The sequence below is a fragment of the Mytilus trossulus genome, chromosome 4 (genome assembly GCF_036588685.1).
Source record: "Mytilus trossulus isolate FHL-02 chromosome 4, PNRI_Mtr1.1.1.hap1, whole genome shotgun sequence".
NCBI lineage: Eukaryota > Metazoa > Mollusca > Bivalvia > Mytilida > Mytilidae > Mytilus > Mytilus trossulus.
The window spans coordinates 87,718,385-87,961,929 of record NC_086376.1 but is presented as its reverse complement, the minus strand read 5'-3'; the positions used below and the strand labels follow the sequence as shown (position 1 = coordinate 87,961,929).

At 32.3% G+C, this 243,545-nt stretch overlaps 12 protein-coding genes and 1 long non-coding RNA gene across 14 annotated transcripts; 8 read left to right on the top strand and 5 right to left on the bottom strand.

Annotated features, from left to right (window-relative positions):
* The first annotated feature begins 3,586 nt into the window (after positions 1-3,586).
* LOC134716882 (basement membrane-specific heparan sulfate proteoglycan core protein-like) lies at positions 3,587-15,679 on the top strand. Its single transcript, XM_063579897.1, has 5 exons — positions 3,587-3,710; positions 6,015-6,296; positions 7,152-7,430; positions 7,952-8,227; positions 15,387-15,679. Exons 1-5 carry the CDS (start codon positions 3,635-3,637, stop codon positions 15,677-15,679), a joined length of 1,206 nt encoding a protein of 401 aa, XP_063435967.1. The 5' UTR covers positions 3,587-3,634.
* A 7,916-nt stretch (positions 15,680-23,595) lies between these two features.
* LOC134716881 (uncharacterized) lies at positions 23,596-35,641 on the top strand. The gene is made up of 13 exons (XM_063579896.1): positions 23,596-23,602; positions 23,993-24,115; positions 25,154-25,184; positions 26,212-26,339; positions 26,788-26,812; positions 27,296-27,366; positions 28,059-28,083; positions 29,140-29,207; positions 29,812-29,839; positions 31,461-31,522; positions 32,001-32,016; positions 34,113-34,186; positions 35,610-35,641. The coding sequence occupies exons 1-13, from the start codon at positions 23,596-23,598 to the stop codon at positions 35,639-35,641; spliced, it is 690 nt and encodes a 229-aa protein (XP_063435966.1).
* A 1,366-nt stretch (positions 35,642-37,007) lies between these two features.
* On the top strand, positions 37,008-39,335 carry LOC134714273 (uncharacterized). The gene is made up of 4 exons (XR_010106529.1): positions 37,008-37,042; positions 37,573-37,600; positions 38,375-38,445; positions 39,252-39,335. It is a non-coding gene; the product is annotated as an uncharacterized LOC134714273 (long non-coding RNA).
* A 4,006-nt stretch (positions 39,336-43,341) lies between these two features.
* Positions 43,342-50,512, bottom strand: LOC134716880 (sacsin-like). The gene is made up of 2 exons (XM_063579895.1): positions 45,026-50,512; positions 43,342-44,594 (listed from the first exon to the last, which is right to left on the bottom strand). The coding sequence occupies exons 1-2, from the start codon at positions 50,510-50,512 to the stop codon at positions 44,397-44,399; spliced, it is 5,685 nt and encodes a 1,894-aa protein (XP_063435965.1). The 3' UTR covers positions 43,342-44,396.
* A 6,381-nt stretch (positions 50,513-56,893) lies between these two features.
* Positions 56,894-57,862, bottom strand: LOC134716879 (sacsin-like). Its single transcript, XM_063579894.1, has one exon. The coding sequence runs from the start codon at positions 57,860-57,862 to the stop codon at positions 56,894-56,896; it is 969 nt and encodes a 322-aa protein (XP_063435964.1).
* On the bottom strand, positions 57,482-64,039 carry LOC134714271 (sacsin-like). The gene is made up of 4 exons (XM_063575509.1): positions 63,912-64,039; positions 61,362-61,463; positions 60,101-60,248; positions 57,482-58,415 (listed from the first exon to the last, which is right to left on the bottom strand). The coding sequence occupies exons 1-4, from the start codon at positions 64,029-64,031 to the stop codon at positions 57,904-57,906; spliced, it is 882 nt and encodes a 293-aa protein (XP_063431579.1). The 5' UTR covers positions 64,032-64,039; the 3' UTR covers positions 57,482-57,903.
* A 7,940-nt stretch (positions 64,040-71,979) lies between these two features.
* On the top strand, positions 71,980-73,183 carry LOC134714270 (complement C1q-like protein 3). Its single transcript, XM_063575508.1, has 3 exons — positions 71,980-72,087; positions 72,185-72,256; positions 72,773-73,183. The coding sequence occupies exons 1-3, from the start codon at positions 72,036-72,038 to the stop codon at positions 73,162-73,164; spliced, it is 516 nt and encodes a 171-aa protein (XP_063431578.1). The 5' UTR covers positions 71,980-72,035; the 3' UTR covers positions 73,165-73,183.
* A 3,225-nt stretch (positions 73,184-76,408) lies between these two features.
* Positions 76,409-83,934, top strand: LOC134716235 (uncharacterized). The gene is made up of 5 exons (XM_063579108.1): positions 76,409-76,833; positions 79,342-79,512; positions 80,372-80,632; positions 81,287-81,546; positions 82,330-83,934. Exons 1-5 carry the CDS (start codon positions 76,475-76,477, stop codon positions 83,793-83,795), a joined length of 2,517 nt encoding a protein of 838 aa, XP_063435178.1. The 5' UTR covers positions 76,409-76,474; the 3' UTR covers positions 83,796-83,934.
* Positions 83,935-84,272: 338 nt separating this feature from the next.
* LOC134716236 (synaptic vesicular amine transporter-like) lies at positions 84,273-123,233 on the bottom strand. Of its 2 annotated transcripts, none has more exons than XM_063579109.1 (16): positions 123,113-123,233; positions 101,427-101,586; positions 99,220-99,559; positions 98,814-98,872; positions 94,834-94,917; positions 94,432-94,524; positions 94,121-94,210; positions 92,133-92,234; positions 91,514-91,609; positions 91,135-91,213; positions 90,722-90,773; positions 89,733-89,796; positions 88,842-88,961; positions 87,593-87,638; positions 86,554-86,641; positions 84,273-85,707 (listed from the first exon to the last, which is right to left on the bottom strand). In XM_063579109.1, the coding sequence occupies exons 2-16, from the start codon at positions 101,557-101,559 to the stop codon at positions 85,603-85,605; spliced, it is 1,551 nt and encodes a 516-aa protein (XP_063435179.1). In that variant the 5' UTR covers positions 101,560-101,586; positions 123,113-123,233; the 3' UTR covers positions 84,273-85,602. The 2 variants fall into 2 exon arrangements, with proteins under 2 accessions (XP_063435179.1, XP_063435180.1); XM_063579110.1 differs by lacking the exon at positions 123,113-123,233 and adding an exon at positions 105,516-105,622.
* A 52,118-nt stretch (positions 123,234-175,351) lies between these two features.
* On the top strand, positions 175,352-177,931 carry LOC134714269 (uncharacterized). Its single transcript, XM_063575507.1, has 6 exons — positions 175,352-175,493; positions 175,672-175,777; positions 176,310-176,546; positions 176,860-176,945; positions 177,213-177,309; positions 177,760-177,931. The coding sequence occupies exons 1-6, from the start codon at positions 175,369-175,371 to the stop codon at positions 177,820-177,822; spliced, it is 714 nt and encodes a 237-aa protein (XP_063431577.1). The 5' UTR covers positions 175,352-175,368; the 3' UTR covers positions 177,823-177,931.
* Positions 177,932-179,966: 2,035 nt separating this feature from the next.
* On the bottom strand, positions 179,967-200,008 carry LOC134716234 (DNA-directed RNA polymerase II subunit RPB2). Its single transcript, XM_063579107.1, has 23 exons — positions 199,814-200,008; positions 197,533-197,759; positions 197,020-197,132; positions 196,391-196,647; positions 195,948-196,069; positions 194,881-195,045; positions 194,073-194,269; positions 193,548-193,667; positions 192,672-192,858; positions 191,912-192,055; positions 191,211-191,350; positions 190,167-190,278; positions 189,216-189,572; positions 188,332-188,500; positions 187,599-187,695; positions 184,600-184,694; positions 183,988-184,109; positions 183,514-183,594; positions 182,864-183,001; positions 181,993-182,214; positions 181,600-181,760; positions 180,982-181,177; positions 179,967-180,486 (listed from the first exon to the last, which is right to left on the bottom strand). The coding sequence occupies exons 1-23, from the start codon at positions 199,830-199,832 to the stop codon at positions 180,394-180,396; spliced, it is 3,534 nt and encodes a 1,177-aa protein (XP_063435177.1). The 5' UTR covers positions 199,833-200,008; the 3' UTR covers positions 179,967-180,393.
* A 5,050-nt stretch (positions 200,009-205,058) lies between these two features.
* Positions 205,059-208,740, top strand: LOC134714268 (fibrinogen-like protein 1). The gene is made up of 6 exons (XM_063575506.1): positions 205,059-205,143; positions 205,842-205,922; positions 206,093-206,222; positions 206,689-206,785; positions 207,796-207,963; positions 208,446-208,740. Exons 3-6 carry the CDS (start codon positions 206,196-206,198, stop codon positions 208,703-208,705), a joined length of 552 nt encoding a protein of 183 aa, XP_063431576.1. The 5' UTR covers positions 205,059-205,143; positions 205,842-205,922; positions 206,093-206,195; the 3' UTR covers positions 208,706-208,740.
* An 11,121-nt stretch (positions 208,741-219,861) lies between these two features.
* On the top strand, positions 219,862-224,357 carry LOC134714267 (fibrinogen-like protein 1). Its single transcript, XM_063575505.1, has 6 exons — positions 219,862-219,967; positions 220,425-220,508; positions 220,984-221,117; positions 221,603-221,699; positions 223,351-223,515; positions 224,062-224,357. The coding sequence occupies exons 1-6, from the start codon at positions 219,862-219,864 to the stop codon at positions 224,328-224,330; spliced, it is 855 nt and encodes a 284-aa protein (XP_063431575.1). The 3' UTR covers positions 224,331-224,357.
* The last annotated feature ends 19,188 nt before the right edge of the window (positions 224,358-243,545 follow it).

Genomic DNA, 243,545 nt, shown 5'->3' with positions numbered 1-243,545 from the left:
AACATATACATTTCTTAATATCATGTCGATCAGCATAGTAAGATGAATCCTTGCATATTTATTGTTAACATCATATGATCAGTGACAAGTTATGATTAATTAATAAATTGCTACAATGTATATTGATTAAAACCTAAATTGATTAAACTAGTTTCTCATTTTGAATTATAATTTCGTGAAAAAGTACATTAAAAAAATCTATATTTTATTTTATCTTCCATTATTACTATACCGCTTTGTATTAAGTTTCAGATGTATTTGTCATACTTCAATTCTTTTCTCTATATCAGATATGTTATTTAGAAATCATTTGATTGAAACTGTGTCTCAATGGTCACACGTGCACACTAAACAAACCATGAAAATAATTGTGATATCTTTCTTTTCCCTTTTTCAGTTCCAATAACTGATATACTTATCTCGAATACCAGCATAACAAGCGATGTGACACGTGACATAACAGTATATTGTACAGTCACAAGTAGACCAGCTGCATCGATTTCTTGGGTTATCATTAACCCAGAGGGAGCCATACAAAATGTAACTTTAAAGTCTTCAACCACTATTTCCAGTGATGTATCAGGAATAATAACACTGACCAGTCAACTTACATACCGGTTTAAAGCATCAGACAATGGCGCGTTTTTATATTGTTCTGCTGATAACAACTTTACTTCAAGAAATTCTTCTCGTGTTAGTCTAACTATATATTGTAAGTACCTGGATACATGATATTGCAAATACCAGTTACTGTAGCAACCCACGACAGAGAACAACACCTGTCCTTTAAACCCATGTTGCATTCTTATTACATATTTTTATGATTTAAAAACTACAACAGGGTAATATATGTTTCACCTTTCCCTTTCTTTCGGCATTTATACATTCACACTCAAGAATGAAATATATATTTAAGCCAAGTGAAGTACAAAAATAAAACCGGGGGGTTGAAACAAAGCACTACTGAATCGTTACAGCGTTTCACTTCTGTTCAATTTAATTAAATTGATTTTAATAGACATGCATCGTTAACGTGTTCAAAAAGAATAATACGACGGGCGCACAAGTGGAACGCGAACTAGCTACCCCCGGAATTTGGTCCGGTTAGCATTGTTCAATCTTTAGTTTTTATGAGAAATGGTTTGTTAAACTTTTGCTCTTTCAATCAATAGTTAAAATTGAGAATGGAAATGGGGAATGTGTCAAAGAGACAACAACTCGACCAAATAAAAAACAACAGTAGAAGGTCACCAACAGGTTTTCAATGAAGCGAGTAATTCCCGCACCCGGAGGCGTCCTTCAGCTGGCCCCGTTACAAATATATACTAGTCCAGTGATAATGAACGCCATACTAATTTCCAAATTGTACACAAGAAACTAAAATTCAAATAATACAAGACTAACAAAGGCCAGAGGCTCCTGAGTTGGAACAGGCGCAAAAATGCGGCGGGGTTAAACATGTTTGTGAGATCTCAACCCTCCCCTATACCTCTAACCAATGTAGAAAAGTTAACGCATATAATACGCATTAAAATTTAAAAGTAAAATTAAATTAAAAGTTACATACATTCCTTTATTAATTGTTAAACGTTGCGGGTTGTATTCATCTTGATAAAAAATAACTACCTACAACAATATATTACTGCAACAATAATATGTTAATATGAATTATGATTAAACATGGCAAATGTGTTATGGGACATAAACTTCCTTAATTATTCAACTTATCCCCTTGTATTGAATTAAGTGTAAGTATGTGAATAAAGGGAGGTGTCGTAAACGGGAATGACACAGTTACCTAGAGACACAAAAATAATCAAAAAATTAAATCACAAAAATACTCCAAAGAAATTCAAAAAGGTAAACTCCTAATCAAGTGACAAAATCAAAGGCACAAGCATACCAAACGAATGGACAACACCTGTCATATTCCTGAATTGGAACAGGTATTTTCTTATGTATAATTATAAAGATATATAAAAGAAACGCATATCTATAATCTATAAGATTTTAAGATTCTTTTTTTAGGAAATACCAAATTTCTACCATAAACACCCATTTTTATTTATAAAAAATAAGGAAAACATAATTATGATATAAAAAAATTAACGGTACCAATTTTCTTGCACCAGATGCGCATTTCGACAATACATGTCTCTTCAGTGATGCTCGTGGCCAAAATATTTGAAATCCAAAGCTTACATGAAAGATGAAGAGCTATAATCCAAAAGTTCCAAAAAGGATAGCCAATTTATAATAATTTCTAACATTTTGAAACAGCAAATTTAAATAACACACAAAATCCGTATTTTCATGCCAGTACAAAAGTACTGGCTACTGGGCTGTTAATACCCTCGGGGACTTATAGTCCACCAGCAGAGGCATCGATCCAGTGGAAGTAATAAAACTCGTAACAACTAAACATATTCCAATCTTCTGACAGGCAAATGCAAATGTTGCGTGGTTAAATAAGCGTTAGAGAGCTAAACCTTTCCATCTCGATCAGTAGACGTACATGAAAGTTATGACATTTTTGTACATATAAGAGAGAACATGTGAAACACAATGACTACGCGATGAACAAATAACGGTAGTATATATAACAAAACACAAAACAAATAACGAATTATAACCATAAAAATAATGCTGGCAGTCACTGAAAACAGACTCAAAGTACTATATCTACTGATGCTTATTCATGTCGATCATTTAACATCGGAGCGTGTACTTCATTATCATTTTGATACAGCAACGTAACGAACTGTTTATAATAAATCACATCTTTTTATATCGAATTATGCTAATTGTTTTTGTCTCACAAAGACAGAACACTCCTGATCAAATGTCAAATATATATTGTATACAATTATTCTCTATTTATAAAAGATACATTTACGTTCTAGACCCGCCGCTAAACGATCCAGTTATACAACAGATACCTAACGGACCAATCAACATCAGCGAAGCTGTTGTACTTACATGTTCGGTTTCCGGTGGTTTTCCTCTTGCTGTTTTGACCTGGAACTGTTCTGGTAACACCACTAACAACACTTCCGGGAATACTGTCTACTACTCGGTTGGTTTTACGCTTGTTTCGCAAGACAACGGCAAAACTTGTACTTGTTCAGCTACCCACCCTGTTGCGGCATACAGACCTCAGGTTCACATTATGATCAACGTATACTGTAAGTTTTAGTAAAACATTGTTCATGGTTCAATTTAGATATGGTGCTATGCTTTAAAAACTTATTTATCGTCACAGTTTGTCCATATAAATTGTAAACCTTATCGTAATGATTGGTAGTCTTTTCATATTTTATTAATTGTATTATAACTATAGTGAATATGATGTAAACTGTTTTTCTTTTTAAATTTGTAAACACCAAAAAAATACGTTACAGCTTCTTGATGCCTTCTTTAATTTTCAGTTCCCCCAAAAGAATTTCCTGTTATAAGACAAATACCAGATGGCCCAGTCTTAACCGGCAGCCTTGTGTCATTTATTTGTACACTAAAAGGAGGCAATCCGTTGGCATCACTGACATGGAACTGTACTGGAAACGTTACCACAAACTCGTCGGAGACAACTGCTATAACTTATATCGAGTCACCCGTTACTAAGCTTAACCATGGGATGGTGTGTACATGTTCGGCATCCCATAACACAAACAATTATATGCAAACGGTTGATCACATACTTAATATCATTTGTAAGTATACATGACATATTATGTGATTATATCAAAGATAAACAAACCTGTTGAATTCTTTTAACGAAGGACCATAGAATTTTCAATATAAATATAACTTATAAATCAAACATTCTATAAAGCAATTGTTTGAATATTGATATTTGTAAATTGAAACATATGTTTGTATCGTTGATCTATAAACAAGAGTATCACCAATGAAATATATGTTTGTCGAAATGTGTGCTTGGTTGATATAATGTGTAATTGGTATTAATATAAATGTCGTCATTGATACCGCACTGATACTTAACTGTGGCAGTGTTGGTCTTCGGTTGTATTACAAACATACGCGTAGTTTCACAGTATTATGTTGTGGCAAATATCTGTTCTGGTAAACATGTTGCAGTTTCAAACTTTTGCTTTTTAATCAATACCCCTTTGTAATATAGGATTAAACTCATTTTTTCTAGAGGTTATTGATGTGACTCAAGCTTCGGTCACACCTTACCGGATAAGACGAACGGACGACTAACGGATGAAAATAAAAGTTGTCCGTAAGGTTGACAAAATTGTTATCCGTTGGGAGTCTGTTGATGTGCTGACCAACTAAAACGGACGCCTAACGAATGCATAACGAACATGCAAAGGATATGCAACGGACGATAAACAAAAACGTACCGGACAGACCGAATGTCGAACGTTCTTCCAACGGACAAGTACCGCATAAAACGGACACCTAACGAAAGCGTACCGGATAAAACGAATAAACAAGATATACGAAAAGATTAAAGACGACAATAATAATACATGTAAATCGAATTAATATTGAAAATGTTCTGTGTAACTGGTTTTGGTTTGTTCTTCAAAATGCCGCTTAAGGGCAGTGTCTGACCTGAATAACAGCTGCGTGATTGTGAAGATGTGCCCTTATTCTTAGATCGATTATGAATAATAAGAATTCATGAACCACAAAACTTATTGGCATTTCTGACAAAATATTTTCAAGTGGCATTTATCTGTTTCAGATCCGTTCATCATCCGTTTTAACCGTTATACGTCCGGTAGAAGTCCGTTTCACAGTCGTTCAACATCCATTTTATCCGTTAGACGTCTGTTAGAAGTCCGTTGGTGAATTTATCTACCAGACGACCTCCAACGGATGTATAACGGACACGTAACGGAGACATAACGGAAACGAAACGGACGAGTACCGTACACAACGGACATTTTATCCGTTGGACGTCCGTTCATAGTTTAAACATGCTCAAAATTTTCCACCGGACAGAACGGACGTCGACAGATAAAACTTACGCTTAACGGACATGCAACGGATATGGACTGACGTCAAATGGATAAGAGCGAACGTCTTACGGACATGAACGGATTGAAAAAAAAATTTCCGTTAGGCGTCCGTTCGAGCTATCCGGTAACGTGTGACCGAGATTCACAAACTGAATAAAAGTCCGAAGACTTTTATGTAAAGTTTGTGAGTAAAAGACCCAATTTACACATCAATAACCTCTAGAAAAAAATGTGTTTAATCATTATAATTCTTAAACCAAATATTCTAATTTTTTTTATTAACAATTTTTGTGTAAAGGCTGCTATAATAACCATCAAATGCACAATTGACAGTTCGGTACTAAGGAGTTGGCGGCCATATTGACTTTCTTAAATCCATAATTGTTTGATAAATACAACGGAATATAAAAATAAATAGAACATACCTCCAAAACTTCATTTTAATAAGTAATTTTGCAAATTTGAAGCGCACAAGTAACGTAATATGCATTCCCTTGAAAGTTTTCATTCATATGACGTTGTGTTTTGCTATGACGTAAATTCGCCAAATCATTCGTGAAATTTTATTTTAATTTTATTTTTATGCATTTTCGAAGCTTTAGTGATTTTTTTTATTATTGTATATGCATTAGAATAGAAACAACGGTTATGGATTTGTTTTTTGTCTTCACAATTTCTGAAAAATACTGGGATCCCTATTAGAATATATATCGCGCATGAATATATTACGAAAGTAGTTTCGGAAACAAGGTTTATCGAAGTGTAAACCAAAGAAAAATTCTAACTGACCAATGCAGATCAAGGATTTGTAGATTGACAGAAGGCAATATCAAATTAATTTCTTATTTCGACGTAAACTGTGGCTTTTTTTAAATCATCGATGCAATCTTTGAAAGACTTTATGCGATGAACATTAAATAAATTAAAACAAATAATACCTGTTAAATTTTTACATACATATAATATTTTATCCGTTAAATGTATTCAATGTTTAAAGAACTATATATGTTGGCATTTTAGTTCCACCAGATGAAAAGCCAAAAGTACGCCAATACATTTCTGGACCGATAGATAGCGGGACATCCGTTAAATTAATTTGTTCTATTGCCGGCGGCAATCCATTGAGTACTCTCTCATGGGACTGTCCAGGTATCAATTCAAACAACTCGACTGTAAATACAGCAGTTTTGGAAGTTGAGTTTACAGTTGACAAAAACTACAATGGCAGGAATTGCAGTTGTTCTGCTACCCATCCTATTGCTACTTACAGGCCAAAAACAAGACATGAACTAGTTGTGTATTGTAAGTTTTATGTAGCATGTTATGAATGAATATTTCATGAATATGTACGCGCAATATAGTATCAACCAACCCATTCAAATCAACGTTTTGGCGATATCAAAAATCGTTCATGGCATTTAAGTTTAAAATTAAATATATTTATAATTCATAAACATATATTTGTATACTAAATACTAATCTATTTCATAATATAATCCTACACAGAACTTTTTTACCTGAGAGGTGACTCGGAAATGTAAATTTAGTCTTTTTTGGTCTACTTCCGACCGATAGTAAATTCATGTCAATGGGGCTGTCTCTATGGCAGTGTTTAAAGTATGAAGACACAAACACATCTGGTCATAATGAGAACGTTAAATAAGATGCCTCGTGTAACAAAAAAAAAAAAACACTATTGGAACAATTCTTTTGATTTCGTATGTGGTCTTTTGCAAATGTCTGTACCTATCCAACATACCTTCAATGTGTTAATCCCAACTTTCCTTCCTTTATTCTGGTCAACCCCTAATACAATAACTAATTATAATTGTTGATGTGGTCATCCGAGTAGAAATCACCTTCCATATTAAATTCACCACAGTCCATTTACAAGAGGGCGAAAGATGCCAGAGGGACGGCCAAACTCATAGATAGCAAAAATAACAACGTCATGGCTAAAAATGAAAAAGACAAACATACAAATAAAAATACATAAGACACAATATAGAAATCTTAGGACTAAGCAACAAGAACACCACCAAAACTGATCTTCGAGGGTAAGAATTCATTGAATATTTATTTTATAACAACATGCACAATATGTAGATAATGTCATATTCGACAAAACTAACCATTTTCTAAATTGTTCTTCGATAGTTCCACCAGGTAAACCGAACTTGATTATGAAACCTGAAATGCCTTGGTTCATCGGAAACACAACAGAAGTGCAGTGTTTATCTACAGTAGGTAATCCCGAGTCCACATTTGAATGGAAAACAGATGACATAATATTGAATGTAAATGAGTCTGAGTTGAGTCTAGGACCGTTAACGAAACATGACAATATGAAAACTATTACATGCACAGTTTCTAATGAGTTTACCGAAAGACAGTCAATAGTACTTACATCAGATAATACTCTACTAAACGTTGAATGTGAGTACACTTTAATTGTGTTTTTTTCTATATTAATAATGACAAATGAAGTACTGATTTAAAAGTTACAGATTTTTGATATATATGTTCAGCGTCTGAGATTAAAACACATTATGTTGTTTGTAATCTAGCTACTTCTATACGTACATGTATTTTTTATTCACAGCTGATATTTTATTTTTATATTTACATGCTTTCCTTCGATAAAAAAAAAAGTTAGCAACGATTCTAGGCTTTTAATTTGAAGCATCACACACACGTTTTGTTTCTTCTCCATAAAAATCATTATCGGCGTTCATTACATGAACGATATTTTTAGTATTTTAAAAACATCTCCATAATTTGCAATAAGTGCTTTCACTTCACAACAAGCAGATTTTTTTGATAAATGTCGATTTTCACAAAGAATTTAAAGAACAGATATATCAGAAAATAAAAACAAATCGTTACCATCAACAACAAAAAAAGACAGCCATTAGAAAAAAAACATGATTTTAATATCTATCATGTCTATAAAACAGATTTTCCTGATATTACCATTGACAAATCTCCAGAACATATCATGGAAGGCAACAATGCAACTATAGTATGCAGTGCTAGAGGCAATCCTGTTCCTCACGTTCAGTGGTTTCAGCTAGACAATAACATAACAGAACCTCAAATTAACCAGTCTGTTCTACATCTGTTAAATGTTGATCGTTTATTAGATGGGATGATATATTCATGCAAGGCAATGTCCAGTTCTAACAAATTTGATTCTCTTTCATCCGAGAAAACGACAAAAGCTATAGTCTATTGTAAGTATATTTGGAAATTTTTCATAAATAAATAAAAAAACGTTAAAAGATTTTTTTAATACATGTAGTTACAAAATGTTTGTAGTCTGAAAATCAGTCAGACGTATATCATCATTTCAATAGTCAGTGTTTGTTTCCTAATTTATTATTTTTTAACAAAATGTTGTAAAATTTTCCGTTGATAATTTCAAACAATATAAAGAACCTAATGATTCTTGCTCCTTCAGAACCTTGAATTTTCTTTTTTTTAAGGTTCCTCTTGTCTTGTAGCTCTTCGCGTGGTAGAGTATATTAATTTTTGGCTTTCAGAGAAATTCTGATGAAGGTTCATCCAACAAAGTTTCTCGAGTGAACTAAAATGTTTAACCCCGCTACCAAGTCAGGAGCCTGTAATGCAGTGGTTGTCGTTTGTTTATGTGTTATATATTTGTTTTTTCTTCATTTTTCCCATAAATAAGGCCGTTAGTTTTTTCGTTAGAATTGTTTTACATTGTCTTATCGGGGCCTTTTTAGCTGATTATGCGGTATGGGCTTTGTTCATTGTTGAAGGCCGTCCGGTGACCTATAGTTTTTACTTTGAGCCTAAGGGAAAATATACACTACAGTTCATGTTGGTGCCATCTTAACAGTCTGCGTTCCTACACTTATTTTGAAAAAGATATTTTAAACCTAGGTAACGAGCTTTTCCGTTATCAATACTAAATCGAAGTATTTAAAGATGTGCTGTTGGAAAATAATACTTTAGAACATGTATTAAAACAAATACATGATATGGAACACCATTGGTGCAATATGTAGCATTATATGCAGTAGTCATAGCATTATATGAAGTCTTGACAGAATTATAACGCAGCCGTGGCAGCATTGTATCAATTGATGCAACACCATATGAATTATTGAAAGCATTATACGCAGTCGTGACTGCATTATATGCAGTGGGCACAATATTATATGCATCGGGCACAATATTATATGCAGTGGGCATAATATTATATGCAGTGGGCACAATATTATATGCAGCGGTTATAACATTAAATACAGTTGTTGGCACAATATAATATGCCGTACACAATATGATTTCAACACATGACAAAATTAGATGCAGTTGTCGGAACATTAAACTCAGTGATAGCAACATCATACGTGTTTTGAAAGGGATAATCAGTGGAAGTAATGATGGTTATTGATTAAAGTTATGGTGGAGGTTCAAATTCTGTTAACTTTTTAAATTTCATCGGAAATTGCCGAATTCGTTCATAACTAATAATGCATGCTAACAACAGTTATCAAAGTTATGTAATTTAGTCATTTCGATTTAAACTTTATTAACTTAAAAACAATTATAGCTGATATTGTCTTCAAATAGAACATACATACTTTTATCAATTAGGGTGTAGTTGATTCAAAAGAAAAGAAGAAAGGAAAGAATGTATAGATGAAAAATTATGTACCAACATTACTACTCTACAGTTTAGAGCAGTTATGAATTTTTTAAAAAGCTGTGTAAGCTCATTAGAATCATTAATACAAAAATGGATTCTCTCTGATAAAATGGAATTCTTCAAACCAATGCATTCTTTTCTTCTCTATTTGCTGTAACCTCACCATGTTCTATAATATCATTATGTATGTCTATGTATTTCTGTATACCATTGTATCAACATAGGTTCTTCAGAATAAAAAAACTAGTATATATATATGTCACGATATCACAGTAGCATGGATTCGAATCCCGGCAAGAGAAGAACCAAAAATTTGCGAAAGCAAATTTACAGATCTAACATTGTTGCGTTGATATTTAGACGAGTTGTATATATATATATATATGTACACAGCCATGTATCACCATCATTGATGGCGATCCGATGGATACATCTGTTGTTGGGTTGTCACTGACTCAGACGTACTTATGTATATATATATATATAACTCGTCTAAATATCAACTGTGTCACGATATCAACTGTGTCACGATATCACAGTAGCATGGGTTCGAATCCCGGCAAGGGAAGAACCAAAAATTTGCGAAAGCAAATTTACAGATCTAACATTGTTGGGTTGATGTTTAGACGAGTTATATATATAACGAAATGACGAAACTTAGATTTGCATCTATAAAATAAAGTTATGTGCGTCATAAACATTCATTATATAAGTTACAATAATGAATTATTATAACACTTTTGAAAATTTAATGTTAAATGGCAGCTTGTATATTTTGTATTTATGAGTTTGACTGTCCTTTTGGTATCTTTCGTCCCTCTTTTATATGCAACGGGTTAATATCTTACTGAACAATTATATTAAGGTGTACATGTAACCATTGAAGTTTTATTTTGGCGTCTATAATATACTTCCGTTGTGCTACTTAATAGTCGGCATTCGGTATATATACCATAAACCCAAATTCCATAAATGACAAAATTATTTTATTTTAATAATATGATTAATGTTTAATTAACTGTTAAGTCTGATTGAGTGAGTTATTTGAACAACAAAAGTATGTTATATGTACATGTGTAACGTCAAATTAATATAAATGTTTAAAATAAGGATTTTAAATTTTATTTATGCTCTTTTGTGGTTCTTTGATATATTTGTTTGTTTTATAGTGATCAAGATGATAACACAATGATGACTGCTGTACCCATATGTTTGACATTTTTACCTATTGTGTCTGTTTGGTTTGTTCACCCATCGTTGTCAATATAATGGAATTTGATGAGACTATCATACGAGTGAGGGGTTTAGCTAGCTATAAAACCATGTTCAATTAACCATTTTCTACATAAGAAAATCAGTTGAGTCCCACATATATATGAAATATGGCACTGAAATTTGTGGTACATCAACACACAGGCACATGGCTATGTTTTACAATAGAAGAACCTCGCTACCCGCTTTGATTTCCTTATGCAAAACTACTGTTTGTTTTATTGGATTTCTTATTTTTGTTGTTTTGGCGTTCATTTTCGCTTTATATACAAGCTTTTCTTGTTGCTAACAAAACTTTTTTCATATCCGATGTTATGATCCTCGCTAGAAGATGTAAAGCTTCCTTTCTAAAAAATATTTCTTTGTTTCAAAGTTAACTGTTAATGGTAGAAACCGATTTGTTTTCGTTTATCGATTTACGACTATTTAACGACTGTATACTACTGTTGCCTTTATCTGATTGTTTCTGTTAACGCTCTACTGTATAAGTTTCATTCAGGAAGTAAACATCGGAAATTTGTTGGAGGTTTATATATTGAATAGTCGTAGAAAGATTTTCATTCATAAGATTTCTTTTGCACTAAAAATTACTGTGCCTTGCCTTAAAAAAACGCGTTGCTTTTTATACCCCACGCAACGGGTTGCGGAGGGTATAATGTTTTTGACCCGTCCGTCCGTCTGTCCGTCAGTCCGTCCGTCAGTCCTGTTTCTTGTCATCGCAACTCCTCTCAAACCACACTACAGAATTTCATGAAACCTTTTCAGATAATAAGGACATACTATGTAGTTGTGCATATCGACGGAAAATTGCGATTCAATTTTTTTTCTAGGAGTTACGCCCCTTTGAACTTATTTACTTTAATGTAATACTGCAATAGTTTGTCATCGCAACTCCTCTCAAACCACACAACAGAATTTCACGAAACCTTTTCAGATAATAAGGACATACTATGTAGTTGTGCATATCGACGGGAAATTGCGATTCAATTTTTTTTCTAGGAGTTACGCCCCTTTGAACTTATTTACTTTTATGTACTACTGCAACAGTTTGTCATCGCAACTCCTCTCAAACCACACAACAGAATTTCACGAAACCTTTTTCAGATAATAAGGACATACTATGTAGTTGTGCATATCGACGGGAAATTGCGATTCAATTTCTTTTCTAGGAGTTACGCCCCTTTGAACTTATTTGCTTCAATGTTCTACTGTAACAGTTTGTCATTGCAACTTCCATGAAACCGACAACAGAATTTCATGAAACATTTTAAGATAATAAGGACATACTATCTAGATGTGCATATCGACAGGAAATTACGATTCATTTTTTAGCTCACCTGGCCGTCGTCGTCGTTAACTTTTATAAAAAATCTTCTCGTCTGAAACTAAACCAAACTTGGCCATAATCATCATTAGGGTATCTAGTTTAAAAAATGTGTGGCGTGACCCGGCCAACCAACCAAGATGGCCGCCATGGCTAAAATTAGAACATAGGGGTAAAATGCAGTTTTTGGCTTATAACTAAAAATCCAAAGCATTTAGAGCAAATCTGACATGAAATAAAACTATTTATCAGGTCAAGATCTATCTGCCCTGAAATTTTCAGATGAATCCGACAACCTGTTGTTGGGTTGCTGCCCCTGAATTGGTAATTTAAGGGGAATTTTGCTGTTTTTGGTTATTATCTTGGATATTATTATAGATAGAGATAAACTGTAAACAGCAATAATGTTCAGCAAAGTAAGATCTACAAATAAGTCAACATAACAATAGTCAGATGACCCCTTTAGTAGTTATTGCCCTTTATAGTCAATTTTTAACCATTTTTCGTAAATCTTAGTTATCTTTTACAAAAATCTTCTCCTCTGAAACTACAGGGCAAATTAAACCAAACTTGGCCACAATCATCATTGGAGTATTAAGTTTAGAAAAATGTGTAACGTGACCCGGCCAACCAACCAAGATGGCCGCCATGGCTAAAAATAGAACATAGGGGAAAATGCAGTTTTTGGCTTATAACTCAAAAACCAAAGCATTTAGAGCAAATCTGACAGGGAGTAAATTTGTTTATCAGGTCAAGATCTATATGCTATGAAATTTTAAGATAGATCAGACAACCCGCTGTTAGGTTGCTGCCCCTGAATTGGTAATTTTAAGGAAATTTTGCCGTTTTTTGTTATTATCTTGAATATTATTAAAGATAGAGATAAACTGTAAACAGCAACAATGTACAGCAAAGTAAGACCTAAAAATAAGACAAAAGGACCAAAATGGTAAATTGATCCCCTAAGGAGTTATTGTCCTTTATAGTCAATTTTTAACAATTTTCATAAAATTTGTAAATTTGAACTAACATTTTGCACTGAAACTACTAGGCCAAGTTCAAAATAGATAGAAATAATTGTAAGTAGCAAAAACGTTCAGTAAAGTAAGATGTATAAACACATCACCATCACCAAAACACAATTTTGTCATGAATTCAAATGCATACTTTGTATAATATTCACATAAACCAAGGTGAGCGACAAAGGCTCTTTAGAGCCTCTATTTTTTCTAGGAGTTACGCCCCTTTGAACTTATTTACTTCAATTGACTACTGCAACAGTTTGTCATCGCAACTCCTCTAAAACTACACAACAGAATTGCATGAAACCTTTTAAGAGAATAAGGACATACTATGTAGATGTGCATATCGACAGGAAATTACCATTAATTTTTTTAGGAGTTACACCCCTTTGAACTTATTTGCTTCAATGTATTCTGCAACAGTTTGTCATCTCAACTCCTCTGAAACCACACAACAGAATTTCATGAAATTTTGTAGATAATAAGGACATCCTTCTTAGATGTGCATATTCTCTGACAGATTTTGTATTCCTTCTTGAAAAAAATTCTGGATCATAATCGATGTCAATTGCAGTCCCGAGTAATCTTGAGAAGTTTATTTGGGGTTAAAAGGTCATAAATGTAGAAAGATATTTGTATTTTAAATACTTTAAATATTAACATATACACTATTAGGATACTGAACGTCAAAGATCGATTAAAAAACTAAAAAATGCTCCGGTCGTAGGATGAATGTTTCCCACTAAATAACTTTCTTATTTCAATTGATTTCAGAGTTTTATATATTGTCTGAGTAGATTTTTATTACCGCCGACTGTATGACTCCAGTGTTGTACGGTTGTCCTTTGGTGGGTTCTTGTCGCATTTACGTAAATTCACATCTTCTTTTTTAATTGAATACGAAATAAATGAGACATATTGAGTAGATTATGTGGGTCAACGTGTTTTATGTTAGAAAAATCCATAGAATCTACTGTCGGTAGTTAACCTGTTATCATTCAATGTTCGTTTTCTATTTTGTTTTAGTTCATTCTTTGCGACGGGATGTTTTGCCCCTTGTTGTTCCTTTACGTAAGTCATTATAATACGTTTAAAATATTAGGAAAATATTAATCAGTATATTTGGATTTGACCAAAACAAAACGATAACATTACAGATTATTTTTTTTAAATCAAAAAGGGAAAAATTGATCCTAACATTTTTTTACATCGAAAAAAGGTGACTCGGAGTAATAGTTTTATTGTACAGTCATGATATCACATTGCACGTCGATTATATGTAGAAAGATAATATATATTATTTTGACGAACGGGCAACAATTATAAGTATATGTATAAATATGTATAAGAATTCTAATTCGACAATTTTCGATAATTTTAGCGAAGTATACCGAATTTTAACCACTATCATCACTATCATTATTCATCATCTCTATCACTGATCATCACCTTCATCAATATATAATTATTATCGTATAATAATGTGACGACTGCATATGATTTCCCAGTACATGTAAATTGTACACCCTGCTTATAATATTCCGACAATTTCGCTTAATGTTGCCCTGACCAAATATAAAATGATGTGACCACTGTATAAAATATTGTAGCCATTTCATCTAATATGACCAATGCATATATTGCTATCACTTCCGCATTTAATATTGTGACCACTATATATAAAGATACTATTATGACTGCATCTAATAATGTGATCCAAGAATATGATAATGATCATCAACGATTGGCGACTAGTTTTTGTTCTGTTCCTAAACTACGTTTACATAAATTACATGCTCTCTTATAATTTACAAACATCGTTCATTATTTAATCTGTCTATACAGATAACGGTATTCAACTTTTCGGATGCTGAAATAAAAAAATGACAAGATTCGAAAATTATAAAAGACAATTAGACCTAACCTAATGAGAAAACCACTCAAACATCAAGATATGAAAGCAATAAAGATTTTTAACAGAAAATAGAAATATAATATGGATTTAAGTTGCTTTCTAGACTACTTAGCTACCAGAGATATATCCAGGTGCAAGTTTTATTATATACATAATAGATCTTGTGATATTGTATTTTTTTTAGATACTCCCAATATAACAAATCTCGAAGTTTTAAATGGACAGACAGTATCTGAAAACGAAGCTGTTACATTGCGTTGTGAGGTTGACAGCAATCCAGCATCAACTCTCACGTGGCGGTTTGTAGGCAATCCGAGCATTCTACAAAAACAAGATGATGTGTCTTCCAGTAATTATATCATACCAAAAATTAAGTGTGTCCAAATGGGAACATATCAATGTCAGGCTACAAACAGAATTAATGGGACAACTTCTATCGATATAAAAGATATAGTTGTATATGTTTTATGTAAGTAAATACATTTTTGATGTACTTTACAGTACAATTTAAAGCTCTATAGCCATGATAGTTTTCATGTAAATTTACATATAAGGTTTTTACCAATGTTTTCCGAACACACATGATTTCAATGCATAGGAAATGTCTATATCAATAGCTCTACTTCTTTATTAAAAAAAGCATAATAGTCATTTAACGATATAATTTCGACACTTTACAGTATATCGGTTCTCATACTTATATTTTATTGTATTTTTTATCATTTTAATGTGTAAATGTATTAATGACTATTTCCTTTTAATTAGGTTCACCGCGTGTAGATACGCGGATTTTAGGTTTTCCAAAATTAGTCGCCGTGGAATATAATGGTGACTTAAATTTAACTGTCTATCTGATAGCATACCCAACACCATCGATTCGTTGGATATATAAAAACGAAGTCGCTTCAACATCATCAATGGTTGGAAATGTTTATGTTTCAAACTTGCATATACCTCATCTGAAACAATCTATGTTTGGAGAATATACTGTTCATGCATTTAATGATAATGGGAACTTATTTTTGCATGTGAATGTTGTGCCAAAAGGTGAAGTATAAATATCATCACTCTTAATAGTGGCCTTAATGTTTGTTCATAGATGGCATTTTCTCTTCGCGAACATGATTTGACTCGTTGCTTTGTTTCAATACAGTGTTATTTTAACTGCAGGGTATTACGACGAATACAAATGTTACTCTTGAAGATGTTACGATGTGATCTTATATAACCTTTAAGGATAATACATATTGTGAAGATTAAGAAATATTTTTTCAATAAACAAGTATCTTTCTCTACATGTGACACAATGAACCACATGATCATTGAAAAAGGGTAAATTTAAGAGGTGAAAGTCCATCAAACAAACAAAATCAAAAACTCGGCTATAACAATCAATGCAAACAATGGAAAATAACAGTCGTTGTGCTAACTAGGTAATGGTATTTCGCGAACAAAATTGTTGGTTAAACATGTTTTGCAGCTAGCCAACTACAAATGTATTGTCGTGTATGACATTTGACTATATGGCAGTTGAAGTGATGAAAGTAGTGCGATCAACCCATAGCATCATTCTTGATTAACGTGATTAAAACTACATAAAATATGTATCAAAACTTAATCAAATCAAATATTAGATGAAAAAAATAAAAAATTAAAACAAATAAAAAAAACAAACATCAAGGAATGCGTACAAAACTAGCAAACAAAAATAAAGCAAAAACAAAACCTAATATTTCGTAATTGATAGCAAATTAGGATAAAGTATAGAAAAATATGTTTGACATGCACACATTTTCCCGATCAATACAACAACAAAAATACACATAAGGAGTAACAAACGCAATATACAATGTTTGATTCATATATAATTGCTATTCAAGTTTGCATTATCATTATGTAATTTTTGTATACCAAACAGGAAAACCGACCCCACCTTCAAATGTTTTTGTTGTATGTAAAAGCACATCTGCAACAATTTTCTGGAAACCTGAATTTGATGGAGGTGACAAGCAAACGTTTGAGGTAAAGTACTGGAAATCTACCGAGGTAAACAACTTGTTATCAACAATCCCTGTCACAGATCTTACTGGTCAATCTGTAATCAAACAACTTATGTCAGGATCCAACTACAGTTTTGTACTTCAAACATCTAATATTCATGGAACTTCTAATACCACACTCTTAACTTGTGAAACTGAGGTCAAAGGCAAGTACATTATTTATGTACATTTGAAAACAAATAAAGATATCTGGTAAGATGACCAAATAAGGCGACTTTTAGTTCGAAGTGCGGCGATGTAAAAAGTTAACAATAGGCAGGAAAACTAATAAATGTACTGGGAAAGTATACACATTAAGTGCAAGAATTGCCCAAATGTATATCAATCAACCTTTGAGATTTGTATTTGCATTATAGGGTGATTGAATCAACTTAAATAAAAATAAAACCTACAGATGGGTGCACTCCTAACCTGTACAGCAAGTTAACTTGATAACCAGTCATTTGGACTGGTCAAAGTTAACCTGTGACCGAATATAGGACTGCTCTGACCAGTCCTAGGACCAAAATCTAGTTAACTTGAAAAGCGGACTTGGTCCTAGGACTGTTTTTATGTCTGCCAAAAAGTTAACTTGGAAACAGGTCCGCTATTGATATAAGTTAACTTCGAACCAGTCCTGTCATAAAGTTAACATAAGTTAACTTCGGAACCAGTCCTGTCATAAAGTTAACATAAGTTAACTTGGAAACCGGTCCTGCTACAAAGTTAACTTCTGCTTGGACAAATCCGATCAAAACCAGACCTGTTCCCAAGTTAACTTTTGACTCGTCTGCTCAACACTAAGTTAACTTGTAACCAGGACCGCTCTTGGTTGATTTTTAAAAAACAATAATATCTTTGTTTCGTAGTATAAACATCGAAAATAAAGTAATTTGAAAATTAATACTTCCGTTTTATGAACAGGATTAAATACAAATATTTGAAAATAAGTACGCACAGAACGCAACACAAATTCATCTGTGATCTGACAATCTATCTATTATAAAAACGATCTCGGTTACAATGATAACAGGCACTGAATATATATATATATTCCGAGATCAAATTCAATCATATAATGTATATTTTTGAAAAGAAATATATTTGATGTTAGGTGTATACGTCCTTGTTAGTTATACATCCTTGAACTATGCAGCCACAATCAGCAATAGTTTAATTCATTTAAATAATGACTTCGAATTTTTGTTTGCCTAAATTAAGGGTGCCAGCATGTCCTCTTTTTACTCAAAATACTGATACGTAACAAAATTTCAGTAGTGTTGATGCCTTCAGTTGACTTGTACAACAAAATTACTTGACAACATTACCAAAACTGACCATATGTGAACTTTAAATTGTAAATCTATATACCAGCATAGTAAATCAGCCTTATTTTAAATGTCAGGATTCAATGTATAATACAATCATGACGATGGACAGCAATATTACAATATAATAATAACAAATTTTTGTTCGCCTAAATAAAGGGTGCCAGCATGTCCTCTTTATTCTTAAAATACTGATACGTAACAAAATTTCAGTAGTTTTGATGCCTCCAGTGGACTTGTACAACAAAATTAATTGACCGCATCCACCAAAACTGACCATATATGCACTTTAATTTGTAAATCTATATACCTGCATAGTAAATCAGCTATATTTTTTATCTCAGGATTCAATGTATAATACAATCATGACAATGGACAGCAATATTGCAATATAATAACAACGAATTTTTTTTTCGCATAAATTTAGGATACCAGCATGTCCTCATTTTATTCAAAAAATTGATACGTAACAAAATTTCAGTAGTTTTGATACCTCCAGTTGACTTGTACAACAAAATTATTTGACCGCATCCACCAAAACTGACCATATGTGCACTTTAATTTGTAAATCTATATACCCGCATAGTTAATCAGCCATATTTTTTTATGCCAGAATCAATGTATAATACAATCATGACAATGGACAGCAATATTGCAATATAATAACAACAAATTTTTGTTCACATCAATTTAGGATACCAGCATGTCCTCATTTTATTCAAAATATTGATACGTAACAAAATTTCAGTAGTTTTGACACCTCCTGCTGACTTGTACAACTAAATTGTTTGACTGCATCCACCAAAACTGACCATATGTGCACTTTAATTTGTAAATCTATATACCCGCATAGTAAATCAGCCATATTTTTTATGTCAGGATTCAATGTATATTACAATCATGAAAATGGACAGCAAAATTGCAATATAATAACAAAAAATTTTGGTTAGCATAAATTTAGGATACCAGCATGTCCTCATTTTATTCAAAATATTGATACGTAACAAAATTTCAGTAGTTTTGATACCTCCAGTTGACTTGTACAACAAAATTATTTGACCGCATCTACCAAAACTGACCATATGTGCACTTTAATTTGTAAATCTATATACCCACATAGTTAATCAGCCATATTATTTATGCCAGAATCAATTTATACTACAATCATGACAATGGACAGCAATATTGCAATATAATAACAACAAATTTTTGTTCACATAAATTTAGAATTCCAGCATGTCCTCATTTTATTCAAAATATTGATACGTAACAAAATTTTAGTAGTTTTGATACCTCCTGCTGACTTGTACAACAAAATGATTTGACCGCATCCACCAAAACTGACCATATGTGCTCTTTAATTTGAAAATCTATATACCTGGACAGTAAATCAGTCATTTTTTTATGTCAGGATTTAATGTATAATATAATCATGACAATGGACAGCAATATTGCAATATAATAACAACAAATTTTGGTTTGCATAAATTTAGGATACCAGCATGTCCTCATTTTATTCAAAATATTGATATGTAACAAAATTTCAGTAGTTTTGATACCTCCAGCTGATTTGTACAACAAAATTAATTGACCACATTACCAAAACTGACCATATGTGAACTTTAAATTGTAAATCTATATACCCGCATAGTAAATCAGCCTTATTTTTTATGTCAGGATTCAATGTATAATACAATCATGACAATGGACAGCAATATTGCAATATAATAACAACAAATTTTGGTTTGCATAAATTTAGGATACCAGCATGTCCTCATTTTATTCAAAATATTGATACGTAACAAAATTTCAGTAGTTTTGATACCTCCAGCTGATTTGTACAACAAAATTATTTGACCATATTACCAAAACTGACCATATGTGAACTTTAAATTGTAAATCCATATACCCGCATAGTAAATCAGCCTTATTTTTTATGTCAGGATTCAATGTATAATACAATCATGACAATGGACAGCAATATTGCAATATAATAACAACAAATTTTGGTTTGCATAAATTTAGGATACCAGCATGTCCTCATTTTATTCAAAATATTGATACGTAACAAAATTTCAGTAGTTTTGATACCTCCAGCTGACTTGTTCAACAAAATTATTTGACCGCATTACCAAAACTGACCATATGTGCACTTTAATTTGTAAATCTATATACACCATGACGTACCTGCATAGTATTAATCAGCCATATATTTTATGTCAGGAATCAATGTATAATATAATCATGACAATGGACAGCAATATTGCAATTTAATAACAACAAATTTTTGTTCGCATAAATTTAGCCTAGGATACCAGCGTGTCCTCCTTTTATTCAAAATATTGATACGTAACAAAATTTCAGTAGTTTTAATACCTCATGCTGACTTGAAAAACGAAACTAGTTGACCAAAACTGATCATATGTGCACTTTTATTTGCAAATCTATATACCCGCATACCATTGTACCGAGCGCCTTAATGTCTTTTCCTGGCGCTCCTGTTCACATTTTAGTAGGACCGTAAATGTACACGTAATCCATTATATTGGAAAACTATTAATGCAAAAAATATTTTGATTAAATTGAGAATGTCAGAATTTCATCTCTTTATTCATAATAACAGTCAGATCATATAGGAGTTCATGATAGTGTACGTGTAAAACAAAACTATTATGCCACATCATCAAAGTACCAACACTGACATATCTGAGTTCATTTGTACTATTTACAATGATTTAATAAAAAAAAGTATACGAGGTTCTCTTCTTGGAATCTATTATGTCGGTTGATTGATTTTGTTAATAGTTAAACGTCAAGTGGCAACTATTTCATTAGAGTGCGCATTGAGTATAATTATAGGACGTCCCATATAAATATCGGCAATGACAAATCTCTCGATAAATCTGACGAATTTGACGAGATTGTTTAAGAAATAATTCATGGGGGCTTGAATATATCGTAATTTTACCACGGGTTGGCCCTTTATGACAAATATTTTACCCTGAGCGATAGCGAGGGGTAAAATATCGGCATAAAGGGACAACCCGTGGTAAAATCTAGATATATTCAAGCCCCCATGAATTATTTCGATTCTAATAAGACAAATACGGCAATTCTTTTGGATCGAAGCGCTCTACGTGGAGGCACACATTTGCCGTTCCCATAAATCAACGCACTTTTAGACTGGCAGTAAAAACGGAGCAAACAGAATAAGTGACATGCTAAAACTATTTACAATAACAGGTTTAGATAGATTTGGATTAATTTTAATGATAATTTACTTATATATCTTCTATGTATATAAAAAAAGGGCTTATACCACATTTTAGCATCGTTTGTTTACGTTTCCTTGTTGTGATGATTTTCGGTATTAGAAGCGTGTATTTTCCCGTAAAATGCTTAAATTATTACGTCATCATTCTATGACGTCGTGTACTTCATTCATAAACAATCATATGACGTGGGAGTACAATTGGAACAGCCAAACCAATATATTAATATTTTACCACGGGTGTGTACTCAAAGCGTTTGAAGGACGTCATGTTAGAATGATAGTTTTACCACACCGTATGCTTACGGACACTGTACAATTTCTGTTAGAATATTCTGCGGGAAATAGAATAGTAAATCCAATGCAAACAAGTTGAATATCAATGAAATATCCATGCAAGTGTGAATTTATGCATAAAGTAAAATTTAGGAAGGGACAGGTAAACAACGGGGAACGAAGTAACGTAGACAATGTTGCCGATATCCCGTGATATAAGAATATTGTTCCGATGCGTTGGATAACCTTTCTATCCGCCTTCTAATACAAAAAACTCTGTGTGATCGTATTGTCATTTTGTATTTATATAAGAATACATGTATATCAAATAAAAGAGAGCATTTGTATAATATCTAGTAGAGTCTAGCGAGTAAATAATAAATGATATCTGTGGAAAAACAATGCGAATGTTGTTTACATATTTTAATCATGCGGAAAGCTCAAGGCTGATATGAAAACTCTTATAACGATAATCTGTCATAAGCAGACCTGTCCTCAGGTTTGGTCAATAGCAGACTTGTCCACAGGTCTGGTCAAAAGCAGACCTGTCCTCAGGTCTGGTCAGGAGCAGACCTGTCCACAGGTCTGGTCTGAGGCAGACCTGTCCTCAGGACTGGTCAAAAGCAGACTTGTCCACAGGTCTGGTCTCGGGCAGACCTGTCCTCGGGACTGATCAAAAGCAGACTTGTCCACAGGTCTGGTCTGCAGCAGACTTGTCGATAGGTCTGCAGCAGACCTAAAAAAGCAGACCGTAGGTCTGGTCCACCAACGACGAAGTTAACTTGCTTGACTGCTTAAAAATTCTCAAGTTAACTTAGAAAGCAGTCAACAAGTTAACTCTAAGTTAACTTTTGTCAAGGTTAGGACCGCACCCATCTGTATCTTTAAACAACTTTTTGGGCTAATTGTCAGCGTATAGCATTAGCCCAGAATGTTTCTGATGTTGCCTTATGATCATTGTTTATTACACAGTTGTTACATATGTAATTATCTCACATTCTAATACAACATCGTTTGTTAAGTTCATTTTAGGAATAAGTCACCAATTGTCGTTTACTTTCCTGCTTATTCGTCGCAAATGACCATTAAATCACCAATTAGTTCCGTCGGAGCTTAAACTACAATACACTTATCTCCTTACTTACAGTCACAATTTCTAGCGGTAAACAATACTGATGAATATTAACCAAACATGTACGTTAAACACGTATTTCTTTGTTTTTATACATATGATTAAAAAAGTATTTATTAGTTATTCATCATTTCATTTATTTCATTCATTTCACTTTTTGTTTCATCATAATCATTTTGACATTTGAGACTGACGACTGTTCGTATAAACATCACTACACAACTCGAAGATACACGTCACAACACGCGTGACTTCATCAGCTAGAACAATGATTACATGCACACAGACAAAATAAATGTACGCCCTATTAGTTAATTCAAAATACTGTGACACACATCTAAAACTAAATGATTGGTACTATTTAGGGATAGTATGTAATGTTTTTTTTTACTCAAACAGATAAGGACTACTACATTGAATAAGTAAAAATATAAATGTTTACACCAAAACCAAAAGAAGAGAAAACTGAGAACGGAAAGGCCAAACCAGAACAACAATTTGATCATGTTTATTATTAGACATTTGAAAAACAAAGTACATTACTCTTTTTCGTTAAGTTATGTCTAAATGATTTTAAGTCTTGCTATTTTTAAAACGTTTTTTTTAAATTATTTAATATATATGTATAGAATAATTGTTTTCGAAATATAGATTGAATAAACCGTTCTCATATTGATATTGATCATAGCTGTTGTAGAATTTTGGAAATATACATAAAATACTTTTACTTTGGTATATATTCAGATATTGTAACGTTGAAAGAACCACAACAGGTGTTTTCTGTTGTTACTATAGCCACAATAGGTGTGGCTGGTGGTTTATTCGTTGTCATAGTATTGATAACGGTTTTCATCATAATACCATTCTGTGAGTAAAAGTAATATTTTTTTTACATTTATAATTGTAATTTTTACTCATTTAAAACAATGAACGTGTTGATTGATATCGATAATTAATACATCGGTGTCGTTTTCATATGTTCAACTCCGCTAAGAGTGAATGGGGAATAGACATATATGGTTATTGAGGTGTTCTCCAGAAGGGCACTTTAATCCACAGAAAGAAGGAAAAATGTTTGTGTGGTTGTGAAGGATGTACATGTTTTTAATTTTTAATTTTAGTTTCTTGTGTATAATTCGGACTTTAGTATGACGTCCATTTTCACTGTACTAGTATACATATTTTAGGGGCCAGCTAGGGGACACCTACGGGTGCGGCAATTCTCGCTACATTGAAGACCCATTGGAGGCCTTCGGCTGTTGTCTGCTCTATGGTCGGGTTGTTGTCGTTTTGACACATTCACCATTTCCTTTCTCAATTTTATGTACCCAACCACGTACGACAAAAATTTGAGCGTTTAATCCAAAGCCCCAGGGAAAATGCAACGAAAGGTCCATAAGTGGCCTGTTGCAATTATACATCTCTATCGAAGATACTATCAATTTCCAGTTGTAATCCACGTTTGCCAGACTGTTATCTTGGACGGTCTTTACTACACGACCTTTATAGACTTTAAATGTGTTCTCAAACTGAACATACATAAATTATTTGGCACTGAACGTTAAGCAAACAACTATCATTCAATCATATTTACCGCCAAATCTTATATATTGTACGATTTTTATGCGTGACCAATGAAAGTAATGTATCCACATCTAGATTAGTCATTAGTCATTCAGGTCAACATGGGTCCTCCGAACGATACCAGGGTCTAGATAGAAAAATGCAATGTTATAAACTGTTCTATGATTACATGTACATATCGTTTTTTTCTATTCTTATTCATTTTATCATCTTGGTTATATATTGAAAGTAACATTTTTGTACTGATAAAAAAAATCTAGCAAAAAATACTTTATACTTTCATTTGTTAACAATCATTCCATCATATATACTTGGTTTCAGGTCGCCGTAAAAGCAATAAAGACAAAGACGGGTAAATATAACGTTAAACTATTATTTCATTTCTTCCAGACAAAGCTGACCATACATGAATTTTTTTATGGTACTATTGGTCATAAAGCTGTTTTAAAAGTAATTCAGTTCTCATATTGATATATCTCTCTCTGTCTTTAACATATTCAGCTTTTGGAATTCCCGATGAAGGTAATGCACTTCGGACGTGAAAGGAGTAGGTCCGGTAAGGGCCGATTTTGGCTTCAAATTTCAGGTTCATCTATGGAAAGATTTTTTGAACAGTTTAATGTCTACTCCAGTTTCTTCCATTATTTTGTGTGCAAGTTGTTAACTGATTTAGTCATGAAATACGCTCTGATTCAAGTTTAAATATGAGAAATCTATCAAATATGGCAAAAAATGTCACTTTTTCAGTTTTTTGTCAAAAATGAAAGTGGCCGCATCTGTGTTATCCTCAACCTTTATATATGTTTTGTATTATTAATAAATACAACTTACATTTCAATATTAAGAATGAACACGAATGCGGCCACTTTCATTTAAGACGGAAACCGTCTAAAATGTAACTAAAATGTTAAAATTGTGAAGATTTCAGTGATTTAGCATGACTTTATGATGATAGTACCCGATACATGTGTATTGTAGTGTCAAAAGCAACCCATATTTATGTAGCAGAAGCATTATACTTTCTAATAAATAACTTAAAGTTTACATTTTAACAATTTTGTAAAAGTGCTATATATTGGGACCAAAAAGGGGCGTTATTGGACCTACTCCTTTATATAGTATTATTTTCTGTTTTTAAATATAAGTTATGTTTATTCATTTAGTACACCATTTGTGTGTAACGACCTATTTATTATAAGAAAAAATGTAATGACAATTAAACAGACGAAGCAACATTTATTAAAGATATTAAAGAATAAAGCTGTTTTAATAATGGAATAAAAGTTCTTTCATAGGCAAAGTAAGCTTGCATAAACAAATGGATATTTATTTTCCACAAAATAAAAGAAGATGATTACATGTGCATATTTTTAATACAGATCACAGTTCCTACGCCGGGAATGTTTGAACCAAGGTCGGAAGGGTCCAGTACAATCTGTAATAAACAATACGTATGATTCAGTACATCTAGATAATCAATATGAATCTCTTCGTGAGGATGCTATTGGTAACTACTTGTATATTATTGAAGTTTAATAGTATCATGAACAATATAACTTTGGAGTTAAGATGTACTAAAATGTACTACAGACTACGAAAACAGACATGTAATTTGTAAATTGAATAGTCAGAAACCCTCTTTGTGCTAATCTACCACCTTGCTTTCCTCACGTGCAGAAAATTATAAGTTTTAGTCCAGCTTGTTTTTAAGACATAAAAACGTACACGTATGTTTAATCTAACAATTAAGTCATGTTATAGCCGTATTTCGTAAAAGAAAAACAGTAAACTCTCTAAAATACAAAAATGAAGCCGTGAAAATCTTACCCGTAAGGTTTTATTTGAATCAATTTCAAAATATATATGTTAGAAGTTGTTACATTCTAAAAAGGACTTTTATGTTATGATAATCACTGCTGTAAAGTACTTTTTGCTTCTTATTTTTCTTTTTTCAGTTTCGACAAAAGGCAATCAGAGCAGGTATAAACCATCTATATGAACACTTAATGGAATATTGTTTGAAATATGTGTCACCAGTTCGGCCTTCAACAATGAGCAAAGCTCATATTGCATAGTTAGCTATTAAAGTCCCCTATATCACAAATGCAAAACAATTTAAACGAGAAAACTAGTGGCCTAATTAAAGTACACATTTTTTTATTCATATTAAATAATAAGCAACCAAAATAAGTTTAAACATTGATATATTTAATATGAAGTTAATTTGTACATGTATCTAAGAGCAATATAATGAAAGCTATACATTTGAATTTATACAAATAAATAATCATTATTTATTTATGAAGTAAAGTGAGAGTATATGATAATCTGTCTAACCAGCAAACAGGTTAACCTACATGTCGAATTTAGTTCATGTTATTCGTTCCGTGTATTCACTTCGCTCAGTGTATTTGTTATAATCTAATAATCCACTGACTGCTGTTCATTACTCTTTCAAAATAGGCCTAGAGATAAGAAGGCCGAAAATGTAGACGCCAAAGAAACATATTTTAATGAGCCACCTATGCCTCCAGGTAATACCTAAAGTCTATGTATGTATAGTGATATCTTAAAGCTGTCTCAACGAAAAGCATCCTCAGATTTAATTAATATGAATTAAAGTTAACGAGAAATTGTATTGGTTATTCTCTTTAAATAGTTTATTTTTTAATGAGTGCACTTGTTTCAGTGATTCTATAGTTCCGTTGTTATCCTCTTAAAGTCGATGTGTTTGTCTCGGTTTAATTTTGAAACCCGTATTTATTTTCTTTCAATCGAGTTATGATATTTGAACAGAGGTATACAACTGTTGTATAAATTGTACTGAAACAAATTGTTGCTATGCCAAATACTATAAATGTTCAATATTATATCATTATTATTAAACTCATAAATAATTCAACGATTTAAAAGAGAAACACGCTTTTTGTCTAAAATTAAAAGACTCATCAGTGACGCTAGAATAAAAAAAAAGGTCGCTACTGGTTTCATAGAACCATTGGTAACATTTTTGGTCTATCCATATGTCAATTATTGAATAAGGATTAACAATTTTATCGATGCTTTGGAAAGTGTGAAGAAGAACATTAAAAAGCATGAAATATTTTTTACCATGTCACCATTTTAAAGAGGATACAAATGATCCCATCCATCATTTATACAAACTAAGAATCTTCGAATCTTCCCAATCGTTAATGCAAGTCAATACAATTTATTTTTGTTTTAGATATAAAGAATATTAAACGAAGAAGGTGGGTAGCAGTTTTTATATTTCAATTGTGTGTTCACGTTGCATTTTTACTAGAAAATTTTACACACTTTATTTTAGTATGTTACGTAGGTAATTGTTCACAGGAAATAATCAGGCACCATCTCATACCATCTTGTTTTAATCATTATTATATAACGCCACCATTCAGATCCGAAAAGAATGTTCTTTATACAGATGTAAAAGCGGTGACCATGCGCACATTTTTAGAATGAAGCGCGGAAATGTACTTCGGTCGAAACTTTTACCCCCCAATAAAGTTATAAAAAGAAGCATTCAATTCTTAAATAAACAATTTCGTACTAGTATTGTGTATAAAAATCGGGATATGAAGCAGGATTATCCAATATAAGCTCTTTAAAATGACGTAGATATAAACAATTATAGGTAAACATTTGTTCTTAAACAATGAGAAAAATCCACACAATAGGCATCAAAATTACAACGTGAAACAACTCAAATGACAAAACTCAAGGCTATATTTAAAACAAATATGACCGACATGAAATACTAAATTGGAATAGGCACAAAAAGAATGTGGCGGGTAAGACATGTTTGTTAACGCCAAACCATTTCTAAAATCTGGGATTGTAGTGCAACTTCACAACATAAGCAATAGCCTTAATAGAGGTAATAACGAGTTCAAAATGGCTAATCTTATAAATCGGTATGAAGCAGAAAAAGAGCTAAAATAAACACAATAAAACAAAGCTTCCAGCTTAGATACAGCAAAACAACCAAACCAAACATCAGTATCTAGACAGACTGGCACTTGAGGAGCAAAAACTGCGTATCCTTGTAGAACATTTGAGTTATATGCTAGTTTTTTTATTGAGTTATATGCTAGTTTTTTTGCGTGAGTTCGCGCTACGTTTACTCACGTTTCTTCGCGAGTTTTTGTTTTTGTTCGCTATAACATAAAATGTATGTCATAGTGTTTTTAGTTTTTTTTCGACCTATGTTTTTTTTCACTGCTTTTGTGCTACTAACTACTTCCAATGTTTAAATTCATTTTTCTTCTTTTTCTTTCCTATTTCAGTCTCAGGAAACAAGTTCTAAACCACACAGAACAGCACAGAGCGTATGCAAATCAGACAAACTTAGCAGGTATTAAATGGTTTATGCGATGTTTCATTTCTATTCTGATGAATTAGAAATTGAAAAAGCAGACAGTCCACAAATTTGACAAAATCAAACGCTAATTTGTATCTACCAACAGCAAGAATGGAGAACAACTGCCATATGCATGACATAATATAGGCGTGATCTAATGACATATATACTATCTTGATAAAGTACAAATTCGATAAAATACGAAAACAAGGGTATTGGAAATAGATAAATAAATGACACTTGTATTCAATATCATCAAATGCTCAAACGAATATGATTCTTAGTACTTGCTCTTTACAAGACTAGATGAGTCATGCCGAGTTTAGCATGGAGATATAAAATAGTAGGCAAGTTTGTGTGTGTTATTTTGCTAAATGTTTATCTTATTTAAATTAATCGTTATCAGTGTGTTCTGTTCAGGTTCTGGTAATGCATCAATTCCTCTAGGCTCTAACAAAATTCGTTTATGTGTTACGAAATTGTTTCTTTGCAGCAAATACATAAATGATATAAACATTTGTTATAATAAAAGATAAACGTTTCAGAACATTTTTGTGACGTATGTAGTGGAAATACATATCTATATTATACTTTTCAGATCTTCCTACTGATCAATCTACAGTAAGGTAAATACAATATTATTGATAAGAAACCACTAACTTAGAAGGAAAACCGATAACCCAAATCAATTAAGATTTTCCACGTGCACGATTCGAATTGACGTCCTCAGTGTTGACATGCTAGTGGTACCGTAGTTCGACTACTTAGATCGATAAACTTTTTGGCATAAGTAAGATGACATATATAGCGAATATGAACAATCGAGTGTAAGCGAAACTGTTGTTTAATTAAGGGCATACGATACAGTTTTGATCCTGTATTTACAAGTTCATGAAAATTTGCATATAGGCTATTTTTTACCTGATTAAATCAAATATGTAATGAAAAATATACCTTCATGTGCTACTTTTTGAGTAAAATGAGGTCGAAATTTTGTATATTTGCTCAAAATTCAGATTTGTGGCCACAATTTCTTTTTCGAAAGAAAGACATAACTTTTTTGTTATAAAAGATAAACACAAATTGTTTTTTGTTAAATTATCTGTAATTCTTGTATTTTATAAAAATAAAAAAAAAATATGCATTTTTTTATTCAGAATAACTCATAGTTACCAAATGTTCATGAATTTAGGAAAAAAACGTCATTTTTTACTGCATGTTTATCAAAATTAAAAAAAATCCTCTATTTACAGTTTTATAAAATTTGGGTCACATAATCTCCCTGCAAAATGAAACAAAATGCCGTTTTGAAAAATAGGGGTCCATGAACTCGTTTTCAAATTAAATCAGTTTGAATGATAAAAATCAGTCGAAAAATGCATCTTTTCCCGATATGTCACAGTTTGACGTCGCGAAAATAACAAATTACGTTAGCAACGTCATTGCCTTCCCTGTAACTGTATCGTATGCCCTTAAATGACAAGGAGAGCATACATTTTGATAAGCTCATTTGTAAAACTTGTGTAATGTTGTTTTATCCTTAATATATATATGGTTGATTCTTCTTGTTTCTGTTATCTACATTTTTATACTTCTAACTACTAGTTTCTTATTTTGTTACGGACTTCCAGTGCATGTAAATATATTCTAAATGATGACAACAAGCGAAAACTTTGCTCATGTGGCGTTTTGTGTTTTTCATAGTTACACCCAATGTAGTATATCTATTAAACTTGAAACGAGTTTTAGATTATCTGAGATTATATACGGATTTTACGTTAGAAACATACCGTAGTCCATACCATAGTCATAAGTACTCTTCCGGAGCACCTGAGATCACCCAATTTTTTTTGTTGGGGTTTGTGTTGCTTAATCTCTAGTTTTCTAGGTTATATATTGTGTAGTATTGTTTGTCTGTTTGGGTTTTTTTTCTTTTTAAGCAGTGGTGTTTTTAGTTTGTTTTCGATCTATGAGTTTGAATTTTGGACTCATAATTAGGGAAAAGTCAATAGTTCTTTGATATAACATTTGTAGAAGAAGTTAATTCCACTTCAAAACAAATTCTCTGAAATATTGTAATAAAGCACTTTAGTGCGGAAATGCAAGCTTTGGGGCCATTATGGCGTTCTTTTGTAAGGAATACCTCACACACAATTTTTTTCTACCTTCTAATTTAATAAGAATGCATGAAATAGTATCCCCTGTGGTTGCAATCAAGCAACAATCAATAAATGTTTTCTATATTAGGGTAGAATCAGTGCATCTTACTGAAATGAATGCATACGAAGACATGGCCAAAGAAACAAAAGGTAATTATCATATTTTGCTCTATTATATATAAAAAAGAGAGTTGTGCTATGCTAACGTATTAGATATGTATCCACCAGACCCCAAATAAGTGATTTTAGCAATTATAGGCAAATATACGGCATTCAGATTGAGAAAAACCTATTCTTCTCTGTCTTAACATTTCCAAATATGAAATTGAAATTTGATTTGCATGCCAGACACATGTTAGGTATGCTAGAAGACTGATAACTGAAACACTTTCTTAATGATTTTTCTATATGTTGCATTGTTCATGCATACCTTCATTCGACTGTTTTAGCTGATTTTATTAAAAACATTAAGTTTAAACTCATTTAAGTTTAACAGCACGGTAAACTAACAGTAAAAGTAATATAAAGATATAGCACAGTGTTCTTGGTTGTAGAAAAATGCTCTTATATTATGAATATTGATCTGCCTTATAGTCAATATTACATGTAATTCATTATTTCTTTTTAGTGAAAACATCAATAAAGTAAGTGCATACTATATATTTGTATATTCATTATATTCACCGTGTTTCAAGGGATATGGTGGACAAAAATGGTACACATTTCTGCCAAATATTCTGAATAGATATCTGATAGAGATATAAAAACTAGAGTCTTTTCAATTGTCTTTGCTTATTGAATTTGAGAAAAGACATTGTTTAGGTTAAACAAAAATGAAAGTAATACCTTATATATATACAATATATCTGCAAAGAAAACCAGTGAAATCCAAATTAAATATTACTTAGCATTAAATTAAAAGTATTTTAAATGTTAATGGAATATGGTACTCCACCTCAAACCCATTTCGATTATAAAAATCTCTTCAGTGTTGCTTCAAGCAAACGAAATTGAAAACGTTTCGTCACTGACACTGAAACAGTTTTAAATGCGAAACAGTACAAATTTGAGAACCCATAATACATTTTAAATGTTGCAAAATACGGGTAAGGTATACAAAAAGTTTAGTGAACATTTATTTATGATTTTGACCATATCAATGATAAAGCATATGCGCATATAAAGGCTGACTTTAATTATTCACTATTTATTATTTATATAGGGCATTATCTAATTAAAATTTCTCCAAGCGCTTAACACAAAACAATCAATGCAGTTAATAAAAGGTGTTAAACATTAAAACAATCAATGCAATAAGAATGAAATAAAATTTTGAAACACATATAAAAAACCAAAATAAACAGAAAAGTTAAAAAATAAATAATCTTAATTAAAAGGCATATTATACCACAACGAAAAGAACAAGTTAAAAGGTCATTTTTAGTATCAAAAGTCACATGTAATCACTGAAAGCGAGTCTAAACAATGGGTTTTCACATTTTCTTAAAACGTTCGATTGAGTGTTCATGTTTTAGATGGCTAGGAAGATTGTTCCAGAGGCTCGCAGTAGCTTTGTCGAAACGTCTTTCTCCATAGATTTTGGTGCGTACGCGAGGTTGTATAAGCTGCATGCCATTTTCCGATCTAAGAGATCTTGATGGTTGATAGGCACTAATGAGTTCCTCAAGATAGACGGGCGCTAGGCCATGCAGGATTTAAAAAGTATACAAAAGAAGTTTATATATTGTTTTCGGTACTGCACCGGGATCCAATGAAGAGACACAAGAACTGGTGTTATATGATTATGTTTCTCGGTACGTGTAACGGGCCTGGCTGCCGTATTCTGTACTCGCTGGTACTTATTGACTAAGCTGGCATTTACTCCATATAGCAAAGCGTTTACGTAGTCTATACGTGACGTTACGAGCGAGCAGACGAAAGTTTTACAGGCATCCTCGGTAATATATTGCCAAATTCGACCAATGTTCCTAATTTGGAAGTTACACGACTTCGTGATGCCATTGACCTGCTTTTTCGTGCTTAATTAACTGACTTCGTGATGCCATTGACCTGCTTTTTCGTGCTTAATTAACTATCAAAGTAAACCCCAGAATTTTTTTTACCATAGATGCATTGCTTACTATTGATACATCAAATAACAGATGGTGATAAACATTTTTCGTATTTTCTTGACAGAACATATGAACTGGCTACTGAGCCGGTAATAATGTCAAGTATCAACACTGAAAATGAAAAGTAAAATATTTACGTATAGATTTACATTTAATGTAGTTAAATAAAAGCAATGTACATAAAAGTACTGTAAAATTATTGTACGATTGAAGTACTGATATGGATTCGTCATCATACGGAGCACTCAAACATAAATAATTGAAAGCGAACAGTGTACAAATACGTTAAATTTAGTTGGTATGTATGTCTCAAGGAGTAAAAATATTTGCTATTTTTTTATTTCTTAATATAACAACGGATTGTTTTTTCATTACATAGTAGGTAATGAACACTATCAGTACCGAAGCTGTGATTACTGAGCGTTCAATAACATCAAGAACTAACAGTCTACTAGAACTGTATAATTTCGAAGTAACGTTTAGAGCTAAATAACCAATATAACGTAAATTCTAAAGCAGAAAAAAAAATTTCATTATGATTTATTTTGTAAACTATACATAAACGAATGGTTGTTCATGTATTAGAATGTACATGGTTTTGCTTACAGGAAACCAACCGTAAATAAAACATCAGAAAGCAATACTCAAATGTACGAATCTATGAAGGATGACCGAACATGTGGTAAGCTAGTTTGTTATCTGAAAAAATGCATGATATTAAAAACAAATTATCTGCGCATAAATGAAAAGTACAAAGTACAGTTTTCTTATATTTCATTTAATAGTCGTAAGCAGTATCAAAAAACGTATGTTAAAATTAAATATTTAAATATTTTTCGTTTAACAATTTTTCATTGTGATTGAAGTGTCGAAACATCCACAAAACGTAAAGAAAATAACAAAAAAAAACACATTTAAGTTACCTTTGGTGATATTTAATTAATACAAATGCCGCCCATGAATTGGAAAGTTGGTATAAGTTTCTTTGATATAATCTTCTGGTTTATTAATACTCATAAAATAAAATCTAAATGGCAATTCTCCCCGAGACGAAGTTAGCTAGGCTAATCAGTTTACATTTATAATATATGTTAAGGTTTGAAACCCTTAGACAAGTTACTTTCTTGAAGTTTCGACTCAATAGTTAATCCCCCTTGCAATCCACAGACATTGCCTGAAGTAACTTTTGTCCATAATTCTAATATTACGTGCTTATTTCGCTTTGTGAATAAACCCATGCTCGAAATCCAATAAAATGTGTTTGCACATGCGTATATTGACTACTGCAGAATAATGAATTTTATCAAATTGGCATGCATTTAATATATTTCATTATCCTCAAACACTTCAAACTCTGAAACGATGCAGATGTTGTTATTAGTTCATTTAATTTGACTGTAATGAGTTGCAATTCGAAATGCATGCTGGCTGTTCAAGACTCCTCTGTCTTACATCGTCAGTCGTGAGCTTGTAAAAAAAGGAAGTTCATGGAAGAGAGGGGCGAACGATACTAGAGGGAGAGTTAAACTCATAGATAGAAAATAAACTTATAACGGCATGGCAAAAAATACTGACAAATAATAGTACAGAAGACATAACATAAAAAAAACTAAAGACTAAGCAACACGAACCCCACCAAACACTTCGGGTGATGTCAGGGGCTCCGACCGGAAGGGAAAGCAGATTCTGCTTCACATTTGGCACCCGTCGTGTTGCTTATACTTATTACAAATCCGGTAAATAGTCTTATTCGGAAAGTCACTTGCACAGACGATCTATACGTATGCACATCGGATATAGAAATTACCTTAATTGTCCTAATCAACATCGAAATAATTGGTGCATGCTGTATTGTAATTTTAACATGGGTAGGCATTATATTTACTACCCTTGTTTAAACTGCTATGAAGTATAGCTTGCATCAATTACATGTATTTCTGAATCAAAACTTATCAATGTTGATCGAGGTATGTGCAATAACTTTTCAAGCACTCAAATTCACAATATTTTGTTTTGCGTTGTTTTTAGTGACCTTTATTTCACTATCGACTATGAATCACAGGTTAAATAAATAAAGAACAGTTAATTTTATTGTTAAGTTTCAGATAAAACGTCAAAGTCACAAAATGGCAAGTAAGTGAAGTAACAATAGTTAAATTCATACCAAATCTCCTTTTTTACCTAACTCTGATTTCAAGAATAAAATCAGCTAAATATTTGTTCAATATAATCATTTTTGTTGAGCAAATGAAACAATCATACATGTAAAATTCGTAAAAGAAATATAACAAAAAATTTACTTGCATTTATAATAAATGAAGGCAACAGTAGTATACCGCTGTTCAAAACTCATAAATCCATGGACAAAAAAACAAAATCGGGGTAACAAACTAAAACCGAGGGAAAAGCATTAAATATAAGAGGAGAACAATGACATAACACCGAAACGTAAAACACACAGAAACGGACCAAGCATCAGACAAAACACCACGAGAATAACAAATATAACATAAAAACCAAATACATGAATTTGGAATAGACAAGTACCGTGCCACGTCTTATCTCAATATCTCAAAAATAAGAGAAAACACAAACGACTCAACGTTAAAATGCAACACACACATAAACGAACAATAATATAACAATGGCCATCTCCCTGACTTGGTACAGGACACTTTTAAAGGGGAATAAAAGTGGTGGGTTGAACCTGGTTTTGTGGCATGCCAAACCTCGCACTATAATGGCAAAGTTCAAATATAACATTGAGATGACAACATACTATTACAGGACTACAATACAAATAAATAGGAGAACATATTAAACAAAGAAAAACATGATTAATAGGTAATAAAAAGCATCAGGTTTAAAATTCAATACGCCAAAAACGCGCCTTGTCCACACAAAAATCAACAGTGACGCCCAGATATAAAAGATCGAAAGTGAAAAAAGTACAAAGTTGTACAGCACTGAAGATCAAAGTTGAAAGGGTTCGCCAAATACGGCATTGTTTTTATGCCCGGGATAAGAACATTCTTATTATATAGAACAATTCATGCTGTTGCAAACAGTAACTTTTATCAAATGTATATGAAAGAGTTAACATAAAGAAACTGAAGTATTAACTAATTACAGAAAACTTAACCCGAATACATAACGCCAAGATATAAAAGATCGAAAGTGAAAAAGGTACAAAGTTGTACAGCACTGAAGATCAAAAATTGAAAAGGTTTTGCCAAAAACGGCCTTGTTTTTATACCCGGGATAAGAACATCCTTATTATATAGAAATGGACAAAAATAGGAAAATAGTGATTTCATTATACAGGTTATTATAGAAAAAACTAAGATGCATAAATGTGATCAGGAATTTAGATTACTTAAGAAATATGGACGACTGTACATTTATTAAATTGATAAGTTCTTTACTATTTCATTGCGTTTCGTTTCGGTTTTTTTTTTTTTTTATAGAAAAGCAACAACGAACAACTTATCAGACACTAAAGGTAACCTATACGAATCAATGAAGAACAGATCATGTGGTATGTTAATAGTATGACACAATTGATTGGACACGAAACCTAGGCCATACATTGACATATAATGGTTTACTTTTATAAATTGTTATTTGGATGGAGAGTTGTCTCATTGGCACTCACACCAAATCTTCCTATATCTATTCACTTATTCTTTATGCTGATAATTCAGAAAATAATCAATAAACAGATAAACAAATATTGGATACTGACACACAGCAACAATTCCATTGATAGGTACACGCATTAAGGAGCATTTGTTTTAATTCATATGTGTACAACTACATTTGAGTTTTTTGTGAGTTGTTGACTTATATTGCGTAATGTTTATTCCTTCCCGTATTCTACAATCACTATGCCACCTCCAGCTTTTAATGAATTTTAGTTATGTTCATTTCTTAACACATTTCGTCTTCCCAAGTCTCATTATGTAATTAGTTTTAATACTATAGCAAAGGTGTTTTTATTCTCTTTTTTATTTTACCTTACAAAATTTAAAACAAACAAATTGTTGTCAATATTATTTTCATTTTCAGAAAATTCACCTAAGTCTGTTTCTGGCAGGTAAGTGCCGTATATTTTGTAATGGTCCTATTTAATTTTAGATATTCTATGAACAAAAAACTCGAGAAATGCGTTCCTATATTCCTTTTTATGCGACAAATAAACAAATCAGAAATCTTGGAAAAAATGTAATTGTAAAAAGAAGTGAAAATGAAATCATATAATGAATCAGTGCTTAATGAGTATTTATTTGTATGTGGGTATTTGTTAACTGTCATTTTGTTTACTTTTGACCAATCGATAGTTTGTCCTTTAAGTGCCAGTCTGCCTAAGAATCAGGCAGTGGTGAAAACATGACAAAAAAAAACCCACCCAATTTGACAATGATTTCAGTTCATATGTAGTTATGCACAAAAATAACATTCATATCCGTGTTCTGTTCTGGTAATAGAAGATACAATTTGGTTGAAATGCACCAGGAATTTACGAATAAGGGGAGATAACTCTGTAATTTGCTATCATTCTAACCAATTTTCTAACCGAGTTATTTGATATTACCAAACACACACAAACGAAAGACTAATAATTTTTAACTCAGAATGATGGTAAGTATTGAATAGCATGATTAGCTCGGTGTTTTTTTTTTTTATCATGTTTTGATTTTTACATAAATTGCCTGATTCTTACAGAGACTGGTACTTAAAAGGTGTAGTATCGAGTGTGACAAATAATTCACATTACAAGCAATACGTTATGTAAATAAATATAGTATCAGTATTAGGACTATTTTTTACTGCTTCTAATATGACTATTTTGAACACATTTTACCAATAGACAAAAGAAAGGTGCGAATTTAACAAAGGATGGTACTGAGCTTTACGAATCAATGAAGACTACTACACAAGGTAAGACAATCCACATTTCATCAGTGAATTAGGTGTGCAATAATTACATTTTTAAGATGTACTATTAAACTTTTAAAGAGCATATTTCAATCCGAATGGAGAGAAATAGTATGTGTAACAACTTATGTGTACAAGCCATATACACACTTCTATGGAGCAGCTGTTATCTTCAATGATAGTTTTACAATTCACACTATAAAATTTTTCTCGCTGAACATCTGCTGAATTATTCAGTCATTCTTAAATAATTACGTTTTTATGCCCCACCTACGATAGTAGAGGGGCATTATGATTTCTGGTTTGTGCGTCCGTTCGTCCGTCTGTCTGTTCGTCCGTCCGTCTGTCCGTTTGTTCGTCCGTCTGTCCCGCTCCAGGTTAAAGTTTTTGGTCAAGGTAGTTTTTGATGACTTTTGACCCCGAATGCACGGTCCACTGAACATAGAAAATGAAAGTACATGTTTCAGGTTAAAGTTTTTGGTCAAGGTAGTTTTTGATAAAGTTGAAGTCCAATCAACTTGAAACTTAGTACACATGTTCCCTATGATATTATCTTTTTAATTTTAATGCCTAATTATATTTGTTATCCAATTTCATGGTCCATTGAACATGGAAAATGATAGTGCGAGTGGGGCATCCGTGTACTTTGGACACATTCTTGTTTGATTAATAAAAATAGAATATCGTACAAAACACTAACAATTTGGATCCCTCAGTAAATTACAAAATCAACATTTCGGTATAAATGCTGATGGCACAAGTTTGTTCTATAATGAAAATAACTGTTTCTGTGTTTCCTCTTATTACAGAGCTAACAAAGTCCATTGACAAAATGGATATGTATGCCAGCACTTTGAAGAAATAGGAATCCATGTACAAACAATACCGTTGACACAGTCAATATGTGAATTTTGTTTAGCTGTCATGTGTCATCAATTCTTATGAATCATATTATATTCATACCTCGATTCAATTTTATTTATGAATGTTCCTTATTGTATTTCTTCCGGATTAATGAGCATAAGTGTATTAATGTCGAAGGCTTTCAGATTTTGTGAACTGGTTTATATTTCTATTAAGAAATAAGTTAAGAATAATATGATTAAAACCAAAATATCATTACAGTGTCAACATGTGAAAATGTAATTCGCATGTAGTCGCTAACTTTTATGTTATTTGATCTTTGATAGATTTTTGTCTCATTTGCAATTATTCCACATAACTTTTACGTTATCGAAGCAATGGATTGTAATTTATTAATGCGATATATTTAGCTTTTTAGCAGTGAAGTATCTATGCAATAGAAATAAGTATATTCGATTAACATACTAACATGTTCCATTGAATTTATAAACTAGTAGAGACATTAATAAAAGTAAAAGATTAAAAATTCGAATTGCCTTGATTTATTTTTCAATTTTATTGTCCCTAGCTAGTACTTCATTAGTTTTATTAACTGGATGTAGTTAATACTAGTATTTTAAAATAAAGTCTGCTTTGGAAATACAAATATCACGTGTTAATTTAACAATCATAAAGCATGAACTAAAGTTTAGTTAGTTTTTAGATTGGAACAATAGAAATTTATCTTGATGTCCTTCTTTGATAACACATAGGAATTAAAAAACGTTTGCATAAGACATAAAAAATCATTTGATTAATGTATTCAAAACCAGCAACACACATTTCATGTTCCCAAAACTGTAGATATTAAGCAATAAGGTAGTATTGTAATGCATAATATTCCAACTCAAAACTGCTTATTACCATGTTTACAGTGATTTATGAATTGGTCAAAGGACAGTGTTGCATTGTACACCTAATATATAAACGTATTGAAACATAAAACTATACAAACTTAAGTTAAAAACTAAAAAGATTTCCTACTTGTATATAGTCAACGACAACATATTTGTTCAATTTGGAGGTAGAAGTTTCCGGCATTCCTATATGTACTTAAAACAAAATGAATAATTTTATACGTTCGAAACGCTTTTCTAGATCAGGAACGCTCAAAGCCAAACATTTGAAATCGAAGGATGTATCAGTACCGAAACCGTTGAAGAGCTATTTGTCAAAAATACTTTAAAAAATAAATAGCCAAATTCATCTAAAGATAACTTTGCCTGAAGGAGTTGAAACCTTATTTATAAACGGACGATTTAACTAACTGTTACATCTCCTGGTCGACCTTTCTTTTTTCATATAGGTCTGAGTTCCTTCACTTGTAAAAACAAAAAAGATCAAAGAATCTTCATTATTCAATTTCACATACAGGTATATATCAACATTAACCAAGAAAACGAAACATTGATCAATGAACCATGAAAATGAGGTCAAAGTTAGATGAACCATGTCAGACAGACATGTACAGCTAACAATTCTTCAATACAACAAATATAGTTGACTTATTGCTTATAAATTAAGAAAAACAGACCAAAACACAAACACTTAGCAATGGACCGTGAAAATGAGGTCAAGGTCAAGTAAAACCTGCGTAAGAGACATATAGATCGTAAAATATTTCCATACACCAAATATAGTTGACCTAATGCATAAAGTATTAAAAATATAGACCAAATCACAAAAACTTAACTTTGACCACTGAACCATGAAAATGAAGTCAAGGTCAGATGTCACCTGTCGGCTAGACATGTACACCTTACCATCATTCCATACACCAAATATAGTAGACCTATTGCATAGAGTATAAGAAAAACAGACCAAAACACAAAAACTCAACTTTAACCCCTGAACCATCAAAATGAGGTCAAGGTCAGATGACACCTGTCAGTTGGACATGTACACCTAACAGTCCTTCCATACACTGAATATACTAGACATATTGCTTATAGTATCTGAGATATGGACTTGACCACCAAAACTTAACCTTGTTCACTGATCCATGAAATGAGGTCGAGGTCAAGTGAAAACTATCTGACGGGCATGATGACCTTGCTAGGTACGCACATACCAAATATAGATATTCAATTACTTATAAGATAGAATTTAACATTACAAAAAATCTGAACTTTTTTTTCAAGTAGACACTGAACCATGAAAATGAGGTCAATGGCATTGGACATGTGACTGACGGAAAGTTCGTAACACGAGGCATCTATATACAAAGTATGAAGCGTCCAGGTCTTCTACCTTCTAAAATATAAAGCTTTTAAGAAGTTAGCTAATGCCGCCGCCGGAACACTATCCCTATGTCAAGCTTTCTGCAACAAAAGTCGCAGGCTCGACAATAAACCATAGATACAGCTTCATCCGTATCATTTCGAGGCACATAATTCGAACATGCATTCCTAGTGCAGGTTGGTTTTAAGCAGCTATTCAGTCACAAAGGTTTTAGTTTGTTACCCCGATTGTGGTTTTTTGTCCACAGATTTACGAGTTTTGAACAGGGGTATACTACTGTTGCCTTTATATAACAGTGTTGTTTCTATTTTGTTTGCCATTGAATATTAATATTGGTATTTACTCATTTTGATTTTTTTCTATCACTGTCACTGTTACATGTAAGTTTAACTATTTAGTCTGAATCTTTGCTTACACATTGTTGTTAATCTAATGGAATTGTAAGTGACTACCACACAAGAAAGAGGTTAAGCTAGATACCAAACAATATTAATCCACTATTGTCTACACAAGAAAACACCGTTGCCAATTCATCAGGAATATAACAGTTGTATTCCAATCGTTTGAGCTTTTGATTTTGCCATTTCTTCAGGAACATTTTGTTTTTAAGTTTCTTTCGGTAATAATATTATTTTTTTTTTAGCCTTTTTATTCTCGTCTTTGGGTTGCTTTTTTTTAATTTGTATGTTTTTTTTTAATTTGTATGTTTGTTTTTATTTGTATGTTTGTTTTAATTTGTATGTTTGTTTTAATTTGTATGTTTGTTTTTATTTCTCAGTAAGTTGCTGTTGTACATCTATTGTGTATTTTTAGACAATTGTGTTTGCTGTATCCCAGATTATGTCCCATTTACCAAGTATGCTTGTTTGAGTAACCAAACCAATTTTGTCAATTCAACGGAACTATTAACAACTGTTGTACAAGTGAGCTATAAAAGCCGGGTTTAACCAACCATTTTTATCGGGAAATTTTTGCACCAAGCTAGGAGTACTGCAGTTGTCTTCAATGTTTTTCGTTGATTGGAAAGGTTTGATTTTCATTATTTATTGTAAAGTTTTTGTATCAATTATAAAAAAAAAATAAGAGAGGCAAAACAATAATGAGATCATGATACCACGAGTGATAGTTTGTACCAGATAAGCAAGACAAGATAAGCTATTGTTATTATATTATTCGTTAAACAACAATCAAAACACATTGGTACATATACTTTAATTTGATATATAACAAAATAAAGTATTAAAAATCTTGCAATCAATATAATTAGGTATATGTTTGCCAATAGAATATTAGTTTAAAATTCACATTTGTAGACAGAGGGATCAATTTGTCAACTTATACACTTGATTCGTTTACCGATATTGTCATAATAGCTTACTGTAAACCAACTTATTTTCGCGGATACTTTATTTCGCGTTTCAGCCTTTCTTGTCCACTTCTCGCCAATTTAATTTCGCGATTTTGTAATTTACCTGATGTAGTTTATAAATAAAAGATCCAAGCTTTACATTTTCGCGACGATTTATATTCGCGTTATTTTTCTACTCGCGAAAGTCGCAAAAATAAATCGCTCGCGAAAATAAGTTGGTTTACAGTATTCTTTTTATATGGTTTACAATTTTTAATGAATCCATCAAACCAAGAATTTCAAATGTTGAGATACAAATGTTCGTTCATACCATCAACTAGCATTATTCGTTTGGCGATAACTAACAATTTATTTATTTTGCTTACAATACATAAATTATCAAACATAAACAAATATTCAATTGATTTAATGGTCTGTTGATCATTATGGCATATATATATACAGTAATGTTAAAACTAAGCAGATTTTCTATGTTATCTGTTATACAAGTAAATTCATTTACATAATGAACTGGGAAAATATTCAAAATTATTTCAAAAATACTACTGATACAATGATATTAGAAATGGCAAAAATGCATAAAACCAATAAATGGAGGACAAACAATATAGATGTAATAACTGTGCATATACAATTGTTACTGTAATACATTCCATTACACAGTAATTTATTTAACTTTTTCCTAACAGTGTCAAAAGGCTTATGATCAATCTGTTATAAAAGAAAATTTCAATTACTTTGAAATATTCTTAAATGGCACTCACACCACATCTTCCTATATCTAGATACTAGCAATTAACAAAGTTCCATGACCGCTTTCCAAAATTTGTTGGTTTTGACAAATTCGATTACATGTAGATTCATTTATTTTTTTATTGTCAGTTTGTTATTTAAAACACATGTCTATAATTTGCTCAACAGTTGATAAAAGAAGTAAAGTCTATCTCCTTAAATTTTGAAATAAGAATATCCCGGCAAAGAGCTCGCGGTAGGCAACATTTTTCTGTCAAAAATAATTTAACCGAGTTTTGCATAAACACAATTACACACATCTCTTACTAAACATTTGATAAACGATTTCGGATTCCAGTCCTTACACAACTAAGTACACGTTTCGTTACTGAAAATGACGATACGAGAGACACACATGTACATTAATACTTGTGTGAGGAATGTTGTTCCTTCTATTTTCAAATTTAATAAAAATTGTCTAGCCATATAATGTGTTGTCTTTTTTAAAGGCACTTCGTAAAGTTATTACTTTTATTTATATCATCAAACATTCAAATATGATTTTTTAATAGAAATTACAAACACATATAATACTGTTCATTCGTAGTTTAAGTTTCAAACCATGGAAATTCTATTCCGGAAAATATTTCTCTGACACATAATTAACAATTTCCTCTGATATTTGCAGAGCTGTTTTAGCTAGTGCTCTTCAATATTTTTCTGCTGGAATGCCTTGGCAGTCGGGATATCTCATACGATTAATGTTGCCACAGATGTTGTCTAATTGTAGGGCTAAATCTCTCAGTTTACTATCACCCTCGGGTAGATTAGCAATCAGACTGTGTGAAAGCACAAACATGTCAGCATTTGTGGCATATCTTGCACCTTTAATTGCCTTTTCTGCAGCCTGTAATAAAACAATATATTGAGAATTTGTGAAATTACAACAAACATTGAGTTTAAATATAGGAAGCAATATCTGAGTTCATTTTTTGTACATAAATAAGGCCATTAGTTATCTCGTTTGGATTGTTTTACATTGTAATTTTGGGGCCTTTTATAGCTAACTATGTAGTATGGGCTCTGCCCATTTTTGAAGTCCGTACGGTTACCTATATTTGATAATATCTGTCATTTTACTTAATCTCTTGTGGAGAGTTGTCTCATTGGGAATCGTACCACATCTTCTTTTATTATATTAGAGAGTAAAATTTAAATCCATGTATGATTCTTCGCATAATAATTTACATGTATGTGTGATTCCGCTGATTATTAAATAATATTTGGCCTCAGTAATCATGTATTAAAATCGAGAAATTATTGTTGTTAGATAATTACCTGTTGACACTGAATGCAAACCCAGTTATAACCCTTGAAGGGGTCGCTCTCAATCCCATCGAAGGTAACTATACCTGTCTGGTAATCATATATTGCTTGATCGAGCAACTTACGTCCCAATTGGATTTGAGGATTTGAATTTCCGCTTCGATGAAAACTTCTTGCAGAATTGGAAGTGCTTTGGTAACTCGAACGATACGAAGATAACGATGATGAAGACGACTTTTTACTATCCTGATTGGTTTCATTCTCAGAACATCCTGTATGAATTTCAAGAATTTTGTCCTGATGAATGGATTCTAATTCATTCAACTTATCACCGGCATAAACACTGTAAAACAATATTCCAGATTTATTTGTAATACCTTTAATAATTACATATATATATTGAACATCTTCCTCCACGTCGAAATTGTTTGTTGGATATTCCATCACTGCATATTCTTTGACTTTAATGGGATGTAATGCCTTACGAATACATGAATACAGGTCTACTGGGACAAAGGAACCTGACCTAGGTAGCCATGCTTCATTTATAACTGCATCTTCAATAAAAGGCATTCCGATTTTTGTCAATCTGTCTTGAATCATATGTAATTGAGCATGCATATTATAAAGAATTTTTAGTAAACTTCCACGCAAAACCTTATAATTGCAAATAGTACGAATCACTTCCTCAAGTTGAACATCATAAGATTGTAACCAATCATTTGTACTTAAGGTTCTGTCATCAATATACATCAAATCATCGGGTTCCAAGTAGAAGCACACTTTTTCTGTGGTCGAGCACTCTAGCCCATTTCCATCTACCAATGATATTTTCAACTCTGATACTGATATTAGGCGTATACGTCTTAGCCTTGCAAAGACTGTTTTCATTGTATTTGTACTGAATTCTTTTTTAAACAACTGCTGGTCATGTTTAACAAATCTAAAAACAGCTGTGATAAAAGTGTCACTTGTGAGACATTCCTGAAGATCTAAGACAGTTTGACTCTCTTTTGTAGAAAACGATGTTAATTTTTCAGTAAGGATTGACTTTATTGATATTGGGCGGTGTTTTTCTGGCAACATCGAGAACAAATCCGGTAACTCGGCTACGTTTAAGCCGAGACAATCTAGTTTTGCCATAAAACATAAGTAAGCGTTTCCTTTCAAATTTTCTCGAGGAATTTCTAAGCTGTCATAATATAAATTATTTGATTGCATTAAAACATTTTTTTCTGACAACAAGTACAAAACGTTAACTTCAATGTCAGCTAAAGAACTTTCTAGATTTTGTAATGACTTCATTAGTCCCTGTATTGCTTTTTTCGTATGGTCAATTTCTTTAGTGCTTAGATGTCTCTCTCCGGTATGACGGTAAATTTGTTCTAATACTTTACAGTACGAATTTATACTTGGATCAGTTCGCATACCAAGTTTTGTAAATAGTTCATGGTAAGTTCCATATTCAATTGGCAATTTAACCAAATAAGGAGCAATCTCATCATTTTCTACCAAATTTACGATTAACTGGTTAGCTCTAACAAATGTCTTGTATTTTCTAACATGCACAAGAGGAATGAAGTGAAGATTATCGATTTCATCCAGATGCTTGTAGAAATAATCGTATAGAGCGCTCAAAACGTCTCTAATAAAATCCTGATAATGTTCTCCACAAGTCTTAACTAGCTTCAAGCATATATTTGTAGCATGTTTTACTACAGTTTGAAAATCAGGTATCCTAATATTCAATTGTTTTTCAATTTTGCTATTATATGGCATGGCATAACTTGGTAGGATGTCGGCTGAAGTCCATCCTATATTCAGACAATGATTGGAAATAGCAGTTTTGTATGAAACTAGTCTAAGGCTGGTTTTGTACGACGGATGAATTTTTTCGTAACGGTCTTCATTTTCCCCTACTGCTATAAATTTTATTTCGGACAATTCAGATAAAAAATCAACATGCATTGAACAAGTATGTACATAATTTAGGAATTCTTTCACAATCACCTCACTTCGAGAGTATGTCTCGTTTTGTAACACTGAATCTGCAATTCTTTTCGCAAATTGGAGAATGATATCCTCAGACATCTGAATTTTCATACCAGCAGCGACCATGAAATTTCTCCAGATTATGTTGTTAGATGGACGAGGTAGAAATTCAGATGTTGTACACATGGTTAAAAATATATCATTTGTTCCGTCAAAAAAATCACTGACCTTTCGAAAACTATTTCCATTGTAAATCATGCTTGATGAGGGTAAAAGAGGACGTAAATGTTGGTCATGCAGAAGGTTATCCCTGATAAATTCCAAGTGAACAATTCTATCCCTCTCCTCTGATATGTAATTGAAATGTTTAAGAATGAAATTACCGTACAAAGTTCCAGCATTTATGATCTCACATTGGAGTAGTTTATATAAAACTGAAACATGAAGACCTGTAAAATCTTGCAGCACTAGTATGTTTAAATTATCAAACAAACCTATCAATCCATTTGTCGGTACTTTGATTGTATTATCAAATATTAAAAGTCTCTTTCCTGTCACAGATATATTGCCCCTATCTAATGTTGGAAACAAAGGCAAATCTTTTAATTTCTGAATTTTTTCTCGGTTGTCGATACAGATGTCTTTAATGAGGTACATAAGAACAACCATGCAGTGTTCGCTCGTTAATTCCGATTCGGGATTAATTCGTTTTCGCCAGTAATGGAGACATGTCAGTGTTGTATCTATATCATGGTATTTTGCTTGCAGATCAAACAACACTCTAGACTTGATATATGATGTAGGTAGAGACATTGCCGATAAAACTGAATACAGTTTCGTGTTGACCATGAAAGAGTTGATGTCAATTGTCAAGTGACACATGTTAACGGGGAAGAGCCACTCCGTAGACATTACAGTTACCGGCAATAAACACCACTGAGCTAGATCCGTAAGAGGCAAACGTTCAGAATCGATATATGTCCAAAAATCATTGAACCACTGACGATAATCACTTTCTACCAGACGACGCGGTCTATTAAGTTTATATTGACTTATTTCTAATGATTTTGGTAAAAGTTCTGCAAATTTGACTATACTCAAAACAAGAAAATGGTCTCTGTATATATTGAAACTGTCTAAAAGTGATTTGTGTACGAATTTTTCTGGAGACTCCGGAAGTAAATCACAAAATTCCGTCAATATAAGATCATTTCTGTCTTTAATTTCTAAAATATCACTCAACTGATTTAACAGCAAAGGCGCACCACAAAATATGTCCCATTTATTTTCTCTTGAGCAATATTTCAATACTTGTTTAATCTGGTCAACTAGTTTTAAAGTATTGAACCTGTCTTTTTCAAATCTTCCTGGTACGTTTAGCTTATATGATTTGAAAAAATCTAATGTGGCAATCGGTGATATACTCTCAATGCATATGCAAGTTGGTGTAGTTGAAATATGGTAAGAAACAGACTGATTGGTATATTTTGCATGATGAAAAGTACATACATTTATCAAAGTATCTTTCACCAACCTTGGTGAGCAACTCAACTTCATCCCTAATTCAACACAAGTTGTTCGAAAACTACAAGCGTCCTCGTAGTTTATTTGGTCAGAGAGATCGTCAATTAATACAGGCATTTCTCCTTTAATTTGCCGACTTGCCCACTTCGTTGTTTGCAAGTCTTCATACAAATAGGATTTAGCATATGATCTAGATGGGCAGATCGGAAATATTTCCAGTCTTCGTGTTTTGCATTGAAGAAAAAGGTAGTAGATTAGTTCTCTCCAAAAAAAACGTTTTGCCTCATTGAAAACTGGAATGTATTTTAAGTAGTGTCCAATATTATACTGAGACTCTATGTTGAGAGAGAACGTTTCTTTCATGTACTCCATACAACTTGCGTAAGCGTAAGCTATGTTAAAACGAATTAGATCTAAGTTCCAAATACCACGAACATTGCTATCAAAGTCTACATCAGAACCCCACAGCTTATTTCTTGACATATCAACACAAAAATGTCCATTCACGTGACCAGTTAGTCCAGTTTCTATATCCAATGGTAGTAAACAAAATGCTTTTGATTTAAGTTCGTTATGGCCTGCTGTTGGCCATATCCGAATAGCGACACCACCTCGTGGTATAATAGTAATTTCTTTCTTTTGAAGACTTGATTTCAATCGAGGGTCTATCTTTTTTGGTTCGCTAAAACCTAATGTTTGGACAGCCAACCATATTGATTCTTTATCTTGTATTTTTTTTATTTTGTGAAAATATCGAAACTCCTCGATGTAAATCGAGTTTAGGTCAATGGAAGATTGCTTAATCATATCATTATATTCTTTAAAACGTTTCTTAAAATTAAGGTGAATCCTTTGTGTATCTAGGGGATGTGAAAGTTCTACTCTGTTCAAAATGAAATGTGTTCCTTGCTGATTTACACGCGATAAAGTTATTTTTTTAATGTTAAGTAGAAAGAGCAAATTTTCTTCAATGTCACAGCTCATTTCTACAAATAGTCTTTCCATGTCAGTCTGTGTAAAGGGTATTTTTCTGATTTCAGAGCTTCTAGCCATTTCCGCATTTCTCAAGGGCAAACGAAACCAAGTACCATGCTCACGTGTAAGCTTTGTGGTAGTTAGGAAAGTATTAAACACATCAGGGTATATTTCTATGAGTTTCTGTAGTTTCATTAACATACCTGGATTATCAAATCTTGCAGTAGGTGTATATCGACAATGTGGATCAAGAACACAATACATCCCACCTAAAGCAGCACTGTCACCTTTAGACATAAAGGCTGGGGCATCTGTAATGTGATAAACTGCGTTGAAGCCAATTCCAAATTGCCCTGTCTTCATTGGATCCCCGGTTTTACTTCCAACACCAAGATTGTGTATTCCTTCCATATCATTCTCGGTAAAACATGCATCATTGAAAACGCACAAAGAAGGTCCCTGAAGGACTTTCCAATTATCACTAAATATTGTTTCAGTTTGATGTTGACGCATATCGTACAAAAAATGTACCTCTGAGGCACCTGCGTCATCAGCATTTTGCAGAATTTCTTTCAAGACTGAGTGCTTTTCTGGATAATTTTGTAATATACCTTTGAGTCGAGTTACAAGTGCCTCTCGCTGTCCAAACGGAATGGCGGTAGTATCCATAGGTTGATACATACTTCCGGTGACTCCAATATAAGTAACATATTTCTTCTTCAGACCCGGACGTTGTTCACAAAGTTCTAATATACACCCTTCTGTGGGATATTTGACATAACTTCCGATAATATCAGCATCATCGATGATTGAATTTGGGCTTAGAATTTCAATATTTTCAGCTTCAAGCATTTCTATAATTGCAACTGGTAGTGGTTTAGACCTACTAAACCCTTTGCCTTTATACTCTTTCAGAATATATTCACCTTTCAGGGCGTAAAAATGTTCTATTCTTGTTTCGTCAGCGGAAAGTTGTGGTATTAATGGTATTTTGTCAAAAATTTTCATCATCGAACATTTATAGTTAGATAGCATTTTCCACACCGCAGTGATCCACCCTTTATTGAGAGGCGATGCTTCATATTTTGGTATGTATTTCCCGTTGTTAGAAATGTTGCAAAAGTGACGAAAAATATGTACAAGCATAGACGAAATGGATTCTGGCCCAAGAATTGACAATTGAAACATTCCTGTAATTGACAAAACACTTAAGCATGTATAAAATTCAATTTAAGAGTAAAATTGAAGTTAAAATAAAAAAAATACATATATTTTTTTCTAATACACATTCTGATTGTGAAAATCGCTTTAAGGAATAATTTACATAATTATTTTGATGTAACCATCCAGAATTCATTTAATCAATCTACGTAGGATTTCTTAATTTACCCTACGGCACCGCAACGGTCTTAATTTTCTAGAAGTTGTAAACGTTTTCTTGAATATTAACCCTTTTACAGTTATGAAACGTCTAAATGAGGTGAAGATGTCATTTGTCATGTGTTATATCATTTAAAACAAGAGCTTGGTAGCATGACTAAATATGAGTATTACACAAAACTAGATGATTGATTCAACATTTTTCATTTTTCTGTCAATATTTATAAAGCCCGTTTGTAATTGTAGTTTGGTATATCTTCATGTTATTTCGCTATCAGGAAACTTAAGTTTTAACTGCAGACTTTTTATTTAGTTTTTTAATATTTTTTCACAACTTTAAAAGACTCGGAACCGATATATTGCTTATTTGTATATGTATTGTTGTTAACTCTATGTTGCATTTAAGATCTTGTTTTGTATCGTTGGATTGGTGTATTATTGCCTTTAACCCGACATCTTCTCATTCGTATGTATTACGGATAAAGTCCCTTGTGCGTTTAAGAAAAGGTAGAATGCTTGTTTGCTCATATATAAAAAAGAAGATGTGGTATGATTGCCAATGAGATAACTGTGTACAAGAGACAAAAATGACACAGACATTAACAACTATAAGTCACCGTACGGCCTTTAACAATGAGCAAAGCCCATACCGCATAGTCTACTACAAAAGATCCCGATATGACAATGTAAAACAATTCAAACGAGAAAACTAACGGCCTTATTTATGTGAAAAATGAACGGACAACAAATATGTGACACATAAACAAACGACAACCACTGAATTATAGGCTCCTAACTTGGGACAGGCACATACATAAATAATGTGGCGGAGTTAAACATGTTAACGGGATCCCAACCCTCCCCTAACCTGATACAGTGATATAACAATACAACATAAGAAAAAAATATAAAAATCAGTTCAAAATGGCCCAACTCATCAGATGTACTAAATACAAGTGAACGTGGTCGGGTACTTGTACATCCCGACAACAAAAAGACATTAGGAACAGATCTGAGAGTACTCGCAGTTATCTGACAGCTAGTTCAAAGCCACTAACAACTAATAAAAAATCAAATAGATTTAGTTAAAGACGTCATAAACAGTCAGAGAAAACATGAGCTTGTACAATACCAAGTTCCAGGTATCGACAGATTGTAAATCCATGAATGTGTATATGTATGTCACATACTAGTAATATTTAGTTTGCTTTCAATTTACTGATAACAACATCAATATTTATACCAATAAAAACAATATTCAATGATCTCATTACAGTGTTAAATTGGTAACCTTTTAGAATAAGTTTATTTGAAGGAGCGATCAGTTTACATGGATCATTTTTAAATTATCGGACATGGTTAACAACATTTCCGTAAAAATTAAAAGTAAGGATGTGCTATCCCGTATCAAATAATGTTTATTTTTTTTATTTTTGAAGTTTGCTTCAGAGTGATACTCCCCACTTTTCATTTTATACTATTATTTTGACATTTAGATCTGATTTAATTCTATTGAATTATACCAAGTTTTGTAATATTTATATGATGACCCTTTGCTTTAATTGAATCTGACGAGACAAACATGACGTTTTTTTCCCCATAATATATTTATGATAAAACGGACAATATCTTCTTTCTTCTTTTACCCTTATTGTGTACTATTTTATTTATGGTTTTACGAAACAAAAAAGGAAACATTTTCTTTGCATATCCATGTGAATCTAATATTAACTCCATGTCTCAAACCCTTTGTTGTGGTATTGGTGGTAGTCATATAGAAGAATGATATTATAAAATATAAAACGAAGATGTGGTATGATTGATTCCCTATGAGATAACTCTCCACAAGAGACAAAATGACACAGAAATTTACATTTATAGGTCTAAGTTTCATTCCTTTCTGACAATTGTATGGTCCCTACTATACATTGTGAATTGGTTCCTGATTAACACAAAAACAGTAAGCATCGTTGCATCTAATGTTCTTGTCAGAATTCTATAACTGGTTTGATACCGCTGCTTGTGGACTGTTGGTGCCAACTATTGGGTATCAACCCCCCAGAAACCAGTATTTTGGTTTTGCTTTTTCAAACTTTGCAAATTATCTTATTATAAATAAAGGATTATATTTCCATCAAAGTTCCGATTCCGTGCCCTTTTAATTTTTAAGCTTTTCATTTTTTAAATAAGTATTGGATTTTTAAATCTTTTTGTCTCAATGATGAGACATTTAATATAAAAGTGTGAATCTGGCGCAAAAACAAAATTGATACGTTAATCTTATTATGCATTTTAACTAGTGTATCGACTATGAAATTTGAACCTTATTATCGTTATCATTCCAATTGAACCTGCACTCTTGTGGAGAGTTGTCTCATTGGGAATCATACCACATCTCCTTTTTTTTCATTCATTATATCATTCTTCAATATGACTACCAACAGCCGCTCTACGGACCTAAAAAAAAAATTTGGAGACATTGAGTTTATTTTTAATGTTTGAAATCGACGTTTCATTAACCTTTTCAATAACTCCTTAATTATTTTTGAAATATACCAATATACTTTGGATTTGAATACCAACTTTTGTGGATTTCGTTGGTACAGTTGAACCACAAAATCAAATATTCAATGAATGACAAATTTTCTATAGTCTTGTATGCATCCTTCGTCAAAACCACGAAATTAAATATCCAAGTGTTCCTTAATCCATGCAAATTAATACACACCAAAAAAATGAATCCAAAGTATGTGGAATGTCTACATTTATAGATATAAGAGTCAAGTAATTATTAACCAATGTTTTACACCAATGTGTTACACCAATATTTTCAAAAGAAAGGAGAAGCGTCTGTTATTCCTTTTATATTTTTTCGATCATGAAATATATTTGGATCCTTTTGAAGAGAGATTATGAACTCTCGGTCTTGATTTTAAACTATTACTGGAAGGTCTATTACTAAAGAACGTCAAGAAGGGAAGGAAGACTGATAAGTGACCAGAAGCCTTACTCTATAAGTTTTAGTTACATGAATAACTCCGAAATCTATTTCTTTTACATAAATATTGAAAAGATATTAAAAAAAAATCACGCTATGAATAACAATTTTAGCTTTATTTATTTTCCTATATATATAGCTTAGTACGTTGTTTTTAATTTTGACTAGTATATATGTTCCAGACCGTATGAGTATTTGGACCGTACGCGTGCGGTCTGGACCGTATGCGTACATTTTCAAAATACGCATACGGTCGGACCGTACGCGTACGGTCTGACTAATATTAAGAAGTTGGTCACGTTTAACTGATACTTATATGAGAAAATGCATCGAGTTTAAAAAAACATAAATAATCTATTTATCGCTATTATTTGTATTTCGAATATCATTTTATTTAAATTTCAGTAATAAAAATATCTTATACGATGATAATGCATTTTCTTTTGTGGTACTATTTTTTTTTGACGTAGGCTTATTTGATATAAATATGTAGTCGCTCAGGTAGTTCATTCATTGAAAAAAGATGTCTCATCTGACCATCCGGCGTGTTCAAATATGACGAAAACCATTTTCACTGTTGATAAGCTGTAATTTGGTATCAAAATGAAGATCAATGAAGTAAACGGTTGAATATTTAATGTATTTTCAAAGCAGACGAAGAAATATACATGTATGAAGAAATGTACATGCAAACAGACCTACGATGATTTGAAGTAGACTAATGTGTAAAAAGACATTTTTTATTTGTTAAAACCTGATTTGATTACTTTTATTACTTCCAATAAATTATTTAACGTCGAAATTCACGGTAAAATATTAAAACGAGAAATCACATTTCAGCGCAGTCATCCGATAACATTTTTTTGTATAGTTCCGGGTAATCTTTTCTGATTGGCCGACACTTTAGCGCATGAATTAGGTTAATACGCGGTTGCTAAGGACCTTGGAAACTAGCGATAATTTTCATTCTCACTCTACACGAGTGATATGAAAATTATCACAAAAATACATAAAGGAAAAATACAGATAAAAGCGATAAAAAATGTATAATACAGATCAACATAACTTATATCTCAAACTAATGTAAAAGTTGAATTGTGATAGAAATAAAAAAAAAAAAAAATATTATAACTTTTAAAAAAAATCACGTTTATTTAAGCTGCTAATCTCCTGTATTTAGCATGTCAGTAATTCATAAACTGAAGCCAAGTATGCTAAGGCAGCAACCATTTGATTTTCTTTGGGGGGGGGGGGGGCTATTAGGGTTTTTTTCTGGACAATTTTTTCACGACAAGTCGAAAACATTTTTTTTCTTTAAATTTTAGCATTACATATAGTGGCAGCTGAGGGTTAAACAAACATTTTTTTTTTCTCAGAATCAAAAACAAATTATTTTTTTCTCCAAAAACTGGAAACAAACTTTTTTTTCCAAAAAAAACAATCCCCCCCCCCGAAAATCAAATGGTTGCTGCCTAATTGAAATTGAAGTTATCGGAAGTAAACTTCGAGTGAGATGACAATCGTTTTAAAGTAATTTGGAACTTTACATGTATAAGAAAGGTATATATTATGAAACTGTTAAAGTTGACAAAGAGAAATCAAAGAGAATAAGTGACTGAGACAGCAACTAAAACAAAAACAAAGACAATAAAAAATCAATGTTTCAGAGGACAATTGAAGGTCTTTCCACCAGTAAAGATCTATTTTGATATCAAAATATTACAAATCAGTATAAAATGTCAGCTCCTATGGCTTTATAATGTAAAAATATGAATTTAGAGCAACGGTCAAAATCAAGAAAAATCCTTTTAACCTATGGCCTTCACCTCAATTACAAGGTCACAAACCAAGGACCTTAAATCAAAATACCCTAGGTCCTTAATATGAATGCTTAATGAGTTATATCACTTTACACATAATTCTAAATGCAAAAGGGGTGAAAACTCCCTTTTTACCAAAATTTATAAGCTACGACAAGTTACAACTAAATATTTAGTAAAAACAATTTGTCGACATAATATACGTTTTATTAAAATAAGCCAAAATCAAAATTAGAATGACCTTGACCTTATTTTAATTTTTTCTGGACCAATGACCTTAAATAAAAAAAATAGGTCTCTATCACTTATGGTTTACCAGTTAGAAACGCATATTGTGAATATCAAATGCATAAGGGGAAATAACTCTCATATGGAGTCTCTGGAAAGCGTCGGTCCAAATGAATATCCTAATCCTTGAGATGTAACGAGCAATTTGGTAAAATAAATTTGTCGTAATCTTTTACGGTTGGGAAGGAGTAGTGGTCACAATAAAACAGTGTTTGGGAGGACAACTCTTACAACTTAAAGTATTTGGTTTCGCGGTTGTCAATTTTAAAAGCGTATAAACTATACGATATCATACTCCAAATATCTAAGCGACATTTTATAAAATAACAAAACTACGCAAGAAAAATCAGGCGGAAGAAACAAAAATAATAATTAGAACAAAATCAACAGGTCTTTCCACGGAAAGGTGGAAAGACCTAATGATGAGCAATATCGAAGGTATTATCTTTTATCAATACCTAACAATTAACATGCGTCTTTACACTATGCACTAACTTAAATTCATCCCAAGTATAAAAAGGTTGTGGAGTATTTACCAAGAGACTGTTATGGAAAAAGGAGACCGTTATGGAAAAAGGGCAAATGATTCCAGAAGGACAGTCAAACTCATAAATCTAAAATAAACTGACAACGTCACACCATATATCGGCAATCGGTATCATATTCTGAACAATGTTCTAGATATTTACAACAGACAATATCGATGTCTTTTTGGAAAAAGGCATATCTATGTATATTTATCAAATGACCTCTTACCAACTTTACCAATTTAAATTGAAATACAAAATGTATATATGTATGTGAGATGTTGGACGTCAAAAGATAATAAACACAATATATCAAAATGTTCCGTTTTCTACATTACCTCAAGCAAAATTACATATCCTCATAATTATCATGTCATTACTTTATATGCTTACTTTTTAGTGCCATTGATCTCAGATCTTTAAATAATTCGTCAGGCAGGTCTTGTGAGATAAATCTTTGTTTTTCACCAAGAAATAGCTTAACTTCTTCAGATCTGTGCACAAATACTTTTTCTGCTTTTTCGTGAAAAGTTGTAAACTGGATACCATGCAATGGTAGCAGTTCCAATCCTTGGAACTCTTTTCGTGGGTCGCAAATTAAATAATTTAGAAGGGCAACCTTATTTTTCCGTTGCAGATTTAAATATGAAAGCGGACTATTTCTTACCATTGTAACTAACTCACAAGGCGTAATCTGTCTCAAATTTCCCTTATTGACCAACACCATCATGTGTTGTCGAACCTCCACTACAGGTTTATTCAGATTAAGCAAAACATCTTTAACTGGTGTTTTGATTATTTGTCTTTGTTCAGAGGAAGAGTTCAACAATCCGTCTACATCACATGCGATGGCTTTATTTTTTGTCACCCACCTGCCATTCTGGCCAAGATCGGAATAGAAAACTGCTTTCTCAATTACTTTCAAGTAGATCCTGTCTACTAGAGTCTGCCATATTTCCTCTGTTATGTCCAAATTGGGTAAGCACTTATAAACGTCATTAATTAGTTCATCTGTATTTTTATTTTTATGGCTATTTTCAATGAGATGATCCACCAAAGTCATGTACGATTCGGACAACACTTCTTCAATTAAACCTTTGTTCCATTTTATGAATTTATCGGCAGATCGTCCGTCGGATAATTTCAAATGTCTGCGATTCTGACTTAAAGCAAAGTTTCCATTTACGTGAACAGGAAGATAAGTTTTGCAGGAAGCTGGCAACGGCAGAAAGTTAAAAACTCGGCCTGTATGACAAGCTGTCGACGATTTCTTATATGCCACACCAACATAAGGGAGACACGCAACTTCTTTGTCACTTGCCAGTGTCCCTAATTCAACTGACATATCAGAAAGACTAGCATGATAGTGGCATATAGTCCAATTATCTATTTCAAGAAATGAAGTTGACGATATTTGTGTTTCGGCGTCAATAACGATGGAAAATGTTTCATTCTTTTTGTCTTCAGTTTCTGAACTCCTTGCCATACTTCTCCAGAACGATTGTAAATCAGATCTTTTATTTTTTGCAAAACATATTTGGATATGTATGACAGGATCCGATAACTGTGTAGGATTATGTATTTCAATTCTGCTGAGGTATTCATAAAAAGTAACACAATAGCTGCATCTTCTTCAAACAGTGACAAAAGGTGTTTCATTTTCACGTCCGTACAAATATTGTTCGATAACTCACTTTCTTGTGATCTTAACGGAAACCAGAATAGAGTTGCGGGGTAACAATTATTTCTGATAGCATTTTCATCAAAATCAAACGATTTAAATATCCCAGTCTTACTGATGTGTTCAATCTCGTATAAGAATACCGTACCACATTCTCTGTCGACATCTAAAGGATTGATGATCAACATAGTGTCTCCACTGACAACTACGGGGGTATCTGTGTAAATAAAATAATATATACGTTGAAATACCATATTTTGATTGGCTAATACGAGGGTGTTAATTTACTCTACCACATGGCTGAGCGGGTGACAATTTTTTTTAAATGTTACGCTCTCGTCTAGACCAATCAAATATCGACAATTTAAAGGACAATGAATTTAATTTACATCAAGTTATTAAAAACCATGCTAAAATTCTACGTTTTTATTCTCATTATATTATTTGAATGTCTAAATAAAAAAATAAAAAAGCATTGTCAATCTTGGGTTCGCCGCGGTTGAAAATGTTTTCTAGGGGTACCAATCTGCTCCATCACCCTCTGAGCTATGTGTTAATTATATGAGCCAATCCATGCGAAAAGCTACAAAAAGGAAAAATTTACGAAATTCTAAAAAGTGTGCATAATTATATTGGTAGTAGACTTGTGACACATTTATTTTTCCTCATATCATCAAGCTGTGAGCTACACGCACCTGTGTTGAGACCCCCCCCCCCCCTTTAGTTTAATAAAGATTTTTAGTGAATTATTTCATATTTTTCAATCATTTTCAAAGTACAGTTTAAATGGCTTGATTTGCCAATTGATAATGTTAACCCCGGTAGCAGTGGAATAAGGCTCCCACTAACGATGTGGATAGCAATGCAATCAAACCGGGCAACGGTTCGAATCCCGTACAACTAAGGTTGGATTATATAATAACAAAAACTTAACTTAACTTAAATTTTAATTTCTAAAACATAAGATATCATAGTTTTTGTATTTTCCCTCATGTTTTAATGTTGTCTAACTTTCTTTAAACCTGTAGAACTGACTGAAATTCTTGACTTTTGTCTCTTTAGTGACATACATTTTAAAGTTTCTGGTCGGTATAGCTTTAGTCCGGGAACAATTGATTTTACACTTGCTGAATTACGAAAATTTTAGATATTTATATGTCTTTTTATGTTTTAGTTGACAAATTCGGGATAGAATTGACAATCTCATGAATGTTTACATTAATTTACTTTTTTTCGGATAAAATTGTTTTTCAAAAATACTATGACAAACTTTGATAACGTGTCCTGTAAAGTTTTACCAAAAGCTTTCCTCCGCTTAGTGATATGCTTAAATTCAGCGGGTACTCTCGTCTGATCTGAGGTCGGATGGATGATGCGACAGACACGCAAACGTTACTAGGACTTTTTGTACCTTTTCGTATGAACTGGCTCAATTATACAAGTGATAGAAAACATTTGTACTTTTCGAAGACTTGTGGGTATCTTGCATTGTTTGTGTAAGTTGCGAAACACTAAAACCTTCCAACATATTCATTTAAGCCGTAATTTAAAAACAAATTTGAGAATCATGAGCAAAATGAATACCGTTTTTAAGTCTACTATATACGACAGGATAAGAACAACTTCACAGAAAGTAAATACTATACGTTACGTTTTAAATAAAATGGTAAAAAAAGTTGTAGATTTTTTTTAACTTGTATCAATCAAACGGGAAATACTCAATGAGCAGACACCAAAAGGTCAAGGGACAATTAATTGGCTATGTCACAGATTTTGATTACATTTTGCATAAAACTTGTGCTCGATGAATAATATCTGAAAATCGATAAAAAATAATACCTTTATCTCTTTTATTTACTGAAAAACTACTGATTGAATTTCTTCCAAAATAGGTGATCATACCTGCAAGGTGGAAAACAGATTTAAATCCCTGTCCAAATCGTCCAATTTTGTCGGTTTTTTCCTCTTTATGACTGAGGCAAACACTTTTAATTCCATCCCAATCATCTTCATCAAACACACCATCATTATATATACATAGAGCAGGTGACTGAAATTAAAATGGTCAGTCATATCATGGATGGTGAATGGGCAGCATGGCCATATTCAGAAGTATGCGAAAGAGCTAAACAGCAGAGAAATGATTCTTTCAGTGCTTTGTTGGACATATGACCTTGGACCAGGAATCAGATGTTTTTTCTTATTTTATCTTTAAATTATTATAAATAGAATGATTTTATTATTTTCATGTAAATTAAATAACTATAATTTGTAATTTTGTTGTACACCTGTCGGAAATTGAATACTGTATATTCTTCTATTAGCATGATTGATGCGAGATTGATCATGCTTTGCCTAGATGGCGTATGGTGTTCCTACATTATTTAGGAATGGGGCTTTGATATATATCAAGGTACCAGGATTATAATTTAGTACGCCAGACTCGCGTTTCGTCTGCATAAGACTCATCAGTGACGCTCAAAACAAAATATTTATAAAGCTAGCAATTAATATTAACGGCTAATTCTCTTACTTATTTTTATAATGCAAAATGAACGTATTTTAGAGACTTGTACCGATATTTAAAAAATATACTAAAGTTTTCTGCTATCTAAAGATTGTTAATGTTGGTTTTCATGTTTTATTGTAATGTAATAATTGAGCTATTATCTTTTTGGCTTTAATTACTATACCTTGTAATTGTCTTAAAGGCTCGAAAGCTCCTACATATTTGTCTCTTGATTTAAAATGTAATTTTCTACTGTTGCGATAATGGACTTCATATCATAATCTGCGTGTCAAAGACTACTCATTTAATTTAAACACGCCAGAGTGTAATTTATAGTAACACGTAATTCCTTTTTTTTTATATATACTTCTTCAAAATTATTTATATTAAGATTTTGGAATTAACACCCGACTCAATATATTTACATCGTTTATTTTCCTGCTTGATCGTTTATTAAATTGATAAACTTTATGTCAACTTGGATTTTCATTTGATATCCAGCAAATATTCTGGATGTGATTTCCTGAATTTTCTTTCACAACTGTTATGATTGAAATATATAATGTCTGTATCAATTTGTTATTATTTAAACACACAATATCAGTATGAGAGAGAAAGCACTTCCTATTTCATATTTTTTATATATATAAGTACCTTTAAGAACTGTCCTATTGCGCCCGGTGGATTTATATGACGTTGGTCATACATGATCTTCATCACTGTCGCTTTAGCATCTTCTGCATTCTGTACGAGCTCCTGAAAGTATAGCGAATGATCAATTATAATTCAAATCCAAAAGTCATGCTATTTAAAAGACTTTATGTATGTCCCCTTGAGCTGATATAATGACTGATAATAAAAATCGACCGTTATTTGGTATAGAAAAATATGTTCAGCATTGCTCTCAGAAATTGCAAACGTATTAAAGATACTAGCACATGACTTATTATCTGAATGATTTACGTGTGATTAGTCTTGATCAGACGAATACATTGCGTTCAAATCAAATCAGTTTCAAAGCCAAAACAAACAAAAAGTTTAATTGTTTGAAAATAAATTTCAAGTGTCTATTGTTTTCGCCAAATCTTGGTGAAGCCAAGTACGCCTAGAATAATAAAAAGCTTAGTGTTTAGAATATTTGTTTTCTCTTTGACATATTTTTTTTCTTCTTTTTATTATATATATATATATATATAACGACTTAACTGGACTGGTGATACCCTCTAGGACAAAAATGATGCTACTGTACCAGCGTCATCGAACTAATGGTTGTGAAAACTCTTGAAATATACCAGGCTTATAATTATGTACGACATATGCACGTTTGGTACAAATGAAACTTATCAAATTAGTTCGAAACAAAACACTCGGTTAACCGACCCAAAACGAAATTGAAAAAAACTCGGGTTGACGAATTTGAAACCCAAAACGTAATCGGAGAGCTTCCAAAATGTAAAAATTTAAAAAAGATATAACATATGTCATCTTTGCCTGTTCCGTCCTTTGTTCTACAAAGGATCATCTGAGCCGAATCACCCTGTCCAGATCACTTTAGCTTGAGTTTCTTTGTTTTGTAACATTTTGGCGGGAATGCCTCATCCACAATAAAACTTAGAATTATTTTACGGAAAAGACTTATTTTCAAAATTTAAGTAGAAAAAAATTAGTGTCTCTGCTAGGATTCGAACTCAAGAACTTTAACATATAAACCTACGACTAATACATCTAGATCAGGACGACTAGATTCGAACTACCAGTTAATTTAATATATACTGGTCAACAAAAGAAACGATACAAGACTTTTTTTCAAATTAAAGATAAAGTTTTCCATTCAATGGACCAATATTGAAGGAAGTAATACTTAAATATTATGGAAATATAAATCCGTTAAAATTTTTTATTTTTTTTCCTTTCGTGACGTTTTTTTCGCGATTTTTTGTTTTTTTACAAAATTTACATAAAACGACAATTTAAAAAAAAGAAGTTCCAAATAATGATGCCAACCTCTTATTTAAAGGTAAAGACAGTGTTTGCCATCAAGTTGTTTTTAAAAATCATACAATTTCTTCGTTTATTTGTTAAGCATATGATAGTTTGTCCCCACGAGAAATCGTTGAAATGTATACATTATCAACTGATTTACCATAGACAGTATGTAACAATCTTAAAACTTATCCGAAAGGTTCCAAATTTACTGTGTGTTGTTTTCATATCTAAAGCATTGATTTGAGACGAAAATAAAAAAAAATATTTTTGCATTTTTTGAGATTTCAAAAAACACTTTTTTTCCCAAAAATTTGAAAAAAACAATATTTCAACCCATTACTTACAACATGAACATTACTTGATTAGCATATTGAATATTTTTAAACAAATTTGAAATTTTATTTAGAACTTAGAAAATTATGTGTCGATTTTTTATTCAACTTTCCGCAAAACTAATTTACACCCTACGATCGTTTACACTGAATTTAGATGCTTTCCGACAAGTTTTGATTTTCATTATCACATGTGAATACATTGCAACTGAAAGCATTTTAAAATAGTGTATCTCATTTTTTTTTTATATTTAATACTTTTTGATAAATTTTATTTCAAAGTCGTGTATCGTTTCTTTTGTTGACTAGTATACTTAAACATTGTATACGGCACTCTTTAATGGTATATACTTTATAAAGAGAGAGATTAATACGTGACCTTTTTCATATCAGCCTGGGTATCATCCCGAAACCACCATATCTGCCCGAGACGGTGTCGAGGTGCTGATATGGGTTGAGGGATGATACCCAGGCTGATATGGAAAAGGCCATGTATCATTTGCTTTATCATATACTTCCGACAATAGTTTTATGTAAGGCAAATAATCAAGCACTGTTATAGGTTTTTACACGAGGCGCCCTTGATATGGGTTGTCAGACCGGCTAATATGGGTTATCAGCCTGGGTGGGAAATTATGGCTTGTGTACTTCCGTTCGTTACACATATGCAAAAGCTATCATATTAATGCTAAGTATATGATAAATATAGATAAATACATGGTCATTTCCAAATCATCCCCGAGACTCAATATCAGCTCGAGACGTAGAAAGATAATTTCGATTATTAGTACCTTTATGAATTAGAGTACGTTTCTTTGAAGATGTTACCATTTGTGCTCTTTTAGGAGGAATGCAGAAATAAAACAATTAATATTTAACAACATACATGGAGAATTTGAATATCTTCTGGGTATTCTCTCATTATATTTTGAAGATGCTTTAGTATTGGAGGTCGCTTTATTGGACATCGCCTTATTGGGTCCTTTGTTTTACTGTATGAAGCCATCTTGTATATGTTTCTGAAAATAATAGTTTATGTCTAGAAAGCACAAATCATCATAGTTATATTGAACATGTTTACTGTTGAAGTGGCGCTGACAAAAAGTTCACAATACGACACATGACATGTGTTAGAAGTGTCACAATATGATCCAAGTTAATGGAAGGGTTCGTGTGGCTAATTAGTCTTTAGCTTCTATCTTGTTTCGTGTGCACTATTGTTGCTCTATTTTAATTGTCCTTTTCCTTTTTAGCCATGTGGCGTTGATCTATGAGTTTGCGTGTCCTTCTGGTATCTTTTGCTTCCTTTTTTCACCAACCCTGATTTCAAAAAAAAAAATCAACGGTACCAATTTTGTTGCACCAGATGCGCATTTCGACAAAACATGTCTCTTCAGTGATGCTCGTGGCCAAAATATTTGAAGTCCAAAGCTTATATAAAAGATGAAGCTCAGCTATAATCCAAAAGGTCCAAAAAGTATAGCCAAATTCGTGAAAAGAATCAGATTTGCATGAGGGAGATACATTCCTTAATTTATAATAATTTTTAATACTTTGTAACAGCAAATTTTAATAACACAAAAAAATCCGTATTTTCATGCCAGTACCGAAGTACTGGCTACTGGGCTGGTGATACCCTCGAGGACTTATAGTCCACCAGCAGAGGCATCGACCCAGTGGTAGTAAAAAAAAATCAACGGTACCAATTTTGTTGCACCAGATGCGCATTTCGACAAAACATGTCTCTTCAGTGATGCTCGTGGCCAAAATATTTGAAGTCCAAAGCTTATATAAAAGATGAAGAGCTATAATCCAAAAGGTCCAAAAAGTATAGCCAAATTCGTGAAAAGTATCAGAGCTTTGCATGAGGGAGATACATTCCTTAATTTATAATAATTTTTAATACTTTGTAACAGCAAATTTTAATAACACAAAAAATCCGTATTTTCATGCCAGTACCGAAGTACTGGCTACTGGGCTGGTGATACCCTCGGGGACTAATAGTCCACCAGCAGAGGACAAAATCATGGGTCAAAACAAAATCGGACAAACTGTTACCTGGTATTGTTCGCATCTTCATCGTTTGTTCTTTTGATGGTATACATGTATTTGAGTTAAGAGCAATCCTACTTATTTCTCTTTTTTCATCATTTGATAAGGTAACCTTGACATGGACCAACTTTTTGTGCTTTGTGCATTTATCAATATAGCTCATTCTTTTGATAAAAGCTTATTTCATTTCGATTTTTTTTTCTATTATATGAATTGCTAATTTTTACAAAGAAAGTATTCTCTTATGGTTGTTGCCTTTTGGCTTTTTTTCGCATGAAGATATGTTTCTAGTTTCATACGGCACGGAGTGTGATACGAAAAATGTATTCACTAGTATTTAATTCGAATGTTTTTTCCAGCATTAAAGAACCATATTGAGACATTTCTATTGGCTATTTGTTAGTTCATTGATGACTAACATGTAAATTTTGTGAATAGCAACATAGATATGTGATTTTGTTTTAATAATTTTAGAATTAAACGCTTCTGTTTGTCAAATTGCATTTAAAACATTCTGATGTGTACAGACAGTTTTAATATCAATATATTAAAGTTTTACACCGGAACTGGTGTGTGCAAAAGATTATTTCTTCAATATGTAAATTTGTTTAATTTTACACCATGAGAATGTTTACCATAAAAGAAATATGTTGAATAACTCTTGAGCTAAGTACAGGTTTATCATTATAACGAAATTAAAAAAGTCGAGTTTATATCAAGTGGAATCACTGTCCCACACACAATGAAACCTATAATTGTATATGTACCACCCAATCAATCTTGAGTAAGTACGTCATAATATGATAATATGAATAAGAGTCATGTCTGGATGGTGGTTCTATATTTCTGTTATCTTTATTTTGTTTTAATTTTCGTTCTTTTATCTTTTTGGTCATTATAATTTTTAATATATTATTTTTATATTTTAGCACCCTGTTGTCAAATCTTTCTATTATCTTAGTCTTTTGACAATTTTGTCACTTGTTTTCTTTTCCAACATTTTATTTCAAGTGACGAGAGTTGTTAATACAACATACAGCTTGCTTTTGGAACTCAATAAAAAAAATATCGTACTTTTATTTTTACATAATTCATTACTATATATATATATGACATACTCTTGCAATTGGTCTTCAAGGTATATTCTAACTTACCCCTTCAATTTAGAATTTCGCTAGCATTTCTGTTTCTAGGCAACGTAAAAGTTGGGTTTTGTTTTCTGATTGTCTGCAAATAAATATTCCATGAATGCATTTATTTTGAATTTAAATACCCGTACAAAATAGAAATGTATATAAAAGGGGTTTATTTTATACATTCGAATCAAAGAATGCAAAGGGTATACATAATCTATATAACTCACAATAGTGTATGGTAAACAAGATCCCTTCATCACATATATTATCATTCCTTATTTATTCAAATTCTTTCGGTAAGAAAATAGATAATGGATAATTATCAACAATATGCATGCACAAAATCATATTAAAAATTGATATTGTCTTCGTTGTGTGAAATTTTCCTAATGGCCGCTTTAACAAAGAATAAAACTGTATAGTTATAAAACGTTAGTATTCTGGACTTACCTCTCACTAGTTTGATTCGAATAATTTCTATAGATCTCAATAATCTCTACCATGGCAGCTAAACAAACAAAAAAGGGATGTAAAGACGTAAATACTGATACGTTATGTGTGTCAAGGACATTTTTGACTTCCATAAAATGCAGTTTACATTTAAGATAACAATAGAAATACGCAATGCATAATTTGCACTCCTTATGATAAAATTGAATCTAGATTAAAGGGCACATTTAAATGATCTATGCTATATTTAACGCTATCACTTTTCTTTTTATCGAATTATTATTCTTGGTATATCATACTTAAATTACATATTACATGTTAGAGACCCATGCCTTGAAGCCTTCATGCAATTGTTAATTAAGCTATTTTCTTTCTTTTAGACGAAAATGTTAATCGATTGTATGTTGGTATTCACACTCTATGTAAACTACAATGTATATTAATATTGGTAGTTATTCAAATAACATTTATATAGTACAAATGCGATAGAGAATATAATTTGTTAGGATCTCGTTATGATGACAGATGATAGAAAAGTAGATGCAAGTACATGCTCCTTATATTGCCCGACTTATTGTCATGCAACAATAACCAACATTTATACTTCTTACCAAAGATTGCATATGCTTTGAAAATGTTTTTTAGGGCTGCAGTGAAGAATAGATGCTTTGCATTTTCATAAAGAGCAGGACAAATTTTTTTATTATATACTGATTCATACATATTGTTCTTTGTTGGTTCGCAACACTTAAAAAAGATTGCAATGACAAAAGTTGTTGTTATGTATTATATCTTTTCACCATTCATTTTGTAACATCTTTTCCTTATATATTATACGATTGCAATGTTTAACTCTGTTTCTCGGTGTAGAAAAAAATACGAACATCGTATTAACCTGATGTTTATATTGATGACGTTTTGTCATTTATGCAGAACCTTTTTAGTATTCATCACATCTCATGAAGCTATATTCACTACCTCTTTCACAACTTCATAATCTGAACAAAAAGTTTACGTTTGGAGAGATAGATGTCACAGAGAAACAATCCTTCCTTACACTATCCTTTACAAACACAGGTTTCGATGTTATCAATGAAGACTACATCTTTCTTAGCATATCTTTAACCTAAACCACACCTATTTCTACTTAAGTTAGTTTTAAATTTGATAAACACTTGTTGCAGGATTCAATGTTGACTACTTCAAGTCTTAACCTCCTGTGCACTTAGAAGTATCCCATTCATTTATATTTAATCCTGCATGTCATTGTTATACTGGTCAACTGAACATTGTCAACACAATTTTTCTTCATAATATGTTAATCAAAGAACCAATATACAATTCTGTGAAGCAATGGGCTAAACACGAAAAAAGAAAACGTGGATATTATTATCAATCATGTTACATCTCACTTCAAAAATTTGATATTGCTCAACGTCTTATATTAATGACAAATATATAGTTGTCAGCAAGATAAAAAAAAAAAAAAAAAACGAACAAAACCGTATTTGTGTAAATAACAGCACTTATAATGATTAATACAGAAAAATTTAATTGAAAATTCAATACGAAACTCAAAAAAAATTACAAAAGTGTCCTTCCAAACAACGGTACATTTGCAGGTCCAACAAGCGCTCCGCGAAACATCTTTTCAAAGTATTTACATCAATTGTATCAGAAATTAATGCCGATCTTGCGAGTAATTGTGGAACTAACTTATCTAGGGGGCAGTTAGAAGGAAAGGCGGATACTAAAAGTTTCGAAAAATCTCTCAGTTTACACTATGTCTCTCTCTTCTTGCAATAACATTCAACATTTGAATTATCTACCTTCTTACACTTTTAACTAAATGGCAGATAGGAACACCTAGACCAACTTTACTTCATCACAATGAGTTGCTCACTTAGAAACTTACTTTGTATAAAAAATCTTTGATTCAAAATAAACAATCTCTGGCTCTGACATCAACAAGAAGCTTGCTGTATTGGTTGATGATGTAAAATTTGTTACATTTGAATGGCGTGTTTTTCAACAAATACTCGTTATTTGTATGGCATTTATTGTTTCCTCTTCTTGTTGACTTGTTCTTTTATTTATTTTCGCCACACTTATACAGGAGCTTTTCGGAATTGTGAAAAAGATCCAAGCATTATCCTTTAACTTCACATTCAGCAATATATATTCATTTACTTATATACCATTATTTTCAAATGTTCCAAGAAATAGTCCTATAGTGTACGAAAAGTCATGAAACAGTAACTAAACGTGTTTTTTTAAAATTGGATGTCACCAATATGATGTTACAATTTTGGCAAACTGAAAATCAAATTTCAAACTGGTACATTGAAATGTTGCAAAACACTTGTTCTACCTCCATGACAACTATATTGTTGTCCACGCAGATAAAGCCCCAAGCAACATAAACTGCTTGATACATGAATTAGATATTGGCAATTCACTTGGAAACTCAACATATACCCTAATGACAATTACCAAAGAGGAAATCCTGGATAATCATTGGTTTGTTTTATGTTCCTTTGGACTTGCAACCGAAGATGGGAGAACTGGGTCTTCCATCACTGTATTGGATACCTAAACTACATAAGTGTCCTTCCAATTGCTCCAAAAAATCTCTTTCTAAATTATTAACATCTATTTTATCAGCGATCAAATCCGGGCTTAGAAGTTATTGTGAAACTGCCTATTCTAGAAGTGGCGTGAATCAGATGTGGATACAAAAAAACACCCAAAGATCTTTTAGAGTTCATACAATATAAGACTCTTTTATCTTGCAATAGTATAAAAACATAAGACTTTTCTACACTTTACACAAGTATTCCCCATTCCAAACTAAAAGACAAATTGAAAAGAGTTGGTATTGCTTTGTTTCATAAAAAAGAATGGTCAACGTAGATACAAGTATCTTGTCTTAGGGAGGGATAAATCATATTTGGTTAAGGATCACATGGATTCTTACAAACAAAAAACTCTAATACTGACATTATCAAGATGCTTGATTTCTTGATTGACAACATATTTGTTACGTTTGGAGGACGTGTTTTTCAACACACTGTCGGCACCCAATGAGAACCAATTGTGTCCCTCTTCTTGTCGACTTGTTTCCTAATCATTATGAGGCTGATTTCATACAGGAACTTCTTCTTAGGGTGAAATATAAGAAGTTAACAGTATCCTTTGACTTTCCTTTCCGCTATATAGATGATGTTCTCTCACTAAAAATTTCAAAATTTGGTGATTATGTTGAACGCATCTATTCCATCAAACTAGAGATAAAGGATACAACAGATACAGTTAAGTGTGTCTCATATCTTGAATTACACCTATAAATTGACAATAGGGTCGGTTAACAACAAAACTTTACGACAAACAAGATGATTTCAGCTTCCCAATTGTGAACTTTTCATTTCTATATAGCAATATTCGAGCAGCGCCTGTATACGGAGTATATATCTCCCAATTGATACGATATTTCCGCACTTGTATGTCCTATCATAAGTTACTTGATAGAAAGTTGCTGCTCACACGGGAGCTATTAAACAAAGAGTTCCAAATGGTAAAGTTGAAGTCATCCCTTCGTAAATTTTACGGACTCTATCACGAGTTTGTTGACTGTTATGGAGTAACCGTTTCACAGATATATCGGATATGTTTCTTACGTCTTAATTGCAATTCCACCGAATTAGACTATGTACAGGGTTTGTAATAACATGAGCAACACGACGGGTGACACATATGGAGCAGAATCTGTTTACCCTACCGGAGCACCTGAGATCACCCCCAGATTTCGGTTGGGTTCGTGTTGCTTAGCCTTTAGTTTTCTATGTTGTTTCTTGTGAAATATTATTTGTCTGTTTGTCCTTTTCATTTTTAGCCATGGCGTTGTCAGTTTATTTTTGGTTTATTAGTTTGACTGTTCCTCTGGTATCTTTTGCCCTTCTTTTGGTACTAAGTAGAAATTGATCAAAGGCTTGCATATCCGGGGCTGCAAAGAATGCTCCTAAAACAATAGGACCCTGAATATTATTAAAAAAATGAAAATGTAAAAAATAAATGGAGATAAAATCTTTCACCAACTAGTAGCAGGTGCATACCTTCCATAGTTAGGCAAAGCTGAAAATATATTTATTTTAAAAATAGGAGGAATTGACAATAACACAAAATAATACAGCATTAAGCAAGGACGTGACTGAGTTGGCTAAACATGGAAATGGGAAAACTTTTAAAAAAACTTGGAGATCGATATTTTGTTTATTCTCCATTAGACTCTAAATATTAAACCACTGTGTCAAGTGCATATACTATACGATTTTCGAAAAACGAATCGATCGTTTAAAATGAAAGAAGAAATACAGATCAATATATTATCATTGACATAATTACATTGTTCAACGCTTGGCGAGTGTATACATGCCAATAAAAACATTGTGTATTCGTATAGGCAAAGGGCAAATGCAAATGAAATTTTCATAATAGCGACATAATTAATTTCATTATTGATATTTTTCAGTTTATAAGTTTTTCCTTTATTTCATTCTGGTTTTTTTTAAACTTTTACTTTTCTTGATGTTGTGTGCCTTCGTTTTATTTCTGCTTGAAAGAACTTGTTCAAATTTTTATAAGTGTTTTCAAATCACAGTTCGATTATATTTGTCAAGGCACAAACCGGGGCACAAAGCCAAATGAAAAAGTAAATTAATATATGCTTAATCTCTCATGCAAAGACAGTGTGTAAACAATTAGAGTTAAATAAATACTCTACGACTGATCTGAATTATTACCAATTTACATCCCCTACAATTTAAACATAAATGTCCTATGCTTAAAAGGACTTTTATTCAACTTCAAAGTTCTCGATTGAACTAAAGAAGCTAACTAAAGATTTCACAATAGCTAACGTGGATATTAGAGTGTATGCATTGTATTTTTTTGGATTTTGAGATATGCTTCATTTGCAAATTTATTCCTTTTGAATCATTACATATTTTGTTTCGTAATTTCGTTAAGTATTGAGTTCAAAACTGGTGTTGGGTTTCCGGGTAGTTTCGTGATGAAACTATTGAATTGAAGTCACGCATAATAAATAAAACACCATATAAAAAAAATTACACAATAAAAAATAAACATGGTACAGTGACCCTTTAGTTACTTATTTTGTCGTCCCTCATATTATTCTAGGAAATCTAATGGTTCTAGTATTACAAGGTACATTACATTTCAGTGTAACACATTGTGGTATCTTTATTACATATTCGTGGAATTTTGTCTATAATACATGTAGTATTCAGTATTAAACTGTGTTACAGGCTGTATTTTCTGATACCGTTAAAACAACTGTCTTCAGTAAAATTAAAATGTTTAATAGAAGATTGGTTTTTTCTCTTGTCTGTTTATCAATTGACATTGGTAAGTAATTTGACATTTCATAATTATTCCATTGTTTCAGTTCAATGTTTTTGTATGAAAGTTTGACATTGTTATTAATCATTTGTCTTTATTGTAGGCATAACGGCATCTTGTATCAGTGAAGACCTACTTCGAACATTGCTGGCTACAAAGGGACCATGTAAACAAGGTAATTGTGTATTCTTCTTAAAAATACGATGTGTATGCTGATATCAAGTGAGTTATTCTAAGCTTGATCCTGGATCGGATTGTTACCCTCTTCACCTTTATGTTGTTAGGGTACCGTTAAATTGAAATATCTCGAGTAGCATTTTTTCAAGGTTATTATAAAAACTATTATTCATGATGAAGGTTGATGCTTTCTGTTAATAGTATAACGACCATTAAAATTATATGCGGATTCTATCAAAAACACATAATGTGTTCTTATTTTAGAATTTAAGCCAAGTATTGGTTTATTAAAGCTTAAGTAATTAAAGCAATCTGGCGTTCTTTTCACTTTATGATAATGAAAAAAGATTTAGTTATGAAATGAAAAAAAATCTCTTGTATGCATAGCGTCAATTGTTTAGGTTTCAATTGGTATTTATTTTCGCTCCTTGTTGGTATTTATCATGTCATCACCGTTACACCATAAATTAACATTATAAACTGATTTTGATGAATACGATATATTCTTTTTCAGAAAATGTCGACAAACCAGCCTTTTTTGCATTCTTGAGGAGTGATCTTACTTCATCCGGTACGGAAGTGATCAAGTTTCAAGATGTAAAGATTAACAAAGGGAACCACTACAATCCAACGACTGGTATGTTTACAGCACCGTCGCAGGGAATTTACCAGATATCATGTACTATTGTCGGATACGCAACCCACGTGTTTTACTATCAGATTACATTAAACGGCACTCCATACACTTTGGGAAACACAAGCAGTGGGGGATCGTGGAACTCTCAAACCTCAACAGTTCTAATGAATCTAAAGAAAGGGGACCGAGTGTATGTGGAACATCGAGGTGGATCCCAGAAAGCTCATGCTAACACCAATACCTATTTTTCTGGATATTTATTGCAATAAATAGCTGTGAAAGATGAAACTTTATGTTCGTCTGTTTTTTTCTTAAATATGTTCTGTATGTATGTGCCTGTCCCAAGTCAGGAGCCAGTAATCAGTCAGTGGTTGTCGTTTGTTTATGTGTTGCATGTTTGTTTTTGTTCATTTATGTACATGAATTAGGCCGTTAGTTTTCTCGTTTGAATTGTTTCACATTGTCATTTCGGAGTCTTTTATAGCTGACTATGCGATTTGGGCTTTGCTCATTATTTAAGGCCATACGATGAACTATAGTTGTTAATTTCTGTGTCATTTTGGTATCTTGTGGAGAGTTGTCTCATTGGTAAGCATATCCTATCTTCTTTTTTATATATTATATAAAAATGGCATAAAAGATTATACTACATTCAGTGAAACAAATATTTTTTTTCCCTTATACAAATGAACCACAATGCCTGGGCTATATGTTTTTACTTACAATTAACTACACGTTAAAATCAAAAGCTCAACTACAACAAACGAATGAAAAAAAACTGTCATATTCCTTACTTGATACAGAAATTTCTTTCTGTCGAAAATTGTGGATTAAACCTGGTTTTATAGCTAGCCAAGCACCTCACTAGTGATAAAAACAGACATAAGTTAAGCCTTCCGATTGATATTTTATACTGTGTTTTTCTATGTTGTGATGTATTTCTATTGTTTCAGAAAAGGGAGAAGGTTTGGTACCATTAAAAGTTTAATCCCGCTGCAAATGTTTGCACCTGTCATAAGTCCGGAATCTGATATACAGTAGTTGTCGTCTGTTTATGTAGTTCATACATGAACGTGTTTCACGTTTTAATATAAATAAGACCGTTGGTTTTCTCGTTTGAATGGTTTTACACTAGTATTTTGGGGGCTCTTTATAGCTGCTTTTCCATGTGAGCCAAGGTTCCGTGTTCAAGGCCATACATTGACCTATAATGGTTTATTTTTATAAATTGTTATTTGGATGGAGAGTTGTCTCATTGGCACTCATACCACATCTTCCTATATCTATACACATCTACTTATTGTATATAGACCAATCAGATAAGATATGATTTCACAAGCTAAGGATGAACGCAATTGGTACATGTAACATAAATAAATAACTGTTTGAAACTATGACTGTTTATCGGTCTTCAAAGCCTCCAAGCTTAGTTCTAGTCAATACTTTTTCTCCTGCCACAAAGCAAGATGTACACAAAAAAAAAAAAAATCAATTGGTTTTGATAAAAAAAAAAAAAGCATGTGAGCAGACGATGTCTTTTGTTGTCAAATTCTTCATACTTAAGGGTTTAACTTGGATTAAGAATGCATACACATTTGATTTGTACCAGACAGCCACCAGGAATGATATGGTCCTCTCTTGGATTTGATAGTGTTACGTTGTGTGTTAAAGATGGATAACTGCTTAGCTTTTACCATGAATAAATAGAATAAGAGAGACTGGGGACGTTTAATCCGATCCAACATGCAGTGAGTATCACGGTGTCTGCTCTTTAAATATAAAATACTTGCAAAAACCCTTTTAATGAGTTCATAGGATTTATGTTGCTAGAATTTTTTTTATTTACACCAAATGTACCTCTTGTAATGGCAATTTAAATGTCCATCCTTCATCTCGGTCGTTACATATTTCATTTACAGTAACTATTTATTGAATGTGTTCTTGACTTCATCTGATCCTGAATGTCAAGGATTTGTATAGTGAGAAACAAATCCTTGTGAATGTGTATGAAATAGTTGCCACTGAACTTGAGCCGACGATAATCATCAATCAAACTTGGTACATTGTAGCAACAACCTTGAGTTTCCAATTTCAAATATTATCGTGTATTGCAATGTCTCTTTTGTATGAATTATTCAATATAGGTCAAAATGTCACATTCAGACAATAAAAACACATCCACTTGATGTCCTTACAAATGTTGATATTGAAGAGAAAAAAAACCAAACATTTATTTTGTAAGTATCTAAAAACATGAATGTTTGGTCCGGATAAGACGAGGTCTAAAACCGAGTTATGGTATTGTGAGGACGGTCAGTGAAAAGGGTACCTAATGTATGTAATCAATTCCTTCTACAATTTTCAAGATCACAGTAACTCCACAGAACGATTGTACCTACTTTTTTTTTGACTGAAAACACAAAGAACCAAAAGCAGGAAAAAAACCAAACTTTGCCTAATAAAGTTGTGCACTTGTTATTATGGAATTATTTGAGGAATTTTTACATTTATTATATTTAAATAATTTAAAAGTTCAGTTTGGAGCATTTTCGCATGGTTAAAAAATATTCTGCGCAACCCTGCCATTGGAGTATTTCATCTTTATTTTTTATCATGTCAAAACATGTTTTCTGTTAGTATTATTTGGTATTTTTATTGTTGTTATGGTATGAAAATAAGCATTGTCGTCCCATGTTGTAAAATAAAGCCCACTCCATATTAAAACGAAAGATATATCGAAACATAACATCAGAGTACATAATTTTATACAGTACAAAGTATTACAGTTTACGATTGTGTGTATCTCGTTTGTCACAAATTATTTAATTTGACGCCAAGGATACTATTAAAGCAAGGCAAGTCGAGAAATTTTGATTCAGTGGCCTTCGTTTTTTGCTGAATACTTGTAAAACAAATGGAAATAGTTAACGACCTTGACTGGCTATACAGCTCTTGCACAGTATACTTGTATCATATTTGTTTATCGATTTATATACTCCACAAACGTAGGTCCAACTAAGACAAGGACTTTACTGTCTGTCGGAGGGAGACCAAAAGACCAAAACATACCAAAGTATGTATAGACACTAGTCACCCTTAGTATGAGATTAACGATATAACAATAGACAATATAACGAATTTGCCGAGTTTGTCTGTCAGTTGGTCTTGTATTGTAGATTGTACACCCGGTCTGAACTCATTTTGAGTCCATGCGATTCCAACGCATGTTATGTTCTCTTTGTTTGTTTATTCAAAATGGTTTACGAGTTTTAACAACGGTAAACAAACAACTCTTATTTATTACCATTATACTATTCTAAAAGTATCCAGTTAATCGTTTGATAGTCCTGAAATACATCTTTATCATAAGTTCCCTCAGGCAAGAAAAGTATATGTCCATCAAAAGGCTTAAGGATATTAATCTAGTAAAACAACAATTGTTTATGAATTATTTTAAATACGAAACATGACAAATGACGAAATTTGACGAATATAAATTATACCATTAAATATACATATATTATAGTTACAATTAAACTAAGACCTTTGAGGATAAGTAAGACATCTAAAGATAAGGCGATGAAGGACGTTGCTTTGTCTGTGAGTTTTTTAGCTGGATTTCTTCTCAAGTTTTCATTATGTGCAGTTGAAATACCGGACACTAAAATAGTAAAATTACCGGACACTAAAATAGTTAAATTACCGGACACTAAAATAGTGCATCAAACGATAAAAGATTCTTTTGCCTGTCGTAAAAACAATCCAGCTTTATCTGTCTCTATTGTGAAGAATGGAAAGATTGTGTATGCTGATGGGTTTGGTGTGAACTCTTTGAAAACCAAGGAACCAGTAACAAATACCACACTTTTTGGAATAGCATCATTGACGAAGGGGTTTACTAGTGCACTCTTGGCAAAACTTACTGACCAGAATAGAAAGTAAGTTTAATTATCTTTAGAATTAAAGTTACGAAAAAATATGCACTGACAAATTATTTGAAGTTTGAACCAATTGAATCACAATTATTTAAATAAAATTAAGAATGGAAATGTGGAATGTGTCAAAGAGACAACAACCCGACCATAAAAAAGACAACAGCAGAAGGTCACCAACAGGTCTTCAATGTAGCGAGGCGTCCTTCAGCTGGCCCCTAAACAAATATATACTTAGTCTAGTTCAGTGATAATGAACGCCATACTAAACTCCAAATCGTACAAAAGAAACTAAAATTATAAAAAAAATCAAGACTAACAAAAGCCAGAGGCTCCTGACTTGGGATAGGCGTAAAAATGCGACGGGGTTAATTATGTTTATGAGATCTCAACCCTCCCCTATACCTCTAGCCAAAAAGACTTTTTTCAACATACTTTTGTGAAACAGGGTTCAAAGTCGTTGTTTTGTTTGTTGATGTAGTTAAGTCAGCAAAGAACTATCAGCGGGAAAAAATATTGAAAGAACCTTATGGTGACATGTATTTGTTTCTCATTGACATATATCCCTCGCCTACTTTTAGTCATATGTGTAACTTCAACATATATTTTTCATTTGATTTGAGGAAATCCCAATTGCACCTGCAAAAGACATATTTTTGTTGATCACGTAGACACTTCATTCTATGAATGTTATGTCTGGATAAAACCGGCTCAAACAGTGACCAGAATAATACAGTCGTTAAATTCGGCTGATCTACGATCATTGCATTCGCGCGGGAGAAAATCAGGCACGAATAGGGATTGTAATATTCGAGTTACACAGCCAGTTTTAAGTTGCACTGGGGTGTCTGATTCCACATTGCTTTTTAACTTGCAAACCTTAAATCGAAACTATCCACGGGCCGTTACCTTTATCCAGTTATCCTTAATCCTTAACCCGGGGATGGAAATATATTCGAAGACATTTTTCAACGAAACAAATAAGTTATAGTAGGTCTCGTGATATTATTTTACATTTTAATCAAGATATATATGATTTGAAGTGTTTTCGTATAATTTGAAAAAAGTACTATTTCATTTCCGAGTTCAGGAATCTGGTGGGTTTTTATTTCAAGTTTGAATATATTTATTATTATATTTTATCAAAAATATATCACGCAAATAGTGTTGTGTAGTATCTTTCATTTCTGTATATCAAGTATATAAGTTGTATCACGGAAGTATAAGTATCATAGAAGGTTTATACATGATGTATACTTCCATGATAATATAAAGGAGGACACATATAGGGAAAACGGTACAATTACATTTTCCCATCATTAGCTTGGCCTTTTGTGTACCTAAGGCAGGTGAAGGAAAACAAGGCTGTGATTGGGTGTAATGGTACAATATATTTTTTAACTGACCTATGGGTAACTGCCGTGATTTTATTACAATATTAAATTTGAAACCTTGATAATTATTTGAAAAGACTTCCAAAGTTTCATAAAGTAGGTGTAAAATGACGGCGGGCATGGCTAACATAAAGGCAAACTCCTTTGGAAGTTGGCCATGAGACTATTTGGCTTCAATTTTTGAAGTACTAACACCACACGTAACTGTTTTATTCAGGTTTTTATTATAAAAAGTGGTTAATTTAGAAAATGTAAGTATTGTCGCCTATATCAGAATAAATAGTACCGTCTTCCCTATACATGTATGTATGTCGGTTGTACTGTAATATCATTATCAAAAGCAAACTGTTGCATTGAGACAAACAAGTTCAAGTTGAACAAAAATAGTTGTGACGCGAATTCAAATGATATTTGTCATTTCCTTTCCCTTTCCCCCGCTATTCTCTTGACAGCCGTTTCATAACAAACTGGTTATTGGCGATATGTCTTGTTTAATGTGTTAACAAGTAAATTATATTGTGACCTAAAATGTATGACTATTCCCGGGGTCATTTTACTTTTAATAGAAATGGTGTAAATTAAAAAAAACATGAACTTTGCTGACAGTATACACGGTATTGTACGTTGTTATTATAAAGCGTGATTGTTAGTTGACTTGTATAGTCATATTTTTTAACTGAAAGCTCAAACAATTAATTATATACAATATGTATGTCGGTCTAAAGAAAAAGAAGCTGCCCAACCTGGTACAATGAGGCCGGGTTTTTTTATTTTAAAAGCATAATTTTTTTTTTTTTATAAAATTACGTAGACCAGGTAGTCACTCATGATAAGACGATGATGACGGATGTCTATTAAACGTCCAACTGCAAATTAAATGCATATTCAGAACAAGAAAACTGTTATGTGTTGTGAATAGCAATGCCAAAATTAGTCCTAAACATAACTAAAATAATTTAATCTACAAGTATGTTATAAAAGATGAGATTTTTTTTTTAGAAAAGCACTAATACCTAGTTCAGAATATCTTAGATGTTTTATTATAATACTCACATAATACGAAGAGATTTCTTCTGCTTATTGATCAGTATGCTTAAAGAATTTGCTTTATTTATTACAGCTACAGTTTGAATAGCCGAGTAGCAGAGTTTTATAAAAACTACCCGGTCTTTGATGGATATCTTAGGTCTAAATTCGCTACCATCAGGGACCTTCTGTCACACAGAATGGGGATACCAATGCATAATTTTATACGATTTGATAGTACATTGAATAGGAAGAATTTAATCAGGTAAGCTTTGATATTTTTGCTGATTTGATAATTATACAAAGTCATGTAAACATGATAAATTATTTTCTAGTCGCTGTCAGTGTGAGGATCTACACAATTCAAGGACGTAAAGTGTAGTAAATGTGTGCATGTGCAATATATATATATATCACCCCTAGTTTTTGGTGGGGTTCGTGTTGCTTGTTCTTTAGTTTTTTATGATGTGTCATGTGTTTTTTTGTTTATCTGTTTGTCTTCTTCCATTTTTCGCCTGGCTTTGTCAAATTATTTTCGATTGATGTGTTTGACTGTCCTTCTGGTATCTTCTTCCCTCTTATATATATTAAGGAACATTTATTTAAACGATATGTCAGTGATATGTAAAATTGCTAACTTCCGTTATCCTTCTTTTTTAAAAGCTACATTTCTATATTGTACAGAAAAAAAGCTCTCAGATGGTTTGCCTTGGTTCCGGACATTATGTTTCTGATGCCAGAAGTACATACGAAAGATGGCTTTTTATTGAACCATAAGAATTTAAAAAAAATCAAATGGAGCAGTTTTTGAAGTGTACGCACATGAAATGGTCGAGTGTTTTGGTCAATTTTCTAAACGATTATATATAATACCACTTTGAATTCTTCAAATGATTAAATCTGGCAGCCAAATAAAACACTGGAATGAACTTTTTGTAAATACCGACCGTGTGAAACATCGTGAATAGTCAAGCTCTGTAACACCCGTAATTATTTTCTAGAGTAAACGCAACCGCCTTGTGCATCTTAACTATATTTAAATATGTTTTTATTAAGTATTGTATTTTATTTTGAGCCATACAATAATTGTTTTCTTACTTGTTGTATTTCATTGTATCGAACAGACGTCTGATGGAGCTAAAACCAAGAGGAAGATTCAGAGACAGTTTCTACTACAGTAATATTATGTATGGACAGGCTGCAAGACTTGCTGAAAAAATTGGCAAAGCAACATTTGAAAATTTAATACAGAACCATTTCTTTCAAAAACTGGGAATGACAGATTCCGACTTTTTTACCACTGCAAATGAAAGTTTAATTGACCTAGCCCAAGGTTACCTCGATGTCTATGGAGAGCTACATCCGGTCCCTTTTGAATTGTCAAGGTAACGTAAATAATCCATTTCTGTGTTTAAAATCACGCGATTTACATGACTTTTTTTGTGTTATTAAGTCTTTCTAAAACGTTTTTCGCCGAAAATAGAGAATTCAACAAAATACGAATCTAAATTACATTTTTTATTTTGCAGCTAACATTGAAATTATTAATTGTTATTATTAGTAAGAAAAAAATCATCAATATTTCCTCTGTTCAGAAAATTTAAAAGTGTAAAATATACACCTACAATATACTTCAAATTACTTAAAAAGAGAAATGTTGTCATACTCCCAAAATCTATGATACAAAAACGGTCATAGTTCCTTATATTTTATTCTGTACCGCACATGACTTGATAATATATATATATATATACATAAGAAGATGTGGTATGAGTGCCAATGAGACAACTCTCCATCCGAGTCACAATTTGTAAAAGTAAACCGTCAAATGTCAAAGTACGGCCTCTAACACAGAGCCTTCAAAGTTGGTTCACACCGAACAGCAAGCTATAAAGAGACCCAAAATGACTAGTGTTAAATGATTGTAACAGGAAAATATACATGTACTTTTTTATAATTTTTTTATTTGCTTCTGTTGTTTATTTAATGTCTCCGTAATGTAAACCATCTATGTTTTGAATTTGGTTTTTATATCGTAGGAGATGGAGCGACTTATGTGGTGCGAACTGTATTCTTAGCAGCGCAGTAGACATGGCAAAGTGGATGATGTTTCAATTGAGTCATGGAAAGAATCAAGATGGCCGCCGAGTAATGTCAGAAGATGCACTAGAAGATACTCATAGACCAGAGAATGTGTTAGCCAAGTCTTCATTGTCTAAATATTATACGAAACCAAATGTACCAGAAACATTTAGTCAAACTGGATATGCTTTAGGATGGAGAACAGGACATTATAGAGGTAAAGTAACGCGAATTATCAGGAAGTTTTCGTACTTATTTTTTTCGATAATTTATGTGCATGTATTGCATGTAATTGTAAAGACGGTTAAATGAAATACAAGCTTTCGATTGCATGTTCAAATAAGGTGAAGTGGTATGATTGTCAATGAGAAACTTTTCCCACAGAGACCTTGCAAAGTACTAGGATGTAAACAATTGTAATTAGTCATCGTATGACCTTTAAACACGAGCAAACCCCAAACCGCTATTTATTAAAAAGCTCCGACACGACAAAACGTGAAACAATTAAAACAAAATGCCGAGAATTATGCAAAAAGTTAAATCTCTAAGTTTAAATATTTGGAACAATTAAAGCAAAGAATAAGCTTTAACCATCAAAAGCAAGTAATATATTTTGTTTTATATTGTATGAAATGTAAATTTGTAAGTATGTATTACCACTAAAAGAGTATACTGTCTGGATATTTAGAATTATACTACATATACAGTATGTTAAACAAAGACCAAAATATTTAAACAAAGCACTTCAAAACGAAAAAACTAAATAAAGCAAAACAAATTAATATTTAAGCCGATGGTATACTCGATTGCTGAGAAAGGATCTAAGCATTACTTATGCTACTGATGACATCCATCCTTTTGCTCCCGATAAGTTAAAATTTGATAATAAGAGGTATCTAGTGTTCATGATATGGTAGTTGATGATATCAATTTGTGACATAGACATTTCATATAGGTAAATCGAGAAAACTGTAAACTGGAAACATTTGATATTTTTCAGGTTACAATATAATAACACATACTGGTTCATCATGGGGTTACAAGAATATGATAACTCTCTTTCCCGATATGAATGTCGGAATATATACTGCCATGACAGGTGACGACGAAGACTTCCTGTACCGGTACAGTTTACACCAGTATCTAGCAGATATGTATTTGGGTGTTACTCCATGGTTGAATACCACATCAATATGCTCCTTCCCAGAGCCATGGCTACCGGTCAAACCAAAGAGAAGTAAACCAACTATAAACAAGAATTTAATGCCAAAGAGAAAATTAGATGATTATTTAGGAATTTATGAAAACCCGGCATACGGGAAAATTGATGTGTTTATACTTGATGAAGCAAACAATAAAAATAAACTAATCGCTGAATATGGCTATACTGATCTTATCCTATATCCAAAATCTAGTGAAGATGAATTTTTCTTTGAAACTGATGGAATTGCTGCAATGCTGATAAACTTTGGCACTATACAATTTAAATCTACGAATGGAATTATTGATAAAATGAGAATTCCAAGCTTTGAACCTAAAGATCCGCCTATATTTAAAAGAATAGATAAACCAAGTACAAAATCACCGGTTGACCCGACAGAGCCGGAGACGGTTGTTCCGAAAGACCCACTTGTCCCATCAGATACAGTGATGACCAAAATTCCACCAAAATCTACAGGGCAAGAAAAGACAATACTCAAGAGCAAAACTGGCGTATCTAAAGGTCAGAAAACAAACAAAGAAATAACAAAAGCAGATCCTGACCTTATAAATACTGAAACTAGAAAAACAAGAGTAGAAAACGTACCAGATAATCTGTCTGAAAACCAACCTGACTTGCCTAATACCGAAACACTTGTGGCTTCAAAATCTAGATCAACGGATCAAGGAACCGAAACAGGTGTTAAAAATGTTAATTCGGATCTTCCAAAACCTGACCAATCAGGGCTAGCGAAGAAGGTTGCAAAGAGTACTGAAAAGGTGGAAAGTAAAATTCCAGTGAAAAGTGAAAGTTCCGTGGATAGTAGCAAAGTTCCTCTTAAAACGGTGACAACAAAGGAAACTGTTCAAACAAGCACGAAAAAATCCAGACGTCAGAGGCAAACACCACCACCATCAAATATACAAAAGAAAGAAGAAACGGTCACAAATCCTCCGTCATCAAATATACTAAAGAAAGCAGAAACGGTCACAAATCCTCCGTCGTCAAATATACAAAAGAAAGAAGAAACGGTCACAATTCCTTCGCCATCAAATATACAAAATAAAGCAGAAACGGTCACAGAACCTCCGCAATCAAATAAACAAAAGAAAGAAGAAACGGTCACAGAACCTCCGCAATCAAATAAAGAAAAGAAAACAGAAACGGTCACTAATCCCCCGCCATCAAATATACAAAAGAAAGCAGAAACGGTCTTAAAACCAAAACCAATAGTTGCAGATCAAGGACCTTCAACGACTGCTTAAATACCTCTGCATGAGTATAACAATAAAATGTGAAATGAAATAGTGGCAGACATTAAAGGACCATATTGATGGAGAGTTGTCTCAATAACAAGCCAATGACTTTGAGATGAAGAACAGCAATAAAAGTGCTGTTCCTTTGCTTTTTTTTTTGTGTTTGTTATTTTGTGTTTTTGCAGTGCATATACTGGTATTTTTTATGGAGCGCTCAGGTATACCCATATATCCTCTCTATTCTATTTAACACCATTTCATTACATTTTACTTAACAGTAGCTTTATACCGCCTTGACCTTTGAACTTGTGTCGTGTACAAAGACAATGACAAATGTTCTCAGGTAGAGAGTGACAAAAAGATAATAATTCATAACAAAAAGAAACAACTTAAAATTCAATGCATGGTAGTCATTTTATTCAACAGTAATTTACATAATTCTAAATATTTAAATGATAAACTTACATAACAAATAGTACAGCTCATCCATAAGTCTTCATATTTTAATGTGTTAATTTTATTTATCAAACAATTACAGTCAAAAAGATGTTTACCCTATAAATCTCCAGTAGTTAATACTGTATAATAATACATATAGTTAAGAACTTGTTTTCTGCATAATACACAGGACAGTTAAAACACACATTGTTACGCGAGTGACTTCAGTAACCTTTCATTGCACAACAATTACGCTTTTTACTACACAACTTTTTATTAACCCATCTTATGTATTCGGCTCTCCCATAATTCTAATCGTTTTACTGTTAAAAAAAATTACTGTAAGAAAAGCGGAAATGATTGTCCCTTTTTTTCATATTTCACATTTTACATGACTTTTTTGTGTTGTGTATAGAAGAGATATGGCGTATGCACCAAAGAGGCAGAAACCAAGTCGGAGAAATTGCTCCAAACGTCTACCATATAACGATAGACCTTATTTGTCAAACACGTTTTAAATCTTTGTTATTTAGGGGGAAACTTTGAACTGTTTAAGATATACATCATTTTGTAAATAATCTTCTGCTTTATAAATATAATAATACTTATGAGATGATAAACTTCCAAAAATAGGCTTTCATAAATATTTTAATGCTTTAATCGAGGCTGACCGATATTTTTTAAATCTCTTCTTCTTTAAAATATAACAGAAAATAAACTCTCAATTAACTTAAGATCTCAAAAAATATAAAGTATTAATTTCTTCTTAGAACCAAAACAACCATCAGAGGTTTAACATTCACTTGTATGAACAAGCGAATGGCTCATGCATAAATGAAAATAATTATATGTTAACATTTTATCTTCATTTTCATTTGAATTGACCAGTCTCATTTATTCATTCTGTATCCAAAAAAATAATATTACTTAAGCTTTCTGGTGTATGGTGTATGTTACACATTTATTCCCACAACAGTTCTATTTTACTAAACTGCATGCTACTTCATATTTTGGAAATCTTTTGAAGTGAATGAGACATATACACAGGAATAAATTTCATCGGAAAATCTTTGAACATCGCTAATCAATTTCATAATTTTTGAACATCAGTAATCTTTGTAAATCATTAATCTTTGAACACCAGTATTAATGTTTCTCAGTAATCTTTGAACATTAGTATTCAATTTTATCAGTATTTTTTTAATATCAGTAATCATGTTTATCAGTAACTGTAATTCTTGAACATCAGTAATAATGTTAATCAGTAATTCTTGAACATCAGTAATCATGTTTTATCAGTTATTCTTGAACATCAGTAATCATGTTAATCAGTAATTCTTGAACATCAGTAATCATGTTTATCAGTTATTCTTGAACATCAATAATCATCGTATTCTTGGTCATCATCAGACGTGACATTACTTTTATCTGTCTGGTTATAAGTTACATACTGAACTGGACATTTGTCATTTAATATCAGTGACTGAAAAAGAAAAAAGAAACATTATCAGCAAAGACTTAATTCTAGTAAAATATGTGATTGTGAATATAGACCAAATAAAAATATCACTCTATAAATGTGCCATGTCCCAGGCGTTCATGGTGACGGTAAAATCAGAAAAGCGTTCTATACGCAACAAATTTACGTGTAGACCATAATTTTCTATATTTAACAATAACTTTGGTTAATAGAGCTAATGCTGGAGTTTTCAATGTTATCGGCTCAGTAGTTGCGGTTTCGGAACTGGCATGAATTAACGCATAATTTTGCAAATTAATTCTCAGTTGATAAATAATTAAAAAAAGACATGAATTTATATTTCGCAACTTCCTCAGGTGAATTTGACCTTAAGAGGATTTGGTGACTTTTTAAACCATTTTGAGCATGCAGCTCTTCACGTGTTTAGATACGTATACAGCATTGGCTTCAATTTTTGTGTAGAATGAGCGTTCCTGATAAAGTTGAATTCACAAGAGCGCCCATCAAGACACTATTCTTCAAGTAAATTCTTAGTAAGCTAAGGTAAATGTATAGTAATGAAACAACCACTTCTATCGTTATAAAATGTTTTATCGTTTTGATACCCGTGCAATTGTCATTTTTAAGTACTCAATCAAAGTTCGAAAATGGGCACAATAAAGTCAATATTATTTTACGCAGTTAAAATTTCACCAATTCCATGCAAAAGCTGTTTCAGTGTTTAAAATAATATTCTTAATAAGCGGTTTTTTTATTCAATATATATATATCATTCATTTTTCTTAGATATAATGTTTTCCATAATTAAAAAACTTTAATTTCATTATAACGTAAAATTTTATATCTCACCATTTTTTCTTCTTTTCCTGGAGGGTTTCGAATAAAAAATAACAATGGTGCATAAAGCAAATTTAATATTGCTATAATCCACAACATCCTACAATAAATAAGTAAATATCAGAAAAAAATATTTTTTATAAAAAAAAATGGAATTCATATTTCTAATATATATATAAATATACACAAATGTATATGTTTCAACAAGAATTGGTTTGGCACAGATTGATTGATTGATTGATTGTTGTTTGCTTAACGTCCAGTGGCAGATATTGCACAAAATTTCTAAACTGTCCACACATTAAAAACAGAAATGAAAGTTGGAATATTACCATTAATATTGAAATAAAGATATGCATTTAAATCTTAGTACTGAATGAAGTCCTTGTTATAGATCTATACCAATCAGCATATAAGCTTTAAGCACACAATAAAATAAAGATTAATTTTAGTTTTTGGCATCCGAGCCCTTTAATATGTTGATCAGTATTTTGCAATTGAAATGCGTTTGGTGCACAATATTATTAGCCTGGTATCTTGGATGATTTTTTTTAAGGACACAATTCTCCCAAGTACTATCACATTTACATGTTCAGTGAACTAAGAAATCTAGGTCAATACCCTAATGTGTCGTATCGTTTAATCACCCCTAGTTTTTGTTGTTTATACTTTAGTTTTCTATGTTGTGTCATGTTGACTATTGTTTGTCTGTTTGTCTTTTTCATTTTTAGCCATGGCGTTGTCAGTTTGTTTTAGATTTATGAGTTTGACTGTCCCTTTGGTATCTTTATCTTTAGTCCCTCTTTTTTAATTTCATAATTTTGATCAAGTTGATGTGACAACAAAGCACCTTAGACCAAAACTTTAAACTGCTGTTAACAAAATCTGTGTAACATATACGGGTTAGAGAGACGGACATACAAACCAAAATCAATATCCCTTCTATTGTAGGTGGATAATTAAAATCAACACAGGGTTATAACTGCACTGCAATGATTTCAGTGTTTTCCAAACTTCCAAAACAATATTATTTTAGGTTTCAAAAACTTACCAACCAAATCCCATATTCGTGACTATGGTTCCACTTAACGCTGGACCTACAAACCAATAAAAAAAAATACGTATTTTACTAGAAATATTGACTCGATTACATTAAAATTTACAGAGTGTGTAAAGTCTATGAAAGTCTATAAGTACCTAGGCTTATAGATTATCGTTGATCACCTCATCGAGATTGATTTTCTCGCTTGAACCGGGACGGCAAAAGCTAAAAGCAATCGAGTCGAAATGACCAATGATAATCTGTTTAATCCCTATTTTTCCTATGACGACGATGTCGATTTCATGTCAATTTCCTTAGCAACGCCTTATACCTCCTTAGTTTCTAGCGATAATCTTACATCTCAAGCGAGAAGCATGATATGAAAAATTTTCATAAAAAAAAAGATCAAAGGAAAAATGCGCAAAATAGCGATAATGCAGAATATTTGAAAATACAATGGTGTGATACTTTTATATCTAATTCGTCCCGGACACCCATAGACGTTACAAACGGTTATACAGGCTTTCGGATGATTCAAAAATAAGCTTTAGCAGAAAATATCAGTAAATAAATAGTACATAATCAAGAGAGTATGATTCGAATGTTGGATTCGAAGAGATTCAGCCATCTTCATTCGTTTGGTTTTGTTCGATTTTCTTCCTTCTACAGTGAGCATGGCAGTAAATTTGTCCGTTAGTTTTCTCGTTTGAATAGTATTAGGTTTGTCATTTCGGGGTCTTTTATAGCTGACTACTAGTATGCGGTATGAACTCTGCTCATTGTTAAGGTGACCTATAGTTGTTAATGTCTGTGTCATTTGTTATCTTGTGGAGAGTTGTCTCATTGACAATCATACCACATCTTCTTTATATATTGGTAGGGTTTTTTTTCCAAAGATTTTTCAAATAACGAGAATCAATCATGCCTTTTTCGTTCACATTGTTTGCATTTGCAGTTGATTTTAGTATATTCATTCATGCAGCGGTCATAATATACCAATCAAAATCTGTACAACCAGGTATCATAACGATTAGATGGTTTGCTCTAATGTTTGATATTATTTGTTTTTATCACCAACACCTCACATCTTAATTAAGCCCTTCTATAAGGGATCAACAGTCTAAATAGGACTTGTGTTGTCTATTAAACTCTTGTTTTTCTTCATATTGTCTTTATTCTTTCAATCACAGTCTTTGGATCCTGGGTAAATAAAGGGTTTTTGATTGTATTTTAAACTTGTTTTAAGTAGCATACGTACCAACTGCAAATCCAAGGCAGAAAGCGACATCTGCAATGGCATAAACACTGCCGTAAACAGACACGTGTCTTAGATCTACTAGGTATGCCATGTGAGGCATCATTGTGGAGTCTACCATTCCTAAAGGATAATTAATATTCTATTATTAAGACAATAATTGTCTACTAGGTATGCCATGTGAGGCATCATTGTGGAGTCTACCATTCCTAAAGGATAATTAATAATCAAATATTAAGACAATATTTATCACGATTCTTAAACATCATATTTAATTAGGTATACAGCAGAAATTCTCTAAGTCAAAATATAAGGTAATATGACGATATTATATATCTAAAAATGTCACCTTTCAAGTGTTTTAAAGAATGAGATAAGATACAAAGGGAACTATATAATCATTTGAAAATATAATAAATAAATAAAAAACATCACTGCAAAAAAACATGTTCGAAACAACCGGTTTTCAAACACTACACAGAACACTGACGATTACACGTCACAAACCATAACAAAAATCGTGTATAAAACAGTTTCAACTCTTCTGGAGGCATCCGTCGTGTTAGTCTTTTATAAATGTTTGCGGTTTAAGTATTCGCACGTATGGTTTTTTATGCTTAAAAGTTCGCTCAACGCATTTAACTAAAGTTTTAAGGTAACTAAACTAAGTACATCAAATCATGAATTCTTGAAATTGATCTTTGGGCAACTCAATATAAATATGTTACAACAATTGAATCTATAAAAAAAAATTAAACCTGAGCTAGGAATTAGAGAAATAGATTCAAAACCTTTGTTGTTGATCAAAAAGGATTATTTAGAAAGAAAACTGAACCTCAATTAATGATTTTGTCATAAAATCATAGTCATTGTTACACCATATACTTTACTTACCTATTGCAAATCCTAATCCAAAATTTGGTGCTATTAAATGATAAATGTTTGTAGAGAAAGGTATCTACAAAATAAAATGAAAATCACATAAAAAAAAAATCGATGTCTTTTTTCAACATAACGTTAGCGTCATCAAACTTTGGGACCGCATCGGTTGTCTCGAGGTAGCCAGTTCGCATCGAGTGTGGGAAGTCGTGGCTTCACAGGTACATAACACTTGACAGAAATTGTGATTTCATGAGCATATCAAAAACATGTGATTAAAAGTATTGAGTAATATCTAAAGGTTGTAAAAGCGTTGACCATTCGTACAGTTTTAGAATGAAGCGCTTCTGTTCTTCATACAACGATTTTACAACCCAATAAATTTTCAAAATAATGCATTCAATTCTTCATTGACATGTTGTTGCCTGAAGTTCATATTAATTTGCCACTGGACGTTAAGCAGCCCTTTCATAATCATTTTTAAAATTGTATTCAAAGTCATGTCCATGTCTGAATGATGATGACAACCTCGGTTGATTCAAAAGACTGGATTCCAGTCATAACATATATAAAATGGTAGTGAGACTCAGATATACATGTATTAGATTATTCTCGTATTCATTAGATAATAAATTAAATTGTTTTTTTGTCATTGTCTTTTTCAAAACTCTCCATAATTTTTATACTTTTTAAAAGAACAAGACATTCATTATTTCATCATATACGTTTTGATTGTATTGTCTCCTCAACTTAAACAACGACTTAAGACCCTGGTTTACTATAACGTGCAAAATGTTTTTCATGAAGCTTGTATTTGGTTTGAGGCGTCATTTTTACAAATATCAATGAGATATTGTTAAACTAGTCTCAGCAACAATTCTAAAATAAAAATTGGAGAAAAAAAAATGTTTTTGTGACGCATTTTCAATCTGGTTTTCGACATTTTGATATTTTTTTTTAAATTACTGCAAATCCTGATTATATGAGTAAATTTTAAAGCTTACAAATATTAATGATACTCCTATGATAACCATTCCGATTAATGATGATAACCACCTGAAATAAAAAAGATAATAAAGATTAGTTTAAAATTCTAAATAATTCCAAGAGTTACGGTTCTTTTGTTCTGAACGATATCCGTATTCGGCAATACATGTAAACAGTTATTTCAGTTAAGCGATAATTGAAGATATAAAATCAGCTTATCATATATTATATTATTTCCTTCTGATTATCTTTCAATTCCTAATCATCAAACTGTTTATATTGTGTTTTTTTTTATTTATCATTGTCAAAACTTATTCTTTTTGTAGCTAGAGACAGTTGACTGGGTGCAAGTATTGTTTAAGGGATGGGTTGCTTTAAAATCTTTTTAATCAAATAAATTTATTGAAAAACTATGTAAATATGTTCTTACCTTCCTATTTTGTGGCCCAATGGCCCAAATATATTTGTTCCTATTAAATATGAAATACTAGCAGGTAAAAAAGCAGCACCTAAAATTCAAAACAAAGTTTTATAAATTATAGTTTGTTTAAAGTGTGTCGAATAAAAGTTAATATAGACAGATCCAGCCTGAGGATTTCTAGGTCCTACTGAACGTTCCTATTGTGATAATGTCATGTGCTTACCAAAGTGGCAATATTCAAATAAAGGAATACAATGTGCGTCACTGAAATAAGTATTTTGATTGTCGACGTCAAAAGACTATACAGAACATTGTCAAATAAAAAAGTGCGCGCTGCAATGATCGAGAAACTGCATTGTTTAACCATGATAAAAGATAAGACACAAACCTTGTTGCCACTCAGGTGCATCCATGGTCTCGTACATCCATATTGGTAACGACGGTTCCATCATTGCAATACCCATGTTGGCAAATGTTATAGAACCTATTTAAAGGAACAAACATACTTGCATTTATCCTAATCAGAATACTTTTTCGGAATAATGTTATTGAGAACATGTGATTTTTCAGAATATGTCACATGATCTCTTTACTTAAATGAGTCTAGGTTATAATTCATTGTCTCCAATCTAGAACTAAGTAAGTGTTACTGTGTGTCCTGAGACTTCTATGACACGTATTATAGTAGTCTCGTGTGTGTCCTTTAATTTAAAACGTTTTGTGCAAATGTAAGTTGTGTATCAAATTAGTTTTATTAGAAAGTAATTTGTTTGTTTTCCTTTTGTTATTTCACTAAAAAAATACATATAACTATATATATAAGTATACATTCTATGACCCTCCATCGCTTATAGATTAGTATATAAGATGCAACAATATCATTCTCAATTTCCCCCCCAAATAATGAAAATGGTGGATTCATATTAGGGAGTTGTGTGTTTATATAAAGTTTTTCTTCATTTCTTCATCACCATCAGTATGTACTTAATGTAAGTACAGATACGTACCAGCAGCAATGAGAATATACGGGTCTTTTATGAGTGTTCCCAATGACTCGCCTTCGTGTGACTCTGGTTTTACTGACGGCTTCAATGCAAACATCTGTAACACTATAATATAAAAATAAAATTGAATGTTCAACACTATTGAAACCCCAAATAACGTGAAATAACCTGAATCAAAGGAAGTTCAACACTATTGAAACCCCAAATAACGATAAGCAATTGAATACCGTGGAAGCGATTAACCCTAACGTAAACTGGAATGGTGGCCGACAGTTGGGCTGTATAGCCAGTCAAAGAAGTTAAAAACTTCCATTTGTTGTTTGAATGGTGGCGTGACAGGAAGACAGTTAAAAAAACAATCACATAATTTAAAAGATATGCTTTATCGTTTAGTGAAATATTGATCATTTTTTAAGATGTTATAGCAATGAATAGTTCTTTCGACAGAATAGTATGGGTATTGTATAAGTACATTAGAATAAGCTTCGAGGGTATGTTTGTCAAATAAAACACTTCAAATATCAAGGATATGTCAACCTCTTTTGTAACGTGTAACAATATATAATAGACAATTTTAAAATATTAATGTTAAGTTTGCTTATAAGTAAAATGTATCACGAGGGATTTTTGTGACAATTCACAAAGTAATATGAATTTATCAATTATATATCTATATGTATTTACATGTAAAAAACTAACATTAAAGTCGTTTCAAAGGACATTATTGATGATAAATTAATTTGATAACAAGTCGGAAGGTTTTTTTTCAGGGTCATATTTTTTATGTCAAAATGAAGAATTTCGAGAGTAAAAATACGATTAAATCAATTAGAAATTTGCATTTTTCATTTTGCACTGTCATCCAATCACCATTAACTACGTTAGCCTGTCATTAGAACAAAGTTGTTCGATAAAACCCGATAAAGGTTAAGGCGACTCAACAGCAAAATGTCCTTATTTCAAATGTCACATATTAGATGACGTGCATTGAATTTTAAGATTTATGCAACATATTTCGTTTGAAAAGATCGAGGAAAATGCAATTACCGATCAGAATTAAAAGCAATCTTTTCTAAATCGGAAGTAATATTTTAACTGTTTATTAGTGAATTTGTAGATCAAGAGAATCTCTAATGTGATCTGTCTGAAGACCAACGGGTAAATCAATAATCAGAAATCAAATATCTCCGATAAAATGCAATCAAATAAATGAAACAGTTCCTATAAATTTATTTATCACCATTTTACTCTGAGAAGTCCCCAATAATTATTAAGGATAAGGGATCAGGTTCCTGTAAGTAGTTATTCTGTCAGACTCTTGGGAGTAGGTCTGTAATGTGTTATGCTTTAGAAGGGTTTGTTCTAATCCTTTATCCTTCGGAACTGAAGCGAGGATAAATATATAATGTTAATCGGTACTCGGTAGTTCGCGGATAGGGGGAGTAAAACATCTTTGTAACTCTTGCATTCAAAGGTAAATGCATATATCCTTATAAACTTAGATCTGAGGTAAATGTGTGACCTCGTTCAAAAAGGAGCATAAATTAACAAATGCTGTAAAAATGAACGAAAATCAGAATTACATGTATTTGTGCAGAAATACCTCTTGTATACTAGATACCATTGGTAAGTGGGTAGACTAAGATTAAGGGCAGGACTGCCGCTGGAATTAGAGGGTACGTGAAATATCTATATAAAGCCTGTTGTTAAATAGTATTTAGACATCAGCGCTGAATCAGATTATAAACGAACCAAGTAACAATTTAATCGTCCATTTACAGATAAGTTGCCACAATCGGATGTTTTATCATGACATCTAAATGTGAACCTTTCTGTTTACATTCAAAAAATTATTGTTGTGGCTTACTTATGTCTGGCTAATCCCACAACCTACAGTGCAAAAGGAAAGTGTCCAACCCACAGACAAGGCAGAGGGTAGGCAGATAAAATATATAATTAGCACGATAGATTTAAAAGAGAATGATACATACCACCGTCTATAAGTGCAAGTGCTGCTAAAACTACAAACGGTGCTTCTTTCCCTGCAAACTCGTACATAAATCCACCAAACGTTGGTCCCACTTAAAAAAAGAATAGATAATGGAATTTAATAGCCTATTCGAACAGACACAAAAAAACTGCAATTCAAGTGCTATTATAATTATTTCTTGTTTTGAAATATGTACTTTCTTTTTATTCAATATTATTTTTGAATCTGTTTCCTTTAAATTACAAAAATCATTCAGTCTTTTTCTAAACAGCAAAATCACTCACTACATAGTGTATTCGTTAAGAAACTTACCTAAAACTCCCATTGCTAAACCCCCTAAAGCTATACCCATCGCATTTCCACGTTCTCTATCATCAGGATATCGATCGGCTAACATTCCCATACCTAAAGCGAAAGGAATAACACATAATTGAGAATATATACAAGTATACACTTACAGAAGTAAAGGAAAGATACAATGTATAAACCAAACGGTCTTCAGCAATAGACAGGCGTCTTTACGGCATGAGCAGGTATCTCTTGTGGAGAGTTGTTTCATAGGCAATACTAATACACTTTCTTTTTTATGTGTCAAGTATAAATCGTTCTCTAGAAATTGTATAAGTATTATACATGTAGGTATATCATGCTGCAAGATTAAATGCTAAACTTAGTGTTGCAAATACAATAAATAAAAAATACAAGACAAATTACCTGCTACACTTGAACAAGAAGAACCTATTCCTTGGACGGCTCTGGCTATAAATAAAATAGTATAATTCTCCCCAAATGCAAATACTGAAAAAGAAATAATAATTTAGATCAGCATTATAAACATTTTATAAACTACAGTGTTATTTTTGTTACGTTTTATTTACTCTACTGTATAATTTTTCAAATATTCGTCTTTGTGCTTTTCATATTGTTTTGGTCGTATGATTCTTGACATGACTCGGTCGTTATGCATCAAACTATCTTATTTTTAAGGCGTTTAAGCATATCAATATCGTTAAGTGTACAACCATTGTTTAGTCTATTTTAACATTTTTTAAGTGATGGTATTTTTGCTTGCCATATTTTTTTTTTATTCCTTATGCTTGCTTGTTGTTTCTGTCAGTATTCAAGTTTAGCTGAAACTGTCAAAAATGCTTTGCCTTAAATCGTCCGACGTTTATTGGATAAAAGCTCTTCATCTTTTATATAAGCTTTGGATTTCAAATATTTTGGCCACGAGCATCACCGAAAAGACATGTATTGTCGAAATGCGCATCTGGTGCAAGAAAATTGGTACCGTTAATTTTATTACTACCACTGGGTCGATGCCTCTGCTGGTGGACTATTAGTCCCCGAGGGTATCACCAGCCCAGTAGCCAGTACTTTGGTACTGGCATGAAAATACGGATTGTTTGTGTTACTAAAATTTGCTGTTACAGTGTATTAGAAATTCTTATAAATTAAGGAATGTATCTCCCTCATGCAAAGCTCTGATTCCTTTCACGGATTTGGCTATACTTTTTGGACCTTTTGGATAAAAGCTCTTCATCTTTTATATAAGCTTTGGATTTCAAATATTTTGGCCACGAGCATCACTGAAGAGACATGTATTGTCGAAATGCGCATCTGGTGCAAGAAAATTGGTACCGTTAATTTTATTACTACCACTGGGTCGATGCCTCTGCTGGTGGACTATTAGTCCCCGAGGGTATCACCAGCCTAGTAGCCAGTACTTCGGTACTGGCATGAAAATACGGATTTTTTGTGTTATTAAAATTTGCTGTTACAATATATTAGAAATTCTTATAAATTAAGGAATGTATCTCCCTCATGCAAAGCTCTGATTCCTTTCACGAATTTGGCTATACTTTTGGGACCTTTTGGATAATAGCTCTTCATCTTTTATATAAGCTTTGGATTTCAAATAGTTTGGCCACGAGCATCACTGAAGAGACGTGTATTGTCGAAATGCGCATCTGGTGCAAGAAAATAAGTACCGTTAATTTTACTATTACAGTTCAACATTTTCATTCCAATGTTTGAAATTACATGTCTCCGTAAAGCTATAAATATAGCTGCATCTTATATCAGAATGTAAAGTACCAAATTTGTATTCAATATCTCGAATTTAACTTATTTCTAAGGTAATGTAATAGAATTCTATAATATATTCCAGTCCAGTCAAACAAATTGAGTGCCCTTCACGTCCGTAATTTCCTACCAAGTTAGCTAACACTTATATGCCACGCTTTTGTCTTAATATAAAAATAAGGATATGTGGTATGATTGCCAAGGAGGAAACTCTCCACAACAGACAAAATCACACAGAAATCAGTAAAAACTATAGGTCATCGTACGGCCGTAGCTTAACATTGTTTCTTTAGTTTATAGATTGAGATCGCCGAGTAATATAGATTCTTACATTGGTACCAGTGGATTATCGGATTTATCCAATAGAGATCGTTAAATTATCAATTTTAAAGTCCGAGCCGCCTCGGCGAGGACTTTAAAATTTATAATTTAACTATCGAGATTGGATAAATCCGATAATCCACAAGTAACTATGTAAGAATCTGTTTCTCTAATGATTAAAAACATTTACTTGTTTTGTTAATCGAAAAACCCCTTCGGGTGCCTTTCACATTGGACGAAGTTGTCAATTTCATTAACACCTGTTATAGCATATTTTGAATCATCAAGATAGCTAAAAAGGTCATGACCCTTAAAATCATCCAATGATCTGTTGACATCACAGTTAACCACACGTTGATTAAATTTTTGTATACAATGGGTTCGGAAAGGGATAAATTTCCATAGAATTAGAGAAACTTATATAGCAGTATTTATTAGTTTCCTTTAACAGGCACAATTTAAAATGTGTTCTACATCGAACACAAAAAATAAAAAGTAAAGTATTGTTTTGTCGATATCTGCGTTTCTCAGTGAACAAATGTGACGTGGTCGTCATATATCGAAAGCTTACGGTGCTTCATGTAAGGCCCATTTTAACCTTATAATAAATTGATGTAAGAATTTGCATCTGAAGGCCTCGATGTTACTATTATAACATTAACGGTATTAAATTTACTGCATCGTATGAGCTTTTCGACAATAAATGTCTTTAGTGAAGATAGAGACCAACAATATCGATGAGGAACAGCAGCAACAGTGCCGTTCAATTGCTCATCTTTTCATATTGAGTCCTATGGAACGCCATGACTGTCTCCTGATTTTGGTTGTTTAATATGTTCGGTGCTTTATGCCTTATGTTCAGTAACATCTATATTATGTTCAGAAATTTTCATATTATGTTCAGTAGTTTTGACATACTGTTCAGTAGTTTTGACATAATGTTCAGTAATTTTCATATAATGTTTAGTAGTTTTGACATTATGTTCAGTAATTTTCATATTATGTTCAGTAATTTTCATATTATGTTTAGTAGTTTTGACATTATGTTCACTAATTTTCATATTATGTTCAGTAGTTTTGACATACTGTTCAGTCATTTTTATATTATGTTTAGTAGTTTTGACATTATGTTCGGAGCATTGGTTATTATGTTCAGTAGCCCAGTTTCAATATTATATGCAGTGGTATTTAAATTATGTTCGGTACTTCTGACGTTATATTCAGTGCATTTTTCATTATGTTCAGTACTTTCGACATTATATTCAGTAGATTCAATATTATTTGCAGTGCGTTGTGATTATTTTTGTCATGTATTTATAAACGATATCCGTTCTGTTAGGTTGTGTAAGATTACATCTTGTATACACATATTTCAGATAAGAAGAGTCATTGAACTTGATTTATAATTCTTCAAGATATCCTCTACGAGCAATAACGCCTGGTTTCCCTTAAATTTGCTATCTTAATTAGCATCCATTATTCATGAGAATACTTTAGATGTAATTTTTTATTCGTCATAGTCGCGAGCATCACCATTAAGTTACTATATTCTCGTTGGTTCTTATATTCAGTAGCATGGTTTTCTATTATTGCTTTTCGATGATGTTAAAAAAATATCAAGGATCATAAGCTTAAATGGGCATAAATATATTTTGCAGACTGAATGTCTTTCCCTAATGTTTTAATTAATTTCATACTATAGCTTAGAGATTACTGTAACCCTCAAATTTAAGAAAATTGGCGGAAAACAGTAAATTATAGCAATTTTTTTTGGAACTGGTGTTATCTTTATTTAAAGACCAAAGTTTTTGAATGCTAATCATTAAATAATACTGCTAGTAAAAAGAAAAATAACAAAATAAAAACGAACTCAAAGCAAAATTCAAAACGGAAAGTATCAAAATGCAAAGTTCAAAAACATCAAACGAATGGAAAACAACTGTCAAATTCCCGACTTGTTACAGGCATTTTCTCATCTGCCTTCAATAGTACGCAGTCAAAGTTTGCATTGTGTTGTTGTTATCGCAAAAAAAATTGCGATTGGGTCCCAGATTTGAATAATGTTTCTGATCCTGGACATTTATATTCATATTTTAAAATCATCATTAACACTTGAAACATGAGGGTATAATTTTGTTCTGTTTGACGTGATGTAATAGAATTGAAACTCTGGGCTCAATTGATACGTATGCCTTTCTAGATAAGCAACTGTTACCATGTAAACGAGTGATATGACAAGCGTGCTCACACAAAGAAAATACTGAATTTCATACATTTTATGTACTTACTTATGGTAGATACAAACATAACAAAGAAACCAGTAAAAAGTGGAATAGTGTAACCAATTCTGAAAAAAAAGCATTCATTACTGTAAGTTCATAAGCAACAAATTATGCCATATATCATTTTATAGCTAATACAATCTGGCAGTTTAGTTACTGCAAAATCATTAGGTGTGTAATTTAATGACAACTTATTATAAAAAAATATTATTACTTTTCCATTAAAACAGTATAAAATCTACACTTGATTATGAATTATGTTGGTATTTTCTAAACATAATGTCCTTTTAATGTGCATATTTAAAAACATTGATAAAGCTCTGACAGCAAAATTACAAAAATGGCAATTACAATTTACCAAATTATTGATCAACCTAACCAATCAGATTAATTGCATAAATATTAAATATACCTGTTCGTTAAAGGTCCTATAAACGGATTTGTAATCAACTGTACAATTGCCTTCGATGCAAACATTAGGCCGACTTTGACGTTCTCGTTTGCTAGTTCCGCTTTACGAATTGTTGGAACTGTCATAGTCTCATAACTTGTCACATTTATTGGTGTAATTGTAATATTCTCACATATATACTCCGAAGCTGTGTAAGCATTGTAATTTTTTGTCACAGTTTGAAACATATTTAAAGATTTATTTGAACACATTTCAGTAATATTTTTTGTGTAATATGTAGTCACATTCTGAACTTCATATGGGTAATCTAATTTACGTAGAAAATTTGGCACAATTGGTACTGAAAAATAAAATATATATCTAAATATAAGCATAGAATATGTGATATAATTGCTAATAAGATAACACTTCATCAGAGACAAAATGACACAATCGGTTAAAACAATTTTAGGTTACAGAATGGCCCTCAACAATGAACATAATACATACATGTATTGCACAGTCAGCTATAAATAGCCTGGACATGACAAATGTAAAACAATTCAATCGAGAAAACTAACGGCTTTGGGACAGTCACATACATAATGTGGCGGTATTAAACATGTTTGTGAGCACCTAAATATCCGTTCTAACTTTGAACAGTGGTTTAATAGCACAACATATGAAGAAACTATAAAAATCAGTTGAATTGGCTTAAATCATAACATCAATTTAAAGCAGAAAAGCAAGTTACAAAAACACAGAAAAGATGTGGCTATGTACTTATACATCCTCACAACAATAAAAACAACCCTGATTGACAGATCTAAAAGTATTCTCAGTTACTGGTCTAGTTCAAAACCAAGAACAAAAAATACGAAAAAAGTATCGTTTTCTACATTATATCGTTCAAGCTTGTGAAAAAATATGTTTTCCAACTTAAAAGGTTAGACTTATCGATTATTTATTCATGTTTACGTGCCGTCGATGACCTTCATGCACAGATATGATAACACACATAGTAAGTAGTTATAGTCACGACAGTGCCACTAAAGAACCAAAGTGTATTGTAAACGGTTGAAACGAGAAGATCCAGGGGTTGAATCTAAAACAAAGAGTAGTAGATAGACACACACGACAACTCCATTCCTAAACAAAACAACAACAAAAAATACAAAGAAGGCAAACAAAATCAAATCAGTCATAGAACTGTTAATGTGTAAGAAACACTTCACATAATCATAAAGTGTCATGCTCAACTACTGGAAAATACATATATTTGCAGTAAAGGATTCGTGTTCATTAGTTTACTACTGGTTTATGTCCTTTCTATTGTATTAAAGTGTGTTTCAAATACTGTAGAACATAATGAAATTTTATTTAACAAATTATCGAGTGGCATTATTTCAAATGAACCTTGAAGGCTATTTGTCCAAAATGTCATTCGCCAAAAGTTCCATATTGGGTTAGAGGAATTGCGTAAAAAGCCTGTAAGCCGACTATACTGTATGTTCTTTCCATTGTTGAAGGCCGTTCGGTTGTCTATAATTGGTTTCATGTACTGCAACTGAACTCGGGTGGATATTTGCCTCATTGGCAATCATACAATATTTACCTATTTTTATAAATATACATGAACAGAAAGTTTAAAGGTGTTATTAACGTGACATGATGCGCTGAAATTCATCTTTTTGTCGTATGCTTAAAACACAAATTGTATCTTTAATAATACATTATGAAAATTGGAGTCAAAATAAAGTATCTTTATTATTGTACTTATAAATGCGATAATTTTCATTATCATTGAATGCTAGAGAATATACAGTTACTTCCGGTTGGGGAAAACCTACACTTTAGCTAATGTTGACTTACTGGCTGTTAAGCACTGCTAGTCAATTGGAGAAAACCTACACTTTAGCTAATGTTGACTTACTGTCTGTTAAGCACTGCTAGTTGGTTTGGGGAAACCACACTTTGGCTAATGTTGACTTACTGGCTGTTAAGCACTGCTATACATTACATTACTTTGGTAATAGTGATCGGAAATATGGGTTTGATGGAAAGCCCTTCTATATGTACTCGTACGTTTTAAATAATGCAGATATTTTATTAGTCAAATTGTTTAAAATATGAAAATATATCATATAAATATCTAACAATATTATATTTCAGTATAGAAAAATATTCATAACCATTCATATTCTTTCTACAATTGTGAAATTACTCACCTACAGTAGTCAGAAGCATATTATCTAAGAATAGAGCTATGAATACTATTACTAAAACTAATTTCCGAGACTGACGACATCTTGTTAGGCAGTCAGACATTTTGGCAGGCGATACAATGTCTTTGATAATCATGATTGTTCTATTTTCAGTCCTTTTGTCCTGAAAAGTACAAAACAAAATAATTATTTTATGTTACACCGTTTTTTGTTTATTTATTTGTGACTAATTCGTTGTGGGAACGATAAAATGGGAAAAGGTAAAATGTTGAAATAACCAAATTACCATTTTTATGTAGAAGACGGTGGATTAAACCTGATTTTAAGGCTAGCTAAACCTCTCACTTGTATGAAAGTCGCATAAAGTACCATTATATTTGCAACAATGTGTGAACAAAATTTCAGGGCTTTTTACAGCTGATTATGCAGTATAACATTTGCACATTTTTGAAGGTTGAATGACCTACAGATGTTTATTTCTGTGTCAGTGTGTCTCTTTGTTGGAATTGTTTCATTAGCAAATAAACCATCTTAATTCTTATTTTTATACCCATTTTCAGTAGAGAAGTTGCTGACCACTCTGGGACATGTTAGTGTTCTTCTGGTTCTTATTGACTATTGTATTGCTAAGTTTTTAGCTTTTTCTTTGTAATGGTTTGTGGGCTGTCTTATTGTTTAATTTTGGCCATGGTATTGTATTTTGTTATTGCTTTTTTGTATGTTATTTTCATATGCATAATGCTTCATTGGCTCATAATACTTCATAATTTTGTCAGTTTATCGTGTTGACGTAAAATTATAGCTCCATGAATGTTTTATAAACTATTGGATTTTACTTTAACCATCTTAATTTATTATACTCTGTTGTTGACAGATGGAAACACATATTAGTAGTCTGCAATATTTCTTTGTTATTTCAAAAATGACGATAAACCAAGTTTTTTTCCCAAGTAAATGTTAGAAGCTACATATATTTAGTTGTCGCGTCGTTTGAACGATGAACATTTACTTAGAATACATCAAATACCAAAACCGCCATTTAATGAGATTAAGCTTGTTTGTTACGCTAGTATTGGCTCATAGAAAAGTATCTTAATATTCGCAAGCTAATTGACTTATTGATTAATCTTTTTAATGTAAATGTTTCCATATTGAATACAGAAGTCAAATAACGGCATGTTACATTAGTTTATTGATACAAGTATTTAATTCTCTGACGGTATTGACGCAGAAGGTCGCTTATGTCCATCCTACAAAACGCAATGAACAACCGGAAGTCACTTGAAGAGTTTGGGTGCAATATCGAGTTTGTACTCGGACACCCTCACATTTAGCAAATTGTTAATCGATGTTAATGACGATGGGAGACCATTGTATTGGAGATTGATCGCTTAAAGATCAAAGGAAATCTGTTTTACTCAAAAACATCAAGGATTTCTTGCTTCAAATTATTATTTTTGTCGCTGACGTAATTATAAATTAAACAATTTAGAGATTACTCAAAAAAGGTTGGACATTCTTGTCATTATTTTGTTCTCTCACTCCAATGAAACTAGAAATTTATCTTTATTTGTGAAAGAAGACAGAGGACCACAGAATGTCGGTATAGGAAAAATGACTAACATGGTCATTTAAGACGAGAGTCGAACGCACCTGTCCAGTGCAGAGCTCGAACTTACAACCTCAATGGTGACATGCTAGCGAAATAATTTTCGAACTGCTTAGATCACTCAGCCACCATGGCCCAAAATATTCAACAACATCATTTGCCGAACTAAGTTGGTTTAATAATCATCACATCTTTATGCGTTCATAGTACACTGTATTTGGAAACGAATACATTGAAGTTGAAGTTTTGTTCATGCATCAATATTATTAATCAGTGAATATGTCAAGATTTCATTGCAATATGTATGATAATACCAGATGAGACACAAATTAACACTTTTAAGGAGATGTGATGTAAATGTCAATGGGAAATCAAGTTAGTGCAAAACAAAACAAGACATATAGACATCTTACTGAACGTTAATATAAACAATTACTGTTATGCATTCTATAGAATTGAATGCTGTTTTGTATAAAATATATACGAAATAAAAGCTGGTGAAACGCTTTTTGCAAAAAATGTGATGGTCACTTGCTTTCATTTCTTCAAATTGTCATCTGTTTTTAGGACACTTCCTTTCACGAAGACACATTTTTCAAGAACAACATTCATATAATATTTCAAGAAGTCTCGTCTATGAATATATTTGAAATTAATAGGCAGTATTTATGAGAGGCCAAACGGTATTTAAAAATCTACAATATAATTGAAAAAGAAACCAAATTACTATAACTGCACTATGACACGCGTATAGAACATCATTTTTAATAAAAACCTACATTTTTACTCCTTTATTCCATTTATTAACATTTTCTCTGGTCTGTTTTACGACAGTCGTTTGCTGGTTACAACACTTTCACTTATAGTTTTCCTAACAATATTTATCAGACCACAAATCGATAAATTAACATGTTAACTATCCAATATTTAACAGGAATATCCTCACATAAAGGATCAAATGACAAATAAATATATATTACTCGTAACTAATAGACAAAATTGAGAACACATATTTTCATTGAAAAATTGTAACCTTCTATCTAAGACCCATACTAATTTTTTTTTATTTTTTGAAATATTAGATTTCGTCTTCGTGATTCTTTTTTTTTTTTGGTTACTTTTGCTTGTTTACTTGTTTCTTTTATCTGGAATTTTGTATTCCGTTAAATGCCTTACTGATATAATAACATAATTTCAAATTGTCAACTTCACACGACTTAATATGGAATGCGTAGCATATTATATGGTTGTTGGTTTGATACTAAGGTTTACTAACATAAGGTCACACATAGCATATTCTAGTGGTTATATACTTTTTTAAATAAATCTACACAACGTTAAACAATAATCAATTTAGCACAGCAGTATAAAATGCACATTTTAGAAAAAAATCGTCTATATTAGCGGTTGCAACTGAGATGTCTTAAACTTGTAAAGAACTCAGTGCAGTGTTATCGCTTACAGGTTTTGCACAATGTTTAAATTGTTGCACTATTAAAGGTTTTTTATTTCCGGTAATAATGCAGGAGTAATTTTCTGTGATTTATGCATTTCACGATGCGTAAACAATTATTAAAAATACCTCTACTTTTAAATGATAGACGCTATTATATATGGAAGTAGACTATGCATGTTTAGATCACGTACATTCGGCTGTTCGATCGTGGCCCTTTAAAGTCCCCCCGTAGAGGTCAAGTTTTTCAGATATAAAAAAAAAGAAAAAAAAATTCAAAAAAGATTACGTAAACATGAATGATACTCTTACGACTCTTTAACTCGCAAGTTAAGGTGGTACCCAACACTTGCACTAAAATTAATTTGGCTCGTTTAATTTTCATAAAATTTTATCAAAGTACTTACTTTGACCCTTTAACAAAAATATGAAAATTTCAAAAATTTTGTACCAACCGTTTTGTCAGAAAAATTACACTGGTTATATAGCAGTTTGACAAACACCAATTTTGATCATTGAGAAGCTTAATATTCCCTTTACAACACAACGTCATTAAAACGTTTAGCTGATTTTAAAGAGTTATCTCCCTGTAGTGTTAGGTACCACCTTAAATAGTGTAGTGGTTACTGCATCGGACTACTAACACAAAGGTTCCTGGTTCGATTCCTGTTCCGGGTTGAAGGAACTGAATTTTGGCTATCCCTTGACACCATTTGCGAGTATGGTCTGGAAGTAGACTATGCATGTTTAGATCACGTAAACTGTGGTAACGATGGTTGTCCGTCAGAAGGGGATGATAAATGGCTGACCCGAGTTAAGAGAGAGAGCTATATTGCTTGCAAGTTAAAGAAACCCTTGTAGATTTCGAAAAAGAGCAGGCTAGTACCGCTACAAGGCAGCACTCGAACCCGCAAAGTGGAAAGAGATAAATAAAATGTGCAAAACTTGTTTCCTAATCCACTTTAAATAAATAAGTTTAAACTAACGTTTTAGGATAAATATAATAAAATGCAATCATAAGAAAACTTACCAGTTGGTATGATGGTATAATATCAATATGACGGATGCAATAACTTATGATCAGTTTCCGTATCAATATTCCTTTTTACACCTTTATTAACGTCATCTTATTAACAGTTTCTGACATATATATAAATTTCACCTGCTTTGTTTCTTGTGGGATAGCTTTACAAATATACTAACAGTTTTTACGATTCGTTGGTTGCGACAAGTAAAATCAATTAAAGTAAATTCCTCAGCAACTTACAATTTTATGCACACCGTTTCATGCTCAGATTGTTTTTATCATATATAGCTCTTTTTCTTCCACATAAACATACTGAGGCATTTTATGGAAATATGTTTGGAAAATAAGCATTCAGCGACAAAAATATTCATGAAAATGTAGCATTGAATATTTATATTTAAAGTTTAAAATTAGCATAAATGAGTGTTAAGCTTTGTCTAAATTTAATTTACTATAATTAAATATTCAACTGCTTTGAGATTGTCTTGTTCAATGATGTATTTCAATTAAAACTATTATAGATTAAGGCGATGTAGATGAAATCGTTGGCATTTTACATTTTCGTGAATTTTGTATGCATTTACATCTCGCTGAATTCGAATGTTTAAAAATAAAAAATAAATTGTTTTTTACTTCCAGAGTGAAACATGCCTTTAAAGTGCACGTAAATAGGGAACAAAACGCACGTTTCACTTCCATTTCTGGAAAACCACTCCATAGCATATGATTTTAAAAGCGACTGAATTTCAAATACCTGTTAATGTTTGACAATAAAAGTAAAGGCACATACATTAATAAGTGCAATAAAGAATGCAAACATTGTAAATTTCAAAATGTTTAATATATAACAGATCCGAAGGCATTGATTCTTACATTTTTTTTCTGTATTTTTATTTCCATTCATAAAATTCTTCAAAGTATCCGAAGATTATTTTCGTTAAATTTTAATAAGATTCAAACAGCTTTTTTATATTCTAAATTGTTTCAAAACAAAACAAAATATGTGAATGAGTAAGATTTTGAATGGCAAATTTTTTTTTTTTAACAATTATCATTTTAACGTTAACATTTATATGTTCTTTTAGAAACTGTTGTAAAGACATCCCCATACTAAGTTAACTTTTCCTTTTATGTCATGTTCAAATGCATTTTAGCAATAATGATACCATGAACGCTTTATAGGTTTACAAGTGCGTTCTGTAAACTTGGTTTCGGTCGACCAATCTGTTTACTATACCCAGACAGACACTCAGTTTGTATTGTTTTTACGGTCTAGGAATCATTTCATGACAAACAAAATGAGATCTTTACAGAATACTCGAAGTCATTACTATCAGCCATCAAATCAGAACACCAAAGCTTTCAATTGATTTTATTGGTTTTGTTTACAAATTTGTCCTGTCAATTTACACTAACAATAGAGATCTTGTTTGCCGCTGATTGTTACAACTATCAGTGATTTAATTCATTAAATCAACACATGAATAAATGACTGGTGAAAACAAAAACGGTCAAATATCTATAGTTTTTTTTATTTGTTTGAATAAAAGGAAATATGAGAAATTGCATAATAAAACTGTTATAAGCTGAATCGTGTTTGGTTGTAAATGGACATTGGTATACAATCTGTTTATATTAACACGAGCAAAATTTTATCTAATAACCTCATAAAAATGTAAATTTACATCATATATCGATATACTTTATAATAATAGCAGACTATTGTTTGTAACCCAGTTATTAACAACTCTGCATCAGATCAATTATTTCAATTAAAACGACACATATAAAAAAAAGAAGAAAATGAACAACCATCCAATCTTTGCGTAATTGATATGTATTGCTGTTTTATGTTTGTGTTCTTCGTGCAATAATAACTGCAAATATCTTCATGTTTACGGATTCTATACCGAAATTCTTTTGACCCGTGTTTTTTTATATGCAAGTTTTTTTATGGTTTAAGATAGGAGAAAATATAAAGGATGTCAAATATAATGATTGAACATTTTTTTAGTTTTGTATATGTAGGACTCGGAGGTGCGATGTGGACGCTGAAGAACGATGATCACGCTGTTCAAAGTGCGATAGTCTCCGCCGAAGTGCGATGGACCTTTCGCTGAAGTGCGATTGGGTTGCATTACGTTTGGACAAAATGTTGTTTTCAAATAAAATGTATTTTAATACTAATTTTTACTTCTCTTCAAGTATACATCACATAATTTCATGTGGAAAACTTAATAATAAAATCAAAATAAGGTATCAGCAATGTTTTCGTGATATCAAGTAGCTATAATTGTTTATTCCTGAGATGAAACACGCAATCTTAATAATTCTATTGTGCGTACATTGTATATACAGTATTCAGCTGCTGCAATTGATTAGGCAAAAATTAACCCGAATGGTCCAAACTTGGTGTACCTCTCAAATGCTGATGCTCAACAGAGACGCGTCTAATTCTCAAGGATTTTTTTTTACAGAAAAAGAATCACGTCTTACTATATATAAATAAAATAAAACCTTTTTAAGTTAAATGACTTTGCAGGAAGTTTGGTTCCTTAGTTTTGTAAGACAAACTTTTTTAAAATCAGTGCGAATTTATCGAAAGTGTCGTCATACTCCCACTAGAAGGATTTCACTCATAAAGACATTTCAAACCATCTTTTGTACTAATAAATCGTCAAATCCTTATATATAGATTATCAAATTTACACAGGATATTTTTTTCTTCTATTTCTACAAATGTCAACCAAAGTGCATTAGATTACTATAAATAATTTGTCAAATATCGTCTCCAGAATACTCTTATTTCCGCCTGACGACTTCCTTCAACAATTTGTTTAGAGATTATAAATATAAAAGGACAATGCAGCAGTAATGGTGTGATCAATGTGTTGACAGAAAACTCCAGTCTCTTAGAGATGTTCATTTCAGAAGAAGAGCAGGAGTGCTTGTTCGTAATGAATTAATTAATTACCGGAAGAGTAAATGACAACACCGTTCTCTATTGTCATTTATAAAATACACATGGATAAATAATTCAATCCTGTTTTGGAAGCAATTTGCTTCAAGATAAAGATGGTCTCTGTTTGATTAGAGATTATTTTCTCCAAGATCCCGCCAGCCAATATTCATGGATTGTGTTTTCGATTCAGAATAATGTCTTTATTATGGAAATTTTATTTCTCTACTGATTTTAAATCAAATCAGATAAATCAAACATTAGATAGAACGACTCGTGGCAAGTCAACTAGCAAATATACGATAGCGTCATCGACTCGTGGCAAGTCAACTAGCAAATATACGATAGCGTCATGTCAGCTGTTTTGTAAAATACATTTACAGTAAGGTGTCAAGACTATGTCACGATGACATAGACATTTTTATTTTCCAAATGTAAATTTACAAAAGGATTAGAGACAGCACAGATACCTATAGATCTAAAACTGTTTTTGCAGGGTTTTTTTCTTATTGAATCTTATAAAAAAAAAATAGGTTTTATATTTATATGTACCCCATATCTACCTTGATTCATACAATTTAAAAATGACCAGAATTTATTAACAAAGCCTAAAATGCAATTTCTTAAAAGATTTTGAAAAGTTAAACAAAACAAAACTGTTTTGTTCTTTAAAACCTCTGTACACACATGCATGTTGATAATTTTTATGCTGTTTTACATTCTGATAAATCTATATCGGGTAGAGGTGGCAAGAAGCTACGAACGTACAGATTGTTTAAATAAATTTTTGAACCGGAGAAATACTGCAAAATAGCTTTAACCTTCAGTTACAGAAGTGCTCAAGTATGCCAAATTTAGATGTGGTATTGCTGCCCTAAGGATTGAAACAAAGACATATGAAAATTTTGTTTTAGAAAACAGAGTGTGCCATATATGTGACGTTTTTATTGAAGATGAAGCGCATGGTTTTCGTGGGATTTTGTCTGAAGCTTGGTCCGTTTCCGTGTGTGTTACATTTTAGTGTTGTGTCGTTGTTCTCCTCTTATTTTAATGCATTTCCCTCGCGGTTTTAGTTTGTTACCCCGATTTTGTTTTTTGTCCATGGATTTATGAGTTTGAACAGTGGTATACCACTGTTGCCTTTAATTATTGACTGAGATGTCCTCTTTATGACGATTTTAGAAACCATTTATATTATGTTGCTTAAACTTTTAATGAAAATTTTGATTCTTTAGATGATAACCAAAAGTTAGTATTTTTATTCTCAGATGTAATTTTTGTATTTTTAATTCATTTCATTCATGTTTTATTTTATAATTTGTATTTGTTAAATAGTTATTATATTTGTATATATAGTGTCCCATAAAGCCAAGCTAAGCTGGATATTTGTCTTATTTTATTATTGTGCAATGACATTGCATAAAAATAAAATATTATAGAATCTGTAAAAAAAATCTGTAGACAAGTATGTGACACTTTAATAAAATAAATTAGTGTTATGTAAATGTGATACATTTGTGTGCCAAAACCATTTTATATATTGTAAATAGTATTTTAGTTCATATTGTTAAGTGTCTTATATCTATGCATTTTAATATTATATTATAATTCTGTTTAGAATGGCTCTCGTTTTATTTAGTGTTATTTTACAGTGTATAAAGGTTACTTGTATTTGTTGAGAGATGAGACTGTAATAAACATTGAATTGAATTTAATCGCATAGATACAAATAAAAAAAGTGGTTTAACAAAAAAAATCTGATTTTCTTTTAGTTTTCATATCTTAACTCATTTTCGCTTTCCCACAAACAAATTTTTATTAGGCAAAACAAAATATTTGTTTTTTCTACATTTTAGAACAAGTATGGAGGGTAGGTACGGATTCTTTATTCTATGTGCTTGTTTGCATTGAGTCTCTGGTGCAACATTATGGCTTTAACAGTGCTTAATGAAACATGACAAACAAAATCTTTAGAATAGACTTTTATTAAGAGTAAAAGGAAGGATAGGTAGGGTAACTGGAGCCACACTTATATTTTTATTTCGCCTAACACTGGCAATGGATAACGGAGCACAAGACCTTCACTTCAATATTGGGAAATCATAATGTTACCCCGCTCTACCAAAAGATATAATAGTTCAAACATAACAGTATTATATACTGAGCTTTCGAATTCTGTAACCATCAGTAAAGGACAAAACTATTTGTTTTATGTTTGTCTGCCATAACAAAAATGCTTCATCAAAAACTTCTTCCACACGCCGATCAGACTTCTGTTTAGTCATCTATCATGAGTTTGTTCATAGTTTTAATTTCCTGTGTTTGAAAAGGAGTGATTTTATTCTCAGTTATAAAAAAAAAACGCCCACTGTTTCTATGAGCTTCATATCGTTTCTTGCAACACGAACACTCTCTAAGCTAACATCGTAAAAAAATATATAGCTAAAGTGCTGATTAATCTGTTTTGTTTATTTGGAGTCCTATTTACACAGTTCTTCGAATTTAATAGATCTGATATTCCTTCAATAAAGAGTAATGATCTTGTAGTGGTTATTGCATTTCTGGTCTCTGGTTATTTTTCTAATGTTATTAATTTTTGGTATCTGCTATTCTCATTTTCTCTGCTCTGATTTAAATCATGCTCAATAAACAATTGGTTTGATTTACCACAAAGAAAGAAGTCGTTAGTTCACATCTAAATATCCCATACAAATAAACTTGGTATAATGTATTGTTAAAAGTTAAATGATAGTTACTGATTAACGGCTTTCTCAGATTGAGAAAAAAATCATGAATGAAAAGTTCGATTCTTATACAGCTGACGTCAATTGCAAACACGACAAAAGGCAAATAATAATTCTTTGTTGATCTAAATTCACATATCAGCACATACATGCATCAGACTCCTATCGATTAGCACAACAAAGCATCAGATCCCTATCGAAGTTCAGCTCATGGATCAGGTCAGAATGGACGTATAGCACATGTATCGGATCCCTATCGACTTCAGCACATGGATCAGGTCAGAATGGACGTATAGCACATGTATCAGATCCCTATCGACTTCAGCACATGGATCAGGTCAGAATGGACGTATAGCACATGTATCAGATCCCTATTGACTTGCAGCAAATGTATCAGACCCCTATTGACTTGCAGCAAATGTATCAGACCCCTATTGACTTGCAGCACACGTATCAGACTCTAAACGATTTACAGCAAATGTACCAGATCATTAACGACTTACAGCACATATATCAGATCCTTATCGATTTAAAGCACATGTATTTACCTTTCAATAGTCCAGTCTTTTCTTACATTTTAAACCAGATCTTCATGTTCCATCAAGTACGCTTACGAATCAAAAGTTTGAGAAGAGCATCAGTGAGCATTAAAACCAAAAATTGGCAACCAAAACGGCCGAAATCAATCTTCGATAAAGGAAGTCGCTACTTAAGTATAAGTAAAATTGTAAAATACTTTAACTGAAAATTCACAAATAAAATCATTCAATCAGGACCCAAGCTTTAAAGAATAAGCTGATGGTACCCAAAGAACTGAAAGTCCACCAGCAGCGGACCTGATAAAGTTTTTAAAAAATTATTATTCTTCAAATATAGTTTGGCTTGTTACGGTAAGGGAATAAAACCGTTAAATCAATATATAGATGTTAATTGCGACCCTGAGCTTCTTGTATCATTTTTTTTAAATACTAGTAGTTAGATTTGTGTAACAAACCATTGCAAGACAAATCACAATCTACAGGTAATCATGCAGTCATTATTTATTGTCTATACAATATGCATAGGTCTAATTTGTCCTGAGTCAAGAAAAGTAGTGAATAAATTTAATAGAGACTAATATATCAACCATCAACAACAAATTCCAGAAAATACTAAGCATGTATGGTGTTTGGATTAAAAGTAACCATTGACAAAGTCACTGGTGTAAGCCAAGAACATGAAGATATGACAGGCAAATTAGTGGTTTTAGTTTTGCAGAAATTAAAACAAAAATTACTTTATGAGTCCGATGTGCTTTTCTGCATTTCCCTTTACCAGGAGCGCTCAAAGACGAATATTTAAAGCCGAGGATGTATAACAATCGAAACAGTCGAAGAGATATCCAAAAGAAAACAGCTTTACATTTCAACAGTCAACACAACACCAAGTTTGTGAATTTTTTTTCACTCTAATCTACACAAATATCGATATAAGTATTCCAAAAGGATAAGCATAATTCTACCTTGCATTTTAAACTTGCCGTATCGCCCACTAGTCAAATTAATGCCGTTTATGAATTGCTAATTCGAAAGGATAAAAATCTGTTAAAAACGAGAACTACTAAAAGACACATGTCTGTGGTTCTAATTCTGGTGCATTTATAGTATTACGACAAAGTTGGCCTTTAATCTTCTATTTTTAAGAAATAATCCCTACTACAGAGAAATAGAAAAATTACCTTACTGTTCGAACATGTGTTCCAAATATATAAATCAGTGTGTGATGTTGTGTCTTGTTGGATAAAAATATACAGGAAACGGTTCGTATCAAAATCATTCAGATCGTTTTATACTTTGTTTGTATTATATGTGTATTAACTGGATTTTGATGATATAAAACATGAATGGAATATTCGTTTCGATCGGTTAAAGTAATGACGTCATTATAAACTTCATCAATGAAAAATTCAACATTATAGTCTATTAATGCTTTAAATATTTTTGCTTTAAATAGACTCAAACAAACTCGTGAAGCATACATACTATTAACTCTTGAAATCTAAGGTATTATTGAATATATTCAACAATAGTTAACCGAATTCCCCTGTATAGTTCATATGATCATAGATCGTTGTACGTATATATGTAATCCACTTGCATCCGTTGTTTTATTTTGTCATAAATTCAAAGCCTCTCCTTTGTCGATATAACAGAATTATACACAACTATCAAACAAGTGAGAGGTTAATCTAGCTATCAAACCCGGTGTAAAAAGTACTCCAGAAAATTCTAACCGAAAAGTCTAAGCATATGCCAAAATCAAGAACTCAAACACATCAAACAAATGGATTACAACTGTCACATTTCTAACTTAAAAAATGTCCTGTACCAAGTCAGGAACAATTATAGTTCGTTTCTGTGTGTGCTACATCATAACGTTGTGTTTCTGTTGTGCCGTTTGTTTCCTCTTACATTTGAGTTCGAATTCACATTACTACGTGTCACGGTACTTTTCTATCCAAAATTCATGTATTTAGTTTTGATATTATATTTGTTATTTTCATCGGATTTTGTCTAATTCTTAGTTCGTTTATGTGTGTGTTACATTTTAATGTTGTGTCGTTGTTATTTTCATCGGATTTTGTGTGTTTCCCTCAGTTTTAGTTTGTAACCCGGATTTGTTTTTTTTTCTATCGATTTATGAGTTTTGAATAACGGTATACTACTGTTGCCTTTATTTAGTACAGACACGTTCCTATGTAAAACATGATGGATTTAACCACTATATTCTTTAAAAAAATTCTTTTAGCAAGCTTTAAATATTTAGTGTTGTATTCCATCCGTAATGTTGATTGATATAGTTTGTGTTTGATTTTGTCAGATTTTAAAGATACCCCCTCCTCCTTTTTAAAAAAATATCTTGGAGTTCGGTATTTTTTCTATACTTTTTTTCAAACCTAAGATATCAATTTGGAACCAATATCTGTAAGTATAGTATAAGGACAGCAGATGGACAGTTTATTATGATATGCATCACACAGTTCACTCTTTAGTTTCTTTTTAACTATCTTATACCGAAAGTCTGAATTCTTTTGAACTTTATCAGTTCAGAATCTAATTACGACTCTTGTTTAATTCGTGTTGATCAAATGCATTTTCTGTGAAAATTGCCTCATTATTCGTTTGTTTAGTCAATTGGACCAGCAATAACATATGCACATTTCCCCTTTTCTATACATGTATTAAAACATTTTAAAAAAGTAATTGTGTTGAATATAGAGTCAGCCCTTGCAATCACAGATTTACGTTATCTCAAATAGATCTCACATGTCTAAGCCAGGTTTGGTTGTAAAACAACTAATACGCCGGAATAACGATATAAGTGTATTGATATAAACAATACAATTATACTATTAGTTTATACTATTATGATAGACAACTTTTGTTTCGACAATAATTGTCAAGATATTCCCGGAAAATTCCTTTTCTACTTTTCAATTACATTAAATATCAAGAATCGCTGACATGACAGAATGGAAGTCATCAAGCTAACACGACCACTCGCCATCTTTAGCTCTTAATATAAAAGTATTGATAATATTCCGAAACAAAACCTAACCAATTTAGCCCTCTACGCATATAAAGTAATATTTCGAGACACCGTATGCATATTTATGCATATAAGTACGTTAGAAAAGCCTTGTATTAATTTTGCCTATACATATCTCCTATTTCCATATCTCATCAAAGAGGATTAGGGTACTGGAATTGTTTACATAACGGACAAATTCTTCTTGTGTTACAATCGATTTCAATTTCTGATAGCGAGTAACAAATGGTCGAATAATGTTTTGTGGTGCAGATTGCTGTCGTACCGAAACGAAGTTGCATTAAAAAGTATGAATATTGATGGAAAATGTTGGTTTCTACGTCCTTCGAACAAAACTTACACAAGAAAAACAAACACGGTGAACTGAAACATCTACAGCATTTAGCGATAGCACTCTGAGTGCTTAAATCTGATGTTTAAATAACCATTGCGGTTTGATCAAGAAAGTATGAAATTACACGATAATGGTTTTATAGCTTCGAGTTTTTAAGTGAAGTGATCCAGTTAACGTCATTACGACGTAATACTTTTAACTAGGATATAAATGAATTATAGTTTTTCCAACTTTAGTACTGAAATATGAATAAAGATTATAGGTTATTTTAGTCAATGCTCTTCAACTTGTATTTGATTTGGCTTTCATTTTTTTTTATTGCAGCACCACTGGCAAGTCTCAAGTTGAGTGTTTATATGTATCTGTATATCAAGAGAGTAAGGTAAATCCCACGCTTACCACATTCATGTACACCCAAGTTTTAATACATGTTGTTGTGTTACATATTTGTTTTTCGTTCATACTTTTGTACTTAAATTAGGCCGTCATTTTAAAAAAATTTTTTTTATTGTTTTACATTTGTCATTTCGGGGCCTTTTATAGCTCACTATGCTGTATAGATCAGCTCATTGTTAAAGACCGTAAGGTGATCTATAGTTGTTAATTTCTGTTTAATTTGGTCCCTTATTAATAGTTGCCACATTGGCAATCACACAACCTCTTCTTTAATGCGTTATAGTATAATAGTAATATCATCATGACGAATACATCAAATTCAATTGGGAATGGAAATGGGGAATGTGTCAAAAAGACAACAACCCGACCATAGAGCATACAACAGCCGAAGGTCACCAATGGGTCTGCAATGGGTCTTCAAACGCTTCTTTGTTCGAAAAACAACATTTAAGTATATTATATTTTGCTAGAATAATTATTTACGAACACGGTCTCGTTATGTTGTGACATGAACTACGTACTTCAGGAGGAAATTTGAAGCGAAAAGAGCAGATAGCAGAAACTATGCACTTTTACATTTTTCAATGAAAATATTACAGTCACTGAGTCAGGGTTTCAACGATTTGAAGTCTTGTGTTGTTCGATTTTAAACCATTCCCTTTTCACAACTATATTCTGTTGTATTTGGAGCATTCCAATTGATTAAATGATTTATTTATTTAAAACTGTGCTTCCTCTTTGATCTTTTGTTTTTTAGTATTTCATTAATTTTTTTGCAGTGATTAAGTTCTAATTACTGGTTTTTTAAAATGTACTTTTAACAGTTTTATATTAAATTTTAAAGTGTTTTACAAAAATCTGTCTGCATTTTGCGCTGATGACAGAAATATGAGACTCTGATGTTTAAGTCAGTTAAAACATGCATTGTTATAACTAATGGGTGTCGCAGTTTGTATAAAACAGTTAAGGATATCAAATGTAAAATAATTTGCAGCCATCCTTCAACTAGAAGTGCTTGATTATTGAACCTGTCAACAGTTTATGATTTTAAACAAGATGGAATACTTAGTCTAGATTGAGACAAAGATATCAATAGAAATATTGATTGCAGGATAATGGTAGCACCTCAAAGCATATTATAGGCAGGATTTTTGTATTCCAGTAATTGCGACAGCTGTGGTTCTCATGAATTCATATTGCTGAGGAGGGAAACAGGGGTACAGCAAAGATATTGGTAGTGTAAATGAAAATTTGGTATTTGTATGAAACAATTTTACCAGATATTGAGTAGATCACTGATATCCAAGATACAGATTCACTAAACAAGAAGTAAAAAGGGATCAAAATATTTATTTAAGCGCAAAAGAAAATGTGATATGAACGAAATTTTAATACGAATACGGAGTAGATAATGATATCAAATGATAAAATACACTTAACGAGAATGCACATTTATATATTATCAAATTGTTTAATTTTTTAAGTACTTAGCATGTCACAAAACCGACCGACATGTATAAAACAAAATCATCATAGATACAAGGATTAAAATTTTATATTTACGCCATTTGCGCGTTTCGTCTACATAAGACTAATCAGTGACGCTCGAATCAAAAAATGTTTTAAAAGGCCAAATAAAGTACGAAGTTGAAGAGCATTGAGGACCAAAAATTCCTAAACGTTTTACCTAATACAGCTAAGATAATCTATGCCTGAGGTAGAAAAGCCTTAGTTTTTCCAAAAAGTCAACGTTTTGTTAACAGTTAATTTATTAAATATGAGCATATCAATGATAACTCATGTCATACAGTTTATGATCACGAAAAGTACCAATCAAATGTTTGGTCCTTTTGAAATGGACAATTAGACAATTATATATGACATCGACAGGTTCGTTACCATAATTTTACTCATTAACTAAACGAAAAATACAGATAGCAGAAACAAGCAAACAAACAAATTTAAAAGAAGACAAAAATAAATCAAACAACAAACAACACTTTATGACTTGATCTAAATATTTCGAACTACTACTTTTTATGGCTATTAAATGATGGTTTATACATTTTATTTTCCAATGAAATAATGTGTTTTCCTTCTCGATTGTTTGTTAATATACATTTATTTGTCATTTGATACTTTATGTGATGATATTTCTGTTAAAAGTTGGATAGGTAACATGTTAATTTATCGATTTGTGGTCTAATAAATAGTGTCGAAAAAAATATTACTAAATGTACCCAGGAGGCATGCAAAATATAAGACTGTCATAAAACAGATCCGAAAAAGTGACAAAAAATGAAAGAGTCAAACAGCTCTTATTTTAAAAACACAACAAAATCGATGAGATTGATATACTCATCAATTCATTACACAGCTTAGTTCTTTCTGTCGATGATCTGAATTTGAATACTTAATGGATATTCACAATTACTGGCCACTTATATATATATATATATATATTAACTTTAAAGATGAGTGTTCTACCGAATTAGACTTTTTACCGGATTTGTAATCACATAAGCAACACGACGGGTGCCGCATGTGGAGCAGTATCTGCTTACCCTTCCGGAGCACCTGAGATCACCCCTAGTTTTTGGTGGGGTTCGTGTTGTTTATTCTTTAGTTTTCTATGTTGTGTCACGTGTACTATTGTTTTTCTGTTTGTCTTTTTCATTTTTAGCCATGGCGTTGTCAGTTTGTTTTAGATTTACGAGTTTGACTGTCCCTTTGGTATCTTTGGTCCCTCTTTTTCTAGAAACCTGCTAGGGGTGTTGTTTCTGATAATTGTTTTTCTTGAGAGGCAGTGTCTAACCAACAGCTGTGATACCTAAGTTACCTTCCTGTAGAAGCAAACACATTTTTGGCCCTTCTTTTCCAATTGTAATCCATTTATTTATTTTCATGTTTACACCATCATTTTGATGGTAGCTTGATAGTTCGTGTTGTTATAGTGTGGTTTAAATTTCCAACGTACGGTCTAGTTAGGTAAAGGGGGGATTGTAAACATATGGAAATGATTTCCTAATCCCAACATATTTGACCCATTCATACTGATGATGAAACATATCAGGACTGACAAAATCAGTCAAAATTCAAAAGGGGAGACTTCATCGTTCCAACTGTAAAACATATATTGAATATGGAGATTCTACTAGAATGAAACTACATAAAAACAGAAGCTTGACAAGGAGTAGGTTCAGTAAGACACCTTTTTGGCCCCAAAATATAGCAGTTTAACAAAATTGTTAAAATGTAAACTTTTAGTTATTTTTTGGAAAGTAGTATGCTTCTGCTACATCGATATGGGCTGTTTTTAACAATATAAAATAAATATATCGGGTACTAGCATCATTAAGTCATGCTAAATTACCGACATCTTCACACTTTACCATTTAAGTTAAATTTAAGACGGTTTCCGTCTTAAATGAAAGTGGCCGCATTCGTGTTCCTTCTTAATATTGAAATGTAAGTTGTATTTGATGATAATACAAAACATATTTAAAGGTTGTGGATGAACACGGATGCGGACACTTTCATTTGTGACAAAAAACATCTGTAAAATGACGATTTTTGGCATATTTGATAGATTTTTCATATTTAAGCTTGAATCGGAGTGTTTGAAATGACTCAAACTTTCACATAAACTAATTGAATCGACTAAAATAGACACGTAAGTGTTGTCATCAATTGTGCATTACTATAAGACGTGTCACGGTACTTATCTAACCCAAATTCATGTATTTGGTTTGATGTTATATTTGTTATTCTCATAGTATTTTGTCTAAAGCTTAGTCCGTTTCTGTGCGTGTTGCATTTTAATGTTGTGTCGTTGTTCTTCTCTTATATTTAATGCGTTTCCCTCAGTTTTAGTTTGTTACCCCGATTTTTTTTTGTTCATGGATTTATGAGTTTTGAACAGCGGTATACTACTGTTGCCTTTATTTAAAAAAGTGTTCGAAATCTTTCGTTAGATGAACCTGAAATTTGAGGCCAAAATTGGCCCTTACCGGACCTACCCCTTTAGAAGTTGAAATCGTCTCTTTTTTCGTTAAACAAATTGATAAGGCTTTGTTAAGATCACCAAATACGATTTCCTTTTATAAATGAACAAAAAAATGTACCCAGAAACCCGTTCTTCTCGTAAATGATTATGGTGACATACTTTTTTCTAACTAAATTAAAATGTAAATACATTTAGACACTGATTCCGGAATATTAAGGCAAAATCTATAGTAAATGAATTTAAGTATCTAGCTTCCTTAATCTTTAAACGCAAGGAAATACAAACGATCATGGTAAAAGCATAGGATGAGATTACTATCCAATAAGTAAGTATTCAGAAGCATTAAATACAAAACGTGTCTTAAAATAGTTCACTTTGTACCAGTTTTAGTTAGCTTTGACTTAAGAAATTGCAATCTTAGTTTAATTATTATATATCATATAGCACTGAAGTTCATTATCAAAAATGTTTTATCTAGAAAATGAAAGTACCATGTCGAACAAATTTTGGTGGAAAGTATTTTCTGGACTATTGGTCGTAGCACATTCACAGGAGAGGGGATATTAACGCATTTTACCGAAGTCTTTGTCCTTGTCAAGTGTTCCTGTGATAATTTCCACCAAGGTACATTTGTAGTACTACGCTCAAACTGGGGTAGTCTTAATATTAAAATATACAATACAGAATCGCACAAATCATACGGAAATGAACATTTCAACACAAGCTTTCTGAAATCATTGTTTGAGAGTCATAACGAAGTTTTAGACAAAGAGTAAATTAGGTTATGAAAACCCTTAAAAATATCACTCATATCGAAATTTCAAATATCATATACAACCACCCGCCTAAATAATTGACTGAGTAATTGTTATTTCTCGATATATCTATGCTCGGTAACAGACCAAATGTTGGTGAAGTATAATGATGAAATAATATGATGGGTAAGAACATAATAAGAAATACAAAGAAAAGTCTTAATTGTCAACAGACATAAGAGCATGTGTGGTACTGACTAATAATTCACAATCAGATTGATTCATAAAGAAAAAATATTTAAATTTAGCAACAACATCAAACTGATAATAAACCAATATAAGAGTTTCTTCTAACTCTGCATGAAACTACAAATGTATAAATAACTGATGTGTGAGCCAGTACCAAAATCTTGTACCTTTGAATCTGCAAACATGAAGTCAAGAAAAAGAACAAAAGTTATTCATTGGTTCTATATAGTTGTCCAATTTGGCATTTCGGTCTATAAATTCAAAGGAATTTAGTAAATATTGCATCTCGAATTATTTAAGTCATTTTCGGAGACAAATGAAAAATGCTCAATTTTTAAATTGGAAATTGTTCTTTTGGGTGTTTTATTAAAATAGATAAATTTAGTTGATGCCACAAATTAACGCCCTTTTTCAGATATTCAATTTAATTGAATAAATTGATTAATTATTTGGACTTATTGTCTATACGAAACACATTATTTGCATATCGATTAAGCGTGGGTGTTCATATATTATCCCACATAACCATACACTGAACGCCCCCGCAATTTAAGATTTTACCCATAGACAAAAAAATATTTATCTAACCAGAAATTCTGCCTAGAAATTATAACAGACAGAAGCTTTTGTTCAGGCCGCCTACATTCAACTTTAAATTGATCTTTCATTTTGTGATAAAAGAAAATTGAAGACAACTTTTGATTTTGATTTTTAAATTTAGTAACGCTTTATATTACACTATTTTAACTTGAGCTGTGAACAGTTCTTTTAAACCTAAAAGTGGAAGAAATCGATATACCTTTTTAGAGAAATGGCAGTTAAAATATACAGATGCTGTTAAAAATGTGTCATATTCAACAGGAATGTTAAAGTTTAATTTGATAAATATTGGGTGTCAGAAATTATTCTAAATGATTTGGGATGGTAGCATATAAGCAGCAGAAGTATCATAGCTGAGGAGAACGTTACCTGTAACTTCCAGATATTGAAAACATCCAGATATTATGCAGGATAGCCTTAACCCCATTTGACAAGTATCTCTTAAGCTGATTTCATTCAATTGTTACATGAAAAGGCATCATAACCTTTAAAACCTTCCATACCTATTCCTTAACATCGATTTTTATTTTACTCTTATAAGATATTTACAAATTTGAAGCAAACTAAAAGTATGCCTCATAACGTGAAAATAAAAAAAACAAAAACAAATAGGGTAAGAATAATCAAATAAAACAAGTATGTGGTAGTGGAACTTGTTTCGTTTTTCTGCATAATAATAAGTTTTTGAAAGTTACTCGGATATGATATGCTAAAGGTTATGCTGACCTTTCATGTTTTTATTTTTATCAAGCAAAGATGATCAATTCCCAACATTTTTTTTTAATATGAGTATTTTAAATACAACGTTAAAACACTTAAAAGGGCAACATAGACAAACTGGGGCAAGAGACGACACAGTAATTAGAATACGAATTCATTTGATCCATTAAAAAACAAACACTATTAAGAAAATGAGAGGTTAAGTTACATGAAACCTATGACAATCCGATGGTGACTTTGATTGCCTAAATGTACACAAAAAAGATGTGGGGTATAGTAAGAGGGCATTCAAACATTATAAATCAAAGATAATCTAATAATGGCAAAACCCTGTTCCTACTCCACCACTAAAACCCGTCGTGTCACTGATTTTAAACACCAACAACTCTGTCTAGGCGATTAATAATAATACAGTTGCTGTAAATAATTAACATTGAGTTGTAAGCATTGCATAAACGTATGGCAAACGCAATCAATGTGGAAAATGAAACGTCTCTATTGTTAAAAATATAAAAAAAAAATTGGAATAAAGGATAGTAAAATACTATTGTGGAAAAAAAAACGCATTTAAAAGAATGCCTCACAGAACTAATTACTACGTCTTTTAATGTTTCTACACTATGCAAGGTAAAATAGATTTTACCCAAAAGCATACATGAAAACGACTTTTATATTTCTTTTTTCGTCTTGTTTAAGTACTGACGTCTATCAAACAGGACTTGGTTCTAAATGCAATACACCATTCCGAAACTAAGGCAAAAAATACAATGACAGGAAGTCCGATTTAAATAGTTTTTGTTTGTTTTTTCTGACCATTTTCCAGAATAACTCTTGTCATATTTGCACAAATTTTGAAACTAGTGTAATCCTTCAATTTATAGATTAGTTCGAATTTAAAAACATGACATTTCTAATTTTGATTTGTTTACATTACACTTTAAATGCATATATATATATATGAATTATTTTTAAAAAAAACTAGTGATTTAAATCAAAAACAGTTATTTTAGGCCTAACAATAACAGTTTAAATAAATGTCTGCAAGTAGTAAAAAAGAAAAAAATATATCGATGATTTGATATTAAAAAGAATATTATTTTACCTCCTGATTAAATGAAAAATAAAAGTTATGATTTAAATTATGAAGCATGTTCCTTCTATAATACTGATTAAAATTCATAGAGATGTTAAGAACCATTTCAAAATATAATGAGTACGACATAATAAAATATTATAAAGTTTTACTCACTTTTAATTGTTGCGCTTATCACATACACTATCTACTAACGATAAGTTTTTAAAATAGTTAAGAAATTCCAATTATTTTCCCATTATGAACGATGTAGCAAGCATGTTCTAAAGTTGTTTTAATGATTAACAGTCAGAAATTGGTTTTTGAACGTAACATCAATATTTATAGGAATTCGGCTTCATTACGTACTAACGCCTAACACCAATGAGAAACGCTGGACCGTATACGTTAAATGGCGGTCGATGCTTCCCTATTAATAAATGCATTAAGTTTGTCCTTCTTGTCAATAGATGTTTTGATTTGATTTCAGTAATGGCTATTCATTATAAGAATAGAGTTTAAATCTCAAACCCATTTCTGCTAGTATCATTACAGCGAAACTTGAAAAGAGAGCAAATAACAAAAGTAGATAACTAAACAATTATAATTTTTACCTGATTATCATTTGTCATTTTTACCATTTGTTATTTTTATTTACGATATTTGTTTTAGAATTATGTATTAATTTCCTCCTTCGATTTTTTACAAATTCGATGGCGTTAAAAGAGGAAATTTAGTCACGAATGAAACATGAGTCGAAACTTTGAAATTGAAATTCCTTCCAAAGCAAATTAAATGAGGATTTGTTACAAAGTCAAAAATAAGCCCCCACATAGTTACGGAAGATGAATAATATTCCGTGTATCATTTCGCAACAAGGCCACGAGGAACAATTATTAATATACATGAGACAATATTTGCTTTTCTAACACGTTTTCACATTCTTTAGGTGTATGTTAAATGTTAAATACAAGACAGAAAGATTAATGTTTTCATAATATATAAAACTGATTTACACATAAAGGTGATTAAACACCAATCAAATATATCCAAATATAAAACTTGATTTGTTAATGTAAGATGTCCACGTAAAATTGGAGTAATGGTCTAATTTGGTACTACAATGTATATTCAGTACATATGCATAAAATCAAATTGAGATCAACCTTAGCTCTATTGAAATATCTAAGATTATGAATGAAGGGTATACGAATGCCTTTCAAATTATTCAAATTTTACTATGCATTTTTTTTCAAACAATATAATATTATAGATATAAATTTTGATCAAGAGACGAAAACTGTATAGTATCAACGAAAACAACTTGTTCAAACCGATTTTAGGCTTTTACTGGAACAAAATTAAACATGGCATGAAATTCGAGATACTTGACGACACGTGACTGTCTTTTGTTTCTCAGCAGACGTAAAGGTCAGTAACTTTTCTTGTTCTACATCTATGCAACTCAGAAATGTATTCTTTTCTTATCAAATTGAATAAGCATTCTTGAATTCATATATGAAAAATTCAATTTGATTTCAAACTTAAAAATAAAATTTATTTAACGACAAGAGACAATTGCGTGATAGTTGCTGTTTGAATGTCTGCTGCTTAAATTGTTGAACGCTCGATCTAATTCGGCTACCCACGTGACTTCCGGTTTCAGTAATATTATTTTAATACAAATTAATTTAAGATCCTTTACAGTCAATTCAAAACGCTGAATTTTGTTTGGTTTTAAAGAAAACTGTGTAGGATAATGCGTATTTTTTGCAATAATGAGTTAAATGATGTATTCATATTAATATGCTATTAGTTGAATCTAAGTGCTTCGATTTGAATACTTAATGAGAACCCTTTGGTTGGTACATTGCTTACATAACATTGCGATATCGAATTTTAAAAATCGATTATCGTTATTCTATTTCTATTGTACACATACAAAGCGTCAATCAAGTGCTTTATACGACCTATTCTAGTTTATCTTTAAATTTAAATTATTGTGGAACCTATTATATACATGTACTTTGTGTACGTGCATTTTAGATATTAGTAATCTTTTCTGATAGTATTATTGTAATGTGTTGATTTCTATGTTCTTTTTTCTTGTATCAGTATTTTTTGTTACAGCGGGTGATATTTTAACTGACATCGGACCATCTTTCTATAACAAATGAAAACACAATGGTATAGTCATAGACAACAAAACGTCATACAGCATCGAGTTTCCGATTGTAACATAATTGGATTGGTAACCAGAAAAAAATATTGCTGATGTTGATTTTTTAGTAGTAAACTCCCTTTAATCAGTCGGTAAGCACTATGTATATGGCACTTATATCAGTTATACATTGATTGGTGTGTTAGGGGGGAGTCTGCCCGTGACAGCTATTTGTATCATAAAATATTGTTTTCACTTCCTCTTAAGCCCTTTATAAACTTTCACTGTTAAAAGAATACCTTTTGTCTGTCTCAAGTCAGGAACCTGTAATTCAGTGGTTGTCGTTTATTTTTATTGTTGTGTTACATATTTGGTTTTCTTTCATTTGTTATATAAATTAGGCCGTTAGTTTTCTTGTTTGAATTGTTTTACATTTGACATTTCGGTGACTTTCTAGCTGCCTACGCGGTATGGTATTTGCTCATTGTTGAAGGCTGTATAGAGACCTATTGATGTTAATTTCTGTGTCATTTGGTCTCTTGACTTTTCTCCTTTGCAATCATACCACTTCTTCTTTTTTACCTAGAACATTACTTAACCAACACTTTCAATCAGTGTGTTTGTTTTATTTTTTTTTAAATCAAGGTTTGTTAGAATGTCATAAGCCATAACAACTATCATTTCACAGTATCATAAGATTATTAAAATTTTTACGTCCTGTTCAAATATATGCTTTAAAAGTTTGATGAGAAAACCTTTCTTGTTAAGAACCATACTCATACAAATAATAGTTAGACAGCCGTTTAACAGATATGATTATACAGATAACTTAATTGCATATAGTTCTTGTTTATGCGTGTGTGTTTTATTTTATTTTTGTTATATCTTTTTTTCATTTTGTATATGTATAATCTAATTAGTTATCAAAGGTACCAGGATTGTAATTTAGTAAGCCAGACGCGCGTTTCGTCTACATTAGACTCATCAGTGACGCTCATATTAAAATATATATAAAGCCAAACAAGTACGAAGTTGAAGAGCATTGAGGATCCAAAATTCCAAAAAGTTGTGCCAAAAACGGCTAAGGTATTCTATTCCTGGGATAAGAAAATCCTTAGTTTTTCGAAAATTCAAAGTTTAATATGCAGGAAATTTATAAAAATTACCTCATAAATGATATTCATGTCAACACCGAAGTGCTGACTACTGGGCTAGTGATACCCTCGAGGACGAAACGTCCACCAGCAGTGGCATCGACCCAGTGGTGTAAATAGTTGTATATGTATAATCTAATTAGTTATCAAAGGTACCAGGATTGTAATTTAGTACGCCAGGCGCGCGTTTCGTCTACATAAGACTCATCAGTGACGCTAATATCAAAATATATAAAAAGTTAAACAAGTACGAAGTTGAAGAGCATTGAGGATCCAAAATTCCAAAAAGTTGTGCCAAATACGGCGAAGGTAATCTATTCCTGGGATAAGAAAATCCTTAGTTTTTCGACAATTCAAAGTTTTATATTCAGGAAATTTATAAAAATTACCTCATAAATGATATTCATGTCAACACCGAAGTGCTGACTACTGGGCTAGTGATACCCTCGAGGACGAAACGTCCACCAGCAGTGGCATCGACCCAGTGGTGTAAATAGTTGTATATGTATAATCTAATTAGTTATCAAAGGTACCAGGATTGTAATTTAGTACGCCAGGCGCGCGTTTCGTCTACATAAATGACAAAATTCCAAAAAGTTGTGCCAAATACGGCGAAGGTAATCTATTCCTGGGATAAGAAAATCCTTAGTTTTTCGAAAATTCAAAGTTTTATATTCAGGAAATTTATAAATATGACCACATAATTGATATTCACCCAATGCTCCACAAACTTGGGACAGTGATGAAATATCACAAAATAAAAACAAACTATACAAAATATATATTAAAAATGTATTATCCAATCTGTACTTATTGTCTTTTTATTGTTATGAGGTTTAAGTGTCGGGTCACGTCCACTTGTATTTGTAGTATTTGTATTTTCATCCATCTGATGAGTTAAGCCTTTTTCAACTGAATTTTATTGTTCGTTCCCATGTTCACAGCCCCAGGTTCAAGGGATGATTGGAGTTCCGCTAACATGTTTAACCCCGCCGGATTCTATCCTGTCCCAAGCAAGGAGCCTGTAATTGAGTGCTTGTCCTTTATTTATTTGTTTTTCGTTCATAAACTAGGCCATTAGTTTTATCAAGGAGGTTATAACCTCCTTGCTTTTATCATTTGAATTTTTTTACATAGTCATTTGTTTCATTTGGTCTCTTGTGGATACAGAAGTTGACTCATTGACAATCATACCACATCTTCTTTTTAAATATAGAGTTATCAGATCCACAGGTCGATTCAAAGCATTAAAAAAATACCAACTAAAATTAAGACACCGATCTGAGAGTTCCTGCAGTTACTAGTACTTAAAAAGATCGCATCAAAGCCAATAAAAGAAAGGAAAAATTGCTGCATTCAAGACTAAAAAGTAAAAACCAATCAAAACACACCCAAAAATTAAAATACGTCATAATCAGTCAGAGAGAAAAAATAACATTATCGTACGCAGTACCTTATATTGGTATCGACAGAATGTAGGATAGTAATACAATGTAGTTGATAGCTGTATGACAATACTATCTAATTATGTTAAAAAAAATTAATAACAAAATCAATTTTCACAGATCTTATTACAGCTGAGTGTTGACAACCCTTTTGAGGAAGTTCGACTTAAAATTTACAAAGACATGTACATGTAGGTAAAGAAAATTATTCACGTTAGATACTACTATAAATATGGAAAGTGACGAATACGTAATGATTGCTGCTTTCTGAAAATTGATTTGGACCTGTTGAACCCATATGCCATACAATCAAAAACGACGATCAAAATTGTGATAAATACTGAAATCAAAATACTTCAGTATAATATAATTGTTCTTCGACAGGAGATATTGGCTTATATTCCATCAGTACTCTATCTATATCCCCTTCGCAAATCGGATCTGAATATTTAATCACTGAATATGAGCCCATATCTCCTGCGAAGATTTTAAGGTTGTGTCACCATTTTTATATTTGATTTAATCCCGAATATATAACTGTGGACACAATTTAATAAAGCAACGACATAGCTTATTTTCATTTAGAAACATTTAGAATTTTTAATCTTAATTCAGTTTCTATTGCGATAAGAGTTGCTATCTCTTCAAAGCAACTATATGTTGCTCTAATCTATCATTAGTTGGTCATTCAATATTTTTGAAAATAGTGTGTCGTTCGGCATATTTCAATTATTTGGCAAAATATTCATTTTAAAATGTGTTAGATGCATAAAAAATGCCTCGTTCCATTTATGGCATTTAACTATTCATTATCCAACTATGTTTCTAGACAAATACAATAATAATATAATAATTCTGTTTTAAATGGAATCATCAATATTATCTCGAGCATTAGCAAAACACAATATAAAGACAAAGCTCCTGGTACGAATGACACATTGAAATAACCATCCAACAATAGGTATTGATTCCGTAATATTACATTCCACTTAACACTAAACCCTTGTCTAAACACCATCTAATACAAATCAGACACGTCTATGATATAACTAAAACCATTACAAATAAAGAATTTCCTACAGTTTTGTTGAGAACAATCAAAACAAATGCATATGACATATTTTAACATGTTCTCCGTTTACACACCGTACTCTTGTAACTGAGCCCATTATCATCTCTGTTAAACTCCGATGGATACGACAGCGTACCGCTGTGAATTTGAAGAGCTCACCAGGAAGTCAGTTAGCATTTTATTTCCACTGGTTGGCACCTTTTTGAATTCAATTCGTTTATGTGTAGCCTGTTCGATAAATCTTTTTCCCATTATTAGGTAGCTACAAGATCAAGGAAAACAATAATGGCTAAATGTCCATGATATTTATTAACTGACTGTGATTCATTTTCTAAAGATTATTAACAATTGACAATTATGATCGTTTGCCTTTTTATCAAATATAATGCTTAAAAGAAAGTTCCTTACGACATGCAATTGTCATACATTTAAGACATGTCATTCAGAGAGAGTTCACGTTTATGTATTTCACCAGCGTAATAAGATAATGTTAATGTCCTTGACGGTTAGTACATATATCTCATGTTTATTGAGTACTACCTTCTTGAAGAAACAACCCCTTCCAACACAAATGGCAGAAAAATTGTTTTTGCTACTAGTAGTGGCAAGCTTTCCAGTAGTTCGTGCAGCAATTCCAAATGTTCTGTGTATGCTTGAACATTGTGCTAGTCAAATGAAGGATTGCTATGAGGATTCGGATTGTAAAACCGCAATGGTGTGTATGATTGAATGTGGAACATCAAACCAGACTTGTGTATTCAATTGCTTTTTTTCTTACGAAAATGAAATATTTGACAATTTTATGAAATGCATTGTAACGGATTATAGATGCATGGAGATTCCACCTTTAAATCCCCCTGTTAAATGCCATCGACCAACAAATATACAGACTACGTTTGAAATGGAAAGTCTTGTAGGAAGCTGGGTTATTGTTTTAGGTATGAACCAAATATATGATTGTTTTAACTGCCAGAACACAACTTATATACAAGCACATGATGGATTATTTTCTGCGGTAGAACGCTACGACATAAAAGCTATAGACGGAACTATCAAACACCGAACCACATTTGAATCGATTGTACAGTGGAATGCTACAACGCCAGGAATTCTAAAATATAACAGTAGACAGATGGGACTAGAAGTGCATTCGGAGTGGAGAGTTTTGGACTATGGAACTGATTACATATTTGCATACTATTGCGGTTCTATATCTTCAAACTATTTTTATGAAGGAGCTGTTGTGTATTCCAAATCAGTGACACTATCAAATGAAACCTTGTCCAAGCTTAAAATAGTGGCGAACGGCGCTAGACTTGATTTAAACACATTCTGCAAACCTTCATATAACAGTTGTGCGAAGTGAAACCTGCTAATTTAAACTTTATATATATGTTGTATCTTTAAACGAAAAGAGATTGGTGATGATGGTTTTAAGGTTCAAAACTGTTTCAAATCTCAATTAATAATTACACATAGACATTTGATTTAAAATGGACTGTAATATAAACAGGAGTAAATAAAGGCAACAGTAGTCTACCGCTGTATAATCATGTGAGCCTACAGTAAACCTTTATCTAAATCAGTATTTTCAAACTCATATTAGCAACATCAAAACATTCTTTATTATTATATTACACGTCAATTTACGAATACGAACAAACATATGTAATGCATTAAAACACAGAAACGGTCATGGCTTTAAATGGTCGATGAAATATGTAAAAAAATGTTAAAAAAAGAGGAAATTATTGGGCATTATGTCTTCATGTTGATAGTTCTTCTGTGTTTTAAACAGGTCTGAATCTAAAATAATGCAACTACAGATGACTAGAACAAAGCACTCAAAATTCGACATGCATTCTTTGGTTTTTCTTCTTTTAATTTTAACTTTATTTCACTTTTTTAATTTTACACAAAACAATACCATTGTTTTTCTTAATTCAAAAACACATGTGTCGGCCTATTTGGATATTGCATCTTACTTTGCAACTAAATTCTGTCATATTTGGCACAGCGAATTCCATACGTATTTGCTTACCGCATGGTCTGGCTTTAGCAACTCGCATCATATTTTTGGTGCCTAAATATATAAGTCACTTGCTTTAATACAATACTAACACCATTATATCTGACTATATGTTTGGTAAATTTTTCATTTATGTATATTTTGGTTCATTTTATTTTAACACCTGTATAAATAAAAAAAATATTTAACTATTGGTTTATAAAATCAATATTTCCCTCACCCTTTTTGCTTTAGTAATTTATTAATATTTGGCATTTATATACTTTATTTCATCAAAATATATTTATATATATTTTTTCTTTGAATTCCTAAAAGTAAAAGCTTAATTATATTAATTCCCTAAAACGGCCAGAAACGAGCATGCAAGACCTGCAATTGGAAGTCTTTGTTATTTTACATCTGTTTATAGTACCAGATGAATGTTTGCAGTAAGGATTTATATTACAGCTGCAAGTTATGCATAGTGTTATAAATTGTTACAAAAGTTATGTAAGAAAAACGATAACCATTTCAATTTCATCGAATATTTTTCCCACCTCTAAACTCTTTTTAGGAGAAACAGTTTGACTGAAATGTATACCATTTTGCCTCTCATTTAAAGCCAATTAAACATGTAATTAGTACACGCTAACAGAGAAGAAAGGAATAACAATTAAAAAAGAAAAAACTGTTTTGAAAATGATAACGAACCCCTTCCTCCTACAATAGAAACGATATATTGGTGTATAAAATGAACCCGGACCAGGTCACGTAGTAGCCCTTACTATAAGTTTAAACTGGTTGAAAGCGCAATTTCAACTGCGATCAAGTTAAATGCACTGGTCAACCCTTCTTTCAATCCCTAATCTTCCTATGACAAACGATCACAAGGAGTAAAAGGAAGTGCAATAACTTCAAAGTTGCAGCAGTAAACTCATTCGATTAAGATCAAATGAATTTTTTACCATTCATTTAATTTTTAGAACTTAAATGATTATACAATGTGGAATAACTCAATAATCACCTACTTACAATAAAAGTCTAACAGCTTAAGAAAATAATTTATGTAACAAAATTTATAACAAAAGTACCGAACTCTGTATTAAATTCAAAATCCATAAAAATTGCAAACTCAAACTTATCAATCAAACTAACGACTGAAAAACTGGCAACTGCCCACCTTCCTGACCTGGTCATAAAAAATTTATCAATTAAACAATAATGTCAATATGGGATCTCAAAATTTTAATGTACATAATAATTGAAAATTATACAGTTGTAAACACGTATTTATTTAAATTGCTTTTTTCATGGTTTTTGTTTTTGCATCATGTTTTTTATTGAACATATTAGTATAACCATTAGTTCTCCAGACAGATAACTGTTTTAATTTGCTTTGATATGAAATAAGGAGATGTGGTATTATTGCCAATGAGACAATTATCCACCAAAGACCAATCTAAACAACTGTTAGCAACCACGGGTCGCCATACGACATTTAGCAACCATAGGTCGCCGTACGACATTTAGCAAACATAGGTCGCCGTACGACATTTAACAACCGTAGGTCGCCGTACAATATTTAGCAACCATAGGTCGCCGTACGACATTTAGCAACCATAGGTCGCCGTCCGACATTTACCAACCATAGGTCGCCGTACGACATTTACATGTAGCAACCATAGGTCGCCGCACGACATTTAGCAACCATAGGTCGCCGCACGACATTTAGCAACCATAGGTCGCCGTACGACATTAAGAAACCATAGGTCGCCGTACGACATTTAGAAACCGAAGGTCGCCGTACGACATTTGGCAACCATAGGTCGCCGTACGACATTTAGCAACCGTAGGTCGCCGTACGACATTTATCAAAACCCATATCTTTTAAATACTATTAAAAGGCCCTGCAGTGGCGAAAAGTAAAAACCAATTCAAGCAAACAAAAACAAGTATGCCTGTCCCAATTCAATAGTTGGCTTGTGTTGTTGTTATTTATAGAATTCGATGTTGATTTAGTTCTTTGTTGTTCTCTTTTTCGAATTTGCCTTAGCCTCCGTATGATTAAGAGGAGCTTAACAAATTGTATATATACCTGTTTAGTATCAAAGCATATATGTTGACCTTTAAATTTCTATAGGTTATTTCATTTTGGATTTTAGTCGTGAAGACTTCTTCATAAACATACACAATTATGCAAAACACCGGTAACAAACATTTATATTTCTAGAGAAAAAAGTAAATGTCAAGAATACCAAACTCCGGGGAAAATTTAAAACGAAAAGTCTTTAATCAAATTGCAATAGAGAACGTACCAAAGTTTGATTAATCAATAGTGTCATTTATCTTTGGTAACGTTTATAAGTGGTGTTCACTTCATGTGAGGCTATCTAGAAAAGTTATTTAATACTTGAACATCAGATTGGTTCGTTGAAGTCAGCCTTTATATTTGCCAACATAAAGATCGTTACATCTTGCTGCTAAAGATGTTCGGGATATTTGTGTATTTTCTCGGACTTACAGTATTACCTGTACTCCATGCAGCAATTCCGAATGTGTTTTGCATGGTCGAACATTGTTCTAGCCAAATGAAGGACTGTTATGAAGATTCGGATTGTAAAAATGCAATGTTGTGCATTACTAGTTGTGGAACGAATCAGACCTGTGAGTTTGATTGTCTTTATTCCTACGAAAATGATATTTTTGACAATTTTATGAAATGTATCGTCACAGATTACAAATGCATGGCAATTCCTCCCCCTAAGCCACCGGTCACATGTCATCGTCCGACTAAAGTAGCAACATCATTTGACATCGAAACCATAAAAGGCACTTGGTATATAGTTCGAGGAAAAAATCCTATTTACGATTGTTTTAACTGTCAAAATACAACCTTTGTTCGAGCTCAGCAGGGCCTATTTTCCGCGGTAGAACATTTTGACGTAAATGCAATAGACGGAACTATTAAACATAGAACAGTTGTCGATACTGTAACACAATGGAATGCAACTGCACCTGGAATCCTAAAATACAGCAGCATTCAGATGGGACACAAGACTACTTCAGAGTGGAGAGTTCTAGATTTTGCAGAGGATTATATTTTTACCTATTATTGTGGTTCTATATCCGCTGATTATTTCTTTGAAGGTTCCGTTGTGTATTCAAACTCAACAACATTATCAAGTAGCACATTGACCAGATTACAAAGTGTTGCAACCGAAGCTGGACTCGATTTTACCAGTTACTGCCAGCCTTCTTATAACAATTGTAAATTTTAGAATTGACTGTGTTGTAGTTTTATGATAATTTCATTATAGCATCTGAATCAAAGTTTCAACCATTCAATAGTACATTAATTTCCTAGTCGCCTTCCATTTCATAAATAATATGATAACATAATATAAAATTATGTATTTTTCACCGCGAAATCAATATTTTTCTAGTAAATAATTATATATTTTTTTAAACCTGAGTAAAATGAAGTAAGATTGCGTCTCGTATTTCCACTGTTACTAGTTAATTTTTTAATAGCACACACTTTTCTCATTAAAAACTTATTTATATTTAGATGTGAAATAAACGTACTCAAATCGAAAATATACATTCTAAGCATATATTTCGTAGAGAACAAAATAAATAAAAGGCATTGAATCTATCTTATTTGAACAATATTTACTGTTAATGAGTAGTATATTTATTGTTCTATTGTTTCCTCTTGATGTTTGACTGTTTCCTTCTTGGTTTTAGTTTGTAACCCGGATTTGTTTTCGACTACTCGATTTATGACTATTTCACATTTGTATACTACTGTCGCCTTTACTCGTATACGCATTTAAAACACCACTATTGCAGTGGATATTTAAAATGATGTGTCCTTTCAAATTACCAATTGGCTTAATTAGTTATCAAAGGTACCTGAGGATTATAATTTAGTACGCCAGCGTTAAAATCTAATGAGTTACAAAGATGCAATTTGAATTTATCTCTCCAACTGATAAACAGGTAAAGATTTTAGATCATGACTACTAATATTTGAAAAGTTTTTAAGTATGAAGCAATTGCAGCGCCATTTATACTATGTTTATTGCTCAATTTCAATGTAACACCTACTCATTCGGAGCACTGATGTAAAAAAAAAATGGATGTCATACGGAAAAGAATTTATAACAAATAACAAGTAGTTTATTAATCAATCTGGAAACAATAACTTTCGTCATGATGCAGGTCGACTTATCCAAGTCATACGTTTTTAAACTAGTGTTCTTATAGCTTTTGGTGCTAAAATGATACGCATGGTTTAAACTGCTATTCTTTTTCTATTGCATTGCACTTGCTTTATTCTTAGAAACGATGACAAGCAAAATGCTAAAACATTCGACTAGTTTGTCAGTTTGAATAGTTGATTTCATATTCCAACTTGCGAAACATTCAGGAGAATTGGTATTGTGAAAAAAGCATTAACTTTACTTTCACTAATAAAGAAGATTGCGATTTAATCAACAGATATAGTTGAACAATTCAAAAAGATTCATTAAAACAAATATCATTTAAAGCATGAACCGAAGACTAAAACCACAGAGGAAGTTAATATCGTGAGATATTAACCCTCCGCTAAACCTTTATAAATAAACCAAAATGAAAAAAAAAACATACAAAACTAACAAAGGCTAAAGGTTTCTAACTAAGGACAGGCTCAAAACGTTGCCTGGTAAACCATGTTTTCTGGGATCCCAAACATCCCCTGTACCTCTATGTTGAACTATTTAGTATAACAATGATGAAGGTAAATCCAGAAAAGCGCATCGGAAAATATATATATTTAAAGGTGTTCATTTTATTAAAGAGAACGGTTCATGAAATATTTCTTTGGTTCATTTAAAGAAAACTGTATTGGTATTCTAGATATGCTTCTTGGAAGTTGTATTTAATTGGTATGCTTATGTTGCGATTTATCAGTCACGGTCCTCAATGCTCTGCAACATGGTACTTGTTTGGCTTTTTAACTATTTTGATCTGAGTGTCACTGATGAGTTTTATGCAGACGAAACTTGCGTCTGGCGTATCATATTATGTTACCTTTGATAACTATTTTCAAGTAATAAATGTTTTGTTCAGTCTTTAGTGTTCTTTATTGTGTTTTGTATACTATTGTTTTTCTGCTGGTCTTTTCCTTTTTTACCCATGAATTTGTCAGTTTATTTTTGATTTAAGAGATTGATGTCCCTTGATATCAGTTGCTTCTCTTTTGATATCGGGAATGATCAGAACAATTTATAAATGTCCATACAGATTTGGTCACTATAGCACTGGTCACAGTCCGGTGATAGTATAAATCGTCTGCCTCTGACACTTCAGTGAGCACGGAATAATTATCTGTTTGTGGACTTTAAGTTAAAGGTACTTGTGACTTGGTCAGTACTTTGTATTTATATAAACTTACACTTCATAAAATGAGTTGTCAGTACTTTGCAATTAATTAAACTTATACTTCATAAAATGCAGACAAATTAGCATAATGAAGCATGCAAAGTTAGAAGCAACAGTAGTTAACCCATGTTCAAATATCTTTAATCCTTCTAAGATACAATGTAAAATAAAACCAAGGATTTGCAGGAACTCCTCCATGAGTATGGCAGGATATGTGTCTGTTGATATACGTGCATCATCCACTATACACATCCACACCAATATTTAATAAATTTGAGAATGAAAATGGGGAATGTGTCAAAGAGACAACAACCCTACCATAGAGCAGACAACAGCAGAAAGCCACCAACAGGTCTTCAATGCAGCGAGAAATTCCCACACCCGGAGTCGTCCTTCAGCTGGCCTCTAAACAAATATATATAAACTACTTCAGTGATAATGAACGCCTACTAAACTCCAAATTGTACACAAGAAACTAAAATTTAAAATCATACAAGACTAACAAAGGACAGGGTCTCCTCACTTGGGACAGGCGCAAAAATGCGGCGGGGTTAAACATGTTTATGAGATCTCAACCCTCCCCTACACCTTTAGTCAATGCAGTCCAAGAGAAGTCTAAGACTATCAATTCACGGCTCTAAATGTTTTTATCTATATTTCAGTCGTTGTCCTTCATAAGTAAATTAGGACAGGTTTCTTATCAGAACACACAATTCCTATTATTGATGTTCGCGTATTATAAACATGAGATGTATAACCAAAATTTGAAAAGAGGCATGTAACTACTTGAATTCATCACCGGTTCATAATAAACTCTTAAGTTTTAGTTGTCCATTGGTGTTTATATAAAATAAAAGATCAAGTAATGCAGCAGATTTTAATAGTTTCGCTTGTATCTTGAAACTAAAGGTCCATGCGATAAATGAGATGCAATTTCTGATTGAAATGAGGGTTGTTAAAGTGATAGGCAATCATAAATATATCAGAATAAAGGACTTCACACAAGTTTTTTCTATGATAAGGTTTTGTATGAATTCTGCACGATCTGAGAACAAACATCAAGTGGATTACTAGTAGTAGCAGTTCGCGGTTATAACCCATTCGAATGCCGACAATTTGTTAAAATAACAATCCATCAAACTCAACAAATGATACAACATGCACTTAAAATTTAATGTATTTGTTGTTGGGATGAAAGTGTGGTTTTTACTATGATTGAAGCCGACTTGATTGTCCTGTGGTAGCATGATCCCCTCGGGTGCGAGAGGTCGTTACAACATTGACCGGTTAAAATCGAAGACTAGCAAATTGATAATTGCTGCGTCTCCACTGAGCACGCAGTATTTACGAGTGAAAGCAAAGAATGGTCGGCTAGGAGTCAGAATTAAGAGTCTGGGCAGGGCGACATATTTTCTTGTAGACAATTATCTTGTGAACTAGCCTGGTTTTTTAAACAAATCACAAATATTCATAACTTATACAAAATAATGGAAATGAGTTGTGTTTTGATTGCCAATGAGAAAACTCTCCACCGGAGGCCAAACGAAACAGAAGTAAACGACTAAAGGTCTCGGTTTGATCATCGGTACTCGGCCGAGACAAGGTAAGGTCTTGTAAAGTTTGAACCAGTTATAACATATCTAGAAGGTAATGTTCCTGTCGTCGTCTCACAAGGAAAACGGCATGGACATAAGATAGCGAAGGTTAAAAATTGTTCAAGGATTATATAAATCGTGTCAAAACTCTAGATTTGTTTGAACAAATTGTCAAGAGAAGATAAGACCATAGATTTATATCTAGGCTAAGTATAACCTTCAGGATGTACCTTTAGCGTATACCTTAATATGTTGTTCAAGAAATCCTCAGACAAATTTCATATTGAAGTAAATTAAGTATTTGATATCATTCGCTCTTTTTTTTTTCAATATAGGCTAATGAGATAGTCAAAACTAATAAATAAAGCTACTTTAAAAAATTGAAAATTATGATTCCCTCGTGAGACTGAACTACATAGTGTCAACATGCAAATAATACGTAAATGGCCATCAACTGTGCAACAAAAAAAGGCGAAACAAACCTTACTATTCGCTTTCTTTCTTTTTAACATGCTTAATTGTATATATTCTTTTGTTTTTTGTCAGTACGACAGGTTTCATGATAGATTTGGTCACCTACAGAACACTATTAGTCCCGTTAAATGTTTAGATGTCTAAAAACCAATATCTTTCTTGTGTTTATTCTTCTCATTAGGATATGTTTTGTTGAATTTTAATATTCGGTTGTAAAGACATATAAGTTGTTTTGGCCGATTACATGTATCTGATGTGGCAAAAAATGGCAAACAAGCAACAAGGAAAAAAAGCAAAGATGTTCCATACATATTCATTTGTTTTATCCCAGAAGTGTGACATAGAGTTCAGAATTTGGGATATTCTGATAGAATACTTACCTAGAGATAGTTACTTCTCTTATCTCCAATATTTTCTTTTGGTCAATCAGCCAAACTCTTTGATGCCAATTATACTTATACATCCCGTCATTGTGATTTTGTTCAATGATAAATTTTGCTTTCTTTGGTAGCAATACACAGTTAGAAGTTTAGTTTCGCATTATGAATTTTTTAAATATGAAAGTTTTTGTACAATAAAATTGATTTTTAGATAATTGAAGAATAATATAGCCTTCTTAGTGGGTTTATATGAACATTTAGATTGATTTTAACATGTTTTATAGGCCATTTCTATGATTGACAGTCCGTATTTTCATATCCGTACCGTTTATAGGTCCATAAATTATTGTAGTGTTTATCAACAAAGATTTTGCGCTCGAAATTCAATTTTATGGAAAAAGGAGCAGGAAAGCATATGATTTTTTTTGGACCACTTGATAGATATACACCTATGGATTCAGGAAAGGTTTCACTGTAATTCATTGAAATTTTCCTTTAGACCAAATTTTGGAGACTTTTGTGACATATTCACCCCCCTTTTTTGCTATATTTTGTATCTAAGAAATGCAGATGGTTGCCATGGTTACACCCAAAAGGGATTATATTTCACCCTTATGACCATTAGAAATCAAATCTATGGAAGATTTTCTTTCTACAAGTATATACATGCATAACATACATATAAAGCCTTCTTTGTTAGACAGGAGGGGAAAGAGGGTGTTTAAAAATTATGAGTGTCAATTTTAAGTTTTTTTCCTAACTGTGTATTGCTACCTTTACTTCCTTTTTACCAAGTGTGCTTTGTCTATATATGCCTTTTTCTTTTTCTGTGTTACATATGACGTGGCTCTGTACTTGTACATCCCGTCATATTGTTATTGTTCCATGATTTTAGTATTCTTGTCTTTCATGTTTTCTTATATGCTTTGTCTGTATGCTTATTTGTAAAATTGAAAATTAAAATGTGTCAAAGAGACAACAACCCGACCAAAGAGAAGAAAACAGACAAAGGCGACCAATTGGTATTCCACACAGCAAGAAGGAGGCGTGCTTCAGCTAGTCCCTAATCAAAACTGTGTACTTGTTCAGTGATAATGGACGCCATACTTAACTCCGATATACATAAATTAAATTAAATTAAAAATCAAACAAGACTCACACAAGTCTGAGGCTCCTGACTTGGGACAGGCGTAAAATGCGGCTTTTAAGCTTGCATGCTTTTCGTATTAATGGAAACGGTAAAAGTACTTTGTGTTGTATATATTTTGCAGCGTTTTTGTGAGTATTATCATTTTCATTAAGCAAGGGCTACTTCTGAATTTATTTACAGTCCGTTCTTGAAGAATATTTCATTCTTAAATGTGTTCAAGAAAAAAAGAAAAGAGATATAAACACTAAACCATGTCATATGTAACCGTTTTAAGTGTAACAAGTTTTAAGTTTTATGTGGTTGTCTTTATGTTTTGTATGTTAATGGTTGTTGAAAGACCTTGTCCTTCATTTTTTAGATACTAGTATGCATTACTTTTACTGTTTAAGACGTATTTTTTGTAAAGATATCATATATCCTGTTTATATAGTCTCTACAAATAAAAGTATGGAAGAAATAAAATATTTGTTGAAGCGATCTATTATACAAAATAAGAAGACCACCAGATAGATCAGTCATTATAAGATTGTGTTTTGAAGTAAGTCTGTGTTTGGTTTTTTTTTTTCTCGTGCTTCAATGTTTAGTTTGAAAAATCAAGGGGATAATAGAAGAGGAAATGATTTCCGTAGCTAATGATATATCATATACCGTTTCCAATGTAAGCACATGTTCAGTAATGATATATCGGAACAGCTATGCACTTCAACATATTTCAGTGGATCATAAATGGGTTTATAAAGCCGACTATGCTTCCTGAGTTTTGCTCATTGTTAAAGGCCGTAAGAATGATCTACAGTTGTTAACTTGTATGTCGCACTTTGGTTTCTCATGCAGAGGTGTCTCGTTGGTTATCATACCACATCTTCTTATATTTATATTAAATGAAATGGATATATTAGTTAAAAGTAAAATTGGTTTGTAAATAGCAAATTCGAGACTATAAGACAAATAGAAAAATAAATAACAACTGTACTTGAAAGTGCATTTCTCACAACATGAGATATAACTATATGTCCTCTGTTAGTTTTCGTATACTTTGCAAATTACCATGGTAATCCATTCACCTGTTTACGCGGTTTATTCTTGGGTATATATCTCCCAATTGATACGATATTCCCGTGCTTGCATTTCCTATCATGATTTTCTTGATAGAGGGTTACTGCTCACAAGGAAGCTATTAAACCAAGCGTTCCAAATGGTGAAGTTAAAATCATCCCTTCGTAAATTTTACGGACGCCATCACGAGTTGGTTGACCGTTATGGAATAACCGTTTCACAAATGATATCGGATATGTTCCTTACGTCGTAACTACAATCCTCTTCCCTTTCATGAATTTGACCTACCAGATTAGACTAGATTTTAGTATTTTTTCTTAACTGTTTATTGCTACCTTATGTGATTACAAATCCGGTAAATAGAATCATATTCAAAACAGTGTGGTCCTGGCCATTGATTGACGACCTAAATTATCCCATTGACTGGGACAGATTAGGTGAACGTTTGTCGGTAACAATCACTGCTCACTATGTACTTGGTAAAGACACTGAATCTGTGGGGTCACCAAAGGTTCTCAACACCTAAAAAAATCCATTCGAATAACGAATCCGGAATAATACGATGTGTTGATTTATATCAATAATATAAATCAAAACATAAAGGTTATTCCTGAATAATTTCTCGAATAATTTTATTATTAAAGGCGTTAAGAACCTTTGGTGACCCCACAGTTTAAATTCTATAATAAGTAAGAAGTGAGCAATGGTCGTTACAGACAAACGTTCACCTAATCTGTCCCAGTAAATGGGATAATTTAGGTCGTCAATCAATGGCCAGGACCACACTGTTTTGAATATGATTCTATTTACCGGATTTGTAATCACATAAGGTAGCAATAAACAGTTAAGAAAAAATACTAAAATTTGCCCTTATGAATTTTACCATCCCCTTTTCATTGCTTTCTTGCAATATCAAGCTTACTGTTTGTGTCATATATGGGCATATGTATGTAATCAGAATCTTCCATCGATTTTATTTTCAGTATATAAAATGGTAAAATATAATTTCTTTTTGGTGTATCCATGACAACAATCTGCATTTATTTGTTATAAAATATTGCAAAAAGGGGGGGAAATATGTCCAGGGGTTATTTTTTTCTGTTGCCAGAAAAACTTTGGATATAAGTGCGTTTTCAGACCTTAAAATATGATCATAAAACTTAATACAAGAAAATGATATTTTTGAGCATAACGGTGCCTGCAAAGTTCAGCTCTACAAGCAGCATTAATTGCTTTACAATGAACACCTAGAATTTCTTTTATGAATTTCATATGGAATTTTTCCAAAATGGAATTGTCTCCCGAATTATCAAAAGTTACACAGTCATTCCCAAAAAATGGGTACAATTACAAAATAACAGTGTCGCCGGCAAATAACCACTAAATGCAAACTTAACATATGTCACAGATAATCTTTTTCGTGTTCTATCTGATTAATATGTATACTAAGATAAAATTATATTCTTTTGTGATGTAAATCGTAAATATATTTGTGTGATTTTCTATTCAATATACGGAAATCACACGAATTCCGAATGTCGCCAAGAAAAACTCCAAATATCGGTGTGAATTAAAATACTTTATTTCATCTAAATCATGATTAGATTTGCATTTTTTATTTGACACTATATTGATTTTTATCCACAAACATATTTTAGAATCAAAAGTTAAAATATACACTTTGATTTACCCTTGAAACCAATGTCGCCGATAAACGTATAACCTACCGTTACGTATCTTTAGGTACAGTCAAAACATATTTATATGATTGGATATCATGCCCAAAATGACTTTAAGCAAAGTTGATACATCAAATATTAAAATCCTGCCTTTAACTTTTATTGCAATGAAACGAAAAATAAAAAAAAATCTTCTTTTTCTCTTTTTTTCGATTGTCGCATATAAGAATCTAACCTACGTAACGCGTATTCTGGAACGCACTTACCAAGAACAAATCAAAAGATGATTATTTCATTGAAAGCACCCATAAAGCTTCTCAATAATCAGTTTTGAGACAGCAACTCAACAATATTGTTACATATTTCCATGTATAATGCAAATAAAACTAACCTCCGTTAAAATAACCTCCGTGACGCAGTTATTTACAGTTAAGTTGTCAGACTTTTTTTTATCAGTATCAGCGGTGCTGACACTGCCGAAAGTCATTTTTGTACCAGACAGCATTTATTATAAAGGAAACAGACAAACAAAATACAGATTTTGAGAAAAAAATGTTGTTTTGAGAAAGGTAGGTTAACTTGTTTTTCCCTTTTATGGGAGCAACATTATAACGTTTAATACATGTTATATCAGCCATTTTCTTAGATTTAAAATAGTCTACAACACAACTTGTATCATAATGACGACAATCATAACTTTAACAGCGGTTTATAGCAAACATTTTCAAGATTATTTAGGACCCATCAATGTAACGGAGGTTATGCAAATAAAAAATTCTAAACATGCATGTAAACACGGTCATACCAATTGAAATTCTTGTACATTGTTATAGATACCAAATCAGTCCATCAAATAGCACTGATAAATATCTAAAGGTGATGTCAATCATAGACGACATCATTGATTTACGTTACGGAGGATAGAAATTTAAGGAAAAAAAGTTTTTTTCTCTAACAAGACTCTACCCTTCTTCGATAAGGATTTACTAAAAAAAATGTGTAATTCTGTTGTCTTGTTTGTCATTTAATTCCAATATTTACATTCATTTATATGTTTGATGTTGGTAAGAACTAGAATTGTCCGTTATGGAGGTTTTAAATGTCGTTATGAAGGATAGAAAGTTTTGAAATGAAACTATTTGACTCCAAAACTTCATAGTTGAGTATAATATATACATTATAGTGTGAATGAAGATGACATTATCTGTATAGAGCTAATAAAATTAAGTTGAACATTATTCGGTTTAGGTAAAAAATATTTTTGACTGAAAGTTCATGAATCGTTACGGAGATTTTGACAAGAACAAGTCCATTTGACTTAAAGAAACATATAACTTGATAGAAAACAGTTTATTAGTTTGTTATGTCAATAAATTGTTTAGAAAAGCTAGCATTAAAGAGTTAAGTGTTACTATGTATCAGCATTTAGATACTGGTTTGGTATTAACCTCCGTAACAAAGATGGGGGTGTGGATTAATACAAGCATAAAAAATACAAACAAGTGATTCAAAACATATATAATAGGGTTTTTCCTGGAAAGCTGTATTATGAAACTAAAATATTATACAGCATAACATTTCATTAGTTTAAATTCATTACTAAATAAGTTGTGAAAACTACTAATTTGAATTATTTTTTAAACGCTATATTAATTCAGACCTTAAAATTGGTATTTGCTCTCAATATATACAGAATAATACGTATAAATCAGTTTGTTATGGTGGTAAATGTAACCCATTTCACATGGGCCTTGATTTAAACCTTGTGTTTTTCTCTAATGCAATTTTTAAGATGACTTTATACAACACTAACCTCCGATACGTTCATACTTACCTTGTCTTACAAAAAATGCTAAAACTTGAAAACAACTAAAATGGTGTAAGTAAAAATTAAAAAAAATGACAGACTAGATATAGACACAAAAGAAAACAGCACTCTCTCTCCGCTCAGTTGAAATTTATTTTTGAACAGTGTCTACATTCGAATTGTACCCATTTTTTGGGAATGACTGATTTTTACACCCCAAATCTCACTACAATACAGCAATATGGGGCTTACTAATGAATCAAATAATTTTTCTAAAAGTTTACAAGGATTATCCAATCCAATTGGTTTTTTAATCTTAAAACATGCTTTCCTAGCTTTTTCCATTAGTAAGGATACAGCTAAGTTAAAGTTGCCATTACACTTTAACATTATTCCCAAGAAGCAATATTTGGAGACAGTTTGTATGACATTATCATTATAAAAAAACTCATTTAGATATGTTTTACCATTAGAGTTAAAAACTAAAACCTTTGATTTTTGAACATTAACCTGTAGCTTCTAATTTGAGCAATATGTACTAAGAGTATTGAGACTGGCTTGCAAACCAGTTTATATACATATATCATTCAGCAAATCCAATGAAAATCATGTCTTTCGTCTCATTTTTTTGTAAAATTGCGTCAATAACACAGGCACTTGTTTCTGTCAATGTGGGGTTTACTATCCATATCAGTACAAAAAAATCACGTGTTTTTTTTGTACAAAAATCACGTGTTTTTTTTGTACAAAAATCACGTGGTTTTTTTTGTACTGGTATGGATAGTAAACCCCACATTGACAGAAACAAGTGCCTGTGGTCAAAAACTTCGTGTAGAAAAAGAGTGTTTGTAAAGGTAAGCGGAAGAAGGGATCCCGTAGACCGCCCTACGTCACGATTCATGAATTATGCATATTCTATTTACAGGCTATTTTTAAATGATTCGGAAAATACTAATGCTAAAAATAGAATTTTCTTAACATATAAAACTATCTTAAAAAAGACGATGCAAAATCATTAACTTTCATGGAGAGTGGTAGAGGGTTATTTTCGTGGAACGTGATCGCGTTTTTTTTATTTCACGTTCAACGTGTTTTTACCTTTTTATTTCACGTTCAGTCGTGCAAAACAGCTATAGGTGTTCAACATGTTCTGCTTATGTAATTTTTATACGTGCTTCGTGATTCAAATGCTTATTTGCGTGCTCAGTATTTAAAAAAAATTGATCAAACACTAGACAGGGATCGTCAACATGGTCAAGAACGAAATTGATTTAATTTTGTTTCCGTGATAAGAAATGATAAGGCGGTAAGGCCAATGATGTTGTTCCTTTATTTGCATTTTAAAAATTCAGAATATCTTTATATACTTTTTTAAAAGCTGTAAATTATTTGTATCATAAATGTGTACACACTAAATAGGGAATATCAAGTAAAATAAAAAGTTCATATATACACGAGGACAGTGACTCAATCACAAAAGGTTCACCATGCAAAAAGTCTTTATTTTTCGTGCAACGTTCATGTCAGAAACTATTTCACGTTCAACGTGAAATGGTGTCTTAAATAGGAAAATGTTCCGCATTACAGTAGCATATATCATTGTGCCCTCATTAAGCAAATACATATTCCTTTTTAAGATATATATGATATTTCACATATATATGACACACAGTAGTGGTGCCTTAATTATGTTGTAAAGACTTGCAAATGTCCCATGCACGTGATCCCATGGCTTTGAATATAATTGGAGTTAATAAAAATTGTTATTATCCGCGTAACAGAGTACTTTGATGTAGGCAAATTGAAAAAAAAACCATGTAGCTTACACGTTCTTAGACATTTCTTTTACGAGGTGTGAGGGGGTGGTGGTAGTGGTGGGGTTGGGGGTGCTGGTCTTTGTTTCCCCTGTTAATTGTTTACAATGAAGCTACATGTTCTATTAGGGCGTTCTACATGCTCTTCTGGGCGTTCTACATGATCCCCTGTTGTCTGAACCTTATATTTCTACTATAGAAAGTTCTATAGGATCTCCTATATTGTTTGTTTATCATGTATATACTAAAGGACGTTCTACAGGATCCCCTGTTGTCTGAACATTATATAAAAACTATAGAACGTTCTTTAGGATACCCTATTGTTTGTTTTTGATGTATCTACTTACGACTTTCTACGGGATCCCTTGGTCGGTCTGTGTGATCCTCTGCTTTCCCAACATTATGTATCTACTACAAGACGTTCTACAGGATCCCCTTTTGTATGTTTTTCAAGTATATACTACAGGGCGTTCTACAGGATCCCCTGGTCGGTCTACGGGATCCCCTGTTTTCTAAACATAATATATCTACTATCAGACGTTCAAAGGGCCCCCTGTTGTTTGTTTTTCAAGTATATACTATAGGGCGTTCTACAGGATCCCCTGGTCGGTCTACGGGATCCCCTGTTTTCTCAACATAATATATCTACTATAAGACGTTCTATAGAATCCCCTATTGTTTGTTAATCATGTATATACTAAAGGACGTTCTACAGGATCCCCTGTTGTCTGAACATTATATATAAACTATAGAACGTTCTTTAGGATACCCTATTGTTTGTTTTTGATGTATCAACTGACGACTTTCTACGGGATCCCTTGGTCGGTCTGTGTGATCCTCTGCTTTCCCAACATTATGTATCTACTACAAGACGTTCTACAGGATCCCCTTTTGTATGTTTTTCAAGTATATACCACAGGGCGTTCTACAGGATCCCCTGGTCGCTCTATGGGATCCCCTGTTTTCTAAACATAATATATCTATTATCAGACGTTCAAAGGGCCCCCTGTTGTTTGTTTTTCAAGTATATACTATAGGGCGTTCTACAGGATCCCCTGGTCGGTCTACGGGATCCCCTGTTTTCTCAACATAATATATCTACTATAAGACGTTCTATAGGATCCCTTGTTGTTTGTTTTTCAAGGATGTACTGGAAGGCGTTCTACAGGACCCCCTTGGCGGTCTACATGATCCCCTGTTTTCTCAACATAATATATTTACTATAAGACGTTCTATAGGGCCCCTGTTGTTTGTTTTTCAAGCATATACATGTACTATAGGGCGTTTTACAGGATCCCCTGGGCGGTCTACAGATTCCCCTGTTGTCCGAACATAAATATCTACTGTAAGACGTTCTATAGGATACCCTATTTTTTGTTAATCAAGTATATACTAAAGGACGTTCTACAGGATCCCCTGGGCGGTCTTTGTGATCCCTTGTTGTCTGAACATTATATATCTACTAAAGGACTTTCTACAAGACCCCCTATTGACCGTTTTTAATGTTTATACTATAGGTCGTTCTACAGGATCCCCTGTTGTCTTTACTTTATATATCTACTATAGGACGTTCTATAGGATCCCATATATTGTTTGTATATTATTTATATACTGAAGGGCGTTCTATCGGATCCCCTGGGCGGTCTACAGGATGCCCTGTTGATTGTTTTTTATGTTTATTCTATAGGGCGTTATACAGGATCCCCTGAGCGGTCTATAGGATCCCCGTTTATTAAAAAATACATATCTACTATAAGGCGTTCTTAAGTATCCCCTGTTGTTTGTTTTTCATTTATATACTAAAGGGCGTTCTAAATGATCCTCTGGACGGTCTACAGGATCCCCTGTTTGCTCAACATGATATATCTACTATAAGACGTTCTATAGAATCCCATATTGTTTGTTAATCATGTATACTAAAGGGCGATCTGCAGGATCCCTCGGGCGGTCTACAGGATACCCTGTTATCTTTACATTATATATCTACTATAGGACGTTAATAAGATTGTTTTTCATGTTTATACAATAGGGCGTTCTAAAGAATCACCTGTTTTCTCATCATTATTTATCTACTATAAGACGTTCTATAGGATCCCATGTAGTTTGTTTATCATGTATATTCTAAAGGGCGTTCAATAGGATCCCCTAGGTAGTCTACAGGATTCCCTTTTGTTTGAACATTATATATAAACTATAGAACGTTCTATAGGATACCCTATTGTTTGTTTTTGTTGTATCTACTAGACGACTTTCTACGGGATCCCTTTGTCGGTCTGTGTGATCCTCTGCTTTCTCAACATTATGTATCTACAAGACATTCTACAGGATCCCCTGATGTTTGTTTTTCAAGTATATACTATAGGGCGTTCTACAGGATCCCCTGGGCGGTCTACAGCATCCCCTGTTTGCTCAACATGATATATCTACTATAAGACGTTCTATAGAATCCCCTACTGTTTGTTAATCATGTAAATACTAAAGATCCCTTGGGCGGTCTACAGAATACACTGCTGTCTTAACATTATATATCTACTATAGGACGTTCATAAGACCCCTTGTTGTTTAATTTTCATGTTTATACAATAGGGCGTTCTAAAGGATCACCTGTTTTCTCATCATTATTTATCTACTATAAGACGTTCTATAGGATCCCTTGTTGTCGTTTATCATGTATATTCTAGAGGGTGTTCGATGGGATCCCCTAGGTAGTCTACAGGATCCTCTTTTGTCTGAACATTATATAAAAACTATAGAACGTTCTACAGGATCCCCTGTTTGTTCAACATAATATATCTACTATAAGACGTTCTGAAAAATCCCCTATATTTTGTTAATCAAGTATATACTAAAGGGCGTTCTATAGGATCCCCTGGACGGTCTTCAGGGTCCCTTGTTGTCTGAACATTATATATCTACTAAAGGACGTTCTATAAGACCCCCTGTTGATTGTTTTTCATGTTTATACTATAGGGCGTTCTACATGATCCCCTGGGCGGTCTACAGGATCCCTTATTGTCTTTACATTATATATCTACTGTGGGACGTTCTATAGGATCCCCTATATTGTTTGTTTATTATTTATATACTAAAGGGCGTTCCATCGGATCCCCTGGGCGGTCTACAGGATGCCCTGTTGATTGTTTTTTTATGTTTATACTATAGGGCGTTCTACAGGATCCCCTGGGCGGTCTATATGATCCCCATTTATTTAAAAATGTATTTCTACTAAAGGGCGTTCTAAATGATCCCCTGGACCATCTACATGATCCCCTGTTTGCTCAACATGATATTTCTACTATAAGACGTTCTATAGAATCCGCTATTGTTTGTTAATCATGTATATACTAAAGGGCGATCAACAGGATCCCTTGGGCGGTCTAAAAGACACCCTGTTATCTTTACATTATATATCTACTATAGGACGTTCATAAGACCCCCTGTTGATTGTTTTTCATGTTTATACAATAGGGCGTTCTTAAAAATCACCTGTTTTCTCATCATTATTTATCTACTATAAGACGTTCTATAGGATCCCATGTAGTTTGTTTATCATGTATATTCTATAGGGCGTTCAATAGGATCCCCTAGGTAGTCGACAGGATTCCCTTTTGTTTGAACATTATATATAAACTATAAAACGTTCTATAGGATACCCTATTGTTTATTTTTGATGTATCTACTAGAGGACTTTCTACGGGATCCCTTGGTCGGTCTGTGTGATCCTCTGCTTTCTCAACATTATGTATCTACTACAAGACATTTTACAGGATCCCCTGATGTTTGTTTTTCAAGTATATACTATAGGGCGTTTTACAAGATCCCCTGGGCGGTCTACAGGATCCCCTGTTTTCTCATCATAATAGATCTACTATAAGACGTTCTATAGGCCCCCTGTTGTTTGTTTTTCAAGTATATTCTATAGGACATTCTACAGATTCCCCTGTTGTCTGAACATAATATATCTACTATAAGATGTTCTATAGGATCCCGTATTTTTTTGTTAATCAAGTATATATCAAAGGGCGTTCTACAGGATCCAGTGGGCGGTCTATAGGATTCCTGTTTGTTTAAAAAAATATATATCTACTATAAGACGTTCCAAAGTATCCCCTGTTGTTTGTTTTTCATTTATATACTAAAGGGCGTTCTACAGGATCCCCTGGACGGTCTATAGGATCCCCTGTTTGCTCAGCATACTATATCTACTATAAGACGTTCTATAGGGCCCCCTGTTGTTTGTTTTTCAAGTATATACTATAGGGCGATCTACAGGATCCCCTGGGCGGTCTACATGATCCCTTGTTTTCTCAAAATAATATATCTACTATAAGACGTTCTATAGGATCCCCTTTTGTTTGTTTTTCATGTTTATACAATAGGGCGTTCTAAAGTATCACCTGTTTTCTCATCATTATTTATCTACTATAAGACGTTCTATAGGATCCCTTGTCGTTTATCATGTATATTCTAGAGGGTGTTCGATGGGATCCCCTAGGTAGTCTACAGGATCCCCTTTTGTCTGAACATTATATAAAAACTATAGAACGTTCTACAGGATCCCCTGTTTGTTCAACATAATATATCTACATAAGACGTTCTAAAAAATCCCCTATATTTTGTTAATCAAGTATATACTAAAGGGCGTTCTACAGGATCCCCTGGGCGGTCTTCAGGGTCCCTTGTTGTCTGAAAATTATATATCTACTAAAGGACGTTCTATAAGACCCCCTGTTGATTGTTTTTTATGTTAATACTATAGGGCGTTCTACATGATCCCCTGGGCGGTCTACAGGATCCCCTATTGTCTTTACATTATATATCTACTGTAGGACGTTCTATAGGATCCCCTATATTGTTTATATACTAAAGGGCGTTCCATCGGATCCCCTGGGCGGTCTACAGGATGCCCTGTTGGTTGTTTTTTATGTTTATACTATAGGGCGTTCTACAGGATCCCCTGGGCGGTCTATAGGATCCCCATTTATTTAAAAATATATTTCTACTAAAGGGCGTTCTAAATGATCCCCTGGACGATCTACAGGATCCCCTGTTTGCTCAACATGATATATCTACTATAAGACGTTCTATAGAATCCCCTATTGTTTGTTAATCATGTATATACTAAAGGGCGATCAACAGGATCCCTTGGGCGGTCTACAGGACACCCTGTTATCTTTACATTATATATCTACTATAAGACCCCCTGTTGATTGTTTTTCATGTTTATACAATAGTGCGTTCTTAAAAATCACCTGTTTTCTCATCATTATTTATCTACTATAAGACGTTCTATAGGATCCCATGTAGTTTGTTTATCATGTATATTCTATAGGGCGTTCAATAGGATCCCCTAGGTAGTCGACAGGATTCCCTTTTGTTTGAACATTATATATAAACTATAGAACGTTCTATAGGATACCCTATTGTTTATTTTTGATGTATCTACTAGAGGACTTTCTACGGAATCTCTTGGTCGGTCTGTGTGATCCTCTGCTTTCTCAACATTATGTATCTACTACAAGACATTCTACAGGATCCCCTGATGTTTGTTTTTCAAGTATATACTATAGGGCGTTCTACAAGATCCCCTGGGCGGTCTACAGGATCCCCTGTTTTCTCATCATAATAGATCTACTATAATACGTTCTATAAGCCCCCCCTGTTGTTTGTTTTTCAAGTATATTCTATAGGGCATTCTACAGATTCCCCTGTTGTCTGAACATAATATATCTTCTATAAGATGTTCTATAGGATCCCGTATTTTTTTGTTAATCAAATATATATTTAATGGCGTTCTACAGGATCCAGTGGGCGGTCTATAGGATTCCCGTTTGTTTAAAAATATATATATCTACTTTAAGACGTTCCAAAGTATCCCCTGTTGTTTGTTTTTCATTTATATACTAAAGGGCGTTCTACAGGATCCCCTGGACGGTCTATAGGATCCCCTGTTTGCTCAACATAATATATCTTTTATAAGACGTTCTATAGGGCCCCCTGTTGTTTGTTTTTCAAGTATATACTATAGGGCGATCTACAGAATCCCCTGGGCAGTCTACATGATCCCTTGTTTTCTCAAAATAATATATCTACTGTAAGACGTTCTATAGGATCCCCTTTTGTTTGTTAATCAAGTATATACTAAATGGCGTTATACAGGATCCCCTAGGTGGTCTTCAGGATCCCTTGTTGTCTGAACATTATATATCTACTAAAGGACGTTCTATAGGATCCTGGGCGGTCTACAGGATTCCCTGTTGTCTTTACATTATAAATCTACTACAGTGGAGATCACTCAGTCTAACCTCTCATTAGAACTGTCAGAATAATCTGTCATAGAACTGTTCTAACCTGTCCTAGAACAGTTCTAGCTAGAACAGTTCTACCCTAGAACTGTTCTAGGTAGAACTGTCAGGATCAGTTCTAGGTAGAACTGTCAGGATCAGTTCTAGGTAGAACTGTCAGGATCAGTTCTAGGGTAGAACTGTCTAAAACTGTTCTAGGTAGAACTGTCCAAATCAGTTCTAACCGTAGAACTGTCAGCAGAACTGACTAAATCAGTCAGGACTGTAGAACAGTTCTAAATGACGTCACTGCAGTAAGGGCACTTTAGAATTTAGAAGAAATAAATCACTTCCAATAGACCACTTTCGAGTTCATCCGTCTCCGGAAAAAACTCGTCAAATATACGCGCCTTTATCACCGTCATTTCTGCGTTTAGGGGCGTCATCACTTCCCTTCCAATGTTGAGCGAGTGGTTGGAAAACTATAATTCTATATTGTACGAATTATTCGGCAAATTGAATTCTCAAAATTGACAATCAACACTGCTGTCATTAGGGAATTGTCAGTAAGTACCTACAGAGCAACCATTATTTCTAGTTTATCCTGCACAAAGACGATCACTAAGACGCTTGATGAACGTAAATAGTGCAGGGATATAGGCGACCCCCTCTATCTGGTAAATGACGTCATAAAAGCGTGCATAATTGACGAGTTTTTGCCGGTGACGGATGAACTCGAAAGTGGTCTATTACTTTGCTATATAATAGCAGATTTTCTATATTTTTTACTGATCAAACGTTACATGTACAAATATCGAAGTAAATAGAAGGTTATCCTTCACATCGGAGAAACATTTTTATAAGATTGCAAAGGAAACATCATTGTTTACGTTTCTTCGTTCCCCGTTTTTAACAGTCTCTTCATAAAACTGCATTTAATTCATGGAAGTTTACTCTTAAATTACCTTGTTTGCCTTGGATTTACATTCATGATTTAAGATTACGTTTTTCAAATGTTCAAACGAAAATTGTACAGTGGATGAATTATGGGATATTTTAATGAAATAAGTGTTGTTAAACGAAAAAAAAAACTATGTAGGCTTCCGATTCCTGTGATGTAGGCTACATTTGCATTATCTCGTACAGATAATCTGGGTGTCTGGAAGTTGGAACGTCAGAAAAATATACTCAATGTGAACATGAATGAAACATTTGCCACTGGACTTAAGCCTACAAACAAAACCAATCATTTTCCTCCTTCAAATTATTCCAAGAAGAAAACTTCTCATACATGTACTTTTCATTTTAAAATAAAGTATATGAATCAGTCATGTGAGTGTTGGATGATGCCGATAAATAGTTTTGTTTAAAAAAAACCATCTGGAACTATACTGACTTAAAAAGTCACTTTTGTGACGATTCATTATTAATAATTTAATTTTGGATGTAACGGGTCTTCTGATTGGCTGACATTATTTTGTTATCAGCCCATAGAAAAAACTTAGTCATGTGACCGTATCTCCATCAACGTTTTTTCATGGTTTGCCAACGTTTAAATTGGAATTTAGAATTAAATTATAAGAAATGTCTGTCTATTCGAAATAACATAAAAAAATGTGGTGCTTGCACACTGTTTTAAGACCTGCTACTCACGTTATTCAGTGTGCACCAATTTTTTTATGTTATTTCTTCATCGATTTTGAAATTTGGTATTGTCTTTATCATGCAATATCTGTCCTGACATAGAAATATTATTGGTTTACAATGAGGCCATACATGTATATATTTTAATACATGATAAAATATATATATTTTTAGTTTTGGTTGATGCGGTCAAATAATGTTGTTATTAAAACAACTCGGTCTGATACATGTATATCGAAACTACTAAAATTTGTTAGCAATTCAATATTTTGAATATATAAAGAGGACATGCTGTCATTTGAATTATACAATCCATCGTGATTGGTTGTTGTCTGCTCTTTGGTCGGGTTGTTGTCACTTTGACACCTTTCACCATTTCCTTTCTCTATTTTATAAGTGATTTACTCTGCAGCTATATAATTATCTATATATTAAGATTTACATAATAAAGTGTAAATATGGTCAGTTTTGGTTGATGCAGTCAAAAGATTTTATTACACAACTCAGTCTGAAGTATGAAAACTACTGATATTTGTTTACGATTCAATACTTTGAATAAAAAGAGGACATGCTGGCACTTTAAATTCATGTGAACAAAATTTTTAGGTCATTGTTTTCCAATATAGCTGTAACTTGTATATTACAGTCCCTCTTGACCTAAAATTATAACTGAATTACTGTACAGCTATATAGATTTGCAAAAAGAAAGAGCAAATAAGGTCGGTTTTAGATAAAAAAAGAAGATGTGGTATGATTGCCAATTAGACAACTATCCACAAAAGACCAAAATGACACAAACATTAACAATTATAGGTCCTGTACGGCCTTCAACAATGAGCCGAACCCATACCGTATAGTCAGCTTAGATTGATGCGGTCAAAAGATTTTATAACCTGACTCAGTCTGAAGTATGAAAATTACTGATATTTGTTTACGATTCAATACTTTGAATAAAAAGAGGACATGCTGGCACTATAAATTTATGTGAACAAAATTTTGAGGTCATTATTTTCCAATATTGCTGTAACTTGTATATTACAGTCCCTCTTGACCTAAAATTATAACTGAATTAATGTGCAGCTATATAGATTTGCAGAAAGAAAGAGCAAATAAGGTCGGTTTTAGACAAAAAAGAAGATGTGGTATGATTGCCAATTAGACAACTATCCACAAAAGACCAAAATGACACAAACATTAACAATTATAGGTCACCGTACGGCCTTCAACAATGAGCAGAGCCCATACCGTATAGTCAGCTTAGATTGATGCGGTCAAAAGATTTTATAACCCTACTCAGTCTGAAGTATGAAAACTACTGATATTTGTTTACGATTCAATACTTTGAATAAAAAGAGGACATGCTGGCACTATAAATTTATGTGAACAAAATTTTGAGGTCATTGTTTTCCAATATAGCTGTCATGGCTGTAACTTGTATATTACAGTCCCTCTTGACCTAAAATTATAACTGAATTACTGTGCAGCTATATAGATTTGCAGGAAGAAAGAGCAAATAAGGTCAGTTTAGATTGATGCGGTCAAAAGATTTTATTACACAACTCAGTCTGAAGTATGAAAACTACTGATATTTGTTTTTGATTCAATACTTTGAATAAAAAGAGGACATGCTGGCACTTTAAATTCATGCTAACAAAATTTTGAAGTCATTGTTTTCCAATATTGCTGTAACTTGTATATTACAGTCCCTCTTGACCTAAAATTATAACTGAATTACTGTGCAGCTACATAGATTTGCAGAAAGAAAGAGCAAATAAGCTCAGTTTAGATTGATGCGGTCAAAAGATTTTTGTATTTTTTGGTCCATCCCAGGTATGAAAACTACTCGCAAACAGATATCACATTTGTTTAAGATTTAATATTTTAAATTAAAAGAGGACATGATAGTATTATAAATTGAGTGCAAATAAAATTTTGAAATCATTAAGGTTTTCCAATATGATTGGTATCCTTGCCTAAAAATAAACTGGATTCCTGCAGTGTGCAGCTAAATGTATATAGATTTATATGATAAAATCAAATATGGTCAGTTTAAGTTTATAGTGGATCAATGGCAGATCTAGAGGGGGACACCTTTTTTGGAGGATCAAGGCATTTGAATGAGGACTGGACATATAGTTGGACCCCCCTTTTTTTCCTGGATTGGGGACCCCCCACCTACCCACCTACTTTTAAAACTGCTGGATCCGCCGGAACAACGTATTACATTTTAAAGGTCAGATAATGTTGTTATGTAAAACAAGCCTTCCTTACTCCCGGAATGTACAACAATTGAAATAATAATGCCCCCCCTTCCCATATTAACGGCCTAATTTATGTTCAAAAAATGAAAGAAAAACAAATAAATTATGTAATACATCAACAGAAGAAAATCACTGAATAACAGGCTCCTGACTTGGAACAGTCACATATACATGCAGAATATGGCGAGGTTAAACATGTTCTCTTGTCGACGAAAAATTTGAAATAAAACCGGCAAAATAGCAAAACTCTTTATAATAATAATCGCTTTTTTTTGTCGAAGCCTTTATATTTAGTCAAAGATTTCTTAAAAATTATAAATCAATTCTAGCCGTAAAATTTATAAAGGCATGCCATTTATAAATCAATTCTAGCCGTAGAATTTATAAATCAATTCTAGCCGTAGAATTTGTAATCAATTCTAACCGCAGAACTGTTCTAGAAGTAGAACTGACCAAAGATTTGGTCAGTTCTAGGAAGAACTGTCAGGATCAGTTCTAGGGTAGAACTGTCAGGATCAGTTCTAGCTAGAACAGTTCTAACCTAGAACTGACTAAAAGGTGTCAGACTGACAGTTCTACGTACTGTCCTAGAACAGTTCTCCTGACTGATTCTGACAGATTTAATGAGAGGTTAGAACTGATCTCCACTGTATATGACGTTCTATAGGATCCCCTATATTGTTTATTTATATATTAAAAGGCGTTCTATTGGATCCCCTGGGCAGTCTACAGGATGCCCTGATGATTGTTTTTATGTTTATACTATCGGGCGTTCCACAGGATCCCCTGGGCGGTCTACAGAATCCCCTGTTATTTAAAAAAAATATGCATCTGAGATATGAAATTATATAGGTTCCCCTGTTCTTTGTTTTTCATGTATCTATTTGAGGGCATTCTATAGAATCCTCGGGACTGTCTATAGGATCCCGTTGTTTGTTAATCATGTATCTACTAGAGAACGTTCTATATGATCCCCTGTTGGGTCTATAGGATCACTTCTTGTTTAATAATCGTGTAGCTGCTATACGGTGTTATATAGGATCCCGGGGCGGTCTATAGGATCCCTGGTTATTTTTATTATGTCGGACATGATTTTTCTCTCCTTTTCTGATACGATTTAATAACTTACACTACAGTTAATTATTTGTAATTGTAATCATTTTTGTTAAAACTAAATTACACACTCAAAAGTGTTACTGATGTTTGAAGCTTTTATTTGAATGGATGCAGCCTGCATTAGACGGTATCCGGTATGCGGGGAGAGGGAATTTCGGTGGTTGAAACCCCATTTTTTTCGATTTGTTTTTTATTTTGTGGACGTCCTGCCAATTTCTTTATGTACCTGTTTCAAGTCAAGAGCCCGTAGTTCAGTGGTTGTCGTTACATGGTTCATGTCTGTCATATATGTTTCTCGTAAATTGTTTTATTATGAATTAGACCGTCAGTTAAATTCGAAAGGTATTGATTCTTATTTTTCATGTCGGGACCTTTTATATCCGACTATAACTGCTTACATCTATTTATTTTTTTGAAATTTGATAATTATATCACATCTCCTTAATTTTATATTGAAAATATAAATGAGGTTTGATAACATGTTATTCTCACTAAAAACAAAAACTGTTTCGTTCCTTTGTCGGATGCTATATAGTTGCAGAATATTGAAAGGTTCCCGAATCATGACATTGATATAAAAAAAATCATGTTGAAGGATTTTGTGTTTTCTCTGTCTTTCAGATATCAAGTCCTCTCCCATCCTAGATAAAATTTGATTTAAATGAGCTTTTTCTACCAGTTGCTATAGCTTGTAATAAACAGACATCTCATTTGAAATTATGCCACATCTTTTCATTTTAATATCATGTTTATTTACATATACGTGTCTTTTCTTGGATCAGTGGTTAGCTACCACCATTCCACATTCGAATTCCTTTATCAAGTTACAATATCCCGATACTTTAATAAAAAAATCTTTGTTGTATTGTTCAAATATGTATTTATTATCTTTTTTTTAAATTGCTGGTAAATAATATACATTAAGTAAAATTCAAAATATGCTAATTACTCTTTTAGAATCTAGTCACCTATCGGTATTTATAAATATTTATTTTTGTACGAGGATTATTTTCATTTTTATTTGAGATTAGATTCTTAACATATTTTGTACTGTCCTTTTTCTTTTGTCTTGTATACGTATTCAGTGGTTGTTTGCTTAGGTGTTACGTATTTGTTTTTCTCGATTTGCATTGTTATTTCGGGGCATTTTATAGCTGACTATGCGGTATGGGCTTTGTTCATTGTTGACGACCGCACGGTGACATATAGTTGGTAGTTTCTGTGTCTTTTTGGACTTTTTTGGAAAGTTGTCTCTCTGCAATCATACAACACCTTTTTTTTATATCTATTGTACACATTTTGTTTTTGCCTCTGATATAGTCACCTTAAAGGGGTTCCTTGATAGAATCTTAATTGTCAAAATGACTGGTTTTGTGCCTATTTTCACTTCAAATACCATAGATAAAATTGAGAATGGAATTAATGGGGAATGTATCAAAAAGACAACAACCCGACCATAGAAAAAACAACAGCAGAAGGTCACCAACAAGTCTTCAATGTAACGAGAAATACCCGCACTCGGAGGCGTCCTTCAGCTGGCCCCTACACATTATATACTAGTTCAGTGATAATGAACGCCATACTAATTTCCAAATTGTACACAAGAAACTAAAATTAAAATAATACAAGACTAACAAAGACCAGAGGCTCCTAACTTGGGACATGCGCAAAAATGCGGCGGGGTTAAACATGTTTATGAGATCTCAACCCTCCCTTATACCTCGAGCCAATGTAGAAAAGCAAACGCATAACTATAATAGGACAGCAAGAAACAACCAATGCAATAATATATTTGGCCAAGCAATTCTACAGGAAAGCTCAAAGTGATTGTACAGGAAGGCTCCGAGTGATATTACAGTAAACTTGCAAGCGATTGTACAGTCAATAAAAATATCCGACATTGAGAAAATGCATATATTTGGATTTCTACTGGGACAATGGCTTTGAAACTTTCAGACAGGTAAGACTATAAATCAGAAAAGGTACATGTGAAAATGCAGGTAGCAAACATTGATTTTTCGATGTATATTTGACAGTTTTGATCGCTGTTGTGTGACAATTTTTATCGTTTTACACGGAGCTCCACCATTCTAAGGAACACGTTTGGGTGCATATATGTTTCTTATCATTTTATTGGTTCATATTTAGATAAAGAATGTTTTAGATATCAAAACTTGAAACAGAAACGTTTTATAGTTGCATAAGAGTTCATCAAAGTTTCCATCAAGAAACTTGTTATTTTGCAAATGTCGGAGCCCCGCTTGACAGTTTCCCAAATGACCAATTTATTAGAAAACCGTACAGTTCCGTTCCCACACTGTGACCTTGTCATTGCTACGTTACCGTCAGCAATTTTGAAATAAAATGTATACTAAAAAAACACAACTACCTACTGCTAGGTACATGTAGTTCTGAGGATCATACAAATTGTTGACACCTACTTTGTATATTGAATATCATGGTTCTATGCTCAGGAATACTATAATTATATACAAAAAACATTAAAAAAAACTGTTGACCAGTGTTTATAGTAAGCGAGACCATCTTGAACCATCCCATTATTAAAAAGCACAACTTTATATAATGGTTTACATTATGCCATAATTCCATAAATATGAATGTGTCTATCCTTTTCCGAGAACTTGTCGGGACAATAAAATTATGGTGAAAAAGAAAAAAAAAAGAAAAAAACCAACCAATAACAATATGCACCCTCGCCCTTTGAAAGGGATAACATAGAACGCTCTATAGCAGATGCAAGGTAATTAAACAATGCAATAGGGGATTCTATACACAGACCCGCGGATCCTATAGAACGCACTATAGAATATGCGCGATTATTAAACAAAACAGGATCCTATAGACCGCCCGGGGGATCGAATACAACAACCTATTATAGATACATGATGCACAACCAACAGGGGATCCTATAGACCGCCCTGGGGATCCAATAGAACGCCCTATAGCAGATACACAATTATTAAACCACAATGGATCCTATGGAACGCTTATGGGATCATATATATAACGCCCTCTAATAGATCCATGATGAAAAAACTACAGGGCTCCTATAGACCGACCCTGGGATTTTATGGAACACCCTCTAGAAGAAACATGTTGAACAAACAACAGAGGATCCTATGGACCGACCCGGGGATCCCAAAGAATTCCCTATAGCAGATGTGCGATTATTAAACAATACGGGGTCTTATAGACCGCCCAGGGGATCCTATAAAACAACCTGTTATATATTCATGATTAACAACCAACAGGGCATCCTATAGAACGTCCAATACATATATACAACTATTAAACCACAGGGGTCATATCGACCGCCCATGGGAGCATATATATAACGCCCTCTAATAGATACATGATGAAAAAACTACAGGGCTCCTATAGACCGACCCTGGGGTTTATGGAACACCCTCTAGAAGAAACATGTTGAACAAACAACAGGGGATCATATAGCAGATACACGATTATAACATAACAGGTTATCCTAAAGACACAACAGGGGATCAATTAAAACGCTCTCTAGTAGATAAATCTAGTGAATACATGATAACCAAACAATGGGTTCCTATAGACCGCCCCGGGGATCCTATAGAACGCCATATACAGATACAGAACTATTAAACCACAGGGCTCCTATATAGACCGACCCTGGCATTTTATAAAACACCCTCTGGAAGAAACATGTTTAACAAACAACAGGAATCATATTCACCGACCTGGGGATCCTATAGAATAACCTGTTATAGATACATGATGAACAACCAACAGGGGATCCTATAGACCGCCCCAAGGATCCAATAGAACGCCCTATATCAGATACATAATTATTAAACCACAAGGGATCTTATAGAACGCCCTCTAATAGATACATGGTGCACAAACAACAAGGCTCCTATAGACCGACCCAGTTATCCCAAAGAATTTCCTTTGGGGATTCTACATGGAACGCCCTATAGCAGATACACAACTATTAACCTATCCAGAAGACCGACCCTTGAATGTTCAGGGGATCATGTAGAACGCCCTGTAATATATACATGAAAAACAAACAACAGTCTAACCTATATAGAACGTCCCATAGTAGATGTATAATATTCAAACAACAGGGGACCCTGTATAGCGTCCTTTAGTAAATATATGTTCAGACAACAGGGGATTCTGTAGACCGCCCAGGGGATCCTGTAGAACGCCCCTTAGTATATACACGATAAACAAACAATAGGGGATCATATAGAACGTTCTATAGTAGATATATAATGTTCAGACAACAGGGGATCCTGTAGAACGCCCTTTAATATATACATAATAAACAAACAATATATGGGATTCTATAAAACGTTTTATAGTAGATATATAATGTTCAGACAAAATAGGATACTGTAGAACGCCCTATAAAATAAACACGAACAACACCAGCAGGGGATCCTATTTTAGATATTTAACGTTGAGAATAAAGGAGATCCTGCAGACCGCTCAAGGGATCATAAAAGCCTTATAGTATATACATGAAAAACAAACTACAGAGGGACCTACAGAATTTCCTATCTCAGATGGATAATTTTAAACAAAAGAGGATCCTGTAGACCGACCTGTAGTATAAACATGAAAAACAATCGATAGGGGCTCTTATAGGACGTCCTTTAGTAAATGTATAATGTTCAGACAACAGGGGATTGTGTAGACCGCCAAGTGAATGAACAACAAACAACAGGGGATCCTATAGAACGTCGTATAGTAGATAAATAATGCTGAGAAAAGAGGGTATCCCGCAGACCGCCCAGAGGATACTGTAGAACGCCTTATAGTAAGAACATGAACAACAAACAACAGTCTAACCTATATAGAACATCCCATAGTAGATGTATAATGTTGAGAAAACAGGGGATCCTGTAGACCACCTACGGAATCCTGTAGAAACGCCCAATAGTATACACTTGAAAAAAACCCACAGGGAATCATGTAGAACGTCCAGGGGATACTGTAGAACGCCCTATAAAATATACATGAACAACAAACAACAGGGGATCATATAGAACGTCTTATAGACCAACAGACCAACCAAGTGATCCTATAGAAAGACTTATAGTATATACATGATAATTAAACAACAGGGGAACCTTTAGAATGTCCTATCTTAAATGCATAATTTTCATAAACAACAGGGGACCCTGTAGACCGCCCAAGGGATCCTGTAGAACGCCCTTTAGTATCTTCCTGAAAAACAAATAACAGGGGAACCTATGGAATTTCTTATCTCAGATGCATACTATTTTAACAAAAGAGGATCATGTAGACCACCCAGGGGATACTGTAGAACGCCCTATAGTATAAACATAAACAACAAACAACAGGGGACCCTATAGAACGTCCTATAGTAGATATATAATGTTAAGAAAACAGGGGATCCTGTAGACCGCCTAGGGGATCCTGTAGAACGCCCTATATATAGAATACACTTGAAAAAACAAACAACACGGGAACATGTAGAACGTCTTATAGTAAATAAATAATGTTGAGAAAACAGGGAATCCTGCAGACCGTGCAATAGAATCATGTAGAACGCCCTATAGTATAAACACGAACAACAAACAACAGGGAGATCATAGAACGTCATATAGTACATATATAATGTTGAGAAAACAGGGGATCCTGCAGAACAACCAAGTGGTCCTGTAGAAAGCCTTATAGTATATACATGATAAATAAACAACAGGGGAACCTTTAGAATGTCATATCTTAAATGCATAATTTTCATAAACAACAGGGGACCCTGTAGACCGTGCAATAGAATCATGTAGAACGCCCTATAGTATAGCCTTGAAAAACAGTCTTCTGAACGTCCTATAGTAGATATATGATGTTAAGACAACAGGGGATCATAAAGAACGTCTTATAGTATATAATTAATGTTGAGAAAACAGGGTATCCTGTAGACCGCCCAGGGGAAACTGTAGAACGCCCTATAGTATAAACATGAACAACAAAAATAAACAACAGGGGGTCTTATAGAACGTCCTATAGTAGATATATAATGTTAAGACAACAGGGGATCCTGCAGACCGCCCAAGTGATCCTATAGAACGCCCTTTAGTATATACTTGATTATAAAAAAAGGGGAACCTATGGAATTTCTTATCTCAGATGCATACTATTTTAACAAAAGAGGATCATGTAGACCACCCTGGGGATACTGTAGAACGCCCTATAGTATAAACATAAACAACAAACAACAGGGGACCCTATAGAACGTCCTATAGTAGATATATAATGTTAAGAAAACAGGGGATCCTGTAGACCGCCTAGGGGATCCTGTAGAACGCCCTATATATAGAATACACTTGAAAAAACAAACAACATGGGAACCTGTAGAACGTCTTATAGTAAATAAATAATGTTGAGAAAACAGGGAATCCTGCAGACCGCCCAGGGGATACTGTAGAACGCCCTATAGTATAAACACGAACAACAAACAACAGGGAGATCATAGAACGTCATATAGTACATATATAATGTTGAGAAAACAGGGGATCCTGCAGAACAACCAAGTGGTCCTGTAGAAAGCCTTATAGTATATACATGATAAATAAACAACAGGGGAACCTTTAGAATGTCATATCTTAAATGCATAATTTTCATAAACAACAGGGGACCCTGTAGACCGTTCAATAGAATCATGTAGAACGCCCTATAGTATAGCCTTGAAAAACAGTCTTCTGAACGTCCTATAGTAGATATATGATGTTAAGACAACAGGGGATCATAAAGAACGTCTTATAGTATATAATTAATGTTGAGAAAACAGGGGATCCTGTAGACCGCCCAGGGGAAACTGTAGAACGCCCTATAGTATAAACATGAACAACAAAAATAAACAACAGGGGGTCTTATAGAACGTCCTATAGTAGATATATAATGTTAAGACAACAGGGGATCCTGCAGAACACCCAGGGGATACTGTAGAACGCCCTAAAGTATAAACACGAACAATAAACAACAGGGGATCCTGCAGACCGCCCAAAGGATCCTGTAGAACGCCCTTTAGTATATACTTGATTAACAAAAAAAGGGGATCCGATAGAACGTCTTATAGTTGATAATTAATGTTGAGAAAACAGGGGATCCTGTAGACCGCCCGGGGGATACTGTAGAACGCCCTGTAGTATAAAGATGAACAACAAACAACAGAGGACCCCATAGAACGTCCTTTAGTAGATATATAATGTTGAGAAAACAGGGGATCCTGCAGACCGCCTAGGGGATCCTGTAGAACGCCATATAGTATACGCTTTAGAAACAAACAACAGGGAATCCTGTAGATCGTCTTACAGTTAATAAATAATGTTGAGAAAACAGGGGATCCTGCAGACCGCCCAGGGGATACTGTAGAACGCCCTATAGTATAAACACGAACAATAAACAACAGGGGATCCTGCAGATCGCCCAAGGGATCCTGTAGAACACCCTTTAGTATATACTTGATTAACAAAAAAAGGGGATCCTATTGAACGTCTTATAGTTGATAATTAATGTTGAGAAAACAGGGGATCCTGCAGACCGCCTAGGGGATCCTGTAGAACGCCCTATAGTATAAACATGAACAACAAAAATAAACAACAGGGGGTCTTATAGAACGTCCTTTAGTAGATATATAATGTTAAGGCAACAGGGGATCCTGCCTAGGGGATCCTGTAGAACGCCCTATAGTATACGCTTGAAAAACAAACAACAGGGAATCCTGTAGATCGTTTTACAGTAAATAAATAATGTTAAGAAAACAGGGGATCCTGCAGACCGCCCAGGGGATACTGTAGAACGCCTTATAGTATAAACAAGAACAATAAACAACAGGGGATCCTGCAGACCACCCAAGGGATCCTGTAGAACGCCCTTTAGTATATACTTGATTAACAAAAAAAGGGGATCCTATTGAACGTCTTATAGTTGATAATTAATGTTGAGAAAACAGGGGATCCTGTAGACCGCCCGGGGGATACTGTAGAACGCCCTGTAGTATAAAGATGAACAACAAACAACAGAGGACCCCATAGAACGTCCTTTAGTAGATATATAATGTTGAGAAAACAGGGGATCCTGCAGACCGCCTAGGGGATCCTGTAGAACGCCATATAGTATACGCTTGAAAAACAAACAACAGGAAATCCTGAAGATCGTCTTACAGTAAATAAATAATGTTGAGAAAACAGGGGATCCTGCAGACCGCCCAGGGGATACTGTAGAACGCCCTATAGTATAAACACGAACAATAAACAACAGGGGATCCTACAGATCGCCCAAGGGATCCTGTAGAACGCCCTTTAGTATATACTTGATTAACAAAAAAAGGGGATCCTATTGAACGTCTTATAGTTGATAATTAATGTTGAGAAAACAGGGGATCCTGCAGACCGCCTAGGGGATCCTGTAGAACGCCCTATAGTATAAACATGAACAACAAAAATAAACAACAGGGGGTCTTATAGAACGTCCTTTAGTAGATATATAATGTTAAGGCAACAGGGGATCCTGCCTAGGGGATCCTGTAGAACGCCCTATAGTATACGCTTGAAAAACAAACAACAGGGAATTCTGTAGATCGTTTTACAGTAAATAAATAATGTTAAGAAAACAGGGGATCCTGCAGACCGCCCAGGGGATACTGTAGAACGCCCTATAGTATAAACAAGAACAATAAACAACAGGGGATCCTGCAGACCACCCAAGGGATCCTGTAGAACGCCCTTTAGTATATACTTGATTAACAAAAAAAGGGGATCCTATTGAACGTCTTATAGTTGATAATTAATGTTGAGAAAACAGGGGATCCTGCAGACCGCCCGGGGGATACTGTAGAACGCCCTATAGTATAAAGATGAACAACAAACAACAGGGGAACCTGTAGAACGTTTTATAGTAAATAAATAACGTTGAGAAAACAGGGGATCCTGCAGACCGCCCAAGGGATCTTAAAAGCCCTTTAGTATCTACCTGAAAAACAAATAACAGGGGAACCTATAGAATTTCCTATCTCAGATGCAAAATATTTTAACAAAAGAGGATCCTGTAGACCACCCAGGGGATACTGTAGAACGCCCTATAGTATAAACATATTAAACAAACAACAGGGGACCCTATAGCACGTCTTATAGTAGATATATAATGTTGAAAAAGAGAAGATCCTGTAGACCAACCAAGGGATTCTATAGAAAGCCTTATAGTATATACATGATAGGCAAACAACAGGGGAACCTATTGAAAGTACTATCTTAAATGCATAATTTTTATAAACAGGGTATCCTGTAGATCGCTCAGGTATTCTGTAGAACGCGTCTTATAGTATATATATAATATTGAGAAAACAAGGGATCCTGTAGACCGCCTATGGGATCCTGTAGAACGCCCTATAGTATACACTTGAAAAACAAACAGGGGATCCTGTAAAACGTTCTCTTAGCCTAGTAGATACACTAGAAACAAACAACAGGGTATCCTATAGAACGTTCTATAGTTTATATATAATGTTGAGAAAACAGGGGATCCCAAAGACCGACCAAGGGATCCTGTAGAGAGTCCTCTAGTATAAACATAATAAACAAACAACAGGGGATTCTTTAGAACGTTCTCTTAGCCTAGTAGATACATCAAAAACAAACAATAGGGTATCCTATAGAACGTTATACAGTTAATATATAATATTCAGACAACAGGGGATCTGGAGAACACGCCCTTTAGTATGATACATGATAAACAAACAATATGAGATCCTATATATATTTTTTCTCCAAAATTACAGTGCCCATAAAGGGCATAAAATCAGATACAATTGATTTACATAATTGGTAACAACAGCAATAATAGAGGCGTACACATATATATTTGGAAAATGAGCATTGGTCAGAATCAAGCCAAAAACTAATAAAATTACATTATATATGTATTTATTCTCAAATTGTTTACTTGACTTAGTGTCAGAGTTCATACTTGATCTCCTTAATTCAAAACAGTCACCAATAGAACAGCCCAGTTTTTCCATAAGAGTAACATGTTTTTGGGTCAAGAGCCATAAAAATTTAGAAGATTTTAAATTTATAAAATTATAACAATTGTTAGAAATGTCTTGGAAAAATCGTCCCTTTGAATATCATAAAGAGGTCATTCTAATAAAAAATGAAATTCATCTTCACCTTTACTGAGTGAGCAATAAGAACAAAGACATTGTCTTATCGGGCCCTTTTATAGCTGACTATGCGGTATGGGCTTTGCTCGTTGTTGAAGGCCGTATGGTGACCTATAGTTGTTAATATTTGTTTCATTTTGGTCTCTGTGGATAGTTGTCTCATTGGCAATCATACCACATCTTCTTTTTTTTTATTTTATATATGGCAATATTTTTACATTGATAAAATCATAGTAAAATACAAAGGAAATCTACCAATCTCTGACATTACAGCTATATTACTTGACTTTCTGTTTACACCAAGAATGTATTTCATAAATTTGGTATGAGCTTTTTCAGAAGAATCCTGTCCAGAAACTTGTTCCTTTAGAACGTTCTATACTATACTATATATATATATATATGTATAATATTGAGACAACAATGGATCCTGTAGACTGCCCAGGGGATCCTGTAGAACGTCCTTTAGTGTATACATGATAAACAAACAATATAAGGAATCCTATAGAACGTTCTGTAGTAAATATACAGGGTTCATACAACAGGGGATCATGTAGAACGCCCTCACATAGCTTTATTGTAAACAAGTAAAAATGGTTCCTATAGAACGTCCCGCTATAGTAGAATGGTCAGACAACAGGGGGTCAGATTACAGATTCGTTTCTTTAAACGCAGACCAGTTTAAACATCCTCTCACACTCCTGTAAAGCCTTAATTTAGTACGTGTAACATGTTTAAAATGTGTAGGCTATATCTTTTTTTCAATTTGCCTACATAAAAATACTCTTTTAAACGGATAATACAAATATTATTAATTCCATAGTACATCCAAAGCCATTGGACCACGTGCATGTGACATTTGCAGGTCTTTACAACATAATTAAGGCACTTTTAAAGTACTACTGTTTATCATATCTATATCAAATGTATCATATGTATTTTAAAAAGGAATCTGTATATATATATATTTTCACAATGATATATGCTACTGTAATGCGGTACATTTTCCTTTTTTTTCATGTGATAAAAAATAAATAAAGCAAATTCACCGTGTTACATGAAAGTTAATGATTTTGAGTCGGTTTTTTTAATAGTTGTACATGTTGAGAATATTCTATTTTTAGAATAAGTATTTTCAGAATCGTTTATAAATAGCCTATAAATAGAATATGCATAATTCATGAATCGTGACGTAGGGCGGTCTACGGGATCCCTTCTTCCGCTTACCCTTTGTAAACAGTACATTAATTTCTGGACCGATGGCCGGTCTAGCTATGAAAATACGGACTGTCAAACAGAAAACAGCCCATAAAACATGTTAAAAAAATAATCTTGATGCTCTTATAAACCATCTTTGAAGGCTATATTAGAACTCATCTGTCTAAAAATGAATTTTATTACACAATAACTTTCCAATTTGAAAAATCCGCAGGGGCCATAATGCGAAACTAAACTCCTAACTGTGTATTGCTACCTAAGCAACACGACGGGTGCCGCATGTGGAGCAGGATCTGCTTACCCTTCCGGAGCACCTGAGATCATCCCTAGTCTTTAGTGGGGGTCGTGTTGTTTATTCTTTAGTTTTCTATGTTGTGTCATGTGTACTATTGTTTTTTTCTGTTTTTCTGTTTTTCTGTTTGTCTTTTTTCATTTTTAGCCATGGCGTTGTCAGTTTGTTTTAGATTTATGAGTTTGACTGTCCCTTTGGTATCTTTCGTCCCTCTTTTATTCTTGTCATACTTGTTTATTTGGAATCTACAAAATTGAGAATGGAAAATATATCGCTGTAGGAACTAAAGAAATGTAATCCAAACACTATGCTTTCCATTGATATGATGCGTGTAAGTTGATGTTGGGTTTTTTTTTGTATGCTTTGCTTGAGTTCTGTTTGGGTTTTACACATATATAAGGTTTCTTACTTTACTTACTTATCTTTTTTTTCCCTGAAGCATGTCTTGCACACTGTCATGTGTCTGTTAATAATGGAGTAGGTTCTGCTGTTTATGGACTATTAGTATCCAAGGGGATTTACCCCTTCATTTTCCAGTGTTTCGATACAAGAATAACGTTGTTTATCATCTGCAAAATGTGTTATAGTGTTCTTTTTTTGTCTTTATGAATATAAGTTTTACTGTTTAATCTGTTTATGGTGATATCCATTTGACGTGACTCTGTACTTATACATCCCGACATTGTGTTATTGTTCTATGATATTTCTTGTATTCTTGTCTTTCATTTTTGCTAATGTGCTTTGTTTTTGTGCTTTTTTGTGCTTCTTTGCTACACATTTGTTTGTTTTCACAGTGATTACATTTGTAACTTATAACACAATATTGACTGCTGTGACCCTATTTGTGACATTTTTACCTATTATGTCTGTTTGTTTTGTTCACAAATCGTAGTCAATATAATGAATTTTGATGCGACTGTCATACAAGTAAGAGATGGAGCTAGCTATAAAATTAGGTTTGATCCACCACGTTCTTCATTAGGAAATGCATGAACCAATTCAGGAATATGACAGTTGTGAACCATTCATTTGATGTGCCTGAGCTTTTGATTTTGTCTTTTGATTTAAGCTTCATATTTTATCTTAGATTTGATTTAAATATCGTTTGAAAAGGTTGATTGTTCTTGTCAGAACAACATATACCTGAAATGGATATAGCATCAATTATAAACAAAGTGGAAAGGGATTAATATAAGTTGCAAAACTTGTTTCCCAATCCACTATAAATAAATATGTTTAAACTAATAAACAAAGTCACCAAGTCATTCATAATATAATTAATGCCCGATTCTAAAGTGGCATTCCATAATAAATGTTGGATCCGAAGGATTCCATGCGTTGTTGCATTCCATTGTATGTAACTGTTGAATTGATGATAAGATATTTGGTTGAGTTATTCAAAACAGAATGCCAAACATAAACTGTGATGAACTGGATAAAATTTCATATTGACAATCGTACACTATAAAAATTGTGTTTAAATCTTGAACACAATTTTAAGCACACTTTTAATGCCCTTTTTACACGTTCTGATCTGAATCTGATTAGGTTCTCAATGTGTTTATGATTGTGTTAAACATTGTGTTTTATCTCAAAAGTTTGTCTTTTAGTCCTGAACACGTATATTCAAAACATGTGTACATTGATTCAATGTGCTTACTAAGCACTTTGTTCGGATTTCATAAATCGATTGAGAAAAAAACAAATCCGGGTTACAAACTTTAACTGAGGGAAACACTTACTATAAGTTATATGGTTCGCTACTGACCCCATACGGATACATAGGGGTGAGGCCAGAGGACGAATCCCCAATGGATTTTATTCACCCTCTATAATTTAGTTACCCCTACGGTATCATAGGGGTCACCACGTGACGGCGTTAAACCAATCACAAAATGATAATTTATCCGCGGTGCCATAAAAGAGTTTATTTTCTAAGCACTATTTTTTAAGCACTATTTTTTACACAGTAGCAATCGTAATAGTCATCTTACATAATACCATGTTCCATCTAGACGGCTAATGTGACAAGACGTATCATTGATGGAAACAGTTGAATAAACAATTAACAAATATTTTTCAGACATTTCCTCTGAATTAAATGGTGTCAATGAAATAATCCTAGTTAGAAATAAATTTATCATAAGAACTGGTTCTGTTGTGCTTGTCTTCAAAGCGTTGTCTCTTTCTTATATGCGACCAAGGTATGTGTTTTGCCTGACCGATTTAAAATCTGAATCAAGCCTTCTGTTGAAAGCATATTTTGTTTTCGGTCTTTCTTCATAGAATGGTTGCTGCTTTTTCATGCGTATTTTTGGACTTTTATTGATGAAACACTACTATTTGTTTTCAGTTTAACCAGAGTCCTTTTAGAATAATGTACCTCCAGATTAACTAACAGTATTATAGATTGCGTGTTTTAAACATTTGAAAGTGGAAACATTTCATTACCGTGATTTGTTTGGGGAGATGGGCACTTATTTTAACAGATAGTCAATTATTTGAGTATACACCTTACTTGGGATTTTTTTAATTAAGAATTAAAAATGCATTGCCAGCAAAGTTGTCAGAAAAACAAAACAAAAATTCAGAAATAAATCAGAGACAGATATAATAATATTATAATGTTTTCCGACATATAAAGTAAGGAAACTTGTTTTTTCTCGACAGCCTAATAGTTCGACGGTAATTATAACATTGCCTTATCTACATAATCCATGTATCCAAATATTAAAAATGTTTTTTTAGAATGATCAGTTTTCTTATTTCATATTTTGCACGTTAATGTATTTAATAAATTAACATCTCACAATTCGCTAGATTGGTCACAACGATCAAAGCGTATTTCGCAATAATTGTCCAAATTCAATCCAATTGAAGTTGCCACTTTGTCGAGCTTAGTAATTGTATCATTGGATAGAGTTGTAGTTCTTGAAAGGATAACAGATCCCTCGAATGGAAAACCTCCAGAATATGTCCCGCAATAATATACATACGCGTAATCGTCATTTAAACCAAAGTCTATAATTCTCCATTCTAATGAATAATTAACATCATCACTATCAAACCGAATGACTCCTGGAGTTGTCGAATTCCATTGATTTAAGGAAGATTCAATCTTATAGTGTATAGTTGTAGCGTTCATTATCTCAATATAGTACTCCTCCGCAAAAAATAATCCCTGATGTGCAGGATAGAATGTGATGTTATGACATTCGTAGCAATCATTATTTCGGTTAAGTCCTCTGACAAGATACCATGATCCGTCAAGACTACCGATATCAAAAGATTTATCAAGTCTTTTAGGTCTTTGACAAGTATTTGCTGCAAAAATGGCAGAAAGACTTATCAAGCATGAAAGTACCCATAAAACTTTCATTGTGTGAGCTGTGAAAATGTTATCGAAACAAGAACATAACATAAAGGTCTGAGTGACTTTCTTGTTGAACTATGTTATCTCAAATGTTCTTATATCTCTACTTGTTTTGAAAATTAAGGGAGCCAATAATTATTATTGAAAATTTAATCGAATTGAAGAGGCCCCATGTTCCAGTTTATCTTGGAAAAAGCTGGAGTTCTCGACTAAAATTTTACATTTCCATTCAACGTGCCATAGCTCTCGAGTTTCTCTATCTGAACGTTATTATAATAGATAAATGACATTGTTTTAACAACAAATTTCTTTCTGATACTCAACCAAATGATATGGCAATGGACACAACACCTTTTTTCTATATATTTTTCCTATGCGTAATTACAACATCATTTAAAATAAATTGCGTAGTAACAGGTTGCCTTTGCGATCTTTTCAATGTTACAAACATAAAAAAAAACACAAGGAAACCATCTTTTATAAGCACTTTTTCAAGAGTCTATATATGGCTGTATTAAGTGAAGTAAACAAATGTAAATATTGAAAATGAAAAACTATTTTTGTTTGTACATTCATTCAACTGTAATCGTTCATATAAACATACGAATAAGTGGGATGATTGTCAATGAGACAACTCTCCACCAAAGACGAAAATCACTGAAAAGTATGCAATTTTAGATAACCGTATGCACAGTTTAGTTACTCATCAATCTAATCACATTGATAAATAAAGTCCGGTTTGCAGTAACTATTCCAATTCCACCCTAAAGAGGTTGCAATGTGGTCAAGTTTTGACACAGTTTCCTCCGATATTGATGTCGTTCTAGAAAGGACAACTGATCCTTCGAATTGATATCCCCAGTTATAGGTCCCACAGTAGTATGCATACACATAGGTGTTGTTTTGAGCGTAATCAAGTACTCGCCATTCCAATGTAGCATCTGACGCTGAACTATAGAATCGAACTATCCCAGGAGTTGAAGCGTTCCACTGCGACACACTCGATTTGACGTCAAAATGTTCGGTTGAGTCATTTAGTTTTAAAATATAATGTTCCTCAGCAATGAAGGCCTGTGGCAGTATAGAGATTGGTAGAAAAGTAATGTTACGACAATCGTAACAATCATACTGTGTGTTCAGCCCACGAACAACATACCAGGTCCCATCAAGACTTGTAAAATCAAACGATGTCTCTAGTCTGTTAGGTCTCTGACACGTATCTGCCACTGCTTGTATTATCAATGGTAACACCATGCATGTAGCAATTAAAACCGACATCATTTTTTTCATCATTATCCTTCAAATTACAGCAATCTTAAATGAAAGTAAACAAGTAATTTCTCTATATCTATGTTGACCTTGTGGTGCTATCTTTAGTTCTGGTATCTTGTTGTCCATATATAAATCCTAAATGGAATATACATATGTGTACTTTGTTTCAATCACGTATATTTAAATGTAGACGAAAATGGAAAATCAACGTCTTAACTTGCAGATTATTTCACAGTTACAGCTCTATAATTTTTTTTAAAGTTTTTTTCATATACAATGTCTATAAAATTACACGTTTAGGAAACTGTTCCTACATTTCCCTGTATCAAAGTATCAATATTATTTCTCAAATATCTAGTGGCAAAGTTAATTGAACCTATGTCGCATGGCGGGGATATTTTTCAAAAGTTCGGCAGTTTTGAAACATTTTGACCAGTTTTTATGCACTGCACTTTTATCAAAAATCAGCAAAATAGTGTTTCTTCATTTAATTACAAAAACACTTGTATTATTTGATTGCTTAAATGGTTTCATGAGAGACGAGTTTTAAAATATAACTTATATAAACAATAATGTTTATGTCAGCAATAGTATGCTTTTTTATAAACTCAAATCATCAGTCAAATGACAACTTTGGTCGATGGAAGTGGAAACAACGAATACAGCTTCTGTCAAAGTCGCAATAATGAAACAAATCCCCTCGAGTTGAGAGAAAAACGAATAATTTGCCCATATCATTGATTGATTTGTTAAGTTGCTTCCAAACCTTCCTGTACACATGAACGCTTTGGAGGATGACTGGCAATGTATGACGGTATTTGTTCATGCTATGATGTTCCTTTTCCATAAGTTCCTGAGGAATTAGTAATGACAGCATGTGAATAGTCCTACATGTACAGTATATAGATACATAACGTCTCCCACAATATCAGATCTGCTTTGTTATTGTAGCTTGTTTGTTCCCTTAGAGGGATTCGAACACAGTATCAGATATATTGTGGCAACACCACCACCACTAGCAATATATATGGATTACTATAGAGTATCGTATAAGTTTTGCTCAATGTTGAAGGCCTACAGTAACACTTTCTTTGATATCTGGTGGATATTTTTCCCATTGGCAATTATACCACATCTCTTTATTTTGTTTTACTAGTATACAAAAGGAACATGTATGTTCCTTTCGGATTTTATATGTACGCGTAGAGACTAATGTCTCGTTCACACGGACATTTAATTCGAATTGATTTCGAATCGAATGCGAATCGAATTCGCTAATCGCGTTCACACACTCTTCTTTTTTAATTCGAATTAGTATTGACGTTAGGACGTAAAATGTTTCGAATGCGAATTTAACTAATTCGAATTAGTTAATGCGAATCGAATTCGAATTACTTATGAACTCAGCATTAGTGCCATGATTTTATACACCTTATTTTTTTTTATTTTTCGTGATACATAGCACGACAGCGTCAATCGGTTTCTTTATGTAACGTCCAACGAAAAGACGTTGACATTGTGACGTTTTCGGCCACCCTATGAACGACTTCTTAACGACAATGGAGATAAAAGGCATCGCACGAAAACCTGCAAAGGAAATCATTATGCAATATCCAACAGTTAAGACAACAGATATGTTTTGTATTCCGAATATCAAAGAAATAATGTCTGCTTTACCTATAACGTAAGTTTGTTGTAAATACTAATTATTTGTTTTCGTTAATTTGTAGTTAATATATATTGCGACTTTTTTTAACTTCAGAAAATAAGTCAGGCTAACTAGCTCTTTTCGTTTTGTCATTCCCACTGTACTATGTATTCTAATATATTATAATATATATGGATTTTAATATATTTTTCAGTTTAGAAAAGAAAAATGTCTGTTTATATCACACAAAGGTTCAAGAAATGAAGAGAAGTATAGAGCAGCACAAAAGAATGTATAATAGATTACTTATACAGCAAGAAGTAAGTAAAAAGGTTGAAATGTTTACTCCCAGAAAGAAAGAAAAAATATGATGAAATAAAACATTAACATACATGAATAATCAAGTCAATGTAAAAATTGTTATTCCCCCCCCCCCCAAAAAAAAAATGTCAGCATAGAGTCTTCAACAATAGAAAATTGTCGTGTGTTCGACGTATATGAAATATAAAGCTTCATAAAACAAATGATGTATTACATTATTTACCAGATAAAGCAAAATGTTTTACAATTCTATTTTCGTCTTGATAGTTGTGTTGGATCGAAATGATCTCAGAGTGAACAACCTCCCCGCCTTTATACAATTAGAACCGGATTTCTTTGTTGATAGATACTAACAATTACTGTCTTTTGTTGGCCTAAGTGAATATCAGTTTTTCAAAAGTCAATAAAACCACACATTTATCTCATCAAAAGACAGTAATTTTATACTATTCTAATGCATGATGTGTTTGTTTTTCATTTGTTTTTCACTATAAGTCTATTCATAGGAAATGTTTTTGTCTGTTTTAACAGCTAAGTTGGTTGGTCCAAAGAGATGTTGAAAAGTACAAATTACGCCTCGACGTAGCCATATGCGACTTTTACTACTTGTTTGACAAGCTAAGCAACAACCAAGTACAGGCAAAGGAGAAATCTATTAAACATCTGAAAGAACTATTCCAACAGAAGAAAGACATTGCATCAAGACTAGAATTAAAGTACCACACTTTGCTGGCCGAGGAAGTCATGACGAGAACAGCAATAAAACTGGTAAACTTATTTGATTATTTTTATTATCTTTTCAAACTTTTAAAGTAGAACCGTGATTTTATCCATTGGTAGGACAAAACATATATGTTCATTTATAAAAGCTCTTTTTACAAGTCGTTAGGGAGTAGCTAGAATGGTTCAGTGTTTGGAAAATGTAGAAAAGAAGAACAACAATGACCAGGAAGGTTGAAACTCTACTATAAACTTGCTTTGTAATTTCACATTGATACATGTATAGCGAATTCTTAGATTTTTTATATATCGTTTTTTAGTATTATATACATTTACTGACAAAAACAAGTTTTTATTTTAGCTGGAACGCAGTCTCTGGGAATATTTGAAATTTCATTTGGTGGACAAAAAGGCGAGAGGCCCATCATTAAAACAAACGAATGTAAAGTAAGTATACAGTACTGTTTTTTAATATTTTGTTTCAGGAAATCATGCCTCTATATACAATGTTTTAATCTATATTCAAAAGATAACTATTTTGCCAAAGTACTTGAGTAAGTGTGATTTAAAAACTGAGTCTGAATTTTAACAGAAGATGAAAATGCACATTTGGCATTTTTCGCAAGCTTTCAACATGTTTACCTGCTATGCCCTTGTCATATTAAACTGCTACAGTTCTATGAACATATCTTAAAATGTTATATTTGTTGGCAGGTATTGGTATGATAAAGTGGGTCTACAACATTGTTCTATAAATATAGAAAACATGAAAGAGAATTTCAGCTCTAAATACAACTTTACTCTTCCTCTGGTGAGTATGATGCAAGACATGATAAAGGAGGGTCTTGAGTATGCGATAAGTTTCAGAATAAAGAACAAACGGGGTAGGATAAAATTAGAAAAAAATAGGGGAAAAAAGAAGTCATCCAGAGATTTGAACCGATTATTTCTGTGTCTTATGAACATTTTACTCTTTTTCATATTTCGTCGGTGGAGTTTGGATGTATTTTATATTAACTTAACACAATCCATTTTGATTAAATGAAGCATTACACTTGTTCTTTGGAAAATAAAAATGGCGTGACCTTTCAATATATTCAGTGGATATTTGTTGTTTGGCGAAAGGTTATGATATAATCAGAGAGAGAGAAAAACCTTCTTTAAATATTTTCCCATTTAATGGGATTAAACCTCATCTTGACAATGTCCTCACTTTATAAATTTCGTCTCGGATCAACAGGTTGTTTTGATTCTTTTACAGGAATTCCTCAACCAGAAAGGATTTGATAAAAAGTTACCGCAGCAAGACAAATCTTACTTATGAAGATCCATGTATACAGATGTACAGAATGAGAGAGAGGGAGAGAGAGAAAAGAGAGATTTGTATATAAAATAATATATCATATTTGTATTCAATAAAATTGCTAAATGAGTGGTCTTGTCAATTTTTGCTATTTGATAGTGTTTACATGCATTTTCTCGTTGAACTCCAACATTAACTATATACTAAGTTATATTTCCTGCCAGTTAAGAATCTACAGCTAAAAATAATTTTGTAAACCCAATAAAATTGACATCACTTCCAGAGGCGAATTGGAGCTTCGTATATTATTAGTGCATACACTTATCAAAAGTATCACTCAAAATGTAAGTTTGCAAGGCCCCTTTTTCTGAAATCCTGGATACGCACCGGACTTTATAAACTTGTAAAGTGGACCTAAAACGATAACATAACGTTAACGAATGAACCATTAAATTGAGGTCTAGGTTAGATTACCCCAATCATCCTGACAAGTACAACTTCTATTTCCATTTAATATAGTTGACTTTTCATCGTGAATATCCGAGGAATAGAACTTATCACCAAAGATATGATCAGTGAAACATGAAGAGGTCAAGGAGATATATGAAGCCCGTCAGTGTACATATACTACACCGACCAGTCCATATATACATCAAATAATTAACCTATTGGTCCTGTTACTTACCTTAATGACTGGTGTGAAATCTTATAAATACTGTATGGTTTTGCCATCATATTATGATTAAATGTTTCTAGATTATGTATTTTCTGTATTGGAGAGATATATAACATGCAGAACTACACACACCATCATAGGATGATAGTAACCTATGTTACAACTTACAATCACCATTTCAATACCACTGAATTAACTGTTAAACTGATAAAGTCATTTTAAGACAATAACCTAGTCATTATTGAAGATATCTTTCAAATTTAGTTTCTTGTAGATCATGTGTTGACCTGTTCTTTAATGCTATTTGCTTCTTTCTATCAATTATACCCTTTTTAAATCCAAAATGAAGAAAATAATAATTTAAAAACAATATATCCATAACAAGTTGATTAACAAATTAACACATTTTGAAATGTGGCATCAAGTCATGACTCATTGTTTTGCTGTCAATAATTTATCCATGTATATTATATTTTTTATGATAATGGGTAATAGTTGTGCCACTAATGTGTCTTTAATGTAGCAAGAAAATTAGGCATTGGTCGGCAGCTTAAGCTGGCCCCTAAACAACAATGCATACTAGTTCAAAGAAAATGGACACCAGTTTTGGCTAATCTATATTGTAGAGCTACCAAAAGCCACATGAATAGCTGTTTGTATAAGTGGAGACAGAAATATAATGTTCTGCTATGATGCAAATTCATAAGAAACATAAAATGAAGGTCGTAGTGATCTACTATTATTGAGCTGAATATGTTATAAAATTGAACTTTCGATCTCATGAATATCTCTGAGAATAGTTTTTTTTTTTGTTTTTAATAAAAATTAAATCAGTTTAATTATAATGCAGGTCTACACAAATATTCTGAAAAATCCGTTTTTAGAAAGAAAAATGGGGAATGTTTCCGTGGAAAACAGAGGATGCCCCCGCTTGTATATCATATATAAAGGGAAATAACTGAAGAATTGTAGAAGCGACTCTATTCAAATTTGTACTTGATCTGAGTTTTGTGGTTATAAGTATTGTGTAAAGCTTTCATAAAATTTGGTAGAAGCAAACTTTAATTAGATGACGGGTATGAAATATTCAGCAATTATTCCATTTGTACAGGGGCATAACTCAGTGACCTAACCAAAATTCATACTTGATCTGTATTTTGTGTTAATAAGCATTATGTACAAGTTTCATAACATTTTGTCCAGACAAACTAAAGTTAAAGAACAGAAACCAACTTTGGGACATGTGAACGCAAGTATGCTATGGAGACGGAATACAATTGATACCAACACTACATGTATGTATCCTGCATAACTCGTTCTTTATGTCACAACTTGTTTTCATGGGCCACAACAATTTCAATATGAACAAAACAAGCAAGTTTTTGTAAATAACAGACAGTGTAGTAGATGAATTAGCAATAACCTTGTAAATATGGGTACTCCATGTTTCAAGACAGGTAATTGGTGTATTACAAAATGAAAGAATAAATCATATTATCTCTGCAATTTTAATGAAATCAAATACAGATGACAAATCATAAATATTACAATATTTATAATTAAAACTCTCTCTCTATCCTGTTCATTATATGAACATCTAGTCCATACTTATTTACACAAAGCACTAGATCCATCATTCACATTTGTACCAGCATGTCAGTTTTAGCATGCTGTAACCTTGTTGAATATGTACTAGTGCTTGTATCTATACATTGTTATCTCTATGTTCAAATTTCTTGAAGTTATCCACATGAATGAAGAAACTGTCAGGGCATAACCATTTGGATATACCATATGACATACATGTTATTTACTGATTTTATGTTACAATGTATATATAAGCAATGTAAACCACAATAGCACAATAACATTTGTTTCTCAGTTCTTCTGTCCAAGTCATTCTCTTTCAAAGTCCTTCAGCTAATTACCATAAGTCTTGGAGCTATACTCATAGACATAAGTTCTTGGAACAGTAATTTACAGGCATATGGTATCCTGATCTGTGAAATCTACAATACAAATTATACAATGTACATGTTTTACAATACACAACATATAATGGGTTACAAAACCAACACAAATTTGTTACATTATCATTTTTATACAATCTTATATTTTGTCTGACTGTAGATTATGACAAGCATCCATAACATAGATAAATAAAAGTTATTCCTTGTATAATGAGTTGTCTTGACTTCTGAACATTCTTAAAGTTTATTATTGAGCTTAACTACCTTATGGTAACTTCCAGAGGACAGAAATTCATGTATGAAATGTCAGTACAAATGCATATTATGTTTGTATTGTTTTAGAAGTAGATAGATGCTGTGAAATCTGTTGTAAGGGAAACTTCACAATTAGTGAAACATTTTCTTACATAATCAAGTCAACATATACACTTTTACTACAGGCAACAATTTTGTCTTTTAAGTTTTTTATGTATCTTTTTTTTTCAATCCATTCTTTAATTCAAATACCAAGACTTTCTTTTAAGGAATACTTACATGTGTTTTATTCTTACAACCTCTGCATTCAAATGTCTGATTCCTCAAGTTAGCAATAGAAATAAGTCCACAGAAGTTACACACATGGACTCTGTATGGATCTGAGGCTTCAAAGAGTCTCTCTCTCAAAAACTGAGCAGCTCCATGAGCTATCTGACAGTCACGTTCCATTTCACCAAAACGTAAACCTCCATCCCTACAAAACAATTTATTTGATGAATTAAATGCAATCAGTTTTAAAGTGATAATCCCATCAGTAATCCTAACTATAGTGACTTATTACTGCATAAAATTTAAAATAATATCAGGGACATATAAAATGTTAAGAGATGAAATGTTTAATCCATGTTAAATTCACCAAAAATAGATACTGTGAAATCCGAAATTATTGTGAGCATTTATTAATTTACACAAATGTGAGTTTGATTGTTGAGTTCCATTATATGCTACATATAAACAATGCAATCCAATTTATAATCAAGGTTTTATTTTGTTTTTTGTGTGCTAAGTACAGGTCCTGTCAATATATGTACACAAGACTGTGTTTTTATTATTGTGCATGTACTGATTTTGCGTCATGGATAGATATCCTGTTTCTATTTTAGATTATAAACTAACCTAGCTCTTCCTTCCATAGGTTGTCTGTTAAGTATCTGTAATGGACCTCTAGCTCGAGAATGGATCTTGTCGTCCACCATATGTTTCAATCTCTGGTAGTATGTAGGACCCAAGAAAATCTGGGAGTTTAGCTTACGACCTGTGAAACCATTATACATCACCTACAAAGTGTCAATGAAGTTTTTATTACAAACACAGTATATTATAATAACTTTTCATTAGACATGCCTTAATAAATCTGAGTAAATGCTTTCAACAAAATAAATCTGACAGATAGTTTAAAATTTCAGTTTTAAAAGTATATTTTGCACTAAAGTACCCATTTGCATCTTGATAGGTTTCAAAATATAAAACCTTTCTAAGGGCTATCAAACATTATCATCTTTAACTTACCTCGTTTCCTCTGAGATGGTATCCATACTGATGTAAGAGGTTAGATACCTTCTGTACATTGACAGCATCGTTAAATGGTGTAGCATCACCTATCTCCCCCTTGTTAGCAGCCACTTTACCCTGGACACACTCAATTAAATGGCCAATGGTCATTCTACTGGGAATAGCATGGGGATTGATGATAATATCTGGGGTTATTCCTTCACATGTGAATGGCATGTCCTGAAATATAATTATTTGATAGTTTAATTGATGCTTTATTATGTTGTGTCAGTGAAAATTGTAACTTCATGACAAGATCCTTTTATCTTTATAAGGAAAAAGAAAGTATATTGCTTAATGTGTATTTTATTTAGTCAATGACAACATAATTCAGAAAAAAACATATTAAACAATAAAGTGCATTTCCAACCTATCAATTGCAAGGAGCCTAACTCTTCAAATACAAAAGTGAAACTCTTCAATATGAATCTTGAATTTGAGTGCAATTTTGACATCTGTAACGTCATATTAAAATTTGATAAGAATTGGTTGCGCCTCTATTCATAAGTTATTGCTTTGAAATTTGAAAACCATCAGCTTTGCCATGTTTACTTCACCAATGTTATAATCTCAGAAAACCTTTTTAAAAATACATATTTTTCATAAATTGTTTTCAACTTTAATGCCTTGAACTTGTTATGAGATGAGAGTATTTTCTCTCTGTGACTGCTAGATCAATAAAGGGCAATTAATGAACCGTTCTTTTGCTGATTAGTCTTTCATGTGGGTAAAGTGATTTTGTGAAATGAATTGATACACCACATCTTGTCTGTTTCATTAGCATGATTAGCTGTATTTCAATTTTTGAAACCTAAACTAATAAACCTACCTCCTGCCTGTATGTTATACCACATGTTCCTTTCTGTCCGTGACGACTAGCAAACTTATCTCCTATCTGTGGTGTCTTTACTGTTCTCACTCTAATCTTACAGAACTTATAACCTTCTTGGTTTAATGTCACCATTACCTGAAATAATACACAAACTGCACTTTAAACTTTTTTATGATTAAAGTGATCTCTTCAAACTAAGATTGAAATAAACAACTTGCCTGATTAAAGTGATTTATTAAAATTGAAATAAAACAACTTGCCTGATATAACATGTATAACTGATTTCTTAAAAACAAAATTGAAATAAACAGCTTGTCTGATTTAAGTTTCATATGATCAAACTTAACTGTTCAAACCAGCATTTACTTTCACAATTAAAAGTTGCTTTTAAATGACATACAAGTTATCAATATTTAGAAGTTAGAATATCTAGGGAATGCCAAAGGCTATATGGAGATTAGGACATGATGAAGAAACATTTCTACATCCAACAACGATCTCCACTATTTAATGTTGTCCATGAAGTAAACTTCCCTGCTATAAAGCAAGGGTTAATACTGATAGTTCTTCAATGGAAATTTTTTTCTACAGTACACATCTTTGAAATATTAGTTTTCATATAAAATAAGACTGTACACAATGATTACCTGGTCAATAATTCCCGTCTCACTTCTTCTCATAAACACACTGGCATCTCTCTTGGTAAATTTCTTTGCTGTTCCTTCAAGCTGAAATGTACAAAAACAAATATTATTGTAAATAAAGTTAATAAAGTTCATTTAAGAACTGCAATTTAAAACTATAACTTAATTTATTTAATGTACATTATACAGAATATGCATTTTCAACATTTACGCTCTAAAAATGACATTTATTCATTGGAGACAAATTTCCAAATTCAGATGTTTACCATTTAGTTTAGATAAATATTGAAGGCGACAAGATTTTTCAAAGTGGAAGTTTCTGTTTTTCTCATGGTTATATCAAAATTGCCAAGTTCAAAGTTCCAAATATATTTGTAGAGAATTTACACAAGAAGACTTTAATCAAAATAATACTTTTTTTTATATCAATAATCATTTTATTATTACATCATTTTAATCAAGTCATTTTTCTATTACCTCATCTTCACTAGCTGGCATGGTCAGTGTTTTACCAATCAGTACATCATCACCAGAAACTCTCACACCAGGGGAGATAATCCCATCTTCATCAAGTTTATCATAAATTGCTGGTCTCATCCCTAAAGAAAATATAATTAATGTATACAGCATCCAGCATGACATTTTGAAGATGATAGTATTCTTCTTTTCAAATTAAATATTAGTTATTTGACAGTTTTTGTACAAATTAATCTTTACATAAATATGTACAATAATAAAGGTACCATTTCCTACCATAGAAACTTTTAAAATTTCTTGAATTACAATGTTGAAATTTAGTACTTATCTAAGAAAATATACTTGTTTTATAATTTTCCCTTATTACATGTTGACGACATGACAATAAATACATCAAATAAACTGATTACAAAAACATATGTCTCGCCTGCTAGTAATTTTGATAGTTTTTATACAAATCTTGAAATTCAAACACCTGCACTTTAAAATGTAAACTATGCAGAGTTTCAGGGTTGATAGAAATGACTACGAGGGGTTTAAACTTGGTATACTTATGTTAAAACAGAAAAGTCCTAGCTGTGTCTATCAAAATGATAGAGAAAACAAACATACCTTGAACATTCTCTCGAGTTGGCTTTTCAAATATTTCTTCTTGGTCCAAACCTTTCTTAGCCTCAGAATCCTTGTAAGAACGGAAGAAGAAAGACCTGTAAAATAATTGATTAAAGTATTTTTTTTTTAATTGTAGTATTAGAACCAGATGCTCCGCAGGGCGTAGCTTTATACGACCGCAGAGGTTGAACCCTGAACGGTTGGGGCAAGTATGGACACAACATTCAAGCTGGATTCAGCTCTAAATTTGGATTGTGATTAAATAGTTGACACAGCATAGGTTTCTGACACAGAATGAATGTGTTCTAATGAACTTAAAATTTTTGTTTTCTCTTAGAGCAATTCACTATGCTGTTGAATATTAATCCTCTCAAAAAAATGTTTGAAGAAATTTTCTTTTTATTTATGAAATTTCAAATGAGAAAAATTTAACCCAATTTTTTAATCACATCCCCCTTTCCCTTATTCCAAAACTAATCTCAATTAAAATATTCTTATGGAGTTTGAAACAATAACTACTCATTTAAATACATCATAAAATATTAAGATGTAAAAAAACCTGCTTGTTATCACTGAATGGTAAAGATTATTTAAATTTATCAGTTGGTAGTAAAAAGTGAATATACATTGTATATTGTATATAACAAAGATTTAAGTTGATTCTGGACAAAGAAAGATAACTCCAATTAAAAAAAATTCTTGCAGATATTTCTTGCTTACTATACTGGACAAAGAAAGATAACTCTTAATTAAAAAAAAAATTTGCTATTTCACAATATTGTGAAATTAGATATTTCTTGCCATTGCACAATACTGTGCAATTGAAAAGACTTGCTATTGCACAATACTTAATATAATAATTTTAGATCCTGATTTGGACCAACTTGAAAACTGGGCCCATAATCAAAAATCTAAGTACATGTTTAGATTCAGCATATCAAAGAGGCCCAAGAATTTATTTTTTGTTAAAATCAAACTTAGTTTAATTTTGGACCCTTTGCACTTTAATTTAGACCAATTTTAAAACTGGACCAAAAATTAAGAATCTACATACACAGTTAGATTTGGCATATCAAAGAACCCCAATTATTCAATTTTTGATGAAATCAAACAATGTTTAATTTTGGACCCCGATTTGGACCAACTTGAAAACTGGGCCAATAATCAAAAATCTAAGTACATTTTTAGATTCAGCATATCAAAGAACCCCAAGGTTTCATTTTTTGTTAAAATCAAACTAAGTTTAATTTTGGACCCTTTGGACCTTAATGTAGACCAATTTGAAAACGGGACCAAAAATTAAGAATCTACATACACAGTTAGATTCGGCATATTAAAGAACCCCAATTATTCAATTTTGATGAAATCAAACAAAGTTTAATTTTGGACCCTTTGGGCCCCTTTTTCCTTAACTGTTGGGACCAAAACTTCCAAAATCTATACCAACCTTCCTTTTATAGTCATAAACCTTGTGTTTGAATTTCATAGATTTCTATTTACTTATACTAACGCTATGGTGCAAAAACCAAGAAAAATGCTTATTTGTGTCCCTTTTTGGCCCCTTATTCCTACACTGTTGGGACCGAAACTCCCAAAATCAATACCAACCTTCCTTTTGTGGTCATAAACATTGTGTTTAAATTTCATTGATTTCTATTTACTTTAACTAAAGTTATTGTGCGAAAACCAAGAATAATGCTTATTTGGGCCCTTTTTTGGCCCCTAATTCCTAAACTGTTGAAAATAAAACTCATAAAATCAATCCCAACCTTTATTTTGTGGTTATAAACCTTGTGTCAAAATTTCATAGATTTCTATTAACTTAAACTAAAGTTATAGTGCGAAAACCAAGAAAATGCTTATTTGGGCCCTTTTTGGCCCCTAATTCCTAAAATGTTGGGACCAAAACTCCCAAAATCAATACCAGCCTTCTTTTTATGGTCATAAACCTTGTGTTAAAATTTCATAGATTTCTATTCACTTTTACTAAAGTTAGAGTGCGAAAACTAAAAGTATTCGGACGACGACGACGACGACGACGCCAACGTGATAGCAATATACGACGAAAATTTTTTCAAAATTTGCGGTCGTATAAAAAACCAAGAAAAATGCTTATTTCGGCCCTTTTTTGGCCCCTAATTCCTAAACTGTTGAAACCAAAACTCCCAAAATCAATCCCAACCTTTCTTTTGTGGTCATAAACCTTGTGTCAAAATTTCATATATTTCTATTAGCTTAAACTAAAGTTATAGTGCGAAAACCAAGAAAATGCTTATTTGGGCCCTTTTTGGCCCCTAATTCCTAAAATGTTGGGACCAAAACTCCCAAAATCAATACCAACCTTCCTTTTGTGGTCATAAACCTTGTGTTAAAATTTCATAGATTTCTATTCACTTTTACTAAAGTTAGAGTGCGAAAACTAAAAGTATTCGGACGACGACGACGCCAGTATGATAGCAATATACGACGAAAAAATTTTCAAATTTTGCGGTCGTATAAAAAGTGGAAACAATTCTATACAAAATCAATTCACTTTTTTTGTAGATAACTGTTATATATTTAAACACAAACGACATCAATTGGTGATTTAATGGTCACAAATTATGTTTACCTGCAACACTTTAGCGGAGCTAGAAAATATGTATTTGGGCCCATCAAATCACCAACTGATGCTGTCTGAGCTTTAAATAAATTATTGTACTGTAATACTACCTAAAATGACACATTTAAAATCTGTTATAACTTGTTCTTCTTGTGCATAATACGTTTCTATATCATCAATTTTAATTGATGCCATGAAAATTGTTGATGTTTTTCAATCAAAATGCACATTGCATGATGTTGCATTATAATTATGCTTTTTAAGAAATGAAATCCCCCCCTAGGGAATTTTTATAAATGTATACAAATACTACACTAATCCTTTTTAAAATATAGTCCATATATGTATAAACAGATTTTAATTGGATATATGATAAGTTCAGTTTAACCACACTTACCTGAAATATCCTCTATCGATAGCAGAAGAATTTAAGATGACAGAATCTTCCTGATTGTATCCAGTGTAAGAGGCAATGGCTACTACAGAGTTAATACCTGGAAATAATTCAAAGTGAGAATAAAAACAATGACAATTAACTTTACTTGTATGCTATCTGAAGAAAATGTGTCAGGTTGACTTCATTTTTGCAGGCAATCAGTTTTAGCTATCAAATTGAAATGTAACGACAAATTCAAGTTCAGTTGAAGAATTATCTAAGGAAAATGACTCAAATTAAACTTTTGAAAGATTCTTCACAATTTTTACTGATGTCACTGGAATTTCTAGACAAAAACACTAATAACATTCCATTTTCCCAATGTTTCAGATAGTGTTTGAATCCAGTTTTAAGGATAAAGCAAAGTCAGCAGGCATTCCTAAGTTTGTTTGAGGAATTTACAATGTATTTGTTAGCTTATCAATGTGTCTTAGAAAATGAAATATGTTAAAATGGAAAAGCTGGAAAATATGCGTACACTTTCATGAAATAAACAATCAACCCAGTTTCATTAATATACAAGACGCTTAGAAAATAAATAATAAGAATAAGTTGCTCAGAACACATTTTTTTGGCACTTGACAACGTGAAGCCTAATCTGTTTATCCACTTTCTTTTGATCTTTTTTGAGGTATGTTTTTACTTTGTATATCATCCTTTTTTTTACTGTACTGATATTCTTAATGCAACTTACCGGCTGGCAATTCTCTGAATCTGAGATACTCCATAGATCTGGTAGTGACTAGAGGTTTCTGTGGGTACAGGAGACCATGGGCCAAGGTGTCCATTCTGACGTGGAAGTTTGTGATGTAGACTCCCATAGCTTGCTTACCCATAGCACTTTGGTAGGTATTACGGGGAGACTAAAATAAAAATTAAAGTCTAAATATAAATTTTCTTTTTTTAAGAATTTGAAAATGTGAAGAGTGAATACAAGAAAGTGGTTATTACAAAATCAGAAAAAGGATTTTTCAAAAATTAGTGTAAAATACTGTTTTTTTACTCTTCTATTTTTCAATCTAAAAAGAATGAGGTCAGGTCTTTCCTTCTAAACTTAAGATTATTTTATTGTGAACCTATGTATGCCTGCTTGCAGTTTGGTAATTCAACTGATTGATTTATTTTAAGAAAACCTGATACATGTGATATGAGAACTACATATCTGGACAAGGAAAAATATAAACATTTGAAAAATATCAAAATTAATAACATTCTTTCCAATTTCTGTGTAACTGAAAAGTTGATCACAATAATAATGCATTCTTAAGTCTAACATGGAAAGGTAATATGTCCAATATGACAATCTCCTTTAAATATATACAGAACAATGAATAGCTTAATTTTCAAAGAATTGACAATGCTTCATTCTACTTTTTGTTTTAAAGATAACTTCAGAATAATCAAGTTTTAGTCATAATAAAATACAATTTCATATATTTGGAAGCATGAATTTCATTGGTTGATGTGATAATTATGAATAAAGAAAGTAGAAAGGATCATTGTCAGATGCTTTTTAGCAAAGCTTGGACAAAATAATTCTATGTAAATCAGATTGGCAATTTCATCTATCTTAAATACCTGATTGTGATCAGGGAATGGAATAATAGAAGCACAGACACCAAGAATCATGGCTGGATGAATTTCACAATGTGTATATGTAGAACAATATTGCCCCTCTTCTTTCTCCGCCAGATCATCAGGGGTCATGGCCAACATGATAGACTCCTCCTCCAGAGGATCAATGTATTCCACTACACCACTAGCTACCAGATCTTGCCAACTGTAGTTATTGTATTCTTTCTGTTTTAATTGTTTGATATGACTGTTTTTTAACAAAAGTTTCTGATTTTCAACAATAAGTAATGGACGACATATTCTTCCTGCATCTGTATAGATTCTGATTTCTCTGTCCTGAATATCTCTGATCATTGATACCTGCAAAATACAATTTATTCCAGTCAGCTATAAAGTCAATAATTATATTCAATCACACTAGAGTTCCTCATTCTTCTTTATTTACCAGAAATTTTCAAGTTGTAGATAACAAATATTAGGCTATGAATAAACATTTCCCCTTTTAACATGTTTAAGAATTTAATATGTTAATTTTAATGAGGTTAATAAATCAATCAACTAACTCACTTATTGCTGTTAAATCGACTCGGGTAATGTTTATTGAAAATAAAATTAAAAAAACAAATTTATTTTATTTTTTATTTTCCCTGCATTAGTTTTGATAAGGGAAGCAACTCTAGTTTTAAATTGGTCGGTAGTCATAAAACAGTTTTTTTCCCACTATACTCTCAATTATTGTGTAGCTGATATGATATGAACTTACACATTGTATAACCTTACTTATTTGTGTCATGAAAAAAACATGAAATACTAAAGTAAATGTTGCATTTTGTATCTAACAATTTTTCTGTTCATTTTTTCTATAATAAAATTTGATTTTCCATATCACTTCTTGCCTGAAAACCAGATAATTACTTAATAAATATTTGATAAATAAATAATCCAAAACCCTACCTCCGATACTATGATGTCCATTTCTCTTCTGAGTTTTCTAAGTGTGCTCATCAACTGTTCTGGATCTCTGTGTATCCCCACCCAACAACCATTTACAAATATCTTGCAAGCACTAAAAAACAAATCAAAATCTTTAGGATTTTTTTCCTTTTACCACACTTAATAAATATGTTGTCTTTGAAATGTAAAGCAATGTAACTCACTGTTTGGATGCATCATAATGGCAAATGAAATTTGGTTTCAAGCTAAGTTTCTACAAATGGTGAGCTGAGAATAATCATTCACATAATATTCATTGTTATTAATTTAAACACTGAATTATCAAAGGTTTTAAACCAAGAGCGTAGATAAAAATCTTAATGTCAAACAATTGAAATTGCGAGCTACTGCTCACTGATGATACCCCGCCGTAAGTGGATAATATCAATAGTGTAAAAATATGCAAGTGTTCTGTAAACAGGAAGTTGACAAGTGATGAATCTGAAAACGCATCACACGGTATAGCTGATTTATATAAATCCTGAAACCAAATTTCAGAAATCCTTGTATTGTAGTTCCTGAGAAAAATGTGACGAAAATTTTTAACTTGGCTATCATGTGTAAAATCATCCAATATGCAAGTGTTCGGTTAACAGGAAGTTGTAGAGTGATGAATATGAAAACGCATCACACGGTATAGCTGACTTATATAAATCCTGAAACCAAATTTCAGAAATCCTTGTATTGTAGTTCCTGAGAAAAATGTGACGAAAATTTTCAACTTGGCTATCATGTGTAAAATCATACAAGTGTTCGGTAAACAGGAAGTTGTCAAGTGATCAATCTGAAAACGCATCACACTGTATAGCTGACTTAGATAAACCCTGAAACCAAATTTCAGAAATCCTTGTATTGTAGTTCCTGAGAAAAATGCGACTAAAAATATTCATGGGACGGACTGACGGAAGGACAGACAGAGGTAAAACAGTATACCCCCCTTTTTTAAAGCGGGGGGTATATATACCCCTTTTTTAAAGGGGGGGTATAATTATCAAAGAATCTTACTCCTGGATGGCAGAAGGAGCAACTTCTTCCAGATTTTCCATACTCCATTCTTCCAAAAACTCCAATATGGGTGAAGGCTGAGATCCTACAGAAATATATGCCATCAATGCTAAATTCTTCACCAAACCTACAGCCGCACCCTGTATAATTATACAAATATAGTTAAATACATTAAATGATTGAGGGATAATTGTGTATAAAATCATTTATATTATAATTTTCATTTCATCATTATTCATCCAAAGAGTCACAGATGAATATTTATGGCTATAACATTTAGATAAGTTACTGATAACAACAAATTTTAGTACAATAAATTCATTCTAGTTAACCTAAGTCTTGCAGAGATTTATTTTCACAATTTTTAAACTTAGTTGACAAATTATATTCAATTATGAAAAGGTCACAACAATTTTTTATTTGTTTTGCATTTACTGCCAAAAAACTTCAAAAATAAATCAATCCCCAGATTTAGTTGGATTACAGTATATTCTATGCATATCAGCAATATTTCAAATATTCAACTAACAGTAAACTCTCATTCAATTCAAGTAGCTACAGTATATGATTCACCATGAGGTATATAATATATTTGAAATTGTCATCGTTTTGATTTACATGATTACCTATTCATTTAAGTTGTATGTTACAATGAGAATTTTGTTTTACTGTAAAGGAAATAGAATGTAAGAAAAATTTACCTCTGGAGTTTCAGCAGGACATATCATACCCCACTGTGTATTGTGTAACTGTCGAGGACGAGCTAATTTACCATCTCTACCAATTGGAGAATTAAGACGTCGTAAATGAGACAGGGTGGATGCAAATGTCAATCTGTTCAACACCTGTAATGCAATTACCACAAATATATTAAAATAAGATCATTTTAAAATGTAAAACAAATTTTTAAATACATTCATTTAAGACTAATAAAAGTTTTTGAACAGTGATTCAAGTTCATTTTTTCTCCAAACAATTTAAAGACTACTTTTCATTGGAAATTTTTCAGCCATTAAACACACTTTGCTCTGCTGTCAAAAGTTATTGTTTAAATTAAAACATGGAAATATGGTGCAATACACTGATTCCTTCAAAGTTTTTGGTTTTAGATGAAGTTGTTTGACATCATTTCTGCATCTGTTTGGTATAAAATCTAAGTGTGAATGTTAAGCGAAGGGATGAATATTGTAATGGGATTAACTTCCTCATAACTGTTTCTAAATAATAAAATATATTTTGTAAGGGTTGGATTCAGATAAGGGTTTGAAAATGTCAAGCAAGCAATCACCATTTCTTTACCAGTTCAAAGATGCAGGGATCAAGTTAGCTCATAAAATGTTATATGATAAGAGAATAAGTGTATAGTAATTATGGAAAGAGTATTTATGCCAATGGATATAATATGGATCAAAGGTATTGACAAAGACTGCTACCCACAAAGAGCCTTCAATATTACTATACCTGTGATACTCCTGCTCTGGCCTGATGAGCCTTTTTCTGGTCTCCCCAGTTCCCTGTAGCCAGAGAGTATTTAAGACCGTCTGTAATAATTCTGGTTTTTATGGCAAGTTCCAAATTAAAATCTTTTCCTCTGTCAATGAACTTTTGTGCATACATCCTGACTTCTTTCATCAGGTTACGGAATAATCTACAAGATAAGGTTTAATCAATTATGGTAATATACTTTACCGTTGCTAAATTTACATTCAGATTAGTTTGAATGCAACTTTTTTTTAAATTTTTAAGTCTCCACTACTACTTGTAATTTCATTTGAACACAAATTTTACCCCAATATAATAGATTTGTACAGACTTAAATGCACTTTAAACCTGTTTAACCTGTGCAGTTCAGTTTCTGACCATAGCTATAGACTCTTTCTATAGGCTCAGGACATATTTTTATTAGCATAATGTGATGCGCAGTTGATTTTGAAATTGGCTTATATCATTACACTGTGTTATAAATCAGTCTCAAAAAGAGAAGCCATTTCTTTCTAAGATTCTGAAGTAGTGTGATCCCTGTGGTAAATGCCTTATTTAATTTTATAGTCATAGAACTGGGGAGACCAGAAAAAGGCTCATCAGGCCAGAGCAGGAGTATCACAGGTATAGTAATATCAAAGGCTCTTTGTGGGTAGCAGTCTTTGTCGATATTTTATTTAGCTATATTGAATCTCTGTATTTAGTCATGGTCATAGAATATAATAAAGGATATAAAATGTAGAAATTATAGAAACTGATGCTTTTTTTTTTAATAGCAATTTGAATTCGAGTAAAGAGTAGAGCAAAATATTTTTTTCAATGAGCAAATGTGTGTTAAGGAAATTATATACCTACCCTCTAAACAAGAAAGCTAACAATGGTCCTGCCAGATCCAGACGTTTGTTTCCATAGTGATCTCTGTCGTCTACTTCTCTCCGTCCAATGGCAGCTAATAACAGTCTGTGAACCATGTACCTTTTAGAGATTATAAAATGGCATAAATCAAAAAGCAATTTTTAAATATAATTTAAGCTTTTTCATAAATTTTATTTACATCCAAAACTTTTGTTATCTATCTAATTTTAGAACAATATCGTCAGACACATCAAAACTCTAATTAGAATTTAACTATTGTCATGTGAGGATATGACCCCTTCTAAATTTATTTTATTCAAATATATCTTTTAATTACAAAATATCGTGATTTCACGTTACGCTTTCATACAAAAGAAAAGCATATGCAAGTTGCATTTTTTGACAGTGTATCATTAGGTTTATATTAAAAAGATTGTAATCAATTGGATGAAGAGAACAAATCAGATATACAATCATCAAAGATACTCAGTCAATTCCTGAAATAGTTTATCATGTGTATCTTACCCCAAGAAGTAAGCTTTCTTTGTTTCACAATAATCACTGACACCAACATGAGGTAACATTTCTTTCTGTAGAATTTCTCTAGCATATTTGATACGCTTTTCTTTGGTCACACCAGGTCGAGCACCACGAGCACCAATAAAATTCAGAGCAACGTTCTGTTCTTGTATAACAAAGGCTTCATCTAAAGATGGTTTGACCTGGAAAAATAATCATATTTTTAACAAAAAAAATGCATTGTTATATAGGCAACTAGGATTTTAAAAAGTTAACAAATACCATTGATAATTCTTGTCTCATAAAAACATGTATCCAGTTTAACTCTTTTTAATATGAATTTAAATGCATTTATGGTTGCTTAAAAGTTTGTGTTTTTTGTTAACAAAAAGTAAATGTGCAAAATATTTCTACTAAATCAGTGCTTAATGCAGAAATTTTTGTATTGGTTAAATATGAAATGATAAATTCTGTAATCTAAAATTTGAATTGTGACTAAAAAAATCTAGTAAACATCTCAAAAATATCATAAAATAACTTCTTCGAAAACATTCATTACATGTATCCAGTATGAAGTTTGATGCCTGATGAAGGTAAATCCAGAACAGAGTTTCGGAGGAATAAAATCATTAAATGTGTTGTTTTCAATTTTTGATGAAAATTGTATGCATAGGAAATTTGAAGTCTGAAAATTTGTTCATGCTGCAATAGACCAGCATAAGTGATGTGCCACAGACTGGTTAGTGACCATTGTACATGTATGTTTGAGGAACACAAGTGCTCAAAAAACAGTAAAACCTGTGTTTGCACTTACCATTTCCATCATTTCTGGATCATCAAAGTCATATATAATATGTTCTAGGATATCTCTATCAGATACGAAGCCTAGGGCTCTGAATACAATGATGATGGGTATCTCCTGTTTAATGTACGGTAGAATTCCAATGATTCTTTGTCCTATAGCACTCTTCTTAGCTCCCTGAAAAAAACATAAAACAAACCATAACATCAAATCAATAAAAATACTGCTTTAACATATGCAAATCATAATATACATGTATGTAAGGGAATAATCAGCGATCATAGAAAATATCCTTATTAGAAATATTTATTACATTGGTTGCAATGAATTACATTGATTTCTCAGTTAGATAAAAACCAATAATTTCACATGTGAAATAAACGTGGTTATTTCACTCTCTGACGTCATACAACAAAAAGGCGTTGTCAAGACGTCGATAACGTCGCATCAAAACAAATTGTGAATGCGTAGGAAAAACTTATAGTTCCTTACATTTTCTACATTAATTTTATAAAGAAAAAGGCCATTAGCCAATGAAACAAAAATTATAACTAATCGACGTATTTGAATATCAAAAATAAGATAACTTGTGACCGAACGCCGCTATGGATTAAACTCGTGCTGCGCACTCCTTTAATCCATGCGTCGTTCGGTCACGTGTTATCTTATTTTTGATATTAAAATACGCCGATTAGTTATACTATAAATAACTTTTGCACTATTATTGTTATTGCTATACAGTTCTCCTCAGGTATAAAATGTGTGCTTGGGTCAAGGCCATATCCTCCAATTTCTTATTTCCTTAGATCTCTATCTTAACAAAGATTATACAGTATCTAATACTACCGAAGGAAACTGTATATTCTGAAAGATTTGTCAGACTTTTAAAATTAAATAAAGAAAGGCACTTAATTGACATTGAAATATTTGTTCCAAGGATCAACACATTTCTGTTTACAAACTTGCACTTCATAAGTAGAGTAAACATACAGTGAAAGGGAAGCAACTTTTACTATTTCATGTTACTGCATTTCACAGTGAAGATCTAGACAAAATGTCATATTTTTTTAAGAACTTACACCACCTCCTCTAGCCATCATGTTAACCCACAAAGTACTGGTTGGTCTTGAAGAATGTTCTAAACAGGAACGGATCTCTGTTTTATATGCATATTTGGAGTCTTTTTGCTGGAACACATATACTGAAATAGAAATAGCAAAGTAATATATATGCATATTCTGCTCAATATGAGATATCACAAGATGAAAAAAAGTTCGTTCAAGTGAATGATTTAAATGAAATGCTTAACCATGAAATCAAATCCAATACTTTCAGATACTTAAAGTTGAATCTTCACATCAAATCTATTTTACAAAGAATCTGTTTAAAACTAAATTCCAAATTCCAACTGATCAGTATGCATGGTATGAGTGTTTTCTTAGATTCATGATGGATAACATAAATCTACTTTTGTTGTAGAGATAATTAATAAATCCATTTGGATCATTCTTCACTTATTTACCAGTATTGGTTGCCATTTTCTCCTGAGCAATGAGCACTTTCTCTGATCCATTAATGATGAAGTACCCTCCAGGATCAAGAGGACATTCGTTTAACTCTGTCAAATCACGATCAGTCAGTGCATTTAACAGACAGTAGGTTGATCTCAACATGATTGGAATCTTGCCAATAAAAGTTTTCTGATGTTGTGTCTCAACTGGATTCTCATGTTCCTTGACAACTGTTTTAGTAATGTCAACATACAAAGGTGCTGAGTACCTATAAAATATACAATAAAGAATTTTATTACTGAATACATGAAAGTTTTAGTATTAATTGAGTTCTGTGTCATACTGTTACATACATTTTTTCTGTTTTATCAGAAGGAACCAGTAACACAATGTTTATTTGGAAATCTATAAGGTTACACCCATGAACTAATAATTGCCTGCACAAAACATAAAAATCAAAATACATGTGTAATTTTAAAAATTTAAATTAATAATGTGAGATGAAAGAGAATACTTTTTCTTAAGCATGGTAATTTATTAAGGTTATATTTTCACTTCAACACAACAATAAACTTGTACAATAAATATTACAAAAATTTATTGTGATGTATTGCAGTAATTTTTACAAATTCTAACTTACGTAAGATTCCTAAGACGTGCCTCATTTGGCATCATAGGACTAGGAGCACCATCTTTTTCCCAATGTGTAGGTTTAGACAGATAAATCTGTTCAAATTTTAACAAGTATCTAGGCTGCAAAATATAACATATTTATTTAAAAATTGTCATCAAATTGCTTTTTTTGATTTAAATTTACAATTAAATTTTTATTATGGAGTCGGACCCTACTATAAATATGTATTAATGTTTGTTTAAAACAATGTACATGTATAAACACATAAAGATAAATAAGTATCCAGAAAAATTGCACAAGAAAACAATGTTATGATGTTTTTCAAAACATTTTATTCATGTTGATTGCTTATCTGTTGATGCAGGTCACAGATTATAAAAGATATATCATGTACGTTGTATATACATGATATAAGCTGCTAAGAGTACTCTTACTAAACTTATATTAAATTCTAACTGTGACAAAATTACATTATTAAATGTTTCAAATTTCCTTTCGTATCGTATTGTATTTACTTACTGGAGTTTCTACACCACCAGATTTATGTTGTGCTTCAGCCTGTAAATCTATCTGTGGTGAATCCTCTACGATTCTCTGTACTGACATCTGAATGAACTCATCAAAGGAATCTAACTGCTGTCGCACCAAACCTTTCTCATCAAAGTAGGAACTGATGACAATCCAACAGGCTTCCTGCCATAAATCTGGGGTAATTTCATCAGTGTCCTCCTCTGCCTCATGCACATCTACAAAATACATCTTTTGTTAATAAGTGGTGATTATTAATATATAGTACACACAAATAGGTTCAGTCAATATACATGTGTACTCTCTAGGTGTGGATTTCTCATAACGAATGCTGATGTTTGACTAAGAAATATTCATACAGGTCTGCCAACAAACCTGTAGCATGAGTTGGAGTCTCCCTCTCTAAACACAAATCTGGGTCTGTTCCCCAAAATCATGTTTGCTCCCTAGGTTCATTTGTGTTTTACTATTAATAAGCTTTTCATATTGTTTCAAAATAAAATGACACACTAAAAATGTTTACAAGTTTTCTTTAATGTTTTATTAATTATTTTGACTTAATGAATCATGAATAAAAATGTCATGAAGATTAAGGCAGAGTTTGTTCACCTAAACTTACAGAATATACTTTATTTATAACATCAATTAGGATTTTCCAACACAGAACCATATCAAATTTGCCATTTTGGTTGTGTAAAATAGGATGTACATAACATTATTTTATTCAATTATTATGAAATCCTGACATTTTTTTTAGTTTTGGATTGTTTGATTTTCACTTGTCAAGTATAATTGTTTTGGTTGTTCATGTTGTTTGTAGAGAATGAGTCTTGATCATGTTGATATTGACAGTTGATAGAACAGAAAAAAGTATCTGCATGAATATGTAGCTCTTAAGGTCATTTTGTTGAATTTTATATTTGAAGACCAAGTAGATTTAATTAAAGTTGTTTAAACAGTTCATAAGGGAAATATTGTCATGTTTACAGTTAAGGGAATAAATGAAGGCTTTTAGTCTGGAGATTTGATAAAAATGATGTTGACCAATAGTCTAAATAATTATGATGTCTTGAAAGGCTATTATAAATTTTTCTTTGACCCCTCACTGTTAGGTGTAAGGCCTCAAAGAAAGAAAAAAAAATATTATGTGAGTTCGTGGTCTAGTGGTTAAGACTGATGGCTACAGTGCTGAAGGTCCCGAGTTCGATTCTCACTTGGGTAGTTAAAAATATCAGTACTTTAGAAGGGTAATTTTCACCCTCTCACACACTTCTCTGGTACCCAGACCGGAGTTTAAACTAGAATGGGTACTTTGGGGGCCTCGGTTGGTCAAAGTTGTCCCCTTCTTCGACCTGGAGATCAATCTTCTGATATATCTCTCTGGTTTGTCTGTTTCCACCGAGTGGCTCGTGGTTCTCTCGGAGTACTTCGGCTTCCTCCACCATAATAACAGACTTCCGGGTGTCCTACATGCTCCCTTGGGCAGTGTTGGTTGGGGATTGTTCTGGTGGTGGGATAATATTGTAAAGGACATCTCCATTAATTCTTAGGGAGTGTACATGGATCCAATGTACCCTTGCATCAATCAAGGGGTGCGTCTAAATTGGCGGAATCTTGAGTACATGTATGTATGTACTGTAGATTCCTCCGATATCCGAAGAACCCCTCGAAAGCTGCAAGGGTATAGTGGAATCCATGTACACTCCCTATCGGAATTAATGGAGATGTGTTACTAACATATTTACAATGTTTAATATTTACAAGGACAATCCCATCCCATCTACATATACATACATACATACAATAGCCTTTCGAGACTTCATAATTATTTGGACTAGTCTACCAAATGACAACAACGCAAACAGTATTTACATACCATTAAAGTTGGAAAAATGACTTTACAAGCTTAGGAATGACTGTTTCATTTTCCCTTATCAAGTATTGTTAAAGATGTTTTAATTGTCAGTTCAGAGAATGCTTTAGTTTTGATACCGACTACTGATGAGTGCTTTTTAGCTGCGAAAACGTAGCTCTCTCGTCCTTTGAAATTATTTTTGCCATGGTAGGCAAATATCAAAATTATCACAAGGACCTTTCCCCTGTAAACTGTAAATACAACTTTAATAAAATCTACTCGTGATTTATTTTTTTCATACTTTGATATGATCATAATAACTGATTTACAGTTTAGAAAGATTGAAAAAAATTGCATTGTTATTGTTTGAAAAAGGTATATGTACTTCAGGTGTGATGTAAGTTTAATGATGCTAACCTTCTTCTGGTAAATACATGTTGCTTTCATATAATTTACAACCCTTTCTTTATTTTCAGTTAGTTTTCGTGTCGGATGGCTGTGGATTTCACAACTGCCTGACGCAGTTGAAATGCGCCATTTAAATGCCGGCAATTTGAGTTATTTATACATATAAACAACTGTTCGGTACTCCTCGGAATTTTTTAATAAAATGTGTTGACGACCGCAAAAATAAAAAAATGAATTATGTACCACTACGGTCTTTAATGTTTTTATTTTCAATTAGCGACCCAAAAGTTAAACAGTCCTAATCTTGTCATCTTTCGTTTTTTAGGCAGTGACTATTTTACTGGTCATTTTAAAATCAAACATTCAAAATATTTTTATCCCACCATTATATTTCACTATTTTTATTTGATCTCCCCAGTAAAAGCATTAAAAAACTTTGGACCCCCCTCTATTAAACATGCCAAAATTTAAACATGCAAAAAACTTCTGCCGGTTTTTTTCACGAAAATATTGAAAATAAAATATTCTCAGTGTATTGAGTTCAAAAATATATTTGAGGGAAGATTGTCTTGAAATAGGACTCTTTCATGAGGCCTCTTCTATGAAAATAAATAGGTAGGCGGCAAGCCAGTGCTTTCAGTAGTTTTGTCTGACTTTTTTTCTTCTTTTTTCCTGTATAGTGCTATTAAAAAACACTTGATGCTATAAAATAACAAAAAAATAACTTTTGGAAACAGAAACAACACTTTATTTAATAACTTGAAGGAATCTTTTATATTTCCCTCTTTTGAATGCTTCTTAAATTTCAGTTTCACTTAAGGCCTTACCGAAATCTCAATTGAGTCGCTAAACTTTAATATGGATAGTTCATGCTTTCAGATTTCAAATTTTGAGGGAGTTAGAGGTACAGGCGGGTATCCAGTCGTTTTAAAAAGGGGATCCCAAATGCTCACATTCAAATGCATTGATCGTCAACAAAAAAGGGGGGTTTTCAACCCCTGGACCCCCCTTGGATCCGCCAATGAGGTATAAATGGACAAAAAAGGATCTTGTAATGAAAACAACAGAAAATACATTAGTGGTGTTCATCATCTCAGAATCATCGTGTGTATCAGTATTCAACTAAATGCATGCAGATTAGATGAATATTTTATCATTTATTGGAGAATTTATTGTTTTTCATGATGCTAATTTTTGCACAAATCGCTATAGATTTTATTTATACTTAATTTCTCTCAAACTATTAAGCTGATTAAAACAAAAGTTGGCAGTAATGCTTGTTAATTTAGCGATCTAAGTGAGTAAAATACATGTATAATGACTGAATTATTCGGATTGTGCAGCTTCCTAGTAGTTCTACAATACAAAGTTTTGTGATGCCTTACTTATGTATATGAATGGTGTTTAAAATATATTTTTATTTGACTGTTAAAATGTTTTTCTTGACATTTGTCCGGGCTCTTGAAGTATGTGAAATACTTTTTTCCATGTGTAAAAAAATATTGATCACCCCACTTTGAATTAAAAAAAACCTTTCCTACATACAGAAAAAAAAACTTGATCACCCTGTATTTTGACCAGCCCCCCTCCCAGATAAAAAATGATAAGTCCCTTATTGTATAATAATTTATAATCAAATTTTACATTTAATTTTTTTTTTATCAATAACATCCAGATAACAAATCTGAGATTGTATTCTTATGCATAGTCATACATGTACCATTTATTGAGACTGACGTATTTTGACCTACATGTTTGATATGATCTCCTTGCAACAAATTGGTGCTCAATATTTTTCTTTTTATCCTTGCTAAATTTTAATAAACGCTTTGACTGATGTTTTTAATCGATTAAGCCTATATATGTATCTCGAAAATTGTTAGCGGTTATCCTATTTAACTTCTTTTTGATATATAAGCATGATAAGTAGTTATTTGATTCTTTCATGTTGACAGTTCACATTTTTATACTACTTTTCAAAAGTGAATAATAAATTTCATTTTTTACAAAGAATCTGCAAAATAACAAATTCACTATATTACTGGTGCTGGACAGATTTTAATCAGAGCCGGCAAAATAGCTATTGCCCTTTTTTTTTTAAGTTACGATCACTTAAATACATGGTATGTTTGAAAACTTTTATTCAACTTGATGTGTTCTTGCTTTTATTTCAGTATACAACATGATAATGACAGTAGTTTGCTGCCCCATTATCCTTCTGTCCCACTGGGAATAGTATATATATAATGTTCCAATACATTTCGCGACATCATCATCATGTATAAGAAGGTCAGAATATGTAAACTAGTCACAAGTTTATCATCAAGATATGAATTCAATCAAAACCGGTGCATGCTAGCTAGGGACTGTCTTGAACTTACAGTGAGGTGAGAGTTTTTTCTCTGCTCCGTGTTGAATGCCTCACTGTGACTTTGAGATGAAGAATAGCAATAAAAGATATTTTCCTTCATACTTTTTGTGTTTTTTCCCTACAATGAGTAATACGTATTCTTTGTCTTATGGAAAATACAAAAACTAAGAAAAAGACCAAATTCAAAGATACACAGAATACTATACGTTTGAACAGAAGTGAGAGAAAATATGTAAAACATTTTGTAAATATGAGGCAAAACATTGAACTTTTGAAACTTTTCAACGACCAACAACTGAAACAGCTATTTTTGTTAAAATCCAATGTGTATAATCAGAAGATGTAGAGTTTGAAATTCTTATCTATTATCGGATGCAGTAATTAATGAGCATATAATGCCCAAAAACAAAAGGGTCCGAAATATGATGAAAAAAAGTGACAATACTGAGTACTAGACACAAGGTTGACCGTTTATCCCTATTTTTGACATTTTTACCTACTAGTATTATGCATATTTGTTTTGTTCGCCGTCATCGTTGTCAATATAATGGAATTTGATGCGACTTACATACAAGTGAGAGGTATAGCTAGCTATAAAATCAGGTTCAATCCACCATTTACTACATAAGAAAATGCATGTACAAAGTCAGGAATATGACAGTTGTTATCCATTCGTTTGATGTGTTTGTACTTTTGATGTTGCCATATGATTAGGGACTTTTTAATTTTCTTCATACTTCAGTATTTTTGTTATTTTTTACTTTTTTTTATGTTGCATATCCTGGCTTAGTCAACTATTAGTCGTAATACTAGTTTGACGAATATTAAAATCTTTTAAACTCATTTTGAATATACACACCAGAAATTCTAAACGGGTAAAGAGCGAATGCATTGTCAAGCCAGGAAAGTCTCCTGCAACGTTATTGCATGCGCCACAAACTGTTCATTTGAAGTTGTATTGTTTTCAATTCTTTTGGGACGGCGGCAACTTAAAAAAAATCTGAAATTGTCTTTTTTTATGAAATCTAGATGAAATATCTGTTTCCTAGATTAACGCAGTTATTGTTATGTAAACATTTAGCGAAATTGTCGTTCGTAGAATTTAGAAGTGAACAAAAAGTACTAGGACAGTCCAATCAGTAGTACTATGTTCCACATAAATATTCAACAAACATGCACGTACATTCAATGCACCCTGATAACGAGGTCTTAAGTATACACGGCGCCCTTGGTAGATCCTTCGAAACACAGGCACTCGTCTCAGATTTTGTTTTTCCCTTATATACATTATATAAAGATATATAGGGAATTTTTTTTCTGAGACGAGTGCCTGTGCTTCGAAATCATAGCTGTACTAATAAAAGAAGAAGACATCCACCTGCAAATAAAACTTATCTATTTTTGAGTTGTCAGCCTTCGACTGTGTCGTGTTTTAACATGTACTGGTTTTAAGGATGCTGCTTGAATTCTTCATCACATGAGAAGCAATTTATTAATTTCTACTTAAAATCTGGGCGAGGAACTCCAACATGATCATGGACACAGGTACTTCGGGTTGGGACATTTTTTAAACCCTCAACTTTGTTTTCAAAAGATTATGTTGTCCAAATTATGTGTCGTCTTTTTATCTTTTTATCTTTTTTTTGGTAATTACTTAAGCAAATAGCAATCAACCAATTAAGAATAGTTAGATAACACGTTTGACTGGTTTACCCTACCAAATGATGAGAAAGTACACGAAGTAAGGCTATCAAGACCCTGTGTTAATTGTTTAATTTGATCTTTGTGCGTCTTTTTTTTTTCGGACGAGGGATTGTGGGTTTTGTTGTTTGTTTTACTATCCGATGATTTTGTTTTATTGTTCCTGTTACGTTCATTTCAACCGCACTAGATGTTAAGATGCGCGCATAAATATCACACACTTCAACTTTGGCACTTTATGGGATCAGTAGCTACATAACCTTTTTATATAGTGAAATAACATTTACATCAAATAGATCAATGTAAAATTAAACATATTAAAAGACTCCTGCATTTATCCGTCTTGCACAGAACATTTCCTAATCAATGGATAATAATTATATCTAATGAATAGGTAAAAATGTATGTAAATATAAATTATAAATGTTCTCCACAAAGAAAGATGCTCGATTAGCATTGATATGCAAGACATAGATCTTGGTCGATTACACAAAATTGGTATCATCATTTGAATAAGTGTCCTGCACTATCGGTTTTCTGTGTACAACTTTAAAATGTGTTTTAATCAAGGCATATTTTCTAGGTTCCAACAATGAAAACTACAAAATTAAATAAAATACACAAAACTGGTACCGTGGTTTGTAAATTTAGATGAAACTGATTTAGATCAACAGTCTTGACAAATATGAAAACAAAATAAGAATGTCCTCATAGGCAACAGATGCAGTGATTGGTAATCGTAAGCAATGTTTATAAATTGCATATTAGTTGGTTGAGGCAAACTAAAGTTAGACAGAAACTAGTTGTGGGTGGACAGACGGACATGCTTAATACCTCTGCAACCTAGCTAGCTTTAGGGACATACAAAAATATGTAAGCCTTGTGTGGTAGGGTATTTTAGTCTGTAGGAGTCCAGTACACAAACTATGTACAAACTTTCACCAGTATAAATATAAACAGGTTTTGCAACTCTTGCAACACGACCAAAATGTTCACTATTGATTTTTGTTTCAACGACTTTCTTGGAAATTCAGACAGTTCTGATTCTATGAAGTTCCTTGCTACCACCTGTTACCTTTGTTATGTCACGCAATCATATATATATATTGTATATAAATTGGTATCTCATGTATGTTTGCATATACATGTACGTCTGAAAAAATGGACAAACATTTTTTTGTTTCAATATTTTTAGCTTCTCTAAGTATGTTAGTTGCATCTCATACTATTATCGACCGGTCAAAGGTTACATCAGGATCAGATTCAGGTAAGAAAATTTTGATTTATACATTCCTGATGGTTTACCGTTATTATATTTTTTTTTAAACTGTGAATATTCTTATTTACAGCTGTGATAAAGTATCGCCAACAAAACAACAGGACAGTAACATCTGAACACTATAGGCGTCAATGTCAAAATTTGTATAGGCGATTCATATATTAAATACATAATCATTTTGTTAAGAATTCCGTTCAAACAGGTGCTATACTTTTAGTGAGGTGATTTTTTTAAAAATTTTAACTTCTTGTCAAAGGTCTCACAGTAACTTTGAGACGAAGAACCACAATAACAGCGTAGTTCCTTTGCTTTCTATGTGTTATTATCTGTGCATGTTTAATTTCGTGTCAAGGATGGATACCAGATATCCTTTGTTTTAGTTTATTAATATGGTTTGAGTAACTTATCTCCGATTTCTGTTTCTCTGTTGCTTTTTTTAATGGATGTTTGAAATAATATTCACAGCGAAACATGTGTTTAAGTGGGGTAAATTGAACTTGACAACAACAAAAATCAGCTGACCGTGAGAACCTACCATTATTTAAGAACGAAAACATTTTGAAGACAAATTAATGTAAACAAAAAAATATGTCTAGACTGCTCTTTAACACTGTCTTAGTAGATATTATGCACTCAGACTCATATATTTAATGCTGTTTAAAAAAGAGTTTTCACATATTTTATAGGTATTTGTTTCTATGGAGCATCTGCACAAAGAATACTAGATATTTTGGCATATGGAGAATACAGTCACCTTGTTCCTTCAGGTATGAACACAATAATTGAATTGTTATAACTGTTTTCATGCGTTTATCTAATAGTATAAATTCAGAAATTCTTGCGATGTTTTGTTTGGGCTGCTGTCTATTTGAATTAAATGTTTCGACATTACTCAATTGATATATTTATCTTATCATATATTTATTTTAAAATACAGTGCGAAGACCGAAAGACTGTTCAGATTTGGACCCTAAATATGACCGTAGTGGAGTCTATAGAATATATCCCACTTCAGAACGAGGTTCAATGTTTATTGTGATATGACTACTGATGGAGGACGCTGGACTGTAAGTTATTGACAATAACGATTTTAAAATATGTATGATATATACAAAACACTTTTAAATCATTTATATTTCAGCTATACACTTTCAGGTTAACCAGATGTCTTATCTAAAAAAAAAAATCGTTCAGAGAAGAGAACACGTAAAGAAACGAGTGGACGGACTAAACTCCTTACCAATAATAGCATCAATTGAAAAAATGTCTGCTATTTAGACTTAGCAAATAAAATCCTTTAAAAAGATACTTGATTTTATTGATTGAATATTTTAAGAGCTTTTTATTCTACATTAATACGTCTCTTAGGGTCTCTCAATATGGTGACTTTGTTGTGATTTTTTTATTTAAACTTTTCATCGTATTTTAACACATGTTGAAGAAGTCTGATGATGAAACGCTCGTCTGGCGTACACAATTATAAACAATGAATTTTTATGAGGTTTTTTTATACATCTTATTTATATTTTTAAGGTTCTTGTCAGACGAATGGATGGTTCTGAGAATTTCAATAAAAACTGGGTTGAATATGAAAATGGCTTTGGAGACCTCAACCGGGAATTTTGGTTGGGTAAGTCTGAGTTAATCCGTTTCTTTATATAGACTCCAAATGAGGTCAAATTATTTACTTGCAAGTGAAAATTTCATCAACAATGGTTCACGAAAAAGAAGAAGATGTGGTATGATTGCCATAGTTTATTTTGACAAAATTGAACCAAACTGGCTACATTTCATTTTCTTTAATGATTGAACATCAACAATTATATTTTATTTATTTACCTCGTAGCTAGTTTTCCCTTAAATACACTCACTTGAAAGTCGGGGATGCATAAATATGCAGAAACATCAGAAACTTGATACCGAAAGGGACACGAACAGAAGAGCAAAATTCTTTTAAGGTCAATTTTGCACGAGCGAGTGTGTGTTTGTTTAGGGTTCAATAGTTGGAGATTCTACATTTGGAACATTTGAATTGTGTTTCGACTAAAATATTATTCAACTTTAAAAGTGTAATATTTTCTATGTATGTTAGCGTTTGTTTTTGTTGCTCTTCAGTGATTCTATTGTTTTGTTGTTTTCCTCATGTAGAAGATGTTTTTTCCTAGGTTTTAGTTTGTAACCCAGATTTGTTTTCTCTCAATCAATTTATGACTTTTGAACAGCAGTACACTACTGTTGCCTTTATTTATTCATTTTCATCTAAAAATAGAATGAATAATACTTTTTAAGGGATCTTTCAATGAATTTCAACAGATAAAGTAGGTGAAATAGTGAAGCATCTGTTAAATAATGGATGTTTAAAAGCATTATAATTAGTTATCAAAGGTACCAGGATTATAATTTAATACTCCAGACGCGCGTTTCGTCTATATAAGACTCATCAGTGACGCTCAGATCAAAATAGTTATAAAGCCAAACAAGTGCAAAGTTGAAGAGCATTGAGGACTCAAAATTCCAAAAAGTTGTGCCAAATACGACTAAGGTAATCTTTTCCTGGGATAAAAAAATCCTTAGTTTTTCGAAAAAGTTAAAACATTGTAAAACACAGTATTATTTGTAAATTTTCTTAACTATTTATAGGAAACAAATATCTGAATATACTAACATCAACTGGAAAAACAACTGAAATGAGAGTCGACATTGAAAATTTTAAAGGAGAAAAGAAGTATGCCAAATACTCAACATTCAAAGTTGGAGATGCTGCCTCGAAATATACACTGACACTTGGAGGATTTTCTGGAAATGTTGGTAAGCAGATTAAAAATCAACAAGCATACAAAGGAGCTAGACTTCTAGATTTTGAGTTTTAAAATTACATGAAAACCAGATATATAAACATTAATCGTACGTTTTAGGTTTCACAATCTCGAATATTGATTATTAAAATGTGAAGGTTTTTCAACTTTTTAATATTATCAACCCTGTTTTGTGCGTATATATATGTATATATTTTTTTAATTTTCTACCCACGATGTCGGCAAAACAATTTGATAAACAAACTTATTGTTAACAATATCATAAAAGTGAAAACAATAAAAGAATTCCTAGGTTTTTGTAACATTTTAATATATTTTTATTTTAACATATGTCATTATGAATAGAAGGTTACAACAACAGTTTTTAAGCTCCGAAAATTCAAAAACCTATTCATTTATTTGATTTATTAAACGGAAACTACAAAATATCTGCCATCAAAATTAAATCTAATCATTGAAATTTTATTATTTTAGCTGATGGTTTAGCACATCACAACAACAATAAATTCTCAACACCTGACCAAGACAATGATAATAATCAGAACCACTGTGCAACAAGTGGCCAACGACTTGGTGCTGGTTGGTGGTTCAACAGCTGTGATAGTGCCTGCTTCACATTATCCTATGCAAATAATAAGGAAGGTCTTACTGGAGAAAGTCTTATACAATGGGAAGTATGGGGCGGCTCAGGATTTTCCCTGAAGTATGCTGCCATGATGATTCGAAGAGTTTAATTTATTCTGAGAAAATAAAAAATAATCTGATCTGATTTTGCATTTTACTTTATTTAAACGATTTTCATGCATAAACAGCGATGTAAAGCGAACTTGGTTTAGTCTAAGATGATTTTTTTTTATTAGTTGTTAGTGGCTTTGAACTAGCTGTTAGATAACTGCGAGTACTCTAAGATCTGTTTTTTTGTGTGACGGGATGTATAAGTACCCGGCCACGTCCACTTGTATTTTTGTCCATCCGATGAATTAAGCCTTTTTCAACTAATTTTTATAGTTCGTTCTTATGTTGTACTGTTATACTACTGTCCCAGGTTAGGGGGAGGGTTTGGATCCCGCTAACATGTTTAACCCCGCCACATTATTTATGTATGTGCATGTCCCAAGTCAGGAGCCTGTAATTCAGTGGTTGTCGTTTGTTTATGTGTTGCATATTTGTTTTTCGTTCATTTTTTACATAAATAAGGCCGTTAGTTTTCTCGTTTGAATTGTTTTACATTGTCTTATCGGGGCCTTTTATAGCTGACTATGAGGTATGGACTTAGCTCATTTTTGAAGGCAGTACGGTGACCTATAGTTGTTAATGTCTGTGTCATTTTGGTCTTTTGTGAATAGTTGTCTCATTGGCAATCATACCACATCTTCTTTTTATATTAATACCTTGATCATGTTGATCAGTTTTACAAGACCCGTGTATATTTTCAAGATGAGACCGTAACAAGAGACAACAGATACACATATATATATATCCACGAACACTTTTATCTGCTCATAAGATACCTTAGCGATTTACGACCTATATTTGAGTTCTTATCAGATTGTGTAGAATACAAAAGTCCACATACTACATAATCTTGTCTTAAAACGACAATACAACTGCATTACATTAATAAAAGTGTATACACGGTAAATTTGCTAGTAAGGGAGCTACCATTTGCACTGTCATCTAACACCAGGAACATAAAATCCTTAAGCAATTTAGTATGTGTGAAATTCTTGCATGGTACGATATCTTAGTTGAAATTAGTAGGAGTCTAGTACACAAAATAGGTACTTTCCTCCGCCAACTTAACATAACCATTATATAAATCGTTTGACAACTCTTGCAACTAGGCCTAAATGTTCAGTAATGATTTTCATATTTAATAGAATTCTTGGAAAATTAGAGAGTTTTGATTTTATGAACTTCCTTGCTATCACCTGTTGCCTTTGTTATATAACGCAATTATATCTATTGCTTCTAAAGTATATATATATATTGGTATCTCATGTATGTTTGCATATACGTCTTCAAAAATGGGCAACCCTTTCGCTTCTCTGAGTGTGTTAGCTGTAGCACATACTATTATTGCCTGGTAAAAGGTTACATAAGCATCAGAATCAGTTGAGATTTAATTTTAAAATTGTGATTGGGTAATATTTTCGAAAAAAATAGGGAAAAACAAATATGACTAAAACAACATCAAGGCGAACGTATTTTAACGAGGTTCCACTCTCTCAAATCGATTAAGAAGAGGCAGATGAAGGCATCATACAAAAACCGCGGGAATCACATAAACTCCTAAAACTTTTTCTTAAAGGTGATGTATATATATTATTGTGTAGATTGTAGTGTGTTTTTGGGGACTTTTGATGTATTTTATCTACTGTAGAATATTGTGAACATTTTATACGCAAACTCAATCTGTGTAATTAATATGAATGTATAACTTATGTATGGAAAAAATATAAAATACATTTATTCAAAACGTACATGGTTAGCAATGCTTACCAATGATTCAACCTTTCTGATGTATTTTGTTTTAAAAAAAGGTTTAAAATTTTACGCATATATAACACAAGTATTTGAAGTCTAAAGAATTTCATCTACTTGTGTAAATTAAACTTTATCTATTGAAAAAATTCAACTGACAAAAACCTACTAGCCTTATATAAGTTGGAAATGAAGTATTAAATATTCACCTTTATGAAATTATATCTAATTCGAAATGATTCAAAATAATTTCGAATACAAAAAATGTGCCGACTCTTGACTTTTTTTTTCACGCTGACTTCTGCCACTGTCATTCAAGTGACAGGTTTAACTAGCTTTATAATCAGGCTTTTACCCATAATTTTGTACATAAGGAAATGCCTGTTTCAGGTGAAATATGTCACAGTTGTTTAAGCTTTTCATTTTGCTATATATAAGTGATATACACGTTTACATTACATCTTAATTTTGTGTTATGTTGATTGTTTTTAAGACTGAACACTTGATCAAACCAATGATATATTGATGATATAAAGAAACATATAGTCTGTTAACGTTTCTGAGGGGTGAACAATTTATTCATCTTAGGGGGGTTATTTTTTTTCTTCATCTGACACGTACAATTATACGTAAAAAACATCTGAGGGTCTTACAGCAGTAGGTCATATTTTTCCCATGAAAGCCCATCCACCCAATATGAACAGACAATCAACATCTGATAGGTCTTAATTTTTATATCTGATTGCCAGTTTTTCATAATGTTTTTTCTGATACCTATAAAAATAAATCCCCATCCATCCCTACCTGTCAGAAATTAACTCGAATGGCCAAATACATGTCGACACTGTTTAGCTTGTGTCTCCCCAACTTATAGAACGCTGAATTGTTTTCCTTTATACATGTTGACTTACTTCTTTAATAAACTGATTTTTCCGTTCATATGTTGCAATATGCCAGAAGCACATGTGTTTGGAGTTTATATCTCTTAAGTCATACATTACTAGATAGCTTGCTGTCATCACATATAATTCTAAATATAGGGTCAGCCTGCTGACTTAGACAATGGTTTGCTGTTCTGCTATTGAGATAATCTCTTTGTAGTAACAATCACGGTACAATGTACATATTTTATACCTAATCAGATGCGCATTTCAACAAAACACATCTCTTCAGTGATGCTCGAGACAAAAATATTTTAAAGTCCAAAACTTAAACAAACGTCGAAGAATATATAAAGTCAAAACGGAGCAAATGTAAATCCAAATCCTGAATGGTTGCCATCACGCGCTGATTGGTCAGTATAAGGCTAACATTTCATCTGATGCAGCAAATTAGTAGACGTGGTTCACTCTTTCTTGAACATCGAACTGGTCAAGTAACAACTATAAAGAAATGAGTATATTATGGAGGCATTCAATGATGACATTTACAAACAATGTGGAGGCACGTGCTGCCCTCGTCAATAGAATGGCTCTTATATGGTCAAATCAACTGTATTTGAACAGGTATAATGCGAGCTGCAGCCAGTCAAGCCGAGTACAAATGCAGCTGATATATAAGAATAAAAGAAAGAAAATTTTCTTTATCCTGTAATTAGTTTGGTACATTATTTATACATTTAAAGACAGAAAAACTTAAATTTTATTGCATTTATACTCGATTTAAAATCATTTGAGGCCCACGTATTAATGTTAAAAGAGTATCACACAATCAGCTGATGCCCGGTACGCCGAAAAGACCCTTGCATGTCCAACAACAACTCACCGCTTAAAAAAAATTAGAGAGCTAATGTGGTTAGTGCACCGGACTACTAACACAAAGGTTCCTAGTTCGATTCCCGTCTGGGATGAAAATTGCAGGAACTCAATTTTCGGCTCTCCCTTGGCACCATTTGCGAGGATGGTCTTGAGGAAACGATGATAGTCGGAAGGGTATGATAAATGACTGACCCGTGTTAAGAGAGAGCTATATCTCTTGCACGTTAAAGACACCCTTTTAGATTTCGAAAAAGATAAGGCTAATGCCGCTATAAGGCAGCACTTGCACCCGCAAAGTTGAAAGAGATTGATATCAGTTACAAAACTTGTTTACAAATCTACTATAGATAAATATGTTTAAAAGTAAATAATCATTTATTATAACATATAAACTAATTTTAACACTAAAGACAAATGTGTTTGATTTATCGTACGTTTCAGAATGTCTATGAGCAGAAAATGGGTTGCGGTTCCGAAACGGGAACATTCACAGACGGATTCATACATCATTAGAATGCGCTTACAATACACATTCTGAAGTCACGAAATCATAAAACACTCGACAACAGCACCACATAAAATAGTCCAACAGTGAGCAGAGGTTTAAATCGATATCTGCATAGTAAACTACTACAGGCCTGTGATATCCGTTTTAAAGTACGGATAACTGAGCTGCTTATAACCTCGAGGGATGATAGTCCACCTGCAGATAAATCGACTCATTGCTATCAATTGCTCTTTTCTAGACATAAAATTGAGAATGGAAATGTGGAATGTGTCAAAGAGACAACAACTCGACCAAAGAGCAGATAACAGCAGAAGGCCACCAATGGGACTTCAATGCAGCGTGAAAATCCCGTACCCATATTCTTTTCTGTTGACATTTTACATTTTTATAGTACTTTTCAAAAGTAAATGTATTAAATTTCACTCTTTTATACAAAAAATCTGCAAAATAGCCAATTCACTGTATTGCTGGTGCCGGTAAAAAAGCTATTTCTAAAGAAATATGCTATTTTGCCGGCTTAATTTAGAATATTTAAATCAGAACCGTCCGACAAAATAGCCACTGCATTTTCAAAATTATGATCACTTAAATGCATGTTATGTTTAAAATTATCACATCTATGATTTCCCAAAAAAATTCCGCAGCATCATCATCATGTATATGAGGGTCTGCATATGCAAACTAGTTTATCATAAACTGTATTAATTCAAAACTAATTCCAGCTATGGGCTGTCTTAAACTTACAGAGAGGTGAGAGTGTTTTACAATATGAGTAATACGTATTCTCTGTCTTATGGCAAATAAAAAAGCAAAGAAAATACCAAATACAAAGATACACAGAATACTACACATTTAAACAGTAGCGAGAGAAAATATACAAAAGGCGTGATAGCATGATAGTAATATTTTGTAAAAATAAAGAAATTCATTGAAAACATTTCAACGTAAGAACTGAAACAGCTTTAAAAAAAAACCAATGCGTTAAATCATTGTTGTAAAGTTTGAAATTGATTTTATTTTCGGGCGGAGTAAGTAATGAACATATAATGTCCAAAACAAGTAGGGTCCGAAACATGATAACAAAAGGGCAGTACTGCGGAGTAAATTTGTATATTGCATACAATCTCTTAGTCAACTATTAATATCAGTTGCAATAGCAGTTTGCCGATTATTAAAATCTCTTAAAAGACAATGAGCGAGGACGTCTGCTGCAACCAAATACATCCGCCACATACTTAACTTTAAAAGAAATTAAATTGTCTTTTTTAAATATGGAGAAATATCTCAGTGTTTACTGTTCACGTAGTTATTGTGATCTATACTTTAAGCGGTATTGTGGCTCGTAGAATTTAGAAGTACCAGCCCGTATAATCAGTGCTTTGTTCCACATACATATTAAACAAAACATTCAATACAACCTCACAACGAGATCTAAAGAATAAACGGCTTCTTTGGCAGATCCTTCAAAATTATAGCTATACTATTAAAAAGAAGATGACATCCACCTTCAAATAAATCTCATCTATATTTGAGTTATCAGCCTTTGACTGGGTAATGTTTAAACAAATGCTTCTTGAATTCTCATGCACTTAAAAGAGGAAAATTTAAGTTTCTACTTAAAGCCATAATTATAAAAACTGGATGATGATCTGTAAGGTACTACGGGACAGATTTTTTTTACCCAGCCACTTTTTTCAAAGTTTTTTTCTATTCAATTCTTTTCAAGTTTAGCTTGCTCATCATGCTTATAAAAAAGAAGATGTGGTATGGACAACTCTCGACAAGAGACCAAGATGACACAGCAATTAACAACTATGGGTCACCCTACGGCCTTCAACTATCCCCATACCACATAGCTATAAAAGACCTCGAAATAACTATGTAAAACAATTCAAGTGAGAAAACTAACCGCATAGTTTATGTTCATCTTTACCTTCTCCGCGATAGAGTCTTATTTTACTGAGGCTTATTGTATGTCGTATTACACATTTCTTCACAACCATCGTTGAAAGAAAGAAAAATCATCATGCCTTATATTCTTACTCAGAACCTGTACGATAATAAACCGATCAGTACTCAAACTTCATATACAAAAACACCATTTCAACACGCATATACAAATGAGTTCAGGAATCCACGAACAAGCTAACATTACAAATGCTGCAAATCATACGATTTTGAATCATTATGTACATGAAATAGTACATGTTGAATTCAATTTAATTAAATATATAGATCTCTGATTTTGATATGCTCATGATAGGAGTTATCGATGTACGACATACGGGGCGCCGAATGGGACTCTTGTGGTTTTGTACAAAATTCAATTCTGTCATAACAAAATCATTTTTGTCTTACAAAACTATGTGCTACAGACTTGTTTTGTGAGAACTTCAATTTTGTGATGACAAAATTCATTTGTGTAGACAAAATTCATTTTTGTCATGACAAAATTCATTTTTGTAGACAAAATTCATATTTGTCATGACAAAAGTCAATTTTGTCTTAAAGGTATGCAAATATAAACATATTTGCATACAAAATTGACTTTTGTTACCTGATATGGAAATTAAATCACAAAAGTCAATTGTGTACGGTAAGATTCAATTTTGTGAGACAAAATTGACTTTTGTGAAATAAAATTAACTTTTGTGAGACAAAATTGACTTTTGTGAGACAAAATTGACTTTTGTGAGACAAAATTGACTTTTGTGAGACAAAATTGACTTTTGTGAGACAAAATTCAATTTTGTCATTTTTGTTGAGACAAAATTCAATTTTGTCATTTTTGTTGAGACAAAAGTCAATTTTGTTAATTTTGTTGAGACAAAAGTCAGTTTTGTAAATTTTGTTGAGACAAAAGTCAATTTTGTTAATTTTGTTGAGACAAAAGTCAATTTTGTTGAGACAAAAGTCAATTTTGTTGAGACAAAAGTCAATTTTGTCAATTTTGTTGAGACAAAAGTCAATTTTGTGACGACAAAATTCATTTTTGTGATGACAAAATTCAATTTTGTAACAACAAAATTGACTTTTATGAGACAAAATTGACTTTCGTGAGACAAAAATCAATTTTGTTGAGACAAAATTCAATTTTGTTAATTTTGTTGAGACAAAATTCAATTTTGTTAATTTTGTTGAGACAAAATTCAATTTTGTCAATTTTGTTAAGACAAAATTCAATTTTGTCAATTTTGTTGAGACAAAATTCAATTTTGTTAATTTTGTGGAGACAAAATTCAATTTTGTCAATTTTGTGGAGACAAAATTCAATTTTGTTGAGACAAAATTCAATTTTGTCAATTTTGTTGAGACAAAAGTCAATTTTGTCAATTTTGTTGAGACAAAAGTCAATTTTGTGTAACAAAAGTCAATTTTGTGTAACAAAAGTCAATTTTGTGTAACAAAAGTCAATTTTGTGTAACAAAAGTCAATTTTGTGTAACAAAAGTCAATTTTGTGTAACAAAAGTCAATTTTGTGTAACAAAAGTCAATTTTGTGTAACAAAAGTCGATTTTGTATGCAAATTAGTTCACAGAAACCAAACTAAACTAATTTAAATACAAAATTGACTTTTGTCGCTCAATTTTCAAATTAGGTAACAAAAGTCAAGTCGGTGTAACAAAAATGAATTTTGTCATGACAAAAGTGACTTTTGTCCGCTGATAGATAATTTTGTATGACAAAATTTCAAATTTGTAGTATGATACAAATTTTGTTAAACTGAACTCATTTTTGTTGAACAAAAGTCACTTTTGTCCGTACAAAATTGAATTTTGAGTACAAAACCACAAGAGTCCCATTCGGCGCCCCGTACGACAAGTATCTGAACTTTAAATGATTGTGAAGAATGCAAAAGTTCACATACTAAGGTATCTAGTCTTAAAAACGACAAACTGCAGACACCTGCAGTAACACTCATAAAAAGTCCAGGCAATATGTGTTTACTAGTTAATTCACCAACAGCTAGTCTAGACTATATAATATCATATACTATTTGCAGTTTCACAACCCCCACAAGCAAAGATGATTTGGAATAAATTTGGAGATTCCGATTAGACTCAATTTGAGTATTGATACTTTCAGCAACAACAAAAAACAATTAAGAATACTAGTATGCGAAGGAGCAATTAATTACCACAAGTCGAAGTGATAAGACTTTCCATGACCAAGAGAGAAAACAAACAAGACAAAAACAAATCAGATTGATTGAGCAACACAAACCACATTAAAACAATGGAGAGTGATGTCACCTACACCATTAGAGAAGGCATTTTTTCAACGGTAATTCTACCAAATAATGTCATGCACATATGCAGTGATACACTGTAACTCGCAATCAGTGATGTCTTTTTTTCGCTGTGTTGCAGACCCTTTGGGCAGTTTTCTACTCTCTGATCGAGTTTTTTTTTTAAATATTCCCTGTTTCCATTCTCAACTCTGTTAACTATGAAATGCGGATGATATCTCATTGAACGTCAAATTATATATACACGTGGTCATTTGTGACATAGATATATTGTAAAGACAAAAGTCGAAAACTGAAGTCGTATTAATAGTTTCCAAACAAGAGTACGTTCGCACTCTCTGTTAACCTAATAATTATTATATCATATTTTATTGTTTTTAATAAATTCCGCTTTATGTCATCTCCAAGCTAGAAGCAAATGTTTCTACTACTACTTTTACATTGTCTTTTTTCTGGCACGTGCACTTTTATCATTACAAATTATCTCTTCAATTCAATATGTGTTTGGCATAATCTCATAAAAAATAAACTTGTGAAACTAATTGAATGTGTTTTGATAAATCAGGTCATGAATTTATCTGTCGGAATATTCGTCTAAAAGAGTATACAACCATTGTTCTTTGACATGCATAAGCACGACAGGCTTCTTATTTCTTGTTGGACATGTATATATTTGTCGCTATTATGACAAGATTGTATGACGTAAAATTATCGATATTGCTACGAATATAAAAATTCGCACTCTTGCTGATCTTTCTTTCAATCTCACAATTCAGTAAGAATAATAAAAAAAATCCGTTTAATTAATTTGCATTTCTAATGTCGAGTTTTCTAAACATGCTGCATATGTTTATCTAATATTTAAGCATTACAGTTGCACAATTATCCAGCAAAATACATATACATTTGTATAAAATGCTCCCCTTTCATCATTTTTGCGAGAACGATTTGTTAAACATAATTTGTTAAAATGCATTATAAGGAAGTTGAGTTCAAAGGAGGGAATCTTACACGAAATCCCACTTTTAATTGGGTACTGGGTTATAAATACCACAGACTTTCGTTTCTGTTTCCAAAATTGTATGCCATCATTTTTTTCTTCCATTAACTCTGTTAGTAACTGCATTGTGCATTTTTTTTCCATTGTATGTTTTAGTTAATGATCAAATATAATTATTAATAACATTGCTCTGAACATGCACGAAATACTTGCCAATGGACGTTAAACAAACAGCAATCAGTTCGCTTCTCAGTTTCAAAATAATTAACTTTTCAAAACACTAGTTTAAATTGATAGGGGATTAATAAAGGAATCCAAAGAGCCGTGCTTGTTTTCGAAATATAAGCTATTGCAATCTTGGCCGGAAAATATTCTCTCTTGACTTTTCATAGCTTTATCATGGACAAGTTGAACTTCTCAAAAACTGTTTAAAAGTAATTAAAATGTTATAAGACTTTTACAGATGGCTAAACACTATACATGTAAAAGATTTACAAAAAGAAAAATGGGGGTCACCAGGCCAATTTTTTCAAGGCATTCAAATTGATAAAACCTGAGGATTCCGAAAATCAGACAAAAAGTCCAAAACATGACAAGCCAGCTTCCTTAAGAATAGTTAAGGAACACGTTAATCTGGGTTTACCATACCGTATTATGAGAAAGTACAAAGTTCTGCTATCAAGACCATGTGTTATTTTTCATTTGTTATTATTGTTGTTTTTGTGTGTCTTTTATTTCGGACGATATCAGGTGTTTGTAGGCGGTATGGTTTGTTTGTGCTGTTCATTTTTCCCGATGTATTAAAAATGGGGAGATATAAGGAAACAACTCCATAAAGAAAGGTGCACAATGAAAATCTACATAGACATGTAATATTTCTGTGTAATTTTAAAGGATCTTGGTTGTTTACACAAAATTAAAACTGGTACCATCTTTTAAAAAAATCCAGATTTCCTGATACACTGTAGTCTATTCATCAGAAGTTTCTAAGTTTGTAAGATGAAAACTATGAAATAAGATAAAATACATTAAACTGGTAACTAGGTTTGTAAATTTAGCGGAAAAATCTGAGACGATATAAACCCTAAAACAATAGTAAAATAAAAGAATGTGTCTTTGGGGACCCATATGCACCCGATTGAAAATATACAACACATTCAGTAAAATTCATGAGGGAACATTACTCGAATACAGTGAAAGTTACAACATACAAATAAGAACTCGATCTGTAATATTAAACATTTCATATAGTTTTGGTAACATTTGGCTGAGTTAAATTAAAGAAAAGGTGCGGCAAAACAAATCGGTAATTTTTCCATATATAATAAAGGGACATTACTCGTGAACGATGAACGTGCGTCCACCCAAATTCAAACTAGACGTGAGTTATGTAATCATAAGCATTGATTATAAGTTTCCTGTCATTTGGTTGAAGCAAACTAAAGTAAGAGAACGAAAAAACCCAGTTGCGGGACATACGGATAGACGGACGGAGGAACAGCCAAATATATGGACATAGTAAACCTCAATACCCCGGTCATCAAGAATAGAGTTCATAAGAATCCACAATCAATTCAATATGTGTACAATCCTTGTCCCAATGTATGGTACGATATATCAGTTGACACATGTAGGAGTCCTATACAAAAAATAAGTATCATATTTTCTCCGCCTTTCCGAATTGACAAATATAAACCAGCATTGTAACTCGGCCAAAAACGTAAGGTATTTTTTTGTTTATTAAGCAAATTTCTTGGATAATCATATTTTAGATTTTATGAACTTCCTTGCTACCACCTGTTGCCTTTTTTGATATCACGCGATCATATCTATTGCTTTTAAAGTATATATACATTGGTGTCTCATGTATATTTGCATATACGTCTAACAAAATGGGCAAACAGTTTGTGGTTTCAATTTTGTTTGCTTCTCTAAGTGTGTTGGTTGCATCGCATACTGTTATCAACAGGTCAAAGATTACATCAACATCAGATTCAGGTAATATTTAGTATTTACACTCCTGAAGGGCCAATGTTGTCTAAAAATTATGAATGAATTTTATAATTAACAACATTTACAAAAAAGCATGTAATTTCAATAGAACAAATCGATCGTAAACATCATCGACGTCAATGTAAGAATTTGTATTGGCCATATTTTAAAACATTTAAAGTTATATGGTTAGAGGTTATTTACCTAAAATTTCATTTCCTCTTTTTTGTTTGTTAAAGAATGCTAAAGATCAAACACTGGAGTAAATCAAACTTGGCGATATAATAAAAGTAGCTGACATGAAACTTTATTTAAGTGTTATATGTATTACTTTTTTTTACTTTAATTTTTTCTCAAAATAATATATGTCTTGACTTTTGTATAACAGTGAACAGTCGATACTATTTGGATCATATTTGATCAGAAATTTACGTATGTAAAAAGTTTGCCTCATATTTTATAGGTGTTTGTTTCTATGGAGCAACTGCAGAAAGAGTACTAAATATTTTGGCAAATGGAAAAAATAGACACCTGGTTCCTCCTTCAGGTTTGATCATAATAATTGAATTGTTATTAGGCATTATGTTTTCATGCGTTCAATCTATACCTTTATATCAACAAAAAAGGATGTTATAATATAACTGATCTTTCTACTAAAATTGTATATCACACCATTCAGCAGGTCTGTAGTTATATACATGAGTGATTAAGCATTTAGATTTATGCAAATCCAAGACGTTACGGCCGGAACCCCTATTCATATTGCTCAAAATATTCCTCATTCCAGGTTTTAGGTTTTTAGTTCAAACAAATGTATAAGTATTTAAGTTTCCAATTTGCATGTATATCGTAGTATGCCATACAAATTATGGTCGAGTGGAGGTTATATGGTATAGACGTGACAAACACTTTTTATAGATCTATGTTCACCTCGCAACTAACCTTTTTCTGATTTCTGTGTCGTGTGGTTGATGTCTAATTAAATGATACACTTCATCGTTACTCATTATATATATTTTTAGTGCGGAAACCGAAAGACTGCTCAGCTTTGGATCCGAAACATGACCACAGTGGAGTATATAGAATCTATCCAACTAGTGCAGGACGAGGATTTAAGGTTTATTGTGACATGACGACTGATGGAGGACGCTGGACTGTAAGTAATCATCAATGAAGCTTTGTAAAAATGGGCATTAGTTAGTAGTCGTTATTTGAGATCACTTTGGCATGCCCGATCTGATCTCCATAACCTAACCATCGCTTATTACAGACCACACATCAACATCGATATTGGAAAAAATACCAGCGTGAAATTTTGTATAACTGTCATGATTTTTATTTCAGTTTTCCTACCACATGTCAAGACATCTAAATGATGAAGGATATTAGTTACCCGAAACATTCAACATTTATTCATGATTTAAGTTTGTTTTGGTAATGTTGTACCCTTTTAGTCTTGCTTATTCATCATATTTCTACATTGCTTTAGTATTGATAAGTAATATCGCTATATATTGATATAGGTTCCCATATCTGAAACACACTTTGCATTTAAATATTGTTTTTCGTCTTATGTTATCACATATCAAAACTTTTATGGGCATCTTTTGTTCTTTCATATGTCCTATTTATCTTTTTAAGGTTCTTGTCAGACGAATGGATGGTTCTCAAAATTTTAATAAAAACTGGGTTGAATATGAAAATGGCTTCGGAGACCTCAGCCGGGAATTTTGGTTGGGTAAGCTTAATCAAATATAGTATCAGTCATGATCAGTTTTTTAAACGCTTATCTTCTTTGTATAGACTTCAAATAAACTCATCACAGATACCACCACTAAATTTTATATATACGCCAGACGCGCGTTTCTCCTACCAAAGACTCATCAGTGACGCTCGAACCCAAAAAAGTTAAAAAGGCTAAATAAAGTACGAAGTTGAAGAGCATTGAGGACCAAATTCTTAAAATTTTGCCAAATACAGCTAAGGTAATCTATGTCTGAAGTAGAAAAGCCATAGTAATTCAAAGAATTTACGTGAACGTTTTAGAAATGTTGACGTCTTTCCGCAATCCACGGATCCTAGGAAAGTTTCTTGTAGGGTAAAGAAAGGAGGAAATATGACTTCGGTAAATAGTGATCAAAGGTACCAGGATTATAATTTAGTGCGCGTTTCGTCTTCATAAGACTCATCAGTGACGCTCATATCAAAATAGTTATAAACCAAACAAATACAAAGTTGAAGAGCATTTAGGACCCAAAATTCCAAAAATTGTGCCAAATAAGTTAATAATTTTTTTTTTTTAATTTAGACTCATTCTAAAATTGCGATTTAATGGTATAATTTTTTTATAATTGTTTCCGTTAAATAAATTCCCAAATTTTATTTAATTGGTGACGATTAAGACTTTGAAAAACTGTACTTTCAAATCGGTGTATGAATGAAAACAAAAACATAACTGCAAGGGTTATTGAGTTTAAATAAGATTATTTGCTTTTGAAATTCTTTCCCTCAATGATATGCTTAGAGAAAAAAAGAACCGAGGAAGATGTTTATCCCACTGTTTAAAACAAACTTAAATATGGTTCTCATTAAATTCGATCCAAAAATAGTCCCTTTATAGAAGAGATATTCAAAAAGTCGTTATAAATTCCTTTGAACCTGAAACTAATCCAAATCAGATTTCTTTTATTCGGATATTCTGAGATACAATTCTTTTTTGGCAGAAATTACCAAAAATTGTTTTAACTATCTTTTTTTACTTTAAAACACTGATTTATATTTACGTTGTCCACAAAATATAAGAAATAGTTTATGTCCCAGCTTAGATAAAAAAAAAATATAAAGGAATGAGAAACCTTTCTTTTTCCTATTTTGAAACTACGATGTTTGTACGAAGTATCGTGTTTTAACTTAAAATCGTCAATATTGTCTTTAGTCTCGCTACACTCGGTGATTTTCATTTTAAATTGATAGAATAACGCCCCTTTCAAAATCAAAGAACCGCCCCTAAAGGTAAAAATAGATTTGAACTGTGCAGCATATCTGAGGTAGTTAATTCACACCTTTGCTGTGCATTTACCAGATTATAGCACAGTAAGAACAAAGAGATTTTACTCTTGCCATGTGTTAATTAGGAGTTATCTGACTAAAAGGGACATGAAAGGAAAGCCAATTCATCTAAGGTCAATTTTGCACGAGCGAGTATGTTTCTTGTATGGTTCAATAGTTGAATATTCTACATATCAAGGAACATCTAAAATGAAATGGTTTACTATTAAAATGATATACAAATTAATATTCGTAACTTTAAAAGTAATAAAGCATTTATAAAAGTGATCTATGTTTTAAATTCCAAAGTAATTGTGGTCAATTTTCCTAAATACTTGTAGGAAACAAATATCTGAATATACTGACATCCATTGGAAAAACTGAAATGAGGGTCGATATGGAAAATTTTAAAGGAGTAAAGAAGTATGCTAAATACTCAACATTCAAAGTTGGAGATGCTGCCTCGAAGTATACATTGACAGTTGGTGGATTTTCTGGAAATGCTGGTAAGAAAATTAAAAAATCTGTAAGATTACAAATGAGCCAGAGTTCTTTAGATTTCGAGTTCATATTGTATATAGAAACAGAAAAAGAAACATGAATCGTACGTTTTAAGTTTTAACACTATATGTTGACTTAAAATATGTAGGTCTTCCAACTATTTTTTCTGATCCAAAGGTGGATTAAGAGGGGCCAAGGGGGCCATCCCCCTTACTGGTTGATTATATAGGAAATCGCTGAGGCATGACCGGAGCGGGCCCTCTCTAAGCCCCCCCCCCCCCCCAATTTATGAAAAATTCTAGATCCGCCAGTGAAAACGATAAAATAATGCACGAGGATTTGTAATATTCTAATATATTTTCATTTCAACAGTATATGTCATAATGAACAGAAGGATACAACTTCATCATGTTAATGACGTTGTAAAATCAGCAAAGACATGTCTATGATTAGTGACACGTTCTTAATCGGTCTTTATGAATTAATTATTAAAGGAAGACTACAAAATTTCTGACAATCAACATTAAACGTGTTTTACATTACAATTTCAGGTGATGCTTTTGCAGCCAGGCAGCATAACGGACAAAAGTTCAGCACACCTGACCAAGACAATGATATTTGGCCGAAAAATTGTGCATTATGGGAAAAAAGAGTTGGCGGTGGTTGGTGGTTCAGTAACTGTGATCATGTGTGTTTCACATTATCCTACGCAAATAATAAGCAAGGTCTGACTGGAGAGGCGCTTATTCAATGGCAAACATGGAGTGGTTCCGCATATAATCTCAAATATGCAGCCATGATGATACGAAGAGTTAACTAAAAAAATTAAAGATATTTTAAAATCTGATCTGATTTGGTATTACTCATTTTTAAAGTTCGTGTATTTTGATGATGTATTAATTCAATTTAAATTTTATCAAAACACACCTGCTTATATTATAAGATCATAGAAGTATTGGATGATTGATTGTTATTGCTTCACGTCCTGTGGAATATATTTAATGTTTGTATGTCTACTTAGAGGACACCTTAGGTTGTAGCATCATTTAACCTAAGACAAATTAGAGGCCTAGTATTGCATACCCTATATACCATGTAGAGGCGGATTGAGAGGCGAAAAGGGGGAGGGGGCTTTTCTTGGAAAAATTTGGTTATTCGCCGGAGCATGACCGGATTGGCCCTCTCTTAAGCAGTCAGTGGGCACAACTTATCAAAATTTTTGGATCCGCATCTGTTTCTGTCACTGTTTTGTCGTCTTAAAGACGTATACCCCACAAAGTGTATTTTCTATAAATCAATAATATTTGAAATCAAATATCAACTACAGAAATGCATTTAAATACAGGATGATAAACTTATTTTCACACAGGAAATCTTTCCTAGAATTATTACTTGTGTTAATCTATTTTCATACAACTAATACTTTTTCAAAAACTTAATCTGTTTGGAAGCTCTAACATTCGTTAGTTAGTGTGATACAAAATATGCTGTGCGTTGCATAAAACATAAGTGCAATTTTATCTAAAATTTGATAAATCAGGTATCACCTTTATGTACTAATTATTCCCAAAATTATTATTTGTTTATCGCAATTAAAAATGTAAGACTGTATTGTCAGCTAGTTTTACACCTTTGAAAATTCAAAATCCCCTGGAAACGTGACTAAAGAAATATTTCATGGAATTTGAAAAATATAAATAAGTAATAGTAAGCCTGCGTTGTAAAACGAAATTATTATCTTGATGCAACACTTCAAATCCGTTTTATTATACCTTTTCAATAACTATAGACACCGATTGATGACAACGACAGTTTACAGGTGAAATAAAGGTTCGCATCAAAGATGCAAAATAAAGGCAATAGTAGTATACCGCTGTTCAAAACTCATAAATCCATGGACAAAAATCAAAATCGGGGTAACAAACCAAAACCGAGCGAAACGCATTTAATATAAGAGGAGAACAACGCAACACACACAGAAACAGACCAATCATCAGACAAAACACCACGAGAATAACAAATGTAACATGAAAACCAAATACATGAATTTGGGATAGACAAGTACCGTGCCACGTCTTATCTCAATATCTCAAAAATAAGAGAAAACACAAACGACTCAACGTTAAAATGCAACACAAAGAGAAAAGAACAATATTATAACAATGACCATCAAATAGTTCAGAAATAGTTCAGAAATAACATTACATATAAACATTCGATCTAAAAATACTATTTTCATGTTTAAGTCTCTCTGCAGTTAATTCACATCCAAATGAATTTCTTTGTTGTTTTATTTTCATTTCTATATGCCTATATGCGAGTCTGTGGAAAAGTGGGTCTGCAAAAAGTTTATAATGTCACACTTTTGAATGTTATCATACCTCATTTTGAAAGTGGAACATTGTAATGTGACTTTGAAAAGTTAGGAATCACTACAAACCAGGAAAAAGTCTGAAATGGCCCATATCTGTACTCGACTGTACTGATTTTTATTCAACCAGTCTGAATTGGTCTGAAATTAACTTGATAATACTCGACTGTAGTCTGAACCATACTTGATAGTCTGAACTTGTACTTGACCAGTACTAAACCATTTTATATTTGTCTGAACCATGCTCGACCTAATCTGACCCATGTTCGACCTAGTCTGAACCATACTCGACCTAGTCTGAACCCTTTTCGACCAAGCCATAATCAACCTTAACCTATTTTTTGTATCTATCTGCTGTATTTAATCAATTTAGGAACTGTTTTTAACGATATCTTTTCCCCTGGCTGGAAATTTGAACAACACTTTTAAATAAAACAAAAATGTATTAGATCTATATATATATATCATTTAAACCGAAATTTCACAGGCAACATGATATACATTGTTACTTTAACATCATATTAACCCAACACTAAAATATACATATATCACCTTTAAAATAAAAGAAAGCCCAGCTACTGGTATTATACTATGGTTACTGGACCATTTTTATCAATAAAATTTAAAACTAGTATATAATTATAGTGTCAGTTGAGTGTTTTTGATAATACAGTGAATATTTTTTTAATACACTATATAAAATAGTATATAAAGCAAGGTAATAAATAAAAAATACACCTTTGTTGTATAAAACCAAGAATTTAATGTTATGATTAAAGAACTTTCATAAAAAAACCATGATGACCTTTAATTGTATTTCAAGTATTTTTATTTTTACATTTTTACATTTTATATTTTTGTTAAAATTAAAGACACTAAAGGCATACAAGAAGCACTCTTATGAGGTTTAATTACCCCAGTACAAGTGTGTTTTACAGATAAGAAGTAAGCCCTCTTGTTAAACTCATGTATTTTTTATATAGATTAATCTTAAAGGCCTTGCGATTTAAGTTAAACAGGATGTGAACCTTTTTATTGAATGTTATTTAGAATGATACGTGTATACTTTCTGACCAGGTTAGGTCTGTTAAATGAGTTTGCCCCAATCAGCAGGGTATCAATTTATACTTCACCACTAACAAGAACAATTTTATTATTGTTTTTCAATTTTATTCTTTTTTCAATCTTATATATATATTATATGTATTTTGAATACATTGAAATATATCCCAAATTATAATAATAGATATATTTCGAATATATGGTAAACAAATTTTAGTGCGTATGTAAGCTGGTGTTGCCTTATTAAAAAGATAATTATATAACTATCACACGTAACTATGAAACCAATGTACTTTTTTCGTAAGAATTTTGGAAAATTAAGATTAAAAAAACCCACACATGCTGAACAAGCAGCACATAAATAAGGTTTTATTACCTTCAGTATAGCCTAAACTGATTTGATGAGTAGTTTTAGGTAAAGATATTTTTTCAAAACTCTAAAACTTTAAGATTAAATTATTATATAAGATAATTTTATTTAACTATATGTATCTTTATTGGATAAATCTGAGAATCATGGTTATGGAAGGATGGAAAACTCGGTTTTAAATATATCTTTATTTTGCTGTGGATGTTGTCATGTCAGTAAAGAAAAATGTGTTTTAAAAGTTTAAATTTAAAAACAAGTAGTGGTTATTTGGTCAAATATGGTTCAGACTGGTCAAGTGATGTTCAGACCTTTGGTCAAGTATGGTTAAGACTGCAAAAAATAGGTCGAGAACAGGTCGAGTAAAATTCAGATCAATTCAGACTGATCGAGTAAAAATCAATACAGTTGAGTACAGATTTAGGCTATTGCAGACTTTTACTGGTTTGTAGTGAATACAATGATGCAGTAAGGCTTTTCATGGTATAGAATAGCTTGAACCAGCTGCTGCTTTTAACCATTAAAGAGAACTGCTGAAAGTGTCTGCAATGTCGTAACCATCCTTCACCATTGATTTCCCACATGCTTGTTCTGTTAAGAAGTGACATTCAAATTTTATAAACTTCAATTTAATTAAATCTGGTTAAAAGGAAAATCAAGATGATTTAGTTTGAAGAAGTTGAGGTGATTTAATTATGATTATCTATTTCAAATAAGTTCTTGATACTTGCTTAAACTAATAGTATTTGTGGTTTATTAGCATATATTGACATCTATATTAGTTAAATCTTATTAATATTATTCCTCGTTAAAAGTGACACATATCCAACATAAGACAAAACGAATGACAGAAAAATAAGGCTGACAAAACCTTTTAAATACGTTTGAAGATATATATTGGACACATAATGGTTGCAACCAGTGTGAACCAATAGAAGTAAGCAATTGATAACCAGTATCTCACGTAAATAAACTCATCATACACTAGGATTGAAATGTTGTGTTTGCGACAGACGCGCGTTTCGTCTACAAAAGACTCAGCAGTGACGCTCGAATCTGAAAAAAGGCAAAATAAAGTATCAAATTGGAGAGTTTTGACCCAAAAAAAATATCTAAAAGTGTTGCCAAATACAGCTAAGGTAATCTATTTCATAGGCAGAAAAGCCTTTACATTTCAAATAGGTTTATAATAGTTAATTTATAGTTGTGACCATATCAATGATCACTCATGTCTACACAGAAGTGCTGAAGACTAGGTTGTAAGATACAAGTACAACATAATGAATGATTAAACATATGGTGTATTCCCGTTTGAATGGTTTTACACGAGTAGTTTTGTGGCCCTTTATAGCTTGTTCGGTGTGAGCCAAAGCTACGTGTTGAAGGCCGTACATTGACCTATAATGGTTTATTTTTTTAATTGTTATTTGGATGGAGAGTTGTCTCATTGGCACTCATAACATTTCTTTCTATATCTATATCTTTCAGTTTGATATGCAAGAACTTACGTTTCCTATTTTGATTTCCTTGAATAAAGGAGACTGCCTATAATGGTTCAAAGCCGTAGTGTTGAATCTTTCTACGAAACCTATAACTCATTTTCATCTTGTAACAGTATTAAAACATTTGACTTCTCTACTCTTTACACAAGTATTCCACATTTCAAACTAAAAGACAAATTAAAAGAGTTGGTATTACTTTGCTTCATAAAAAAGAATGGCCAACGTAGATACAAGTATCTTGTCTTAGGGAGGGATAAATCCTACTTTGTAAAGAATCACTCGGATTCAAACAAAAAATTCTCTGAAACAGATATTATCAAGATGCTTGATTTCTTGATTAACAACATATTTGTTACGTTCGGAGGACGTGTTTTTCAACAGACTGTCGACATCCCAATGGGAACAAACTGTGCCCCTCTTCTTGCTGACTTGTTTCTTTATTATTATGAGGCTGACTTCATGCAGGAACTTCTTAGGAAGAAAGATAAGAAGTTAGCAATATCCTTTAACTCTACTTTCCGCTATATAGATGACGTTCTTACACTAAAAAAATCAAAATTTGGTGACTATGTGGAACGCATCTATCCCATCAAATTGGAGATAAAGGATACTACAGATACAGTTAAGTCGGCTTCATATCTTGACTTACATCTAGAAATTGACAATGAGGGTCGGTTGAAGACAAAACTTTACAACAAAAGAGATGATTTCAGCTTTCCAATTGTGAACTTTCCATTTCTAAGTAGCAACATTCCAGCAGCACCTGCATACGGGGTATATATCTGTCAATTGATACGATATTCCCGTGCTTGCATTTCCTATCATGATTTTCTTGATAGAGGGTTACTGCTCACAAGGAAGCTATTAAATCAAGAGTTCCATATGGTGAAGTTGAAATCATCCCTTCGTAAATTTTACGGACGCCATCACGAGTTGGTTGACCGTTATGGAATAACCGTTTCACAAATGATATCGGATATGTTCCTACAATCCCCTTCCCTTTCATGAATTTGACCTACCGAATTAGACTATTTACCGGATTTGTAATCACATAAGCAACACGACGGGTGCTGCATGTGGAGCAGAATCTGCTTACCCTTCCAGAGCACCTGAGATCACCCCTAGTTTTTGGTGGGGTTCGTGTTGTTTATTCTTTAGTTTTCTATGTTGTGTCATGTGTACTATTGTTTTCCTATTTGTCTTTTTCATTTTTAGCCATGGCGTTGTCAGTTTGTTTTAGATTTATGAGTTTGACTGTCCCTTTGGTATCTTTCGTCCCTCTTTTATTAAGAAGCTGACTACTAGGAAGTATTACAGACGACCACACATATTGTTGTAACCACACATTCGATCTCTTTTCCTAGATTGTTACATCACCGAACGCATTGCAATTTTCTACCTATAGATTTGAGAATTCCTCTTTTTACATCGTCTTCCTTATTACCAAGGCAGGTGCGAGTTATAGAAAATGAAAGACATACGTATTATGGAACCGTAAGTCGTAAAGTTCCAAATTGAATTAATCCAGTTTTTCATTGTCACTGTATAAACCATTGCAAGTATTTGGTTAAGCGTTGCGTCGAATTTCAAATAAATACTTTTCAAAGGATAATGTTAAGCTTTCAAGACTATTCACTAAAGCGGCATATCTGTTAAATCAAAGTTTTGGGGCAGTGACAGACTAATTGAAAATATAAACCTTATTGGTAATTTCGTCTTCCTAAAGCGTACAAATCTGTTTAATTAGAAAACATACCAATTGATTTAATTGAATCCTTTTTTGTTTCCAAATTATGGGTAGATAGGTTAACAAAAAGGCCTTTATATGTGTTCTATCTAAGAACCTCTGTACTATTTGTCAATAAATATGAACGTCAAATCTATATGAAGGAAATCTTGTTTATTTGAAATTAATCCTTGTAGAACTAATTGTACATGTTTTAATTAATTTAATGACATAGAACTATTTCCATATCGGTAAGCAGTTTTCAAAAGATCTTTGAAATTTGTCAATGCGATGAAAATTAATAGTTTTTGATGGAGTAAGCAGTTCAGGATTAAGAGAATTATCTGTAGAAGAGAAGTATTTCCATGTTTTCATATAATTGGTTTTGTAGTATTTTTATGATCATACGTCGTTATTCAAAAGGAATTTACCGAATTAAAATAGCAAACGTGATATACAAACTCCACGTTTGATTTAAATGTCAAACACCTTTATTTATTTCAAAGATAATATTCAACGAAATGTATCTTTCATTTCAAAATAGATAACAGGAACATATAATACTAATTAATTATAATTAAAGAGAAGACTAACAACACAATTATCATATCTTTCTCTTCTTGTGTACGTTATTTTATTAAAAGCCATTTTACCCGAGGTTAGAGTTGTCATATGTTGCATTGTTTGACATTCACTTGTATTATGAATATTGTATTTATATGGTGGCATAGATCAAATTTATTCTCTCCTTTTCATTTACTTGTTTTTTTGTAAAAGTGTCTTTGTTTGCATTTCGATTGATATGTTTTAGTATGTCTTTCTATGTTGACATATTATAAGACCGTTTCAAAATAATGCATTGGTGTTTTATATAAAGTGGAATATAGTATATCGACTCAAAAAGCAGACAAAGATGCTGTCCGCTGAACATTGCTTGCTATTTATTCTTATGTAAAGTGTTTGGTGTAGAAGTATCAAATGCCTTTGTCTTTTGCTTGGTGTGGCCGGTGTTTGAACATACAAGGTCTTCCGCATTTGAGGCGAGCATACAACCACAATATCACCGTGTATCATCCTAATGTGTATGAAAACGTACAGTATGACGAAGTCAACGTAATAGAAATATTGAGCAATGACATTTAATAATTTAAGAATTTGCTAGCAGTTATGTATTAATATGTCAATTTTGGTATGTTTCCAACTTTGGGTCTGGATAGATTGTTATGATAAAAATTGAGAGACAGAATAAATTGAATATATCATTTCAATCAATCAATGCCACCCCAATACGGAAATGTATAGACGAATAATGTCGAACACTGTCATTATTTCATAAAATAGAATTCTGCTTCTACTCAGCTAAATCACTATGTTATCTGGAGAAATGCTCTCTTTGCATAAGTTAGGTTAAATCAATTCAAATAGTAGACAATTAAACAGACGTGCTTAGTTTGAGAAATGGAAGTCCTTTTTATTATTAAATAGTTGTATGAACATAGTTTAGTAACATGTTTTATGAAGTAAAATTACCTCATCAATAAATAATATCGGAGAGTTAGATTAGTTTATTTCTAAAACAAACTCATCATACATACCAGAATTAAAATATTGTACACCAGACGCACGTTTCGTCTACAAAGACTAATAAAGTATATAAATTGGTAATGGTGTGCACTAATGCTTTGATTATCTACATACGTTATATAATTTGGATGTATTTTATCAGAATTTGTTCATATGCATTATCTTATTATACTACTGAAAACATTAATCAACACAGTTTCTGACTGACAATAAAAATGAATAAAATCTCCATTTATGTGTTTTCTTAAGTATTTATGTATTCAAATGTACTACGTTATGTTGGTTAAGTTTTGGAGTGATACTCAGTTCGCAAACTTTGGAAGGAGTCGCAATTAAAAGACACAATTTTAACAATTTTGACCCATGATCTTGTAAAAATAATTACACAACGCTAAAAATTGACAAAGTGGAATCTGATGACATAACAAATTACATATGAACAGAAACTTACATTTCTCGTGCGCGCGCAAAAAAAAAAACATTCGGAGGGGTACTTTTCCAATATTTTCATTATAGTTTTTAGGGTTTTTTTCTTTAATCGATTCAACAACCTTGACCTTTAGGTGGTACTCAACACCTCAACTAAAATTAATTTGGCGCGTTTTATTTTCATAAAATTTTAACAAAGTATTTACTTTGACCCTTTGACAAAAATATAAAAATTTCAAAAAACTTGAACCAACCGTTTTAATCTGAAATATTACACTGGTTATATAGCAGTTTGAGAAACACTTCTTTTTAATCATTTAGAAGTTTAATATTTCCTTAACAACACAACGTTATTAAAACGTTCAGCTGATTTTACAGAGTTATCTACCTGTAGTGTAAGGTACCACATTAAACCAGTATGGCTGTTAATTTCGAATGTTTTGGTTATTTCAAATTTAAATATGAGCCTTCATTACTGGAACCTTATTTATATCATAAGAAGTGTTTCAAAACATTCTTTTAGAAGCATATACAGTGTATCAAAATTACTTAATAAGGAATCAAACTCCAAACTCGTGAACGATTTATACGAATAAAGAGAGGGATATTTCACAAATGAGATCGGATATGTTCTTAATGATGTTAATACAATACCTTTCCCTTTTCACAAATTTGATTTACCGATTTAGACGATTTACCGGATTTGTAATAACATAAGCAACACGACGGGTGCCACACGTGTAGCATGATCTGCTTACCCTTCTGCAGCACCTGACATCACCCCCAGTTTTGGTGGGGTTAGTGGTGCTTTGGCTTTAGTTTTATATGTTGTGTCTTTTGTACTAATATGTGCCTGTTTTTCTTTTTATTTTGCCATTGCGTTGTCAGTTTATTTTTGAGCAATGAGTTTGACTGTCCCTCTGGTATTTTTCGTCCCTTATTTATTTTAAAATTTCATTACATGGAATATGTTGTAATACATGCTTGTTTACAGAACATATAGCATAACGCTGCGAGCATGTATTGGGTAGTTTGCTAACTAATTAAAGTAGATATTGGTTAAATAATTTGTCATAACGGAAAATGTTCAATGAATCGTTGAGGACATTGCTACTAACTGTACAGCAGTCTAATCTGCCATGCCATTTGTCTTCAAGATATCTTACAAAGGAGACAAAAACATTCCGTTGCAACACACTAGAACACACTCTTAATGAGCATTCAGGGGAAAATAAGCTTTTCTTTTTACACCGTAATAAAGATAAATTAAATAATTAATGTATTGATCCCGTAAACAAGATACCAAGGCCACTAAAAGTGTCATTAATGAGGAAGTTGATGATTTTTTTCTTTGAACAGCATCGAAAACAAAAACAGATTATATCATTGTTTGAGAAATAACTCATGCAACATTGACGAAAATATAACCATATTTCAAGAGAACAAAATAAATTGGTAAGTAATTCCTCATTTTATTCATTTTAGGGTTAAGCATGAGTAAACTTATAAAGTGAAGTTTGCGAAATCACATACGCCAAACAGCGTAGATCGTCTACATTAGATTCATATTATGAAGGCAAAGTCAAAACGATTTCGCTCTTAACTGGATGTTAAAAAAAAATTTAAAAATTTAAAATGGTTGCAATTAACCAAACTAAGACGAAATAAATGCAGTATAAAGACACAGTCATATATGTAAAAAGTAAAATCATAAAAATCATAAACCCCAAGGTAAATTAAAAACGGAAATTATCTAATCAAATGGCAATAAAGATCAAGTTTTGATTTAGAGAGATTGTACTGTCCTACTATGGCTAAGGCTGTTTATGCCTTGTATAACACATACAAGTCTTAAATGCTCTTCAACTTCGTACTACAAATGTATATTTGGCCTTTTTAACTTTTTTGGATTCGAGCATCACTTATGCGTCTTTTGTAGACAAAACGCGCGTCTGGCGTAAATACAAAGTTAACCATTGTATTTATGATGAGTTTATTTATTACACTTTCGAATGATTCAACATATTATAAGAATAATGAAGTATGACCAATTTCCTTGTATTTGGTCAAACGGAAGATAAAAAAAACATAAAGAAAACATCCAAACAACGGAATTCAACAACTGTAGAATCAACATAATACACTTCAAAAAGCTTTAATCTATTTCTGCTTTAGAAAAATAATCAAAATGGTACTCAGATGCCAAATTCACAAGACATTATTAATCAATTTGTATCTTAAAGACAATTCATAAAATAACAGCAAATAGAACTGTCTTACATTTAGTATTTTAAAATTAATCTCATTGCCGTTTTTGTCTTTTTGTCATGTGTTTAGGAATACGCCTAAACTTATTGGGATCCTAACAGTACGGGGCGCCGAATGGGACTTTTGTGGTATTGTACACAAAATTCAATTTTGTACGGACAAAAGTGACTTTTGTTCAACAAAAATGAGTTAAGTTTAACATAATTTGTAACATACTACAAATTTAAAATGTTGTCATACAAAATTACCTTTCAGTGGACAAAAGTCACTTTCGTCATGACAAAATTCATTTTTGTTACACAGACTTGACTTTTGTTACCTAATTTGAAAATTGGAATTTTTTGTATGCAAATAAGTTTAGTTTGGATTCTGTGAACTAATTTGCATACAAAATCGACTTTTGTGAGACAAAATTGACTTTTGAGAGACAAAATTGACTTTTGTGGGACAAAATTGACTTTTGTGAGACAAAATAGACTTTTGTGAGACAAAATTGACTTTTGTGAGACACAATTGACTTTTGTGAGACAAAATTGACAAAATTCATTTTTGTCTCAAAAAATTGAGACAAAAATTCAATTTTGTCTAACAAAAGTAACAAAATTGACTTTTGTGAGACGAGACAAAATTCAATTTTGTCAATTTTGTCTCACAAAAGTTAATTTTGTCGTCAAAAAAATGAATTTTGTACTCACAAAAAATGAATTTTGTACTCACAAAAAATGAATTTTGTACTCACAAAAAATGAATTTTGTTATCACAAAATTGACAAAATTGACTTTTGTGATACAGAATTGACAAAAGAATTGACAAAATTGAGTTTTGTATCACAAAACTGAGACAAAATTCAATTTGTCAATTTTGTCTCACAAAAGTGAATTCTGTTGTCACAAAAATGAATTTTGTTGTCACAAAAATGAATTTTGTTGTCACAAAAATGAATTTTGTCTCACAAAATTAACTTTGTCTTCACAAAATCGACTTTGTGAGACAAAATTGACAAAATTGAATTTTGTCTCACAGAATTTACTTTTGTGTTTTTATTTCCATATCGGGTAACAAAAGTCAATTTTGTATGCAAATAAGTTTATATTTGCATACCTTTTTGACAAAAAATGAATTTTGTCTACAGAAATGAATTTTGTTTACAAAAATTAATTTTGTCATCACAAAATTGAAGTTCTCATAAAAGAAGTCTGTATCACATAGTTCTGTAAGACAAAAATGATTTTGTTGTGAGAGAGTCTTATTTGGCGCCCCGTTAAAAAGAACACATATGAATGAATCTATAATGTGAATTTAAGTCTAGATTAAAGGTTTTTATAAATATGGTCCTGGTATAAAATCAATTCAAGGCATACAAGCCTTACCACTTTTAAAAATACAATAAGTGTATCATAGATATATCAGTCCGAAAGAAATATATAAGTTGTACAGTATGTATATAGGATTAAATTTATGTGAATTCAATATTTTCCAAAGTGGTGATTAGCGAGGTGATATGCAAATTTATCAACTGCTTCTGGTTATTTTGTCATGTTTTTTTTCGAAACGTTATTGCATGACAACTAACATTACTTGGCAAATTCTGCATTTCAGTAATTTGGTTATTTTTACCTTAACTATCGATCAAACAGCACACATTCTGAAAGATTACAGTGTTTTGGTTGTATTTTAATTGCATTTTGAGACAAGTTATAATGGTACTGAATCATTAACAAAGAACACCTGGTTTGTTGGTTTTAAAGAGTTGCCTCCGCCCAAAAAACACACAAAAAACCCAATAATTATAACGGGCACACTGTCACCTACTTTTATTTGACATTCGTGAACAATAAGTTTCTTGTGGTATAACTAATAATTTGATAAAGGTCTTTTGTAATTCGGCGAATTTATTGAAACGAATACTTAATAAGAATGACTGTTGTGCGTCAGGAAATGTCCTTAGAGACACAGTTTATTGTTCATTTTTTTCCAACTAGAATTTATTTTAAATGTTGACAATATATTTTTGACAGTCATTGTCTCCGATGAATGTTCTTTGACCTTTGTTTACAGCCTATACATTATAAGAAATACGTCTAATTAACATTGATTCACATAGTGGTTATTTTTCTCGATCAGTATTCAACATTCTCCTGGTCACAATAATCTGGCATTAAAGGCTATCATTGTGTTAGCTAAAATCACATTGTAAATACGTGTGACGGTTTTATATAATCGCGGTTGATAATAATCGTGTTATGAAAAATGTTTTGTATTGGTTTATTATTCGAAGCACACAGATACATGTAAAGTTTCAATGACACACGACTGTTTCGACCTATGTCTTGTTATCAATTACATCAATGCTATTATTGTCACTCAAAGTCAATTATCTACGACCTGACATCTGCTACTTCCAGGAAATGTCGTTTCTTTTGCTTGTAATTCAGCGATATTACTTTAATGATCAAATTAGTCCGGAGATAACATAAGTACGTCGTCTTCTCCTGGATTATTAAGACATCAATGGAATCCCAGCAGACATGATAAATCACCTTACTCTTTCTTAACTGTAGTCCTGGTAGCATTTCGTCGTTGCACCGATGCTCTTGCAGACAGCAACTGAATTTATTGTATCATTAAAAATAATTATATATTATATCAATAATGAAAAATACTTATATAGGATTCTTTTTTTATTCTTTTTTTTCGTATTACGAATACATCATTTTGATTTGTATTATTAAACAAAGAAGTTCGTATGTCCTCAGTGAATACCTTTCTGGAATGAACTTTATCCACCGAAATTTTAAAGGATTATATAATTTGCATGAGGAATCCACAAGCTCAGTTAGAGCATATTGCCATGTTTCTATGAACTGAAAATTAACAAACAGAATGTATCATGTCATCTGATACATGGCATTTAAGAAAGGTATATGGATACAGTTTTAAATTCAGATTTTTTTCTATGAAAAAAACCACTTGTAAATCGATTTTCTGTTAAAAGATCAACTATTATAATATCTAAATCGTCAGAAATGTACTCTAACTATTTACCAATGTAACTCTCGCGAGAAAAATTCTTCAGCCACACAGAGCAATTGAAAAGAGCAAACCGCGATGAAAGAAACAGTAAACAAAAGTGCTAGAAAATATATATTTTTTAAAAGTTCAATGCACCAAATATTTTTAAAAGATATACATTAAAAAAAAATGGAAATCAGTCTTTCATCTCATTTTTTTTTCACGACTTCCATGATTCTGTATGGATTGTTCCTTTGGGTCCTAAATGCCCTACATTTTCGTTATTTATTTTACCTTTTAACCTTTTTGATACGCGTCTCACTGACGAACTATTTGTACACGAAACGTTCCTCTGGCGTTCAAAATGTTAAGCTTGATATCTACGATGGTGTTTATCATTAAGATCAAATTTTTTCGATCAACTATCACCGTTTTACATTTGTCAATTATACTTTATCGATTCGTAATGAATTAAACAAAACAAAACAAATGTCCCTGTATCCATTCTCAATCTAATTATTATTAAGAAGAACAAAAACTTATGTCATGGGTCTTTCAATCCGACAAAATTGTATTTGAGAGTTGTGATTTCGTGTTCAAACATCAAATTTATTAAATGGTCTGCATCAAAATCGCTCTTTGTGAAAACAATGAAAACACTTATATATAAAAGGCTAACAATGAAGCAGGATTTGTTATCAAAACTACTTTGGTTCATTGGAGTTGTTATGTACATTATTCATTTACCCTTGTGAACTTGAGAATGAAATAATGTGGCAATTTTAATTTTTTTACAATCAAGTCTTGTATTTGTAGATGAAGGCTTCATATATCAAAGCACCAACTCGCGAAAGAGGCCACGAAAGAGTTGAATATAAAAACAAGATGTATACTCTAAAACACAAAAGCTTCATCAAGTGCCTATTAGAATTTCCTTGCTTACACACAAATTTGTCTAACATCTGTGAAAGGAATTTATGTACACTTTGTCACCCAACCTGTATGGGGATTAGTTGTTAAGGCTTATTTGCTTCATAAACGAAATTCTGTTAAACTACTATTTTATTGTGGTTTTATGTCCTTCAACAAGAAAACTGCAACGTTTGATACATGATGCTATGTTCATCAATTCCAGTCAGTGGTTTCGACATTCAATATGTTTTTTGTTTTGTTTTTATTCAATTGCATTAAAAGAAGTATGGTTAAAAGTTAAGACAAATATTCAGGGTAGAGAAAATATTAAAATGAACCAATAAAATGATTATAAATGTGTTGTGTTTTTATACCTGTACAGATTTTGTCACGTTCAGTTTTGAAAACATTAGATACAAAGATAAAAGTATGATAAAACATTTTTGGTGATCCCTTGTATTCGAAAATATACAAAGTACAATATTAATATCATATTACACGCATCATATGTTCCACAGAGATTAATCTATCACATATCAGGTCAATATATCTATAATTTGAAATGGTTTTGTTTAACGAATTGTCTTTTGGATAAATACCAAAATCTTACATATTAATGCCCGGTTTATTACTTTTACCCGTTTATATTTAGATATGATCGTAGGCCTTTACCATGCTTACTTATAAATATGATTTGTTAAAAGATTTCAAATTCAAATATAAATATACAAAATATGTGTACTTGTAATGTTTCAGCTGATATTCAATTTTGCACAAATTATGGTGCCAAAGGGTAATTCATAATCAAATTTGTAGACTTCAACAATTTAGAATACTTTTTAATCTTATTATTATATGTCAACAGTTAACTATAATGCGAACTCATTTGTGCAAAGCCCATTATGTTTTACTATTTTGCCGATATATTGTAAGACAAATCACTTTCAAATCATTGAATGTATTTTATATATTCAAAATGGATACTAGTATACCAGATTTGAACATATATAAACGACTATTGTCTATTAATCATTTCAAGTCATCTCACTAATTTCTATACATAGAAATAGCCATGCCAGCAAAACTATATTTCAATGTTTCATTGCAAAACCACAAAACGGAAGTCTTGCTGTGCTGTTAACTAGTTCACTTACTTTTATCAAAGAATTGAGTAATATACCGTATGAAAAAAAAAATGAAATCATTATTTTTTGCAGTGTCAAAACTGTGTGTCGTTAGATGTTTTGTATGAATTAAATGCTTTTGATGTTTCGTTTAATTTATGTGACAATTATGACAGTTTAACTCAGTACTCTATACTTGCTCATAATCCTATCAAACAGAAGATAAAAGAAATGGAACCTCTGATTGCAACTTATTAAAAAGCTCTCTTTTGTAATTAAAAAGGAACATATATTAAATATGCTTACTGTGATGAGATGATTAAAGTTTTAATATTCATTTCTGAAGTCTATAAAATTTACTCAATTTCAAAGGAAGTTGTTTTTAATAATTCGAATACAATTTGCAATACATTTTTTTCTATATTTCAATATCGTAGTTTCACACGGGAAACTATAAACTAAATGACAGAAGAGAGGATTTATAGTTCCCTGATATTACTGTTTCCTTTCTGAAAAGTAATGTTTCTTCGGTCCCTTCTTACAGTGTGTATATTTCACAACTTCTACGCTTATTTTCGTGTCTGATGTGGCGTTTAAAAGTTCAATTTATGATCAGTGGTAAATTATTGATTGCGGGATTTCGTTACAACAAATTATTTAAAACTCTTACTTAATTATTTTAAAGAAACAAAGATCTGGTAATGTAATTTTGCTGTACCTGAAGAATTCTTATTTATAACGGGATATCACATCCTATCATATATGACCGTAAATATACTATATAGATACCAATGTATACTTGTTCATCTTTCGAATAAACCTATTCTACACGATTATCGATTTCACACAGTAAAAATCTTTGAATATGGTTTTTATCGGTTTCGAATAAACCTATTCTACACGATTATCGATTTCACACAGTAAAAATCTTTGAATATGCTTTTTATCGGTTTCGAATAAACCTATTCTACACGCTAATCGATTTCACACATTAAAACACTTTGACTATGGTTTTTATCGGTATCGAAATCGATTTTATTGTTATAGATAAACATAACTAAATGGATGTGTACATTTATGACTTCTCAAAACACTAAATCTTATCTGTTTACCTATATGTTGACATGGCAAAACGTTTGTCAGACTGTTTATTATTGATACTTTCATATGAGAGAACATCATTTATACATTTAGTTTTTAACCAACTTTCAGTATCTGATTACCTTACCCGTATTTGGCACAACTTTAAGGAATTTTGGGTCCTCAATGCTCTTCAACTTCGTACTGTTTGGCTATATAACTATTTTGACCTGAGCGTCACTGATGAGTCTTATGTAGACGAAACGCGCGTCTGGTGTATTAAATCATAAATCTCGGTCCCTTGATAACTATTTGACTTATTCAACCATATTTAGAATCCGTTGCCGTCGGTAAATGAACAAGTTACAATTGAGATAATATTGATTATCTTTAGCAAAAAATCTTATTAAAGTTAACTGACTTCTAAGGTCATTCCTCTTGAAAGATATGTTTAGACATGATAGCTATGTTATTTTTAGCTATACCTTATTGGATATTCTAAAATTAACATACTTGGGTATTCTGTGGAATCCATTTGTTTGTAGTTTATACAGATACTACAATATATCATATGTCTCTGGTTTATAGCAATAGAATTATACTTCGAATAATGAAACAAAATGTTCGCTGTTTGTTATTGCTGAGTATCCGTGGAATCATTACATTCTCATTAAATATGTATTTTATTAGCAACACAATTATGTTAATAAGTGATTCATATGGATAATATCATAATCCATCCTTGAAAAAAACATCGGTGAGTGCAGTACGATGATATTCAATTGCTAACATCCATAGTATAGCAGCACAAAATAAAAGCCACATCTTTAATTTGTATTAATATTTGATACAACAGAATAAATCAAATGAAATGTTTAGACGCATTATAATTGTGTGAGTTTTAGATTAACACACTGTAGGGTCATTTCTGTTTTTTAACATATTATATCATCGGCTATGAAATAGAATATTTGACAAATTTTCATAATTTATTGTACCTTATTGTTTTGTTATCATACTTATTTTGTTAGTTGTGATATTTTCGCCCGATCATCACCGAAGAACCATTATTGTCGAAACGCGCATCTGTTGGTTTGAAATTAGTATCTTTCATGACGGATTGTTATTTATTTTGAAGCTATCATTTCCTATTGTGTCTGTTTGTTTTATTCACACATCGTTGTCTTTTTAATATAATTTTATGCGACCGTCATACAAGAGACTAGTTTAGCTAGTTATACAACCAGGTTGAATCCACCCTTTTTTATATAAGAAAATAACTGTATCAAGTCAGGAATATGACAGTTTTATCCATTCGCTTGATGTGTTTCAGCTTTTGATTTTGCCTTTTGATTTAGGGACTTTCCGGTTTGAGTTTTCCTTGGAGTTCAGTAATTTTGTGATTTTACCTTTTTTCTAATATGAAGAACATTGATCCAATCATCGGCAAAATAAAAGTGGCACAGCTTCCATGAGGGATAAAGGAATTCCTATGGGAAATTGCATTGTCAATATGTACTGAATTGCAACCTTTGAAACGGTTACACTAATCCTTTTTTTTCTATAGACAGTCACGTAGTGAGAACCTGTAAATCCTACATTTTTATATGATTAACCTCAACAAACTTTCTAAATTCAGTGATAAACTTTCATTGAAAAAAGAGAATATCGTCAATCTAATAATATTTTTTTTATTTTGCACAAATGTAGATGGTAGACAAGTATATTTATTTGTAATACTTATATTGTTTTCATTGAATCTAATATTACCAAATCTATCATTCATCAAACCGTTTAGGATTTTGAACTTTATAAATCTACAGATTTTCCGATACTTAATATATTAATATTAAACATGATAAACGAGAGATTTCAGTGATATACTAATGTTCAAGTCTCATTGGTTCTTTGTTTTAATAAACATACTAAGTGATATTGATCAACCCCAAAGGGAGCATTTACGGGTGCATCATGCATGTTTAATTGGTACTAAAAGTATGGGCTGTTTCACAGCAAAATTAAAACTTAATATATGTTTTTGCTTTACGTACCTCTTGATCACTTCGATACTGGTTACCTATATTTTGGCATTGCACAAGGTCATGCGTCAAAAACTATCTCAGAGTGTTTGTGACGTCTTTTCGGTGGATATGTACTGATTGATATTTTATTCTGGGAGGACATGATTTATCTATTAGTTGTTATTGACTTTGAACTAGATTTCAGTCTAATTCCTGTGCGATGTGTCTATTTTGGTTATGTGTGATTGTTTTGCATCGTACCGATCTTTTTAGTAAAACCAATTGTTATTACTTTTTACAGTTTATTCTAATGGTGTGCTGTTAAATAACTGATTCAGGATAGAAGGATTTAACTATCACAATCATGTATGACCCAACACATTCTTTATCTGCCTGTTCCAAGTCAGGAGCTTGTAACGCAGAAGTTTCGACTGAAAAAAAATCATCAGAGATAATAAGATTTAAATTTCGAACGCTAGACGCACGTTTCATCTAAAACAAAAGACCCACAAGTGACATTTGAATAAAAAAAAAAGTAAAAAATGTCAAATAAAGTTTGAAGTTAACGCACATTGAG

Excerpts from the sequence above, each read along its gene's own strand:
- LOC134714270 (XM_063575508.1), top strand. The coding sequence starts at position 72,036 with ATGTTTAATAGAAGATTGGTTTTTTCTCTTGTCTGTTTATCAATTGAC. Across the intron at positions 72,088-72,184 it reads CTGTTTATCAATTGACATTG|GCATAACGGCATCTTGTATC; the intron begins GTAAGTAATTTG and ends TCTTTATTGTAG. Across the intron at positions 72,257-72,772 it reads AAAGGGACCATGTAAACAAG|AAAATGTCGACAAACCAGCC; the intron begins GTAATTGTGTAT and ends ATTCTTTTTCAG.
- LOC134716880 (XM_063579895.1), bottom strand. The coding sequence starts at position 50,512 with ATGAAAATTTTTGACAAAATACCATTAATACCACAACTTTCCGCTGAC. Across the intron at positions 44,595-45,025 it reads TTTGCATTCAGTGTCAACAG|GCTGCAGAAAAGGCAATTAA; the intron begins GTAATTATCTAA and ends GTTTTATTACAG.
- LOC134716882 (XM_063579897.1), top strand. The coding sequence starts at position 3,635 with ATGGTGTGTACATGTTCGGCATCCCATAACACAAACAATTATATGCAA. Across the intron at positions 3,711-6,014 it reads TCACATACTTAATATCATTT|TTCCACCAGATGAAAAGCCA; the intron begins GTAAGTATACAT and ends TTGGCATTTTAG. Across the intron at positions 7,431-7,951 it reads TACTCTACTAAACGTTGAAT|ATTTTCCTGATATTACCATT; the intron begins GTGAGTACACTT and ends TCTATAAAACAG.
- LOC134714268 (XM_063575506.1), top strand. The coding sequence starts at position 206,196 with ATGACTACTGATGGAGGACGCTGGACT. Across the intron at positions 206,786-207,795 it reads CAACCGGGAATTTTGGTTGG|GAAACAAATATCTGAATATA; the intron begins GTAAGTCTGAGT and ends AACTATTTATAG. Across the intron at positions 207,964-208,445 it reads AGGATTTTCTGGAAATGTTG|CTGATGGTTTAGCACATCAC; the intron begins GTAAGCAGATTA and ends TTATTATTTTAG.
- LOC134716881 (XM_063579896.1), top strand. Across the intron at positions 26,340-26,787 it reads TCTTCGTGAGGATGCTATTG|TTTCGACAAAAGGCAATCAG; the intron begins GTAACTACTTGT and ends TTCTTTTTTCAG. Across the intron at positions 27,367-28,058 it reads TGAGCCACCTATGCCTCCAG|ATATAAAGAATATTAAACGA; the intron begins GTAATACCTAAA and ends TTTTTGTTTTAG.
- LOC134716236 (XM_063579109.1), bottom strand. The coding sequence starts at position 101,559 with ATGATTATCAAAGACATTGTATCGCCTGCCAAAATGTCTGACTGCCTA. Across the intron at positions 99,560-101,426 it reads TATGCTTCTGACTACTGTAG|TACCAATTGTGCCAAATTTT; the intron begins GTGAGTAATTTC and ends TTTATTTTTCAG. Across the intron at positions 94,525-94,833 it reads TTCTTGTTCAAGTGTAGCAG|GTATGGGAATGTTAGCCGAT; the intron begins GTAATTTGTCTT and ends CTTTCGCTTTAG.
- LOC134716235 (XM_063579108.1), top strand. The coding sequence starts at position 76,475 with ATGAAGGACGTTGCTTTGTCTGTGAGTTTTTTAGCTGGATTTCTTCTC. Across the intron at positions 76,834-79,341 it reads CTTACTGACCAGAATAGAAA|CTACAGTTTGAATAGCCGAG; the intron begins GTAAGTTTAATT and ends TATTTATTACAG. Across the intron at positions 81,547-82,329 it reads GAGAACAGGACATTATAGAG|GTTACAATATAATAACACAT; the intron begins GTAAAGTAACGC and ends GATATTTTTCAG.
- LOC134714267 (XM_063575505.1), top strand. The coding sequence starts at position 219,862 with ATGGGCAAACAGTTTGTGGTTTCAATTTTGTTTGCTTCTCTAAGTGTG. Across the intron at positions 220,509-220,983 it reads ACACCTGGTTCCTCCTTCAG|TGCGGAAACCGAAAGACTGC; the intron begins GTTTGATCATAA and ends ATATATTTTTAG. Across the intron at positions 223,516-224,061 it reads TGGATTTTCTGGAAATGCTG|GTGATGCTTTTGCAGCCAGG; the intron begins GTAAGAAAATTA and ends TTACAATTTCAG.
- LOC134714271 (XM_063575509.1), bottom strand. The coding sequence starts at position 64,031 with ATGGCTTCATACAGTAAAACAAAGGACCCAATAAGGCGATGTCCAATA. Across the intron at positions 61,464-63,911 it reads AAGATATTCAAATTCTCCAT|GAGCTCGTACAGAATGCAGA; the intron begins GTATGTTGTTAA and ends CTATACTTTCAG. Across the intron at positions 58,416-60,100 it reads ATCTGTTTTCCACCTTGCAG|ATACCCCCGTAGTTGTCAGT; the intron begins GTATGATCACCT and ends TTATTTACACAG.
- LOC134716234 (XM_063579107.1), bottom strand. Across the intron at positions 194,270-194,880 it reads ATCCAGAAATGATGGAAATG|GTCAAACCATCTTTAGATGA; the intron begins GTAAGTGCAAAC and ends TTATTTTTCCAG. Across the intron at positions 181,761-181,992 it reads ACCATCTCAGAGGAAACGAG|GTGATGTATAATGGTTTCAC; the intron begins GTAAGTTAAAGA and ends GACACTTTGTAG.
- LOC134714269 (XM_063575507.1), top strand. The coding sequence starts at position 175,369 with ATGGAGATAAAAGGCATCGCACGAAAACCTGCAAAGGAAATCATTATG. Across the intron at positions 175,778-176,309 it reads GATTACTTATACAGCAAGAA|CTAAGTTGGTTGGTCCAAAG; the intron begins GTAAGTAAAAAG and ends CTGTTTTAACAG. Across the intron at positions 177,310-177,759 it reads ACAACTTTACTCTTCCTCTG|GAATTCCTCAACCAGAAAGG; the intron begins GTGAGTATGATG and ends ATTCTTTTACAG.
- LOC134716879 (XM_063579894.1), bottom strand. The coding sequence starts at position 57,862 with ATGTCAGTTGAATTAGGGACACTGGCAAGTGACAAAGAAGTTGCGTGT.